The sequence below is a fragment of the Echiichthys vipera genome (genome assembly GCF_963691815.1).
Source record: "Echiichthys vipera genome assembly, chromosome: 2".
NCBI lineage: Eukaryota > Metazoa > Chordata > Actinopteri > Perciformes > Trachinidae > Echiichthys > Echiichthys vipera.
The window spans coordinates 30139446-30425428 of NC_139827.1; the positions used below are offsets into that span (position 1 = coordinate 30139446).

At 41.5% G+C, this 285983-nt stretch overlaps 20 protein-coding genes and 2 long non-coding RNA genes across 31 annotated transcripts in view; 11 read left to right on the forward strand and 11 right to left on the reverse strand.

The window, feature by feature from the left end:
• Positions 1 to 7454: 7454 nt before the first annotated feature.
• LOC310956620 (nicotinate-nucleotide pyrophosphorylase [carboxylating]-like) lies at positions 7455 to 12846 on the forward strand (the record flags this gene model as incomplete). The annotated part of the gene is made up of 4 exons (XM_083926920.1): positions 7455 to 7707; positions 8998 to 9308; positions 11165 to 11296; positions 12637 to 12846. 4 exons carry the CDS (start codon positions 7455 to 7457, stop codon positions 12844 to 12846), a joined length of 906 nt encoding a protein of 301 aa, XP_083783046.1.
• A 2613-nt stretch (positions 12847 to 15459) lies between these two features.
• LOC310959499 (integrin alpha-M) lies at positions 15460 to 35128 on the forward strand. The gene is made up of 31 exons (XM_083930870.1): positions 15460 to 15546; positions 17029 to 17146; positions 17489 to 17580; positions 17746 to 17828; positions 17955 to 18069; positions 18194 to 18324; positions 18430 to 18572; positions 18774 to 18924; positions 19240 to 19375; positions 19480 to 19553; positions 20341 to 20458; positions 20784 to 20926; positions 22907 to 23053; positions 23146 to 23343; positions 23647 to 23777; positions 24066 to 24223; positions 24319 to 24485; positions 24997 to 25113; positions 26893 to 26963; positions 27044 to 27188; positions 27650 to 27748; positions 27914 to 27993; positions 28121 to 28201; positions 28311 to 28386; positions 29350 to 29457; positions 29557 to 29598; positions 29692 to 29817; positions 29910 to 30023; positions 30141 to 30173; positions 30279 to 30389; positions 31321 to 35128. The coding sequence occupies exons 1-31, from the start codon at positions 15498 to 15500 to the stop codon at positions 31549 to 31551; spliced, it is 3588 nt and encodes a 1195-aa protein (XP_083786996.1). The 5' UTR covers positions 15460 to 15497; the 3' UTR covers positions 31552 to 35128.
• Positions 35129 to 37019: 1891 nt separating this feature from the next.
• LOC310959508 lies at positions 37020 to 39476 on the reverse strand. Its single transcript, XR_014593573.1, has 3 exons — positions 38339 to 39476; positions 37827 to 37925; positions 37020 to 37234 (listed from the first exon to the last, which is right to left on the reverse strand). It is a non-coding gene; the product is annotated as an uncharacterized lncRNA (long non-coding RNA).
• A 248-nt stretch (positions 39477 to 39724) lies between these two features.
• Positions 39725 to 40493, reverse strand: LOC310953994. The gene is made up of 3 exons (XR_014593403.1): positions 40387 to 40493; positions 40137 to 40282; positions 39725 to 40020 (listed from the first exon to the last, which is right to left on the reverse strand). It is a non-coding gene; the product is annotated as an uncharacterized lncRNA (long non-coding RNA).
• A 229-nt stretch (positions 40494 to 40722) lies between these two features.
• Positions 40723 to 44323, reverse strand: LOC310956629 (uncharacterized protein; the record flags this gene model as incomplete). Its single annotated transcript, XM_083926932.1, has 5 exons — positions 44191 to 44323; positions 43056 to 43134; positions 42104 to 42274; positions 40906 to 41023; positions 40723 to 40727 (listed from the first exon to the last, which is right to left on the reverse strand). Exons 1-5 carry the CDS (start codon positions 44271 to 44273, stop codon positions 40723 to 40725), a joined length of 456 nt encoding a protein of 151 aa, XP_083783058.1. The 5' UTR covers positions 44274 to 44323.
• A 2938-nt stretch (positions 44324 to 47261) lies between these two features.
• Positions 47262 to 50621, forward strand: LOC310954977 (group XIIB secretory phospholipase A2-like protein; the record flags this gene model as incomplete). Its single annotated transcript, XM_083924683.1, has 4 exons — positions 47262 to 47517; positions 48624 to 48712; positions 49965 to 50130; positions 50503 to 50621. The coding sequence occupies 4 exons, from the start codon at positions 47262 to 47264 to the stop codon at positions 50619 to 50621; spliced, it is 630 nt and encodes a 209-aa protein (XP_083780809.1).
• A 2944-nt stretch (positions 50622 to 53565) lies between these two features.
• Positions 53566 to 74715, reverse strand: LOC310953804 (uncharacterized protein). Of its 3 annotated transcripts, XM_083923011.1 has the most exons (7): positions 73442 to 73483; positions 73250 to 73348; positions 66856 to 67388; positions 66588 to 66734; positions 62898 to 64385; positions 54205 to 54280; positions 53566 to 53884 (listed from the first exon to the last, which is right to left on the reverse strand). In XM_083923011.1, the coding sequence occupies exons 3-6, from the start codon at positions 67348 to 67350 to the stop codon at positions 54206 to 54208; spliced, it is 2205 nt and encodes a 734-aa protein (XP_083779137.1). In that variant the 5' UTR covers positions 67351 to 67388; positions 73250 to 73348; positions 73442 to 73483; the 3' UTR covers positions 53566 to 53884; position 54205. The 3 variants fall into 3 exon arrangements, with proteins under 3 accessions (XP_083779137.1, XP_083779136.1, XP_083779138.1); XM_083923010.1 differs by lacking the exons at positions 73250 to 73348; positions 73442 to 73483 and adding an exon at positions 67764 to 67903; XM_083923012.1 differs by lacking the exons at positions 53566 to 53884; positions 54205 to 54280; positions 62898 to 64385; positions 66588 to 66734; positions 66856 to 67388 and adding exons at positions 70197 to 71975; positions 74576 to 74715 and having other exon boundaries at positions 73442 to 74090.
• A 2583-nt stretch (positions 74716 to 77298) lies between these two features.
• scrn2 (secernin 2) lies at positions 77299 to 89297 on the reverse strand. Of its 2 annotated transcripts, none has more exons than XM_083933648.1 (9): positions 88986 to 89297; positions 88149 to 88311; positions 85959 to 86140; positions 85222 to 85421; positions 83568 to 83783; positions 83243 to 83408; positions 81826 to 82006; positions 78883 to 79039; positions 77299 to 77679 (listed from the first exon to the last, which is right to left on the reverse strand). In XM_083933648.1, exons 2-8 carry the CDS (start codon positions 88308 to 88310, stop codon positions 78887 to 78889), a joined length of 1260 nt encoding a protein of 419 aa, XP_083789774.1. In that variant the 5' UTR covers position 88311; positions 88986 to 89297; the 3' UTR covers positions 77299 to 77679; positions 78883 to 78886. The 2 variants fall into 2 exon arrangements, with proteins under 2 accessions (XP_083789774.1, XP_083789773.1); XM_083933647.1 differs by lacking the exon at positions 88986 to 89297 and adding an exon at positions 88546 to 88939.
• Positions 89298 to 104344: 15047 nt separating this feature from the next.
• Positions 104345 to 113650, forward strand: sp6 (Sp6 transcription factor). The gene is made up of 2 exons (XM_083923555.1): positions 104345 to 104554; positions 109030 to 113650. Exon 2 carries the CDS (start codon positions 109152 to 109154, stop codon positions 110070 to 110072), a length of 921 nt encoding a protein of 306 aa, XP_083779681.1. The 5' UTR covers positions 104345 to 104554; positions 109030 to 109151; the 3' UTR covers positions 110073 to 113650.
• An 875-nt stretch (positions 113651 to 114525) lies between these two features.
• On the forward strand, positions 114526 to 122795 carry cwc25 (CWC25 spliceosome associated protein homolog). The gene is made up of 9 exons (XM_083933812.1): positions 114526 to 114655; positions 115618 to 115790; positions 115874 to 116110; positions 116201 to 116270; positions 118012 to 118163; positions 118865 to 118937; positions 119223 to 119428; positions 120433 to 120600; positions 122310 to 122795. Exons 1-9 carry the CDS (start codon positions 114638 to 114640, stop codon positions 122419 to 122421), a joined length of 1209 nt encoding a protein of 402 aa, XP_083789938.1. The 5' UTR covers positions 114526 to 114637; the 3' UTR covers positions 122422 to 122795.
• An 816-nt stretch (positions 122796 to 123611) lies between these two features.
• psmb3 (proteasome 20S subunit beta 3) lies at positions 123612 to 128548 on the forward strand. Its single transcript, XM_083924139.1, has 6 exons — positions 123612 to 123718; positions 124739 to 124923; positions 125434 to 125541; positions 126141 to 126318; positions 126803 to 126897; positions 128403 to 128548. The coding sequence occupies exons 1-6, from the start codon at positions 123716 to 123718 to the stop codon at positions 128449 to 128451; spliced, it is 618 nt and encodes a 205-aa protein (XP_083780265.1). The 5' UTR covers positions 123612 to 123715; the 3' UTR covers positions 128452 to 128548.
• Positions 128549 to 129578: 1030 nt separating this feature from the next.
• LOC310960687 (phosphatidylinositol 5-phosphate 4-kinase type-2 beta-like) lies at positions 129579 to 149244 on the reverse strand. The gene is made up of 10 exons (XM_083932449.1): positions 148656 to 149244; positions 145328 to 145425; positions 143370 to 143466; positions 143120 to 143272; positions 142624 to 142770; positions 139448 to 139486; positions 138886 to 138999; positions 137292 to 137553; positions 136935 to 137038; positions 129579 to 130744 (listed from the first exon to the last, which is right to left on the reverse strand). The coding sequence occupies exons 1-10, from the start codon at positions 148797 to 148799 to the stop codon at positions 130664 to 130666; spliced, it is 1239 nt and encodes a 412-aa protein (XP_083788575.1). The 5' UTR covers positions 148800 to 149244; the 3' UTR covers positions 129579 to 130663.
• A 3991-nt stretch (positions 149245 to 153235) lies between these two features.
• Positions 153236 to 162723, forward strand: LOC310959222 (polycomb complex protein BMI-1-like). Its single transcript, XM_083930499.1, has 9 exons — positions 153236 to 153357; positions 153991 to 154118; positions 154926 to 155022; positions 155109 to 155164; positions 155284 to 155413; positions 155520 to 155559; positions 155697 to 155795; positions 158349 to 158429; positions 161541 to 162723. Exons 2-9 carry the CDS (start codon positions 154001 to 154003, stop codon positions 161919 to 161921), a joined length of 1002 nt encoding a protein of 333 aa, XP_083786625.1. The 5' UTR covers positions 153236 to 153357; positions 153991 to 154000; the 3' UTR covers positions 161922 to 162723.
• Positions 162724 to 165508: 2785 nt separating this feature from the next.
• On the reverse strand, positions 165509 to 170555 carry LOC310960576 (uncharacterized protein). The gene is made up of 3 exons (XM_083932302.1): positions 170372 to 170555; positions 166713 to 166829; positions 165509 to 166624 (listed from the first exon to the last, which is right to left on the reverse strand). Exons 1-3 carry the CDS (start codon positions 170456 to 170458, stop codon positions 166439 to 166441), a joined length of 390 nt encoding a protein of 129 aa, XP_083788428.1. The 5' UTR covers positions 170459 to 170555; the 3' UTR covers positions 165509 to 166438.
• Positions 170556 to 171913: 1358 nt separating this feature from the next.
• Positions 171914 to 176385, reverse strand: LOC310961820 (uncharacterized protein). Its single transcript, XM_083934070.1, has 3 exons — positions 176237 to 176385; positions 173414 to 173530; positions 171914 to 172168 (listed from the first exon to the last, which is right to left on the reverse strand). The coding sequence occupies exons 1-3, from the start codon at positions 176318 to 176320 to the stop codon at positions 171980 to 171982; spliced, it is 390 nt and encodes a 129-aa protein (XP_083790196.1). The 5' UTR covers positions 176321 to 176385; the 3' UTR covers positions 171914 to 171979.
• A 4730-nt stretch (positions 176386 to 181115) lies between these two features.
• On the reverse strand, positions 181116 to 204030 carry LOC310961468 (protein AF-17-like). 2 transcript variants are annotated; one of them, XM_083933541.1, is made up of 20 exons: positions 203726 to 204030; positions 202718 to 202797; positions 202552 to 202606; positions 202294 to 202403; positions 197103 to 197206; positions 195601 to 195694; positions 194602 to 194709; positions 194075 to 194164; positions 193832 to 193979; positions 192970 to 193749; positions 192381 to 192580; positions 191238 to 191355; positions 190998 to 191064; positions 190471 to 190619; positions 187723 to 187923; positions 187147 to 187223; positions 185621 to 185991; positions 185361 to 185460; positions 183771 to 183983; positions 181116 to 183677 (listed from the first exon to the last, which is right to left on the reverse strand). In XM_083933541.1, exons 1-20 carry the CDS (start codon positions 203832 to 203834, stop codon positions 183642 to 183644), a joined length of 3210 nt encoding a protein of 1069 aa, XP_083789667.1. In that variant the 5' UTR covers positions 203835 to 204030; the 3' UTR covers positions 181116 to 183641. The 2 variants fall into 2 exon arrangements, with proteins under 2 accessions (XP_083789667.1, XP_083789666.1); XM_083933540.1 differs by having other exon boundaries at positions 194075 to 194188.
• A 3331-nt stretch (positions 204031 to 207361) lies between these two features.
• On the reverse strand, positions 207362 to 218630 carry LOC310960561 (zinc finger protein Aiolos-like). Of its 2 annotated transcripts, XM_083932283.1 has the most exons (9): positions 218557 to 218630; positions 217353 to 217416; positions 216497 to 216562; positions 216060 to 216170; positions 212632 to 213042; positions 211443 to 211610; positions 210432 to 210548; positions 209471 to 209581; positions 207362 to 208153 (listed from the first exon to the last, which is right to left on the reverse strand). In XM_083932283.1, exons 3-9 carry the CDS (start codon positions 216546 to 216548, stop codon positions 207513 to 207515), a joined length of 1611 nt encoding a protein of 536 aa, XP_083788409.1. In that variant the 5' UTR covers positions 216549 to 216562; positions 217353 to 217416; positions 218557 to 218630; the 3' UTR covers positions 207362 to 207512. The 2 variants fall into 2 exon arrangements, with proteins under 2 accessions (XP_083788409.1, XP_083788410.1); XM_083932284.1 differs by lacking the exons at positions 217353 to 217416; positions 218557 to 218630 and adding an exon at positions 216733 to 216824.
• Positions 218631 to 220454: 1824 nt separating this feature from the next.
• Positions 220455 to 239203, forward strand: LOC310964560 (insulin-like growth factor-binding protein 4). The gene is made up of 4 exons (XM_083937737.1): positions 220455 to 221361; positions 231597 to 231760; positions 233020 to 233145; positions 235637 to 239203. The coding sequence occupies exons 1-4, from the start codon at positions 221004 to 221006 to the stop codon at positions 235772 to 235774; spliced, it is 786 nt and encodes a 261-aa protein (XP_083793863.1). The 5' UTR covers positions 220455 to 221003; the 3' UTR covers positions 235775 to 239203.
• A 4326-nt stretch (positions 239204 to 243529) lies between these two features.
• Positions 243530 to 255443, forward strand: LOC310956842 (SWI/SNF-related matrix-associated actin-dependent regulator of chromatin subfamily E member 1-like). Of its 4 annotated transcripts, none has more exons than XM_083927214.1 (11): positions 243530 to 243694; positions 244492 to 244542; positions 244863 to 244906; positions 245208 to 245312; positions 246286 to 246366; positions 246691 to 246822; positions 247040 to 247211; positions 252763 to 252935; positions 253052 to 253153; positions 253691 to 253952; positions 254256 to 255443. In XM_083927214.1, the coding sequence occupies exons 2-11, from the start codon at positions 244536 to 244538 to the stop codon at positions 254459 to 254461; spliced, it is 1284 nt and encodes a 427-aa protein (XP_083783340.1). In that variant the 5' UTR covers positions 243530 to 243694; positions 244492 to 244535; the 3' UTR covers positions 254462 to 255443. The 4 variants fall into 4 exon arrangements, with proteins under 4 accessions (XP_083783340.1, XP_083783343.1, XP_083783341.1 ...); XM_083927217.1 differs by having other exon boundaries at positions 245208 to 245306; XM_083927216.1 differs by lacking the exon at positions 243530 to 243694 and adding an exon at positions 244374 to 244412.
• Positions 255444 to 259780: 4337 nt separating this feature from the next.
• Positions 259781 to 263661, forward strand: ccr7 (chemokine (C-C motif) receptor 7). Its single transcript, XM_083927608.1, has 3 exons — positions 259781 to 259858; positions 262010 to 262059; positions 262346 to 263661. The coding sequence occupies exons 1-3, from the start codon at positions 259843 to 259845 to the stop codon at positions 263441 to 263443; spliced, it is 1164 nt and encodes a 387-aa protein (XP_083783734.1). The 5' UTR covers positions 259781 to 259842; the 3' UTR covers positions 263444 to 263661.
• A 2030-nt stretch (positions 263662 to 265691) lies between these two features.
• Positions 265692 to 277281, forward strand: LOC310953705 (tensin-4-like). The gene is made up of 13 exons (XM_083922828.1): positions 265692 to 265743; positions 267387 to 267667; positions 268725 to 269061; positions 269378 to 269715; positions 269811 to 269906; positions 270052 to 270180; positions 272609 to 272701; positions 273290 to 273367; positions 273494 to 273556; positions 274650 to 274821; positions 274935 to 275003; positions 276234 to 276263; positions 276439 to 277281. The coding sequence occupies exons 2-13, from the start codon at positions 267415 to 267417 to the stop codon at positions 276569 to 276571; spliced, it is 1791 nt and encodes a 596-aa protein (XP_083778954.1). The 5' UTR covers positions 265692 to 265743; positions 267387 to 267414; the 3' UTR covers positions 276572 to 277281.
• Positions 277282 to 277583: 302 nt separating this feature from the next.
• krt222 (keratin 222) overlaps positions 277584 to 285983 on the reverse strand; it is a 27410-nt gene continuing 19010 nt past the window's right edge. For both annotated transcript variants that reach the window (XM_083932180.1, XM_083932181.1), the window contains exons 8-10: positions 284164 to 284384; positions 283700 to 283802; positions 277584 to 279653 (exon numbers count right to left, since the gene is read on the reverse strand). In XM_083932180.1, coding sequence (XP_083788306.1) covers positions 279440 to 279653; positions 283700 to 283802; positions 284164 to 284384 — 538 coding nt within the window. In that variant the 3' untranslated portion in view covers positions 277584 to 279439. The remainder of the gene's footprint in view (positions 279654 to 283699; positions 283803 to 284163; positions 284385 to 285983) is intronic.

Genomic DNA, 285983 nt, shown 5'->3' on the forward strand with positions numbered 1-285983 from the left:
ACGGTGCACAGCTCCTTTGGCTTATTAGCCCTTACCAAGGGGATAAACCAAACTAGGCCGCGTACCCCTCCTCCGGCCTCTCGCTTCCTGCCTCTTCGGCCCGCCCACTTCCGGGTTGCCACTGGCGACTGAGCACAGGTAGGTGTAGGCTGCAGTGCTGTGTGTGTGTGTGTGTGTGTGTGTGTGTGTGTGTGTGTGTGTGTGTGTGTGTGTGTGTGTGTGTGTGTGTGTGTGTGTGTGTGTGTGTGTGTGTGTGTGTGTGTGTGTGTGTGTGTGTGTGTGTGTGTGTGTGTTTTGTGTTGTGCTGCAGTGTTCTCTTTCTTGTTGATGTCACTTCCTCTACCAAACCCCTCCTCAAGACGTTAAGCCTCAGACTGTCTCCCCCTTTTCTTTTCTTTTGTGCCAAACCTTGTGTTATATTTTATTAATAAAGTTTGTATGTGATTAATAAACGCTGTCTCCTTCCCTCCCTGAGTAACAAACCTGAGTGTCCTTTTCGTTTGAAGGTAATAATTGGCCTTTAGTATAAGTACTTGGGCCCTAACCCAAGGTGGGGTTGTCTGTATTTGGTTTATTATTATAATAATAAGCCTTGTATCACCACATTATTTGTCTTTTTTTGTACTCTTTGATGTATTTATTATGTCACCAATGTGCCGTTTATTGTATACCTTGTATTTTTGTACATTTAAATTGTTCAATAAAAAAAAATGAAAATTAAAAAGTAACTCAAAGAATACATTTTTTTAAAAAGACCCAGACCATAGGCTGTAGCGCCGTAGCCCAGATCCCAAAGGGGAAATGAGGAAACGGCACCAGGCCTGGGCATTATGCACATACTGTAGTTGGCACTGTACTTCCTGTCATTGTGCTTCTTATAGAGCAGGGGTGGACAGTCCTGGTCCTGGAGGGCCACTGTCCCGCATGTTTTAGGTTTCTCCCTGCGCTAACACACCTGATTCTAACGATTATAAAACCTGTGACAAGCTTCAGCTGCTTGATAACGAGCAAATCATTACAATCAGGTGTGTTAGAGCAGAGAGGAACCTCAAACATGCAGGACAGTGGCTCACCAGGAACAGGATTGGGCAGCCCTGTTTTACAGTGTATGGTTTAGTCCCGCAGTGTCAGACCATATGCACAATGAAGGAAAATGGCGTATCCAATTAGGCCTACAGTTATTCTCAATTGTCAAGAGGCTTTTGATGGCGTCAGCACAGGAGACAGCAAAAGCATATTGTAGACACCAAAAAAAAACACCAATCAGTTGTAAATCAATGTAACTGCCAATGTCTACTAATATAGAATACAGCTACTACAATATACAACTCTTTTCCATTACAGTTCTCGATTGGGAAGACACGTTTAATGAAACTGGGAACAACTTGATCTTCATCACTTTCTGAGCAAAGCAGAACACATTTTTCACTCCCTTTTTTAAAAACTGTTAACACAGATCGCATGGACACAAATCTCTATAAGGCTACTTGTGTTAAACAAAAGGAAAACCTCTATTCACAACTAATATGAATCTCTAATTTAGCTGTGTTAAACTCTTCAGTCCGCAATCAGTCAAGAACAAATGGCCTAAATGTAAAGTTCTAAGTATTTCACCTCTTTAATTTGTAGACATTGCCACTAAAGTTTAAGTTTTAAAAGGATGGAAACAAGACTCTATAAGGTAGTATATGATGGTTGTGGTCCAGCTAAAAAGAATGACATGGAAATATCTAATGCTGTACAAAAAAAACTTTGGGTAGGTTTTTTTTAGTTTGGGTGAAATTCTCTATTGATTCTTTGGTGAATAAAGAATGCGGAACCAAAGCTGTACCATTATGAATGTGTCTAGTCTAGGTCTTCCTACAGCTCACAGGCAGAGAATGAACTTCACACAAGAATATAATGAATGAAGAAAACTTTCTAAGAAAATGTCTCTTTTTCCACAGTTTTACAACAGGACAAAAAGTGCACAGTGCAGCAGGGTTTATCTAGTAAAATCATGTTTGAAGAAAAGAATACAGTGCATGCAGGGATATACTTTCTTGCCTTTTTGGAACAAACTAGCCCATGTAAAGTATCAGCAAACGGGCTTGTAGCTCAAATTAAAGTTGAACTGGTTCATAATGATGGATGTATTTTTGTTGTCCATTATGTGATGATTGATTGAAAGAATATATTTATTCGACCACACGTGTTGCTGTGTCATTCTGGCCAGAAAGCTTCAGTTTGAAAATGTGACTGAGTGGTCCAATGTGTTAAAGCAAATGAGAAAAACTGTAAAGGATCTGAGGATATTGAGCAAGCATGCAAAGTTCCTCGTGTTTGCTTCCTCATATGAGGGCAGCAGGGCCCTCTTACTGAGATGATAGCCGCACTGTAGGTGTAAGCGCCATTTTCCAGTTGCATGTTTTAATGTTCAATATTTGGTGTTACCTCATTCCTGTATTATTTGACCTCTGTTAATTTTGGTTGTCTTCCTGCGTGGCTTCCATACACATTTGACAAATTAACAGGAAGTAGAGTTTTATTGTGATGTGTTTTTTTGAGTGGAGAGTGGAGCAACAAGGTTATTTTACCGGTGGTCTCAAAGCGTAAAACAGTCTCATGTCGTCCCTAGAATGTGGTTATTCATAGAAGTAAGTTATGTTAAAGATAAGACAATTGAAGAGTAAAGATAGCCACTACAGTAGGTATAAACCATTTAGTTTAAAGTTGAAATATCCAACCTTTTCCCTTAAAGTCAGTCTGATTCTAATCCAATACATTTTTTTGCCAGATTCTTACTCAAAAGCCTCCAGCTGTCTGTGCGTGAACTATAAAACCAAATCCTGTGTTCGTACCACAGACTGTATAAAATATGTACGTAGCATACCAATCGGGGTCTGTTCTCTCAACTTGATCCAATGGTACTCGCCTATGGGAGTCGCCATCTTGTCAGACTTTGACTCCCCCTCCTTTTCTCTTACCCAAAAAGGGCATGTATGTGACGTTGGGGGGAGGGAGATACGCCCATCCGGCTGACATAACTCTGAGGAGAAGTGAGGGCCAGAGGCTAACTGTCACTCAAGAGACCACGCCCCTAATTATTCATAAACTTTAACCTCCAATAAAATAAAAACTATCCTGGAACAAAAAAAAGCACCCCCCTCAGTGTTGTCATGAAGATATGACCTAAACATACAGCCTAGAATGTTTTCTTTTCCCAGACCTTAAACAGGTTTAATGATGCTGTGAAAACAGCCTGTTTAACATGGGGGTCAATGAGAAACTGCTCTATTATGCAAACTACTCCAAGTGGCCACTCAGAGAACTGCAGTTTTTGGCACTTCTGTATTTGATCAACCAGGAAGTCGCTGTGGTTGGGGCTTGGTTCATACACATTCCTGGCTCAGTAAATGGGAAACATAGTGGCTCGGACCGTTGATGTTTCTGCGCAGGACAGGGGAAAGGCCATGAATGTATAAAGCAAAGGTAGTGGCAGTGAGAGAAATGGTAAGTTTGGCACGGGGCATGCCAACGTTCTGAAGAAGCAGGGGATCACACAAGTCAAGAAGTGGAATCGGACCAAGGGTGTAAAGTTTTGTGACTGCATCTTGCACGGTTGTGATTCTGTCCCCAAGTCAGGCCTGGGGGTGGGGGTGACCTTCCCCATTTCCCGCCTCCTAGCTCAGATCACACCCATCGTCGAGCTTAGCTTTCCTTTTGATCTCAACTACACACCTGTAAGGTTTCAACACAAACAGGGCTAAAACAATACCAGCCACATAGTCACAGCTGGTAACAACTTCAAAATCGCAGACTTCACCTTTGAGGCAGCAACGTGAGTCCTCCTGCTTCACCGGGCATGTCTCCAGCTGACACTGCTCATCCTGATGGGTGGTCTACCTTGCAATGGATGCAAGCCTGAGGCTGAGATAACCAGCGTTCGTAAAGTTACAGGGTGTTTAAAAAGATCCGGTCTGTCCTAGTAAAAGCAATGCTGATGTTCATCTCATCGTCTGCAGGTTGAGCTGTTTTTATTGCTTTACACCGTGCTTGATGTTGCAATAACTTATAGTCAGCACCCCGCTGCTGACCACCACACCCTTGGACACTCATCAAGAGCAAAAACGAACTGATCACTGGTGTAAAGCCTGTTTTAGGAAACAGGTAGGTATAGCTATCTATGCAAAGTGCTACAGATGAAAACAGAAGTATGCATAATATGCCAAATTTGTCACGCATCTTTAGTTTTTCATTTGCTCGAACACATTTGTCCACTCAGAAACAACGTTCAACCTAAGTTTGAGCTACATGCCTGTTTGTTGATACTTTACGTGTAACAAGTATTCTCCAAAGATGATTTGACTAGAGATAACTAATTCTGCAACTCTACACATGCACTTTGTTTTTACAATGCCCTGTTAAAAAACTGTTGTTAAAAAACTGTTTTTAAAAAAGAGAGACAAGTTCTAAAGTTTTCTTCATTCATTTTGTTCTTGTGTGCCATGAACCTAAGCTCAGCACCTAGACGAGACCCATTCACACATTAATTATGGTACAGCTTTTGTACTGCATTCTTTAATCACCAAAGAACCAACAGAGAATTTCACCCAAACTAAAACTTTTTATCATTGTACAGCATCAGATTTTTCCATGTCATTCTTTTTAGCTGGACCACAACTGTCATATACTATGTTTTAACCTAGATTCTTGTTTTCATCCTTTTAAAACTTAGACATGTTGAATATTGTTAATAAACCTAAACATAAGAGCAACCCAAGAAAACTGGGTACAGATATTTACAAAACAAGTGACATTTAGGCCTGTTTTCTCCACTGATTGCGGTATTGCTCAAAGGAGTTTCACTCAGGTACATTAAAGAACCCTAATAATGAAAGTAATTATATTAGTTTTAAATAATTGCGTTCCTTTTGTTTACATAGTTTATCCAATAGTTTTGTGTCTCATATAAGATCTGTGTTACCTTTTTTTTTAAAAGAAAGTGAAAAATGCGTGAAACCAATCGAAACACATCTAAAAAAAAGGGACTTCTGCTGTTCTTAAAGAGTGATAATGAAGATCACGTTGATCCCAGTTTCATTGGGCTTCTCTTACCAATCGAGAAAACTGTACTGTAAAGGAGTTGCATATTGTAGTAGTCATATATGTAGTCTATCATAGGCATTGTATAGTACCTCATACAACCCTGATTAAAAATATGAAAACTATAACCTTGAATTTACCTTGATACATTTAGCCAAATATGCACTCTGGCCTGTGAATCAGCCTAGGTTAAAACAATCAATGAGTGAGACAATGCGTGCTAAGCCTTAGATCGCTCGTAAACATACCAACATGGACGCAGGGTCAAATTCCATGTCACATTTTTCCTGTGGCTCTGTGTGCTCAGCACTACAACTCTACAGTCGGTGACCAACAGAAAAAGGAGAGCCATTGATGAAAGTAAGTAAATATACATATAACTTGGGTTTATTTGTGCTGTTCAATCCTGGACTACGCAACTATGAACGTGTCGTCTTGTGACAGAATATGCTGTGGTTGTAATCATTTCTTTATACTAGTTTTTTTGTAGCCCATGATTCCATTTCTTAATGAAGCAGACACATACACCAATTTTGAATGTAGATTAGACTGAAAAACGATCGTAGTGAAGCTTATGCCGTTGATGCATACAGATGCATGACAGATTAAAGGAACAACCAACATAAAGCGTCCTAGTGATGTGTTGGTCCGCCACAAGCCTCCAGAAGAGCTTTAATGTTCCTTGTCACTGATTGTAAAAATTCCCTGAAACTCTGCTGGAGGCATGAACAGCGTTTTGAGGATGAGGGTTTTGGTCAGTCCAAAATTATTTTATTTCTTATATTTAGGTTTTCTTCTTGAATTTCTTAGTGTAGTTTGGAATGAAAGATGAATTTGATGGGTGGGGTGCTGAGAACGTATTTGCTGAATGCAGTGTCGATACATAGATATTTCTTCTGCATCTATTTTTGTTCTATGTTTTTTCTATCATTTCAATTTCTGAAAAACATAAACTGTCCCCCCAAATAAAAATAGTCTACCTTTTTCAAAATTGAACAGCTGTATTTTCCTCAGACTTCACATTCTTCACATTTTAGAGTCACATCTAAACAGAAATGATTGAAAAGGTGGAACAAATGTATTTCTGACTCCACTACAACAATAATGAACGGTGGTTTCTTACACAGACGCTGATGATCAGCAGGCTTTAAAACAAAGAGCTTCATATTTACATTTTCATCCACATCAATGAATCATGCATAAAGTAGTCCCATACACTGGGAGAGCAGGGAGATGGGGAGAAGAACTGGGGCTGAGTGGACATTACACGTCAGAGACCCTTGAACAGTTCAGTAAACAGTGACACTCTGTTGGCTGTTTAGGACAAAAACAAGAAAAGTAAGAACAGTAAATGATTCACTGTGCAGTATGGCAAGTATCTACAAACTTGTGATTTACTGTGGCATGGTATGAGTTGCATACAGGCTAAAAAAAAAAATCACTTTTGTGTCCCCCCCAATCCTGATATTGGATCTTCACCCCTGCCAATGAGGCTTTATAATAAATAACCCCTTTGGTTTTGTTGTAGGCCTAGCTGCCACCCAGACATCAAAAGTAAAATACGTAGTATTATCCTAAAACACTGTCTAAAAAGCAGGCGCTTTTAATCACCACTTGAAGTGTGTGGTGGTGTCTGAGTCCGCAGAGACAGGGACATTTCTGCGGACAACAACAACACGCAGGCTGATTTGCATTCGGATTCGGAAACTGCCACTTTGTGATGCCCCTCCCCATCAGCGTCAGATACTGACACACAGGGCATAAGGTAATGCATATGTTACCAACAAACACAAACACATGCACACACCTCCACAGAGCGTGTTAAAGTAACAGCCATGAAACAATCAGGAAATACCGTTTTATTCATCTGATTAAATGCTCTGTCCTCACTGAATGGCGCTCGCTCTCTTCGTTTGGTCTTTGCTCGGTGTGCTCTCTCTCTCTCTCTCTCTCTCTCTCTCTCTCTCTCTCTCTCTCTCTCTCTATCTCTCTCTCTCTCTCTCTCTCTCTCTCTCTCTCTCTCGCTGGGGAGGAGAGAAGGGGCAGACTCTTAATGTTGTATGTTTTCGAACAGTAAGCGATACTTACTACATATTAGACCCATAAGGTCACTTTCTCTGCTTTTCTTCTGGAAACTGAGTGAGAGGAACAATGCAAATCATCCACCCCCATTGTGAACAATAAAGTCTAAAGCCCAAACTTTCAAATGGTCATACAACACATACTCATAAGGGCTCAGGGCTTTCTGAATCACACTGGGAAGACCAGAAAGCAGCTTGAGAAATATTTGACTTCATTGTGTGATTTCAGTGTCCACTTTCATGTTAAAAAGAACAAGTTACAGGTTTCCTTTATTCCGGTGTTTCAGAATGTCTCCACCCTCACACCAAGCGGCACACTCCATCCCACCTCACACTCTGACCCGGCTGGCACGAGAGTGGCTGGCAGAGGACACACCCAACTTTGACCCTGCGGGAGTGTGTGTTGGTTCACAGGAGGTCGAGGCGAGGTTGCTGTGTAAAACCCCACAAAGCGTCCTGGCAGGGAGCCCCTTCTTCACAGCAGTGTTCACGGAGGTCGGCTGCACCGTGGACTGGATTTACCAGGAAGGAGCTGAGATTGGTAGGTATTACAGTGCGTTGTCTTCCAAAGCATCAAAGTATTAGATCACATCAGTTTATAAATGTATAGATCACTCATGCACAGTGAAAAATAACAAAAGCCAGCTCTCAACAGATGACATCCATCTACCCATCTATCCATGACATACTGCCAAGTAACACGTCTTCCAGAGAACATGAATGTAGCTGAGGAGCCCACAAAGCCATTTAATAAAATCACAAGTGACACTTCTTGAAATATGTCCAATAAAGTAGTCAATAAATACATTTAAGTCTTAAAAATTACCTATGGAAGAGCAAATATGACAAGACACGCTTAATTACAAAATAAGTCACAGACATGAGTTCACAGACAAAACGAATGTCTAAGGATGTCTGACAAAAATAACCTGGATGATGTCATAAGGGTTATCTCGAATAGGGCTAACAGAAAGTTTTTGACAACGCAGACTCAGACTCAGATTCAGACAACTTTATTACTCCCACCATAAGTTAATTAAGCAAATAAATAGAATAAAATAAAAGTAAAAATAAAATTCCAAGGAGTACAGTGTCATCAAGGATCAGCCGAACAAAGTGAATAAATACATAGGTTACACATGTCTGACCAATAAGATGCACATGGTAAAAGGAATAAAATCATTTAATAGAATTTAAGAGACGGATAGCAGAGGGGATAAAACATTTTTTTTTTAAACGGCTAATGCTCTTTACTGCAGCATAAAATGATAACACATTTAATTTCATATCAATATGGACCCTCAGATATCTGTAAGAGGACACACCGGCTGACTTTTACTAAAAATTAGAGATGCATCCATTTCCTACTTTTAAGGTTAATAACTAACTCCTTTGTCATGCAAATATTAAGATTGAGGTAATTAACATCATTTAACATCAGCTGGCAGCACAAATCTCTCAGTGGATGTCTACACAATAGCAAATCCCGATTTTGTGTGTCTGATATCCAAGGCACTCACATGCACTAACATTCATGCACGGCAGGGCCAGCTATCAAAACAAACAGACAGAGGAAGTCCCATGACAACACACACACACAGAGAATGACTTCATTCTCTACTCAGGATGCCATTACTCCACTATATCTTCATATAGAAAATACTGCAACATTATTGCTGTGATTATCGAGTATAGCCCCTTTGACCGTGACGAGACCGAGCTGTTCATGTCCTTGACTTCTCAATTACCAGTGAGAACTCTGTGGTGTCTCTGTCTGTATGAAATAAATGAGGACTGTCAATCCTCCAATGACATTATCTCACCCCCACAGGTCCAGATGCCATCACGCTCACTGCTGTGGTGAGAGGCCCAGCAAGGTGCCTCCTCCTCGGGGAAAGACCAGCTCTTAACTGCCTGGCTCGGGCCTCGGGCATAGCCACCCGCTGTTCTCAGCTCCAGGCAATGGCAAGAGCGAGAGGCTGGGGAGGAGAAGTGGCTGGCACACGCAAGACCACCCCGGGCTTCCGTCTGGTGGAAAAGTATGCCATGCTGGTTGGCAGTGTGTCCATGCACAGACAAGACCTGAGTGGAATGGTGATGCTGAAGGACAACCATGTCTGGGCATCAGGAAGTATCACACAGGTGGGCAGCTACACCACAGACTCAGTTAAAATGCAGTGTTTTCTCATGAACAGGTTCATATGATGTCATTAGCCCATAGGATTGGATGCCACTTCTGTGGTTCTTGTAGCCTTAGTTTCATTTGATGAACACAAATTGCTACCTTTATGACAGAGGATGTGTTAAAAAATAATGAAAATAAAATCGAAAGAAATAACATAGAATACAACGGTATCCGCGACGACAAACAGAAAACACAATTGGTTAGACATTTTTTAACCCCACAGGTAGTTTCAAAAAGTCACTTTAACCAAAAACACTTACATTTCAACACACTTCACTTAGCGACATGTGGACCTTCCCGACACATTTCACTAGTCTTTAACTCTAGACAGAATAACTTGTTTAAAACAACATTTCTCACAATCAAAATCACACCACATGGCGTTACACTCGCTAGCACGTTTATGAAGTTGAACAGTATTACATCGGTGACTCGCGCCATAATCTGCAGATATCAAAAGTCATCGGTTACAAATATCAACAGCTACCTTTATATAAGGGTTATATACGGAGTATGTCAGTATTTACCTTCTTCTCAATGGCATCATATCGCCGTCTTCCTGACTGAAATCTCTCCGTGGTCCACACGCAAACAAAACAAAGTCCATATGATGCACTTGGCGCAGTAACAAATCCCCAGGGTAAATGCTGCCCTCTAGTGACCATATTGTAGATCTGACTGTGGCGAAACACTTACAACGGGCTTCACATTTTTGAGCAAGCCCCCACCACAGCGACTTCCTGGTTGATCCAATACTAAAGTGCCAAAAACTGCAGTTCTCTGAGTGCCCACTGGGAGCAGTTTGCACAATAGAGCAGTTTCTCATTGACCCCCATGTAAAACAGGCCGTGTTCACATCATAATTAAACCTGTTTAAGGCCTGGGACAAAAAAACATTTTACTCTGTATGTTTCGGTCATATCTCCATGACAACACTGAGGGGGCTGAATTTTTTTGTACCAGGCTAGTTTTTATTTTATTGGAGGTTAAAGTTTATGAATAATTAGGGGCGTGGCCTCTTGAGTGACAGCAAGCCACTTAAATTCTCCTTCTTTTAAAACTTGTGCACTTTTCAACAGATTTTCAGTTATTCATTTGTACAATATAAAAAATTATTCAAATTCCTTAAATTTATACAGTTTTACACACAAAAATGAGCTAAAGTTACACAGCAAAACCATTATATGACTGCATAAGAAACACATTGTCAGCATGAATTATTTTGATAGAAATATTATTTTGATACTAAATAATGACATTCAGCTTTCAGTGAAATACTTGCCACTTTAAAAATAAAACAAGAAGTCAAAATGTCACACATACTCTTCCTTCTACAGTGCACTTATGTAAATGTGTGGTCTTGTGGGTTATGTGGTGCAATTCTGCTTTTTTAAAGAAAGTTTCAAAATAGTGGAACGAGCTCCCCATTAACATCGGGTCAGCAGAAACCCAACAAACATCAGTCCAGACTGATACACCTGTTCGGACGGCTCCTTGGTCCATGAAAAAACAAAAAAACAAAAAAAACAAACAAACAAAATGTAAAATGAAGCACTTGAAACCGTTTTGTCTGTTTGATATATTTGAATGTACTTTTTGGCTAATATCTTCATGGTTGAAAGCAATTATTGTAAGTTGCTTATATTATTTATAATTATCAGTGAGATGAATGTAATGTAATGTAAAAAAGTTTGTTTTTTGTAAATTTTGCAAACAGACCATAGATGACAGGCAAGGCTGACATTTGTCATAAGTTAATAGGCGCTTACAACATGTGCAGCAATAACAACAACAATAAAAACCTGTTTGATAGGCTGTGAAAGCTGCCCGGTCAGTGTGTGGCTTCAGCAGTAAGATTGAGGTGGAGTGCCGCTCTGCAGAGGAGGGCAGAGAGGCAGCCGGGGCTGGAGCAGACATCGTTATGCTGGACAACTTTCAACCTCAGGTAAAGAATATTAAAATAACCCAAGTCCTGCTCACTTCTCATTTGTATTGCCTTGTATTCACTCCCTCTGCCACTTAAAGGGACAGCTCACCCCCAAACCAAAAAGGTGCAATCTTCATATAATATATATTTATGAGGAGATGGTGGATTGGCTTGACTTTATTACAACATGTCGTAACTGTACACATTTTAATCTGTCTTGTTGACTTCCTGTATTATAGTATGTACGCGTGCGTACTGACGTATGCTCAATCACAGATCATAACAGATTTACCTGACACCTGCAGTGCTATTTATTAATCTAGATTGTTTTAGTGTGAGTCGCTAAGTCTTGGAGATGTCGGCCATAGAGATGTCTTCCTTCTCTCCAAGATAATGGAACAAGAAGGCACTCGGCTTGTGGTGCTCAAACTCAACAGAAATGTCCCTTTCTAGGAATCCTGACAAGGAAACTCACGATAATCCTTAGACCTAGTTGTGAGCAGTTTCAATGTAGGAACTATTTTCTTTTTATAGAATTACATCTGCCAACTGTATCACCGCACAGAGGAAAGCATCCTCAAGTATGGGAGGCTTCTGCTCACAGTGCGAGGTGCAAACATTAATGCTGTCCTCCTCAGCTAAGTAATAATGTTAGCTAGCTAGGTGAGCTAGCAGTATCAGTTAGCGATAAACCAATTCCACCAAGCTAGCACTGTTGGACCACAAGGAGGGCAACCATAAGTATGCTCCCTTCTGCACGGTGATACTATTGGCTTGTGTAGTCCTACATGAAACTGCTCACAACCAGGTCTGTGGTTTATTTCGAGTAACCAGGTCATGATTTCGCAAACGTCTGGGTTTATGCCATCTGCCAAACAGCATGCAGGGTGAGCAGGCTGATTCCAAACCGCCACTTTGTGACGCCCTTCCCCTCAGCATCAGATACTGAGACACAAGACACAAGGCACAAGGCGGTGTGTTTGTTGTGTCAGGGGCCAGGCGGGGGGGGGGGGATGAGACAGCCCCTCCACTCTACCAGGCTTCACAAACATGTGGGAAAAGTTCAGCTTTACACTTCTTTTCAAGGTTACTTTTCAATATGTTTTATAAAAGTTATTTGAATAAAGTACAAAGATGGGGGGGGGGGGGGGGGGGGGCTTTGAGCCATCTAGTTCCATTATATTGGAGAGAAGGCAAACATCTCTACGGCTGATATCTCCACCACTAGGCAACTCACACCAAAACATTTAGATTGATAAAAAGCACAAGAGTGAAATTGTGTGAATTTGGGAGCGAACTATCCCTTTAACCTCTTCATAAAATAATACACCACTCCTCCGCCCTGTCTCTCACCATAGGAGCTTCATGTTGCAGCACATACACTGAAGGAGGAGTTCCCAACACTACTGATCGAGGCCAGTGGAGGAGTGGCTCCAGAGAACTTAGCTATGTATTTCTCCCCACATGTGGACATCATTTCTCTGGGCTGCATAACACAGGGCTGCCCAGTTGTGGACTTTTCTCTTAAGGTTCAAAAGCCTGTTGTTCACTCAAGTCTCCGAGAATGATGAGCCCCACAAATATAGGATGTGGAGTGAGTCCCACACTGACTTATGAGAAAACGCTGTAAGCTTTTGTTCTGATGAACAGAGGAGACAGCTGTGATTGCAGTGTTCTACTGTTACTTAAGCTTGAGAAATAATTCACATCCTGTTTCATTAGTCATTTGATAAAAATAAAAAGGAAATAGACACAAGACTTACTTCTCTTTCGAGGCCATAAAGGCAGCATTCCAGTTTCATGATTCTTGAAAAACAAAATATGCAAACAAAACAGGTTGAAACTATAGATTTCACAGACATACTGAATAAAAGAAAATTAACATTAACATAAACATTTCTCTAATCATATAATATATATATATATAAATAGCGTGAGTTTTCTCCGGGTTCTCTGTCTTCCTCCCACAGTCCAAAGACATGCACGTGTCAGGTCAATGGATGTAGGTGTGAATGGTTGTCTGTCTCTATGTGCCCTGCGATAGACTGGCGTCCTTTCCCGCCTCACGCCCGATGCCGCGCAACCCCGTTTAGAACAAGCAGTTGAAGATGATGGATGGTTTTATGGTATTCATAAAATGTCTTATGCCAACCCACATAATGGAGATGAATGGTGCATTAAAATAACCTGGCATCAAACCTCTCCATTCATTTTGGATTTCCGAGGGGCAATATTAACAGTGTAGAGCAAAGTGCCTCAGGACACAATTAGATACACCTTCAACCAATCAGAGCAAATAAACGTGACCTACAACCAATCAGAGCAAATACACGTGACCTACAACCAATCAGAGCAATGAAGCGACACAGAGCTGAGTGACACATGCAGACACATGCAAAATTGTCGATACAGTAAGAAGATCTTGAGTCATGTTTGATTAGCGCTGCCTAGTTTGACAGTGTGATCTGAGCTTGGTGAGCCGGCTAAGGTTCTCTGGACATGGTATGCCAGTATTGTTCAGTAACAATGTTCAATACCTATTGATGCCTCAAATGGGACTTTGTGTATATGACTTGTGAACTTGGAGCTTTCAGAAAACTTTCACTTATGAGGTTGTGAATACCACATGAAGGGGCATTTGAAGGTAGTGTACGACACTCCTCTGTCAGTCATCGTCTTAAACCCGCCCCACATGATATAAACAGCAGAGGTTGGTCCGCTGAGGCCCAAAAGGATAACATGAAGTACAGAAAAGTCAACAGGAACATCCCTTCCAAAAGTGTATGATCTTCACCCACCACTGATTCAGGATTCAGGATTCAAGATGGTTTGTTTTTCATGTGCACAGAAACTACAGCAGCAGTTGTTGGCAATGCAATTCTTGAGCCTCAGACTCCTTCAACAATGCAATATAAAAAGAGAAAGTATAGGAGAAACACAAGTAAAGATTGCTGAGACCTAAATAAACCCAAAAGTAGTGCAAAGACATAGTGCAGGTTCAAATTTAGGTGTGAAACTAGAACTCCTTTACTGTCATCGTAGTAATTCGAGTATTAAGAATTGAAATAGCTATCATGACGGTGCATACAAACATATATTACCCATAACAAACAGAAAATTAGACATAATCTATCAAGTAGCAATATAAAAGAAAATAATAAATACATTTATCAGAATCAGAATCAGGAATACTTTAATAATCCCAGGGGGAAATTGTTTTCGTTTCACAACAATATTATAAAGATAACATATATTAGTAAAAACAGAAATATGAAACAGTTTATATACTGTACATAACTACATATATATACTGTATAACATATAAAAGTATGATGTTGTATATAAAAATTCCGAAATGGTTTGGTTTGGTTGAATTTGTTTAAAAAGGTTAGGAACATTTTTCCATCGTATTGTTGTGAATTTAAATCTGAATTAATTAATTAGTCAATCATAAGCAGCAGAAACTAGCTGCAACACACAACACGGACATATTATCATTCTAAAAAAAGTTGATTTAATCAGTATTTTAGCAAACTGTTGCTTCATAAATTAAATCATCCATATATTTGTTTTGTTTATATTCTGACCTGTATATTTTTTATATGTTTTTATTTATATATCAGTATTTTCAGTAGAGCACCTACAACCAAAAATCTTTTTCTTCCACAAGTTTCTAACGTTAACGTCCAGTTTATAGACACGATAGTTTCACCTCTCCGTACACCCTTTTTACTCTAGTGTAAACATGCTGTGGGGGTTAGCCAAGGTAGGTGTGCTTAAATCAGCATCAAATCATTGTGTTGACTATCTTTTTCAGTGTAATCTCCCTTTTGTGCACTCAGGAGACTGTGTAACCACAAAACTGTCTGCAGCTGGGTGTGTCTTTGCTAAAAATGTTTGACTTTTACTGAGAAGCTGCTAACAAAACCTTTGATTCAGATGTGAGAGAGAGAGGTGGGCTGTCTCTCAGTGAACCCCGCTACCTTTATTCTGCAGTGCCCCTTTTCCTTGTAGAAGCAGTTTTTTCTTTTTTTACCAAAGAAAAGGGGAAGCATGAAGGACAAGAAAACAGTTTGGGTGAGAATACTGCTGTGAGAGCAGAAGTGTCACACCCACCTGTTACGGAAACACCCTCACATTTGAAACGCACACAGGAAGCATTGCAAAGTCTCAAGGAGCAGCCGCAGCCCTGTCAGCCCAGAGAAGAGTTATGTGAAAGATGCATGGGCAGCGTCACATCTTCCTGCTCACCTTCATGGTGGCTGCTGGTAAGAGCTCAAATTTTGCTACCTTTTCAGTCATTTATGAGACAGTATTTCTCTGCAAGAGGAAAGATGTGAAGGTGAATTTGAGGCTGAAACCCTTGAGAGATGTTTGATGTTGTGTGAGCTCGTTTTCTTTAGGTAAAACAACAAAAAAAGGATAAAACCTCGTAAAACCTCATAACTAATGTGTTTTTAATTGAGTTTTCACTTCGCTGATTATATCATATTCTGTTCTTTAAATGTCAACTCTCAGTTGAATTTAAAGAAACTGTGCCGAGTGCAAAAGCTGAGGAAATCTATCATGGTGAGCCAGGTTGACCACAAACTCATGCTTAGCCCAGAATAAAGAAGGAGAAATGATACCACTGGAAACTAAAAGGTCCGTGGATTATCCAGAGAAACCAGGGCAGTTTTGCTTTTAAAGAGTTTTTCAAATGTCATTTTTTAGTTTCTGTGAGCAGCACAAACTTTTATTTGTAGTAGGTGGATATTTCAAAACCTCTAACTAGCTAATAATACAACTAGTGATATGATGTGTCCTCAGAAACACCATGAATCTGCACAATGCAATGAAGCGCTTGAATGATGTAGGTAGAGTTATGGGGAAGACTGCTAAATTGAATGTGATTCCCCCATTGATCCTCCAGATACACACAAACAATGCAGTGCCTATGGCAAGAGGTTTTAACATTTAATCAAATCCCACTATCTGTAATTTCATTTAAGATATCCATAAAAGCATTTCTCCTAATCAACATTATAGTCTGAATGATAATTAAATATACACACGATATCATTCTGGGGCTACTGTGGCTCTGTGGTATAGTGGGTCGTCCTCAATTTGAGAGATCAATGGTTCGATCCCCAGCTCCCCCGGTTTGCATGTCAAAGTGTCCTTGGTCCAAGACACTGAACCCCGAATTGCTCCCATGGGTGTGTGAATGGTTAGATTAGATGGTATGTAGATGTCCACTGCCGTCTGTGTGAATGGGTGAATGTTCTAAGTGTGAAAGCCCCTTGAGTAGTCAGAAGAATGGAAAGGTGCTATATAAGTACAAGTCCATTTACCATTCTTACTAGTAAAAATGATATTTCTAGACATCTAAAACTTTATTTCTCCTAGTTAAAATACAGTTTAAGATATCTTAAGTGACTGTTTTAACATTGCTATTTCAAAAGGGTATCATAACTTTCTGTAGGCACTGTGCCATTTATTGGGACATACTAAATCTTTTTTTGGCACACTACTAGTGTGGTAGTGTGGGTATGAGTAAATTGTTTTGTTTGATTGAACTAAATAGAAATAGCCAATTTTTAATAGTCTTCATAATTATCACAAAGAGCAACTGTCGTGATGAATTGTTGGCAGAGTTAGATTTCTTAAATTCTGATTATTTATCAGTAATCATTTGAAATAAGTTGCAACCTACTTAGATAGAAGGCTCGCACAGCTTAAATATGTGGCCTTTGTTTCACATATTGTAGCCATCCCTGTTTCTTTGGCCTTCAACATCGATGTGACAACCCCCGATGTCTATGCTGGTGAACAAAAGGACTTCTTTGGATACAAAGTGCTTCAATTCAAGTCTGGCACGGACAACGGGTAAATATGCATTTATAGCCTGGGCATTCAGTTGATATTTAGTGTTGCTGTAAAAATTCAGAAGAATAAATTGCTGTCAGCCACGCATGGTTTCCTTTTTTCATATATGAATGTCGATGGAGAATAGTTGTGGTTTGTTTGATCAGAAGCTCATGCTAAGAGCAGTAACACTTTTTGGCTTCTCACCTTGAGCGAAGTTGCATCCTGTGCATAGTCTTCCTGTTACATTACAAAGAAATCATTCTATTGCGCTGCTTACAACAGCTAAAGCATATTTCCCTTTAGTTAAAACTGTGCTGCTCATGTCCGTCTGGCCACTAAAACTGTCATCCTCATCCACAGGATAATTGTTACTGCACCGCTGAGTCATAATGGGTCTGGGGGAATATGCAAACTTGACCAAAACCAAAACACCCAGTGCTTCAACCCTAAAGGTGTTTTTTATTTCTCTTTTCAATATTACACAAAATTAAACATAGAAAAATAAAAGTTTCCAATCATGTAGAAATATGAAATGTAAAATGGAAGCTCTTCGTAATATGAAAGATGAAAAAAGAAATGTGTATTTTTAAAGAACTAATGAAATGCTACTTTTGCAGTGATTTCTCTACCAGACACAACAATACCAGTCAAGCACTTTGGCCTGTCTATAGCTGAAGACTCCAAACACTCCCAGTACACTGTAAGAACATCACGAAGATCGATCAGTTAGATCAAATCGCAAATACACTTTTCCCTGTGACAATTTCTGAGCAAAACAAATCAAAACGATGAATCAATATCTATTGCTTCATATTGTGTTATCCAGGTTTGCAGTCCCAGTGTTGTCCATGAATGTTATGAGAACTCCTATGTGAACAGTGTGTGCTACACGCTCACAGATAATCTTCAGCCCATGTCCTCTTTCATACCTGCCTTCCAAGGTAAAAGACATTTAGAGAGTAAACTTTTCCCACTCTGTGGCTGTAACATCTTGTCTCAATATTATTCTCAATGTTTGAGTCCTGACTAAATCTTCTTTACAAAGTTTACCTGTATATTTTTCAGAATGCACAAAAAAGACAGTGGATCTTGTCTTTCTATTTGATGGATCAAGGAGTATGACCACACCTGAATTCAACAAGAACAAAGAGTTCATAGTGGATATAATGAACAGCCTGAAGAACTCATCGATCAAGGTCACGGTGCTACTGCGACATTAAAGCATCCCTAGCATTTTATGTTAAATTATATACAACTTATAATGTTAATGTAAATACTGTATGATCTTGTCTTTTTTTCAGTTTGCAGCAGTTCAGTTCTCCACATTTCACAGGAAAGTGTTTGACTTCAATGACTATGAAGCTGGTAGGGATCTCAATAAACTCATGAAGGAACCCCATATGTGGGGTCTCACCAACACTCACAAGGCCCTCACATTTGTGTTGTAAGTTCAGTGACATTACACAAACAGCTCTCACACTTGAACAACTGAATCTTTAAAATAACAGCAGGGAAAGTCACTCAATAACCAGAGCTTTCACGGTGAAACTGTAAGATTATCATCATGTTATTTGTTGAAGTAATATATGTGTTCATTTAGAGATGAAGCTGCTCTTTTTTAAATGCTACTTTACGTTTGTTTCAGGGAAAAAATCCTGGAAAGCCCAGATGCAGGCGCCTCCCCGGAGGCAACTAAAGTTGTGGTACTGATCACAGATGGAGATCCCAGTGATTCTGACATAAATGGGATTATTAAAAAATATGATGATAAGAACATCATTCGCTTTGTCATTGGGGTAAGATGTGAAGTGCTATAACATGTTTCATTATTCTGTCTGTCTGATTAATCTATTTATTGTATTTATTATGTATTTATTTAGTAGGTGTGCCTCAGGGATCAATTCTTCATGTTAAGTTCACCACTATGCAGATGACTCACAGCCATACTTCTCAGACGAAGAAGGGAAAAAAAAAAATATATTTAGTCTGGAGCTATCCGTGTACTGATTCGATTTTCTATTTTTGAGTCCAAGATTGTACACAACTGTATTGTTTATCTTGATGTCATGGACTCTGAGGTACTTTAGTTTCAAGCAGCATTCTGGTTTCAGGTCAAAGATGCTAAGCTGGATAAATTCAGAGCCATTGCTTCAGAACCAAAAGACAAAAATGCCTTCAAAATTGAGAACTATGACGGCCTCACAGGAATATTGGAAAACTTTCAAAAAAAGATCTTCCAAATGGAAGGTGATGTTCAATTGTTTTCTCCCTCTTTGCAGTTCCAAAAGTAAATTTTATCTACCACCACCCCTGCGATATGCAACATGAACTGATCGTGTCTTTATATGTAGGCACCAAGGTGGCTCGGGCTGGAGAAATGACTAATGAAATGTCTCAGAGCGGATTCAGTGCTGTATTCTACAATGTGAGTAAAATCAAAAGTACAGGCATATATTAAAGATGATATGCATCAATATTTTTTTGATGACATTGGATCGTTGAGTATTTAATTGATATATCGATGCAGGTCATTGTATCATAACGCCTGCACTTAATACATTGAACATTACATACATTAAAACAAGGCTAAAAAGAAGTATTCCCCCTCTCTGATACACGTAGCATCCTTAAGGAGCCCACCTGGTGCCTCAGTTTGGTACATGGCCATTTTTATTCTCGACTGACACCAGGGGGGCTTTTTACAATCCTTTTGTACAATACTTGTTTTTTTCGTTTTGTTTTTATAACCTATTTCCTTCAATCATCCAAACCCAACTAACTGGGTAAACTATGGAGCTACTATTATTGATGTATTCATCTCCCAAAAATATAATATTTTTTGAGTGGGACCATTAAAGGGTTAATGATTGGATGTGATCAGGCTAATGCTGTCTAATATTCTATACTCTAGCAAGGGGTCATCACAGAGGGGGGCCTTTGACATGCAAAGGCATGTTATTTAACCCAGCAAGGACTTTAAGCCTCTGTATATGGGGCACATGACCTAACCACTGCCATCGGGCACCCCTGATCTCTTTGATTTTTGTATATCTATTCAATGATTTCCTCTGTCTCACTGGAACAACCAACCCCATCTTAGTCTGACCACAGCCAGTCCCACTATGCAATTTATTTGTCTACTTCCAACAACCACTGTTATTAGCTTTACTCCCCTTTGTGCTCTGACTAGCACTGCACATTTCTGTCTACAGGATCACTTGATTCTAGGTTCAGTGGGACAAAACAGCTGGCGTGGTTCTCTCCAAGACCTTCAAGAGAAAAAAGAAATGCACATTGAAGATCCACACATGCCAATGGACTCCTACATGGGTACTGATGACTTGACTTCATGTTCTATTCTATTTTAGGTAATGCTTTAGGGGAAAAACACTAAAAATTAACCAGTTTCCAATCTAAAATATGGATTAACATGACTTTGTATTGTAAATGGAGAAAATACTGTAGATAGGATGGGATCATTAACTGTGTGAATGTGTACCTGCGACCCTTTATAATAAGACACCATAACATAAGGTTGAGTAAAAATGAAAATGATTTTATGACCCCTCCTTCACTGCAGATAGCCAAATTACAAGCTCTTTGATGTGAGAGAACATTTAGGGGACTATGTCATGTATGACCGACACTCTTGCAGGGTACTCTGTTTCCGTTGGAGAGAAGAATAATGATCTTCTATATTTCACGGGTGCACCAAGATTTGAACACATTGGACAGATCGTACTTTTCAGACACAATGGAAAGGACTGGATCGTAACCCAAAGAATAAATGGGAGTCAGGTTGGTAACTGTCTTGAGGTTGATTTATTCTTTTTAATCTGATTTATCATAAATAGTCCACACTTAAAAAAGGCATTTGCAACTATGTTATATATCTAATTAGTTGTGTACTTACATTATCTCCAATGTTTCCAACAATAATCAAAGTGAAAATCAAATCTGTAATTGCTCTAACTTCTGGGGGAGAAGTGAGCCTCCAGGGCTTCTGTCAGAAATGGGAAAAAAAGGATGAAACTGCCTATATGTCAGAGAGAAGTCACAGAATTATACTCAGTGACAGCGATGAATCTTTTTTCCTGCCACACAGTATTTTTTTTCTCGCAACACAGCAACGTTTTTCCTGTAGAGACCTCATATATTGATAGACAAGGCCAGTTTATTTGTATAGCACAAACAATATTTCACAGCCCAGTTCCCTGCCCTCTGTGGTGTGTGGCAGTCATCCGAAGGTCCAGCACGCTAGTTCATATTAGAGTATAGCCTAGTTAGCCCAGTAAGAATAAGCTGCATCAATAAACTCATCAGGCACCACGCCAAACTCCACAGGGGTCCTGACCACTGTTTATATTAGACTGTTTCCGCGACGGACAAGGTGGAGGTGGAGTGTTTACTGCCGATTTGGTCAGGTGAAAAAATTAAAAAGCTGTTGGACGTATGAACAAGAAGCTTCTTGGAACATGCTGCTGGGCCATAATTATATGTTTGCCTAAAAGATATTCCGCAGATAAAATGTAGCCTATTTAGAGATGCAAAATCCTGCATGTTGCATGTTTAGGAAAATGTGCAAAGACAGTATTTCTGTGGTTGTAGAGAGGAAACCAGAGCACTTCCTAGTTCTGGCACTCAGGTTTTTTGGGTCATGCAACTTTTCAAAAAGATACTTCATATGAAAGGTTTTGCTGATGAACACATCTGATAGTTAAACCTTTAAGAAAATACATTTTCCCACCTCAGTTGTGAAATCGGATTCATTAGCCTAAGGGCTTTCTCACTAAAAGCCATTTTCAGTTCAACCCCATCACGGACAACGTTGACCCAATAGGATTTGATAAGATATTCCTGTAGAACCTTATCAATGACTGCCAAAGCAGATCATGAGAACTTAATCTAACATCGGCCACATCATATTTTTTCAAATGTTTCAATTTTTTAATGAATTTACATTGGGATTTAATTAGGTATTAGATCTTCTCTGACTATCAAGTTAATTGTAAACACAGTTCCACAAACAAAATACTATACTTAAAATGTGTCACATAACAGGGTCGAACTCGATTGAATCATCAAATAAGAAACGTGAAATATTCAACCGCGTTAAAATTATTCAGCCCTATTTTTGACCATTTTACATTAATGTGAGAGGGTTAAATGTGAGGGGGTTGAAGTTTTTTGCTAAAACATAACCCATAACTACCTTTTCAGCTAACTTAATAGAATAGCATTAAGGACATCAGCGTCCCTAATGTTTATTTTTCCCTAAACAATTGTTAACATTCGTTTATTCATACAAGAGTTGAACAGTCGATCCTGACAATCTCACTGTGACAAAAAAAACAGTGAATATAGCTAAGCAAAGATGCTGACATTTGCCTTTCTTTGCAGCATGTTCTTCAAAAGACTTTTACATCACTTCCTCAAATTCATTGTAATGTCACAGGATTGACCCGTTATAGGGCCACATGGTATGGCATGACAGGGTGGAAAACAAACTGTTGCAATTCATAGATAACTCTTTTTTTTTTTAAGGAAAAATATATTATACTTAAAGTAGACAAGCAAATGATTACATTAGCAGTTGAAGAATGTTGAAGTGAGTCTGAAGGACTTTAAAAGGGTAACCAATTCAGAGAATCAACTGTTTTTTTTTTGGTTGAAGGAAAACTATGAGGAAATAAAAATAAATGTTATGCCAACTTTACATGTATACATGAAGGTTTTTCAAATTATTTGGTTAAGGGAATATATACTTTAACTTTTCAGATTGGTTCTTACTTTGGTGCAGAGCTGTGCTCAGTAGATGTCAACTCAGACAGAAACACAGATTTCCTGCTGGCTGGAGCTCCACTGTTCTACCTGTCTCAGGAGAAAAGAGAAGGCCAGATCTACGTCTACAAACTGACTGACGAGGTGGGCTGTGATAAAGGCTCAAAGGTTAAATTACGTCACTGGGAGCTAATGAATGCGTTTCATGGATGAATGTGTGTTCTCATTTCCCACAGATGCAACTGAAAAGTGAACAGAATGTGATCGCACCATCCATGGGGAGATTTGGCACCACCATATCCAGTCTTGCAGATCTGAATGGAGATGGACTCCGGGACGTTGCTGTTGGAGCCCCCCTTGAGGATGACAGTAGTGGGGCTGTGTATATCTACCTTGGTGACGGACAGAGAGGGATACGCAGCACTTTCAGCCAGGTGAGAATGAGACAACCTGATACTACAGGACCTATTTAGAGGATCTACGGTGCATGGTCTAAAGTGCATGGAGCAAGTGCATTCAGGGCGGGTCCAACTCCACTTTTGCTGGTTAGACTATGTATATTCTAGGCGCAAGTAGGGCTATAGTGGTAAAGGGGTTGTATATAGTTGCTTCATTAAACATAGGTGTGTTCGGGATTAAAATGAGTGTATGATCCCATTCCCTTTAAAAGCCAGGTGAGCCGGAGGCAGCATTTGACACCACCTCCTCTGTAATGAATACCTTCTTTGTTATTCCAGAGAATCCTGGGGCAGGAAATAAAGCTTGGGCTGAGATTCTTTGGACAGGCCATTGATGGGGACATTGACCTCGGAGAGGACGGACTCCCAGATATTGTGGTCGGATCACAGGGTAGCGCTGTTGTGTTAAGGTATGGATACTGTGAGCAATTGCTGACTCCTCACAATTCCATTACAGTTGCCATAAAAAGACCAGTGACATCCCATCAAGCAGTGTTTTTTTAGGACTCTTACAGATGTCTGAGTGAAGGAGATAACTGTCGACCATATCCTATATAAGCTACTAAAGTACTCTGGTACTTTGATTGATGCCATGTTTACCCATCCTTCACACATTCGCATATAATACTCCTATAGAAAAGTTACTGTGCAAAGTCTAATAATGAAATGTCTTTTTCATTTTGATGAACAAATTTCAGGTCCAGGCCCGTCTTTAATGTCATGGCTCGTCTTTCTTTTCTTCCTGAGGAGATAAGCACTGACAAAATTGACTGCCATGACAACGCAGATGAAAATTTTCCAATGGTTACTTTAACAGCCTGCTTTGAAATGGTAGAGATAACAAAGAGCAAAGCAGGTACAGACCCAGCCCGATAATGTGATTCATCATCAGCTGCTTATGGGACACACCCTATCAAGGCCTTATTTTAATCCTCCTGTATGTTTGTGCAGCGGCAGTGAGCTCTGGACTGAACATCTCATGCACACTGGACGTGGATCCGATGAGACAAACGTATCGAGGTTTCTTCAGTCAAACCGACAATAAAGCAAGGAATCTTACCTCTACCTACGAGTTGAGGGACAAAAACACCTGCTTCAACTACTCCATCTACATGCCAGTATGGAGATTCATTTACAATATTCACCCTCACATACTCTTTAACTATGGACAGCTATCATGTATCCGTACATCTATAGATATCACCAATATCTCTATACTTACCTAATTCAGGGAAGTGTCAAGCATATTGGTTGGTGTTTGTTGTTAAAAATAGGTGCCCAAGATGTATTTGTTGGGTATGTGTGCTAAGGGCTCTTCGTGCTACAGATTCCTCCAAATTGTGTCTTCACAGATGAGAACATTTTCTGATGATGATTCGCATTTACACATCTATGCTGTGCTTTCTCCAGCACATTATTGGAAAATTAGCTTGCAAAACCATAACTTATTATACCATTCACTCATCACACAACAAGAACCACAATAGGCCAGTACTGATAATCCTGATACATTTATTCATTATTCAGTTTTTTAGCTTCATGTTGAAATCAAACTTTCTAAAATGAAAAGTCTCAACTTTTTTGTCTGTGCTTCAACATTATGAAGATGACTCTTCCCTTCTCTTCCAGAAATGTGTGAAAGACACATTAACGGCCATGAGCATCAAATTAAACTTTTCCCAGGTTGACAGTAAGAGCGCGAGTGCCGTCCTGAACGTGGACAGCAAAACCCAGGCTGGTGTTGAGGTATTGACAGTGACTACAGCGGAAGGCTGCAGGCCGTCACATGAATTTACATTCTTGCTGATTTACTGTTTACATGTGCCCAACTGGATCTGCACACTACTAGGCACACACTCTAGGATGTGAAACAAACTTCTGTTTTAAAGGTTGAATATGGAGAATGAGCAGACCACCGGCATCTAGTGTCTCAAGATCGTAGTCGCATCAACAAAAAGTAATTCAGGCAGTCGGGCTGCCAGGTTCGTTGTCGAGTGGGTCAAGTGTTCAGCCTGCGCCATGTCAAGTGATGAATCATACAGGGTAACAACTAATTTCGACTAAATTACCGTTAGCTGCTACCAATTATAGCTAAGTAAACATGAAAGTTAGCTTATGGATCAAGGAGAAACGTAGCCATTTCAGCATGCGTTTCAATGGCGTTTCTCTCCTTTCCCTCAGTCCATGGAGTGAATGCTTGGCCTAGATTGACTCTGGTTTTTGCCCGTCTCCGATCACTCAGCTGTTGGGACAAATAACGCCCCCTTCACTGAGGCTCCAAAGCAGCTGCAACTTTGACAAACTCCATTTAAACGAGTGCCAGCCTACAATAGCTGCACCCAACAACAGACAACCCTGGCAACCTGCAATGTCTGCCACTGTTGACTGCTACAATGTAAACAGAATGTTACAGAAAGTCATTGTCAAAAAAACTAAAAAAAAATGTATGGAAAAAGCAAGACTTTCATTCTGTACGCCTCAAAATGCCCCGTGGGTGTATTATTATTATTCTTTGAAATATAGCGTTTAATAAAGATTCTACATATTCAACCTTTAAAGATATGATGATGACTTTATTCATTAGTCTGTTGTCGTAGGGATTTACCTTTGACACGGATAGGAGGGACTGCCTTGGGGACATAGTTGTTACTAAAGATCAGAACGAGCCAAAACAATGACGTTTTTACCAGTTACTAGCTAGAGCTCTAATATTGCATCTTTTTTTTTCTCATCATGTTGTGAAGGAATTTGTTTCTTCAGAAAATGTTAATTGTTAATTACTTGAGTCTGTAGCCAGACTGATGTTTAGCAGGTATAATGATTACCATGTTGACCATAGTAGTTAAGTATGTTAACATGCTAATTAGCACTAAACAAAAAGTATAGATGATGCTGAGACCAACATCCTTAGTTCTGCAGGTATTCATAAACCAAAGTGTTGGATTAACTAAAATTCTGACCTGATGACGGTGCTGCTTGAAAAGTCCAGAGGTAATTAAAGTTCTTACTCTGGGGACAAAAATGGATGTTGCTACCAAATTGCGTAGGAATCCATCCAATGGTTTTTGAGACATTTCACTCTGAACCAAGCCTATTAGTGAGACTAGATGAATAGTTAGGAGAAAGTCATTAAAAAGTTACCTGGTCACCTTAAATATCTGTACAGAATTTCATGGCAATACATCCAAAAATGGTTGAGATATTTCAGCTGGGACCAAAGTGGTGGAGCAGTAACCTGACTAACCAGTCTTAGAGTCATGCCAATGACATTTGTTGTGGTAGATGGAGAGTGTAGATGAGCTTGTCAGGTAATTCCTGTTATGATTCGGTTTTATCATCATCCTCATCATCCTCATCATCATCTGGGACCAATACTGCTGATGGATCTGTTTGAACCTGTCTGGTCATACAACCTAGTTTGTAGGGTATATGTAGTTCCAAAGAAAGCCTGTGTTGTTTACACAGGTTTTTGGCTTGGTGTTTATTTTTAAGCACGATATGAACAGACATTTATTTTTTTAACAGGTTCCCTTTGAAAAGCATTGCAGAAAAAACGATACCTGTATCGCTGAACTTGAGGTGGATTTCAACTTCACGTATGTATGAAAAACACTGCACAGCTCTTGTAATATTAACATCATATGACTAAATGTAATACGCACTTTCTTTCTCTTAGGACCCCGACTTTATTGGTGGCAGAAAATAACTACTTCAACTTGTCTGTAAAATTGTCCAATCATGGTGATGACTCATACTACACCAGCCTAACCATGCACTATCCTCCAGGACTCTCCTTCTCTATGATGTCTCTGACTAAACAGGTGACTTAAAAGTTAAACTTCTATATCATGTCTGGAAACTTTTGACCAAAATAAATCCATTTACGTTACGTACAAATCTTACTGGAATAACTAAAACACGCCATTACATCTCTGCACCCCTTTTATATAGCTGCATGTAAACATGCAATTGTTAGTATATGTTGCACTTTTGCAGTTTATGATTTATGTCACACCATCTTTCACACTTTCTGTGCCACTTAAAGAGAAGAGGAAGAGGTGGATTTGAAACCCACGCAGGATGTGAGGGTTTCTAATCACAACAACAAACTCTGAGAACTAATGCTGTTTGAAATCTATTTTTTTAGACTTGCCTGAGAGTTTAAACCTACCTACAGTATACCACAGTACAGTCACATGCTCACACAGATACCACAGCATTGAATTCAAACTAAAAGCTTTTATTTCAGAGGGGCTCATTTCACATATGTTTCTTAAACCAGGCATCGAGACCAACGCTTCATAGCTGTGAAGATCTACAAGGAGTACTCGACAAAACTGTATGTGGTATCAGCAGTCCTGTGTTTCGCAGCAGATCGACTGTGAGTCATACTGCACCCTGACACACTCTCACCATACAGAAGTGAAGATTCATATACCAAGAACTGAACTTGCCTGAACTTTTGAACGTTGGCCACTTCTCTTATGAAGATTTTGTCTTTCTCTTTGACTCACATCTAACATCAGTGTCATTTTTTCCTGTGAAGGCAACATTCATAACTTCTTTCTACATCATGAATCAGTACGAGTGGAATGACACAATTTCAATGACCATTACTGGAAAAAGGTAGGCCTACTCATACAATCCAACACAGACAACAAAGCCATATTTTCTCAGTAATATTAAAATATTATTCACTACCATTACATATTTCATGTTTAATATTCACAAGAAATGCTTTTTACTTCCTCAGTGAAAATATAAACTCCACCGGGACTAATTCCCTGACCAAAGAGATCGCAGTTCAATATGAAATTAAAATGGCGGTAACAGTGTAAGTGGCACTTTCACATAGTATTATTGCATTTTTTTTTTTAATCTGCTCTGTAGTTATACTATCCCACAGCTATCTGCATATTGTGATCATCTTGTATTTTTTACAGGAAGGAAGACCCTATCACTTATCTGAACTTCACAACTGAGGATAATGGACCTAAAAAAATGGTTAATGCATACAAGGTGAGGCAGTAAATTACTATGCAATACACAGCCATCCAGTCCCAAAGAAAATTGAACTAATCATTGAGTACTGATCAAGATGTAATCTTAGACAGTTGCTAAGAGTTGCTAACAGCCGAATGCGGCTAACATTGATAAGCTCGGGGCAGCAGAGTGAACGCATTAAAACACCTTTTTTAACCACTGATACTGCTCAAAATAACACCCAACCTCTGCAGTAGCATGAGAAGAGTCCTTACACATAAAACAACGCACTAACAACGTAGTTAGTGAACCCAGAGTTTATTAAAAGAGTGTTTTGAAAGACTTACCTACTGGCCCCTGTACCAGCTCCTCTCATAGTAAAGTCCATTCAAGTCGATTACCAAAGTCAAACTCAAAGGAAGGAGCCCATTGGTGCTTTGTTTTATTTGTAGGGACTCTTCTCATGCTACTGCAAAGGTTTGATGCTATTCTGAGCAGTATTAGTGGTTAAAAAAGACGTTTTAATGCCTTCACTGTACTGCCCCAAGATAATCCGTGTTAGTGACTGTTAGCGACTCTCCAGGATTTCTATTGGAGCTCTCCATTAGTTTTACACGAAAAAAAATGTCTCATTGGCTTATTTGATAAGTGTATTTGCCGAAAAAGACCCTGGGATGATTTTACACCGGAATTTCATTTTAAAAGGTGCTTGTGGCTGGGTTTTGCCTCATGACAGAGCTAAGCTAGCTGTTTCCCCGAGTTTTTAAGTGTTTATGCTAAGCTAAGCTAACTGGTGGGGAGTGTATGTATGTCCCCCACATTCAAAGTATTCATCTCCATTTGTTTTTTCACAATCTGAACTGCGAAGATAGCCCTTACCAAACCTAGCTGGCTGCTGGCTGGAGCTTCATACTAACAATACTCTGATCGCTCTTGTCATCTAGCTCTGATGTCCAACTATTCTGTTAAAATTGACCAACTCTCTCTCCCTGTTCGCAGATAGATAATCTCGGTTTCAAGGACGTTCCTGTCAATGTGTCCCTGTTCTTCCCAACAAAACTGGAACATAACTTTGAAATGACAAACTATCAAGTCTTCGTCAAGCAGGTAACTTGCCGACTGCCAGAATACTACTTATACTTAATTACACTGCTGCTGTGTACAGAATAACAAATACTTCATTCTTACCAATTACTTTTTTTAAAGAACAAAACTCGATGCACAGGCATTACTGACACCAAGTCTGAAGTGAGTCAAATATATTTAGTATCAAAATATTCTAACTGAACATGTTGTGAAATTCCAAATCCCATAATACAATGAACTATTGCTGTGTTACAGTACTGCTCCCCAGAAAAATATTGCAAAGTTATAGAGTGTGACAGTTTCATCTTGGAGAACGAATCACCCACTGAGTTTACATTGACAGGAGACGTTCAATTTAAGGATCTGAAACAGCAAGCAGCGGTACGTCGCAACAACACACAGACTGAATACATCCCACAAATACCACTAAAAGTGGGGATTATATCTTTAATGGTCATGCTCTTGCTTTGCAGAATATTGCCTTCCTTAAGCGATATACTGGAGACAGCTCAGAGGTTAAGTTTAAAAGCATTATACAAGTTAACTATGACAAGCAACGATATGTGCTGGATTCTCATAAACAAGAGGTATGTTGACCAAATGTTAATAATAATAATGCCATTTAAAAGACAATGCTTTTCTTGTTTTTAGGAGGTGTCATTTAATGTATTTATTGACCACCAAATGAATATGGTTTCACACAGGTGAAGTCTGACAACGTTCCAACAGTGAAATGGGTACATTCAGTCGACACATGAACTATTTTATCTACAAGATTTTAGATTCTCATTGAAATGAGCTACGGCCCTTATCCAGTAACTTTTATTTTTCTCCGCAAACAGACTGAAGTTCGTGTTGAGTTGATAATCCTGCCGGATCAACTGCTGATCATTTCAACTGGAGTCGGAGTGGGACTCTTTCTTCTCATCATAGTCACAGTCATCATGTTTAAGGTGAGAGACGATGTCCAAACGTTTTTCAAACCACAATCCTTACACATAAAATATAGGAGGGCGGCAGCAGCTAAGTCTGTACTGACCAAGATAGGCAGTGTCAACTGGTAGCTGGAGAAGTGCCAGTTCTGCTTAGGCGCCCTTGAGCAAGGCACCGAACCCCAAACTGCTATGTGGCAGCCCACTTTCTTTGACATCTCGCCACTTATGCATTAAGAGGCCCTGTGTGTGCACGTGTTGTAATTTAGACCTATGTGTGTGTGTAGTCTCGCACTGCCAGACCATACTCCAGCGTTGGAGTACACGGCTTATCATTCTGGGATAGGGCAAAAAAAAATGTTTGTATTTCTTTAAACCAATCACCCCTTGATAGCCAGGGGTGGCCTGATTCATAAGGTCAGTTTTGTTGTCAAATGATACGTCACTCACTGTTACTACCCAGTACAGCAGCAAAATGTCAGAAAGGAAAAGTGATAACAGAGCTCGAAAAAGAAAAGCATGACTGAAATGACAACAGGACCAAGATCTACTAAAGAAAATTCCTAAATTGACCGGATTTTTCAAGGTTGTGGACTCTTTTTCTGTTCTAACAGGGTTCGTTTCTGATAAAGCATGATTAATCATGTTGGGGGCCCAAACGAACAGTAGCCTAGGGGCCCCTGACCACCTTAATCCGCCACTGCTGATAGCGGAGATGTGCTCTATATCCAGTAAGCCAGACTAATGTGTCCGTAATGATTAACAGGAGAGTAAAATTGAATTTCCTCATTGAGGGATTAATGAAGTACTTCTTCTTAAGGACAAACTTCTGTCTTCATATTCAGAGCTGTTGCTTGAATGTTAGCAAATGTAACATTTTAAATAATGCCTTTCTGCTGTAAAATAACTCTCTGGGATTTGGTCTAATGCTTTTTCTTGTCTGTTTCATAAGTTGGGTTGCTTTAAGAGGAAAACGCTGGATTATTATCAAGAACAGGAGGAGGAAGCTGCTCTTCAGGCTGGCACCCCTACTGACTCCATCCCTGGCCACTTCAGCAGGACAGTCAGCCAATCAGAAACTGATGACAAATCTGACCAACCTCCAGAGGAAAAAAAGCTTCTTGATGGTGGTGAGGCGAACAGCAGCACCCCGACAGCAGATACAGAGGAGAGAGTGGATTAGATTTATGAACCTACCTAAGAGGGCTGACTGAATTATAAAGCATGCAGCATGCACAGGAGGTCATTATCAGTGAGCCACACCGTTAAAGCTGTAGTTCAACATTTTGGCAAATATGCTTATTCACTATTTTCCCTGTGTGGAACCAGTCTCAGATTCATACCAACATAGTAAGAAATAGAAGTTTGACAAAGAAAGTGTCTTAACGCAAGGTGCCCACTATTTCATTATTAGCTTTTTTTCCAGAGCTTTCAACTGCAGTGTTTGCTCAGTTATCATGGAGATGCCCAACTATGGAACTTCGGTCATGTGATGTCAGGTCAGGTATCAGGTGGAGATCATTACCCTAAAGACAAGGCTCACCCGGAAAAAAGAAAACCCGCGTGGTGTATTTCATTACATGCAATAACTGTGGGGAACACTACGTCCGTAAAACAGCAAGGACCCTGAACAAGTGACTGAATAAACTCCAGCTGTCACTATGACAACACCAAGGTCACTGACCAGGAGTCGTTGGACAACTGGAGAAAGATCTTACAGACGCCAAAGAATATTACAGGGGTGCAATCTCCCTTCTATTCATACGACAACCTGTTATCATGTGACTGACCATGTTCCATATCTACAGTAAGTCAAGACACCATAGAAGCCATCTGCCAAGGACAACAAAATCTTGGGGAAAAGCGTTAAAGGGGAACTTTGCTATTTTCCAGCCTGGACCCTATTTTACCATTTTGTGTGTCTAACTGACTAATGGGGACAATAAAAAATTGGTCCAGTACTCAGCAAGAGCCCTGCAGCCTGGGAGTTTGTTGTGTTGGAGTCCAGAAAGCGTTGTTTAGTGTTAAAGCCCCTGAACACCCACATGGTTGTTCCCTGTTATTCTGGCTGATTACACCTCTGCTTGGGTTGAAGGTGGGCGGGGCTTTGATGAGAATTTGATGGAAATTTATGAGGTCATAAATGTCCGTTTACCAATAAGAATGATATAGGTGTACTTTGTCCCGCCTTAACAGGTGAAACAAAGCTAACAGGAGACTCTGTAAGATGTCAATCAATCACAGTCACACCCACACAGTCCTGAGAAGAGGTCTAATCAACAGATTAACTGAAAACACCTGTGTGGGTGTTCAGAGGCTTTAACAAAGGTTTTCAGTGAAAACAATGCTTAATGCATTCTGAAGTGTGCCAGCAAAATGTGGCATTTGTGCAGCTTTCATACCTCAACCTTGTTGGATATGGACAGGTGCAAGTTGTGGCTACTTGGATTGGATTCTACGCCCTGGTCCATACGCTACAGAGCATGTGAGCGGAGTGGAGAATTTCTGCTCCTTGCTCCTTGTTTCGTTTACCCTGCTCCACTTACATCACTCACCCCCCGCTCCAAAAAAATCCATCAGATGCATTGCCACGCTGCAGTATCATAGATGAGCTCATGCTTCTATCCCATGTAGTGAGCGTTATCAGAGCAAAATTAAGAGCAGAATGAAGCAGGCGATGAGGGGGACATTCCAACTTTTTAAGAAAAACGCTCTGCGCTCCATCAAAAACCCTCCCACTCGCTTGCACTCCCCTCACATAATCTGGTCTGCAGGGACCATTTAGACCAGGACACAGCTGCCAGCCAGAGGATAAGAAATCACACCAAAGTACATTTTCCTGAAGAAAAGTGCTGTTCCAAGAGTGGAGAGCTGCAGACAGAGCAGAGGTCATCCTATTAGCTGAAGTGACTTTGTTGGCCTGGCATCAGTACACACTAAAGCAGGGCAGGAAAAGCAACTTCTACATATTTCCATAATGCAGTCGGACACCTATGATAACAATCTAACCCTGTCAGTGGCAAAAACAACATTATATATTGATGGTGTGATGCTGCCTCGTGCTGCATCGCTCTTGCTCAGCCAATTTCAAAAAACTGTTGTTCCAACTGTTGGTAGACACAAATAAATGGATAATAGGTTGAAAAATACCAACATTTTCCAAACAAAAAAAATGCCCTGATGTTAAATTTACAGGCATGTTCAGACTGAATTATGATTTTTCTTTTAATGCTACAGTTCACCAAGAACCCCCAAGGGCACTCGGGTGATGCAGGTGCAGCGTTCTCCCTTGTGCTGCTTTAATTCCTGGTAGTGTTACTGCCAGCTCAGTCATTACATAACTGGTTGTGTTCATTGGTGGAAAGCCAGTAAAGGTTCATAACTTCTTCACCGCACTGGCATCTCCTACTTTTATCCAATAGTTTTTTTTAATACAAGTTTTATCTGCATTTTAATATACTGTGAGTGTACACAAGCACTGTATTTAGAGAGTGAACATGTAGTTTGACCACTTGTTAAAATGTTAATGTTTTTTTTATCATGATCATTTGAGTGATTGTATGTTTGATGCATCGTTTATTCGTTTGTGATCCTGCGAAATATCTTTATTTCTTTAAGTAAAGACAACAAGCAGCAGTCTTTGGGGCTGGTAACACTTTACATACAATACACGGAATTGGGTTCTTGTTGCCGAGAAATGAGTGAGAAGTAAATCAGTGGTAGAAATGTTGAGTGAGTCTCGAAGAGGAGCAGTTTTAGGGGTTTCTTCAAGCCTGAAACCTGAATCCTTACCTTCATTATTGGACCATTGCTCTTACAATATTTTAGTCTAGCTAAATTTTTGTGTGTTGTCCTCAATCTGAAACTACTTGTACATTTAGATCATCCTTCCTGTCACACACCTGAATTGCCTCTATCAGTCCTTGCAGGCTGTGGCTTTTTAAATTATAGATTGCAATGACGTACAAGTGGGTTTTTTTGCCTTTATTTGACAGCACAGCTCAAGATTGACAGGAAAGGGGGGAGAGAGAGGGGAAGACATGTAGTTAAGGGCCCAGGTTGGAGTCAAACCTGCTGCTGTGGAAAGGACTCAGCTTACATGAGACGCAAGATCTACCAGTTGAGCTAGTCGGCACCCTAAGCGCCGTCTTTAATGATGAGAAAGGCTGCGTTCAGTGTAAACGTATCCATGCGCGCAGTAAAGTCCCTGCAGAGAATGTCACGGGACAAAACTAAAAACTGTAGTTATTAATTTAACAGAGGAAACAGAACTAAACTTTGAGCTTCTGAAAGTAACACCGCTGTTCCTTGTGCATAATGCCCAACAGCTCTCCAGCTCTGCTCTGTCCATATTTTAGAGAATGTAATCAATATTTTCCTCATTACTGATGTATTATTTCAGCCCTTTAAATAGAAGGAAAAAACGGCACCATTGACTTTAGACCAGTTTTTTGTCTGAAATTGCTCTCTGCTGCCTCAGGATAGCGATGCACCAACAATGCACCTTACACCACCAATAAAACCAACTGCTACTTACACAATGTGGGTGCCGGGTCTGAAACTTGCAAAGACAGTTGTGCTGCACTGTGCACCACTTTGCACTGTTTGGAAGACAGAGCTCATACTTTTGATGAATAAATAGACCTGTTACAGAGGCGATCACTTCCAACTTTGGAACCTAGGAGGGTCTATCTGTTGGACTGGATTTGTACATCTTTAAAATCAGTGTTTGTGTAAATGTGCATTATTATAAACATACTTTTCACTCTCATTGTTGTGTGTGTGTGTGTGTGTGTATATATGAAGGCCATTTTTCTTTTGCTCTTAATTTATCTTGTTGGTGCACTGTTGCGTGTTTATTTTGTTACGTTTTATGCTTTCTATCGATAAAAACACTTTGATACAATATTCAAACTGTCACACAGACTGGGCAAAGTATTATCTTGTGTTTGTCATCTATTCAATGGTGTGGACTGTGTTAAACAATTAAAGACACACAAGACACCTTTATACTTAATAAGACAAAAATATCAACAACAACCTGAGAAAGTGCTTTGCCCAACAATTGTGCGCAGTTTTAGGGAGGTGTATGACGTAATACTGCACTTTAAACTTTCCACAATGTTTCTGCTGAGAAGTCAACTTTATTTTGAGCTGTTCTGAATCCCTGGCCTAAAAAAAACAAAAGTTCAAGTTAGAAGAACATGTTTCAACATCCAATTAAGATGACAAAATAATACAGGCAACACAAAAAAAGGTACATTAGAAAGTAAATTAAAATGGCAAACCACACACACGAGGTTTGCTTTAGTGTAGTAGTAGTTGGCCTTAGAGTATACTGGCAAAGAATAAAAGGTATTTGCACACTGACATCTAGTGATTTAAAAGTGTACTGGGTACTGGATCAGGATTAGAGTCTCAAGTGGCTCATTTGTGAAATATGTTGGGGTTGGATGGAGGAACAGTAGACAGATTTGGGACAATGAGGGAGTGAGGAACAGGTGTACAGGGTGGAGTAGGATCAAGGATTGAGAAAATGAGGACATTCAAGTCAAGTATGAAAAGACAAGAGCTAGGGTCAGCCTTTTCCTGGCTCGGTCGTCCAGTTTGGAGGGGCGGCCCGATCTAGGCCAGGTCTGGGTGGATCCATATGCCTCCACTTCTGGACAATACTCTGAACCTCAGAAGGAGAGTTAAAGCCTTTGAAATCTTTTTAGATCCTTCTCTTAACTTGTGCCCATCCATCCATCTTTCCATCCATGGTGCATTATTTGTGTTTCCATGCTCTACTCGAAGTGGAATCATCAAGGAACATCTGATTTTATTCTGAAGTCAAATCAAAAACACCACAGTTGACTTCAGGTGGAGGCAGATTAACTTGGTGTGCAATCTGGAAGGTGATTGGTTATTCCTGAGAATGTTTATATGGTTATTTTAAAAGGACGGATCAATTTTCCATCACTACTCTAGTTTCAGAAATTTAGAAGAAAAAAAATCACTTGACTGTTGTAAGGCAAAATGTGCAAATCAAACATATATAATGAAATATATATTTTCTATGCATTATCATTTCAGGCTGTAAAACAAAAAAAAGTGACTATTTCAAAAGTAACCTTCTATAGGCACTGTATTTATCTATTCCTTCAGTACAATTACACCACACTGACCCCTCAAATGTAAAGCTGTAATCTGGAAGATTCCTATGGTCAAAGGAGCTCACACAGTGGTCATTGAGCCTATGGCACACTGAACGTATTGCAGTATTTGTATATTTGCTGTATTATGAACTACGTAACTAAGTTTTATGAAATAATGCTGTTCTACAAAAAACAGAACTATGCACACAATTCTGAAAACTTTAAATCAACGACAAGACTTTACTGCTAAACCCTGAGCACGATTCCAATATTTCCACTCAGACAGACGTTCTAAATCCACCAGAGCTGAAATCTGGAGGATTGACACTTTAACATCAATGCTCATGTTAAAACACACTCAAGTTTATCAATGCCACACCAAAAAAATAATATTTTACTCACTCTTTTAATCAGCCATGTCAAAGAAAGAAGACTTTGTAGCGTATACATTTATTTAAAAAAATAATAATAATGTTCAACTTACAATTTAGACGGTGCATGGAAATGAAGTTGTAAAAACTGCACACAAAAAATAAAGTAATGTTAATGTCCGAAGTGGAAAACAGTGGTGGTAAATAAGGTCCCATCTACCCACTTCCCTTCCTCTGATGTGAGCTTCTGTCAGGGCTTGGTGTGATGCTGCATCAATGCAACTCGTGGAGTCTCAGAGAGGGTCTGTTGTCTGTTGAGTGTGCAACTGTTTTCCATGTGGACTGTTGGCCTGGGAGTCTGAGGAGCAGATTACAAACAAGAACAGGAAAACAGGAGAACGAGGCACAAAGTTACTATGAGTCAATGGCTATTGGAAATTCCAAAAATCAAAGCCCACAGTATCCAAAGAGTGGGTTTAGATCAGGGCTGCCCAACCCTGCTCCTGCAGAGCCACTGTCCTGCATGTTTTAGGTTTCTGCCTGCTCTAACACACCTGAGCCTAATGATTTTCAAAGCTGTGACAAGCTCCAGCTGCTTGATAACAAGCACATCATCAGACTCATGTGTGTGAGAGCAGAGAGAAACCTAAAACATGCAGGACGGTGGCTCTGCAGGAGCAGGGTTGGGCAGCCCTGTTATAGACTATAAGGCAGACACGAGTCAGTTTGGGTTTTAATTGTTACGGTCGACAAATCCCATAAAAAAAATCCAAATCCAAAGACAGATTAATCTCATTCCTCTGCCGTAGAGTCACACACACATCAGGTTGACCAAATTCAATCAAGAGAATAAGAAATGATTATTCAATTCTAAAAAGGATGACAACACTTTATTGGATATTAATGCATATTTCTTCAGCAGGAATGAATAAACTGAATAAACCGCGTACCCGAAGGCCCAATGAGGTGATGCTCTCCATCCTGTTGGTACGGGCTCAGGCACAGGAAGAGAGTCTTCAGAACTGAACTGGCAGTGGCTGATACTGATCCTACAAAATCAGGCATTACACAACATTATTCAACAGTAGAGATTACAATGCAGTCGTTTCTTTTTTATTCATATCATACACAGCAACAGTTAGTGATTTAGTCACTTCTGTTCTATGTTTGCAACACCGGTTAGGGATTTATATTACCTATTTAAGTATCTGTTTGCAGTGCACTTTACATGGAAGTGTTATTTATTTATTTTTGCTGCTAATGTACACTGTATTTGTTAATAAATAATATTCAGCACATTTATATCTGGTTAATTCATTCAACAGTAGGATCGGATTGGTATCAGGTATCAGCGGAAACACTCAGCCCAGGATCCGAAAAAAACTGAATTGGTGCATCACTAGCACACAGCAAATGAGCATTTCACTCTGGCATTTGGAAGCAGGGTGTGGAACGTCCTTACCTTTGTGGGATGACATGTTGGGCAGCTGCTGATGAGCACAAGTCGTGGATGGGGTGTTACAAAAAGGAGTTGGACTGGTGGACGTCTCACTGACAGAATCTGGCACAAGGGTACAGACAGGATTCACCTGTTTCTGTGTCGGTAGATTTCTATGCTCCGCTGAATGGTCTTCATCTGCTATTTTAGGATTTGGAGAGGAACTGGGGGATATTGGTGCATGATGGATTTCTTTGACATTAGTTCTAACTTGGTGTTGGAGAGGTCTCTCTACATTAGGAGGCTTTTGTTTGGAGTTTGAGGAAAGAGGTGTTTTCTCAACAGACTGCTTTGACTGTGGAGAGCAGGAGGAAGTCCTTGGATGATCCGGTCGAGACTGCATGCACGGGAGAGAAGCAGCAAAAAGGCTGGAGAAGGACTTGGCAGAGGCAGGTTCAACCGCACTTTCAACCCGATTACTTGTGCAATCTGCAGCCTGTGGAGCAGGACAGGACGCTGGAGGAGCGGAGGGCTGCAGAGTGTCAGTAATGGGGCTTGCAAAAAGGCTATGAAAGGGTCTTTTCAGGGTCTTTTTACAGCCAACTGCCACATCAGCACAATGTTCCATTTTACTGCTGCCCTCTGCTGTGACTTCAGCTGAATAATGCTGTGTGCCATGTTTGAGGCCTGACTGTGTCTTTTTGGAGTGCAGGTGGGTCTCGGTGGGTTGTTTTTCTGCAAAATGACGAGTGGAAGAGTTTGCAGAATCACATGCGTTAGTGGTGGTGGTGACAGGTTCAACAGGAACAGCGGCTCCACCATTAAACTCTGTGTCACCTGAAGAGGGACAAAAAGGCTTTTTTGAGGCTTGTGAGTCAGATGTCAGCACAGAGAGATTTGGCCTCAAGTGTGAAGGATGTTTGGAGGTAGATGTCTGACTAAGGGGCCTTGAAAAAATGTTTTGGCAGTTTGTGCTTCCAAAAGGAAGAACGCCTCGGCTTTTAGAGTTTAGAGAGCGTGTGATATCCATGGGCAGGTGCGTGCTTCTTGCTTTTTGAGCTGGTTTCAGGGATTCGGGCATACTGCCACCTTGTTTCTTGTTATCCCTGGAGGGCAGAGTTTGACTGGGGAAGGTCTTTGGAATCGGGCTCGTATGCACTTGGAGGGATGACAGGCTTTTGAAAAAAAAATCCTGGGATTTCTTCACTTCATTTCTGGTATTTACCGCATACAAGTCCTTCTCATTTGGGGTTTCTGAGCTTCGCAGAGGATCGGCGATGTCTTCAGAGTCAGTTTTGGGGGTATAGGTTACAGTTTGGGCAGTAGGAGGGATAGATGTGAGGCCAGATGTAGATTTTTCCCCTGATCTACTGGACCTGAGAACAGCATCCACAGAGTAGGGAGCGTCACTTTGATTTGAAAAGCCTGAAGTGCAATCAGGAGAGGAGAGAGGGCCAGAGTCTTGAGTCCCCGGGGTTGTAAAGAAATAAGGGAACGGTTTGGATAGTTGAGGTCCAAGCACTGCTGCAACTGAATAACAAACTGGCTCCTCACGATTAAGGTCACTTGATGGAGGGATGTGAGGTTGGGCAGTGTGTGATGCGTTGGGTGGGACAGCTTCCTCCATGTTATCAGCCAGTTCTTCAGTCTGGGACAAGGGGGTTTCCTCCACAGCATTTGTTTGTGTGCTGTTGTAAAAGTTTGGTCTGGAAAATAAAAACATCAGCATGCAAGTAGCTGAATGTTAATGACTCCAATCATAAATGATATAAATGATTAGTGGATCAATGATGTACACGGATATACGTTTGTATGAGCATACCTGAGTGGTAGGAGATGTGTCTCAGGGGTCCCATCTGCCTCCATCTCTTCTGACTCATCTCTGTTCTCTGGCTGTCCCCACGACTCCTGTTCAGCTTTTTTTGCAAGTTGTTGTTTTTCATAGAGGTCCAGATCCCGTTGTTTTACCTGCGGTCAGAAGAAGCAAAGGCACGAGGCAATCATCTTCCGCTCACAGCAATGCATATTAGACTTTTGAGCACATGTTCATGAGTGGACTTTTAAATACATACTTCAGACAACAGCTTGCTAGTGATGTCATTTAGTGGCTCGTGGGAAAACTTGCAATCTGCCCCTTGAGAACAGTGTCCCTTGAAGAAGAACTTACAAGGGAAGGACTGTGCGGCGCAGTAAAGGAAATGTCCGTTATTCAACCGTTTCTGACAAATAGCGGTACGATACTTATCACTGCTATGAGTTTATGATAGAGAGATGTATTGCGGCTCGACTGAAGGATATTATGCATGTATGGGCAGCTCCCCCCTTTTGTGCACAGCCCTTGGACGTAGAATTTGCAGACTTCTTTGAGGAGGTCGTTGTGACCCTGAATATGCTCCAGTTTGCAGTCATCAGCCTGTGTGCAGGAAAGGGAAGAAAGCAATGCTAGGGCATTACAGTCTGAGCTATAACCATATGCCGAAACAATGACAATTACTTTTTTGTATCCTACAAGTTCTTTTGACATGTCCATATTGGTATCCTTTCACTTTAAGAAAAATAAAAAATAAAAATATAGACACAGTAAACATAACCTGCCTTGATGCACCTTCCCCAGAGGAAATGTCGACAAACTAACCGCCCATCCACCAACAAAGCATTGCTGTCCTTGAACTCCTGTGTCATGAACTTTGGACGATCGACGTGGATGTCCTAAGAGGAAAGATGAACAGAACCTTTAGATTCAAACCTTTTAATTTGTATATGATTAAGATGATTTCAATTAAGCATTTTTTTGCTCACTGAACTCATTTTAGTGGCACTGAGCTTTTGTTAGGGACAGGTTCTTACATTTGGTGGATTCATTTGTGTAGATTAAGAGTGGTCCACATCTTATGTTGCTATGGGGGACTGCCCTGGCAGATACTGTATTGATCCCAAAGGAAAAAAATAATTAGGGGTGGGACGGTTTATTAAAAAAATCTGTACCGTTCGGTACGCTTGTCACTGTCCAGGAAACGTTTTTACCGGTCGGTATATGAGGTGCAACGTAGCGTAAGCCTTGCGCCATATTTATAGGATTGTATAACCGATACTGCACTTTATTTCCAAGTGGAAAGACTAATGTTCCTACTAAGAACTGACAATCAGAGAATGGAAATATTATGGACATTGTATTTTGTGTTCATTTTAAAGAAAGGAAAGTCTAGTGCTGTTTGAGTTTATTCTTCACTTTACCTTTGCCTGGAATGTGACCATAAAAATAGGAAAGTTAAATTATTTTCAGTCAGAGCTTTAAGAGCCATTTTCCTCTTTTTACTTTATAGGAAACAATGTTTGTCAGAGATACATGTAGAGGCTTGTAGCCTATTTCAGTCAGTTCAGTGATGTTTGTGCATATTTTAGTGAAAGAAAACCCATTTTCTTCAAGATTTGACAATGTATAAGTGCGAAACTCAATATGCACACATGTGCAACCACACATCCCTTTTATTGGAGAGGTTAAGCACCAGCAAGCTTCATATGATCTGTATGTTTGTGTGTCAGCTCTGTGTCTTTCTGACACACTCTATGTTGCTTTCTTGCTCTGTAGCTGGATGTTGTGAGCGCTAGGACCTTAGCAGGAAAAAAAGAACTTAAAACGAAACTTGCTAGTGCATCAGCAAAAGCTAATTGACATGCCACTATCGATGAGGAATGGTGGAATAAATGGGCCAGTCTACACACATAAAAGGCTGATGGAGGATAATATCTTTCCTGCTCACAGATACCGTATTTAGGTATTATGTTTACCTGCTTGTAATTTTTATTTCTCCTGTCTCCTCCATCTTTTCTCCAAGTACGTCTCGTCTGATGGCTTCCACCTCTATTGGGAGGTCTCCATCTCTCCTTCTGTTGATGCTTATTTTTCTGCTCCTTTGTAGCATTATAACTCCTGGTTGTCTGAGCTCGGTAATGTTGCTTCTGTGGAAAGACATGCATAGAAATCAAATGTCGAGGACATGTCTGTTAATAATGGAAGGTTATCAGGACCTTTTCAAATTTGGCATTTCCTCAGATACAATTTCAATGTGTAGACAAGTGGCACAAACCCCATATAACTTATTACACTATACACTGAATTGCAAGTCAGGGTTGCACAATATGAGGAAGGCAATAACGACATTACTTGCAATAAATAAACTGATAAAGTGTACTCGCTGCTGTGTTTTACGTCTTTAAGCGTACTGCTAATATACAACAAACTGCTTGTTGAATTAAAAAACAACTGAAAGAATAAGACACTGAACTGAGCACAAAAGGAATCATTCAAAAATAATGATAGTTCAATTTAAAAGTGCATTTCTCTACTGATACTCCCTTTCAACTACAGTAACTCAAAAACTCCACAAGTGTCGAAATCTCTCACAGTGCGTTTATTGTGCAATTTTTTTTTTAGATGGATTTTCACTTAATTTTATGGATGTTCCGTTTATCAATGCCAACATCAGCATTTTACAGCATGTTCATGAATGTCGTGTTTATTTGCAGGGCTGTTGTATTAGACAGCATCAATAGTAGCTATGTGTAGCACATAAACTGGAAACAGTGCATCTGCAATGATGCAGAAACCCAGATTTTTCTGTGTTATTAAAGTTAGTGGTAAAAAAAATCTTAAAGTGTTTCAACAAGGAAATAGGGGTTACATCATGTGTTATCTTTACGGCATAGAGGAGGTAGCATTTATTGTGCAAGTTCACCTCACCTTTCCATAAGGGCCAGAGGGCTCCATCTGGGGTTTCCTCTTTCTGGCATTGTCTCCTTTACCATTGTCACTGTCGTCCCTGTAAAACAAAAGGAGTTTGGAAGAATTAGCTACTGCCTGGGACTTTTAACAGCATGCATCACTCCGCTTTTAAAGTGTTCTAACCGTTTAATTCATTTAGGCTCGTTGGTCGGCCTCTCTCTCTGTGACATGTTTCAAAAATAACATTTGTGAATGGTCGTGAGAGGAGGACGAAGCCTGGACATTTCAGTGCAAGCATCCAGATTTGCTCATAAGGCTGTGGAAACCGCATCACAGAAGAGCAAACATGAAGTTAAGGCATGCTGTAAAGCAAAAATCACAGACTTTTAATTGCTTTCAGACTTGGCTAAGTTAAAAATATAAATAAACAAGCTAACCTTAACGTTGACATTCAGCCCTTTAAGAAGACCAAGCTGAATGTATTCTGGAGCGCAGGAAACTACGGAGTAACGCAAGTAACTAGGGAGGACAAAACATGACTTAAGTCTCAATAAATACATAAATGTATGTATAAAGACACACAGGAATATATCAATAAATGCATAAATAAAGGAATAAATACAATAAATAAATGTATAAATAAATAGTTTACATTTATTTCTACATTTTGTTCACCTACATTTTTTATTTCTGTATTTCTGTGTCCATAAGTTGATGATAGGAGGTCCCATTTATTCATGCAATTATTTATTTACTCCTGTATTTATTTAAATAAATAAATACATTTAAATATATATTTTTTTTTTTAATTTATCTTTTCATTTATTGAGACTTAGGTCATGTTTAATTCTAAATAAGTAACCTCACTGCCTGAACAACTCGTCAGAGTCACACATGAAACCATAGCGACATCTATTTGATTGATTATTGGTACACAAATGGAAACAAACAGATAAACTTCAGATACGTTTATGACACAAAGTAGGAACTAGTGCGCAGGACATGTTGTATGTGTTGCTTGGCAACGGTGCAGTTCCAGTCAAGTAGCGGAACTATATTTTTTGGCGTTAAATAAACAAACAAACACAGAATCACCCCCGTGATAAGGTTCAGTAACAGCCCCCTCGTGTGACACTGCTCCATTAAACGTTACCTGGGAGTAAAGGCCGGCTGTCCGTGACTTTTGACACCTCCCTCCACAGCAGACAGGCTCGTGAACAGGTTTGCGAAGGCCATTTGGTCCTTCTCCTCGGAGTTATTTTCTAGGTATCTCGGACTTATTTGTGTGTTCGAGTTGAAAGACTAGCAAGGTGAGGGCACTCGTGGGTGAGAATGTGCCCACCCAGTCACACATGTTGATACTGTCATACTTAATAAGTTACCGTCACAACACAAAAGTTTAAACAGCCCGCGGCGGTTGCTCGTGGTAACAAAGCCTGCCTCTACACGTAAAACAAAGCTGCTGTCGTCACCACCAGGTATTGCTTGTCCTAGCCTTCCTCCGGTCTTCTCTGGCCTGACGTGACAATATGTTCGCGACTTAGTTGTAAATCGTGGTTCGCATGGTATTGTTCAACAGTTCTTCCGTATTTGAGACCTACGTCACCTCCTTGGACTCTACCAAATATAGACAGAGGGGGGTGAAACCATGCAACCACGGGGGGGAAGACCAAGACCCCGACTCCTAGAGCCACCTAGCGGTAAAGTTTTCCATTGTCTGGTATATTTGGGGATGTACAAGAATTACTTCATTGAATTTGAATTTTTTCACTCTTATTATTAATCATGTTACACACACAGGCCCGAAATACACACACGCACAGACAGGACCTATACATGCAATTAAGGAGAGATGTTAGTGCGAGGGGGCTGCCAGTAACCAACGTCCTGAGCAGTTGGGGGTTCGGTGCCTTGCTCAACAGCACCTCGGCAGTGCCCAGGAGATGAACTGGCACCTCTCCAGCCACTAGTCCACACTCCATACATGGTCCACACAGGGACTTGAACCAGCGACCAGCGACCATACTTTTAAGTAGTAGGTCTACTTTAAAATAAAAATAAAAAAAAACGTTTCACTTTCTCCATAATGCACTGACCAAATAAATAAATAAAAAACAGTTTATAGGCTATCAGTTACATCTATTAGTTACACCTGTGCTTTTCCTACCATGACCAGCCACAATATCTGCCATCAGAAAGGTTTGATATTGCTTCGGAAATGTAAAGAGACTCACCCAAGCACCTTAATAATGACTTTTAAATTATATATTAAATTGCTTTTAGGTGTATTAATTAAACCAAAATACTACATAGTGTCATATCTCAGTTAGGATTTTGACGAGGATGTCTTAAATCTTATTTGATCTGTTCCTTGTGTTTTTTTTGCCTTTGTTAAGCTCTCTGTCATGTCTTTGACTCACTACTTTTAAAGTGTTTTTTCCCCATCTTTATTGTTGTATTCCCCAGTTTGAATTAGATATGCTCTGTGAAAATCAATCTATAATTTAAAAAAAAAAATCAATGCTTTTACATGTGTCGTTTTGTTACGTATTGCTGCATGTCTTCCCAAGTTTAGCCCACAAAGTAGTGCCAAGTTTTCTAAATGACCTTATCTGGACTTCTGTGTTGTCCCTGTCACATTACAGTTCCCTTCATTTGTTGTTGCCCTGGGATGAAATACCTTGAGTCTTGCCACAACAGACTAATAGACTTTGATCTGTAGCCTACCACAACATCCACATTTGCATTCAGATGCTCTAACAAATACGCTTATAGTGGAAATAGTATTTTGAAAGGGTGTTACGTCAGAGTCTAAGACCGGTGAAACTACATTGAAGATGAAGTGCAGAAATTAAAATAAACCAGGTTGAGTTTTAAATCAGATGTGAAGACATGGTTGTTAAATAATTTGTAGGTATATATGATGTTTTATTGTGAGTTTTAGTTTCCAGTTTAATGTTGTTCTTTTAATCTGCCATCAGAGGACCACAATGGAAATAATCCCTCAGGGATTTTAAACATCTGTCATGAATGTTTTAAACTTGTGAAATCTGTCTTTCATTCATGAGATTTTAAGTAACAAATCTACGAGAAAAAAGTCACAGATTGATGAGATTTCAAATAGCAAATATCAGAGTAAAAGGTTGCAGATTTATGAGATTTAAAATAGCAAATCTACGAGAAAAAAGTTGCACTATAGTATAGTTAGGGGAAAGTTTGAATCAATGGAAAGCTTCCCCAATGACTCAAGCATGCACACCAACTGGCCTGAGAGAACCCGTATTTGTTCATTCTTTTATGATAAAAAAAAGAGCTGTTAGAGATAGTCAATGCTCTCAGATGTGAGAGGTATAATGAGGTTGCTTCGGGTTTGAGAACCAGAGGGGATCGGACCTAAGTGACCTTTTGTTTGGAAATTACTCATGAGCCTATACTTTCTTCTGCCAAAAGTGTACATGTAAATTCTAAAACAATCCAGAGTTATTCATCAAAAAACAAAAGACATAACTCTGAACACACTGAACTACTGGGGTCAAAAAGGGCATGAGTGTAGTTTAGATGCCACAATCTTAATAGTATATTCTCCCCCATTTATGAAGCTTTAACATTAAAGATGAATTTAATAAACAGAGTCAGGACAAATTATATAATCATATCACAAGTTTTTTTTTCTTTCTTATTGGATAGGACAGACAGGAAATGGGGTGAGAGAGAGAGGGGGAGACATGCAGCAAAGGGCCGCAGATCAGAGTCGAACCCGCGGCCGCTGCCTCGAGGACCTTCAGCCTCTCTACATGGGGCGACTACTCTAACCACTGACACTGACCACTTGGCAGACATGTGTACATAAATTAACTGACTTGAGAAACCAGGCAGCAGGGCACAGAGGTGGTGCTCTCTGATTTTACAGCAAATCCACTCTACCCAGTTTATGTCACTGTGGCTGTCAAGAAAGATTAACTCTAAAACGAATATGATTCAAATGTAATTGAATCCCCTCGACTGAATGGTGAACAAGCCCACTCTGCCTCATTAATCAGCCAGTGATTAAAGAGACAAAAAGATGAGATAGAGCCTGGACTTTGTTCCTCCACATGCAGGGCCGTCCCTGTGTCTGGCTCAAAGTTCAGCTCACGCAGACAGTTTCAGTATTGCCTCTGTGAGTTTGTTTCTTGTTGGTCTCTGAACTCTTAACTCTTCGCACTGAGCTGTCCGAGCCACAGAATGACCCGTTTGGCCCGTATCGCTCCCCTACTGCTCCTGTCGGGCCTGTTTATCCACAGTGCCGTCACCCAAGAGGCCGAGGACCCGGCTACAACAGCCCCACCGGGCCAGGCCTCTGATGGCACTCAGGCAGAGGACGAGGAGTGGGGAATGGGTTCCCTCAGAGGCGGCTTTGAGTCAGTCAGCGGATACTTTGACTCCATGCTAGAGTTCATGGGTGGACGTGATGGAGTGTGCCAATACCGCTGTCGATATGGTAAGTCGGTTAAATGGACGAGTAAGCATTACGCAGTACGGTTCATTTTGGATCCTTTTTCCCCAGAATATTTCACTGTTTAATCTTTAATGTAGGGCGTAAATGTGTTAGTCTTCCCCTAACATTGATTACATGCAGTGGAAAGGGGTTAGGGTCCGTCTAGGGTTGGGTGTCCTACGCTCCACCGCTTCATGGTGTTTCCACCCCAATAACCATATCGCAGATAACACAAAGTGCTTCTTCCTTTTTGGAATTAAAATGGTTAAATTCATTTGAATATTAGCAACAAAAATCTGCCTCTGCCCCTCTAAAAGATACACTGAAGTTCAAATCCAGTCAAAGCCCTTTCATTTCCAGGTGTTTCACAATGAGAATGTTCATTTGAATAGACTTTAGACCGTCCTCTGTTATCTGTTATCATCTGTGTTTTGGCTTTAGTTGGAGAAAACAGGACATTTTTGCTCTAAAATTTTTTATATCCAGTCATTTAGATGTAGAAATGAAGCAAAATTGATTCAAATTTATTTGAATACTTACATTTCCAACTCTTATATATTTAAACAATCCTGTTTACATTGGCTACATAATTACCATAAAAAAAAATCACAAATAAAATATGAATCAAATCATCATCAATCCCACAACAGGCAGTTTATCATTATTATTATTAACAACAGTGTAGACAATGCATAATCTGTCTCTGCACAAATGCTCCTGCTTGCTCTATAATAAATAAGCAAGTGTGGTAACTGTCTTTATAATGTTCATATTACATCACAAACTATATAAAGTGCTTATACACGTACTGCACTTATACCCTTATATGTGTGGAACAACACCACCTCTGGTGCTTAACACTTCTTGTTCTTATCGTCTTTGTTATCATCTGGAAGAGAGCCTGCTGGACTGTGACCCCAGCATGATAGCAGGGGTTTCATACTGACTGTCTCTAATAATAACATGTGAAAAGATATGAACACAATAAGTGACATTTGTTTTATCTATGAGCAGACACGGATCTACTTTTAAACCCATGTGGTTATCAAATCAGCCACACAAGCCCAGCACTCGCCTGCTGTGAAATCTCCCTTTGCTTCCCATCTCAGGTAAAGATCCTGTTCCTCGTGTTGGATACCAGATGGCAGAACCCGATGGATGTAGCTCCTACTTCTTTGGTCTTCCTGTTCCAGAGGGGGTATGCTTCTTCATTTTTGGACAAATTTATTTGGATTTATCAAACTTGGAAATTTAATTGAGATAAAAAGCTGAATCTACATTGGATGGAACTTATGTTTGACTTTTTAAAAAGCGAGACCCCCCCACCCCACCCAGAGCTATTATTCGCTGTAGAGTCGCCAACAGTCGCTAACAGCCGGACGTGGCTAACACTGATTAGCTCGGGGCAGTACAGTGAAGGCCTTAAAACAACTTTTTTAACCACTAATACTGCTCTAAACCTCTGCAGTAGCATGATAAGAGTCCTTACACAGAAACAAAGCACCAATGGGCTCCTTCCTTTTGGATTGACTTTGGTGTTCGACTTGAATGGACTTTACTATGCGAGGAGCTGGTACAGGGGCCAGTTGGTAAGTCTTTCAAAACACTCTTTCAATAAACTCTGGGCTCACAAACTACGCTGTTGGTGCTTCGTTTTATGTGTAAGGACTCTTCTCATGCTGCTGCAGAGGTTTGATGTTATTTTCAGCAGTATTAATTTAAAAAAAATGTTTTAATGCCTTCACCGCAATGCCCCGAGCTAATCAGTGTTAGCCATGTCCAGCTGTTAGCGACTCTACCGGATTTCTCCGGAGTTACACTTTAAGCTTAACATGTTAATGGAATAATACTTTTCATACAACCCAGTTTACACAGAATTAACAATTGTCATAATAATGTAAAACATAATGTTTATTGGACATTCAAGCTACTGTCTATTTTTTAACTAAGTGCTGTTATTACCACTTACGCTGAATAAGCGAATGTTGGCCCTGAGGTTCATGGAATTGTAATATTTTAGCTTCAACCATTAGCAGAACAGGTTGGATTGTGCTAGCATTATGTATTAGCCTTATATTTTAGTTAGTTAAAGTTTAGGCGACTTGGATAGTGAAATATCGCCCTGCACCTTAGAGATCAATGATCCATGTCTGCTGACAGCATGGTTCTACCAGATACTTGAAAATGTCAAAGTATAAAATACAGTCAAATCCAAATACATGATTGTTGTCTCTGCTTGTGTCAAATTCAACCTGTTTTTGTTGTAAGATAAAGATGAAATAAAATATAAAACTGTAACATCCCCCCCCATCCCTATTAACGTTCATACAGTCCCTAAATGTGTAGAGAAGTCTACATTTGACTGGACATTGGAATCAGTTTTAGTGTCCAGCAAACCCCCCACCCCACCACATTGCATGTAAACACATGAATCACCTGTTGTCTTCCAGATGGATGTGGGCATCCCTGCCATGACCAAGTGTTGCAATCAGCTGGATATATGTTACGACACCTGCGGCTCCAACAAGTACCGCTGCGACTCCAAGTTCCGCTGGTGCCTCCACAGCATCTGTTCTGACCTCAAGAAGAGCCTCGGCTTTGTGTCAAAAGTTGAAGGTCAGTAACATTTGAACCTTTATTTCATCCAGGACTGGATTACTGAGCCCATCCAAACATACACACTCTATTTGCAACAGTGGGGCATGAGCTGCCTCGACCTACATAATCCAGTATTTGTAATAGCTGAAAATGATGTCATGATAACCAGTCGTGGTGGGCTTAATGTTATATATGAAAATCTTTTGAAGAGATCCAAATGAACCCAGAAGTCAGCTTATATTTCTATTATGAGATCTCAATGCATAATTAAGTGTTTAAAACATTTCAATTAGACCCTCCGGATGACTAGATGTATATGCTGAGTGATTTTTGTACATACGGCGCTCTGTACTGAATGCATTTCCTGTTTCTGTCACTTTCTCTCCGCAGCATGTGAAACGGTAGCAGACACCTTGTTCAACACAGTGTGGACTTTAGGCTGCAGACCCTACATGAACAGCCAGAGAGCAGCATGCTTCTGTCAGGGAGAGGAGAAAGATGAACTTTAGATTAAAGCCTGAACCACTCTCCTATTTATAACAGCATCAGACGGAGCAACACATCAGAAGATGTCATGGTGTCGCCAAGACTCCTCTCCGACTACTTGAGTAATTTATTGGAAGGTTATTGTTCTGTTTTGTTCAGTCGTTATTTTACTTTGCAGCAAAATGAAGTTGTTATTGTTAAAAGTTCACCTGTGTTGCAGGCCCAAACTGTTTGCCTGTAGTGTTGCAAAAATATCTGTGGCGTGAGCTCCTATCCTAATGCTTCATGTTTTGGGTGCATTATCATGGGCTACTTAGGGTAGTGCTGCTGCACTTTTTAAAACTCTGAAATATTTATCAACCAAGAACAACAAGTGAAAACTATTTTAGGAAGAAAAAAAGGCCTATATAAAAGAGATACAATACAGCGCTGGGCTGTATTAAATACTACACTTTAAATGTAATAATCAAATATAATATGTAATAAACAGATTTATCAACACAAATATCTGCAGTTATCCAAAGTACCCCCATTTGAGAAACACTTGTCTACTGTATAAATAAATGTTATTGACATTTAAGTGTGGTGAAGTATGATTGTTCTTTTTGATGGTATACCAGTGACAGCATGCATTAAGTCTTCAGATCAGTGAGCCACTCTGCTTAAACCTGGGGTGGGCAGTCTATTTTTTGCATTAAATCAATAATAATCTGAGAGAAGTGTTCTGAGAGAAAAATAGACCAATAGGCCAATCATTTCAGAGAGAGAGAGAGAGCGTTCCTATTAGTTACATCATTAGCTACAGGAAGAGGTCTCACTCTGCTTCAAATTCTGGCATTTTGTTTTTTGCTTTTTATAAACTGCAGCTTTAATAGTACTTGATACAGATATCAGTTTAAAAACAATCTAATAATACCTTAGGCTGCAAAATAAAATTGGAATGAATAACAAATGACAGACTACGCCATGATTCCCACCAGTGGACACGGAGGTCAATTCAATTTACGTTCTACAGTTCAAAATGTTCCAACACATTATTTGTATAGCAGCTGTTGGTTGTAAGGGGCATTGAATTGCTACCAACATGTAGATGAACAACTCTAAAAGGGAGAAAAAGGAATCCCAAAGGGTTTATAATGGACTCAACTACTGTACACTGACCAATTTACAATTAGGACATTTCAGGTTCAACTCTTCAATGTAGCAAGAGTTGAACCTGAAATTGTCAGGCTCTGCATGTTTTACCTGTCCTTTGCCTGCCTCTTACAACAAAAACAGGTTGAATTTGACACAAGCAGAGACACAACAATCATGTCTTTGTATTGGACTGTATTTTATACTTTGACATTTTCAAGTATCTGGTGGAACCATGCTGTCAGCAGACATGGATCATTGATCTCCAAGGCGCCTAAACTTTAACTAACTAAAATACAAGGCTAATACATAATGCTAGCACAATCCAACCTGTTCTGCTAATGGTGGAAGCTAAAATATTACTACTTTCAGCTCATCCTTAACATGTGTTAAAGACCTAATGTTTACAGGGTTAACCTGGTCAGAACTGAGAGTACTCCACCCATTTAGCACTGAATCCTATAATATAATCAGACTCACAATGGACTGTAAAATTGGACTTGTTTGTCGCACTAGATCAAAACAAAAGGCATTCGGTTATTCCTCTAATGGTCGACTACTGTAAAATGTACAGTAATAACTGACAACGCAAGATAGATTTTGTCAAACATTCATGACTATGCTAAAAACTGAGTGTTTGTGCATAATACCTGGATGTGACCATTTTCATGATTAAATGAGAATGACCTCCTCATGGTTGTGTGCCTCCGTCAGTCAGTTATGTTGAGGTTTACATCCTTGAAGGTCAGCGGTCTCAACAAGCCGTTAAGGAAGGCCAGCTAAGTGATCAGGTCAGGGTGGAGGTGGACAGAGTGGAGGCAGTGCCACAGAGGACGAGGGACAAACTCCAACCATCTTGTTTAACCCTTCTCCCCCTCTCTACGATGAGCTGTGGCAGACCGGAAGTGCGTCGCAAAGAGAAGGATGAAGTACAAGATCCTGGGAGTAGTTCCACCTCCGACTCAAGGGTCTGAGGATAGACGTCATTTGCTGTACAGATTGCGAAGCCCTTTGAGGCACTTTTTAGGTTTGTGGTATTGGACTGTATAAATAAAACTGACTTGACTTTGGTTAAGTTTGTTGTCTGGTTCTGCTGTTCGTTTATGAGCGAGTTAATTGAGAGAAACAAAAAAAAGTCCTTGTATGTGTTCACATGCAGGTTTCAGCCGTGACAGTAACAAATAAAGAATATGGATGTTGCTGCAAATAAGCTACAATTTCTGAACTGTGGTTGCTTCAAACACATTTTCAACTCAGCAGCACAGAAGATCTAAACAATCAGCACAGTTTCAAGAGTAGTGTCAACAGTTCAGTATCTGCCCAAATGTCTCCCCTTCTTTTCTCAGTTATGGCGTTGAATAATGGACAGAAACATTATGCCGTCACAGTGAAGTTTAACTTTTGGATATAAAGCATCATCATTTACACATTTGTGTGACATGCTGTCAGAAATAGTGCAGAATTTTTTGAGTTATGGCCAAAAAATGTGTTTTGTGAGGCCACGGTGACCTCTGACCACCAAAATCTGATCCATGAATTCATCCTAAACTCCTCCAGGGTTTCCTAAGATAGTGTCCACAAGAATGGGACAGACGACCTGAAACCATAATGCCTCTGGCAGCAGCTATCGTGGAGGCATAAAAACATACACTGGGAGGTCACATTGATCTATGACTCTCAGAGTTTAATCCCTTCATCCTTGAGTGCAAGTGGACGTTTGTGCCACATTTGAAGAAATTCCATCACGGCGTTCCTGAGATGTCACGTTCACGAGGAGGGGCACGCGGAAAACACAGTCATGTTTCAACACCAGAAATAAGATGCCGCGCAGTGTTTAATCAAACAGATACAGCACCAATAGAAACAAAGTAGTGATATTCACAGAAACGTAGAGCTACAAAAGGTAACATTTCTTAACAAACCGGCCTTTAATGGCACAAAAATATTCTTGTGAGGAAGGTGTAATTTAACTCGTTTGAGTTCGACGATTATCCAGTGCAAATCTGAAATTCCAACTAAAACACTAAATGGCCCAGTTCCACCATTAACGGCATGTGTGAATAATGACCAGGGAACATGAGGTCACATGGTCAGCTGTCAGGGCTCACAGCAGGCTCACGTGATCAGACGGTCCTGACGCTCCACAGAGCTGCTGAAGAAGGGACAGAAGAACAGTTACTCAGAATTACACACATTTCTATTTCAAATCATCATGCAGTTCACAAAGATTAATCCCATTTCACCCAATTATTTATAAACATTTAATTCTGTTTTATCATAATGTGGTTTTAGTAAAGAAGAGAATGATATTCTGTGATGATTTATTGGTTGGAATTTGCTTTAGCCCTAAAATGAAAGAATAGTATAAGTAAACATTTATGGGTGCTGGTAAATTAGCTAACATTTCATTTGAGTCCAAAGCTGGAATATTTACATCACTGTCAAACACGAGTGTTCTCTTAGTTTACTTACTTTAATCAGTCAGAGAGGCTGGGGAGAAGGAGGGCTGTGTGACCTTTTGCTTCACCATCTGGTTAAATGCTTCAAGCTTGAAATAAAAGAATAGAACACGTTGAACACAATTATCGTGACAATTTTATCTTCAGCGGGGTCAGCAAACTCCTGAAAACACGTGATGATATATAATTATGGTATGAATGCGTACAAAAAACGTTAATACATAGTTGCAGTACTCCATGAGATCATACTGGAGAAGTGTCTGTCTTTAAGTGATGAGAAGTCCTAAAGATTCCTGGGCCCTTATTTATCAAACGTCCTCGGCTTCCTTCTGTACACTGACTTTCAGTTATAAGGACTGGGATGTCCCTGTTATAATATGGGGTCATGTGTGGTAGATTTCTGACACCTGCAAATTGAAACACCCATGCTTATATTAGCACTTTGTTTTGTATGCAGTTAACCCGTCCCCATTAGAAACATGTGTCCTCTTTTCCACTGTCCCACTCTCCGCCTGCAGGTAACTCATGTACCCTAATGTGAGCTATTTCTGTATGCGACTGTAATATTGTGGAAATATCTCTTAAAACACTCATTGGAAATCTTAAACATTTGAATGAATGAGAGATTAAATGAATAAAGCCACTATTTGAGTGAAAGCAGCTGTTTTCTGTCGCCGTGTGGTGAGGAAATGAAAGAATCTGTTCATTATCTGAGACCCTCAATTTATTGTTTCAGAAGTTATTCCAATTGTTGGCTGTGAAAGATCCAAATCAGAAGGGTGTCAAAAATATTGAAGTATCGATACTTTTCAACACCACGTTTCAAAACGGTACCGAATTCACATTGGATATTAAAGTATCGTAGTCCTAACTAAAAAAAGCAGATCTACGATCACATTTTCAACCCAAGGCTGCACGGATGAAACATTAGGGAAGAAAATCAACCGTGTGTTGGTGTGTGTTCACCTTTTCTGTATCAGCACTGTGTTCAGATCATTCAGTTTTTTTGAATGGGAAAAATTATCCTATTTTGTTTGCCATGGACTTTTTTCTTTTTGCTGTGGTATCAAGTATCGTATTTTATTAGGGCTGCCCCCTTATCGTCGACCAGAATAGGGATAGATAGATATTAGAAGCAGAAGAATTCCTTTATTAGTCCCGCAACGGGGAAATTCGTTTTTCACTATATTATTGTTATTCATGTTACACACACACAGGCCCGAAATACACACACATGCACAAACAGGACCTATATACATGCAACCAATGGAGAGATGTTGGAGCGAGGGGGCTGCCAGTGACCAGCGACCCGAGCAGTTGGGGGTTCGGCGCCTTGCTCAACAGCACCTCGGCAGTGCCCATGAGATGAACTGGCACCTCTCCAGTCACCAGTCCATGCTCCATTCATGGTCCACACAGGGACTCGAACCAGCGACTCCGGTTCCCAGCCAAGTCACCTATGGACTGAGCTACTGCCGCCCCATTATCGGCCTATATTTGCGTTTTTTTAGGTGTATCGTATCGGCTGATGCGTGCTGCTGCGTTCACTGGTAGTTTTTCCCCGTCATTATTTACAGACAGGAGTCCACGGGCAGCTCCGTGTTGATGGAGACGCCTTTTTTAAGTCCAATTAATGTTCCTTTTTTAAAAAATCGAAGCTCATTTTTTATCATCATTGTGTCATTTTTGTGATGTAAATTGAGGGAGCAAAAGAAGTATCAGCTCCACATAATAAGCTCTAGAAAATCGGCAGTCCGTATCGGTCATCGGCTAAGGCTGATGAAAAAACAAAATTGGTATCAGCATCGGCCCTAAAAAATCCAAATTGGTCGATCCCTAGACCAGTATGGACCGGAAAGGTCATTGGTTGGACCAGATTTCATTGGTCAAGGAGCTCACTTCTCATAATGAGAAGAAAAACTGAGTGAGTCAGGTACGTTACTGTTAGCTGTTAATAAACGTATTTTCATTTGCTTTGGGCTTCTGACCACAGAAAAAGTTCTGAGTTTAGTTCAAGAAAATACGACAAGGCAGCTGCCGTGCATATGTTGGCCTGTTCATTTCTTTTTCTCAAGTGATTATATTTGCCGAGAGTCACGTGATCGCCTGGACAGAGATGGCAGCTTGAAGTTTCAGCTCCCGGCTCAACTTATTCATTTACTAGCTTTACCTGGGAAATATCATATTATAACTTTACTGCGAATTGTATAAACTCTTTGAAAGTGACATGTCTCAAAAATCCAAGACCAAGGGTCAAGATGTGGACGCTATTGCGGAGGCTTTGTTGGCAAAATTGGAGCCTCGCCTCGCTCAGATTCAACATGTGGGGGAACACAACGAGCGAAAGCTAACTGCTATCCACCAGCAACTAGCAACGCTAACCGCTAACCTCAATGACGTTAGATCTGAAGTCGACACTCTCAAAGTCACTGCGCAAAGTAATTCTGAGACCCTGGATGAACAAGCCCGATCTCTGCGAGACTTGGAGGAAAAAATGGCAGAAATGGAGGACAGAAATCGGAGATGCAATATCCGAATCATTGGATTAGCAGAGGGGCTGGAAGGATCGAATGCAGTCCAATACCTGACGCACTCCCTCAAGACATGGTTCCCTAAGCTGGCAGACGGTGGCATCGAGATCATGAGAGCCCACCGAATATACAGAAACGCTACAAAGAAGTCAGATACCGCCCCAAGAACCCTGATCTTCAACGTACTTCGTTTTACATCGAGGCAGGCTATCCTACGGGCAGCGCGTGGAGTGGAGCTGAAGGTTGGGGAGCGAGTTTTACGATTCACCGCCGACTACAGTAACTACACGGTGAAGCGTCGCCAAGCCTTCCGTAATGCCATGGATTCGGCTCGCAACAAAGGTCTGGAGTTTTTCCTCCTCTACCCTGCGATACTGAAGATCAAAGAGGGCGGCCGTTTCAGTTCGTTTACATCTGCAAGACAGGCTGAGGACTTTGTGCGTAAACGTCGGGCTCCCTCCCCTCTCCTTTTGGAGGAGAGGGCGCCCGCCTCTGAAGAGGATGCTTCGGATGCGGCTGGTAACGTACAGGATGATGATTGACATGTCGACCCAAGGACATGATATGCTCAGGTTTCTTATAAGGGTATTCATTTCATAACTTGAATGTTCATATTACCCTTTTGATGCTTAATGTTCAAAACCGTTGCAACAGCCCATGATTTGCCCATTTCCCCCTTGCCGTTAAATGATGCTGAGTAGGCTACACTCTGGGCTGTGTTGAGCCGTAGCAGTGCATGCTCTAGCATGTCCTTACTCTGAATACTCTTAGAGCATTGTAACCAGGTATTTAGCTGGAATATTTTACCTTCATATTGTAAGTTGGGCCGGTTCCTCTCTCGCTGCCCGTTTCCATTGCTGGTCACAGACCTACTTTCAGTGTTTGCCGTTTGGCTTTATATGTTTTCCCCTTACGTGTATTACTCCCCCGTGTATCTCCGTCTCGTCTATTTTTGTATGTTCGCGCTCTACATGTTCCGTGTAACGTCAAATCACAATGCTCTTCTGAACTGTTCTGATGATGTAAAAGGCGGCGTTGACGCGTCTATTTGTGCGCACTCTCCGCTAATACGTCTCTTTTTTGACAATGGGTGAACTGACAACGTTAGTCTGGAATTGTGGTGGTTTAAATGCCCCTCATAAAAGGACTAGCACTCTAGGATTACTGAAAAGGAAAAATGTTGACATTGCTTTCCTACAGGAGACACATTTACTTCAGGCTGACAACAGCCGCCTGGCTAATAGATTTTACCACACAATTGCATCATCTTCTGCCAATACAAAAACAAAAGGTGTGGCTATTGTTGTTAAACGAAATCTCTCACTTAAAATATTGTCGACATGGTCGGATAATTCAGGCAGAATTGTGATTTCTACTGTGGAATTTTCTAATAGGAAAATTGCTCTGATATCAGCTTATGCCCCCAATAACTATGACAAAATACTTTACAATACACTCACACATCAAATGTTAGAACAGGAAGATTGCTACTTCATGGTAGGTGCAGATTTTAATGCTGTGTGGGACCCCTTGGTAGACAGGTCGGGTGCGAGGGCAACAGGGGATCAGGCGCAGGCCACAAATGCTTTGAGGTTTTGGGCCAATAATTTAGGGCTTATAGACATCTGGCGTGTAATGAACCCCACTCACAAGGACTTTTCTTTTTATTCTGGTAGGCATAAATCTTTCTCTAGAATTGATTTCCTCTTTGTGTCTCCCCATCTTTTCAACACTATAGAAAAATCAGAGCTACTTTGTATTGCACTTTCTGATCATAAAGGCGTTCTATCTTCTACTACCCTTGGGAATCTATCCCAACGTGCTGTTAGATGGCGTTTCAACACTTCATTATTGAAAGATGAAACTTATATTTCTCAGTTTATTACTGAACTTGATATGTTTACAAGCTTCAATGTTGGGTCAGTGGAGGATCCCAGGATTTTGTGGGATGCATTAAAAGGCTTCATTAGGAGCAATGCTATTCTATACTGTTCTAGCAAACATAAAGCTAAGTCTCTTCATCTTAAAAATCTTGAGACTGAGCTCTCCAGGTTAGACTCCCTACTACAAACAAATTTCACAGATCAAACAGACCTTAAACGGTCTTTAGTCAAAAAGGAAATTAATAACATTCTAAAACAGAAGTCAGAATTTCTAATTCACAGGACAAGGCAACGCTACTATTTTCAAGGCGCTAGACCTAGTCATCTACTTGCCATGAGAATCAGGGCCAATGATCACTTTGCAGATATACCTATGATTAAATCTGAGGATGGCGTCATCAAGACTGACCCTGTCGAAGTCAATGCTACCTTTCAGAGTTTTTATACCAACTTATATGAATCTGACGTCACTCTAGACAGAGCCCAGTGTGTTTCATGGTTAGAAAACCTTAACTTGCCCCGGCTCACAGCAGAAGATTCGGCCGCCTTAGACAAACCAATCACGCTAGATGACCTGAGGGAGGCAGTACAGAGTATGCAGAAAGGGAAATCCCCGGGTTTGGACGGGATCCCCCCTGAGTTCTATGTAACGTTTTGGGAACAACTGGGGCCTTACCTACTTGACATGATTCTGTTCTCTCTTGATAAAGGAGAACTCTCAAGGGATGTTAACACTGCCTTGATCTCATTGCTCCTGAAAAAAGATAAAGATCCTTCTGATTGCTCTAGTTATAGGCCGTTAAGCCTCTTGAACTCTGACCTTAAAATTTTTGCCAAGCTTTTAGCCCAACGCCTAGAGCCTTTCATGCCCAATTTAGTCGACCATGACCAAACTGGATTCATAAAAACAAGAATGGCTGCAGACAATGTTAGACGTCTTCTGCACATCATTGATGCTGCAGAGTCATGCGATACGCCAATGTCACTCCTATCTTTGGATGCCATGAAGGCGTTCGACAGATTGGAATGGCCCTTTCTATGGTCTGTGCTGGAGGTGATGGGCTTTGGCCGATCTTTCATTGGGATGATTAAAGTTATGTACTCTAATCCATCGGCACGCGTCTTAACCGGGCGTACATTTTCTTCTCTGTTTCCTGTCTCTAGATCCTCACGACAGGGCTGTCCTCTGAGCCCCGCACTGTTTGTTCTCTCGTTAGAACCCCTTGCCCAAGCTGTTCGTCTGTCCCAGTTGGTATCTCCTATAACACTGCATGACACACGTCATCATCTCTCTTTATTTGCAGATGATATCATGGTCTATCTAGAAAATCCATCTCAATCCATCCCCCATCTTCTGTCTATTTGTGAGAATTATGGCAAAATGTCAGGATTTAAAATCAATTGGTCTAAATCTGCACTCCTCCATTTGAATGAGGCCGCCTGCAACTCCAACATTTCTTCTTGCATTCCGATCGTCAAGCAATTTAAATACCTTGGTGTTGAGATTTTCCCCTGCCTAAATAAAATTGTTAAACACAATTACTTAGTAGCCCAAAATAACGTTTTGAAGGATATGGAAAAATGGGTGCTTCTCCCTATGTCTATCCAAGCCCGTGCCTCAATTGTTAAAATGAACATCCTGCCCAGGATCAATTTTGTCAGCTCCATGCTTCCTCTATCGCCTCCTATTGACTACTGGACTAAATTACATTCAGCCGTTTCTAAATTCATCTGGAAAGGCAAACGGCCGAGACTTAAACTGGCCACTCTTCAGATGGAAAAGGAAAATGGTGGTTTAGCTGTTCCTGATTTTAAACTGTATTTTTGGTCCTTTGTTTTAAGACCTTTCCTTACTTGGCTTAATCCAGACATGCCTGCTTCTTGGCTTACTTTAGAACGCGCTATGACGAAACCATGGCCATTACAGGATGTTCTCTTTTCTAATATTTCTAATAAGCAGTGCCAACTAAGATTTGGGCCCATCATCTCTTATCTCATCAGGACCTGGCGGGTAGTAGAAAAGTTTTCTCGCATAAACTGTAACCGCACTCACATTCCCCTGTATTTCACAATAAGTCGTTACTGATAGGTGGGAGTCCTATAACAGCACGCATTGGGAACAACGAGGGGTTCATTATTTAAAAGATATATTCAGTGACTCTGGCTTGTTACCATTCTCTGACTTACAAAATACATTCAATCTGCCACGTTCTACCTTTTTTTTCTATTTACAATTAAGATCTGCGCTCAAAGCATATGGTGTCCCCTGGCAAAGTTCCTTGCCTACTCATCCTATCCGTAAACTGTTTACTAGTCAGTCATCATCAAAAGGTATGGTATCTAGGCTTTACCACTTCTTGGTCATACCCAAACATATTGGCCTTCCTATAGAAAGGGTCTGGTTGCGGGACTGTCCTGATCTAAGCGAAGAATTTGATTGGGACGATGTTTGGTCCAGCATCTCGGAGGTGTCGCGTAATCCTGATCACCAACACATTCATTATAACTTCATCCATAGAACCTATCTGACCCCTGTAAGGATGCACCACATGAAAATAGTCAATAACCCTCTATGCACGTTTTGCCCAACTCAATCCCACGGCACCTTTCTCCACATGTTCTGGGCCTGTGGCCCTGTCTCTCAGTTTTGGAGTGATGTTGCATCTTGTCTGTCTCGTTTGTTCACTGTCAATGTGCCTGTTCACATGGGTGTTTTGATTTTGAATGACTTGTCGCCTCTCGGTGTTGCTGGAGTAACTCAGAGGGGAATCTATGCTGGTCTAACTGTGCCAAGAAGATGGTAGCTACACGGTGGAAGCCACCCCATGACCTCTCAATGCGGCATTGGAGCCTCACGTTTTTGGACGTTATATTCATGGAACTATCCACAGCTAGAGTCAATGGAGCTTCAGAAAAGACTTTGGACTTTTGACGTAACCTAGCAGACTCTATCAAAGACTTGATGGGACACTAGAGCCTTTTTTGTTACATTTTTAGTTTTTGTCTTGTGTTTTATCTTTATGTTTGTCTGTTGTGTGTGTCATGTTTGTCGAGTCTTGTCTCCCCTGCCCCTCCCTTTTTTCCCCCTATTTTACGTGATTCGTAATTCTGTTATAACAAAAATCCAAATAAAAATTTGATCAAAAAAAAAAAGTGATTATATTTGCCGTGTGCCGATTTACGTTTGTTTATATTGTTTATATTTTTAAATGAAAGAAATGTATTTGTCAATGTAGTTTTACAGGCTGCTTTTTTATTTATCATATGTTTGTTATTGTGTTGGTGTTACATTAAGCAAGTTAAATTGAGCTGTGTTGTCATTTGAATAAATGTTCCCCCAGTCTCCTTGCTTTCTTCAGACAAATTCAGAATAATAAGTTAGACTATTGCTTTTATTGTTAGCTGGTGTTTGTGTTAAAAGTTAATAAGATGTAATATTGTTTTGAAAATCAACAAGATGTTATATTTTCCCCATGCTGGTTGTTTAACACATTCATTTCTCATTGGGACAAGGGTTTCTGTTAAATGTGTCACTAGTGGTCCCGTTTTTGCCATTATTGAGTGAGTGTGTATTTTTCATTAACAGCAGCCTAAACTAACAGTAGATACTCAATAGTGCCGTGTCAATGAGCGATGGCATGCTGACAGTGTAATTAACATGTGTCAGTGTGACGTACACTTGTAAATGAACATTTAGGCCTTACATGGAATCATTCGTCCACTAATGGACCTAAATGACGACTACTGTTCGACTAAGAAAATCCTTAGTCAGGGGCAGCCCTGTATTTTATACTAGTATTGTTTTGAAGTTAAGTATTCTGGTATTGTGACCAACCTTGGTTGAAAGTGCTGCAAAGGCTGCATGGAGTTTGTTCTGTATCCCACCCAGGCCATGATCCATGGTAATCAATGAACATCTTTCTCACATACGCCCACCACTGCAAAATTATTGCCACCGCTGCTTCGGATTTTATTAATTGTCATAAAGTCGCAATTACACATCACTGTGGGGGCATTCAACATGACACGACAGTGAATGGATGAAGGACTCTAGAATCTTGGAGACGCGCAACTTGATATGATTTGGGGCGGCAGTAGCCTAGTCCGGGTCGCCGGTTCAAGTCCCCACATCACTCATGAGCTTAGCTGTACTTTTCAGTAAATCGAATTGAAATCTGTCATTGTTATGTCCTGCTCACAAACGAACAAACAAACAGGAACAAAATTTCCATCACCAAATCTCCTAAAAGGAGATGGATCAGGAAACTGATTAGAAAAAACACACCACCAACCGTTTTCCTCAGGTTCGCCTTTATTTCCATCTCTGTTGGCGGCTGTTTTGCCTCTTCTGACTCCTTATCTTTTGAGACGTCTTTGGAGACATCTTCCTTGTCTTCGGACTGTGCTTCCTTCACAGACAGTGGCTCCTCCACCTTCTTCAAAATTTCCTTCCGTTTTGCTGCCCGTTGGATTTGTTTCCATTTCTCATGTTTCGCTGCCCAGTAACTCCTGCTTTTTGGCATCATTGTCTTATCGTAGCCTTTTTTTGGCTCAAGTTTGATGGCCTGCAGGCAGCGAGGGCCTGGAACAGTTCCAATTTTGCCTTCACTCTTAGACGGGTCTCTATTCGCAATTAAGTTTATGTCTTGAAGAGAGCTGGCAGAAGGGTAAGTCCAGGTATGTGGCGCTACAGGACCAGGAAAGTGAGGGTTGGTGTTTGGATACCTGGGATAAAGGGAGGGAGGAATGGCACCCTGATTAGGTGTCCAGTAAGAACCTGTAGCAGCGCCGTAAGTGTCACTGTGGTGGGCAGTGTACTCGGAGTTCTGGGACTGTAAACTGTAATCTGGAAATGCAGAAATATCTGCAGGGTTGGGATGGGGATGCATTTGGTCCTGTGGATATGGATGATGATAAGTTGATATTTTTTGGGTGTATTTTACGTCTTTATCCTCGTACCTCTGTACTTCTTTGATGTCCTGGTTATCGTCTTGCCGTGTCAGTCCATCTCTGTTTGTGTCTGTCGAGCGACTGCATTCAAAACTTTGTTCCAAGTCTTTGCTGTGGGGGTGCTGATGGCGAGAGGGGCTAGTCAACCTTGACGAGGAAGAGGAGTCGCTGGCTTGTCCTTGGGAGGCACTCTGCTGGCTGTCTTGCTCCCCTCTGCTGTCAGCCCTTGTGGCTTCTTGCTTTTTTCCATACAGCCTCTCTTGAGTCCGGTCTGCTAATTTGCTCATCTCTTCCACTTCCAGGCTCAACCCTAGAGTTTTAAGAATGTTCTGGAGCTGTAAACTCTGCTCATCCAGCTTTGGTTTTTCTTCTTCTTCTTCCCTCTCTCTCATCTTCATTGCTGACGGAGACTTGGAGCGACTATCAGAAGAAATACAGTGACCTCCTTTGCCATTCTTTTTCTCTTCGACATCAGATAGGGAAAGTCTCTCACTAAGGGATCTCTCTTCTGGATCTCTCTGACCGGGCGGGTCAGTCTTCCTCTCTCCACTGCTGGTACGTCTGCAGCCCAGCAGTGAGGCTCCACCGTTCGATTGTTGGCTCTCACTCCTTAAGGGTGGCTCTGGTTTGTTCTCCACGGCAGGGGGCTGAATTTTCAGAAGCGCCTCACCTAAAGGGAGATCCTCACTGTCATCATTGACAATCCTGCTAAGCCAGTCCATGTCCACGCCTTTGTTGAGAACGCTGAGGAAGCGCTCGAATCCCTTGTTCATGCTGCTGTCTGGTGAAGCAAGGATCCGACTGGGAGGAGGCGGTGTGACATCAGGGACCTGAGAGAGGTCAAACATGCAGAAACAATGCTTTTTGTTAAAACATGAATTCATAAAAACAAGAAGGTATAGCAACCAGACATGTTTTTCATACTCGGTATTTTCTTTGCTTGGAGTACCAAAAGACAACACTCAGAAAGGAGCATCGACTCCTGAAAGCCTGTTTTAATTCACTGCCTTTCTAAGTTTCAATCAAACCGGGATTTTATAGAAACTGAAATAACAAGCGTCTTATTGTAGCACACTTTAAATCAACAAGGCAATTTTTCATTTACAGGAGGACTTATGAACTTGCACTGTCCGTAAAGAAATTTTGACTACAGTATTAGTTTTCATTATGACACTGAATAGCCGTTATTTTTCTTAGCAAAATCTTGAAAATGATATGAGGGCTTTAACTTAAGAAAAAAAAAGATCAAAGATGCTAAAAAATACATTTTGGGAGATGTAAGGTAAGTACACAAGCACTCTGTCACACACACTGACACGTGCGCACACAGTGCCAGAGTATGAATTAATTTAAGATTACTTAACCTCCTGAAATTGGATCACGCCAGACAGGTGGTCTACACACACACGCAGTGTACAATAAAAAAAACAGTCGATTTATGAAATGAATGCATGTGTTACGCATGGATATGTAACATTTTTTTTAAATGAAATGTTGAGCTAATTTAATTGAATCTCATCATTTCCATAATGTTTAATTTATGCCACTCATCACATCTAATTATAAGAAATACTTTTATTGTAGAAAAGCCAAAAGCCACCTTATAAGTGGGACAGCCAGCATTTACTTTAAAGACAGACTTTGAGACAGAGGTGAAAAAAGTTCACGGAGCTCTGTATTTATTCTGTATGTCTTTTTTTCCATCTTCTATGGTTTTGATTTAGTTTGTTTTTCACCTTTATTTATTCAGGAGGGAGTGTAACTGAGCAAGGCTCTTTTTCAGGAACGGCCTGATCATGTTCCCAACTGTTTACTGAGCAGTGTTATGTTAAAATGTTCATTTTACAGGGGAAAAAAAGCATTTGATGACAAATATGTCCAAGACAAGTGGTTATGTATTATTGTCCTTATATTAACCATATGACCCCCTGTCAAGGGTACCACATCTCCCAGCCAGTGCATGGTTTTAGCCCAGGGCGGCAGATTATGTATAATATTAGTATTATATGAATATATTAATAATTAGGGATGCACTAATTATTTTGTTTTTCCTTTGCTTCTTTCTGGTCGTGAAGACGCTTCCCCTCCATTGTGTAAATAATGAATCAATAAATAATAATAAAAATGGTCACAAAAATAAACATGGTTTTTAATGATATTCAACTTTAAGACAATACACTGATTTCATGTGTGATTTTGAGCCTTTCCGTAAAGCGTATTTCCAGTGTAAAATCATCCCAGGGACTTTTTTTGGCAAATTCGGTCATCAAATAAGCCATCGAGACAATTTTTTTCGTGTCTGAGCGATCAATGGAAAAATCCGGTAGAGTCCCTGACAACCGAATCATTAATGGGCTCCTTCCTTTCGGATTGACTTTGGTAGTCGACTTGAATGGACTTTACTATGAGAGGAGCTGGTACCGGGGCCAGTAGGTAAATCTTTCAAACACTCTTTTAATAAACTCGGGGTTCACTAACTACGTGGTTGGTGCTTTGTTTCATGTGTAGGGACTCTTCTTATGCTACTACAGAGGTTTGGTGTTATCATGAGCAGTATTAGTGGTTAAAAAATATGTTTTATTGCCTTCACCGTACTGCCCCAGGCTAATTAGGGGCGGCTGTGGCTCAGAGGTAGAGCGGGTCATGCTCCATTCGAGAAATTTGCGGTTCCATCCTGCGGTCTGCATGTCAAAGTGTCCTTGGGCAAGACACTGAATGTTAACTGAATGTGACAAGTAGTGTGAAAGCGCCTTGAATAGTCAGAAGGCTTGAACGGCGCTATATAAGTCCATTCACCATTTAATTAGCGTTAGCTAGTGTTGTAGCAACGATTGAAGATTGTAGTGTAGTAAAAAAATTGGCTCAAAGGCTTAATTGTTGACTGAATTTGCCGAAAAAGATCCTGGGATGATTTTACACTAGAATTACGCTTTAATTTAGATTTGTATATTTTTAAGTTTTATTTAAATGCTAATAAAACATCATGTAAAAGAGATAGCTATTTTCAATCTGGGGGAAAAAACGTTACAAACCTCTCTGCCTGCTGGAGGAACACATGAAGCATTACTACGTCTCTGCTTCATTAGGGCCTTCACTCTGAGTTTCAGGGGGTGGTGGTCCTGCAGCAGACCATCTTTCCTCAGCATGGTCGATTTCATTCTCTCATTACGTGATCGGACCTGAAAAAAAACATAGGTGGCAATACAGTATGCTACCCGGAAAGCCTCCTAAAGCTGATAGCACTGTATTCTCAAGGTAAAGTAGTGATTTAAAACAACTGAATGGTGATCTATTACTCACCTTTGACAGGAAGCTGGCAGGATGTCGCTGCTGTAAAACGACATTCACTCGGTCTTTAAGACTTGCACCTTTGCATGTAGCTGATTGTTTATTACAGGAAAAGTCTGACGGTGTTGTCTTCATCACAAGCGGCTCAACTGTTTTCAGAGCAATAGCAGCTTTCTTCAGTATTATCCGCTCCTCTATCTCTCTGAGCTCTTTCCGCTTTCTTGACAGCTCCGGATCTTCTTGGTCCTTTTTAAGCGGCTTTCCATCCTCGACTTCTGAGTCCTTTCTGTGAAGGTTATGTGAGGGAGGAGTGGGTTCCTTCCATCCCACATTCACTCCCATCATGCCGTTTTGTGCTTCATCAACAGTGTGTCTTGAGTATACGCCGTAAGTGTCCCGCGCAATAGGTCTTGGGACATTTCCAGTGCTGTTATTACCATAACGCTGTAGACTTGGGTCCAGGTTTCTCTGGTGTGCCCGGATAGCATCCCACTGGAGTGGATTCATCCTTCAGCCTTCTCCCCTTCCCTCTGGTGCAGTGCTCTCTGTAAAATAGAAACAATGTGGATATAATACTGTGCGTTATTAGAAACAGACCTGTATGCAGACTGTTCCTTCACTGACACTACAGTAACATTATTTAAAAGAATATACCAACTACCTTTTGGTCGGGCCCCGAACTCGCGACTGTCAACACATTTATTTTTTTCCGTGCCAAAGACTTTAACTTGGCTTACATGTAGACTGCTTTAGAGAAGAGACTGAGCCTAGCATTGATAACCCAACCTCTATGACATAATGACATAGCGTAATATTAGAGATGTAGCAAATTCAGGACCGAACAGACAGTGAAATGGACTAAAGTTAGCGTTAACAACTGTTTTGAGATAGCTTAGCCTGGCAGCACACAGACGCTTTACCTCGTACAGCGGCTCAAACTGACGACACCTCTTCTCCTGTCCCACCGCGGGAAAAAATGTTACTTTAAAGGTTGTTATCTCGAAGCGAGTTGTTCAATGGCTCATTCATCTTCTACCGCTTATCCCGGAGTTGTTCAATGGTGAGATGCCAAAAGACAAGAACAACAAAATATGTGTGAACTACGGCAGCGAGGGGGCGAGCCTCCTCCAGAGGCCACCTCCCACAAAGTGTAACAGCGCCACCTGCTGGACGGAGGACCAACGCCGCGGTGATAATGGAGGAGTAGATAGAAATTAGACAACACTTTAAAAATACTGGATTTATTTTGAAATATTGGTATTTTTTACCGTTCAGAATTTGATAGAATATCCTCTGTGGCTATACCACTGCTGTACTAGCATGTGTTTTTTTAAATAACCAAGGCACTTCAACAAAAACCTTTATTTTGTGAAAAATCAGTAACCACTGTGTCAGAAGAGAAGAATTCAACAGTGTTTTCTGAGGGCTGTAGGCAGAGGTGGATGAATGCACAGGCTGGTCTAGGCTAAACCCTAGGGGCCCAAGGTGTGCAGGGGCACTGGATATTTGTTTATTTTTTATTTACTACACTGGGTGGGGTGGGGGTGGGGGGCACCTATTAGGGCCCTTGGAAACATTTAAAAATGTCACTGATTGGGTAGATGGATAGAAAGAACGAGGTCGCAGGTACAAACGGCCGAAATGTGTTTTCTCAGGAGGGTGGCTGGAGTCTCCCTTAGAGATAGGGTGAGAAGTTCAGCCATCCGTGAGGAACTCGGAGTAGAGCTGCTGCTCCTTTCAACACAAAGGCGCAGCGGTTCGGGCATCTGGTAAGGATGCCCCCTGGGCGCCTTCCTAGGGAGGTGTTCCAGGCATGTCCAGCTGGGAAGAGGCCTCAGGGAAGACCCAGGACCAGGTGGAGAGATTATATCTCCACACTGGCCTGGGAACGCCTCAGGATCCCCCAGTTAGAGCTGGTTAATGTGGCCCGGGAAAGGGTAGAATGGGGTCCCCTGCTAAAGCTGCTGCCCCCGCGACCCGACCCCGGCTAAGAGGTTGAAGATGAGATGAGAGATGAGATGACTGATTGGATAGATATGGGCTACATTTACCCAATCATTTGGCCGCATTCATAAGGTCAGTTTTGTTGTCAAATGATACGTTACTAGACAGTACAGCGGCAAAATGTCAGAAAGGAAAAGTGATAACGGAGCTCGAAAAAGAAAAGCATGACTGAAATGACAACAGGACCAAGATCTACTAAAGAAAATTCCTAAATTGACCGGATTTTTCAAGGTTGTGGACTCTTTTTCTGTTCTAACAGGGTTCGTTTCTGATAAAGCATGATTAATCATGTTGGGGGCCCAAACGAACAGTAGCCTAGGGGCCCCTGACCACCTTAATCCGCCACTGCTGATAGCGGAGATGTGCTCTATATCCAGTAAGCCATAACTAATGTGTCCGTAATGATTAACAAGAGAGTAAAATTGAATTTCCTCATTGAGGGATTAATGAAGTACTTCTTAAGGACAAACTTCTGTCTTCATATTCAGAACTGAAAAAAAAATCCTATATATATATAGGATATATGTGTATATATATATGTGTGTGTATATATATATATATATATATATATATATATATATATATATATATATATATATATATATATATATATATATATATATATATATATATATATATATATATATATAGTTTTTAATTAAAACAAATCTTTAAGTTCTGTGAATGTGGGTCATTGTCTCTACAGCAGCAACAGTTTATGCATCTAAAATGACACCTTCACTTGTTAGAATTGGTACATTGAATACATTTGGTCCTTAGTCAAAAAACTTCTCACTAGCATCATTCATTTTACAGTCTAAATGACTGACCAAGAAACCTGTAGATTAATCAGTTAGGTCAGACATCATTACTACTAATGTAAAGTCCACTTTTTCCTACAGAGGTAGCGTATACATGAAGACACTCTGAAGGTTGGTAGAGTATAATTTGAGGGGATTTGAGCTCCACAGGTGTTTGATAAATGGAAAAAATCCCAGGCCCACTTTCCCAAGAATGATATCGATAGAAACTACACTGCAAATGTAGATAATACTGTATATGCAATGTGTGATTAACCTGCTTGGTATAGCAATGGATGAATGAAACACGCTGAGTGCAAGCCACTTTCTAAACCACGCTGTCATATTCTGATCGAATCTTCTGTACTGTGCAGCTTCCAAGGAGGATCGTTTCATGGCATTTGGACTTTTGTGCAGGACAGTCTCATCCAAATTAAGCTTCTTCTGAAAATTGTTTTTTCTCTTACCAATACAGTCCAGAACAAAATGGTAGGTAAAATAAAGGTTCATAGCCATTTACTTAGAATCACTTTTTAATATTAGGCTCTCCAAATATTTACACAATCATTTTTTTGCATGTACACACACACACACAGAAATGTTGTCAACCTGACAATCAGAAGTTATGAGTAGAGCACATTTCATCATCATTGGTGGGCCAAAACCTCAACACTGGACTGTGGTGCTGTATCATTAGGATAAAAGCTTGTATCCTACAAAAAGACTTCTGTGAACAAATGGCATTTTGACTGAAATAACGTATCAAATAAAAAGATGCTTAAACAAAAGTAGAATATAACAAAATCAGAAAATCAGAAATCAGTACTTTCTTCACACCATGTGAAGAAATATGAACGGATATGAGATATATGAACGGACTGGAAAATGCTCAGCGCTCCAGCACCACTGATTTTAGTTTGTCAATCAACTTGTGGTCCGTTCATCATTTCATCGTCTGTGTTGTTTATTGCCTTTTATCTTGTTGCTGCTGGACAGGTTGTTTGCAACTGTTAAGTGTTCATTTTCTCTGAAGTGATGGAACTCCATGAGGGCCTAACTGTGTATTTTATTAACATATTTCACCATTCTCTAGAGGCAAAAAAATACACTACATAACTCAGTCGGTCAGACTTTACCCCTATGCAACTGTCTTCAACCAGGTTGCTTGGTTTCAATGACCTGCAAGCAGCGGGGCCGTGACAGTGTTTTGGGTTTTTGTGTTGTGTTCAGAGGCTGAATCGGGGTCATGCCTGGCAGGTTAAAAGACGGTGGGTTATTACTGTAATGTGGGAGAGGGTGCCTCGTTTGAGCGAGTACTGATGGAAACATGCCGAAAGGTGGGCCGTGGGGTTGAGGGAAGAAGGGAGGCAGCCGAGGCACGAAAAGCCCAGGTGCAAGGTGGGGAAAGTTGGGAGGCGGCGGTGGGTATGGCATCGGTGAATAGTTTACTGGAGAGTACATCGGCATAACAGGTGCAGGAGATGGCTCTGGTAATGTGTATGTTGAATTCTGAGAGTATGCTTGACACGCAGCGGTACTTTGCTGGGAGTAGGTTTCACACTTCTCACTCTCCTGTAAAGCACTATTGCTGCTACGTACCTGTACTTGGTGAATTTCTGTCTCACCCCCCTGAGCACTATACAAGTCTTTTTTCCCCTGTTCCTGATTTAACACGCTAAAACTTGACCTGCTTGACGACGATGATCTACTTTTCTGTCTTGGTGAAAACGCTCGCCTCGTGTCCCTCTCTCTGCTTGCTTTACGAGGGCGACCTTTGTCACATTCCTTCTTTCCATATAACCTCTCATGGATTCGGTGTGACATTTGGCCCAGTTCCTCGGATCCTAAATTCATGCCAATGGCCTCCAAAACATCCAGCATTTGCCTGTGCTTGTGCTCGTCTTCAGGCGACAGTACTGTCTTTTCCACCACTGAGGGAGACCTGGATCTACTGTTGGAGCTGATGTACGTCTGTTCTCCATCACCCCTTTGCAGAGACTTTTCAACAGACAGTGAGCGCCGCTTCGGGCTGACGGGCCTGTGACGAGGCTTAGAAGGAGCCAGTTTCTGGGATCCCTCGCTCTCACTCCAGTGGCTTGTATTTTGGTGGCTTCCCTGTTGCCTCCCAGTGTAACTGGGAGACCACAAATGATCAGTGTTCATGTGAGAAGTGGGAGAACACGGTCTGTTGGCCACTTCTACGGAGGTCTGATTCACGATCTTGTTGAGCGTGGAGACTTTCACACCCTTGTTGAGCACATCAAGGAAACGCTGGAAACCCGCGGCTGACTTCTTCGGCTCAAGAGAAGCAGCATCACTCTCAACAGACTGATGGGACACACACACAGAAGCAACCACAGTTTATGGAACTACTATCTGTAGTCCTTGTTTGACAAATACATTTTAGAATACGGAACTATTCGGAGTGAATTGGGGTCCTCTCTTATTTGATTAAAGAGACACGTCTTTTAGAAGAATATTATTACATAGTTTTTATTGGCCCAGATTCCCTTTCAAGCTGATGTGGGGAAGCCAGATCTTTGCCTTTGATTAATTAGTTAACTTACTGCTAGGCGGAATGACAAACATTTGTATCACAGTATTTTTTAAGTTTCACGCAATATCGCACTTTGTTTTTTTTGCATGACTAGGCCTTATTACATGTGCATAGTAGATGACACACAAGCTGGATTTTTACTTCTGTGTCATGGTGCTGCAGAGACTATGGTTGTAGCCCCATGCTAAGTTCAACGATTGAAACCACATGCACACCACAGTAACAGCCCTGCACTAAATCAGTTCCTACACGGGGTGCATCTACAGTAGTGTTTTAATGCAATTTTACACAAACCTTTTAAATGTCGCAAAAAAAACAAAATACGAATAACATTCCTTTCTATCGACAAAAAGTTGGTGTGACGGACCATGCAAGGCTGAGTAGAAGTACAGGTTGCTGCAAACAAAATAACTAGCCTCTGCCATCTAACGGACATAGGATAGAAAAATGGAGATCTTTAGGTATTTGTTTCAAGTTTGGATTGTTCTTTCATGTCAGCTAGTATGGGCCATGTATTCTGTCCAGAGATGAAGACGCGGTATGGGAATATCTGAAAAGACGCTAACAGGAAACAGCTGATCAGCCATGTGACTTTAATGCTTGCTACGTTAAGAGTGCATTCGTCAAAAGCATCCAACTTTTTCACCAAAAGCAAAACCACCTTGAGCAAACAGTAAAACTTTTTGGGCAATGTTGACAAAGTTTTAGTGAATTTTGCCATTTCCATTCAGCTTTTCTCATGCTATACTTCAAAATGTGCATCGAAATATGTGAATGGAAATACAACTAATGGTGGACAGAAGCACTGCCTGGGGACTTTTCTTGTGCACAAAAAGTGATGTTTACATTCAGTGGTACTCTGCGAAATGTAGTGTGTGCGGGTGTATTACATGCAATTCCTTCATCATAAACCATTAGCAAAATGTGCAAAACAGGCTTTAAAAAAAGTCTTTGTATCCCAAACAAATTGCCCGCAACTGTCACAGATACAGTATCACAATAATAATAATAATAATAACAACAACAATGATATTAATAAACCCACCTTTCCTCCAGATCCATTCAATAGAAACCTTCTATTTTGTCGGTAATCCTCATGATCTGTGGAAGGGGCATCATTCCTCTCTCTGAGTTTTGCATAACACTGTTTGATATGGAGGAAAGATTTATTTAAATACATTTTAAGAAAGGAAAGAAACTTTACACTGATGCTTACTCAATATTTGTTGTGACTAACCTTCGTAGATCGTTCTTGTGATCGTGTCCTCTCTTGTGAACCGTCACGGCTCCTCTCACGAGCATCTCTACCTTGATGATACCAGGACGACTGTCTGCAGTCCTCATGTTGTTGCCTAGAGGTGAACTCCTCGTGCCGATATCTTTGCCTGGAGTCTTGAGGAGTTTTCCTATATCTGAAATCATCTTCCTGCGATTGGGTATGTTTAAAATCCTTGGTTTTATCTGCGCGTGGAAAGCTGTCTGGTGATTGCCTGATTCTTTTATCCTCACACCTGTATCTGTAATCATCCTCATGATCCTCTGTTAACCTTTTCTTTTTAGGTGAAGGCGCGTGTCCCCTCACTGAGCCCTTTTTGCTCCACTCAATGAGTCTTTGCTCTACACTAAATTTGTCCTTGCTGTGCAGTCCCTTAGGTGAGTCACTGTACTCCCTACTGCTGCTTGTCCCCTCTCTGCTACCATGTCCACCCCCACCATATTTCTGATAGGGATCCTGGGGTTTATCTCTTTGAGGTTCCTCCCATTTGTCCTCATAGTCATCCCAATGCCTTGAGCTTCTGTCACAGTTCGGCCGCCTGCGACTGTACTCAGACCGGTTGGAGTGCATCATCCCACAGCAGCTCCAGCAAAGGAGAGGACGTCAACGTCTGCAGAAAAACATAAATAAACAAAAGAACATGAGCTTTAGAATAATTTATCTCACACTGGTTAAGAAATATTAGCTTCTACATCGAGAGCAGGAGTGAAACCTGGTAATGTGCTAACGTCAGCTGAAGATATTGACTCCAGACACACAGCGAACACAGCACATCCAGCTCTGATGGAGAGGTTAGTGGTGGTTAGCTTCTGATGTGGCTAATGTTAACATTTAGACCTAACTTGCGTTAGCTGGCTAGATCTGCAGGCTCTCCGCTAGCAGCGCAGAGGTCTTGTTAGTTAGCTTTTATAAGTACGAAAATAATAAACTCACAATACATCATCATCAAAGGGTCTTTTCTTTTTTCCAGATTAAAAAAAGAAAGATTTGCAGCAACCCCCTCGGCCTAAAGATGAAGTGCAGAGGCCAGTTTTTGGCTAAGCGATTAGCAATAAGCAACATAGCGTTAGGTAGCGTAGCATTGCATTACCTTACCTTTCCGTTGGACGGCTCCTCTTTCTTTAAGGGGAATTGCTCAGACTTGTCAATTTAAACTGTCAAACAGTTAAAGGGAGCTAACAGTTGTAACGGCAACCAAGACGTTGTCCAACTGGCGCGTCGCGGTGGGCTGCACCACCATGACTGGCCCCGAGACTTTAAGGGGTATTTGAATGACTGCCCCCTGCTGGACTGGGGCTGAACAACCTGGCAGGGTATCTTAAAGCGCATTAGAGTGCAGAGTGCCCCCTGCTGGACAGGAGTGTGGACAACACGACCTAAACCCACCCATACTAAAAGATGGCCCAAAGATATGCGTGTACTGAATCTAAGTGAGTTCACTCTGACTGTCAGTCTTATGTTGTTAGTCAATATAATGTTCAGTATTCTTTTTCATGTGCAATATATTTAAACTTCAATACCACCGGCTATATTATGTTCATTATTATGTGCAATTATATCTCTATTACATCATGTTCTATCATTTGCACTTCACGCCTTGGACACCTATTTTTATATTTTACCTTTTGATGCTCTTTTGTTATCTTATGTTGTTATTGTTGTCTTATTTTGTTATTGTTATCTTCTATTGTAAAATGTCTTTAAAAAACTGTTAATAAGTGCATATTAAAGCATTTATTAAACCTAACATGCACTGTTCTCAGTTTAGATCTGCTAGCTGCAAAAAGCATAGTCACTGTTACTACTAATAAATTACAAGCTAACAATTATTATTTATGATGCTATTAGAACATACGCTGTCTCATTAACATTATTAATTAATTAATTAATAAGCATCTTATAAGGACTTATAAGGCCCCTATTAGCTATTAACTAATACTTATTATACAGACCTCAATATAAAGCGTTACCTGATCACAGAGAAAATTAGAGATGTGTCTTCTTGATTTTCTCAGCGCATTATGTTATCATTTTGGGAAAGCTCAGTTTACACACGTAAACTATACCCAGCTGTTTTGGTAAACCTTCATTGTAGGAGAAGAAAAATCCTAACAGGGGGCTGAAACTGAGAAAAAACATGTTTACAAATTTAACAGGCTTAATGTGGACGGACTCTCACATTACCAATACCTGCAGCTAGTGCTGGGTACCGGTTTTAATTTCCTGTAAGATATATATTTTTTTAATAAACCACCATACCGGTGCAAGGCTGAAACACTTGCTGTAACTCTTTAATACGCAGCAAAATATAGAATCTTGTTCACTGCGAGGAGCGCTATGGTTGAGGTAAACTTGTATTGAGCGGGAAACCTTATTAGCTGCATACCTTTCTTACTAACTGTTATAACTTCTAACACAACAATTAATAACCCACAACTAACTCTTTTTAACTTCTGTTACAGGGCAAAACACCATAGAACAACACCATTTGTGACACAAACCATTTGAAATACTAACAATTATACATTTACAAAATCACACCACTGAACTCCTGACAGTAGAATAGGCCACTATAAACCTATAATAAGGAACAGTCGTGCAAAAAACAACAAAAACCTTCACATACTCAATCTCAATCTGATTTTACTGTCCGAGAAAGGGTTGTCACAGGGATCAACTCTGGGCCCGCTCCCTTTTTCTATTTTTGTTAATGATTTACCATCAAGTCTTGTTAAATGTCAGGTTGAACTTTATGCTGATGACACCGTCATATTTACATCCCAGCCTGACTTACCACAATTACACGCCTCCCTTCAGTCGGATTTTACAATGTGCAGAAATGTTTATCGTGTAATAAGCTTCTTCCTATATTATGATATTTGGGATAAGGCAAAAGTTGAAATCTAAGACCGATTCTTTTGAAATTAACTGCATTGACAAAACACCTCTGCATAAAGTTGAAAGTTTTAAATACCTAGGTGTTTGGCTTGACTCTCAACCCACATTTAAACTTCATATAGATCATGTTTTACACAAAGTCAATTTTGGTCTCACCTCATTATACCGCTCCTGTAACTATTTTAAGTTAAGAGATTAGTCAATCAACTAATTAACTACCAATTGTGGACTACAGTGATGTAGTGTATCAAAAATGCTCACAAATCGGACCTTGTTGCACTCAAAACAGCCTCCAATCGACTCTGTAGGTTTGTTCTAGGATGCCCTTTTTTTAACCATCACTGCACAATGCATGCTAGACTCAACTGGCCATCACTAAAGGGAAGAAGGCATTTACACTGGTATTTACTTATATGTACATTTGTTTATTTTAATTATCCCCCTTACCTTCAGCGTCTACCTTACAAATTAAATCACATCAGACATTCTAACCAGCTTTATTTTTTTGTTCCTCTTGTTAAAAAATCAATTGGCAGAAGAGCTTTTATGTTTAAGGCCCAGCAGACTGGAACTATTGACCTGCTAATATCAGGTCTATTTCATCCCTGCATCTTTTTAAGAGGATCTTGTCTTCTCACTTTGTGACGGCCTGCTCCTGTGTTCAATGAATCCTTGCATTGTGCATGCCCAATCTGTTTTGTTAAACGGACTCAATATCATATCTTTGCTGTTGATTTTATGTTGGCCCTCTTTTAGTTGCAATAACCCAATGTTTTTTTTATGATAATCTTTGTCTTGTGTTTGTTGATTTTTTGCTGTGTATTATGCAATGTATATATGGACCCCCTCAAAAACGAGAAAGTGCACCTCAAGGGGCTCATCCAAATAAATACATTTGAAGCATGCCATGAAACTGTTAGGACAGACTATGCACATGTTTATTAGATCTTTCCCTACAGGTAGCCATCAAATGACAACCCCTTCATTTGCAAGAACAAACAAAATGTTAAACAAATGCCATTCTCACAGTATTTGTTCAACTGCACACAGCTCTACATAGGCGCTTGTGTAGTCTACGTCATTATACCCACTAACGACATGCACTCAGTGCTCCCTGTGTGATACACAGGATACATTTGCTCCAGTCAGTGCAGCCTAGACATTTAGTCTGTGTTAATGATGGAAAGGTGTCAGGGATGTGTGCTGCGTGAGTGAGGCAGAGGCCAGTCAGAAGAGTTTTCAACAGTCCCAGAGTCTTCTCCTGCAACTCTACGAGCGTAACGTTTGTCCACCAGAGGGTGCTGTAACAGAGGACAGTCAAACACAGCACAGTTAAGCACTTAATGAGCTTTGCTGGGAACACAGTCAGTCACGCTTCCACACAGGGATATTTCTATATTAGCATGCAAAGAATGAGTTAAGGCAGAAGTGTTGGAGCAGTGTAAACGTTCTCATAAGGGCTTGGACCTTCTGATCTTAATACCTAACTGCAGAAAGGCCGGTGCTATGTGTTTTACATGCTTTACTCTTCAAGATCATTTCTGGTCATAAAACACAATAGATGACTGTTATAATCATGTTTTCATGAGACACGTTGCAGAATACAATTGCCTTTTTCAGATGTCTGCCTTAAACAAGCTCACACTGCAGGATCATGGTCAGGTTGGTCCAGATTCCAGCAGTAAAACTCAATGTGATAACTGCGACTCACTCAGTTATGAGGCAAGATAATAAAATCCTCTGTACAGCACCTGCATAGTCTGTCATAATACTGGGTTTACTCAGATGTTGTATGGGTAGTGTGTTCGTAAGTTAAGCAGAGACTCTCTCTCTACCAAGTTAACATGTGAAATACTGACTTTAGCTAACCTCTCCTTAAGAACCTGACCCTATACTGACAATATATTCTAAACCGTAGTGCTACTTGATAAGGAGAATTTCAACTTCCCTAGACAGTTAGTGTTAATGATCAATCCTTCTGTGTTATAGTGGACAGCTCTTAATTACAGGACTTTTGCTGGATTACGTCTGTGTCAGTTAATCTTTCCTAGACTCCCGGAGGAACGCCCAAGGCCACGATTCCCTTGGCGCCTCCAATCTGACTCTCTGCAGGCTGCAAGATACAGCTGCAGGGTTAAACAACAAGGCTCACTGTCACTTCCTTAATGCCATGTTTATGCATTATAGCCAATGAGATGTTAGCACATCTTGGTCCATCTTCCTAGCATAAGAATCTGATCTTTGCTGTTTGAGCCTTAGAATTGAACTGGCTTCACACACTACTTTGTGTTGAGGACTCTTCCGTTCTCCTTGTTCAGCAATAAATAAACTCCTTTCAGCATAAGACATACAGGACTCTGGCACTTTGAATTATTTTCTGGCATCACAACAAAATACTCCTTAACACTACTGGGTCATGCAAATTCATCATCATATGACAGTAATCGTTTCTTCAGAGTTTGAGTTTTCCATTCACACCACATACAGTTCCTGAAGCCTCCCACCTCCTCACTGGTAGAACTTTATCTCTGCGTCCACAGACTCAAAAAACAAGTCCCCAAGTTCTTCTCCTGGTATCTCTCCACTCAGCATGGCTGAAATCTCGCTTAGACACTGCGTCTCCAGGTCCCTCAGAATCTCATAGACCGCTAAGCCCTCGTCCTGACACAGAGAGAAAAAGACAGAGATATATCAAAACAACAGAAACATCTGGGTCAATTAGTATTTGCATATTGCATTTTTAAACCTGCTTAAGGAGTGGAGTCATTTAACTAAAACCTAGGTTACGTAGTATGACATAGATTTACATGAAAACAGATCTCAGAACACATGGGTGAATGGTAAGAATGTGAACGGCCCGGATGACTTAAGATATGTCCCCTTAGGGATCAAACTGAAGTGCAGCAGTTGCATTTAGACTATTAAATTCTAATTCCAGCGCAAAATCATCCCATGGTCTTTATCGGCACTTTCATACATCAAATAGGCCATCGAGACAGTTTTTTATAAGTCCTGGTCTTTGAATAGTTCCTACACGAAAAAACTTGTCTCGATGGCTTATTTGATGTGTGTAAGTGCCAAAAAAGACCATAGGATGATTTTGCGCCGGAATTACACTTTAACAGCTAGCTTAATAACCTGTGCCACGTTCATTCTCAAGGGGTTGGATAGAGCGTTAAACCCCAACACTGAAAAGTGTGGAGGGAACAAATGACGAATGTGTGAAAAGACGCTGGGAAGATAGAACTAGAAAAATTAAATGGTTAAAGAACAGTGGGGCAGCAGTTAGTGGGTATACAGTATATTCAGAGGGAGCATCCTAACCTTGACAAGAATCTGCACAGTACATACACACACACACACACATATATATATATATATATATATATATATATATATATATATATATATATATGTACTGTGCAGATTTTTTATATATATATATATATTATATATATATAGAAAATCCAGATCTCCCTTTCAGCCTTTTGAAAGTCCTTGATTTAACTGCACCCGGCGTCTGTGGCGGAGACTTAATGACAGCAATGGCACACCAGCTATCACACAGCTCCGTTTCCTCTACAGGCTAATCTGTGTCTACATACTCTAGTTGCTCATTAAAACAGCAGGCAACAGCTGTGTCCCAATTCCATACTACATACTAATAATATACAGTACAATATGTACTGTACACTCATTCCAAGAGTATACTGTTTTCACATTTAGTTTACAGAAAAAACTATGCACTTAAATGGGAATTAGGCCAATTTGAAACATTTAAACATATGATTCCTATGGTCTAAGACACTGGTTCTCAAACTGTGGCTCTCTCTGGTGGTACTTGAGAGAGCCTAATATTTTCTGAGGTGGTACTTCATGTACAATGTTTGAGAACCACTTCTCTAAGACAATCTAAAAATATATGTAAACAACACAAACTCTCTTCCAAATGCAAAAACTAGAGTGCTAAAACTCAGACGTGCGACGTCATCAAGTATAAAGAGTGGAGCTGCTCCACAGACAGTGAACTGTGACAGAAGTTATAGATGACAGTGAGATCACCAGGGGAATGTTGTGAGTATACGGAAACATTTTCTGTTTCATACCTGACAACACTTCAACAGAATAAAGATCATTTGGGTATAAAAACAGAAAACAAACAAACAAAATCAGTCTCCATTCACTGACTATGGAGTAGCTTCACACTTTATACTTCACATCAGGCCAACTAAGGAAAATCCTCAACTGATGAATGTGTGGTGAAGCAGAAAAAAAATGGCTCTTTCAAACGGGAATATTCAATACCAAAAGTAAGTTTTCAATGTACTTTTTATCTATGCGTTTCGAAAATCTGCCCCATGCTGGTTCATCATTACCTTCAATTATTTACAAATAAAAAGCTGAAGCAGGGGTTCGGCAACATATGGATGTTATATGGATATCGTGAAGTGACTAGATATCTTCTTAGATTTTGGATATTGTAATATGATCACATGGTCATATGGTAATATGGCATTTGGTGCTGTCTTTTCCTGGTTTTAAAAGCTACAATACAGTCATTTTCTGAACTTACCAGACTGTTCTAGCTGTTCAATTCTTGCCCGCGGTGTTTGGTGAAAAAATAAATATTGTGATATTTGATTTTCTCCAATGTCATAAGCAATAAAACTCACTACTGTGGGATTTTCCTGCAACAGTCGTATTTCAGTACCTTACAGCGTTAATGTTAGCAAATGTAAGCAAACTTCAGGTTGATTGTCCTGTGTGACATACTTGAGGGAACAACACTACACTATCATGAACTATATTTTTGCATGCATCACTCTGTCATTGTCACTTGTGAGTATATCCGTTTCCTTTCTGCACTGCACTGTGGTAGCGTAGTGTACTTCAAGACAACACCCAAGCATTTTTAGTTTCTCACTTTATGTCACTTACTCAAAACCTGCTTCAAATGAGCATGTAGCATGAAATTGGAAATTGGGTTGGTACAGCAGACTAGCGTGTCTGTAAATATCACCCTGGTCTTTCTGTGTCACTTCCCCTTATGATACCCAAATTATTATATAATAAGCTCAATGCTGGGTGAAACTTACACGCCTAACTGACACTGATACAGCAAAATAAAAAAAGTCATCTCAGACAGGATAGTTGTTTTGAAGTATGACAACCTCCCAGTAGTCTTTGGTGGCGCAGTGTAGTCCTGACTGAAACTTGCTCTTTGGAGCCTGTTTATGTTTAGTCTACACTCATGCCATGAGTCCTCACTAACTGTGAGGTCCTGTTGTGTTTTGCTCAGCACTGGGAGTGTCAGTCCTGTGCCACCTGTAATTTCTCAATAAAACTGATTATGCTTTGCATGTATATATGAAGTGAATGCGAGTTTCCAGCTCTGCCAGGATCTGTACAGGACTATCATTGACCTAGGTCGTCCCATCAGTGCCCACCGGGTTGGTCTCCATGGTGTTGAGCGCCACCTGGTGGGCCTTGTAGAGGTCATGTCTGCGGTCCACCTGGCTCTGAAAGCGAGGCTGCTTCCTGACAGGGTCGTCTGGGCCGAACTGTGGGGAGACCACCCTCAACACTGGGATGGACAAGTCCGAGAAAACAAAAGGCTTGAATATAGACCTACCAGGGAAAGGGTGGGGTGGTTGACAGGGACAAGAACAGGAAAGAAAGAAAAGCAGACTCAGAAACTCCCACCGACTCAAAGTGGAGACAGAATGCAGGAAAAGAGGGAAAGAATGTTTGCGTCCTAATACCTTCATCATGTATGCTTTAAAACTGTAATGTCATTTCAACGATATTTCGTTTAAAGGTCCCATATTGTTAAAAGGGAGATCTCCGTTTTTTCATGATAAAGCAGGTTGAGGTGCAATATTAAGAATGTGAAAGTATGCTTAATCCACAAAACACACACCAGGAATACATGTTATGTAAAGTGCATACAGAATATAATAAGAATGCAGAGTCCAACGTTTAGAACATGTTTTGGTGGAAGTGGTCTAAACAGCCATCGAGGCACTGTGAAACACATTTTGCAACATTTAAAACATTTAACAATCGTAAAGTAATCCTTTCTTGAGTTTCTTGGAAATAACTGTGTCATTTAGTACTAATTACAATGCTCTGACATAATAAAAACATAGAAACAACAGAGACAAGGTTTGAGCTAGATTTATTTAGATCAATTAATTGTGTTGAGTCTATTTGGAATTTCCCCAAAGGAAATTCCCATTTTTAATCCATTTATAATTGGGTATTGAATTGCAAGTTTTATATTTGTTTGCCAATATAGGCCAAGCATTCACTCCATGGACTGAGAGAAAGGAGAAAAACACCATTAAAACGCACGCTGAAATGGCTACGTTTCTCCTTGATCGGTAAGCTAACTATCATCTTTACTTAGCTGTAACGGCTAACGCTAACTGTCAAACTACTCTAATACTTGTTTTTATGGTGTGATTGGCCGGAGGGGATGGGTTCAAACAGGCTCAAACACCCTCAGGTCTCCTGTAGGCTACTGGGCTGGGTCTGACCAACCTGGCAACCCAACTGCTGGAATTATTTTTTGTTGTTGCGACTATAATCTTGAGACACTAGATGGCGGTGTTCTGCTCATTCTACATATTCAACCTTTAACCTTTTACCTTCAATAGGAGTTCAGTTTGCCACTATTTGTGATACAGGGGTTTTCCTATATTATGATTTAGAAGAGTAAATTTAAAAGCTTTCATGTAAAAGGATTACTACAGTATTGTTTCCAGCAGTTGGCTATAGAGTGCGGCAGAACATGTGCCGTGGTATAAATTGGTTATTATCATCTTAACTCATAATCTAGAGAAGGTTTGGTTAGTGACATACCTGGAGGGGTCTGGGGTGGCAGTGAAGAAGTGGATGCAGGGCTGGCTGGTGTCTCTGGGCAGGACAGACACCATGCTGCCTGTGGTGCAGAAACCTCCAGAGTCCATGCAGATGCCACTGGGCTTGTCCCTCAGAATAGACATCATCACAGCTGCCGTCACTGAGCCTGAGAGTGCATGAATGTTACAGCAGGTTGACATTAAAAAGGAGAAGACTTGTGCTCTCTTGCTGTAACTGTCCTATCCCAATCACTGATAATATTGCTGTTTCTAGATATGACTGGATGTCAGGCATTCTGGGAAACGTAGGTCTTGAGCACCCTCACCATCATGTTGCTGGAGTAGCTCTGTGCCTCCCTTGTAGCGCTGTTTGGCCAGCTCCATCCTGGCAGGCGGGTTCTCAGGGCTAAACACCTGAGAGAAGTTGAACTCTCCCTCACCGTCCCACCAGCCCTGAGCCTGGGCCACGCTCCGTAGCTCTGGGTGCTCCGCAAACACCTCAGCCCCGATGGTCAGCTGGTTGGAGATGTTCTTCACACCCTCTTAGGAGAGGAAGGGGCTGTTAGTATGTGAAGATGAAACTCTCCTGCCCACGAGTGCAATATGTTTGACCATTTAGATCGACCTGATGAATGAGAGTCTGTCTCTTGGATTATATGACCCTCCTCTATCAGCTGGGGTCTCATGTTGAAGAATGAAGACTGGGAAAGAGATCTGTATTTAAGTAAGTCACATGGATTTTCAACACGGCTGTGTGATTTAGCATCGTAATTGGATACATTTAGTCTGGTTCAACCATAGTCCTGTAGATGCTTTTAACCATTCTGGCGGTGTGGCAGAGGAGGATGCACTAACATGACTGACGTTAGTGATCTAACGGCTCAAAATGTCAGTTTACAGACAACTGTTGGGTTGTTAAAAAGGCTCAGTTATTCCCTAGAAGAGCCGGACACTGTAGTTTTTAGCAAAGTTACTCAAACAGGAGTAAATAGTGCACTGGGACTGGAATATTTTCAGCCTTGGATTAACACATATTGGTGCTCTAGTGAAGCAAGACCACATACATGTATAAAATATGGATGTTGAGCAATGAGGATCAAAGTGGGTGGATCCCTATGGTTCTGTGGATGGTGCCGAGGCGGGCCCTAATAAAGCCTATGGCACCCACCTGTCACTCAAAACAACCACGCCCTTACTTATGCAGAACTTTAAGCTATAAAATACAGATCAAAATTAGAAAATAAAGACTTGATTTATTCTGTTCAGAATTTGATAGAATAGCCGCTGTGGCTATACCACTTCTGTACTAGCATGTGTTTTTAAATAACCAAGGCACCTCAACAAATTTAAACAGGTGAGACATGAAAAAAATAAATCACCACCCCGTACAGTTGTCATGAAGCGGGAAACTAACTTTAGAGACCAAAACAGGTATTTTGTACCCGGCTGTAAACATGTTTGTTTCTGCTGTAAAGTCAGGCTTTGTAACAAGGGCGTATGGGCACTGACTCACTTTTGGAGCCAGCCTCACGTGGATATTCGAGGAACTGCAGTTTTTGGCACAAACTTCCCATTTTTCAGCACCGGCGGTTGCTGCTTGTTCTGGACTTGTTTAGAGTTTTCAGTTTTGCAAATGCAAAAGAGGTCTTTGATCTCATCACTGAGCTGACTCAGTCAGTGTTTCAGCTCTTGGTTGTAAAGTATACTGTTATTTGAGACTGTCCTCCCCCAAAAACTGACCCCATAGGTTGTTTGTACAAGCAGCTTATTAAGACCCAGTTAAGTTTATAGTGGCAGTAGTAATTATGATGAGAGCAAAGGAGGAAGTCAAGTGACGCAGCATGGTGAGCAACAAAGTCAGTGTAGGGAGGAGGTCGGGGTGGATGTGCGTTGTGTACAAAGTTTGAGAACCACTGTAGACTCTACACCATACATGTACCATTCACTCTGCACCCTCAATTTCAAACCCTCCATCTTTACCTGTAACCTTCTGCGCCACCCACAGCCTTCCAGCAGTTTCCAAGACCCAGGCCTCGTTGCGGTCCACCAGGAGGAAGGTGTTGTGGTAGCTGAAGGGCTCAGGGTCCTCCCTGCACGGCCCCCCCTGACCGTGCTGTTTCAGGAGGCTGGTGATCACCGTCAGCGCCGCCCAGGCACTGTCACCACGCTCCAACCCCAATCTGATGATCACAAGACATGCTGGATTACTTCAAAGAGTAAAGTTTTCCTCTTTACAGGCATCGCTTGTATGTTAATCATTTAATTATGAATGGTAACAATTGTTAATTTTTATGCATGTATCTACTTGTACCTATTTATTTAGTTATTGTTTGATCATTTCGTTTTCTACAGTAACTATGAAGATCTGCCGCGTGTTCCTGAGGAAACGCTGCAGTATTTGAGAATCACTGGCTGAGTATGTTTATACACAGAGATGAATAGATAAGTGCTCCACTTCAACAGTAGCAACTTACTACACCTGTCATAACATGCTCGTGACAATCGACACACCCTTCCTATCAAAGCCTAAGAGGATTAAGTTAATACTTCTACTGAATATACAATATCCAAACTGATTTAATTAGGATGTGGCCAACAGTTTCTCCCAGCAGCTCTGAGGAAGACTATTTCTTTATTGCTAAGATAGACTAACTTTTATCTATTATCCATATAGTTTGTTTTTAACAATACAGTGTCAAAAGGTTTTCGGTGCTCACCTGACAAGGTCCATGCCCAGCAGAGCCTCCCCGGGGGTGACGGGCTCCCGGGTCCAGACAGCCTCATTTCCAATACAGACTCCCTGGTCATTGGCTCCCATTTCAGCACCCCACATCCAGGCAGGTTTGCTGAGGATAACAGCGTGGGTCTGTTCCACCTGAGGGATCTGGATGTATGTGCACTGCAGATACAAATAAACACTGAGACTGAGAAAAAGGAATGGTGTTGTTTTTATGAAGGTCCTAATCATTTCAGTGCTATGTAGTGGACAGAAATGTCCACGGGTGAAACTCAAAGGGTTAAGTGACATCCTCTCGCTGTATATAAATGAATCTTATTAGCCCCTGCTTGACATAATTGTATCCTTGCAGATTTTCAGGTTCATACCAAGCTCCCACCACAGCGACTTCCTGGTTGATCCAATACAGAAGTGCCAATAACTGCAGTTCTCTGAGTGGCCACCAGGAGTCGTTTGCACAATGGAGGAATTTCTCATTGACTCCCATGTTAAACAGGCCGTGTTTACAGCATAATTAAACCTGTTTAAGGCCTGGGACAAAAAAGGTCATATCTCCATGACAACACTGAGGGAGGTGATTTTTTTTGTAACAGGCTAGTTTTTATTTTATTGGAGGTTAAAGCTTATGAATAATTAGGCCTCTTGAGTGACAGCTGGCTGCTGGCCCTCACTTCTCCTCAGAGTTATACGCAGCCAGATGAATGTATCTCCCTCCCCCCAACGTCACATCAATGCCCTTTTTTGGTAAGAGGAAATGAGGGGGAGTCAAAGTATGATAAGATTTCTAAGATATTAATGGGCTTAAAGTTTACTATTTACTATTAAGTTTACCCAACATAATATCCTTCATGTCACTACCATTGTATTTGTGTGGAGGCAGAAATCACAGGGGCAGATATGTATCTTATACGGTTAGTTCTAGCTCTGTCTTGCAGCTTTGCTGTTGAGGAAAAAACAAAACACTTTCATCCGGCTGTTGCTGTCGACTGACTTAAATAAAAAACAGAACCGAATTTACGCATTGGACAGAACATGTTCCCATATATCACAAATACTCTATTTTCAGTATCAGCCAATTGCTGACCATTTAAATAAAGAATGAATAAATAGCATAATAACACCATCTCTAAATCAACCTAAGCATATTTTTTTGCATTATATGCCCAATAAAAAAGTTTTTCCTATCGGTGCATAATAGAAAACATATACGCCAAACCACAGACTGTATAAAAAAATTAACGTAGCATATTCATCGAGGTCCGTTCTCTCAACTTGATCCAAACGTACTCGCCTACTGGAGTCGCCATCTTGTCACACTTTGAGTCCGCCTCATTTCCTCTTACCAAAAAAGGGCATGTATGTGACGTTGGGGGGAGGGAGATACGTCCATCTGGCTGACGTTTACCTCTCAGGAGAAGTGAGGGCCAGCGGCTAGCTGTCACTCTAACTATTCATAAACTTTAACCTCCAATAAAATAAAGACAAGCCTGGTGCAAAATAATTACCCCCCTCAGTGTTGTCATGGAGATATGACCTAAACATACAGACTAGAATGTTTTTTTGTACCAGGCCATAAATAGGTTTAATGATGCTGTGAAAACGGCCTGTTTAACATGGGGGTCAATGAGAAACTGCTCTATTATGAAACCTGTCCCTAGTGGCCACTCAGAGAACTGCAGTTGTTGGCACTTCCTTATTGGATCAACCAGGAAGTCGCTGTGGTAGGGGCTTGTTCAAAACCAATAGATGCCAATAGATACTGATGTGTGTGATATTGATTGACATGTTGGTGTGGCTCTATAAATTTCTAACACATCGCTCAACCCTAGTAAGAAGTCTGACCTGATACTATCAGTCAGCATTTCTTTCACTAACAGTGTAACACAACTTTGAGGTGAAATGAGGAAAGCATTAATCAGTAGGTTCAAACTTTCAGTTAATTTACCCCAAACATTAACAGGAAAGAATGTCTCTACATAAAGTCCCCTGTAAACATTTTACCTCTCTCAGGCAGGGTTACTGTGAGTAGTAATCGCTTTATTCTATGAGCAAATATATGAATCTTTTTATGCTTTATTAATGTCAATGTGTGTATTTTAATGATGCCTGATGTCAGTCAGCTGTTCCAGCTGCAGCAGTAGCGGTGGTGTAGGACTGTGGGCTTCTTTACCTCCAGCACGGAGCCTGGAGGGTGGGATGCTGCAGGGTAGAGGGCCACCTCCTGCACCTCATCCCGGGGACGGTCTGAGTTCTTCCCAAAGATCACATGGTCATCGCGAGAGCCAGGGGGCAAGGAGACAAAACAATCGCATGACACAGGAGCCTCTGCCATCCTGCAATAAAGAAACAGCGCAAAACATCAGCCCAGCAGGAGGAAACCACAAGTCTGGGTTGCTCTGGGGGAGGAATTAAAAGTGATGCGATGTCAAATAAGCACCAATTCAACCAAGTAACTACATGTAAACAATCTGACTTAGAACTAATAAGAGTCCGACATCCAGCGCGAGTGAGCAACACCCTTTTGACCATAATGTGCATGTGTGAAAGAGTCTACCTACACTCCTCACCCAGCTCTCTGCACAAAGTCAGCCCGAGCCGGTGCACTGCCCATCCCTGTCACACAGGGATTAGGAGGCAGCACTTTATTGACTGTAATCTTCACAAATCCCTCCGCCACGTTGCTCTATTATCGCCGTCCGCTCGCATTTTGCGACCACGAATCAGTTCAAATAGGGAAATAATGTCGCCCAAAGTGCGCTGGTCGCAAATGTAGCCGGTGTCGAGCTCGGGTTTGTGGTCAGTGTTGGCAGAGATAAGGCCTGACTGAGCCAAGTGTCCGCGGCGTCTCTCCCCCGGCTCTTTCCGGAGTAGCGACGCGCCTGTCGCTTCATGTCATTCCGCCTTTTTCAGGGTGGGTGGGTTGGTTGAGTTAAAGGGTGAACTTCGGGGCTGACAGTCTGTAAACTAGAGCGAGTCTGTGAATGCTGCTGTTTGTAAAAATGTTTACCTTTCTGTCTCAGCGGTGAGAGCGCGCGGCCCGGCTGGAGAAGGCAGGTCGTAGGCTCGATACCGAGTCACGTGACGGAGAGATCCAAAGGTATGTACTTAAAGGTCTCGTCTCGTCTGGCCACAAACAGCTCACCGTCTCTCTCACAGACAGGACCGACGTGTGGGAGGCTGCACAGACGGCCGGCAGTCTGCCTCAGCTTCGCCCGTTCGTCAGGGCTGCGCACCCACAGCCAGTGCGGCTTCTAATGCTTTAATCCACCGGGTTTCTTCTTCCTACTGCCTTATGTCCCGTCCCCGCACCCTGACATGCTCAAGGGTCAAAGGTGATGGCGCATGGACTGACCTGACTGAGGAGACTGGGGTTGCAAACGCTGTCTTGTCTTTTAAATCTCCTTTAAAACCCCACTTTAAAAAAAACAGCTTTTCTGTGATTTATAGCTTTTTTTGTGACAAAGTTTTTTTAGTCTGTGTTCTGTTTCTGCTTTTAATCCTTTTCACTCTGTTGTAAATGTGTGCTATGTTTGTAAATCACTTTGTAACTGTGTTTTGGAAGGTGCTATATAAATAAAGTTTATTATTATTATTATTTCTGCCCTTTCACTACATCTGTTGAATATAAAAATAATATAGACTATTAATACAAGTGTAGTATAAGGTGTGATTAAATGGAAAATATTTGTTGCACCATAGTTGCTGATCTTCCGCATGAGTTCATGTCTGTGTGACTCAAAATGATGAGCTGAACGAACACCTTACCTTGGATTCACATTTTCACGAGAGCAGAAGCACTATAACTGCCAGAGCTGAAGTTCAGTTAAAAGAGAACCCTCCGCCCTGTAAGAAATGTTATATAATGTTTTTTTGTTGCTCTTTAGGACTACAAAGTTTGAAAATTATGTTGTTTTTCAGCAGGATTATAAGAAAGCCTATTGTATAAAGTTGCTTTATAGGAAATCTAGGTTCCAGTGTTTCAGGAGCTTGGCCGAGACTAAAAGCTTCAAAAGCCTACGAAATCCCTGGATCAACCCTTTAACTTTTTCCCTTTTCCATTTAAATGTCCCATATTGTAAAAAGTGAGATTTCCATTTCTTTTTTGATGGCGCTGTATAAATACAGTGAAAGTATCTTAATGCTCAATCCATAGAGAAATACACACAGCCCTTATTCAGAAACTGTGGGGCCGTCCATACGAATGCGGGTATTTTTGAGAGCATGTGTTTCTCTGCACGTTCTTGCCTTTCATCCACACGTAGCAGCAGTTGTGGGCACCAGAGATTTTTGTAACTGGAGTCCAGAGTGGACTTTTTCCAAAATTCTGGTTCCAGCAGTCACGTGTGGACAGGAAAACTGAGGAAAAACCCCAATTTCTTGTTGACATTGTTCGACGTCACACTGTGCGACAGTAAACAGTCAGTTGTATCCATGGAGACTTGTGGAGCACTCTAGACGTGAGCAGCTGACCGAGTTGCTGTTATGGAAGACCTCGCCAAAATACTGGTGCTATTTAGCAACTTATCAGCACTTTGTGTGTGTCTCATACAACTACTCAACCACATCCGGCAACAGAGGCAGTCCACATGAAGGAATCTGCCCGGCCTCGGTTCACCATCATTGTTTTTCCAGTATGAATTTTTCCAGCCTTGTGATTGGCTAAAATGTGCTTTCTGTGAGGAGTGCTATCGCCACCTACTGCTTTGGCATGTGCATGATATTGTTTGAGGTAGATTTTGCGGTTTCATATGTAAGGAGATCATTTTTATCCCATCAGTGTTTTTTTTTTTAATCCGGGGGCCATTAAAGTTCGGTTTCAAAAATATTTGTGTTCGTGTGGACTAGGCCTGTGTCTTTAAACGAGCCGTCAGGACTACTTACAGTTGTGATGTTACAACTATATAGGTAGAAAGTGCCGCTACAGTGCTGTTAGACATCCCCTGACTGCAATGAAGGTGCAGAGACGCCAAGAGCTCAGATGGAGACAACCTGGAAATGCTGACCAATCAGAGCAGACTGGGCTTTTCCAGGAGATGGTCTTAAAGAGACAGGTGCTAAAACAGAGTGTTACAGACAGAGGGTGAATACAGGGATATTCGGACGACAAAAAGAATGTGTTTTTTTTCTAACATTAAATCATGCAAACTTTTTGTAGAAAACCCAAATTACAACAAACCTGAAAATGAGCATAGTTGTTGGACCTTTAAGTTTCAGGTCAGGGGTGAATGTTCAATTCAATTCAATTCAATTCAATTCAATATCATTTAAAGCGCCAAATCCTAACAAAAGTTATCTCCGGACACTTTACAGAGTAGGTATAGACCACACTCTATGACTTATTTATGATTTACATAGACCCAACAATTCCCCGATAGAGTACGGTGGCAACGAAAACCTTCCCTATAACAGACAGGAACGTCAGACAGACCCAGCTCTGTGGAGGACAGACATCTGTCTGCACCGGTTGGGGACGAAGAAAAGGAGAGAGAGAGAGAGAAAAGACAGACAGATGGACAGAGAGAGACAGAGACAGACACACTTCCAGTAACTATAATAATATCTAAAGTAATTTTCTATTCTAAAGAATTTGACTTATATGTTATGGCAGTTAATACTAATAATAACAATATGTTGCATGTGTATCGGTATCTGTCTGAGAGTAATTAAGATATGTACTTTTATTGTATTTGTTTTACTTATCTCTTTAATCTGTGTTACTCAATAATATTTTATACAGTCTTTCTAGTCACTTAATCTTTCTAAGTGGTAGTAGCTTTATTATAATCCTTTGCCCCGAGGAAATAAAGCGCTAACTAAAAAGACGAAGCAGGTGGTCCGTGTCTGGAGGAGGATAAACACCAATCAAAGGGATTCTCATAACCTCGCAACCAAAGAGTTGCTCTCATTAATGGCTACCAAGCATCTACATAGCATTACGTACATGTGATCGCTATTAATAAGTCTCTTGTTACAACTTTTGGACTTGAAGTTGTTCCTATATGATATATTTTGGATTCTTACTGATGCTATAACAAGTAAGCAGCATTTAGTGTTGTAGTTGGTAGTGGTGGGGTTAAATTTAACAACTTTTTATACTCTTGGGTAATTGAATCTATGACGATGCATCATAAAGAATTTCCCCTCTGGGAAGAATAAAGTATAATTGATTGATTGATTTATTGATATTCCGCAAGCTGATTGTGTATTAAGGATGAATAAAATATGATAGCTTTAAGAAAAATGGAGTGGAGTGGAAGTATAAAATGTCATAAAATAGAAATACTTAAGTTAAGTACCTCAAAATTGTACTTAAGTACAGTAGCTAAGTAAATGGATTTAAATGCCATCAGTCATCACCACTGATCATAGGTCTGATTTTGGTTGCCTACAATTGTTTGACACACAGACCGAAATAAAAAGCTACGTTTGAATGCACTTCATCACTGTCCAAAAGAAAACCATGTTTCTGCAAATACCACTTCCTCATTTGACTGAACCAAGCATGGTCGATTTTTACTGCTAAACCATATTCAACTTTCCCCTAACTATTCAGTAGGCCTACTCTGTAGCGGGGAAACATGTACGTGATGTTGGAGTTGTCTTTTCTGAGGAGTCACAGTTTTTTTGCACTGTAAAACCACACTACGCACTACTGCTTTTTATCACTACTCTCGCATGTCTGCTAATCAGTGTAATTAAAGTTAGGTGAATTCCTGTGTCAGTGGGTTTATCGAGTGGGTGTCTCCCATCGCCACAGTTTCATTGAATTATGTCGCTGACGCTTCCTGTCTGTGGGCTCAGTCTTTCCAGACACAAATCCAAACTCCACTTCATCCTGCAGTGATGTAAAGGGGCAAATCAACCAAAAAGACACATTTTCTAGCTTACCTCTGGCGCTATCTAGCAATGCAGATATTTTACTTTGTCCAGGTTTTGAGATAACTGTGTCTAAGATTTCTATCTCTACCTCAATACAGTGGAGCTGATAACAGCATTGACAATTTTTATTAAAAAAACATTTAACAGCATGCAAGTATTTCATAAGCAGTTTGGCTGATGAAAACAGTTTTCATAAAGAAATATTTCTTCAGGAAAAAATAAGGTCCAGTGAAAACTGTGTGTGGACACAGTTTCTGGAAAGACACATTTGATTCTTTAAAATGACAGCTTTAGTCTTTCCGTGGTTCCAGATTCACGACTCCAATATATTAATTTTCTACTGTTCGCATACATCTGGTATTCTGCTTATTGCTTGTTTCTTCACGTGTTGGACGAACAATTAAGGCGTTTCATTTTAAAATTCATAACTTTTGCCTTGCATCCACACTTCACTTGTGGAACCCTTAAAATGGAAACATTTTGCTGCTAACCCCATTTTAGTTTGGAAACTTTAGGACACCCACGTTCGCTTCCTGATTGGGTCTTGTCAGTCCTGACAGTAGTGTGGATGTAGCCCTAAGCCAGTCAGAGGTTATAAAACGTGAAAAATGTGATAAGCGTAGATTGAAACAGCCAAACCGGTTGTTTTAAGTCAACTACAGATAAATCATGACAAATGTTCAAGCTGTACTTATCAAGGGAAATGGGGGTCATCCCTATGAGCCCCAGGTCCCATGTTGCCCAGTTGCATAAGCCTCTGCCTCAGCTGATTTAATTCAGCATTTGTTAGGGTTAGGGGTTACGGTTAGGGGTAGTGTTAGGGTCTACGTAAGCCAATTTGCCGAGGAATTCGGCACTGATTGTGGAAAAAATAAGAGACCAGGGAACCCTTAAAAAGGGTCTGATGTTCCTCGGTCACATACAAAGCGGGGAACACAAGACCTGGGGAACATATGTACGCTCCCGTGAAAGGCTAGCTCTTTAACAGCTAAATATATTACCATAACTACTGCAGTTTTGGTCCACCATCATGGCTTTCAACAGCTTTGTTTCCAGCAGCGGTATGAAGCTGTTTTCCAGGAAAAAACTTTAATAGACACGGCACACCTTCCTGGCGCCAAGTCAGCCACTAGCTAGTGGAGCATTTAGCTGCTAAAGAGCTAGCATTTCACTCCCCAAAACAGAGCTAAGAAGTGAATACTGTTATTGCATTCTTTAAGTGACAGAAACACAACACAAAGAAATGTTAATGTTGCTCTTTGTCTTCTGGATGCCTTAAAATGCAACTGTTGCTAACAAGTTTGTCATATCAACTTTATAAGGCGATTGGGTGAATGGATACACCAGTACACTTTGTACTGAAAAAGCTAACATGAACACAGTGACCTTTCGAGGGGCAGGGGCGAAAAGAAAAAAAACACTCTGATTATTAGGCTTTTTTTTAATGCTGTGAGCAGTGAAAACAGAATTCGTTCCACTTCCATTGCGAAAGGGGTGGAGGTAGAAAACTACATGGCTAGATATCACTACATGTCATATGTATTTTGTACTAATTTGGGTCAACACACTGTTCACACCAGCAGCTCTCTGTCCACAATCATTCCAACGACTGAACAGTAGTCAAACTAATAACTTCACTTGTGCTAACAATAGATGAGACAAAAGAGACTGTCAAGGATGTGGTTGCTGTAAGTTCCAACTCTAATAATGTAAACCTGCCCAACTGCATTGCAGTGACTGACAACATCCTTAGTATGTCAACGTCAAAACCAGACTGTTATCGCGTCAGTAACTATTGCTCATCAATATGCATGTCAGCAGGCCCCATTCTTAAAACTGACTCACGTTGTGTATTTTAGTGATGCAATCAGTTTTATGGCAGTAGTGTAATAACAGTTAACACACACACACCTGAGCACATAGGAAACAAGGAGCGCCAACTGAGCGACTCCAAATGTCCCACTAATGGTTGTGTTTTGAGATTGAGCACCTGGACCCTATTGGGGTTCAGTTATGGCCAGATTTGTGGGAGGTGTTGAGTTATTTTTGTGTAGCAGCTCGGTGGTGAGTGGTGCTCACTCGTGGCTCACTAGGAATGCTGAATTCTTGAGAGTTTTCTGAGAAGACAACCTGTTACCTGAACGGCAGTCGGCTGCTTCCACACCCTCTCCGGCCTTTCATCTCCTGGAGCATGCTGACAAGCACTGCACATCCTGTCTGCCCTCGCACACAAACAGTAAAAACACCATGAGAAGTAAACACCCACCTGAGCCAAAAGCAGACACACCCAAGAGAGACCTCGCACACACAGTATGCACGCACGTACACGCACACGCTGGGGCACGGAAACAAGCACAGACAGCATAAAACTAAACAGACGAGTAAAAAGTAGTTTGTGAATACGTCAATACATCAAATTGACGGCAAACAGGTGTGTTGAATGATGAACTGATGGAAAATTATTTAGAGAACAGATTCAATCAAGCAAAGCCAAAAACAACATTGGATTGCATTCGGCCCTTTTCTCATCCTGTTTAAGCTTCAGATTTTTAAACCTCAGTTCCAGTGAAGTGATTGTTAGTAAAAAAAAAAAAAATCCAGAGCATTTATAAAAGTATGTCTGTCTGTGTTTGTCCTTCTTTAAGTGGCTGTTTTCAGTTGCCTGGACAAGAGATCCAGCATTTAGCTCGCTTGGTGAACTCACAAATTGACACACACACACACACACGCGTGCACACACACAGTGCTTAGCCATAGACCTCTCCTAGAGCCACGCAGGCATTGTGGCCCAGTTTGTAAGCCCTGCCATTCGAAGCGGAGGGCCGGAGGAAGATGAGGGGTGTTATGGGACGGAAACAGCTGGTGAGAAGCCCAGAGGATATTAATCTGAGGGGGGAGACAGGATGGCAGGAGAGGCCGTCTAATAAAGCATGGTATTACTGCTGCAAAGGTGTGTGTGTGTATCTGTCTGTCTGTCTTCCTGGAGGATTACTGGTGAGCTACAAAAAAATGTTGGGAGTCTGCGTCCGCTTGGCCACTACCATCTTTATGCTCTGAATAAAAAAGTTCCCACATCTTGTAAAAAAATTGAGGATATTTTGGGTTGAGTCCTCTGTTTATAGCTGTCAGGAAAACTGTGATCATCAACAGTTCATCCGATAAATCCAGCAAGGCACATCTCACGTTTTACAACCCTTCTCACACACACACAAAAAGGGTTTTTGAAAATTAGATAAAATAAAGCAATCCAAATTTTCTCTGAGCAATTAAAGTTCTGGTTAAAAGGCAGAGCTGGAAGATGGGAGGAGAAGCTGGGCGGCATCAGTCGCACAGACAGTAATGACGGCGCCACTGCTGTTTAACAATCAAAGATGGGAGGCGGGGGCTCGCGAGGAAGTCTCTCCTCGAAAAATACAGGTGTTTGGTACAATCAAAGCGCAGCTTGCAGAAATGAAGGGGTTTGAAGTTGAAAGGGGAGGCAGAAGGAGAGGGGGGCCGTTGTGGTGAGTGAGTGCCTGTATGAGAAAAAAAAAGGGACTCAGAAGACGACTGTGGGCCGGTCTCTCCTCCTGGATTTTGAATAATTAACAAGGATAAGGAAGTTGACTACTAGGTGCTTACTGTTTACTTTGTTTGGATTTCTTCTGCCTCTGGAGGGGAAGTGGAGCTTTAGCCGGCCTAGCTCTCTGGAGGCTGGCGTGTTGGCAGGAGGATTTGTCTGGGACAGCGGTGTGGTTCCCGTGGGACCATAGACAAGTCAAACCAGTCAGAGGCCAGTGAATTAGAGTCAGAACCAACTTTATATGTTGGGAATTGTGTATACAAAGCACATGCCCTATTAAGGAAAGTAACACACAGAAATACAATCACACAAACTGTGAGCTTGAGAATTCAGACTGACTCTCCCGTCAACTGTTTCAGAGCTAAAGTTTTTGGAGCTTAAAAACTTGTTCCTGTCTAATTACTGTAATTAAAAATACAATGGATACAGACAAGCAATGATGCAGTGTGGTGTGTGTGTGTGTGTGTGTGTGTGTGTGTGTGTGTGTGTGTGTGTACACAGTGTTTAGGGTGTGTAAAATATCGGCAAATAATTTATTTCAGTAGACCTGTTCAACTACTTGCTAAGGTAAATACCTGTGGCAGCCAATCACGTGGCAGTCACTCAGTGCATTTAGGCAGGTAGACGTGGTCAAGACAATCTGCTAATTAATAGACATTACCCAAAGGAGCCGTATGTGACAAAGCAAATGTCCAAATCAGTTGAACCGGGTATTATACAGACTTCACCCTCCAGTTCCCTGGTACAAAGTCTGTGTAGTTTCCAACTGAACCCATGCGGATAGATTGTTGTCCCGAAAATTTACAACAAGCAGGTGGGTGTGTTACGACTTGCTAGCGTGAAGACAATTATCTTAGGGTGAAGACGAAGGGTGATTTACACAAAGACGGCAACAAAAATGTCTAACTGGAGGGACGAAAATATTGAAGAACTTATGTCACTAAGAGCCAACGGCAAAAACATCAGACAAATTCAAGGAGCTGCAAGACACTTGGTTGTTTATGAGCAAACCAGCTACCTGACTCCTGCGCGTACTACCCAGGTCTACCAAACTGTGTATTTCTAGTGAGTGACAATGCATCTAACCCAGTCTAACCCATCCAGACCCCAGAAGCAGTTTTTACTTGTACGTCTCACGCAACGATTACACTCTCATTTTAATCTAGACAGCGGTCTGAACCAGTCTCAGTCTATTTTTTCAACAATACCCAAATAAAAGTGAGATTGATGCTCAATAAGAATGCTGAATAAATATATTATATTTGTATTTTGCAATGAGGGCAGAGCAGCAGAGCGTGCTGTGTCTTGAGCCAGAGATCAGCACACGCAGCCTGAGAACTGTAGCTGACCATGTCCATCCCTTTATGACCACAGTGTACCCATCTTTATGACCACAGTGTACCCATCTTTATGACCACAGTGTACCCATCTTTATGACCACAGTGTACCCATCTTTATGACCACAGTGTACCCATCTTTATGACCACAGTGTACCCATCTTTATGACCACAGTGTACCCATCTTTATGACCACAGTGGACCCATCTTTATGACCACAGTGGACCCATCTTTATGACCACAGTGTACCCATCTTTATGACCACAGTGGACCCATCTCTATGACCACAGTGTACCCATCTTTATGACCACAGTGGACCCATCTTTATGACCACAGTGTACCCATCTTTATGACCACAGTGGACCCATCTTTATGACCACAGTGTACCAATCTTTATGACCACAGTGGACCCATCTTAATGACCACAGTGTACCCATCTTTATGACCACAGTGTACCAATCTTTATGACCACAGTGGACCCATCTTAATGACCACAGTGTACCCATCTTTATGACCACAGTGTACCCATCTTTATGACCACAGTGTACCCATCTTTATGACCACAGTGTACCCATCTTTATGACCACAGTGTACCCATCTTTATGACCACAGTGTACCCATCTTTATGACCACAGTGTACCCATCTTTATGACCACAGTGGACCTATCTTTATGACCACAGTGTACCCATCTCTATGACCACAGTGTACCCATCTTTATGACCACAGTGGACCTATCTTTATGACCACAGTGGACCCATCTTTATGACCACAGTGTACCCATCTTTATGACCACAGTGGACCCATCTTTATGACCACAGTGGACCCATCTTTATGACCACAGTGGACCCATCTTTATGGCCACAGTGTACCCATCTTTATGACCACAGTGTACCCATCTTTATGACCACAGTGGACCCATCTTTATGACCACAGTGGACCCATCTTTATGACCACAGTGGACCCATCTTTATGGCCACAGTGTACCCATCTTTATGACCACAGTGTACCAATATTTATGACCAGAGTGGACCCATCTCTATGACCACAGTGGACCCATCTTTATGACCACAGTGGACCCATCTTTATGACCACAGTGGACCTATCTTTATGACCACAGCGTACCCATCTTTATGACCACAGTGTACCCATCTTCTAAAGGCTACTTCCAGGATTACACGCTGTGTCACAAAGCTCAAATCATCTCAGACTGGTTTCACTGGGTTCACTGTAGTCAAATGGCTCCGCAGTCACCAGATCTCAATCCAATAGAGCATCTTTGGAGGAACGGGAGATTTCTTTATGAAAGAGATGACAGATCTGCAAACGGCGTCATACTGAATGTCAATATGGAGCAAAATCTCTGAGGAATGTTTGCAGCACCTTGTTGAATCTGTACCACGAGGAATGAAGGCAGTTCTGAAGGCAAAAGGGGTCCCACCTTGTACCAGCAAGGTGTACCTTATAAAGAGGTCAGTGAGTGTAGCTCCTGCAATAAAGAGTGTTGAACTATTGCTTTGATGGCTAATACTTAACAGGTAGTAAATTATCGTCTTCACACTTCTGGAAAGAAGCTTATGTGCTTTCTTGCTGAAATATTGATACATCTCTAGTGTCTGTACGTTTACTATGTAGCTACTACTGCTAGCAGCCAGTTAGCTTAGCTTAGCTAAAAGTCAGGAAGCGGGGGAAACAGCTAGCATGACTCTGTCCAACAGACAGAACCAAATCCACCCACTGTACTAGCACCTCTAAAGCGCACTAATGAACACATTATATCGCGACACGTTGTGGTATGTGCTGAACAATTTCTTGGCTGTTCTTGTAAAACCACAAATTGTCATTTTATACACTTTTTTAGTATGCATTAAACAAACAAGATGACATGTAGGCAGATTTTGTTACCTTTGGACTGAGTCAGACTAGACTCTACTAGACTAGCTAAGCTAAGTATCACATTTAGCATAAATACATGAGACTGAGAGCAGGGTCAATCTTCTCAGTTAACTCGGTAGAAGAGGGACTAAGGGTTATTTCCAAAATGTCGAACCATCATGATGAATGAGTATAAAAGTAGAGTCAAGACCTTGGAGACGGCACATGCTTTTTCAGCCATATCTGATGTCTGACCTCTCCCTTAGTGTACAGAGTTGTGTGGAGACGGTTCAGTTGTTATTAAATTATTCAATCAGATGAGTCAAGCTTTTCACTATTCTGGTCCTATAATGCTGCCTCAATTATCCACACACATACAAACTTGGAAAAACTGCAGAATGTAAAAAAGGTTTACTGTATGTGTATATACAATTTTAATCCAGTATTGATAAACAGTATTGCCCGACAGTGTACCTCACAACAAAGTCCTAAAGGAATCCTTCACAAAGCATGTCTACTAGGGTTTATGAAATATGTTCCAAAATTGCAGCTTATCCTACAGTATAAGCACATGCCCTGTATAATTTGCTCTCAGTACAAAACTGTACCAACAATTGACATCTTTAGTGCCACAGATTGGCAAGTACATTAGCTTGTGCTTTCTAATGTGATTAGAGAGAAGTAGCCTGCGGATGACCTTGGTCTGAAAACCACGTAAAGGTCAAAGGTGCTGCACTTTTATAAATGGATGTTACTTCACCACGATGAAGTTCACAGGTATTTTGCTGGATCGATGACAAGAGTAAATGCCAGTACTTCAGGAAAAGCCTTCTGCAAGAGTGTTTAAAGAACCACAAACATTTTGATGTACACACAGAATAAACTCTTATACGAGAACTATGTGAGCAGCGACAGACATAAAAACTGACAGACAAGCGATCTAAACACATCTAAATCATTAGGAGAATTGGTGAGCCCCTACTTGAATTTGCACTGTAATTAAATGTTATTAAGCAGCCGCTTTCTGATTGTGTTGCATTGTATTCGAGAGGAAATCAGCTTGACTATTTAAAGATGTCTGTAAACACCATTTAGACGCGGTGTGTGGTCTTCAATTCAGTGGCCTGATCTCCTCTAGGTGTACAGCAAGATATGAGATACTGAGACATTATAGCAAGTTTTACATGTGCCAGCAACAAATGCATCATGTTTGAGTTTTCTCTGTCTGAATATGTGCTATAATCTGAGCAGAGGTCTGGTACTCATCATTTCCTCATTTAGTGTGATGCCTCTTTATGGCTCCAAGGTGTGTATAAATCTATCAAGGCGCGTGCTGAATTAAAACTTTGTCAATATTTGCTGATTGCCCTGTGGTTCCATTATATGCCCGTTGTGTAATCAGTTCAAACTCAGCCTTTGCAAAGTGCTGCTTCAGAGAAAGAGCAGCAGAGAGGGTAGGAAGCCACTTCCCGCCGGCCTGTCTGTGGTCTGTGTTTGTCAGTTGATTTGAAGCCGCTCCACCAACATGCTGTGACAGGAAAGGAATTAACTCAGCGAGGAGACAAAATATATTAAAAAAAAAAAGTCCTCAAAGGAAGATGATGTTAAAAACTATTAAACGTGTGATGCACATTCAAAGACACTCTGATGTTTTAGAAGACTTGCAAGCTGAGAAACTCTTTTGTTGCAGTTCAACAGTCATAATAAACACAGTTCATGCTAACGTTCAGTTCAGTTCAGTTTATTTTCAGACATTTCAGACAAAGACATTTCATGACAAACACAAAAAAAATTTCATAAGGTCTGAAAAAAGGGAATAGGCAGAAGCTAAAGCTGAAGTTGCCTACCCTTTAAAATACATAAGCTTAGGTAGCTGCTACACACAGGTCAAAAAGAAAATGTCTGATCATTTATTTATTGCTGCTATCAGTGAGATATTGTTTCTCTGAATGTTTCAGGTAGGTCCATAAGCAGAACTGGGGCTCTGTTTTCTGCAAAAGTAAGATCTCCACGTTTGTGTACCGCGTGTGTGTTTCGGCCTGAGCCACACCACCTCTCACAGGAGTGTCCGCAATCAAAGGATATGCAGGTCTCAGCTCTCTGATCCACAGGCTGCAGTCACTCCACTGACCCGGTTACTGCACTGACGCTGTGCAGTTTGTGAATCTAGATTTGGTACATTACCATCATTGTGATGTCAAAATGATTTAGCAAAGCTCTTAAGTTTGACTGTGTTTTTTGCTAGGTATTACATGGTTTGTAGTTTTGAAAGAAAGGTGATGTTGAAATAAAGCAGAATAATCATCTCCTCATATTGGGATTTATTTTTTTATTATAAAGTTGCAAAACAAAAAAATTGTAATGTCACTGGAAAAAATCTATCATGGACTTTAATTGCAAAGAAATTAAAGATGTCATAACTTTTTTTTCACATGCAAAATTGTTGTGATATTAATATATCCTGATAAATAAAAGCTGAAAGTCAAATATTCCAACTCTTGGAAACTCCTCCAGTGTTTTGATCTCAGAGTTGCTTCAGACCCCACTGTTTAACATTTTGTCCTTTGGATCTTTTTGACGTTGAATCATTGACAGTGGTGGAAGAAGAATTCAGATTATTTACTCAAAGTAAAAAAAAAGTCCTGCTTTGAGCATTTCTGCTTCAGTAAAAGTACAGAAGAATGAGCAACTTAATGTCTTTCAAGAATGTTATGGATACATTAACAATTAAGTGGTAAACTAATGTTGCAGTTTATCAAGGTGGAACTCTGTTGAATTACTTCATGTACTGTTGTTCATTTATAACAGTGTATGTCATGAGTTGGCCATATGTTGTCTGTGAAATGAGGTTGTCAAAAGTATCAAAACGCTGATACTTTTTCAATACCATGTGTTTTAAAACAATACCATACCACATTTGATCTACAATCAAATTTTCAACCCAACGCTGCAGAGATGAAACAACGGGGAAGAAAATCAGTTGTGTGCTGGCACTTGTTCAGTGACTTTTCCTGTTCCAGCGCGGTGTGCACATTATTAATAAAATACATAAATAAATCCTAGTTAGTGCCATGGACTTTTTTTCTGTTTGCCGTGGTATCGAAAGAGGAGTATTGTTTAATTTTAACCTACTAGTATTGTATGAAAGTTTAAAATTCTGTTTTTGTGGCAACCTTACTGTAAAATCCGAATCTGAAAAGTAGGGGAGACCGGGGTTGGTTGTCTCATGGGTGGGTTTTCAGACACAATTTCATGTTGTTGTTTTTTTAAAATAAAAGTTTGTAGGTTATTAGGAATTCTATAATCAAACACTTATTAAAAAGATGAAGGTAATAGCTTTGATTTAAAACTACTCTTCAGTGGCTAGCTAAAGACATGTAGTGGCTAACGTGAAACCTTGGACAACAGGTCAAAGGTCAGGTGGGGTAGGTTGTCTCGGTGCTCTCAGGGTGGTTTGTCACGTGCTACAGTATATTCCTAATAAATTGTTATGTTATTGCTTAATAAAAGCTAGATTTCGTTCAACACAGAAAACTCCTTCAGTTCAGTTTTCATTACAGAGGATAATTCAAATAAATAATTGTTATTCACATGGATTCATTCTTGGTTTAAACAAATAGACAAATACAAAAAGGCCCATGGGGAGTATACAGATGGTGATTCGATCATTTTAAAACCTAATCGGTGTCTCTAGCTTAAGACACTAAAATGTTACAAATGTTTTTTTAAATCATGTTCACTGAAACCCATAACTAGGCAGGGACAACCAAGCATATACATTGTCAGAGTGTATTTGATGGTTAAAATAAGTGATAAGACTTTAGGCTTCCCTCTAATGCAGCAATGACTATCGGCTGTTAAGACGTGACCTTTCAAATTTGCTGAAAGCTGCTCCGAGCCTCGTATTTCTATAACGCAGCAGTGCCGTGTTCCCCGTTGTTTGAACAGATCTGAGTTTTAAAAAAACAATGTTGTTGTCATTTTACCTCTTTCTTATCGATGAAAAAGTCATCTAACTGACAAAAGAGGTGATCGTAACTGTTGTCGTTTTGTTTCAACGGAGCGTTCGGACCCGGAAATCGTAGTTTGAAAGGGTGGTACGTCAGACTGAACAGCCGAATAGTGAGATGTGTTGGTGATGAGAAATTAAAACGAGAGTATAAAGTGTGACAACCGAACCCGGTCTCCCCTAACTAGTCAAATAATAGAGCACACCTAAATGTGGTGAAATGAAAAATGAAGCAGCAAATATTATCCAAACTCAGAGTAAAAGTATAAAGTAAAATACCTAGAGTACCCAAAAACTTACTAGTAATACTAGTACTTACTAGTATTTTAGTAACTGAATGTAGTTATTCCCTCTATTAGACATGATACAGAAGCATCTGCCTGCACTGTAGTCAGGGGGGACGGATGGAAGATACATAAATGATGAGGATATATAGCCTACAACAGTTGCCTATAATAAACATATAACAGAAGACTAAAATTGGACCCTGTTTTGAAAGAGACCGAGACTAAACTAAGACTAAACTCCGACAGACCGTCTGTCCCATTGATGGTTACGTTTCCCCCCAGCGGGGCCGTTTCCTCACCTCCAGCCGAGGAGGGCGCATCTTCAGAGGGTCAGGCGGCGCAGCAGCGGGGGGCGGAGCCTGGAGGGACTCAAAGACGCGCAGCCTATCATAAAGTGTGTCACTACTGAGAGTGCTGCTTACCTGTGCGCCAAAACTCCGGTGCGGCCTCACTCGGATCGTCTGCGATGGAGGAAATCAGATGAACTATGATGAGGATGTTATTTTTCTGCGCACGTTTTTCGACCAAGGGAAGAAGCAGCGGACCTGAGCTGAGACAGAGTTTCTTCAACCAAGGTGCATTTGTTCCAAAAAGAAAATAACAACAGCAGCAGTCCCCGGGACAAACAGGTAACTCCTACTGCGACCTGCATTCAGCCCTGCATTATCCGTTTACATGATCTGGCTTAAACATGACGGGTCTTCATTGACATTACCAGAAACTGCGAGATTAATAATGTATTAAAGTGTAGGCACGTCCTATATATAGGCTTCAAGTCATCTACAGGGGGTCCATATATGACAACATCAAGTCATTTTAGGTTGAAAGCGGCCAGAAGAAAAAAAAAAGCAATAAAATCAACATTTAGTAGAATCAACATAAGCACTGGAACTCATTTAGACTTAGACTTAGAATAAGACGTCTCTTTATTGATCCTAATTGAGTTTCCAGCAGCTTACAAAACAAACAAAAAACAAAAACACATGACTTAAAGACATATATTAAAAAGACATATGCAGATATATTTCCCACAAAGAGCTGCATTTACACCTTTTGTGTTTGTTTACAAGTACGGTTTGATGAATTCCTGTCCTGTTTGCTGTATTTAGGAGAATAAAGTTCAAGTATTTATTTGGTTAAGAAATATCAGATACAACACGACCACATGTAGACTATGAACTCCATCTTTACATGTATAATAACAAGTGGATAGATGTGGATTTTATTGATATATTTACCTGTTTTCTGGAGCACAAAGTCAACATGCTGACCTGTAGGTGTGGATGGCTTAGTTTGAATAGGATGTAGCCTATCATTTACCTATGATTCAAATAATCATGCATATTTTCTGCCTTAAAATCATAGTTTCAATAATGTTTCACGAGCAAGCAATTAACAAATGATGGGGAATCACATCTGTATTTAAATTTTCTTGAAGTAGAAATCAAATCTGTACATTAATGCTGTTGAGAAAAAGTGCCGCCACTCACAGACACAGTTGCTGTTTATTTGAAATTCTGGTCTAAGGTTATTACTGCTCCTTTTCCACTCGACCGTAGACTACTATCATGTGAAACTGGAGAAAAAAAGAAAGAGTTAATGGATTGTACAGTTAAAGACAAATACGCAGCTTACAGTAAATGCAACAGAGGGAGAAGATTTTGAAATAAGATTCAGAGATTGATGGAAAAACGGCACAGGATGGGTTTGATATTATTAAATTATTGTTCGCACATGAATCTGGACTGATTGAGTTTCAATTCTCTTTTTATTGAAAGGCTTTTTTTAAAAATGGCATGGCTTAACTGTAGTGACTGATTCAGCCTAATATATTTATATATATATATATATATATATATATATATATATATATGCAGTGGTGGAAGACGTATTTCAATAATTCAAGTAAAAGTAGCAATACCACAATGTCAAGTAAAAACATAGAAGTGTTGGCAATAAAACGTCCTTAAAGTATTATAATTACCAATACACAGAATGGCCCATGTCAGTGTTCTATTATCATATTAGATCATTATTAATGATGTTTTAATATATAAGTGGTCCTTTAAAGTTGTAATTGGTCCAGGTGAAGCTAATTTCAACATTATCAACGCTCTTCATTTATATCTTGACAGTTCTGATAGTAAATCAAATTTGAACTTCTATGCAAACCAACAGGTTTGACATTTTAAAATAAACTCTTTCTCTATGGCTGATATTTATTCTCTGCGTCCATTAAAACATAAACACTGAAACAACGTAAGGGACAGTGTGTGACCCCCCGTTTTTGGCCCCCGTGCTGGGATCACACCCATATTTACAGCTCGGCCTTGATTTTGATCTCAATCTCACACCTGTAACATTTTGTGACTATCTTGCACAGTTGTGACAAAATCTGTCAGCAGACGTGCAGACACGTAAACACCTGGCAAAATACTCAAATACGCCTTTGTGATAACCACATTTTTGCCATGTTGACACGCACACACACACATACACACACACACACACACACACACACACACACACACACACACACACACACACACACACGCACACACACACGCACACACACACACACACACACGCACACACACACGCACACACACACACACACACACACACACACACACAAGCACACACACACGCACACACACGCACACACACGCACACACACACAAGGTAAAACAATACCAGAGTTGCTGTCGTGGCTGGTAAATAATATAAAGTCATAGTTTTGATTTTTTTATGTGTTTTATTTTTCAGCTAGAGTACCGTTCAAGTTTTTTTAAATGATTTATATGACAGGGAGGAAATGGAGGGTGACATGTGGGACATATGCCACAGGTGGAATCAAACCCGTGACCACCTCGATGAGGACAGTTAGCCTCAATACATGGGGCGGCTTTTTGATTTTCTCAGAAATAATTTTGAGGTTTATCGTGGAACACCCTGACCCCTGCCAAATATATTGTATGTCCTCTACTCCAGCTTTGTTCCAAGCGGGTTAAAACAAACTACTTATAAAGGCCATTTGAGTGTGCACAGACATCCAGCGTTACTGTTTTAACCGTGTTATTCTACGTCTGGGATGAGATAGGATGGGAGACCTGTGGCGGGTAGAACAAAGGTTAAACTGGGCCTGTAAGTTAATCCGGAACATAAACGTCAACGCGTATCAATGCAAAAGTTTAAATCAATCCATGTTGAAAAAGCTTGATCATGAGGCTCTCAAATCAGACCAAAAAGTGTGTAAATGTTTGTCGAAACTCAGGGAAACTGCACTCAGTGTGGCGTTTTCTTTTTAAAATTCAAGAGAAAGCTTTGCTCCCTTTCAGTGCTTCTTCCTGATGGCAGACTTGTAAACCGGGGGGCTGTGCCGGGTCTTGGTCGGACAGGTTTTATGACCAGAGCTCTGTCATTGCTCCCTACCATCCTCCTCCTCTCAGGCTGTCGTCCCCCTGGGGGCCTCCTCATGCCAGCTGTTTTCCTTAGCGCTCCCAGCACTTTGGCGAATGGAGGAGGATGCTGCTGTCTGTTTGTTTACGGTTATGTTAGTAAGAGCGGTGCTGGCCATTCCGCCGTTTGTCTGAGTCACATTCCCAAAAGATTACAGAGCAGCAGCACTGGCTCCAGGCCGACGTGAAATAAATCAGGTTGACCTTTAACACCAGACCTTTCATTAGAGAATTCCAAACTAATTGCTTTATGATTTCATTGCAACTAGAAAGCATCTCTTGAGTTGGTTTGACAGAACCTTTGAAAAAGGATGTGTAATCCTCTTGGTTTGACTGTATTGACTCAACAAATTGAGATCTAGTGAGGGGATCTGTCACTGTCAGTCAGAGTGACACCGCCTGTGTGCTTAACGCGCTACCTGCCTCTAATGGATCTACATATCAGACAGAATTTGTGTCTTCCACTGGAGCTTGGCGTCCTGCTTCTTGGTGACCTTGTGCAGTTTGCTACATCAGGTATGGTTTCACAACAAGTGATCTCAAGACTAAGATACCAGCCTCTAAAGCTTCAGCCTTCTTTACTGTTTCCTGCTGTAAAGATAATTGTAGATGTTCGAGGATGGGGGTGTGGTGGATGTCAACAAGATTGTTTGGGGCTTGGACATGTTCGGAGTCGAGCACAGGTCTTGCCGGCTGGTAGCGTCTTGTCATAAATTTCCACAGACTTGTCCAACTTTAACAAGCTTTGTGTCACCGTTGGAAACCGGAGTCCCTCCTCTTGCTGACTGACGCTGTTGAGGTGTGTGTTGGGGACAGGATGCACTTTCAGAGCGTGCGCCCATAATTACATAAATAAAGTAATTGTTCTCATGTCGTTGTTGGTCTCCCATTCTCAGGCTCCTGAATGCCGTCAGCCTGCAACTGCTGATGCTTTCTGCCGCCAGTGTGTAAGAGACGGGCCTTTTAACGGGGCTCCTTTTGTAACTTGCCCTGAGGGCTGTTGTTGTAAATCATGTGTGATTCATAAAAAAAACAGGTTCTCCTGTCTGCCAGGTTCCATCTCCACAAACCTCAGAGACGTACAAATAGACTTTGGCCTGCAGCCATACCTCCCTGGATCTTCTTCCTTTACCCAACTGCTCTCCTGTCAACACTCCCCTTTGCTCGCGTCCCTCCCCCCTTCTCCCTAGCATTTATCTACCCCCTCCCCTACCTTTGCCTTTGCACAGGGCCAATGATGTTGTTTTCTTTGCGCTTGTCTTTGACTGTCCTCCATGGGAAGTACCTGGCAGCGGATACATGTGGCAGGCTTCTGTCTGGACACGTCTGTCTCCCCCTCCATTTCTGTCTCGGCCACGCAGCGTGAGAACTGCAGTATCCATGGCGATGAACGAGGTGTGCTCAGGGTTTAAATGTTGTAGACAGAGGATTTAGGCCTGAACATTTGCACTTCTGAAGTGCAGAAACGTTAGATCAGCAGAAGCTGAGTAATTTCAAAGCCTTTCAGACTGGTAATAAAATTGACCTCAAGATTTCAAAGTCATTACATGTGGTTAAGTGAAGTCATTGAGAAAATGCAACTGAGTGAGAAAGGCAGAGTTGATACCAGATTTAAGAGATAACGTTTTGTCTGTTCTTTTCTGCAGGTTCTCTCAAGGCATTGCCATCCCATCATGTGCTGATCTTCTCAGCATTACCCAAAAGATAGTAAACCACACTTTGAGCAGCCAACCTCATCCACAGTCTTGCACCTGCACCGGCTTCTCTCATGGCCCATCCTTACGAGCCTTGGTTACGGACAGCACCACCAAGTGGTAGCTCAGAAGACATGAACATGCCCTCCTGGTGGGACCTCCACAGAGACGTCCAACCTGGGAGCTGGATAGACCTGCAGACGGGGCAGAGTGTTGGCCTGCCTTCAGTAAATCCAGGGAACTCCATGGGGTTGCAGCACTCTTTAGGGCCCTACGGATCTGACCCACAGCTGTGCAACCTGCCTCCAGCTCAACTCGCTCCAGCCTCACACTCATCTCACCTCTTCCCCCAGGACAGCTTTAAGATGGAGCCCATGGCCCCTGAAATGCTGCAGCAAGAACCGTTCTCCCTGGAGGAACCACAGGAGAACGCTGTCTCGGCCCGTCCCAAGCCTCAGCGCCGCTCCTCTTCCAGAGGTGCTGGTCAGGCTGCATGTCGCTGCCCTAACTGCGTCCACGCTGAACAGCTGGGCCAGAGCACTGATGACAGCAGGAGGAAGCACATGCACAACTGCCACATACCTGGCTGTGGCAAAGCCTACGCCAAGACCTCCCACCTGAAGGCTCACCTGCGATGGCACAGCGGGGACCGGCCGTTTGTCTGCAACTGGCTCTTCTGTGGCAAGAGATTCACACGCTCTGATGAACTGCAGCGCCACCTTCAGACACACACGGGTGCCAAGAAGTTCAGCTGCGCATTATGCCCTAGAGTGTTTATGCGTAATGACCACCTTGCCAAGCACATGCGCACACATGAGTCCCCGCCAGGACATGGGGAGGAGAGGGTAAATGGAGACGGGAGGATGGATAAGGGCTATGAGACACCTACACCTCCTCAGTCATCCTCAAATGTGTCTGACACCACAGAGCCTCCGCTGAAGCTGAAATGTGAGACAGACCCCACAGTCTCCAGCGTGACAGGACAGTCTGGCTAATAGCATCACTTTCAGAATCATTTGCAGTTAAAGGTTAATATCTCTGTCATAGAGGAGTCATAGTTTTACGATAGAATAGAAAATAGAAAAAAGGGTTTGGACAAACTTTCACTGATGAAAGTTGGATGGAGCAGACAGTGTTCGTCTGTGAATTTATCAACTGGGCTAACTCGGTGATAATCTAAATGTTATAGCACACAGAAAACAAAAAGGGAAATTTACTGATTTCCTCTGTTTACTTAAAGTGAAAGGTGGTGAAGCTGAAGCTGCAGCTTGTTGATGAACTTCCATTGCTGCTAGAGCTTCTACCAGGAGCCTGGGATGAGTTTAACTGAAGGTGGCGTGTTAACTTATTTACAATGAAATGAATCAAATGTATGGTTTGACGTGTTGGAGAGACTGGTTTGTCTTCAGCATAGTTTAATACACCTATTTCAAAGGCAGAATGCTTTTGAACAGGGAAGAGACAGTGATCATTTTCTTGTCTCAGACTGTCAACATGTGTGTGTAGCCTACTGTGCGAGTTGTGATAAGACACTGGATTATCGACGAGCATTTTGTCATTTAAAAAATGTTGAAGTGCATGCCACAAAACTGTGCGTGTGTATGTTGGTATGTAAGTAAATCAAATAGTAAATAATAAATAGGGACAATAATGCTGTACTGTGACAGCATGCTATAATGTTGATATTATATAATATATAATATAAAAAAAAGGGAATTCCATGCACTACAAAGGCTTGTATGTACCAAAGAAATTGTGTGTTTCTGTTGCCACTGTAGTTGATGGCAAAACACTTATTAATGAGAATGATGACACAGTAGGAGAATGTGAACACTGGTTCAGGTTACCAGATGGAGCACAACAATGCAATGAAACATCAAGTGTAACAATGATGTGAAAAGGGTATACTCAGAAAACACAACTACGGTAACTGAACCTGAAAAATGAAAAGTGGTCAGAGGACATAATGTGATATGTGATGTGAAAACGCTGCCTGGTCTAATGCATCTTTTTGCTGCATGCTGATGACAGTGATCATATGTGACAGGAACACACAGGTCCGCAGGTTCACCCTGTCAACACTGCAGGCTGCTGGTGCTGAATGAAACTAAGTTGGCTGGTTTACTACAGAGGCCTCTGCAGCCACAAGATTTAAAGCTGCACTAATTCATATTTGCAAATTCACAGTGGATCAAATGACCCTCTCCTAGTGATGAATTTAGAGAATTATCGCTCAACTTCAACAGTCCTCCAACCTATTAACTACATAGGTTTTTCCACCAGGCCTCCAGGACATGTGCCAGGCTTTGAAGCCAATTTGACATAGTGGCCAAAAGGTGGAATTACAACTTCTGTGTCCAAAAAAACAAAAATCAAAACTAAAAACCTCTGTGTCGCTCACGTAATGTCTTTGGGACCAAAAATACTTTTTTCCCATTGACTTACATATGTGAATGGAAAAAAGAGACATCTGTTAATCCAAGTGCCACAACTCCCCTGTTATGACTTGCGCTGATATCAGCATAAGAGCCTTGTAGTCCAGTAACAGTTTGAAAGTCTAGAAGAGCCACATGAATAAATGACTTAATCCTAATTCAAGTTAAAGCGCTAAACCTGAACTATCAGGCCATTGACAGGAGACTGAGTCACCAAAAAGAGCCCATCTGAGCTTTGGGGTATGGCACATGCGCAGTGGAACTGGAGCTGCGCTGTTGGAGGGTGCTAGCAATAAAGTGATGGTTTCCGCTAAGGTGCTCTTTGGTCTCACAGAGCTTTCGAATGGATGGTGCATATTAACATATATTTATTTTTCAAATAAAATATATTTCGACCCAAGGCGGACTGCGGACACCTCAGTGAAATGAATCACCCCCATGTTCTATAATAGTGTGCCAGTTATTGATCCCCTCTGCAATTAAAGATCAGATTTTACTGCGCATGTGTCACACCCCTAAGCTCAGACTTTTTTTTTTTTTTGGGTGACTCCGCCTGCTTTCAATGGTCTTACCCAGAAGGTGAAAGTAGTGCGGATCATCTGGGTATTTTTAGACCCGGTAGTTGAACTAGCGCCCATACTAGTGACAGCTAATCAACATGCCCTCATAGGAGCGGGTTTATGTTGTAAAACAGTAATAGTCACAATTTTAAGCATGATTAATACTGTGAAACAAAAGTGGTTTAGAAAAACATCCTAGCTGTGTAAAGTCCTGTGTTTGTTCAGCCTATCCATCCACCCTGACCTCCTCCCTATACACACTTTCTCTTGTTTATACTACGTCACCTGACTCCCTCCTTTGCTCCTGTCATAAATACTACGGCCACTAAAGGCCACGTCACTATAATCATAAACATGCGTCATAATAGGCTGTTTTTCAGATCTCCTTTGGCAGGGGTGGACAGTCCTGGTCCTGGAGGCCCACTGTCCTGCATGTTTTAGGTTTCTCCCTGCTCTAACACACCTGATCTAATGATTATCAAAACCTGTGTCAATAAGGAGCACATCATTAGATCATTGTGTTGGAGCAGAGAGGAACCTAAAACATGCAGGGCAGTAGCTCTGCAGGAGCAGGGTGGGACACCCTTGACCTATGGGGTTGTTTTTGGTGGAGGACAGTCTCCCCTCTGCAGCTCTGTGTTTAAATATTTTTTAAATTTAATTAATTGATTGTTTTGGTTTTTTTACCCCCAACTCTTCTGTTTTGGTTGAGCCATTCTCATCAATGTCAACATCTTTATACAGGGATAATATGTCAGCGTTGTATTTACGGTTGTTCCACTGTCCCCAAATGGCAAAGAAATGGGATAAAAAAATAAATAGACAAGGCCTTTCATATTGCAAATTTGCAACAGGAAATCATACAGGAGGTTGTTCCACCAAATGATTATTATCCAGGTGTACCTCATTTAGTGGGTTTGTAAAGTTCTTCCAAACACTGTCAGCTCGATAACCATTCGCATACAGGATCAAGCCATAGCCCAGTCATCAACGACAATGTGTGAAGAGCTGCTGGTGTGTCTGCAGTTTCTCCACGTCCACTGACACAACTCTTTTGAAACAAGACATCCATTTAAAAAATGCATGCAGAGAAAGACTGTTAGCACTGTAGCTAATGAAATCAATTTAGTTGAACAACAGCACAGGCATTAGAATTCATTTAGGTGAATTGTTTGGAATAGTTCACTTTCATAATCAATAGTTCTGTAGCGAGCAGTGTGAGCAGCTTTACAGTTTAAAACACTACTAGGATGTATGTAACCCATCACAGACATTAGGCTGAGTTCTATATATTAGGGTGCTTGCATTACTGGAGGCTCATAATTGCTGTATTTATGTATAGAAGATGGAAGACTGTGCTTAAACATTAGTCAATTGTTGTGTATTGACTTATTATTATTATTATTGTTGATGTTGATGTTATTTTTGATAGTCTTCTTTTATGTTGGTCAGTAGAACGAGATGGAAATATTATATTTGGTTGCTGTAGTAAATGTTTTAGTGAACTGTAATAAAATAAGTTCTAAACCTTTTAATAAGTTAAGTATCGTGGTGTAATAACTTGTATTTAATCTATTGTTGTCCTTTAAATAAAAAACTATATTCTGTGCCCATGTGGAACCTTTATTTACCAAAATGTGCTTATTATGCTGTGCAGGTTATTTCATTCAAATTTAACAGCAGACAAAATTATTATTATTATTATTATTACTATGACTTATTATTATTATTATTAATAGAAGTAGTAGTAGTATTAATTGTGATGGTGGTGGTAGCAGCAGAAGATGAGCCTTTTTGAAAAAAATGTTTTAACTTTTATTTTTACAGGTAATCTCATTGGGACACGGCAGTCTCATTCTCAGGAGAGACCTAAATGTTTGTCTTCATAATTGTTTTTTAGACAGTAAGATGTGATATACTGTGTGGATTAATGAGGGTAGAACTAAAAAAGTGAGGGGATTTGAATTCTTGTAGAAAGTTAGGAGAGATGTGTTATATATTATAAACAATAAAATGCATTTAATATTTCTTCAGCCGCTTCTTAGCTTTTTCTTTTCAAATATTGGATACTTTGACCCCCTCAGTGCCTATAAATAAGTTAAATTGAACTATAAAGGACAAACCAGGGTCACAGGGTTAAAGGGGTGGGAAACAGTTGCGTTCAGGGTCAGGTTGCTAGCTACGGTAATGTTAGATTTCAACGTTGAAAAACCAAAGTTAGACACAACGTTCATTGTTATTTACTGCGACTATAAACCATAACCACTTGAAAACGTGGACATATAATAAAAACTAATTTTATAGCTACATCTAGGCTCCATGCCTTAATGTCACGTTGAGTCATATTTGAGTCATATCGCTGAGAGCTGGATCTTACCATGGGCACATAAAGGCATCATGAACTGGAACCGGAAAGGGAATTCAACAAAACAGGAAATGCACAAAATACATCCCACACAAGCTGCGGCGGCTCCTTTTTCTACAACTTTAGTTGTTCAACCTGTAATAGTTAACATATTTGTGTTTTTTCAGCTTTTGTAGGGTTGAAAGGAAATATTTTTCAAGATGGGGGGCGGCGACCTGGTAAGTTTGAGCTGTCTAATCCAGAACAGCGCTGTCTGTTGATACTGTTGATACCAAACTCTGTTTGGTGATTTAAGATGCTCGTTACAACAGGTAGCTATAGCTAGTTGGTTCCCAGCCACGGTTCAGTTCAGCAATGCTCACTTTAATTTTGGTATTATCTTGTTATTATATTTTAATAGAAAATAGAAAGTAACGTAACAGTTAACGTTAAATTGACGTTAGTTTGAATTAGTGCTAGCTTAAAGGGAGCACCGCCTAAATGAAGGATTCTAGTGTGTTCCCCATGTTCTGGGGAAGTTCGGCCAATATTCAAGTTTGGAGCTGCTCCATAGACAGTGAATGGAGACTGATTTAGTTTGTTTTCTGTTTTTAGACCCAAATGAACTTTGTTCTATTGAAGTGTTGTCAGGTATGAAAATGTCTCCTTAAACTCAGAACATTCCCCTGGTGATCTCACTGTCATCTATAACTTCTGTCACAGTTCATTGTCTGTGGAGCAGCTCCACTCTTTATACTTAATGAAGTCACACGTTTGAGTTTTAGCACTCTAGTTTTTGCATTTGGAAGAGACTTTACGTGTTTACTAATATGTTTGGACCCTCTTAGACCAGAGGAATAACTTCTACGAAAATAAATAAATAAAAGTGTTGTTCCACGTTAAGGTCAACTGACCAAGCATCAGCTAGATGTAAGAGTCAACTATTATGAGGTTTCTGTTGAAATATTCTATACCTGAAGATGTTATTTATCCCTGTCAGATCATTATTTATTGATTTTAATTAATACATTATATGTTAACTGTCTGATTTGTGTACTGATTCTGCAAATGTGAATCATTTTGCTTAACAGGGTAACATTAATACTGTCAAACAATTTTCATATCAAACTTGTACACTAAAGCTTGTACATAGTTTTCACAGTTACAGCTACTAAATGTCATCAATCTTGTCTTCTACCAGAACTTGAAAAAGAGCTGGCATCCCCAGACTATGAAAAATATCGAGCGTGTTTGGAAAGCTGAGCAGAAACATGAGGCTGAACGCAAGAAGATTGAGGAGCTCCAGAAAGAACTGAAAGAGGAACGAGCCCGAGAAGAAATAACAAAATTTGCAGAGACAGCTGGTTCCATCAAGTTAGTACTCTGATGATATGATGGCAGTTGTTTTGTGGTTTAAGACATCAAAATAGTGTCTAAAGTTATATGTGTTTTTCTAGAAAGAAAGATGATCGCCTCGACTGGATGTACCAGGGCCCGGCCGGTCAGGTGTCCAGAGATGAGTATCTGCTGGGACGTGCCATTGACAAGCAGATCACAGAGCAATATGAGGAGCCTGAGAGCGGTCCATCGGCTGAGACTGGCCTCCTGCCTGGGTCCATTTTCAACCCCACCACTCCTGCCTCCAACCTCGACTTGGCCGCCAAGATCAGAGAAGATCCCCTGTTTGAAATCAGGTTAGAAAGTTCCTGATCTTTTCTCATCTGTTTTGAAATTATGCTAGGAATGGCAAAGCGTTTAAATTATGTTTGGTTTGGTTTCTGAAGGAAACGGGAAGAAGAAAAGAAGAGAGAAGTCTTGACTAACCCGGTGAAGATGAAGAAAATTAAAGAAATGGTAAAAATACAACTCTTAGGATGTTCTTTCGACTAGCATGCCTACTTCCACTTACTTTTTAAAAGATTTTGGTTATTTTACTGTAAATAACCAAATAACTCTTTCCCATGTTTTCACATGTATTTTTCAGTCTTAGCATCATTCAGTGATGAGGAATGCAGTTGTGTTAAAACAGTAGTAGTTTGGTTCAGCAGATATACATTGCTGGGATAAAGCGCAGGATGTAGGCCTGTCACGATAATACATTTTGCTGGGTGATAAATTGTCCCAGAAATTATTGTGAGAAGCGATAATATTGACGTTTAGAGACCATTTTCAACTTGTATAATGATAACGGCATAATAATGCAAGTAAAACCCTTACAAAGATCATACATGTTTATTTATAAAGAATATTTAACATGAGAGCTGGAAAACATTTGAAATATCCAAAATAAATTAACAAAACAACCTAAAACAATAAATGAAATGGACTCTCAGTCTATTTTAACACATTTGCACATGTAGTTGCTACTGTTTTACAACAAATGCGACACATCGACTCGCTCAGGTGAAGTGGTTCACCGTGCTCATTCGGTTTGAACCCAAAGTGCTCCCATGCGGCAGCTGTGGCATTCGACTTGGAAACCAATTCCATCTTTGTTTTTATACCTCCAAATCTCAACTATCGTGTCCTAGGACTTGCTACTCACAGGGCTCTCCTGCTGCACTCTGGGTAACGCCAGGGGTCCGTGCGGTTGACAAGTGACTGACACGACGCGAGATCAGCGTTAAACGCTGTGAAAACGCTTGTCATCCAGTCTCTTTGATAGAGGGACACCAGGAAAGTTGAAAAAACTATGGGAATTATCACAGCTGGCAAAGTTATCGAGCTTATTAAAAGTTATGCGATTAATTGATTTATTGCTCATTGCGACAGGCCTAGCTGGATGTCAGGCTTCGTCCCTCCTCTTGCTCCCCCTCCACTATCTGTGTATTACTGTTCTCAAAATCCAACAACAACCTCTGAGCTTGCGACCTACATTGAGCTAGTCTGTGTGGAATCTGAGTTTTCATGTGCAGAACTAAAACATTGTGAACACGCCTGGGAAAGGGCCAGACTTGTGGCCGATGTTCATCTGTTTTGTAACGCAGCCGTTGTCAGTCTGGGTTGCTTTGCCATTTTTAACTCTGGCAGCAGCATGCAACGGTGACACTGACTTGACCAGAGTACTAATCTGTTCCACTTTACAGTTTAGTTTCAGCAACAGTGAAATAAGATAATCCTTTATTAGTCCCACAGTGGAGGAATTTAGATTGTTATCTAAGAAATGGTCTGTGGTTTTAACAGGTCCAGAGAGCTCCAGCAGAGCTAAGGTATAGGAAGGCTTCACCTCTAGGTCACCGACCATCAAATCATGTTTTCTATTATTAAAAGTCTCACCACACAGGCGACACATCTTTTAATATTTTTGTGACATTTTGCGGTGAATTAAGCGTTTTTTAATCCCAGGGCTCCCCTTTCTACATGTAAATGATCCACCAAAACATTTTACAGAGGCAATATTGCTGCATCCAGAGCAGAGCGCCGGCCAAGATGATTGTGATTGGTTAAAAGAAATAGAAACAAGCCGGAGCCTTTTGCCACCTTATTCCTGAATGTATGTGTGGTCTGGCAAAGCGCGGCTAGAGGAGTGAGTTCAGGAGGGGAAGATTGTCAAGTATTTCTATTAATGGTAAAACATCTGTTGGGTCACTCACAGCTGCGCCAGAACCTGGACAAGAAAGACAAAAAGAAGAAGAGGAAGAAGGACAAAAAAGAGAAGAAAGGAGACAAAGAAAGAAGAAAGGAGAAGAAGCATAAGAGGAGGAGTTCAAGTTCAAGCTCAGATGAGAAGGATGAGAAAAAACACAGGTATGTAAGGAGGAAGTTACTATATATGTGATTTATTCACACTGGAGATCAAAATTAGAGAAGCAATTATTAATACTTGATTTATTCTGAAATACTGTTATTTTTTTATTGTTTAGAATTTGATAGAATATACCTGTGGCTATACCACTGCTGGACTAACATGTGTTTTTAAATAACCAAGGCACTTCAACAAAAAAAAAAAACAGAGAACAGTAACCACGGTGTCAGAAGAGAACATTTGAACAATATTTTCTAAGGGTTATAGGATTCAAAATGAACAGGAAGTGTAGAGTCCACAGCTTTGAATGACTTCAGCACATCTGCGGCCACAGGACATCACTAGTTTCTCACACTGCTCTGCTTTGATCTTGGTCCATTCTGACTCAGTCTCTTCCACAGTTCAGTAACTGGATTGGGTTTCTGAGACATAACTTGATTTTCCAGAGATTCTCTATGGGGTTAAAGATTTTGTGCCTTGGTTATTAAAAAAAAAAACCATGGGACTACAGTAGTGGTATAATCACAGCAGATATTCTATCAAAGTAGGAATAATAATAGTATTTATAATTTGTTCTCTAATTTATATCTCAAGTGTATGCTTAACCAGCATAGAACAAATATAATGTAAAAACACACAAACGATACTCAATCACCTGGAACAATTTTCTTAATTGTACTAATTATTATCTGTGCTCTTTTAGATCCCATACACGAGATGAATCTTCAGCAGACACCAGGTCTCGTTCCCATAATGTTCCAGGCTATGGGCTACAGGTCAGTAAGCAGCAAAGCAGTATTTAATTACACTACTGTTACTTTGACCACACACACACACACACACACACACACACACACACACACACACACACACACACACACACACACACACACACACACACACACACACACACACACACACACACACACACACACACACACACACACACACACACACACACACACACACACACACACACACACTCTATTCTTCAGTTTCAGTTATTAATCTCATATTTGACCAGATCCCTTAAGTCCTTACAATTAAGTCTTCTCTCTCAGCTCCCCGCTGGCAGACATCACCAGTCCTCAGCTCCCTCCAATCACTCAGGGCGCCGTGAGAGGAGCCGCTCCCGATCGCCTCCCAGGAACCACAGGGAGAGTCACGTCTACTCTTCTTCCTCACACAGAGGCGACAGGAAGGTTGAGCCCAGAGCTCCCAGCCCTCAGAGAGAGCGCTACCACAGACAGAGGCTCCCTGTGTCCAAGTAAGACTCCACAGGGCTAAAGAAAATGCTCTTGTAAGGGACGGCTATAGTGAAAAAGAGATTAGCTTAAGATTCCTTTCCTGCTTTCTTATAGAAGTATGGCTTTCATCTGTAAAGTTGGTGCTGATAATTACTGAAGTCACCCATTCCTCATTAGATTACAGTGTTTGAGCTTTCCTCCTGCATTGAATCTTCCATCATTTGTCTTTTTTCTTGATTACTCGATTAGTTGTTTGGGCTATCAAACGTCATAAAACGATGAAAATGTGGATCATGGTTTCCCAAAGCCCCAGATGTTTTGTCCACAACTTAAAGATATTCTGTTCATAGAGGAGGAAAAAAAACAAGATTTAGTCACATTAAGAAGCTGGGATCAGAAACTTTAGATTTCAAAATTAAAGACTCCAACCAATTACTTGACTAAGCTCTAAACTCTATATCCGCTTCTCTATCATTTTAGATATTTTGAAGAATAAAGGCTTTGAATCATTCTTCTTAAGTAGATCTGAAATGTCATATAATTTTCCATCCAACAGTTTTGTTGCTGTATCATTTCTGTCTTAAATGATTCAATTTATTCTAGTGATTTGAGGTCTGTTTTTACTTATTCCCAGTTAACAGCAAAAAAGGGCCAGAGAATGGTCTTTTGACTTCAGTTTCAACGTAAAATACAAGTCTTTATATTGAACTAAACACTTTCTGTTTCACATTAATACCCTCTAGGGTTTCTGTGGAAATACTCTTATCCTCTTCCGTCTTAAACAAATATAAGTTGTATTTATAATGAAATGAAACATTCTATTATTTATGGCAATTATCATAGGCAGACTCGGTGTAGAAAGGCAGACAGCGACACTGTCTGTGTGACAGAGTAAGCATAATACAATTCCAGGTTATGGTAATCAGTTCTTTCAAATGATCATCAGATTTTCAGAGCTTTGTCCTGATCACCACCCACACTGAATGGATTCTGGTAATTTTCCCTTTTTTTCCGTCTCATGTAGGAAGATCTCTGCAGAAGAGCTGGAGCGCAAGAGGCGTGAGATGATGGACCAGGCCAAGCAGAGGGAGGAGGACAGGGAGAACAATGTGAAGAGATACAAGAGGCAAGACGAGCAGGAAAAGCAGCGGGAACAAAACGCCAAGCATGACCGTCATGCTGGCTTCATTCAGTAAGTTCATGAGCAACATGGAGACGGAGATAATCAGAGCATGACACTATTATTATCATTATTATTATTATGTCTTAAAGGGGAACTACACCCATTCTCAAAATTCATACATATACACAAATCCCATACTACATACTGATAATATACAATATGTACTGTAGAATGTTTTCAGTCAATGTAGTATACAAAAACATCTATACACTTAAAGGGGGACTACATCAAGTTTTCAAATTTCATACAGGTGATTCCTGTGGTCTAAGACAATCCAAAAATAACTCTGCAAATCCAAAAACTAGAGTGCTAGAACTCAAACTTGGGAATGTTCTGAGGAAATGGAGACATTTTCTGTTTCACAGCTGATAACACTTGAATATAATAAAGATAATTTAGGTATAAAAAAAAGAAAACCGACATTCTGTGGGTCGACAAAATCAGTCTCCCGTTCACTGTCTATGGTTGCCTGCGTCAAACCTTTGATTCTGCCCACTCCACTGGGTTGACTGATTTGTCCAGAATCGTGACATAAAACAGCAATTTCTCCACTGAAAAAGCAATTGATCTAATAAGCATCGTAGGGGGGTTAACTATTATCCAATCAGCGCCAGGGTCAAGACTTAGACTTCTCTTTATTGATCCTTTGGGATGAACTCCCGCAAGTAAATTAAGTTTCCAGCACCTTACAAAAACACAAGGGAGGTATAAAAAAAAATACAGTATAGAATAACCAATAAACTCTTGGCTAAATAAATACAGAAAGTATAAAAAAAACAATCAACTCTTAGTCAAATATATATGAGGTAGATTTAAGAATACAGGTCAAATGCAATTCACAGAAAATGAAATCAGATAAGTCAAATGTAGAGGAAATGTATAAGATCAAATAAGTATGACTGTATATGACAGAAATGAGCAGTAAGATATTAATGTTATATAATTATTGCACCTAAGTGGTGTTAAACTGTGATTACAAAGACGGCGTGTCTTCTCAGTATTGCCTGACATCAGAGTTTGTTTTAACTTTGTTCCGCTCCACTAAAGGAAACTTTGCAGAGCTTTAAGCAGCTCTGTATTCTTACAACATGGGCTGTATATGCAGGTGGAAAAGTCTGTGTCCTATCACCCAGCAGACGGGAGAATAAGCGGGGAGCTCTGGGCACACTGGAACACACTTTTCATCTGCACACACCCCAAAGACATGAAGTTCCTCAAAAATCACAGTGAAAACACAGTAAAACCATTATGTTGGCATGGCTACTCATCAGTGTCAACTTAAAATTAAGTTCAGGCAGATTTCGAGTGATCGGTTAGGGAAAGTTAGAAATCGGTTAGTGTGGAGGCAATGTCAGACTGGAGACCGAAACCAAGTGTAACAAGCTGAAAATTCTGTCGGATATCAGGCAAAGTCTATGGAGCAGCCCCACACGTTACACTGGATGACATCACAAGTTTGAGACTTTCTTCTCTGGTTTCTGACCTTGAGAGAGAGAGAAGCTCATGTTCATGAATATTGATTGAACTGTCTTCGGCCAGGGAGATAACAGATTGGAATTCTTCATTAAGGTGGTGTTCCTCCTTTAGTATGTTTGCTAGCGAACTAACATGTGGTGTTCCCCTTTTAAATCTACAAATAATGTCTTCCCGGCGTCTCTTCATTAACCTTTCTGGCTCAATTTTTAAGCTCCAGTAACACTCACCTTTCCCTTTTGCAGTAACATGAAGCTGGAGAGTGCTGCCAGCTCTTCCTTAGAGGACAGAGTGAAGAGGAACATCCACTCCATACAGAGGACGGCAGCCTCCCTGGACAACTTCATGAAGCGATAAAGACAACACATTTATCTTACAGATGAACTGAACTGATTAAAAAGGCTTGGCAAGAGTAGGCCCCCCATTCCTCTATCTGTCTCATGAGGCGGGTGTGTATGTATTCATGCATAGAGGGTGGGTGGTGTGGTGGGACTGCTGTACATGGCTCCATGCCTTCCTGAGGCTTTTATTTTTGAAAAGTAGTTTCTACAATCGTAACATCATTTATATTTCACACTATCATGTCTGATCTGTTCTAGTTACCTTCCTGAACACCAGTATGTCAATGTGAACCGAACTTTGTACAGTATATGTTAATTTTTAGAGTATAACAGGACAGGCTTCTTTCTAATGAGGTTATTGTAATGTTTGTTACTTATTGTACTCATGTGAGTGGCAAATGGAATAAAAACATTTCCATAATTAGTTTTAAATAAACTCATGTTGTCATTGGGGATACTCTGTTGTTAAGATACTGCTAGACAAAAAACACCTTCAAACTTGGCCAGATATTCACATTGGCATCCCTTCTACCAATAAAACAGTTCCAGGTCACACAGAATACATGGCCTGTTTTGTTGTCTGCCACAAATCGATATGACAGAGCTAGCCTTATATTGCACACAGCACCTGTTTTAACAGGATGTATGGTGAGAGTTGTATTTACTGTTGGAAGAATCCTCATAAATCGGATTACTCAAAGCCTCATTCAACAGTGTGGTGCCAATAAATCTAGGGAACGTATTCATCAGGAATACAGTGATCAGAAAACAAATGTAGAGGGTGTTCAATTCAATTCAATTTTATTTATAGTGCCAAATCATAACAAAAGTTATCTCAGGACACTTTACAGACTAGGTTTAGACCACACACTAAACCACTGTTGTTGCTCATTTGGACTAATTAAATATTATTTGCACATGGATGTTAAGGTTTTGTAGCCATTAGTCAAACAATTTGATGACACGCCAGAACTTATTTTAAACCGTTTCTCATTTGCATTTTTAGAAGCAGCTTCAAAATGAATAGAAACCTTTTAATTTCACTTTAACACGGCTCGAACAAACTATGCACGCACTGCCCGCCTTTCACCCGCATCCTCCAATGACAGCAGAGCTTTGCGCCGCATGCAATTTATCCAGCCAATGACCTCTGCGCAAGCGGTGACGTAGGATAATCATGCTAGTGTGAGCTCTGTGTTTCTAAATCGTGTAGTCACTCTGGGAAACTAACGAGTACCTACTCATAATAGCGCAGAAGAAGTGGAGATTACAAGTTCTAGCAGCTAGGAATATACCCCAACACATTCACGATGGTAAGAGCAACACACATTACATCACATGCGGCTGTTTTTTCTTTGTAAAATGGTCAAACTAACTGGTTAATTACCTAAGAGTCACAGGGGCTGGGCTAAGCTAATGTTGGTAGCTAAGTTAGCTCATTGGCATCTCTAGCACGCTCACTTAATAAACGTTAGCCGATACTCTCTGAAAACGATTCAACACTTTGTTTTATAAGCTACAATTAGATGACTTTATACTCTAAATAATGTTTCATATTACGACAAAGAAGAAGACATTATATTAGTACCCGACAGTAGCCAGGAAGCTAAATACTTAGCTTAACTTACCTAGCTGTACATGAGCTAACATTTTATTTGTAACGTTGACTGCTCGAGTGGCTTACTCTGCTTTACTTACATTGGATTCACTTGAAATGGCTTTTGAGTGTATAATTGAGGCAAACTGTAGCAGTCCCGTTTATGCAGTTGAATAATGTAAAGCCACTGTCAACACAAATAAACAGCCAAACTCGGGTTTTACACCTAAATATCGTTGCATTTTGAAATCCCATCGGTCCATTGTTTCTGTTATATAACACAGACTTTTATTCTGTCCATTCTGTATTCCTTTAGTTAGTTAGTGTGAAAATATGATGAAATAAATAAATACAGTCATAATATTCATATTTTCTTTTAAAACAAAACTATAATGCATATTATTCACACGTTACACACATAGTACAGGTTTCTTGTAAATATCCCACCTTTTGCTTTTGTTTTGAAAGTCTCATGCTTCATAGTAAAGCTTTAACTCTATAATATCTTTATTGCAGGGGGATATACCTATTATTTTCTCAATGAGGCAGTTCTGTTTTGGGTCAATAAAGAAAGAGAAAAGTGCTTAGCAAAATGTCTCATAGAGCCAGTTTTGTCTTTTTGCTGAAAATGAATAACGTTTCATTGGTTGATCATAATGCTTGCTGATACATTTTCTGTCAACTGACTGTGACTGTTTCTGCTCGGACTGACTTGCGTTTCTTTTCCTTCATCCAGTCTATTATGTCCTATAATGGAGGGGCTGTCATGGCCATGCGGGGGAAGAACTGTGTGGCGATAGCATCAGACCGGAGATTTGGCATTCAGGCTCAGATGGTCACCACAGATTTCCAGAAGATTTTCCCCATGGGAGATAAGCTGTACATCGGGCTGGCTGGACTGGCCACTGATGTTCAGACAGTGTGAGTGTGTTTAACCTCCACATCTTTCTCTGGCAAAACAGTTTTTTCGCCACCAAGGCATGATGATGGGTTCTAGTTGAAGCTAGTTCTTATGTATTGCTAACTACCACAGATTTGTTTTTTAAAGATTATTTTTTGGCCTTTTCATGCCTTTTATTTGATAGTGAAACGCGATCACAGGTGGGAATCGAATCCTGGCCGCTGCTTTGAGAACTTTAGCCTCTGTATACGGGGCGCCCGCTCTACTACTACCACCGAGCCACCTGACGCCCCCACTACCACAGATCCTAACTTCAATTCCACGTTTACAATATTTATCACTGAAAACAACAGTGTTGTAGTTGCATACTTTACTATTATTTATTACAAAATATTTCACCTTCATCTTCGTTATGCTGTTAGTCACTGCTAGGAAATGAGTTCAATTTGGATCCTCTGTGATTAATTTTTTGAAGTATCATCAGATGTAAAATGTCTCAGGAATGACGGATGTCTTTGCCTTGTGTGTAGATCCCAGAGGCTCAAATTTAGACTGAATCTGTATGAGCTGAAGGAGGGTCGCCAGATCAAGCCCAAGACCTTCATGAGCATGGTGTCCAACCTGTTGTATGAAAGGAGGTGAGTGGACTGAACCTAATGCAGACCCGTGTCCTGCAGACAGGTGGCATACTGGAGGCATAAATGCTTTCATAGAAGTTCATAGAAGTCTTGTTAATAGGTAGAGATGCACTGATCCAATACCCTGATCCAATATCGGCTCAGATATTAACTAATTAACTGGATCGGATATTGGATAAATGAGCCGATCCAGCATTCTGATCCAGTCATTTCTTTTTTATTAATCTCAAACACAGCAGGTTGATTCAGCCATTGTTTGTTGGGTTTCAGGCTGCTGCTATATTTGATATTACATTTGAAAATATCTGTTTGCAGTGCACTTTACATGGAAGTGTTATTTATTTCTGCTGTTAATGTACACTTTGTTATTTGTTAATAAATAATATTAAGTACATTTATATTTGTAATCTTTTTTTAACAAGGCTAAATGTTTATATCAAGCCTGATGCCTTCACTCACATGGCAAAGTACATGGTTCATTCATTCAACAGTAGAATGGGATCGGTATCGGCCGATACGCTCAGCCCAGGTATCGTGTCTGAGTGGATCGGGAAAAACTGGATCAGTGCATCTCTATTAATAGGTGATTCTCTTATTAGGTTTGGGCCATACTACATCGAGCCCGTCATTGCCGGACTAGATCCCAAAACCGCTGAGCCATTCATCTGCTCCTTGGATTTGATTGGCTGCCCCATGGTGACGGAAGACTTTGTTGTGAGCGGCACCTGCTCAGAGCAGATGTATGGCATGTGTGAATCTTTGTGGGAGCCAGACATGGTAAGTAGTGTGTGAAGTTAAAACACACTTTTATATCTGTTCCTACCAGTTTATCTATGTGCAAATGAGTATTCCTTTACTTTTACAATATTTTGATGTTTGTAGGATCCTAAATGATAATGAGGAAACTTGTGCGTGCATTGTGTGCATGTAAATAATTTACTACTAGATTCTATATGTGCTATTTGTACAATTCTGAGATCTAACTTGTGGGTCAGAGATTTACGAGATCATGGTGGTTTCTTTACACAGTTGACAACTGACAGTTTCAACATAGTGTTCAGCTTCAGAGTATAAATCCGCATCTTCTGTTATCTGGGATATCTGTTGTCTTTTTATGCAATTTGTACATTAGAGGCCAGTTTTTAAGAGATGGACCCCCTATTGTACAGTATGTGAGGTCTACCTAGGGTTCAGTCTTTCTGGCCACAGGTATTCTTCAGACAAACAATTGTTTATTTGAGAAATGTGTTTGATTGTGCAGGAACCAGAGGACCTGTTTGAGACCATCTCCCAGGCGATGCTGAATGCAGTTGATAGGGATGCAGTGTCTGGTATGGGAGTCGTCGTACATGTCATGTAAGTGCAGCGATCAGTTCCTACTATTCATTCGTGTTTGTGATGGAGTAAAACAAGTCTCTAGTGCATCTGCTCTGTGGGCAGATCGATCATCCATGTATATGTAGGCGAGGCAGTTGAACTTTTTGGGTTTCAATGAACGTGGCTCTGCCTCTAACGTTGTATCCAGTTTACTGATCCACGATAATGAGCACGGATGAAACAATGTTCATCACACTAGTTGAGTGCCAAACAGCCAAGTTAACGAATAAGTACAAGACTGTTGCTTAGGGCGCACTCACACTGTCCGTCCATACCGTGCCCCGTGCTTTAGGGTACTTGTCCACCCTTCCCTCTCCCCCCATGCCCCAGGCTTGTTTGTACTCGCACTACCTGGGCCTCGCGCAAATGCCTCTTGCTGCCTATACGTCATCACGCCGTAACACGTCACACGCATTGATTGACGTCATCGCGATGCGTGGCTTCGTTTACAAATCTTTCCGTAGACCTCTGAGTTTTTGTGCGTCTTGTCGGCTGTTTTTGAATCTTTTCATCCGACCAAATCTGCAGTAAACACTCCACCTCCGCACCACACCGTGAACCTTTCGCCGCCATTGTTTTAAAAGTCTGCGCATGGTCCGTCTTTTTTTTTTCTTTCTATGTCCGAACAGGCGCACATAAAATGACGTTAGAACCGCCACAGGCCTCTTGCTCCTACACGTGCGCATGCTCGTGCTCGTACATGTGAAAAAAACGTGCTTTACAAAAGCCCACCTCTCCCAAATGGGCTCGTGGCTGGCAACCGTACCGCTCCTAGGCACAGTGCGGTTGCATTCACACTGGTCAAACGAACTAGACTTTAGACGTGAAACGTGCTTGGGCACGGTACGGATGGACAGTGTGAGTGCGCCCTTAAGTACACTGATGTTAATTTTCTTGACACTGTGACACAATAACACAACAATAGTTGTAAATAACATACCTTACAAGTTATGCTTTGAACGCACCTGAAGTAATTCACTTGCCCTGACTGTGGGATCAGGGCTGGAGCTTCAGCTGCTTCAGGGGTGTTTGAGCAGAGAGAAGTGGGGGATGGTAAATAATTATTCTTTTTGGCTGCTATCGATAGTCATAATAATTGTCCCAAAAAATTATGTTAAAATTGCATAGTTTTAAGACAAAAACTAAGACCTAAAATTACTAAATTTTCTTGAGAACCCCCCAAGTTACCCTCCACAAATGTTAAAAAAAACTTAATATTGAGCCCTGTGTGTGGCGCTAGAGAGGTAGGATTGCTTCATGGGTTAAATAAACAAAGAGCAAAAGCTATAATATGAGGGTGGTAAAGGTCAGGATCAGGGCATGGAGGGAATGCGTGTCTGTTGTGGGTAGATGTGGACTCTTGGTATACTTTCCTGCTTTTTTGGACTTGCCAGTCGGGTGCCTGAGCGATGAAGCGTAGTATGCACTGTTACGGTGGAATCGCAGGTTTGCACTGATTGACAGCCTTTTCTTTTCTCCGGCAGCGAGAAAGACAAGATCACCACACGAACCCTGAAAGCCAGGATGGACTAAGCTTCTGTTCCTCCCCACACTTCACCAACACACGTTTTGTATAAAAATAATAAACAATGCTTGTACTGTCTGTTTGCTTCAATAAATGAACGTAGGTTTAAACATTGAACTTGACTGATGTTATTGGTGGAAGAGCTTGCACTACTTTTCATTGTGTGAACCTCATTCACAAGTTTTGCACCAGACCAAGACATGGCAACTGAAACGAAAGGAAAATACCAGCAGGGTTGACCAACCTGAAAATACATGAACCATTCTGTGTACGTTACATGACTGCTAGCCTGGACTGTGCACCCGTTTAACAGTAGTGAGATTACAGAAACTAGTAGCACCAGACTACCATCCCATACACTCTATGATGTGACATTCTGTTTGAGAAATCCACGTAGTGATCAATCCAAGTTTCAATTCTGCATTATGGGATGTGTGGATACAGCAAGGTCACGATATCCTGCCGCTTCAATTTTTTGTATAAAAGAAAAGCGCAATATAAAAGTCTGTTTTAAATGTGACCTGTTGCAATAACTTACTGTTAAGAAACTTACTATTTGACACTTTTCTTCAAACTGAAGCTCACAAAAAATAAGTGAGTGCCCAGTAGAAAAGTGCAAAATACACCAGTGGGTTTCTTCTCCAGATCTGGACCTAACTAACTTTCTGGGGATGGCAACTGCAGCTCAGTCTTGCATCAGCTGCCACGGAGAGCTCAATTATCATGTGATCTAAATCAAATTGGCACGGTGCAGTGGCGGTAAACAGTGGCGCCTTACAGCAAGAGGGTTCCCGGTTCGAATCCCGGCTGGGGCCCTTCTGTGTGGAGTTTGCATATTCTCCCCCTGTCTGCGTGGTTTTTCTCCGGCTTCCTCCCACAGTCCACAGACATGCACGTTGGTTAATTGATGACTAAATTGCCCGTATGTGTGAGTGTGAATGGTTGTTGTCTCTATGTGCCCTGTGATAGACTGGCGTCCTGTCCAGGGTGTACCCCGCTTCACACCTGATGTCAGCTGGGCTCGGCTCCAGCCCCCGGCGGGCCTGATAGGGACAAGCAGTTAAAGATGGATCGGTGTTTGACAAGCGTTTGAGGGACAATCACTTAAGAAATAAGCAAAGCCATACAACAAAAACAAGATAAAACTCCCTTTAATATGCAATGAATCATTTTCAAGTAACCTTTTTTCTAATGTCTGTTGGTAACAAAACAATACTGTATACAAACACAAAATTGCTACATTAATGTAAACAAGATATAAAAATGATCCTTATGGTAATAAAACAAGTATTTGCTGCAGAATTCCCCTTTTTATGTGAATTTTTTTTTTCTTAGACCAACCTCCACCAAGCTCACGGTTAAAATTTCAAAAATATTCAAAAACAATATGGCAACGTAACATTCAAACACCAAGTTGTTTTTTTCTTTTTCAGTTTTAGTCATAACACTCAGATGCTCAGTGGTTTGATGTTTCAACTTACTGGTGGAGTCTCATGTACACATCAGCCATGCATTTTTTTGATATTGCATTCATTTACTTAATACACCATTATAAAGTATATTAATGTGTATCCCCTGTCGTTCCAATTCATCAGCAGTACTATTAATATTTAGTTGTTACTGAGAGAGAAGCCTGATGGCGACTGTCAAAGAGTTTGTCATGCAATCTGACCATTCAGCATCTGTGCAAGTTGCTTGTTTGTGTGTGTGTGTGTGTGTGTGTGTGTCTACTAAAAATCATAAGAACAACAACGCCATGAACAGAAACCAAAGAGACTGTACTAAAGGACTGTTAACTGCTGAAGCTGACACTCGTTCAAGGCATTAGTGAGACAGTTTCCGTGCTGGCGAAAGGAGTAACAAGGTGGCTGAGGACGACTGGGAGGCAGAAAACTGAAAACGAACGGGGGGGTCATTAGGATGTGGTTCCAAATTCAGTGAGCGGTTTCACGAGTTGTCCTCGCAGTGATTGAGGGAGCCGGGGAGGTGGTGTATGGGACAGTGTAACAGGCTCGGTGCATCCTTCCTGTCAGACGGCTGCTTGCTGTGGGAGAATACTGCTCGCTTGTTTGTTTTTTTAAATCGGCGGAGAGAGGCGGGGCGGGGCGGGCGGGGGGCGTGGGGGGGTGGACCTACATTGAGGGGAAGGAGAAGAGAAATAAGTGCGTGGCATTTGACAGATCTATGACAGGAAGTGACTGGCTGGACTGGGAGATGAGTCTATGATAAGATGTTGGACATGAACTCGTAGAATCGTTTGGAGTACTGCTCCGGATTCACCGTCGAGATCTCGGCCCCTGCCTGAGAGACAAACAACAACGAAGGAACAATAAATTAGATGGAGTGATATACATGCCATACAAAAACACTTTTTGCGTCTTACATGGAGTCAAAAGCACTTCCAGGGGCCTGGTAATTGTTGCTTTTATTATTTATGTTACTGATGTAATTTTTTTGACTTATTATATTATTCTTATTTTAACAATGTTTTTGATATTGTTATTACGGTTTTAACTGCCTCTGGGGACAAATGAAGTTCTTCTTGACCTGACTAGGACCTGATAATAATTAGAATAAATGATTGAAACCTAATGGATCATTATGAAACTACACTAATTATTCACTGGGCACAGTCCTCACTGCTATGCTGATGACACACAGGTCTACATGTCTTCCAAACCCTACCCTCTTGACAACACCCTTTCCTTTGCACATCACATAAACCAGGACTGCTTTGTCCCACCTCGTCTCCAGACTCCGCCCATCCCTGTCTCAATCTAGCAGTGAAGTCCTGGTCCACGCATTCCTTACATCCTGTCTTGGTTACTGTACTGCTGTTGTTTCTGGCTTTTCCACCACACTGCTCAACAGGCTTCATGTTCAGAACTTGGCTTCCCCGGATCATCACCAGTGCCAAAACATCCGACAACATCGCCACCGTTCACGTCCAACTACACTGGCTCCCAGTCTCTGAGGAAGCTCAGCAACTAAACTTTAAATTCTGTTTTAGCCAGCTAAAGCATCAACAATGTTAAAATTATTGTGAATTGACAAACAAAAAGCTGCTGCTGTAAATAAATACAATGAGTCATTTTGCTGCCTCGATATTCTCCCCACAGGCCTTGTTTAAAGATGTATCAAACGGCTTGGCCTCAGATCTTCTACAGATTGTAAACGCGTCTCTTCTTTCAGGTGTCTTCCCACAGGCCCTGAAAACTGCTCTTATCAAGCCTCTCTTAAAAAAAAAAGAACAATTTTTACACTCCACTAATGAACAATTATAGACCATTATCAAACCTCCCATTTCTCAGCAAAAAGCGTTTTTTAAGCAGCTGAACAACGGCATTTTAATAAACAGCCGTTTTGATGTCTTCCAGTCAGGCACTGAGACGGCTCTTGTTAAGGTCTTCAATGACATCCATTTAAACACGGACAATGGAAAAATTTCAGTCTTAGTATTATTGGATCTCAGTGCTGCATTTGACACAGTCAATCACAACATATTACTAGACCATCTGGAAAACTGTGTGGGACTTTCTGGCACAGCATTAAAATGGTTTGAATCCTACTTGAAGGACGGGGACTACTTTGTGTCTATAGGTAAACACACATCTGAGCAGGCAAAAACTACATGTGGAGTTCCCCAAGGCTCCGATCTGGGGCCTCTTCTGTTTAATATCTACCTGCTGCCACTGGCTCAGATCATGAAAAACAACAACATGTGTTACTATAGCTATGCAGACGACACACAAATCTACATAACTATATCACCAGACGACTATAGTCAAATACAAACACTGAGCAGATGCATCGAGCAAGTCAACCATTGCATGGAGTAGAATTTTCTCCAATTAAACAAAGGAAAAACTGAAATTATTGTTTTTGGAGCCAAGGAAGAACGATCAAAAGTCTGCACCCAACTTTAAACAGTAATGCTAAAAACCACGACCTAAGCCAGAAACTTAGGTGTAGTCATGGACTCTGACCTGAACTTCAACAGCCACATTAAAACAGTCACAAAGCCAGCCGACTAATAAGAATTTATCAAGAATTAAAGGACTTGGACAAACTTGTCCATGCATTTATCTGCAGCAGGCTCAACTACTGTAACAGTGTCTTTACAGGTCTCCCTAAAGAGTCCATCAGACAGCTGCAGTTCATTCAGAACGCTGCTGCTCGAGTCCCCACTAAGACGAAAAAAAAAATCGATCATATCACTCCACTTCCTGTCCGTCAAAGAATGGATTTTAAAATACTTGGTTACCTGTTGGTTTACAAAGCAGTGAATGGTTTAGGACCAAAATACATTTCAGATCTTCTGCTCAGCTACGAACCATCCAGACCTCTCTGTTCATCTGGGACAGGTCTGCTCCATGTCGCCAGAGTCAGAACCAAACATGGGACAGGTCTGCTCCGTGTCGCCAGAGTCAGAATCAAACATGGGACAGGTCTGCTCTGTGTCCCCAGAGTCAGGACTAAACATGGGACAGGTCTGCTCTGTGTCCCCAGAGTCAGGACTAAACATGGGACAGGTCTGCTCTGTGTCCCCAGAGTCAGGACTAAACATGGGACAGGTCTGCTCCGTGTCCCCAGAGTCAGGACTAAACATGAGACAGGTCTGCTCTGTGTCCCCAGAGTCAGGACTAAACATGGGACAGGTCTGCTCCGTGTCCCCAGAGTCAGGACTACACATGGGACAGGTCTGCTTTGTGTCCCCAGAATCAGGACTAAACATGGGACAGGTCTGCTCTGTGTCCCCAGAATCAGGACTAAACATGGGACAGGTCTGCTCCGTGTCCCCAGAGTCAGAACTAAACATGGGACAGGTCTGCTCTGTGTCCCCAGAGTCAGGACTACACATGGGACAGGTCTGCTTTGTGTCCCCAGAATCAGGACTAAACATGGGACAGGTCTGCTCCGTGTCCCCAGAGTCAGGACTAAACATGGGACAGGTCTGCTCTGTGTCCCCAGAGTCAGAACGAAACATGGAGCGGCAGTGTTCAGTTTTTATGCTCCACAAATCTGGAACAAACTTCCAGAAAACTGCAGGTCTGCTGCAACTCTTGATTCTTTTTAAATCAAGACTGAATGATTTTCTATTTGCTGCTGCTGTTCAGTAACAACTGCACAGTAACTTCTGTAACTGTAACCATCTTCTATATGTTTTAACTTTTTTTTATTTGTATTAAATGTATATCTTTTTTATGTTTTTTTCTCCCAACGCCTTTAATGTTTAATGTGAAGCACTTTGAATTACCTTGTTGTTGAATTGTGCTATACAAATAAACTTGCCTTGCCTTTTGTTAAGCTTAATAATGCCACACATGCTACCTCACTGGCCAGCTGGCAAGGCTGCCTGTGCGCTTGGATTTATTACTTTGCATTAAAGAGAAGAGTCACTAGCTGTGTTCAAAATCATTCCCTCATTCACTCACTCCCTATTCCCTATATAGTGTTTATTAAATAGTGCACTATAGGATAATATATATATATATATATAATAATACTATAACAAGATTTTGTACACTACACTGGAATTTTTTAACAAATTGTTGCGTTAGTACATGCGCCGGAGGACGGTAAAAGGTTGTACTGATGTTGATGTTATAAATTGTAAATAAATAGTTGAAATTTTAATAGTGTTAAAGTGTGGTATAGTTAACAATGGTTGTGTGTCCCAGTTGTGAGCTGTAATAACCTACGGTTCATTTATTTCACGAGGGAGTAACTAGTCAGCTTGTGAGTAACGGTTGTTGGTAACTGCAGTTAGCTCTCAGATACCTTACTACCGTCAGCACCCACCATTGTGGTATACGGGAGTAATATGTAGTGTACATCGTATGTACACTCAAATTACTTGTGCATTGTGGATATTTTATAGTGGACTATATAGTGAATGAAATTAACCACAGAGAATTCGAACACCACTACAAAATGGCGAACACAATACATAGCTAGTGTAGCAGCAGGAGCTAGCCAGTAAATTCAGCATAATCTGTGCAGTGTTGTGTTTCATAAGACGCTCCTCAGAGAGCAAAAACATGAGTATGAGTTGTTGTAGCTAAATGGACCTAGCTTGCTTGTTGACAGTTAGCTCACTGAGAGGCTGAACCACAAATGATTGGCTGAAAAACGAAAACTGCCTCATTACAATAAAAACGTATGAAATATGGAATTTTGAAATAATGAACTTCAATAAGACTCGGGCTAAGAAGATACATTATGCAAATTTCCTGGTTCATACCAAGCCCCCACCACAGCGACTTCCTGGTTGATCCAATACTGAAGTGCGGAAGTTCTCTAAGTGTCCACTAGGAGTCGTTTGCACAATAGAGCAGTTTCTCATTGACCCCCATGTTAAACAGGCCGTGTTCACAGCATAATTAAACCTGTTAAAGGCCCGGTAGAAAAAAACATTTTACCCTGTATGTTTAGGTCATATCTCCATGACAACACTGAGGGGGGTTATTTTTTGTTGTTACAGACTAGTTTTTATTTTATTGTAGGTTAAAGTTTATGAATAATTAGGGGCGTGGCCTCTTAAATGACAGCTAGCCTCTGGCCCTCACTTCTCCTCGGAGGCTAGTTGTCAGGATTAGCATGCTAACTCTGTCATCTCGACCTGGACTGCGGTCATTCGTGTGGTGGTGTTACCATAAGTGACAAGATGGTTTGCACTTCAATCAACTGTACAAACAGATGGGAAAGGAACACACTGTGTTAACATTAGCTTTGTTATGCTAAATAGATAGCTGCACTTGCACCATGACTTGCAGTACAGCCTGCTATCTATGACACATACACTAGATGCTAATCTGGAGCACCAGAAGGATCCGGGCTGTGAGGGTCGGTGATTTACAGTATATGAGCATAAGACTGTGTTGAATATCAGTTTAAATCATAGATCAGAAATGCTGACGGAGTGCCGTCATAGCAACAGTCAAACATGGTGGTGGTAGTGTGATGGTCTAGGGCTGTTCTGCTGCTTCAGGACCTAGATGACTTGCCATAATTGATGGAACGATGAATTCTGCTCTACCAGAAAATCCTGAGAGAAATGTCAGGTCATCAGTTTGTGACCTTAAGCTTAAGTGCATTTGGGTTATGCAGCAGGACCACCTCTAAATGGCTCCAAAACAAAATCAAGGTTTCTGAGTGGCTTAGTCAAAGTCCAGACTTAACTCTGATTGAGATGCTCTAACGTGACCTTAAACAGGCCATTCATGCTGGAAAATCCTCCAAGTGTGGGCCAAAATTCCTCCACAGCGATTTAAAAGACTCTTTGACGGTTAAGATGGCTGTTGTTGCTGCCACGGGAGGCACAATATGGAAGTAAATCTGTGTCATTGGATTTTGAAATGATAGAGCTATTGAATTCCTAGCACTGAATAATTATGCATTGAAAATATGTGAATGTTTTGACTTATAAATACAAATTTAAGGTTAAAAAATTAAAAGTAAAAAGAATTCCACATGCCAAAAGCAGATGCATAATTCAGTGTTGACCTCCGGGGGAACCAAGGAAGAGCAATTGATTCCAGATACTACTCACGGCGAGCTGTGACAAGATTGGCTGCTAGTGGGCTTATTCCTCCACAAACTATGGATATATAAACTATGGACATATAAACGTAATAATCCATGATCCACCGTGCTTTCGTGCTACACTGGTTAGTTCCTGATTCCAAGTGAGTCAGTCAAACTGAACCTTGTTCTAGCAGCAGACTGTCAGTCTGGGGACCGGGGGAAGTGAGCCGGCAGATGAGGAAACATGGTCATCAGTGAGAGCCGTTATACCTCTATTAACAGCAGCAGCTTTATAAGTGTGCACTACATGAGATACAGCTTAAAAATTATTGGTAAGATGTTTGTGAATCTGACGAGAGCAGCAGACTGCCGGTAATGACTCTGACCCATCGGCGGGACTGGGGAAGTGAGCCGCTACTGGGGGGGTCTCTTGCAGTGGGAGCCGTAACACCTCTACTAACAGCAGCGGCTGTACTCAGCCTCTCTTGTCAGATTCACAAACACCTTACCTTGAATTTATAAACATTGAAAATAAAGAGTCAAAACATTCGGATACATATTTTCAATGCATAAATATTCACTGCTAGAAATTCAATAGCTTCTAATTTCAAAATCCGATGACACAGATTGATTGACTTCCATAGCACTACCATTTATTAGGTTGAGGGAGCATTACTTTTTCACAACAAGGGTCAGGTTGGTTTGGATAGTTTCCCCTTCATAAATTCAATCATCATTTAAAAACTGCATTTTGTATTTACTCAGGTTATCTTTTTCTGATATTAAAATCTGTTTGAGGAGCTGAAACATGTAAGTGTGAAAGAAAAGCAAACAGAGGGCCAAACACTGTACGTAATGGTTTTATAATGTCCTATTGATTTCTTCAAATGTTATGATTGACATTTAATCTGCCCTTCATATGTGTAGAGACTGATGCATCATGATTTAGTGACTTGACACTCACCCCGTGTTTCACAGTTTTGGCAGCATGTGCAGCTTTTTTCTTAGCATCATAGTGCGTGAGGATGTCGATGATAGCCATGAAGTATACTTCCTTCTTCACAGCACCTAGCACAAGAACAACACAGCACAAGGTTTTACTTTGACCTAGAAACAAACGAGAGGCTGCTGTGGCTTCATTTCTTTGGTGTGGCTCTGTGGGACACACCTTTCTACGACTATTGTATGAGGACTGCTGCTTGTACTAGTTTTAAAAATTCCTTCCTTAACAGACAAGTTGTCATCTAAACAGCTGCCAATGCATCATTTAAAGCTACAGCTAAGTTCAGTAAGTCAGATGGCTATCAGAGACGACCCTCACTGTCGTGGCTCTTGATTGCGTAAACGTCCACAGAGGGGTCAAACTCCCCGGGGCCGAAGAATCCTCCACAGTTGAGAGGGTTTCCAGGGCTGTCGGGAGGTGTGCCAAAGGAGCCGGTGAGCACGCCTCCGCCCATCCCGTCGTTCTCGTACTCCTCCTCCTCTCCCACGCCCTCCACGTCCATCTCCTCCTGCTCTGCCCGATCCACATCATGGATTCCCACCAGGAGACTGTAGTCCATGATCTTTAGGGTCGCTAAGAACTGACACACACATACAAATACACACAGAATGCACTTAACGCAATGCCTCATGGTCACATCTGCACTTTTGTTTTTTTCAGTCCGAAGAATCTGTTTTATGATTGAAATAACAAACAATAAGGTATATACTGTATATGCAAGGTATCATTTAATAATCATTAAATAAATTACTTTAAACACCATGGTGATGATGGAAGGTGGACATGTAAAACCGTCAATTCAACAGTGAATGGACAGAAGACGTGTATTTGTTTCTAACTGTTTGTGAAGCCTGTGTGTTTACTCTGTAACAAGTGTAATCAGTGTGCAGCAAAACATCTTAATTGGTATCAGATTATCAGATAAATGGAGTGAAGTAAAAGGTAGAATATTTACCACTGAATTGTAGTGGAGTAGATTAGAAGTATAAAGAACCATGTAAAGAAAATAGTCGCGTAAAAAACAAGAGCCTCTAACTTGTACTTCAGTACAGTAATTGTACGGTAATTCAGAAGCTATATAGATAAATCTATATACCGTGATATGATACCATTGCCGTTTATGCTTCAAATTATACCGTGATATCAATTTTAGACCATACCGTACAGCCCTAAATACAATCTTATCAATTCCCATCCTTACACTGAACACAGAGGAGTTGGAAGCCACTAAAGGGCCAGATATTTCCCTCAGGAGTTGGTGGAGACCAAAAACAGAGCTACAAAGAGAGAGAATACTGGACTTGCTTCGACCACGTGGCCTTAAACAAGATTATAAATAAATGTTAGTGTTGCTTTGCGTTAGCTGGGTGTTTAAATAGTATAAATAAAATGTTTGCCAACACGTTAGCCACAACAACAACTTAAAAAGGTGAGAATATAATACTATCGTGTTTATAGGTTGTTCTAACTTCAAGTGCTCAAAGAAATCAATTCATACTGCTCAAATTACCAGAATAGCCAAAATAAGCTTTTTAACCTGAGAATGTAGCAGAGGAAAACAAAAATGTATTGAATAACCTAAGAGACATAAATACCCAAATAATAAAGCCAAAAAATCTGTCTAATTAGTACAGTATAATATTCTAACGTAGATGAGAAACTGTGATCAAAGACCAAGTAAAGAAGAATTCCAATCCCAGTTTGAGGTATTTGATGATTCACACTACTTGATGTGCCGAAAAAAAAGGATTGAGGTTTGATACCCAACCCTACCCAAACTACTCAAATAACAGATTAAAAATAAAGATTTATTCAAATCTAAATTGTGTATCCAAAGATGGTGAGCATTTAAGTGCAGAATGAGGGACGGTCAGAAGAGGCTAAACAGAGCAAGGGGACACGCGTTTCTTACCTCTACGTCCCGTTTTAGCTTCTCCAAGAAGTACTTCTTGTTGTCATCTCCTATCGGCAGCTTCTGGCCTTCATTCAAGAAGTCGTTGTCTTTAAAAGTGGGGAGCTCTTTAGCCTGAAGAGAGGGGAAGTATTTGGTTATCAAACAGTAGAAGAAATGTTGGTAATGAGGATGAACAGAGGTCACAGAGCCACACCTGCACAGGTAGAACTGATAAGTGTTACCGTTCACACAGTCATGAATATATATATATAAAGATAAGCTCAAAATCAGTGGTCATTCAGCAATTTCTGGTTTCATTGGAGAGAAAGTCCCATTCCAACAACTCAGTGTGTCTACTGACATTGGTCTCGAAAGCACATATTCATAAATAAAACAAGTGTTACTAGTATTACACACTGACCACTTGAGGCCAGTGCAAAAGGCACTACTAGAATACATCGGCTTATTTAAAACATATTTAATTTAGCTGTCATTCGACAAATTTGCCTCTGGGGCGAGCTAAGGGCGTTTATTTTTGTCTCATCGAGTCAGCAGCCGTCACTGCAGAAATGAGACGTACCTTCTCTTTGTCGCTGGCTTCCCTTGAGACCGTAGAACCCTAAAAATGAGGGGAAATAAAAATAGAAATGGAATCAATTCAAAGAAGCTCAAGATACATCAAAGGCTTTGTCAGTATATAACCCACTTTAACTCAGACACTGTCTTTTTAAACCGTCAATATTGGAAAGGTAAGGCTGTTTTCTATAGGGAATACTTGGCAGGAGAACAGTCTTCTGCTATGAAGGATTCTTTTAGAGGAAAGGAAAGAAGCTGTTAGCGCACTGTGTCCACAATTACTGGTAGGGAAACTGTGCACCGTTCAGCACAAACCGAGAATTCTTTATTAATGAGCTGGATTTGCAATCTTCTGCAAGTTACGGTGCCTCTAGAAAGTCCTGATACCCTTTTGAAATAGTCACTTTTTTGTCTTACAGCCTGAAATGATAAAATGAAATGATTAAAATCGACACATTTTGCCTTACAACATACAAGTGAATTTTTTTTTCAACATTTCTTCAAATTAATGAAAAACTAAAGTAGCAGTGTTGGAAAAGTGATGAGTCCCTTTAGTTTAATAACCATTTTGTAGAGATGCTTTCAAAAGAGCTCAGGATAAAGTTGTGGATAGGCACAAGTTAGGAGAAGGATCTAAAAACATTTCAAAGGCTTTAACTCTCCCTCTGAGGACCGTTCAGAGTATTGTCCAGAAGTGGAGGCATATGGATCCACCCAGACCTGGCCTAGATCGGGTCGCCCCTCCAAACTGGACGACCGAGCCAGGAAAAGATTGATGAGGGGAGCTACCAAGAGGCCCATGGTGACCTTGGATAAGTTAAGTTATGTCTTAATGGCAGAGGTCAGTCCATCTGTGCATGTGGCAACAATTTCACATAAGTTCTACATGTTTGGCAGGTTGGAGAGAAAGAAGCCTTTTCTGAAAAAATGTCACACTGAGTCTCTTAAAAAAAAAAAACATATTGAAGATTCTGATGCCATGTGGCAAAAGGTTGAGACCAAAATCAACTTTTTGGGCTGACCTCTAGGCGCTATGTTTAGCAGAAACCAAACACAGCACACCACCCAAAACAAACCCTACCTACAGTGAAGCCTGGTGGTGGCAGCATTATGTTGTGGGCTTGTGTCTCTTCAGCAGGGACTGGGCAGCTGGTCAGGAATGAAGGGAAAATGGATGCTGCCCAAATTCTAGAGGAAAACCTGCGGCCCTCTGTAAGTCACTTAAAAATGGGCAGGTGATTCACCTTCAGCATGACAACGACCCAAAACACACCTCCATAAGAACAACACAGTGGCTAAAGGACAGGAGGGTGAATGTCCTAGAGTGGTCCAGTCAGAGCTCTGACATGAATCCTACACAACATCTGTGGATGGACCTGAAGAGTGCAGTCCATCACCGCTCACCACAGAATCTGACTGAACTCCAACAGTTCTGCAGGAAGAATGGGGAAATATTTCCCAGGCTAGGTGCACAAAGCTGGTAGAGACAGATCCAAACAGACTGATGAATGTGATTGAAGCAAAAGGTGGGGACTCATCACTTTTCCAACCCGGATATTCTAGTTCTTCTTTTTTATTAATTTTCAGAAATGTTGAAAAAAAACATTCACTGGAATGTTGTAAGGCAAAATGTTATCAATGTGTCAAAAGGGTATCGTGACTTTTTCTAGGCACTGTATACCTGTAGAGTATGAGTGAGCCTCCTGACAGGAAACAAGGCCAGGTTGAAACCTTGTGTATGGCTGGATGACTTACAGTATCTTAAGATTAAAGTACTACCTGCAAAATGTATATGATTTGAATTACATGAAAAACAATGGGGGGAGTTTTACTTTGACTCGGACTGTAACCATGGTAAAAATAAAACGTGCTCCTGGTGGAACATCCAGGGATATTCCTCAGGGTAAAAAAAAAATCACACACATAAGACAAATGTACAGCAACATCCGACCAACATCCGAATTGATGCAGAATTCGAGATATTGTCAAAAAATGGCGCCCACATTACCCATAATGCGATTTGACCACAGACCATTAGGTAGGAGATTGGGGTGTGTCATGTGCTTGTATCCGGGCTTTTGAATCCACCCACTCCACAGAGTCGACTGAGTTGTCTGGCATCGTGACATGAAACAGCTTTCTTGATTGACAAAGCAATAGATCCAGTGTGTGCCACAGGAGGATTAATGATTAGCCAATCAGGGGGCTGACGCCGTTAAGTGTCGTCAAGCTGTGTTTACATAGACGGCGTGGCTTTTCAGCATCTCCCAACATCATAAATCGTTTTTACTTTGCCCTGCTCCACTAAAAAGAATCTTTACCAATCTTTAACCAGCTCTGTATCATTACAACGTGGGCGGTACATGCAGGTGGAAACCGTTCCTCTGCCCACACTGCAGTGACACAGGGCCGGTTACCCTTTAAAACTACGGCATAATCATTACGCTGGCATGGATATCCGTTAGTGATGCGTGCATTGCAGTTATGTCCGTGGTGAATCCGTTGATAAGGTGTGTGGGGGTTCGTAAAAAAATAGCATTCTGATTAACAGCAGATGGGTTGCGGGTGGGTGACATAACACATCATTAAGAATAATATTAATAACATTCTATAAATGTAGCAGAGCTGCATGTAGTACAGTAGTGCGGGTGCACGTCTCTAAAGCGGAGAAAAAAAATATTTTGGGTGGGTTGCGGGTGGATTAGTTAAGAGTACATGCAGATTCATCAGACATTAGAGATCTGACATCAGAGGTGATCCGCACATCTCTACTATACATCAATGGCAACTTACAACAATGTTCAGTTGAGGCGAATATGTCTCTAGTGAATGGTTAGGGAAGATCAAAATCAACCCCTGGATATCAGTTAGTATCGAAGCAATGTCAGACCGAAGATGGAATCAGGGGATGAGGAGTGTTTTCACTGAATTTATCATGATTATCATGTTCATTCAGAGTGGTTACAGGTGATGTGAGAGAGATGGATGCTGCTGTACAAATGTGAGATTTTGTGAGAGTTTGTTTTTAGTTTTCAGTAGTGTGTGTACAGATATCTTAATGAGGATCAATTTTAGAATTTAGATGTGTGTTTGTGTGTGTGTGTGTGTGTGTGTGTGTGTGTGTGTGTGTGTGTGTGTGTGTGTGTGTGTGTGTGTGTGTAGTTAACCAACATGTTCTACCTTCAGGTCATATTTGCGGTGTACAGTGAGGCGATGGCTGAATACATTCCGGGTCACCACCATGTACGTCTCAACCCCATCCACTGTTAGCCTGTACATGCCCAGGAACTGAGGGAGCAGTGTGTTGCCATGACACTCCACTATAAACTGGACACAATCAAGGGAGGAGAACAGAGAGAATGGAAAGTGTGGGAGTAAGGAATCAAATATACAGTATGAAAACTGATTAAAACTGGATACAGCACTGCTTTACAGTCGTGTCATTCCAACAGCTCTGCATCCTTTACATGCATGAGTGAGTTAAGATTCAAATGAAGGAAGCAGATCTTACATTATTTTGACAGACTGACAGCAGTGAACATTTAGATTAAATGCTCTATAAAAGCACCAATACACGAACCCACATTCAAACACATCACCTTCCTAAGGCAAACACACTTGATTCTGCCTTTCAGCCTGCTCTGTGTGTCTCTGTGGTGGTACGAGAGGCTCCTACCTGGTGATATTTCTTTAGGATGTTGTGCATCTCAGCGATGTCCTCACTCGACACAGTTTTAATAACAAAGCGGTGGTCGTAGCTGGACAGGAAGCGGTTGCCGAAGCGACCCTGGGAGTCGCTGTTGAGTGGGGCGCTCCTTGTCAGAGAGTTCTAAAAAAATAAACAAAAAAGGCTTTTTCTCCTCTTTTGATCATTTTCATTTAATTCATCAAATCTTGTTTGTATCCACTAACCAGAGAGGACTTACTTGGTAGTCCTGGTCATCGATGCAGAACCTCTCCCGCAGGTTTCTGAACACCATGGGACAGTACTCTTTGAATTTAAAGCGACTAGGCAGGTTTTCTCTGACAAGGAAAAGAGAGTCACACACAGTCAGTACAACAAACCGGAGCTCCGCGGCTCATCAGTGACAGGGTTGTTTGTTTGCTAAATGTTTGCTTTCTGGTTGTTGGATTTATTTAGTGCGGATCCTACAGACAGTAATAGAAATAGTTCTACTTGAGAACATAAAATGCTGCCAGTTTGCAAGATGAGGACATTTGAAAGTGTATCACATAGCAAAGTAAACCCTAACATCAGACTTTGTAACCAGCACCTCGTTTAAATTTAATATTGGAAACAAAACAAGAGTTGTACCGTGTGAGCTAAGGCACGGATATCATTTCTATTCACTACTAAAGCCGAATGTGGATAAATCTCAACAGTAAATACATACTATGATACTTACATATGTACTCAATTTGACTCTTTCTAGGACACCCTGTATTCCAATTGGCAGACAACAATACCGCCAAGCGCCATTATCACTACAAAATACAGTTGGACAGTTACAATCTGACCGGCAAAGGCATTTTAAATGCAGAAATCCCAAATTCAGTGTGGCTTTGTAACTTGCTTTTGTGCTGAAATAACAATATTCGATGCCAATTCATTTCTTTGCATTTCACATGTCAGCCCTCGTCGCATTTTGTTGTGATAATGGATTTTTGTTGCCGTTACTGTTTGCAACTTTTATGTGCAAGTTCTCAATGCAACAGGAAACTTTCGGGAACTGTAAAAAAACAAAATTTTTAGATTTTTAAATGTGTCCAAAAATGTTTTTCCTAGGACTCACTTTTGTGGCAGAGTCTGCTATAGTGACCGGTTACTTCAGACTCAAAGTGCTATTTTCTTAGTGTTCACATTATTTTGTCCAGTCCTACATCTCTCTGATAATCACTCAGGATACGCCCACTGACCTTTTTTTCCCTATGTTCTCTAAAGGTTTTCCGTCCACACGGCCTCGGCTCAAGAAATATCTTTGTCCATAACAAACCAGTAACCGACTAAAAACGCTGTAATATACATGCCATGCCTGGATGTGGTGCTGTAACTGCCACAGAAATATACCAACAACGGAGAAAAAGAGACGCTAGGTAGGCTATGATACAAACACCGACGAGTTTCTCTCCAAATCTGTAGACTTGCCAAATCCTCCTCCATCCTAGAGAGAAAGCTGTCCACTGTTTCTGGTGTTAGTGGAGACTTTTGTGCTGTTTTAGACTCTGATGCACGAATCACTCTGTAGTTAGTGTCCTCACTGAGCAGAGGGTGCTGCTGTGAGCCCCTTCTCCATCCCAAAGCACTCACAGACGGGCCCTTTCTCACTAGATTTAGAGACTTTTCAAACCTTTTTATCAACTTTATTTATAAAAAGCTAGACCATCAAGGAAAATGTATGGTTGGCCTAATTTATTCCCATGCATGTCGCTCAGAGTACAGGTAAGTATACAGTCCGTGTCTCTCTCCACGCAGCAGCACTGTTGTTGTTAGGTGAAGCCTTGGGGTTAGAGGTCAGAAGTGAGGCAATGACGGCATCGTTAACAAAGTATGTGGCTTCTCCGTCCAGACAACGTCATGGGGGGGCGTTTTAAAATTTTCGCCTCGGGGACCCGGTTTCAAAAGATACTGTTTTCTGGCTCCGATAATGCCGCCTCCATGTGGATGGTCGGCCAAAACGATACTAAAGTTGAGCGGTTACAGGAAAAAGCGTCTTCGTTCGGATGGAACCCTGAACGAGTGCAACATATCTGTTATTTGGGCAATTGAGCAAACATGGAAAGTCAGTTCAGCACAACATAAGTTACAGTTGACCCTTTTGTTTACACACGGATTACAGATTGCGCCTTTAACAGACTGACAGTACATAAGCTGCGATGTACTTACTTGTTAAATAGGTGGTTGTCCACTTTGATCTTACTGTAGGCTTTAAAGTCGTCTGGCATCAGCATTACTGGTACAGGCACATTACTTAACTCGTTAATCTGAGGGAGAGAAGTAAGAAAGAGAGAGAGATAAGGCAGATATTCACAATCATGGTGTTAGAAATATCAGAAATAAAAGCAGCTATATTGAGCTTTTCTAATGTAAAATAGACACAAAAATGATATACAGTCGTGCCGTTACAGTCAAACAAATCATGATGTGCTTTAAACATTATATCATAAGGATAACATCCAGAGCGCATCTCATTCTGCCCATGCTGATCACAACAGAGCTGTAACATGCCTCAGTATTCAAAAACCTTATGTATTATCAGTTTCATGTTTCCTGTGACCCACACATTCTGCGAAACCTCTGCAGTGTTTACCAGCACCAATCATTAACTCGGGGACCAAAGAGCAGGCTGACAGTTTTTCTTGCTGCTCCTGCTGAGCCCCCCCAACTCTGATCTTATCTGCTCAAACCCATCCCGGGGAAAGCTCCCGCTGAGGGATTTCAGAAAAACAAAATCCTTGTAGATAATCAAGTAAACAGCCATACAAGAGAAATTGGGGGGAAAGATTGAAGAGATAACACGACCCTGGGGAGAAAGTTGAGTCACACAGACTTTAACTGTTTAAGGAACTATGAAGTAATAACAGATGGATGGACTGAAATGGGCAGCAAAGGGTAATACACAGTTGTTGGGTTAATGCAATGGAAACATGCTGCTGTTATATCAGTGCAACAGCTGACGTGCACGCACGCACACGCACACACGCATGCACGCACACACGCACATGCGCCAGGTAGCTTCCTGGTCTATAGATTACATGAACTCAGATCTGTGCAGTAAAATGAAACATATCAAAAAGTGAGGTATAACTTTAATAAGTATGAAAACGCGCATCTATTGCTTTCTATACTGTGTCCTCTTAAAGTCCGACTCTGTTATTGTAGAGGTGTCATTTAAGAATACGAAATGGGCTCACAGAAAGAGCAGTGCAGTAAAACACAAACACTCCCTTAACTTGAAGCTCCGATGAACCTGAATGTGCAATATTTACTGACGTGCCACTAAAAAATGAGAGGGATTAACAGCATCGAACAGGAGGTGTAGTACATCCTCTAGACACGAACGTACACTGTTTGGAAGGGACACCCTCCAGCCTCACAGCTAGGGTAGGGCACTATTAAAAATGCATACAACCCCTGACTGGAAGTAGAGGACTTTGATGAGAAGTCCTTTTGATGTCTTGAATCGGCTTCCCACCCACACCTTTAATCACCAGGCCCGCGTGATGCACCCACATGCCCACTGCCAGAGTTCACCCACTGAACCCTGGAGATGTTGCAGTGATTACCGCATCATTAGCCGCTTCCCTAATTCTTTGGTTGTATGCTTTCAACTGTCTTTTAGGTGGAGTTTGTGATTCTTGTGTTGAGTCTTGCAGTAATCGGCGTGGTTTGACACAGACACACAACCGCATTCCCACTGTCACAGTGTCATATCTGCTGTAGCTGTTGTCATTTACTCATATTTATTCACTCCATATTATATTATTCAAAACAACTAAAACAAGAACAACTGCACTATATCATGTGAATATGTATATATGTCTATTTCTTCCCTTTTTTAATTTAACTTTATTGCTTATTTTTGCTATTTTTTATCTTATTTTGTAATACTCTGTTGCTGCTGTGACAAAATAATTTCACCATCTGCGGGACATTAAAGGTTTCCTGATTCTGATTCTGATTATAGCTGCTGTTTTGGCAGTGAACCATCTTTGAGTTATTAGGGGTGTAACAATACATCGATCTGGATCAATATATTGATACAATGATCAACCATCCAATATCATCGATGCAAAGTAGGATTATTGATATGTAATTATATTTAAGATACACCTTTATTTTGAAAGTCGCACCCTACATTTATTATCTTTATTAAAAATACTTGATTGTTTTTCATTGAAATGTCTTAAAGTTCTCAAGCCAAATCATATTTAAGTTGCTTTTTGAGTTGCTTTAAATGTCACTGATTGTATTAAATGGGCAGATATTGTCTCATATCAACCGCACGGCCCTGAATTGAGTTGACTTTGTGATATCAGCAAACATCGCATCATTGTCCAAATGATCGATATAATACTGTATCATGATGAAGCATTTATGTTTGTAAGAAAAGTCAGATAACCACCCATCACTTTCACTTCATTAAAACAGTGCCAATCTAATAGTAATGCACTTTAAGGATTTGATATTTTCCTGCGTTTATATTGCTCATATCTTTCTATATTTCCTTGTTTATATTGCTTGTTATACTGTATTGTTTCTTATAGGTGCTTCTCTACGTTTGCTGCTGTAAAAGGGACATTTCCCCTTTGTGGGACTAATAAAGGAATATCCTATCCTAACTGACATGAGGGAACCAAAAATAAATGGCACCTGACTGTAGCAATGAACCCCCAATGCAGATAAGATTCTCAAAAAGTTTAGACCCTGACACAGTCCTCACACCTGAGTCGGTGCGTAACAAAACAGCTCCTCGGTGTCTTACACATTAGGCATGTGCAAACTGCTGGTACAAACGCACTGCATCCATCAGAGGTATCCAATCTGCTCCTCACTGTGCGGGAAGTGAGAGATTTGTCTCATAATATGATGGAATAACCTGCAGCAGTTGGATGCATGCACCGAGCATTGGAGCTGCACATGCAAACTCGGAGCAGGTTTACCGAGACAATAGGCAGGCTGCTGTCCGCCGCTGTGAAGCTGAAAATCAGTGTAACCTGCTGCTCCGGCTGCCTGTCACACCCCTCCCACTCCATGCGTGCACTACAGCAGCCGCAGCTCACGACTTGGCTCCAAAACACTTCGCCATCCATGATTTATGATGGCAGATTGTTTACGCTATGCTTTGGGTGAAAATGTACGATGATGCAGAGGACATGCTGATTTTCCGAGCATCATTTCACAGCTGCAGAGTTTAACAGACACACTTCAAAGCCCTACAAAACGCACGCTCCAGGCACAGCAAACGGTTATCGAAGCGTCAGCAGTGAACGCCAGCTACCGACTGTGCCAACGAGCAGAATAATGTCCAAGCACACTACTAAACACTCGGGGAGTGTCACTAAAACAGACAAATGGCATGGCCGACTGAAGTATCAAAGCTGGCTTGACAGATGAGGGCAGTTGGCTAACAAACTAGCATGCTAGCTAAATCAAAACAGCAGCATAAACAAACCGCTCACCAACGACGACCGCACATTTGACACGTACTTACCGTATGGTTCACACCCCACATTAAAACGCTGAGAATAGGCTCACTTGCACGGAATAATTTCACTTTCTGTCCTATAAAATGCTTCTTTTTCGTCTTGGTTTTGCTCGCGCTGACAGGCGCTGCGCTCGTGCAGTTGGATGACATGTCTCGGGCTGAGTTCAGGGGGCGCGAGACGGCACTCACAGTCGTTCACAGCCCCGACACACAACAACAAAATCGGAAAGTTAAGAGCGTTAAAAAATAATCTACAAGTGCATCGTGCTCGCCGTCCGCCTCGCAGCGAGTCTCCGGGCAGGATGATTGTCTCGTCGGGAGTCAGCGGTGGAGCATTTTGCGCCGTCACCACCCTTCCTCCTCCCGAGCAGGCCGCGGCGGAGTCCACGGAGCAGCTAGCCGGCCATCGGGCTACAGCGCAGCCTCTCTCTTATAAAAACAACCTGTGGAGGTGAGCACTCGCCGGACAGCTCCTCTGCTTATCCTTTAACGTGTGCAACACAGCCGTGATGTGCTGCTGTTTTACTTAGTGAGTAATCCCATCGTGATGCGCCTAAGATTGTTGTTAGTCATTAACCAGCGCTGCGTTCGGGGTCTCCTCAAGATGGCGTCCGTGTTGCACTTCACAGTCAACAGCGCCTCCAGCAGTCCGCCGGCGGAACTACAGGGGTTCCCACACCTTACCGTGGGCCGAACCCAAGTCCGCCCAACGCATCCATCTGTTCGGAGCCCAGTTAGTTTTCTTATTCACTTAACTGTTGAGTTGTGTTTTATCTATTCTAACTGTTACCAACAGTGTGTGAGTACTGTTTGTATGCTACACAACAGCAGGGATACATGTCTAACGGGGAATAGGCTTCTGTCTGTAAGTGTAAAGCCAGTTATCCTGAATGTATGTGCTGATTTCATATACATAATTTGGTAGCCGCACTTATTGTGGGTATATGGCCCTAGTGCTGCTGCACTGACATCTGTGACCTGGGTTGACCACAGGTGTGAGTGCTAAAGGCAAATCTATGCATCACTGGGCTCCAGTTTTCCATTTGTAGTATTTATTCATCATATATGTACAGTATGTAAGATATTCTAGATTTGACCACCACAATGTTTGATAACACATTACAGTGAATTAAGTCACCATGATTTTACCTTATATTGGTAATTGCTCTTACACTCTGACATGTTATTTTTTTTATCTTATAGCTTTTATTTGTTTTTACCTCATCTTAGTAATTGTTCTTATTGCCCTTTCTTATTGTTAAGGTCGATGATTTACGCTGGTTTTATCTATATTTCTAGCGCTTGACTACGTATGTTGTGCAGCACTTTGGGCAACTGAGGTTGTTTTTAAATGTGCTATTTAAATACATTTTGAGTTTTGATTTAAAGGTAAAAATGATATCACATATCGAATTTAAAATAAGTCACACAAGAAATGAAATGTGGACTTACAACACAGCTGATTTGTTAACAGATCCAGTAACATGATCTGCACTGGTTGCTACGCCAGGATTGTAACTTTTTTTAAGCAAGATAAATGATCAACCATGGCTCCTTCAAGGAAAGCACAGTGACATTAAATTAGTAGTAAGATCTTACTAAGATTGTCTTTCAGAGTCGTATTATATTATGGATTTTCTTTGAGCGAACGGGGAATTTAGAGCAACATGGTTGATTTGAAGTGTTGGCAGTTAGTTGAAATTCCACATCTCAAAATCTGTTGGATCACAAGAACCCCTCACAGTTTTGCATACAAATAAATGAGAAATGAATGTGTGACATTATTGTAATATCAGTGAGATACATCTTCATTCAGGTAAATATATCCTAGACACAGAAAGTTGGATATACAGGACACGCACGCACGCACACACACACACACATTGTAATAATTCCCTAAGGCAACCCACTACAGGTTCTGGTCCATCACACCATAGAGGCCTTTGTTAAGTTAACTCATGAATCGTATTGATAGCAATATTCTGCAGAATAACATCAATTCTAAATGGTTAGATATGATGACAGCGATATATTTACAGGGTAAAATGTAAAGTGGGATGTGTCTTCTATTCTTCACTAACTGAATGTTTATTTCTAAAAGTCCCACCACTGTTTTTTCTGTGTCACAGATATGATGCAGTTATAGATTAAAGCTTTAAAGGGGCCCTCCACTGATTTAATACATGAAGCTGATTTGACTTCTCATGGTTACTACAGCTGTGTGTCCTCTGGGTGAAGTTGTCTTTTTTTAATTTTTTTTTAATTCTTTATTTGCAATTCGAACAAATCTAGTAGAACCAGAACAGTATGGCATCATTCCTGACAAAGATAGATATGTGTTTAAGTTTATATGGATTAGTTTTATGGATGTGATGTTTCCCTTGAAGAACTAGTAAATTGACATAAATCCACTGTATTGTTTTGTCTTGGTTTTCATAGCAGGTAATGACGTCTTTTGCTTCCAATTTAATGAAGTGTTTGTACTGAATGCTAAAAAGGCTTTCAACTTTTTTCCAGAACTCCAAAGTACACTGACACTCCCAGAATACCGTGTGAAGTTGTGTCTAGTCTAACAAAATAACCCTGATGATGTCCATGGGGGTTGATGATGTCGTCAGGGTTATCTCAGTTTAGCATATTCTCATCAACATGTTTTGTATCATATCTTAGGAAATGTGACATTCGATTTAATGCTGTGAATTAGTGACGGTAATGGATAAGTTTAGGCCCAAAAGGGGATGGTTAAGTTGAGGCAACAAAACGCCTTAAGTTTAGAAAAAAGGTTGTGGTTCAGTTTAGTACTTCCCAGACACAAACGATGGTCCCCCTGGTGAAAGTCTTGTGTTTTGGGACACAACACTCCTCTACACAGATTTTAGCGCTTACATCCCCTGATTTCCTTCCTTCTTTTTTACATTAATAAATATGTGGATTACATATAAATTACAGTGCATTACTTTTCACTGTGAAATGTACAATACCTTTGAATAAGGACAGCATGTTGAGCTTCTGCTCGCAGATGGTACATTTCTAAAGGAAAACCTTTGTAACAAACAGGGAACATGGACAAAACAAGGGTGTTTACCAGGCACGGTGAGTCTTGTGAACACATGCTATTGTGTTGCGTTATGGGAAATGTAGGATCCATGTTTCAGGATATCTTCCCTCTGCTGCTTTACATTTGACCATTTCTGTTGGTTTTTTTTTTGCTTTGTTTTTTTAAATAACTGTTTCTTGTGAGTCCTCAAGCTTTATTGAAGTGTAATATTAAATTACTGGGGTATCCTTTTGAAAACATTAGTACATGAACAACCACACTCCAGGATGGACTGGTTGTAATAATATAATTGTAATAGTTTTTTGTCCCCCCCACAGGAGACCTGTTTCGAGGTGCACCGTTCAAAATCAAAGGTATAAAAATTCCCCTTGGCGTGACCTTATCTTCCTCTTAATGAAAATACTGTTTTTCTTACATTTCTTATCTGTAACAGGACAATGTATACGTTCCTTGTACTGCTAGCATGCAATCACCATTTACCGTTGAATCTGCACTGTGTTTGCCTCAAATATCCAGTCAGTCAGATATCCACCCCATCAGCAGTGTTGTGAGTGAGTCTTCGCAGAAAGCTTTCATCATACTGTATCTTTACATCCCTCATAAATATGGATGGAGAGGCAGACTTCATTATTTTTCAGTATTGTTACACATTGTAATTATCAGTATTTCTCTTTACTCTGACCATAGAGACACCCTCCTCCTCCACTGTGGTCAGATTGGTTTTACTGTCCTACCTCTGTAAATGTGTGCAGCTTTTATTGGTTGTAGAGTTACCTGGACATTTCCAGTCACAGAATGAACTGCTTCAACACATGATGGTGTGATACATGATAATAAACATCACTTCCACTTGTATTTCACTGGATTTTAGGAAGAATTATGTATTTGATCAGACACTTTTTTTTAAATGCAAAAAAACATTGTCACACTCAAATCCGAACAGGAACGAAGAACAGGTAGCAAGTGAATAAAGTGATATAAAGATCATCACTGTCACAGATTTGAGTGTGGGTCTTTCCCCCCATTATGAATCAAACACTTTTTCATAAGTTGTTCTGTCTGTGTACATAATGTTATTCTTTTTTTAATTCAATTTAGGCCTACTCTCCTTTGATTTACAACTGATCTATCAATTCTAATATTCATATAGGATGCGTTTTTGGAATATATATATGTTTTAAATGGAATAATAAGACTTGCAAATTTCTAATTAAATTGCACAGGTCTTTGTGGGACAACCCCCATCTCGGGCCCGGCCCGGGGACATGAGGCCTGCAGCCTGCAGGGCCTCTCAGTGATGCACACCGACTCATTTAGCAGTCTCAGGGAGGGCGTGGCTGATCCCTCTCCCGTGCAACTTATTGAAATAAATTAGTAAACAAAGCCAAAATAAAAAAAAACGCATATAATGGCGGGCCTCGCGGGACAAATGGACGCGTAGAGAGCGAGCCGGGCCCGCAGAGGATACCCTGTAGACCCTGAATACCCCGTGAACGAGGCGACAAAATAATATCACGTGATCCAAAATGGGCAGTCCTCTGACGGGGCTGAAAAAAGCCATTTTCTGGCGCTGCTGCAAATTCTGCCCAAGTCCAAATAATTTACCTGGATCCTCGTTGGGAGGAGAGGGGAACTTTTATGTCTAATCAGGTAGGAACGACGCGTCGCGGATCGCTCTTTACCGGGCACATCGCACCGCCGTCTGCTGAGGCGCACACAAAGTGCACGGTGTCACATTTTGAGGCTCTCTTGTTCGCCTCCTGATACAGCAGCCCTGTCAGTGAATTTAAGATGGCTGCTTTGTGTACCAGTGTGATTTTCTGTGGCTCTGCAGCCCCTCGGTGTTGAGGTTTTCTCCGGATGTGTTTGCTCGCGGTGCCCGGTCGGACGGCGGAGCTCCGGGGGGAATGGAACCGCTCTTTGTTGGTCCGCTGGCCGAGGAGCGGAGCTGATGCACGAGATGAGGCCACACAGGGGCGATTCAGTGCTCGACTGCTGTGGACCAGTACACAGCCTGCATTTAGCTGCACGGCTCCTGCTCTCCACACGTTATTTGTCGCCATACGGCGTTAGTAGTTGTTTTTTTGTGGGCCACCGACTCTCTTTGTTGTGCTTTCACAAGCTGCTGTCCCAAGGACGAGCTGCAGACATTGTCTGAGGAGCACTGTGGCAGCCACTCATTGACCATATGGGAAAGACCTAATAGTCTTAACAAGCACATTTCCATAGGCTCCCGAGCCCCACTGTGTAACATGAAGCTCTCCTGTTATGTTTCCTCTGCAGATCTGTCCAGATGGATAAAATGCAGCCCAACCGGATTAAAATCACAGATCTGAATCCACACCTCACATGTCCACTGTGCGCTGGTTACTTAATTGATGCTACAACCATCGTAGAGTGCCTGCACTCCTGTAAGTTCCTCACATGCATGCATAGTGTCTTCGCCAACCCCTGCATGAAATTGGCACAGATCTTACAATTGTGTGTGCATTAGGCAGGGCTCCTGCTCATGTTGTGGTTGTAGGAGGTGAGCCTAGTGCTGAGTGTTATTCTGTGTGACCCCCACCTCTGTGTTCATTTTTGAAATCAGGTCTGTAGGAAGTCTACTTCAGGGAACATCTGTGTGCAATATAATAGTATTTTCATTGTGCACCTGTGTATGAGATGCAGATTCAGATGCTCTATTGTAGAATCAGAAGTAGTTAGAGATGCACCGATCCAGTTTTTTCTGATCCAGTCAGATACCTGATACCGATCCTACTGTTGAATGACTTACGTGTATACCTGTCCATGGGAGTGAAGGCATCAGGCTTGACATAAACAATTAGCCTTGTTCAAAAAGGTAACAAATATAAATGTATTTAATATTATTTATTACTAAATGACAAAGTGTACATTATCAACAAAAGGAAAAAACACTTCCATGTAAAGTGCACTGCAAACAGATATTTTCAAATGTAATATCAAATATAGCAGCTGCCTGAAACCCAACAAACAATGGCTGAATTAACCTGCTGTGTTTAAGATTACTAAATAAGAAATGACTGGATCAGAATGCTGGATCGCCTTATTTATCCGATATTCGATATAGTTAATTAGTAAATATTTAAGCCGATATTGGATCGGTGCGTCTCTAGAAGTAGTATTATAGTATTTTCTGAGTCCACGGTTGGTGATGCAGAGCAGCGTTTGAGTCTGTGTCCTCTCTCCCTGTGCAGTTTGTAAAACTTGCATTGTTGCCTTCCTGGAGACAAATAAGTTCTGCCCTCGATGTGACGTTCAGGTTCATAAGACGTGTCCACAGCTCAGCATCAGGTAAGGTTTATATCAGGTGATTTTGAAAACACTTCTGAACACAATAAGTGTCATGCCTCTCAACATGACTGTCTTTTCTTTTCCAGAGCAGACAAAACTCTACAAGATATTGTTTATAAGCTTGTTCCGGGGTTATTCAAAGGTAAGCGCGTTTCTTTAGGAGGCAGAGCATGAAGTGCACACTTAGTCTCAGCCTTTGTCACAAGTTCCCGTTTTCTGATGCATGTCGTTGCCAATGGACGCTTCTATTTCTGAACCCAGATGAGATGAAACGGAGGCGGGATTTCTACGCAGAGAATCGTGTGCTGGAACCAGGGGAAGTGGTGGAGACGTTTAACATAGCTGAGGATGAAATCATCAGTCTGTCCATACAGTTCTACGAGAGGAACAAGTGAGTCAATCATCTCGCAGTTTTACAGAGAAACGGCAGTGGGGATTTCAGATCATGTACAAAGATTGTTAATTAACACCTTTTTATATTGAATATTTTCCTGCAGAAATAACGAGAGGCAGCATTCAGAGATGGAAGGAGACAAGGTAAAGCCTAATTTTAGATACAAAACAAAGTTTGGTGAAGTAGCAGTCGAGGCGTAAACCTTAAACACGTTTTATTCTGTTCTCTGGTTTTCGCCCTGGATTTGAAGCGTCCTCTCTGCTCTTTTCTGTGTTCTCAGTCCAACGGTAAACGCTTCCTGCAGTGCCCAGCAGCCATGTCCGTCATGCACTTAGCAAAGTTCCTCCGGAGCAAGATGGATATTCCCAACAACTATCGGGTAATTAAACACTTTGCACCCAATACACGGCAACTCTTGTGTTATCGATTGTATGGCAAACCTCAGGGTTTGGACCTGTAACACTAACGTAACAATCAAAGCTGCTACAGAGGTGGGTCATATTAGGTTGCATGCATTTGTCAGCTTTAAAATAGAGCTTTGAATATGTACTTTGACATGTGAGCTGTCAGTGCAACATGATTACTAAAAGAGCTCCCCAAAAGACCAACTCAAAACCGGAAATCCTTAAAGCTGCTGCACAGATTTTGCTCCTGACCGCACTGTTTGGGTTCACTCTTACTGCTCTCATCGGTGTTGTTTGCAGCTGTAGCAGGCAGATGTTTTTAGTGAATAAGCTCTGTCAAACTCACTACGTTTCCAGCATATTGCCTGTTGAACGTAGTGGAACATGTAGCAGCTAAAGACACAGATACTATTCGTAAGTTGCAAGTGTTACTGGTTTAAATATGTCAATGTAAAAAAGACAGCGAGTCACAGCAGGAAAACCACATGTTACTAAAAACAATGGCTCTGTTCTATTAAGTGTCCCAGTGAGACAGGACTACCTAAAAACCTGGTATTTCACCTGGATGGGCGTGGTTTTGCAGGGCGTAGACGAGTCATATGAGTGAGCTCTGTGACCGTCTCTGATAAGTGAGGAAGGGAGACATTAGATGCGTTTCCACTGTGGTCGACTACCCTGAATGAGGCGGGTCTACCTCGCCAAAAACGCCCCTAATTTGCATGTGAGTCGCTCAGGAGGCTGTTTGACAGAGTAGAAAATGTCCCTGTCAGAGACCAGGTTCTCTTTTGTAATCAAATCAGCAATTTACCCAATTGCTGATTGGATAACGCTAAGCGAGGTGTGGCGTGTGGTAGTAAAAAAGCCACAACAACACGGTGAAGTAAACACTTTTATCCAGTTGTGTAGAAGAACACAGCACAGAAAATGATCTGTGCATGCAATGGCACGGCACTTTGCTGCATGCTCCCTCTACCTCTCTCTCCCGGCGATGGTTTAAAAAACAAATTAAATGGTTTGACATTAAAGTTGAAGTGAAATTAAGAAGAACAGGCGAGAAGAAAAAGAAGAAACCAGGTGGAGGACAAGAACCACCTGATCAGCCTAACATGAGACTCACTGCAGTTATTCTAATAATATAATGTTTCACTCATGACAATAATTGGTGAGGATGAAATGGCATCCATTTCCTGGTTATTGAATACAATAGTTTTAGATATTGTCTTCTAAAATCTTAATTTACTGACTAAGGTTTTATATACAATGCATTTAGTTAAAAGCAGTGATGGAAGATGTACTCTTGTTGTTAATATTTTATTATTAATGTATTTATGTCAACATCACTTGAATGTTGTAGCTGGTAACGGTGGAGCTCATTTTAATTACTTTATATACAGCTGGGTAGTTTAAGCTATAATAATACATCATCATTTATTAGTTGATTCATATTTTTTATTGATAAAGGAAGTCTGCAAATTAGCAATGTTTTCACATAAACGTAGGGGAATAAAAAGTGCTAGACCGCCTTCCAAAATGTAGTTGAGTAAAAGTATAAAGTAGCATACAATGGAAATATTCAGTACCTCAAGATTCTACTTAATTACAGTGCTTGAGTAAATGTGCTTCGTTACTTTCCTTCACTGGTTAAAAGATATGTAGGTATGTTTTACAGTTGCATGTTATCATTTGTCTGGTCTGAGATGTTTGACATTTTTTCGCACAGTGTTCAGGTAAGAAAGTATTATTGAATCCTGGATTTTTTCATAAAACGTTTGTACGCACAGTCTAAAGCTGAAGTTTCTTTTATATTTGCTGAAACTGTCACTATATCCTGACAGCACATGTCTCTCTACCGCTCTGTCTGCTCCTAAAGTCATCTGCTAGATCCACTGCGCCCGACCGACAACCAATCAGAGCCAAGGAGTCTCTGACACAGTGTCTGAACTCTGTCACTGTATTGCATATTTCTCACATGAAGTGCTTTTAGAACTATTTTAGTGTACTATTTAGCTGTAAAATGAGCTGGTGGGAGGCTCTGCTGCTCTGTGTCTGTGTTTTCTTTGGGTGCAGTTGAATCTAGCAGATGCATCAGGAGCACACAGAGAGGGCTCTGGGAGCTGACAGGAACAGGTGGTGGAGGTGGAGATGCATGACTTGTTCACAGCTCATCTGTCTTATTGTGCCGTCAGGATATAGTGACAGCTTAAGCAAATGTGGGAAAAAGACGTATTTTCATAGAAAGTTACCGACTCCAGCTTTAAGCACGGATTTGTGTGTATGCGCTGTTTGTCAGTGAGGCCCAGTGATGCTCTGTTCTCATTGGTGGTTTTAGGCCGGTTGCGGTGGAATCAGATTCAGATTTTATTAGCTGCACCAGGTGGAGGCACAGGAGATGCTTTTCTTCACAGATTGTCTGTCTCATAATGATGTCAGGATATAGTGACAGTCTTGGCAAACATGAGAAAAACATATTTTTTTGTAGAATGTCACCTACGTCCTAACCTAGGTGGTTTTTCGACTGTGTGTTGCAGGTGGAGGTGTTGTATGGAGACGAACCATTGAAGGACTACTACACACTAATGGATATTGCCTACTTCTATGAGTGGAGACGGGTGAGTGGCAGCTTTCATTACTCTCGCTCTGCGTTTCCTGTCTTAGGCACGATTTCATTTTCATTCCCTGATTCTTCCCTTCTTTGCAGTGTTTTCAGGACTTTTACATACTAAAGATCACTTGACATTACTGCTGACAATGTTCTTGTGCATACTAAATTGTTTTTAAATTGATTGTCATGTGATCTATTGCGATGGATGGATGGATGAAAGGAAGCCTAGCAGTCATTTGTTTAGGCACAGTTTGTGTCAATGGGTTAAAATGGGAAAACACAAGTATGGTCCTACATCACGCTGACATTATGGAAAACATAATCTCTCAATTGTTTAAGCCTGTTGTTTTTTTCATGGCTGCTTTTCTTATTTAACGTGACTCCACCAGACGGATTGATTTGCATGATTTTCATTTGCTCAGCATATCCATCTGGGAACTCTCCTTTGGAGATCTTTTGGGAAGGGGCAAACATACCGGTTGCTGATTGGATAAACCATCTGTCCATCACCAACATACTGGTCAAATCAACCAATCAGATCAACAAAGCGTATGACGTTGAGGCGAAGCTCAGAAAGTAAACAACATGTGGGTAAAGGATATTTGCCATTTGTGTTTAACGTGAATTTACGGATCAAAGGCACAATTTCAGGAGCCCGGTCCATATTCAACAGAAGGATCAAGAGAAAAAAGAGTTAGTGAGCAGATTGCTCCATAGCTGCGCTCGTCTCATCCACGGAAGCCACCATGTTGTTTACACTGAAGTCACTTCTTGTTTCGTCACTAAAATGTGCCTTAAAACTAATGCTGATTGGTTCGGTCTCTGGAAAACGGCTCCAAATTGTCTCCATAGCACGTTACCAGACTGATCTGAGAGTAAAATACAAAGGAGCCCGCAAGGCTAGTTTTTATTATGGCAGCGACAGCCGGAGCCGGAGGCATCAAGTTTTCAGGTCGTCTGTCCGTCCCATTCTTGGGAACGCAAAGTATAAGCAACCCCTGGAAGGATTTTCTTCAAATTTGAAAAAATGTCCCCTGTAACTCAACGATGAACTGATTTAGAAATTAAAGGTCAAAGGTGACTGTGACCTCACAAAACAGGTTTCTGGCCACAACTCACTACATTGATTATGACAACATTTCCCACAAATATCTAAAAGAATAAAATGATGAACAGGACACATTTGGTCAGATACCGAACAGGTGACATTAATCTTAAAACTGTGCTGATTGTTTAGATCAGGGGTGGAGAGCTACTGCCCTGATTGTTTTAGGTTTCTCTCTGCTCGGTCGAAGATGTGTGTGAAACATCCACTTTCACCAAAAAATACACTCAATACCTTTTTTTATTAAATCCCTTCAAAGTCTTTACTGCATATATTATGTGAGTCTGGACAGTTTCGATGTAAGCTGCAACTTGACTGGTTGGCGGATACAACCCCATGGTGGTAATTCTAGTTTAATTTTTGTTTTTAGTTGTATGTTTATAGTTCATGTTGCTGCTGCAGTGGCAGGATCATCCAACAAACCTCATCATTCATCTTTTTGAGTATGTTGCTCTGCAGTTTCCCATATTCATGCGGTTGACCATCTCCCTCTTTATGTGGACGCACTACAGCCAATATGGAATATCCCGGGTAGGGATGAGAATGAATAAGATTTGATTGATACCCATAATTCCATTATCAATTCTGCCAATTAGTCTGAATTTCTTTTGATTGATTTTTCCTGACCACAGTAAGCCCTTAAAATGATCATTTTACATACATTACAAGCTGTCGCACTGTTGTCATTTCTCTTGGCGACGTTTCTTCCTCTCCTTCAGCAGTGTGTCTGTGTGTGTGTGTGATGTCACTGTTTTGCGATGCACAGAGTGAGCTGCTACCCCTCTGTGGGAGATGATTTCACTGAGGTTGATGTCATGACATGGGGCATGAATGAGCTGATGCCAAACATCCTCTTTATCAATGATCCTCTGGTGACAGACACGACTGTGACCTTTGGACTAAAGTATATTCAGGGATGATGCTGGTGACATTCTCTGTTTTGTTATTAACAAATCCCATGAAAATACTTTTCCATCCCGTCCTCTCTGTGGCTCTCAGCCCAGACCCGTTCTTGCTTACCAAAGATGAAAACTAGTAACAAAAAGAAAACATTGATTTTGTAAAATAAAAAAAGGCTCATTACTCAAACTGGAGTAAAAAAGGACTGTTGTCTACAGGCGCGCTCACACTGTCCATCTGTACCATGCCCCAGCACGTTTCACGGGTAAAGTCTAGTTCGTTTGAACAGTGTGAGTGCAACCGTACCGTGCGTAGGCGTTTGTAAAGCACGTCTGCACCTGAACGAGCAAGAGCGTGCGCCGTGCACGAGACCTACGGCGGCTCTAACATCATTTTATGTGCGCCTGTTCACACATAGAAAAAAAGGACGGACCATGCGCAGACAATTAAAACAATGGCGGCGAAAGGTGTGATGCGGAGGTGGAGTGTTTACTGCAGATTTGGTCGATGAAAATATTTAAAACAGTCGGACGCACAAAAACTCTGAGGTCTATGGAAAGATTTGTAAACAAAGCGACGCATCGCGATGACGTCATCAATGCATGTGACGTGTTACGGCGTGATGACGTATAGGCAGCAAGAAGCATTCTCGGAGGCCCAGGTAGTGTGAGTACAAACGGGCCTGGAGGGGGGGACAAGTACCTAAAGCCCGGGGCACGGTACGGGCGGACAGTGTGAGTGCGCCCTACATTTGGTGTATTAGTACTTAAATAGTTACATAATAAAATAATAATAATTAATACTAAGTATTTCCAGCAGCAGTACATTTGTGTGGGATTGAACACAGTACAGAAACCTGTCACAGTACAGAAACCTGTCACCCAGGGCAACAGTGTAGCTCATCGATGAGTCAGTTTTTGGCCGACAGTGGAGCACTATGGATCTGTTCATCGGTGGTTCTGGTCTTTTCATGGGGTTTTTGGACAATAAGAACATTCTTCACCAGTCCTTTCATTAACCTTCACTGACAAAGGCCTATCCTGTTCCCACATACTGATAAATAATATACCCTGAGCTCCTATCCACACTTACCGTGTGTGTACCTCTCTGCAGACTGGACCCATCCCCCTGCAGTATCTGGTCAAACCCACCCGGAAACGCCGGAGGCCGTCCCAGTCTGCCGCCCAGGGACACTCTGACGGCGTCAACACCAGCCCCACATCAGAGAGCGACTCCCAAAGCGACAAAGTCCACAGTCCTGCTGCAGCCCAGCCGGCCCGAGCCTCTTCACAGTCCAGCCCTGCGTCTCACAACCTCTCTCCTGCCATCCAAAGCTCCAACGGCACCGCCGTGCCCAACAACACTCAGCGACACACTCACGCCTCCAAACAGGGCGCCAACGCTCGGAAGGTGACTGTCAACGGCACGAGCTCTGGGGCTGGCAAAGAGGAGGCGAGGGGAGGCGACAAAAGCGGTTTGCCTCCGACGACCTAACGCGTGCACAGGGCAGCGGGGAGGACAGTGTGTGAATTGCTCCCTTCTTTCTTTCTACAGAGCGAAACAGACAAGCTGGAATAAACAGGAGGAGGATTACTGTTATCATCTTTCAGCAGGAAAGACTTTGAAGTGCAGCCAAATAGACACTTGTATGTATGTGCGTGTGTGCGCGTGTGTGTTTATGTGTGTTAGACTAGAGCAGTGCACACATACAAACTGTACAGTATGTATCAAATGTGAGCATGTGTGCATACATATGTATAAACTTATCTTTTATACAAGATATTGTAATCGTTTTGTATTGTATATGCAGTGGGTCTGTTTCATTTCCATACTGTATTTCCATCAACGTTGATTTGGCTCCAGAACACTTGAGACAAAATGCTAAAAGGCATCGCTGTGTTCATCGCTGCAGAAGTTGGATGTGTAGAAAAAAAAAGAAGCTAATCCTTGCCTTCGAACAGTCATATTAATAACTGCTGTATAAGTGTCCATCATAAGCAACTGCTCATCAGGTAACACAGGTACATTACATTCAACTGTTGATGCACTTTGTTGAGATCAGATCACACAATGCAAACCATCGAGTATTTTCCAACAGGAGAAACATCATATTCACCAAATTCCAAGCACTACCATGCTCCCAAGCAGATGTTTGTCAGCGGACCGACCGAGCTCTCGCTCTCTCTCATGGCAGAAGAACTCAAAAGGGATTTGAATATTTGGCCATGTATGTTGTAGTTCCATCAATTTCAACATTCCTTTTGTTTCTTTTCAACAAACAATGATGCTTTTTTTATCAGCCATATGTGCATGTTTTAGGTCAATAAAATGTTTACTTACTAGGTTTTTCTGACCTGACTGTCCTGTTTATGATTCCCTCAACCTAATAGGTTGTAAAGCATGCTGTTGTGCATTTAGCAGGAATGGAGAGTTAAAGTGTAATTCCGGTGTAAAATCACCCTATGGTCTTTTTTGACACTTGCATACATCAAATAAGCCACTGAGTCAGTTTCTTTCATGTATAAACTATTAACGGAGAAATCCCGGAGAGTCGCTAACAGCCGGGTGTGGCTAACACTGTTTAGCTTGGGGCAGTACAGTGAAGGCATTAAAACGTCTGTTTTAACCACTAATACTGCTCAAAATAACAGCAAACCTCTGCAGCAGCATGAAAAGAGTCCTACATATAACACGAAGCACCAACAACGGAGTTGGTTAACCCAGAGTTTATTAAAAGAGTGTTTTAAAGACTTACCTACTGGCCCCTGTACCAGCTCCTCTCATAGTACAGTCCATTCAAGTGGATTACCAAAGTCAATCCAGTAGGAAGGAGCCCATTGGTGCTTTGTTTTCTGTGTAAGGACTCTTCTAATGCTGCTGCAGAGGTTTGGTGTTATTTTGAGCAGTATTAGTGGTTCTAAAAAAAAGCTGTTTTAATGCCTTCACCGTTCTGCCCCGAGCTAATCAGTGTTAGCCACATCCGGCTGTTAGCGACTCTACGGGAAATCTCCATTAATAGTTCATACACGAAAAAAACTGTCTCGATGGCTTATTTGTTTTGTGCAAGTGTCGAAAAAGACCATGAGAGGATTTTACGCGGTAATTTCACTTTGAAGGTACCATATTGTAAAAAATTGAGATTTCCATGTAAGGTGCTTTAGAAATACTAGAAAAGTATCAAAATGTTCAATCCACAGATGAATGCACACAGCGTATTTGTATTCAGAAACTGTCTTTCAACGAGCCATCAGGACTTCTCTGCAGTTGTGATGTCACAACTATACTATATATAGGTAGAAAGTGCCACTACAGGGCTGTTAGACATTCCCTGGCTGCAATGACGGCGCAGAGACGCCAAGAGCTCAGATGGAGACAACCTGGAAACTCTGGCCAATCAGAGCAGACTGGGCTTTTCCAGGAGAGGGTCTTAAAGAGACAGGTGCTAAAACAGTGTTACAGACAGAGGGTGAATACAGGTTTATTCAGACAGGATGAGAAAAAGCTCTGTTTTTATTTTCTGACTCTATAGATGGAGTTCTGTGTTTAACAAAGGGTTAAAAGCACATTGAACCAACATTCATTGAGTCTTAGAACCAAGAGCTTCATCTAGTGGGCTCAGAAAATAAAGAAAGGGGTTCATGAAGCCTCATTTGCCCATCACTTATACCTTAAACCCAAATTACAAGTGTGAACCTGAAGATGACCGTAATATAGGACCTATGATTTCAACATGTCAACTTTTCTGTGTTTTTTTTTTTTTAGAGGGAGCAAGTGTTAAGGCCACTCTACATAGAAGCATAACTCTCTAAGAACAGATATGGTTTATTTATTCGTCCTTTCAGATGTTAAATTTACATTTATACATTCAAAATATCAAAGCTGGGAAAAAGCTGCTGAAACGGTTTAAAGCCCCTTCAGAGACCTCTGTGTGAATGAAACATCTGTTCTAATTATTAATTAACTCGTAAAAAAATGACACTTCTAAATAAGTAATAAACTGAAATGGAACAGAAAAGATGAGTAATGGACTAAACACAGCATGATACCATGATACACAGCATCACTGGTTCCCACGTCCCCACCTGTTGGGCATGATGTGACCCTTTATGGCCACACAAACTCATAAACACACTCATGAGCCCTGGTCAGAGATGGTGTTCTCTGCACTCTGGTATTTCAAAATACAAAAACTGTCTTGTCAAGTATGTAGCAGCTCCCAGGTTGGTAACAGCTGATAAATATACATAAATATATTGTGATCAGCGATAAGATTTTCTATGTTGGTGGGTCAGTCTCTCTTCTTTCAGGATGATAGAACTGACATACGGTATATGATGAAAGTCATGTGACAGACCCCCTGACCTTTCATGTGAAACAGTGACAGTGTTAACGATGAAAGGCGTAGGGTGAAAAACCAGCTGGAAAACATAAAGATCCTGGCTTCCGTTTGAAGCTCCGGGGTTAAGTTATACTCAAGCAGTGTGTTCTTTGGTCCTGTAGGTCTTCACTGTGTGTCGCTGGCAAAGGAGGAGCAAAGCCGCCCAACGGATGAAATATACAGTTGGAGTGGCTTCTCTCTAGATCCTACCAAAGTTTATCATGTCATTTCTACATACAGCATATCACCTTTTTAATATGAAGGCGCTGACTGGTAGAGGAAAGTTTGTGTACAGTATTATAAGTCTGTACTCTGTTCTTTCAGTCATCTAATCACTTTTTTATTGATGTCATTTTGAAGCTGAGTATAGGTTCAATTCCTCCACCCCATTAACCTCCAGGTCATGGATGCCAGCACATCAGGTCTGAGCTCAGCAGAGGTCCGCCCAGATCTCAGCATCCTCCTCATCCACCAGACTCCACTACTCACGGTTTCTCGAAACACTTTCAAATGTGAGGACGTCACAATTGGGTGGACTCGCAAAAAACGTTTCTCATTATCGTCTTATTGTGCATGTGCTATTAAATAACTCTCAAATGAAGTTTCTCCTGACTGAAATGTTACTGATCAACCACACTGGCAACTCAATCGATTTATACTGTTTATTTCTTCATTTAAATGCATCTCCTAAAAGGCCCTGGAGGATTGCTGCTTCATGGAGTGAGCTGTAGTTGTTGGCCACAGTCACGCATGACATTAAACATTCCTTCATGAATAAACTTCACAGTGTAACACCACAGTTTTCTTCTATATAACCATTCTTCAGATCTTAGACATAATATAGTATCATCACAGTCTATTGTCCAACCGAAAAGACCGAAAAGACAAATGAAGTTGAGGGCTGTGGTGTTAACCTTCATCACATCATCACCATTCTCCTCTCTGTTAACCACTGAAAGCCCTTTTCCGGAACGGTTTGCGCACCAGAGATTGAACCGGCCGGAGCATTTCAATCAGAAATAACTTGGATCAGAACCTGGATAGTTTATTCCAAACTGGAACCTGAAAATAGCAGTTTTTTTCAGTCTGAATTGCTTCAATGGCTTCTGGCTATCTGTGTGGCCTTTGTAGAGGTTGAAGTAAAGAAATAGTTTTCCGTTTGCACACAGCAGACCTCTGCTGTTGTCTTATAACCCTCTGAAGTCAACAACACAATCACCAACATTCAAAATCACATGGAACTAAATAATAATTATAATTCTACTCCACATTATGGCACATTAGGTCATTCATGCAGCCCACTAACACACAACACATCAGGCTCACTGCGCACAATACATTTACAGCTGTTGTGCATTGTACCCTCAGCTGCTGACGCACCCTTGATTACAGTGGTTCCCACAAAACTGATGGAAATGCGGGCTCGTTCGTTAGACAGCACCAAGGTTTAAAGAATTCTGAACGGAACCGGTTCAAGAAGCCGTTCCCTGTCAGTGGAAAGACGCTGTGTGAGACATGCTGATGGGACACCGGATCAGATCAGTTGACATGTGCTGCTTTCATAGAGTGCACTGATGTCCAAACATGTGAATGCAACGTGAACGCTCTGTTCAAAAACATCGCTGCCGTCCTTTCAAGACTCTGCTTGTTCATGCAGCGGGGCAGAAGCGACAAAGTCCTGCTTGTGCGTGCCGTCACAGTAAGGTGGGTTGTTTGTGTACTTGCAGCCACACAACCAAGCTGTGGCGTCTTTCTCAGGGACAAAGCGTAGCGGGGTCAGGCCTGGGGCTTTGGTTTTGTGGGCTCCGTCACAGAAAGGCTGAAAGAGAACGATGTGATCAGGGAACATTAAGGACGTGTACTTCAAACAGACGAGATACAAGATGAATTCAGAGGTGGTTTTTTACCTGTTTCTTGCTGTGTCCACAGGTGCACCATGAGTAACGCTTCCCACCAACCAGCTCCACTTTGAAAGGCTTCTTAGAGGGAATGACAGGTTCTGGAGGAAGTGTGGTGAGATGGACCTGTGGACAGAGGTACGGAAGACATTTTTTTAAAAGTTACACGGGCTCCACTGAAGCTACAGGTCCTGCACTGTAAAAGTTGGTTAAAGTAAAAGTAAATATAGATATATATTAACCCCAAAATATAATTAATTATCAAAAAATACTCTTTATGTAGCCGGGAACCAGACTAATGTGTCGAGCTCATGTTTCCTTTGCTCTGGCATTACGTCTGGTCTCTCTCCCATTCAGACCCATTTTCAGCACCAAACTCAATCAAACTGTCAAACTAGACAGCTCTGATCAAATATGAATCAAGATTCTGTTAGTGCATTGCATATTCCTCGCCTGAAATGTCCAGCTGGCCGGCAATTTTTCCTGCTTTAAAACGCACCAAGCACCGCCCCAACTTGCACGTTTCGCTCAGCACTACGTTGTTTACATGTAACGTGTTAAAGTGAAATCCCTTATTTCCAACATGGTCCTTAGATAAACACAGAGAATCACAAGACATTTAACATAAAAACTCAAGAAGACGAAGACGAACGAGAGTTTGGGTCTGGGGATGCCAGGCTACTCTTTATGAGTGATGGTCAGAACCCCTTAATGATATTAAGGCCCTGTTTGGATTAAGGCGATCTAGAAAGGAAACGCAAAAGTGGCGTCGCATTCTTACTTATTATTCCGTATTTAGGCAAGCGTATTTGGTGGGGGGGATCAACGTGCATACATGGATCCAGAAGTGTGTGAAATTCGATGTACAGTAGTATGCACGTCAGTTGGATAGGTGGAGCTGTGAAGCACTGCCACACAACACCACCCAGAGCTGGTGCACGCGTAGAAACTTCTCCTTCTCTCCCTAACAGCGGAGAAGCAGGACGGCGTACAGTGTGACAGAGATGTACCCAGGACACTTGACTGTCCGACTTATGGGCAATAGTCCGACGTGTTTGTTGTTGTTTACCTGTTCTCTGCACATGCATATTACCCCTTTACACGGAAACACAACGATGGAGCATCATTTAGATTTCATTTTTTTTGCGATTTTTAAGCCCCAAAAACGCTTTCGCTGTCTAAACGAAAGGCAAATCTGGTAAAATATTTTGTCGTTTTCACCAGGGAGCGCTGTGATGTAAACAGGGCCTAACAACTTTGTTTCACCTGCTAGAGCTGGACAAATGACACCTTTTTCATTCTTATTGGCAGATAAAGATTTGTGACCTCATAAATTCCCATCAAAGCTCTGCCCACCTTCAACCTGAACAGAGCTCTAATCAGCCAGTGACTCAAAACACTTGTGTGGGTGTCCAGAGGCTTTAAACTTTATCGAGTGTTATTGGTTCATGAAGGTTGTCAACCTGAGGAAACAACCGTGTCTGTGCGTGCAGGTAACACGCTCAGGTGCCTTACTTGACCTCTTATCCTCACTGCTGAATATTTGCTAAGAAGATGATTTATTTGGAAAAAAGATTGCACTTATAGGTAGTGTTGGATTTATTTTGAGCTAACGCACTTACTTAATACTAGCTCTTCTGGTTTGTACCTTGATTGTTGACTTCACTTATTGGAGGTTGTTTTGGACAAAAGCGTCAGCTAAATATAATGTAATGTCGATAGTTTTATCACATGGGTGACAATAGCAGGTCATATAACAGCGTAACAGGATGACACTGAATTTAAGGTAACTTCTGATTATCCAGTTAAGGGGAAAACTCAACTTACATTTCTTGATGGCGTCTGAGGCACTGATATACAGTATAACATCCCACAGGTGCTGAATTTAGGTTTTAGGTCGGGGGACGAGAGGGCCAGTCAATGCCATCAGTGCTTTAATCATCCAGGAACTGCCTACACACTTGGGACACATGAGGCCGGGCATCGTCCTGCACCAGGAGGAACGGAGGGCCCACTGCCAAAGAGCAAGGTCTGACAATCGCTCTGAGGATTTCCCCCCAGTCCCTAACAGCGGTCAGGGTACTGTTGGCTCTGATTGTGGGGGTCTGCATGACCCTCCCCATGCCTCCTCCCCAGACCATCACTGACCCACCACCAAACCGCTCATGCTGGATGATGTTACAGGCAGCTTAACGTTCACCACCGCATCTCCAGACTCTGTCACGTCTGACACATGTGCTCAGTGTGAACCTTCTCTCATCTGTGAAGAGAACGGAGGGCCAACGGTGGACCTGCAAATTCTGGTGTTCTCTCTGGATGCCAATCGGGCTGCACGGTGCTGGGCTGCGAGCACAGGTCCCACTAAAGGACGTTGAGCCCTCATGCCAGCCGCATGGAGTTGGTTTCTGACAGTTTGGTCAGAAACATGCACACCACTAGCCTGCTGGAGGTCATTTTGTAGGGCTCTGGCAGTGTGTTCCTCCTCACACAAAGGAGCAGACAGCGGTCCTGCTACTGGCTTGATGTCCTTCTACAGCCATGTCCAGCTCTCCTCCTGGTATCTCCTCTGTGCATCTGTGAGGAGCTGGACTACCTGATCAACCTGATTGGGCTGCAGGTCCAGACTCATGCCAACACTAGAGAGGAATCAGTCAAAACAGATGGGGAGAGAGCAACTGTCTATGGCCACCACATGGAAAACCATTCCTTCTAATGGGGAGGTGTTGATTTTTTTTCGTTTCTAAAGATTATTTATTTGGCAGTTTTTCTAGCCTTTTTTCATTTATTAGATAGGACGGACAGGAAATGGGGTGAGAGAGAGGGGGGACATGCACCACTGTGCCGCCCCGGTACTGTTGCTTTTGCCCCTCCATCACACCTTTCATTTGCACCAAAGCAGGTGAAACTGATTTACAATCACTCGTGCTTCCTACATAAACCGATTGATGTTCCTGAAGTTTAACTCACTTGGTGTTATACTTTGATGATGAAGTGTTTCCTTGAATACAGTAGGTTGCTGTTTTGTTCACATGTAGACCACATTAAAACAGGTCCAGAATCAAAACCGCCTTACCCAGAGTTGTCAGATCTGGACTAGATTGTTTTATACAGATGTTATACTTTAGACAAGCTTTTCAGAACATAGTTTTACATTTGGTTGTATTATATTTCTCAAAATGCAAAAATAAAAAATAAAGTAGTTTTCACCACTTTTTTCATACATAGACCACATTCAACCAGGTCTAGATTAAAAACAAACAAAAAACCCCAGTGTTATCAACCATCCTTTCACTTTTTAAAATATAATTTTGTAGGTTTCATACAGCTTTAATATTTTGATCTGTTAGGTGTCTCTTGTGTAACTTCCGCCCACACTAACAGGTGCTATCACAAGGGTGCAAAGACACTACCCGTCAGGAAATGTTGATGAAAGAGTGAAACCTTGTGTTAGTGTAGGCTTCTGGTTAACTACATCAACACTGTCTTCGGGTACACGACATTGTCCAAATAATACTATGTCGGTGGAAAACATAGAGATGGAAATGTAAGAAAGAAAAATAAGATATGACTTAACATCCCAAATATTTCAGAAATGCTCGTAAACATAAGTAAGAGCCAGCCCAGTATGAGTTTAGCACAGAGCGGGAGCTAATAAGGACTTTCTTTACCTTGGGGGCTGCCGTAGCTGTTATCCAAGGTGCTCTCAAGGTCACACTAATCCATTTGTGTGCCACTTTGGTCAACGACGTGTGCATGTTTCCAGTGACAGCTGGGCTTCATGCGACCTCAGCCAGGTGCTGCTCAGAAGCGCGCACTTCAAACAACCGTGAACGCGCTTCTACGTCGCTAATACGTCACAGCTACAGGAAGTAGAAACGAGCAGCCAAACAGAAAGGCGATCGGAGAGAAAGTCAATAATAGCACAAGATGTGAGGGATGAGATGAGACCGATAAGACAGCCGAGCAGCTGACCAACGGGATCGGAGATATCACTTCCGGTAGAACCACATGCTTGACGCTGAACCAATCAGGAGGCGAGTATCGATGAGCCGCCGATTGAACTGAATTGATTTCCTGAAATCAGCACGGACCTTCAACACTGCAGTTTCATTTCTTTCTGGACATTCGTGGACCTGTACTGCAATTTACACTTTACATTTAAAGCCACTCTAGTATTGTGAAGGGGCAGAAATGGGACAAGACAATACAAATAAATAAGGCAATTAAACACACGCGGGAGAAAACTCAAAGCATCATGCAGAGAAACTCTGGGAAATATTATATACTACATGACTGTTTCATTCAATAAATTAAAATCGAAATATCACACACAAACCACTTTTGTGGTTGTCACTTACCTTCTACATTGTACATGTCACTAATTCAGCTTCTTCCCCTGAATTGTTTGTGCTTTGTCGTCTCGCAGGTCTCTGCTGATGGTGGTGGTGCCTGCTGCCGTGGTCCTGCATGACGCTTCCTGCTGCTATTATCACTGTTTCTCATATATACTATCATTTGTCTTATACATTATAACATTTGGTAGCCATAAAAACACCATCAGTGGTATGTCTCATTGTATCACAGCTGTTACCGCTGCTCATCATTGATCATGTTTGCCACCATAATTATCATTTTCATATTCTATCACCCTAGCTGTGCTTGTTTCTACTATATTAACTGCCATAACATATTAGTCATACTCACATTACTATAGCTATAATTATAGTTAGTTACTTTTGTGGTTGCTTGCATCTCTGGAAGTGTGTCTTTCTTTCTGTCTTTTCTCTCTCTCTCCTTTTCTTCCTCCCTCCGGTGCAGACAGATGTCCGTCCTCCACAGAGCTGGGTCTGTCTGACGTTCCTGTCTGTTATAGGTAAAGTTTTCTTTGCCACTGTACTCTACGGGGGAATTGTTGGGTCTATGTAAATCATAAATAAGTCATAGAGTGTGGTCTTTACCTACTCTGTAAAGTGTCCTGAGATCGCTTTTGTTATGATTTGGCACTATAAATAATATGATTTCCTGTTTATTGTCACCTTCATGACATTGACACAGCACACATTTGTTTTTCAAGTATGCTTTAATGAGTTATGCATATATATATAAAATATTTGGTTCACATCATATATTTAACAAGATAATACAGCAAATATCAGTCAATATGAAGCAGACAAAATGATGCATCACATCTCCACAGCTACAGTATTTTTGTTGAGACAAGATATTTCTGTTACAGTTACTGCTCCTTGGCCTCGGGCAGACACCCTGACTGCTGTTCATTTAAATACGCCTTTCCCCCACTTCACTATATCCTGGAAGATGAGCTTAAAGTGTGAGCCATCACAGTACGGTGCACCTTTGGTTTGCTTACAGGCACACAGCATGACTGTCCTGTCTTTGTCAGGGGTGAAGCGTAGAGGAGAGATACTCGGAGCTTTTGACTTGTGAGCGCCGTCACAGAAAGGCTGACAGAGAGAGAAAAAAAAGTGTGAGGACACAAAAGACACTGTGAAATCATCTTCAGTTCATCTACACTTTTTAGTTTGTAAACCGAATGCCCCATTTGTGTTTGGTAGTTTAAAGTTAGCTCAGCATAATCTTTGATTACTTTTCATACTAGTCTGAATTAAAAAACAAACCACGTTTAAGTTTAATGCTGTGTTGATGTTGACTCATTTAGTGTGTCAGGTACAGGGCCCACTTAACGTGCATGCTGACTATTATTGTATACTGAGACAAGTAAATACAACAAGACCAGTGTTAAAGACAAATGTTACACCTGTGCTTTTCCTTCTGTGACGAGTCAAAAATCTGTAGTGAAAAAATCCAACCAATAACCCCGTTGTCTGTCACGACTGTTCTTACGCTGCATTCATGTGGTGCCACACTGGGAAAATGTTGGAAAACCTTAGAAAGTCCACAAAAATGTTGAGTTGCCAAGTTGGCGTCATATTATGAAGAAACATGGCGGCAGACTGATAGAAATGGGTTGATGGTAAACTTTTGATTAATTAACAACGTGCATGGCATTTTTTGTTCACGTTACTTGTAACATGGTGTCAGGTTTCTGTCATTGCTGTCAACGTAGAGTTAGCCAGATTAGTTAGAAAAGTTATTTATCAGCATTAACCCGATAAGTCAGGCAGAGCAATATTTTAGTGTTTTTAGGGAATTGACTGGTGCAGCAACAAGTCCGGGACAAAATCACTGATATAAAGCTTCAAACAGGAAATCTGCAGCTGCCTTTCGGCAAGAACCGCTGGAGCTCATTAACTGTGTCAGAAAATCCCAAACCACCAATCAAAGTTTAAACTTTAGACCCTGGACAGGACGCCAGTCTATCACAGGGCTCAAATTCACACACCTTTGGGTAACTTAGAGTCCCCAATTAACCTAATATACCTAACAGGAAGCCGGAGAACCCAGAGAAAACCCACGCAGACACAGGGAGAACATGCAAACTCCACACAAAGGCCTTGCTGTGAGGCTACAGCGCTAACCACTACCACCACCATGCCGCCCCTTCACTTTCAAATCACAAGAGGAAATTTATGTCTCCATGAGCAAACTCCCTGACAGAGGGCCTCCTTCAAACCGGCGGGGATGTGAACAGCAGTAAATGAGCCGTGACTCTAAATGACTGGCGTCCTGCTTTTAGTCCAGGCGCTTCTGAAAGTTGAGCCCCAACACGCCACAGCCTACATGCTCACCTGTTTCTTACTGTGTCCACAAGCACACCAAGCATAACGTTTCCCAGCAGACACCTTGACCCTGTAGGGCAGCCGGGCTGCAGGGACAGCCTGGGTGGACTGCAGGCAGCACTGAACCTGGAGACACAAAGACAGAGTGACAGAGCACTGGGTTACAGCTACAGAGAAGATTTGTGAGCATCGTATCGTATCAGAATACACACTTCTTGGGCAAAGAGACACTGACAGAAAATAATTGACACAAAAACGCACTTCATTACACCAGAAAACTAAAAAAAGAGGACGCAAGGAGCAGAAAAAAGGTGAGCGAGTCGCAAACGAACTAGAATTTGGATGCGTGTTAATAACAGACAACATAAAAGCAGAATCTGTGAGGTAAAAATATCATATGGAGAAGGTCTATGAACAATATTCACAAGCATATTAGAATAGTACATCCAAAGTACGGTTAGAAGAGCTAACACGCCTGCTACTGGACTCAGGAGTCAGTGCATCCACATCCCTTAGTAAATCATCAGTTAAGGAAAGTAGATTCACTTAAGTTAACTAATATGCAACCAATTTAGCAGGATTCATCTTAGAACACACAATTCACATGAGCTTGGGAGGTTGTGTAAATCGAAATCAAAACTGAATACAATGGTTTGCAGGTCCTTTTCAACCTATATTCCCTTGAATACACCACAGAGACAAGATATTTAATGTTCAAACTGATAAACTTTTTTCTTTGTTGCAAATACTCACTCATTTTGAATTTGATGCCTGCAACACGTTGTAAAAAAGCTGGGACAGGAGCATGTTTACGTCGTGTAACGTCCCCTTTGCTTTTAACAGCACAAGCGTTTGGGAACTGAGGAAACTAATGTTGAAGCGTTGGAGGTGGAATCCTTTCCCATTCTTGCTTGATGGACAACTTCAGTTGCTCAACATTCTGGGGTCTTCGTCGTTATATTTTACTTCTTTCACATTTCCAATGGGAGACAGGTCTGGACCACAGGCAGGCCAGACGTGAACCTGCACTCTTTTACTACGAAGCCGCGCTGTTGTAACACGTGCAGAATGTGGTTTGGCATTGTCTTGCTGAAATAAGCAGGGGCGTCCCTGAAAAAGATGTTGCTTGGATGGCAGCATATGCTGCTGCAAAAACCTGTATGAACCTTTTAGCACTCTTTTTTTAGCACTTCACATATATGCAAGTTGCCCATGATGCCATGGGCACTAACAATTCCCTAAATTCCTTGCACATTGAGAAACGTTGTTCTTAAACTGTCGACCTATTTGCTCACTCGGGTGAAAGGCCCCGACTGAGCATTTCAGGGATGCTCCGTTTTTACCCAAGAATGACACTCACCTGTTTCCAATGACCCTGGTCTGTTTTCGGAGCATTCCTCAACTTCCCCAGTCTTTTCTTGCTCCGGTCCCAGCTATTTTAGAACGTGTCGCATGGCTTCAAATTCAAAAGGAGGGAATATTTGCAAAAAACACAAACCTTGATCAGTTTGAACATTAAATATCTAGTTTTGGTAGTGTGTATGTAATTGAATATAGGTCGCAAAGGATTTGTAAATCATTGTATTCTGTTTAACGTTTAACTAAACATCCCGACTTCATCTGCCTTGCAGTTGTATATACTAGTTGATTTCAGGGTCTGAAATATAAAAGGAAGGAGCCTGTGAACGTTCTCATTTGTCCAGGTCATCGTTATCCCCAAAGCAATTTCAATCCAAAGACACTGGACTGGGTTACATCTTCCTAGACCATCTCATCTCATCTCATCTTCAACCTCTTATCCGGGGTCGGGTTGCGGGGGCAGCAGCTTTAGCAGGGGACCCCAAACTTCCCTTTCCTGGGCCACATTAACCAGCTCTAACTGGGGGATCCTGAGGCGTTCCCAGGCCAGTGTGGAGATAAAATCTCTCCACCGAGGCCTCCTCCCAGCTGGACGTGCCTGGAACACCTCCCTAGGGAGGCGCCCAGGGGGCATCCTTACTAGATGATCCTGAACCACCTCAACTGGTTCCTTTCAACGCTAAGGAGCAGCGGCTCTACTCCGAGTTCCTCACGGATGGCTGAACTTCTCACCCTATCTCTACGGGAGACTCCAGCCACCCTCCTGAGAAAACCCATTTCGGCCGCTTGTACCCGCAACCTCGTTCTTTCGGTCATGACCCAGCTTTCATGACCATAGGTGAGGGTAGGACCAGGGGTAGGCAATTCCGGTCCTGGAGGGCCACTGCCCTGCATGTTTTAGGTTTCTCTCTGCTCTCACACACCTGAGTCTAATGATGTGCTCGTTATCAAGCAGCTGATGCTCGTCACAGTTTGATCATTGTTAGACTTAGGTGTGTTAGGGTAGGGAGAAACCTAAAACATGCAGGACAGTGGCTCTCCAGGCCCGGAATTGCCTAACCCTGTCCTAGACAAATAACCAAGTCCTGTTGCCTTTGACTGAAATTGCTTTGGGGATATAAGAGGCAGAAGTGGTACTAAATAGGGAGCCGAAAGAGCCGGTTCTTATTGTTGAGCCAAATATCCCGCTCACTAAAAAGAGCTGGAAAGCCCATCACTAGTGACCAAGCCCGGCAGCTGTTCTCCATTGTACCTGTGGGCGTCCTGTAGAGACGCACGGTGCTAAAGGTGAACGAAGGGTGTGTCAGGTATGCGTTTGCATAACAAATTAGATTAAAACACGCTGTAGCTTTGTTTGTCATGACTCAGCCATGTGAAACACTCCGCTGTTTAAGATGCTAGGAAAATGCCCGGCTAACGTGATAAACAACGACAACACCGAGCCTTTTGTGTGCGGACGGGATGAAGACTCACCACCGAAGAAGGAGAGACGGCTCCTCTGAAGCTCTGCCCGCATCCTCTCCGCACTGCTGCGACCAGAAAGCTGCCCGGGTTCATTTCAAGTTCACTGACTAACTCTTAATATTTCTGTTTCTACGCCAAAAAGGGAGTCCCAGGGTTAAACACAGCTGCCCCGGTAAACTTGGACGGACTTGAGTAAAAGTTAGAAAAGGGCTCGCCTTCTCGGGTCGGCCCCGGTGATTGGTTGGTGAGTGTAAACAGCTCGCGTGCTGAGCTGAAGCCACTCAGTGATAGGCTCAGCTCCACGCTCCTCCTCTTCCGTGTTTCAGTCGTTACATTACAGTTTTGTTTGATTGCTTTGACCTGGTTGAAGAAACTGGTAACCTCTCAGTCTTCATCATCACTCTCTCAGCAGAGCAAAAGACACCTCTTGCAAATGAGTTAACCCATTGCCATTGTTTTGACACACTTCCCGCACCCTTTTGCAAATCAGTTAACGCAGATGTCATTCAAGCAGTCCAAACCCCACTGCTTTAGCTGTGGTAACCAAACAGAACATATATGTTCCAATCTCTTAGACACTTCTTGACCAGTTTGAAATCACTGAAGCACCTGTTTGACACTGCTTCACAAAACTTTTCAATTTGCAATCAGTCTGCAGGCTTAAAAGCTGCCATGTTGTGTGTTGTAACTTGCAAGCATGGATGGTCTAAGGCAGATGAGAGTGAGAGGAAGAGGTAGAGGGCTCAGGGGAAGAGTAGTCCGAGGAAGAGGAGTCCGTGTGCGAGGTGGAGGTGTAGCTGGAAGGGCTCAAGTTACTGATGAAATTCGGGCAACTTTGATTGATCATGTGGTAGATCATGGTCTTTCATTTAGAGAGGCTGGACAAAGAGTCCAACCTGTTCTCAATAGAAACACGGTTGCATCCATTGTCAGAACTTTTCGACTGGAGAACAGGTAATGTCGCTTATACAGTATATACAGATATATTTGAGTGATATACAGTATTCAATGTAATTTTTTCCACATTTCATGTTTTGTTTATAGAATCGAAAGGCTACCGGTCGGTTGTGGTAGATGAGGACTTCTGAATGCTGAGCAGGAGGCAGCCATTGTGAACATGGTTCTGGCAAATAATGCCATTAGGCTGCAGGAAATCAGGGCAGCAGTGATTGCAGATCAGGGGGTATTTAGAAATATAGATACTTTGGGTGAGACCACAATAACCCGTGTGCTTGGAAGGAACAATATGGCAATGAAACAGCTCTACACAGTTCCCTTCCAGAGGAACTCAGATGCTGTGAAGGAGGCCAGATGCCAATATGTGGAGGTAAGGACACATTACAGTACTACGTATACTCTTATGCCTTGGCATATCATGCAGTTACAGTAAACTGGAGTTACTTTTACTTTATGTAATTGTAATTTTTCTTTTTTTTCTTTAGCGTATCATGGAGCTTGAAGCTGAGGGGGCACATCATGTTTTCATCTATGTGGATGAAGCCGGCTTCAACCTCTGTAAAGTGAGGCGACGTGGGAGGAACCTCATTGGACATAGGGCCACTATTACAGTTCCAGGGCAGAGGGGCGCCAACATTACTATGTGTGCTGCTATTTCTAATGATGGTGTCCTCTGCCATGTTCCAACTATTGGCCCCTGCAATAGTGAGTGCCTCATTGCATTTTTGAACACCCTGCATGACAGGCTCATCCCTCCTCAGTAAAGAGGGCTGTTGAGGCCTGGCATGCCTCTGTTTGTAATAATCTGGGACAATGTGGCATTCCACCACTCTCGTGTGGTGAATGAGTGGTTTGCAGGGCACCTGAGGATGATGACACAATTCCTTCCTCCATACTCTCCATTTTTAAATCCTATAGAGGAATTTTTCAGTGCATGGAGATGGAAGGTCTACGATCATCACCCCTATGACCAGATGCCCTTGATCGATGCAATGATCGCTGCTGCCAAAGATATAGATGCAGAGGCATGCCAAGGCTGGATCAGGAATGCAAGAAGATTTTTCCCTAGGTGCATCGCGAGAGAAAATATTGAGTGCGATGTAGATGAGGCCATGTGGCCCATTCGTCAAGAGAGAATTGACTGAAGAGATTTTTTTCTTTATTGTACAGAATTTTTATTTTCATTTTCCTTATGTCTTACACAGTGATGGATTTTTATACTATATATGTGGTTTCTGATGGAATATTTCATTTCTTAGCCACAATCTCAAAAAAAAAAGAATGAATACTGCATTCAATAAAATTTGAAAAATCATTGTATATGATTCTGGATCTATTTTTTGCAAGAAAGCAAATTGGCACTGATATATGTAAGCTGCTGACTAGTAATGCAGCACTGATTCACATTGAGAGCTGAATGTTGTATTTTGATGCCCCTTGTCTAATGACTGACTGGAAGCGCTTATGCACTTGTGTGCAAGTTGTGTTGTTTGAGGGCAACATTTGCTTTTGGTCCATATGTTAAATGTTTTGGTGGAGGTAGAGCCTTTTGCAGGCACTGTTTAGGCCTTTGCGTTAACAGTTTTGAAAAATGTGTGTTTTGAGTTGACTACTACGTCAAAGCAATAAAAAAAAAAACTGTAAAGGTATGGCCAACAAACACCTCTCTATAGGGTTGTACAATTACGGTGTAGTGCCGTATTCAGCAACCCGGCCGTGAAATACACCCCCTGTTAACTTTTACTAGGAAGGTGCCATATGCATGAAACTGACTGTGCTTACACAAACTAGTCCCATCTATATACTGTGAAAAGTATTTAATAATGGGATCAACAGACAAAAAGTGAACAGGGTGCTTTACACTGCAGATACAAAAACAGTCCTGCCGTGAAAAGCACTCGTCAACTTTTTTTCTGTTCATCCCATTATTAAATACTATGTTCCCACGGCCTTATGTTCCCACAGTTCTATGTTCCCACAGCATCATGTTCCCACAGCCCTATTATCTCACAGCCCTATGTTCCCACAGCTCTATGTTCCCACAGCCTTATGTTCCCACAGCCTTATGTTCCCACAGCCTTATGTTCCCACAGCTCTATGTTCCCACAGCCCTATGTTCCCACAGCCCTATGTTCCGACAGCATCATGTTCCCACAGCCTTATGTCCCCACAGCCCTATGTTCCCACAGCCCTATGTTCCCACAACCCTATGTTCCCACAGCCCTATGTTCCCACAACCCTATGTTCCCACAGCCCTATGTCGCACAGCCTTATGTTCCCACAGCCCTATGTTCCCACAGCCTTATGTTTCCACAGCCCTATGTTCCCACTGCCTTGTGTTCTCACAGACTTATGTTCCCACAGCCTTATGTTCCCACAGCCATATGTTCCCACAGCCCTATGTTCCCACAGCCTTATGTTCCCACAGCCTTATGTTCCCACAGTCCTATGTTCCCACAGCCTTATGTTCCCACAGTCCTATGTTCCCACAGCCTTATGTTCCCACAGTCCTATGTTCCCACTGTCCTATGTTCTCACAGCCTTATGTTCCCACAGTCTTATGTTCCCACAGCCTTATGTTCCCACAGTCCTATGTTCTCACAGCCTTATGTTCCCACAGCCTTATGTTCCCACAGTCCTATGTTCCCACAGCCCTATGTTCCCACAGCCCAATGTCGCACAGCCTTATGTTCCCACAGCCCTATGTCGCACAGCCTTATGTTCCCACAGCCTTATGTTCCCACAGCCCTATGTCGCACAGCCTTATGTTCCCACAGCCGTATGTTCCCACAGCCCTATGTTCCCACAGCCTTATGTTCCCACAGCCTTATGTTCCCACAGTCCTATGTTCCCACAGTCCTATGTTCCCACAGCCCTATGTTCCCACAGTCCTATGTTCCCACATTTGAGTTTTATCACACAGATTGGGAATGCTTAACCCTAACCGTAATACATAGGGCCTAATTTTGAAAATGAATCTTATAACGTGGGATGATTTAATGCCAGAATTTCACATTAACTTGCCATGGAACATTTCCCACCCATTTGCAACTCTACTTTCTCATAAGTCAGACTAAATTGAGACAAATGGCTTTATTCATGGTTGATTAAGCAATATAACAGGAGAGGCTGAGCATTACTGTCATTATTGGCACCACAGTGACATGCTTTATAGAACAGTTAGAAGGCATTCATAAGAACATGTCTGGGGTTGCCAGGTCCTCTTGGTTCCTGTTTAATATGCATTTATAAGTGCTGGTAATCTACTCACCAGTTCTCACTTTCTAATGAGTCACACATTATGGTACAAGCATAAGTTAGAACTTATAAACCGTATAAAAAGGGTGCCTTATTTGAAGGTTGTACTGAAAGGTTATTATCAATTGTTGCCGGTTGGTTATGAAAAATCCCATCAGCTGTTCCATCCTTACATAAATCAGTAAATGAATTATGAAATATCACTGATAAACTCTTTGTAGAGAACGGTTGGATGAGCTTTTAACCCTTTTTACACCACAGCTGCTAGGAAAAGGATCTCAAATGTGTGTAAGCCAAGTGCTAGGATATGCTCCTGTCCAAATTTGGTAAAGTATTGTATTGTAATTCAATCCTACCTTCAGGCACCCAAACTCTAGTTCCAGTGCTGCACCTGTCGGCACATTTCAGAATGAACTCGCTGTAACAGATCGAATATTTGTTTGGTTGCTGTGTAAATTATGAGCCAGGACAAACCTCAGTTCATTCCCACGTTCCTCTCTCTTCAAGCATATACACTAATAACACATAAGTCATTCAAGACCAGAGAGAAAATGTGAAACAACTCAGTAAAATACATTTATTGACAAAAAAAGTTGTCTTAATCCTTCCTTTTAATTTTACACACAAAAATATCAAAATACTTTACAGGGCTTTTAATCTGAATATTGTCAAATTTGTTTTGATCAATTCTCTCAAACAAATACACTGTACAATGACAACATGCTTGTCCTTTTTAAAATTCAGTGCTCATTTCATTTCAGTTCTTTTTTTCAGGGAACAATGCATTTAAAATGATGCATAGTTATTACTTGGTATTTAGCAACATATTTGAGCGACGTCACTGCATTTCATGCAATTCATATCCCAATAGGTAACTTGCTCTCCATCGGACCTCATTCAGAGCCAGGTGCTTAAATGTTGAAATACATAAAAGATACACAGTACGACATTCAGAAGAACATGGATTATCTTGGTTACCCAAACTTCAAAGCTTAAAAGAATGAATGTGTTTTTACACAAACATATTAAAGTATATAACTCGTATTCCAACAAAATTCAAAAGGTACTAAAAAAACAAACGATTTACAATTGGGCACAAAGAGCCCCAGTGCAACATGAGAAAAAAACTGCTTCAGAAATCCTTCGCACCACTTCAGTCGATCTCTTGGACGTGGTCGTGGGTCTGGACTGCCTCGACTGAGACGCCACTCATAAGGACATACTTGGTAAATTGCAGACCTCTCACTTGGAGTCATGTCAGTGTGTTGGCTCATGTCTTCATCGACATAATCAACATTCTCCTTCTGTCATTGCTACAGTATTTATCACAGACTAGTGAGCTGCGTAAAGTTCCTTTCTGACGTCTACATTAGCTGCTAACAAAAGAAATCTAGCACTAAAGATATCACATGTATGGGAAATCATGTTCAAGATTGCAAACAGAAGTGAGAAAACATTTCAAAAGGCCTATGACAAGTTTGTTAAAGAACACAGGTGAACATATGATAAAAGAATCCCTTACTTTGCGAGTAGCTGTTGTTAGTAAAACTGAGCCAAACATAAAGTGGAGTGGAAGGAAACACAAGCTTATGAAGGCCAACAGTAACCTTCTGATAACAGCTACACTATCACACACGCTGCGACAGCACTTTAATAATAGTTTACATCTTGGCCGTCTCCTATGACACCACTGTGCAGCCTTTACTGTAAGCTTCTCAATAAGTCTTTGTCTCTCAGTTCTCTGAAGCACAAACAACTAAAGAACATTGCATCTGAACACAAAAATTACGATAGAAAAGGATTTGACACTGTAGTTATCACTATACGCTTATTCACACATTAAAATCTTGAAATCCTCAATCTGCTATCAAAAGTATAAATGGGTTTAGGAAGAGTGCTTTCACTTTGCTAAAGTACCCCTCCATGTACCCCGGATAAAAAAACACTATCAAAGCAAGACGACGAGAGAGTAATAAGCCTTTGGGCTCATGGTGTTCTCTGTAAATCTAGCATCATTAAGGCATTATCTATCCAGTATTGCTAAAAGAACTAGTTGGTGAACATGAAAGGAATATCTATGAGTGAAAGTAACACAAAAAACGGACACTTGAGGAGGAGGAGGAGTGCAAAATACTCACATAAATCAAAAAACCTGTCAGTCGCTAGTGGCCTATTAGGTACCGAGCACCCTGTGTTGATGGCTAATTTGCTCTGTTAGCTACTAACATGCAAAGTGCACACTTGTTTAGGTAAAACAATTTCTTACTTAAAATTTCCAAATGTTTGGCTTTGTCTGCTTAATCTCGATAGCAACTGGAAGGATATAAAAGTCTTTAGAAAGTCCCGTGGTGGGTTTAAATAAAATCCGCTCTCTCGTGGACTACAGCGCCGTTTTGGCCGCGTGGGTTCTGTGCCTTTTTTACATTTACATGAGTTAATACCTTAGAGTTAACATCAACATTTTTGGTGGGCTTTTATGTCCAGTGAAGGCTATTGTGGTAACGAGTCAGCACAAAAATTTCAACAATGGAAAATAGGCGGCGGACAGATCTGAGGTAATAACTAGCTTAATGTTGAGATGCCACTAACCACACATGGGAAATGACAGTTTATTTATCCTTTACATAATAAGTGCCTGTGAGAGGCTGCGACATATAGAAGATCTGGATGGAACTTGGGTGGGGTAAACACAAAGGGAAGACACAATATCAAGGAAGACAGTTGAGGTCGCGAGAGGTGGCAGACATCTGTGATTCTCACTGAGTGAATGGAAACTCTGATTTGAGCTGTGGAGGGAAACCATGAATGGTCAGAGAAGAGACGCTCTGACCTCGAGTTCACGCTTCAACCCTGACAGCCTACAAAGGACCTGCAGGGAGGAGCTGGGGCTCGGGCTCTGCCTTCACAAGCCGCCCCATTGGTCGAGCTAACAAATTAGTGCAATTTAAGAAGAGACCACTGTTTTCATGCTCTCTGAAAGCTGCCTACACAAAAACCTATGAGAAGAACCTCTGGTATAAAGAATTTCAAAACACAAAACATTTAAGTCCATCCTGTTATACATTCATAAAAGAGGGGCGAAAGATAAAGATGACAGAGGGAAAGACGACCGAAGGTCATGGAAGTTGACCTCAGTTCTTCAAGCGGGACTGTGATGCCCCGCGTCTTCATTTGAGCTGCTCCTGTGAAATCCACAATGTCACCCATTCTTGTCTCCACCCTTCTCTCCTGCAGCCTGAGAAAACACATTACACTATGTTTCTTCAATTTGTAAAAGTGAAACCTGTAACATATTCATTATAAAAAGGAATCCTGCTGTATTACTCACCCCGGGCTTGTGAAGTGCATTGTCCTGCAGGCCAAAGAGGCTGCCTCCCTGGCCGCCCTGCAGGGGTGAGGCTGCGGCTGAGGACAGCAGGTTGGGGGACTGAGCAATCAGGGGTGAGTTTGGGGTGGAGGTGAGCGCTCCTGTCAGCGTGAGGCGCTGCAGCTCCCGCTGTCTCTGCTGCTGCAGCATCTGGCACACCATCACCTGCTGCTCCTGGTGGAGGGGCAGAAAACATTTAGGAAACCTGGCAAATGTTTTACATTTGAGAAAGTTTCTGCTTTTGCATTTCAAACTTTAAAGCTGAAGTTGATAACGGTATATGGAAAAATGTTTTTTTCCCCCTGTTTGCTGAAACTATCACTGTTTCCTGACGGCACAGTGAGACAAATGAGCTGTGAACAAGTCATGCATCTCCACTTCCACCTCCCCCTTCTGTCCCGTCTGCTCCCACCTCCCTCTCTTTAGTTGTAAAATGATAACGTTTGTGACCAAGTCGAGCCAAAAAAACAAGCCCCCCCACCAACTGACGGGCCAGCCAAACTTTTCTCATTTCACAGCTAAACAGTACACTCAAATATGTTTTTGAAAACACTTTGTTAGAAATAGGCAATACAGTGACAGTTGAATCTGACTTCAGCTTTAACATTAACACATCTGGATGAGGTTAAACTGAAAGAAATCTTAATTACTAAAACGCAGCAAGTGCTTCTTGTCCTCAACCTGTTTGTAAGAGACCTCCAATATCTGCTCCAAAGCTCTGCTCTGAAAGAAGGTGAACAGGTGCAACTTCCCGTGGCTCATCCATGATGTACCACTTATTTCAACACTGGTAAAGTAAAAAGTGGAATGGTCTTGGATGTACCAGAACATGATGACAAATCAACCCTAATCCCAGTCACTGAAGAAAGAAAGCAGTTGCACGTTTAGCAGATGTCCACAGTGTCTGATTGGCTCCAAACTCACCAGACTTTTACCAGTTTGTAAGTCAAATAGGAATACTCATGGTGGCTGGTTTCCTGTTGTTGCGTCCGTTAGTCACAAGCTACTGCGGATTGTTAGCCCAATGTCTATCTTTAAAGCAAGTGTAACTGCTATGCCAACAATATTTCACATTGGGTATAGTTAATATTGAATCATTATGCTTCTAACCCTAAGTGTTACATCTTTGAAACTAATGAGAGGAAGGCAAAAGATAAGGCAGATCACTGGTTTAGTATTAGATTTGAAGTCTTAACACAGACAGGGTTGAATTGAACACATGTAAAATTTACTTTCATTAAAGGAATAGTTGAACATTTTGACAAAAACGGTGATTGACCTTCTTGCCGACCGTTACATGAGAAGATCAGTGGCATTCTGAGCAAGCATACAGTTAGCTTAGCATAAAGACTGTAAAGGGGGAAACAGCTAGTTGGCTCCGTCCAAAGGTAACAAAATCGGCATACTTTTTGTCCTCCTGAGTAGTATGTGATCATATATGGCCGTAATACTCCAATCAAAGTGTGACAAGCAAGAACTCTTGGAGAGCCTATGAGAAAATGTACATTGTGTAAATGAACAGTGAGAAAAGGACAAAGTGTGTGTGATTACAGGAGTGAAGTTCTGTGAGGTGAGGAACTGCTGGAGTTTCTGCTGTTGCTGCTGCTGCTCGAGAAGAAGCTGCTTCTGCTGCTCTGACAGGAGAGAAGACCTGAAACACAAGCAACGACACACGGGCACATTACACACCAGACCATGCACCAACGCTCAGGCTCTTTTACTGAACCTGGTTCAAGGTCTACCTGACATGAGGTCAACGTCTTGAAACAAAACAGCTATTCATTTTGAAATGTGGATTTCTGGGTACATACGGGCTCACACTCTTGGGAAGCTGAAAGCCTTGTGCCAGTGCCTGGGGGTTGAGCGGTGGAGGCTGGGGGCGCAGAGCGGGGAGTGTTGGTTGAGGAGCGTTCTGCACCGGTGACTGGATCACACCGTTCAGGCTGCCCAACACACCGTTCATATTCAGCTGAGGACTTCCTGCCAGGGACGACATGAGCCCGCTCACCACGGGCAGAGAGGAGCTGCAAGCCTGACTGATGGCCCCCAAGCCATCGCTCAAACCCCGACCCAGGCCGTTCAGCAAGGGCTGGCCGAAGGAGGCGGGGCTCTGCTGGGGGGGAGGAGTACTCTGGAAGGAGAGGGAGGAGCTACTGCGGGACGGACTACAAGAGTGGAGCTCCTGGAACAAAGACATGAAAAATAATTTTAGCTGGTTTGCTCTCAGAAGCTTTTGATGTCATTTCAGTGCCGTTTCACCTTCAGACGGGGTATTCCCATCTCCATTTGCCAGCAATTTAAACTACTCTGCACCTGGGTCTGGAAAAGAGCACGTCTATTCTTCCTGTTTCCTATTCCATTTTTTCTGTATCAAATCACCAAGCTGGCATTTTTTCTATAAGCTGGTTGAACACGATGACGACAGAGAAGCGTTGCAAGCAGCTTTTTGTTTACGTTTACCATTCAACCAACGTGCAATCTACGACTGAACTTGTTCTGGCAATAGCCAAGCCTGTTGCACCTCAGTTTACAGTGAAATAAAAACTGACACAAAAGGCACACAGGAGGCTTGTTAAGGCAGTTGGCATTACCGATGTTATATAGTGGTCGATTACATCACCTGACCACCGCCTCCGCCATCATCTCCATCAAGACCATGGTGGAGGATTTTGTGTCAAAGGGAAAAGCAAAAGTGCTGAATCAGATTATTTGAATCATGTATGATATATTTATGTTATTGATAATAGATTATCAGTGTGTGTTCCTGCCAAATTCACTGGCGGCTGAAATCGGCCAGAAACTAGGTTGCGAGTTCTGAATCGCCCAATTGGTTATTATCACATTTATTTACAGTCTGTGGTTAACATGGGCGGCACTTTGCGGTGTTTTCGCCGCCGCTCTCAACCTGGTGGTTCCTGAAATGGACTGCACTGCCCGCCCACCCAGAGCTCGACCCAAGAGCCAGAGGCCTGTCACAGCTGTGGAGTGTTTGTGACAGAACCAGTGACAAGAGTATCGAGTGTAACGTTTCCTCACCATGGCTTCTCTAGTGTAAGAGTGCTGTCAAACGTGCACCAAATGAACACTGGTGATTATAAAAAAATAAACATTTGTGATTGGCAGAGTCACAGCCTCAACCAATAACAAAGCAGCTGGTGTGGTTGACCCCAGTGAGTCAAGATGGAGGACATGTGGATTGTTGCTGTGTCCAACCAGCTGGTATCGCCTTGGCAGGCGATGGTCATCCTTGTAAAGAGGTTTAAGATGCAGAAATGTACTGATCCGACCCAGTTTTGTCTGGTGGGTTCAAGGTAACAAAGGATCTACAGGTTCTCACCTCAGACGAGGTAACAAAGGAGGTGTCGTTCAGGAAGCAGCTTTTGGACAGGGGACTCTTATTGGTGCTAAGGGCGTCTAAGGGAAAGAGAGGCACAAAGAAAGGGTAAAAAAATACCATGTTTTTTTTTTAGTACTGATGTTAAAATGTCCTAGATGTAACATTTTCACATTCACAAACCATTACCTCTTCGGTTTGTATTATTTCTGTGTACATGGGCGTTGGCAAAATGAGCTGTAGCCTCTACACGGCATTTTACAGCATGTATCATTTTGATGCTGCCAGGCACGATTTTATGACAAATCTGCTGCAATGATTCATAGCAATGAGGAATACTGCTTTACTAAACAAAACCAGAAGAGAGGAGCTGGTTTCCAATGCAGACAGATGAGCGGTAGCAACCACTTTACGTTAACAGTAAGTTTGGTTTTGTCAGTCAAAGAAAGATGCAACAACTGCAGTTTATGTGAGACAGTTGTTATTGGAGGGAGGAGGAAAGTGCACTACATGATACACAGCAAAAGTGCGTCCTAAGGTTTTGATATGACAGTGCATCGAGAGGATGAAGAATCTCACCTTGGGTGGATGACAGGAAGTTGATCTGGGCAGAGGTGTGCATGGAGCCGTGGGCGGAATGGATGTGTGGAGGGAAAGAAACGGCCAGCTCTGTGTTGAGCAGCTGCAGGCGCTCCTTTTTTGCTGTCAGGCTGAGGATCTGGTCCTGGAGGCGTTGGTTCTCCTGCTGCAGGGAGTGCAGCGACTGGAGCATCTCCACAACTGCAAGAGGCGGGTAGGAAAGATATGTTAGGAGACGACTGTATTCTGGGGTGGGTTGTGATGCAGAGAATAAGTTGGACTACAACATGCATTGGGAAGGCAGTGAAGGCCACTATATACAAATTGCAGCAGTGTGAGATGTTGAGCTCATAATTTTTAACTGTCATAGTAAAGAAAAAAAAAAAGAAGAAGAAAGAAATCAATGCCAGGCGCCCAGACCCTTAATACTTATTTATCTATATGTGCATCTATGAATCATACTGACACTAATGTAACTTAACTGGATGTGATGACCAGTCCTAAACTGTGTTAGACACACACACAAGTACACGCGCGCACACACACACACACCTTAGGGGTGTGATCCAGAAGAATATGTAAAAAGACCTATATGGGCTGGACCACAGCTATTTAATTACTTTGAAGCTGAAGACGGTAATTTTATATGTTTTATTTCATGTTTGCTGAAACTGTCACTATATCCTGAGATTCCCCCACAACCGACCTAAAACAACCAATAAGAGCCAAGCGGTCTCCGACGCAGTGTCAACGCTCAGCTATGATCGTTGTTTTCCTTGGTAGACTCTTGTAGAAGCCATCAGGAGCACCAGGAGGAGGCGGAGAAACATTATCTTCTCACAGATTATCTATCTCAGTTTGAGCAAAATGACCAAAATGTATTTTCATAAAAGCTACTTACTGCAGCTTTAAAAGGGTGGCAAGTTCAATATTCCACACTTACAGTTGCTGCTCCTTGAGTTCACTTTAAAATACTGTTCCTATATTTAGAGACTGATGGAATAAAGTGCTGAAATTAACTGTTGATTCCTGGACTTGCTTTTATATATAGTGTTACTTTACAGCAGTGCCATGAGGTCTGAACCAGGAATTCAACCCCATCCTCTAAATGCTTTCTAATTGATTTTCTATGGAGCTGTGGGTGCAGCGTGCCCTGAATCACACACTGGGAGAACAAACACACTTCTCTCAATTTCTGCAGAAGGGAACATCAGTTAACGCTCATTAGTCTAAAGCGAACTTTCCCTGGGGCACAGAGACATTTCTTTAAGGTGGATGGGATGCGTAAAAATAGAAATAGTTAAGTGAAGGGTTTAGGAGAGGCGACAATGGTATGACAGACAGATGATGGTAAAAAGACAAGGCAAGAAAAAATGAAAAAAGAACGGATTAAAAGCAGGTGTCAGCTAATGTTGTCCCTAGAGAAACCTGGTTCTGTAGAGCACAGCAGAAATGAAAGGTAAAGAAGGAACGTGAGAAACAAAGCTGTTGGAGCTGCTTTTTATATTGTCTCATGTTCATATTGATATCTCTTGCTGTGCCCATGTTGAAAAGTGCAGTGTGTGCAGGTAAAAATAATCATGTGCACATTACAAAGGGTATTTTTACCTTGTACTGCAGTGGTTCCCAACCCTTTAGGTTCAGGCCCAAAATCATCCCATGGTCTTTTTGTGCATTTACATAAGTCAAATAAGCCATCGAGACAGTTTTTTCATGTAACAACTACTAACAGAGAAATCTGTGAGAGTCGCTATCAGTTGGATGTGGCTAACAGTGATTAGCTCGGGGCAGTACGGTGAAGGAATTGTCTTTTTTAACCACTAATACTGCTCAAAATAACACCGAACCTCTGCAGAAGCATGATAAGAGTCCTTACACAGAAAACGAAGCACCAACAACGTGTTTAGTGAACCCGGAGTTTATTAAAAGATTGTTTTAAAGACTTACCAACTGGCACCTTTACCAGCTCCTCTCATAGTAAAGTCCATTCAAGTGGATTAACAAAGTCAATTCAATAGGAAGGAGCCCATTGGTGCTTTGTTTTCTGTGTAGGGACTCTCATCATGCTACTGCAGAGGTTTTAATGCTTCAGTATACTGCTCCGAGCTAATCAGTATTAGCCACGTCCGGCTGTTAGCGACTACCGGATTTCTCCGTTAATAGTTGTTACACGAAAAAACTGACTCGATGGCTTGTTTGATTTATGTAAGTGCCGAAAAAGACGACGGGATGATTTTGTGCCGGCATTACACTTCAACCCCTTACCAATCTAAGATAAAGACCAATCATTACTTTTCATTCATTTTCTATGTACGTATTCTGTGTGTATTTCACTACTTTTGTTTTTATGGATTTACTCTGTTCTTCTGCCTCTTTTCTTTTATCTGTGTGTTTTATCATTTGTTTCTTGTACGTTTACCTGTGTAATCTGTATGAACTGTAGTATGTAATTGCATTTGCCTTGCCTACATCATCTGAAAGCTGAGATCCTAATGTGAAATCATTAAGTGGTTAAATGAAGCCACATATGAGCCCTTGACAATGCTTACCCTGACCACTGGCTGTGAACCGTTCAATCGAAAGGTAATTTTTCCTTCTCAGACTTTTTCATTTAAATGATTTTTTAGAGACAGGAGGAAGTGGATGTATCTGGTATTTTACAAAAAAAAAAGTCATCTTGTGGCCCGCGATATTATCTTGGAACTACGTGGGAACCACTGGCGTAGGTCTTTTTCCAGGCTCACTCACTGTTGACTCCCATATCTCCATTGCCATGTTTCTCCAGCATGAGCTCAATGTGGGAGCTGGCTGGAGGGACGTTCTCAGGACGGGCTCTGACTCCTGCACCCAACCCGTCCCTCTGGTCGAACAGAAGAGGAAGACAGCTCATAGGAGACCTGGGTGTGGAGGAGGAGAAAAGCAGCGAGGAGTGAGAAAGAAACAAGTGGTCATCGCTGCAGCCATGCCGGGAAACTACAAACAAGACCCTGTGGCTGTGGTCAGGATTTCTTTCTAATCCACTCAGTCACTTTGGGAGTTAACCAGCTGCTATTTTCCTGCTGCTGGTTACAGAAATAGAAACTGATCTGACGACAGCTACAGTCCAGGGAGAATGTATCCAAATTATGTTTCATTTGATGATGAAAGCAGGTAGAGAGGCAGTCTCATAACTGTTTACTACTTGCTCACTCATTTTCAGCCCTTGAGGAGTTTAGAATGTACAAGTGTCCCATCATTAACATTAGCAATAGCAATAAAGGTGAAAGGAGACATACTGTGAAGAAAGACTCTCCCTCGGTGAGTTGCCGTGACACGGGAAGCGACAGTCATCGAGGTCGGACTCTGAGAATGAAGACAAAGAGTTATGAACTTTACTCAAACGTCGGCTTAATTAAAGGTACAATATGCAGAGATGGAATATATGTCTGAATCTGACAAGGGGAAGAATGTTTGGGTCAGAGGAGGCTTTATAGTGGAAGTAAATCTTATTGATTTCTGAACTGTGTTCCTCTCACCTGGCAGTGAGGTCGAGGCTTGGCTCAGTAGTGGCGGCAGTGTTTGGGCCGTGGAGAGACAGCTGTTGAACGGCTGAGTGGAGGTCAGGCTATAGGAGGTGCTGGAACCCGAGTGGACCTACGAGACAGTGAAAATCAACATCTGTCTGACAGAGAAATCTGGAAAGGATGTTAGTTAAAAAAAATTAAAAATTAAATTTGCTCTTCCTTCTCTTTATACAACTGAGTGTAGCTGTAAAATAAGCAAAGGTCAAACAAGGCGAACAAAGGCATTCACTTCAAAAATCTGCTCAAAATAACACTGGCTTAACACATTAATTATTATTATTTAGTCAATATTACTCACTAAAAATGATGTTGAGAATATTATCAAAGAAGTGCAGTTTGCTAACAAAAACATTTAAAAGCACTGCAACTATGATTATAGCCACCCGTTATCAGCCTAATAATTTAATCTATAAAATGACAGAAAATAGTAATAAATGCCCATCACAAGTTCCTAGAGAACAAGGTGATGCAAACCAATGATTATGAGACATTCAATTGTCACTGATATAAAAACAGAAAAGCATCGAAAAGAGCAATTTCGCTTATAACAGACTCAATTATCTCACTCAAGAATCAATTATCAGAATAGTGGTTGGTTAATTATCTGTATGTAATCACGTAGGACTGTAACCAACAATTATTTTCTATTATTGATTAATCTGCTGATTATTTGATTTATTTATTGATAAATCGTTTTGGCTATAGAAAGAAAATGTATAATCATAAAAAATAAATAAAGTCAGAAAACTCTTTTTTACCCAGAGCCTGAGATCTCTCCATTATGTTTAATTTAATGAAACACACTGTATATACAGTATAATAATGTTAAATATTCTTTTATAAAGTTATTTGCTTAAGAAAGCAGCCTTCCGAGCACCTTTGCAGAGTCATATTTGGACAATCCACATAGAAAATTCCAGATCAAAAGTCAGCATATCTGTAATCAGTTTATATTTCCCTCTAAATCAGTATTGGTCTCAAATATCCCATATCTGTTGGGCCCTAATGTAATGTTAATAATGCTAAATAAATCACACTGATGAGAGTACGGAGCTTTTCACCCTGACTGATCTAAATGTTCTCTCACTGAAATACCTGTGTGTTTGAGACAGCGTTGACTGACGAAAGTGAGAGTGAGGAGGCGTGAGGTGTAAGGAGTCCTGAGGAGAGAGGGGTGCTACACATGCCCCCTCCCAAGGACAAGGAGGTGCTACACACCCCTCCGCCCAGAGAGAGGGGGGTATTGCATACACCCCCGCCCAGTGTAAGAGGGTCCTTGAGACTGGAGTAGATACCTGAGGGATTGGAAAGATACATTAAGGTAAAGCAATGTTTCCAAAAGACAACAACACATGGCACCCAAGCATTCGTGTACACTAGAGAATCAGTCCGTAAGTAGGGCAGGAAATCTAGCACTCAGAGACATGCAGCACACACAAAAAACAATATCTATGAGAATAATCTGATTTCTGAAAAACAGTGCCATGTTACAGTATTAGTATCTGATGGCTTATTAAAATACACTCTGAGGTTCTGATATCCAGATGAGCTGCAACTGTGGTGCTGATATGACACATGTGTAATGGAAACGTTTCAACACTGCCAAATCAAGCTGCAAATCTTTCTTACACACACACAGGAAGCTAGAGGGCCACCACACACACACCCACTCGCTCAGACTCACCAGAGCTGAGCAGAGAGATGCCTCGGCTTGTGGAAAAACTGCCTGCAGTGGAGGAGGAGAAAGAAGAGGAGGAAGAGGAAGAAGAGACTGCGGTGGGAGGTAGCGTGGAGGGGAAGGCGGGGTGAGGGATGGAGGATGGATTAGAGTAGAGCGATGACATTAAGGGTGGAGCAGCAGGTGCTGTGTGGTGATGGTGGTGGTGATGCTCCTCTTCCCTCCTCTCTCGGTTCTTGCTGCCTCGTGGCCGCCCTGGACCGTGGCTGCTCTTTTTGTTGCCCCGGTGCCTCCTCTCTCTGGGCAGCGGGGCGGGCGTGGCTTTGTCCTCCAGGGTCGCCTCCTCCAGGATGGGCGGCGTGCTCAACTGAGACGGCTTACAAAGAGACTTGGAGGGCTTGTAGTCACCAGAGGACGAGATCTTCCGGATCTTGCTGCTGCTGCCCAGCCCCGACGAAGAGGTGATGCGCATGATGGACCCAAAGGTGGAAATAGTGACCTTGTTCTCGAAAGGGCTCGAGTTGCCCTCCGACCTCTCGTGACCCTGTGATACCAGTGGGCCATCAGCAGGAGTCAAAGCTGGTGGCTTGTGGTATTTACTGTCCTCCTCCTCCTCCTCCTCTTTGCCTTCCTCTTTTTCATCATCATCCTCCTGGACCACTGGCCTCCTGTGGCGCTCCTTACGCTCCTCACCACTGTGGTCGTCACCGCCTTGGTCGTTGTCGCGCTCCAGGCGGGAGGATGATGAGAACGCATGGAAATCCTGAGCGGAAGACAGGGAGCCACCTTCAAGAGAGACACAAAGCTGTAGTCAAACTCACTGCTATTAACAGTCTTCATGGCTCCTGTTCGGTTATTCACATGGTACCTGTGTTGAATGGACTGGAGGAACAGGAGGAGGAGGAGCAGCTCTTGCCGGTGCTACCTGTCTTCTTGCTACGATGACCGTGACTGTGTGAGCTCAGCTTCTTGGGCTTACCCTCGCCGTCTTTGCTGCTGTGGTGACTGGAGGATATCTGTCCCGAAACCCAGAGGGCAGAACAGGATTAGTTCAACTACTTGTCAAAGTGTCAAGCATGTCACAAGTGAACTGTGAGTTGGCTTTTCAGACCTTTTCTATACCGCTGGTCGTCACTGAAGAGCCCAGGCTGTCGGAGGACTTCTTGTGGCGCTCTTTTTGACGAATCTTGTCCTTATGACTCTGAACAGACAGGGACACACAGAGCTATAGGTATGTTAAGAGTCACCAGGTCCTGCGAGGCTTACACTAACTACTCGTACAAACATCCACTCACGTACACAATTACTAGGGCTGGAATTATGTTTATACTAGTGCCTGTGATGCCATTTTGGTAAATATCTTTTTTTTTCATTTAACAGACTTATGGTGTGTTCACATTGCTTGCATTGCGTCCGAATTGCACAGAGAACTTACATAAAAAAACACGAATGATGTGAATGGTGTGGCCCCTAATTTGCGTGTACAAAGTTATGCTAGTAACATAATGCCTTTTACTGGATAATACAGTTGAAGATAGGGGTTTGTCCCGAACAATATGTGAACATGATTACAAATATGCCCATATATTCACTTTACCTAGCTCCTACAGGTACAGCCATCAACACTGCAGTGCTTACCTTCCTCTGTCTGTGGTGGTGATGTTTGTCTTGTTGTGGAGAGCTTGAGCGCCCCCTGGGATGACTGAAGGAGCTACTTGTATTTTCACTGGATCGCAACTTCTTCTGCTGTGAAACCCAAAGGAAAAAGTTGGCAGCTTCAAGAACAATTCAAACATTAAAGCTGTATTTTCAAAAAATGCTTAAAGGTGCAATCAAAATGGAAATCAGAGCTCATTTCATGATGTGTGACTTTAGATAGGAATGAGCATTATAGCATCTTGTGTTGGTGCCAGACTCACTGTCGGGCGGCACTGAACGTGTCAGCAGATGGTGTGTGTCAGCATGTTGCTTTTTATTGCGGTGCCCATGTTAACAGGTTGGGGTAGCCACGCTGAGCCACACTGTTGAGGCGCGGCTTGGCTGCGTGTTTGCTGCGGAACCTCTAGAGATTCGAGGTCTTGCCTATTTTTTACTGCGACACGCGAGCGGCTTGCAACAAAAAGAGACTGAATGGTCTTTTGACAGTCATATTGACGTCATAACAGCACTTCCACGACAGTTTCAATGGGTAGATGTGTAGAATATGTCACAGACATGAACAAAATGTAGATATTTGTACTTGACGCAACACTTTCGGTTACTGTTTCATTTCTGTGGACAGAATCTCAACCTATTCTGTCTCAAACAAATAGAAATGACATGTATAATGCATGCAGTCTGGCTCGACTGCAAGATAGCCTTAACAACTTTAGAATCGCAGCCTAAATCTCAGTAAATAAACAGGTCTTGTGTTGTGCTCATTGACTGCTGTTTCCCCAATCAGAGCTTTGTAGGTGGGATCAAGAATGGGGCCGTATTTTTCCTGTGCCAAAGCCAGAAACATGTCATCAAGCTTGGATAAAATTACCATAGCTATACAGGCTGTTTTAAGTCAAAATAAAGAATTCACAACAAACTTAAGCTGAATGTTTTGTGCAAGGATATTGTTTGCAGCCTCTAGACTGTTGTACATCTTACCATTTTGTTGTAGTGGTGCTTGCAGTATCCACAATATTTCACGTTGTCAGCTTCTGGGCCTTCTTCCTCACACAGCAGACCTGCCATTTGAGCACTGAACACAGGGTGTCACAGGGTCAGACGGGAGAGGATAAAGGAGAGCGCCCACACACACGCGTACACGCACTGTCTCCCGAGTCACCTGAGAGCTTTTGTCATTGATCAGACAGATTGGATCACATGTCAGATCTCTGCACAAAAATCTGTGCCGTACAATCTTCCTGGCGTGATTTTACGCTTGAGTTGTAAACTTCTGCATTGGGATATCAATCAGTCGCAACTTACACGACATAAAGGCACAAAGCAAAGGAAAACAACTGTTTAAAGGCAGACTCTAGTAGCATTCTTTTCTGTTTAAAAAATAAATAAATAAAATAATATTAAGTTAAACAATGTAAAATTACTGCTGTGAGCACCAGATTAAGCTGCTGTAATGTTAGACTGGCAACTCCTGTGTTCTGAGAGAAAAAAATGTTTGTTTGTTTTTTTGTCAAAGGAGGTCTTGTGGCTGTGAAGAGAGCGACATAATGGCATCAGTTTCCTGTCATAAAGTGCTGTCTGATGGCAAAGAAAAGCAGTGAAAAGATTCTAAATATAGGGTACACTGATATTGATTTTTATGAGCACCGCAGGCTACGCGGCGGCAACATGAAAACTATTCAAAGACACCTGCAGCACCACCACAGCTCTCTGCTGAAATCTCCCACGTCTGTAAAGAAACTACTGAAAATGTACAAAATTGTTTTAAAATCTTGTCTTGTCTTGTTCTCGTGGACTCAATACCGTGTATCGTCTCGTCACCCCTAGTACTGACTAATGATGACTATGGATAAGGATATATGAAGCAAGGTCATCATACAGAAATGTACGTCAGGGCATGTAGGACATTTTTTTTAAAGAACTTGTGAAAACAGCATTTTGAGGCAAAACATGCTAAAGCAGATTTACTTTGACACAAATGTGAATGTTTGGATTTGGTCGCACAAGGAACAGTACTGGGAAGCTAAAGAATGATATAACAAACTTTAAAAAAAGGATGGCCAAGACCTTTAAGAGACAGGGAGTGGGAAAAGTAGTTCCAACAAAGCTACATTTCAGCATTCTGAGGCCAATTGTGGACGGCAGCAGGCTTTCTGATGACTGGCGCCTCTTTCACAACTTATTCGCATGAGCCAACAAGCAACATCAATCATGTGTATCTAAAATCAGATTATGTCTCTTTCCAAAAAATGTCATGTCTTAGATATGGCTCTGCTGAAGTTTTCTTTATAGTAACTTTCAATATAGCTCATTAGCCAACAAGTCAGTGTTATTTACATTCCTGCAAGATCTTTGCTGCAGCTATTTCATAACAATCAAGATCTTGATTATTTGTTGCTGGCCAGCTTGTTGGAAGTCTTCTCTCCATACTGTAGACAACACTTTGCTATACACCACACACATAAACAGATCTTAATACTTACCAGGTGACATGGAAAGCTTGCCTGCAGCCCTGTCTGTTGCAGGTCATGCAGGCCCCGCAGGCAGCCTTGCTCTCCCTCCCGTGGTCCTCACAGATATAACAGGTCTGGTGAAGCAGCAAAGATGGAGAGAATGAGCCGAGGAGGAGCGACAAGGGACATATCCGTATTGTTAACAGGTGCTACACCGCCCTGTATATGAACAAAGTTCGCTCAAATTGCTGTTGCTGTTTTAATGCCGATTTGTGCGGAAAGCTGAGTAACGTTTTGAAGCAACATTCATGTTATTTGGCTATTAAAGTGACCTGTGTGATTGTAGTGTGGGGAAGTTAATTTGAAAGCGGCCGCAGCTATACTGTAAAAGATTAGCAAGTTTTGCTTGTCAAGACCACAGATGGGGCTTTCAATACAGAACACAGTTTCCTCCATGCTTGCTGCTCTGTACAGCAAAACTGTTGACCAGATGTTTTGGGGGGTGGGGGGGGGGCTGAAGATGAGGAGCGTGTGGCTAGATGTGTATTTGTTTTCAACAGAGAGCTTTTACTTTGGAGTAGTTTGTATGATGGAGCTACTGAAATCTAAAATGTATTTCCCTTCCTTTGGCACCTACATTTCTTTCTCATTGTTTTAGAAGACTTGTAGAAGGGTTTCATGATGAACTGCGGTGCACTCGTATAGATGCAGCTCCATCATGTGCACCCAAGATTTTGGGAATAATTGACTTTGGAGTTCAAAGCTGGAATTCTTGCATCCTGCGTGACAGCGGCATCACTGACATGTTAATGTGCACACGTGTCCACAAAATACACATATAATCACACACAGGCAGACAAACGCATGCACGCACACACAGAGCCTTTGTACTTCGTCCTCGGCTTGTCCACAGTGAGCGGGGCCGACTGGTGGGGGAGCAGAAGAGGCCTAGCAACAGGTGCGGGACAAAGGAACAGCAGGCTCTTTACCTTTTTGCTTCAGCCCTCTCTGTTTTGCCCTTTCTCTCCCGTCTTTCTCTACTCCCCACATCCTACTCTGCTCTCTGTTCCTTTCACAGGATGTCAGCTATGTAATGAAAGGCTGGAGACATAACTACACCAAGCGTGTAAAAGGAAGAGTGGCTTCTCAAGTTTTCACTGTCCATTGTAACGCTGTCTAGGAATGCAGGCAGCAAAAATCTGGATGAATGGCTTTGATGGGGAAAGCTGCATGCAATTTACTGTAGCTGACACAGTAATTTGAAACCGGGCACTCAAACACTCACATGTGTACATTTACATGCAGACACACATACACATTACATACACACAGCACGTTAGCCACTGGCTGCTCAGGGTAGCGAGTCCATGCGTCAAATATTGATTTCTTCGTAATGTGCATTGCTTTAGAAAGGCCTGCGCTGGTGAATACACGGCGCATTACTTCTGCTATACAGTCTGCCAACCATCAAAGGAGACACAGACGAGAAAAAAAAAAGGTACACACGGGTAAAGTTACAAGACAGCTGATGTATGATAAAGCCATAATGGCCTGAAACTAGTTTGTGGTTAAACGGTCGGCTCTGAAGAGTGAAAAAAATAGACACCAGCAGAATATTTCAGAAGCCCTCCTGAATGTCTTAGCTGTATGATAAAATATATGATCAGTCTGTTTCCTTAGGTGGTCTTACTCTGCATGTTAAGACTGTGTGAGAGCCCACTATCTCTGTAGTTTGTCAGTCAGTATGGAGCATGAAACGGTTTCAAATGGCAACACGTCTTTAACCAGTGTTCATTTATTATACGTGGATATTACATGAAGAACAGACTCAGAGATAATTCCCAATTCAGGATGCAGTGCACTATCTAATTAATGGTTGTTTTCCTTTTCTTTTTGATTTCATTAATCAATTAAGAATTTGATCTAGAAAATGTCAAAAACCCAAGAGCCCAAAACTATACTACTACTGTTGTAGTTTTTTTGTCTGAGCGACAGACCACAACCAAAAGAGATTTCATTCTCAGAGGATAGTTCTGATTTTTTGAAGTGGGGTTGTATGAGGTATTTATCAAATAGTCAGTAGATGACCGTCAGCATGCCCCCAGTTTGGAGAAGCAGGCGTGAGGACAGGCATAGAAGCTCCGACATATACTGATGTGGATGGGGCCGCAGCTAAACATATTTGAGGCACCTAAAAACATCAATATCAGTTTAAGTGTCCGCTATATTCAGAATATTTTCACAGCTTTACCTTGCTGTCAGACAGACTTTTCTGATGGGAGAATCAGAACTAATCCTTTAAAACCCAAACCTTTTTATCGTGACCCACTTTTTTAAAACGGCAAACCGTCGCGACCCAAGTCACAATAAGCCTGATCTGTAAATCATGTGAACAGAGAATTTGTGCATAACTGAACATTACTGAACTTTTTTTTTTCTGCCATTTCCTTATATTTTCTACACTAGGTAAACCAGCCATTTGGAAGATGATATACGTTTGATAGATCACAAGGAATGTGTTATGTGTTAAACATGTTGAACACTTTGTGATGCATTTAGGCAGAGTTAACCGGTTCTCATTTGTATGTCCTCTCACCAGTAAAACAATAGAGCCTACACATAAATCAGACAAATTAAGTGCGTTCTCCTCTCATCAGTGGAATAATATACACATTAGGGATGGGACCGATTTTTACGGCAGATCTTGATACAAAACACTTATAATACGTTCATCACGGGGAATATCCTCTAAAGTGACTTGACTGGTGATTTTGCTGCAGTTTGATATAGTTTTTCCTCAAATTGCAACATCAATGTGGACACAGTTACAGTTCGAATCAAGTATTTATCAATCCCAGCAACATCTGAAGTAAAACAATCTTTAATTCTACAAATTTGTAACAGCTTTAAAACACCAAAGTCACACAGTAACACAAAATAACTAAACGATCAAGGTAGCAGTAGACCAGTGAGGTAAAATAACTGCTTTTGTCAATGGAGTCTTGTAGCTTGTAGAGCAGACGGATATACGGCTTCAGTCAGAAAAGCCTGTCTGATGGCAATGTAAAGAAGTAAAAATCTGATTTTGCACTTTTTAGGTGGCCAAAATACATTTTCAGTACATTGTTTGGCTCCATGATGGGACTTCTGTTTGCTCCTCCAAACTGGGGCGTGCTGACGGCCATCTAACTGTAGGTAATACACTGACTGTGAAGTACCTCATACAACCCCACTTCAAAAAATCGCTGCTACCAGTGACTGTTTGGATGTTTTTCATGAAAACGGACTTTAAACTAATCACATAAACACAACTCAGTACATTACAATGTGCATTTTGTGATTGTGGTAAATGTACTCTTTTGTCGTCATCTTTTTCTACCTAAACTGGAAATCTCCCACGTTTCTCTGACTTTTAACATCCTCCAGAGAGCATGACCTTGCCACATTCAGCACGTGTAGGTGGGGAGAGCGATGGTGATGTGGAGCAAAACAGTTTTTTCCTGTTAAGGGAGAAACAAGAGATGTGCTGTTTCCCAGATGTCTTGCATCATGATTTGTTGAAGCTACTGTTGTTAGCGGAGAAATTGCTATGCTCTCTTCCTTTTATGTTGGATTTCTCTCTGTGGGATTGTTGACATTGATGAAAAAAGTTTTTGATGTTCTCTAAAATAAAGGCCTGGCACTGTTTTTTTAGTTGTGGTTTATTACCAAAACAGATGTTTTCTGTTATGGTTCCAATTGAACTCTAGGCAAAGAATTTACAGCTACAAAGGTTTGTCTGTGATTTCAAGAATATTGAAACTTTACAAAGACACAGATTCATTTAAATCCCTCAAAAAGGCCGGTCCACGTAAAAACAAGTTAAAACAAGAGGACAGGATTATGAGAAGCCTCTCAATGGGGAATCGGAACACTGCAGCTGGAGTTGGTTTCCAGTTCAGTGCTGAACAGGACAAGGATCTGTCTCGGCACACAGTGTCTCATGGTTTAAGACTTTTTGGAGTGAAAGCCCACTCTGCAGTGACCAAACCTCTCTTCAGCAGAAAGAATAAACTAGACATGCCTTTGCTGAGGAGCAAGTTGTGTGGACAGAGGAGAACTGGTCCAGAGTGATTTCAGTGATGAGAGTACGTTCACTTTATTTGTATCTGATGGAAACATTATGTTGGGTTTAGGACTGGGGAGAGACTGAACCCAAAGTGTGTAAAGAAGTCATGTTTGGGGATGTTTTCTGCAGCAGGAGTTGGGCCTCTTGTACAGCTTCATGGCAGGTGAATGCAAATGTTTATGTGAAACTCCTTCAGCAACATACAACACCTTCACTGCAACTGTTTCCAAATCAGCTGCAACTTTCATACAAGACAATGTCCCCTGTCTGACTGTAAAACAGGTTAAGCAGTTCCTTGAAGCTAAGAATATTGAAACAATGAAATGTCCAGCCCAGAGTCCAGGTCTAAACCCCATAGAGAGTCTCTGGAAAATCCTCAGCAACAAAGTAATGTCTAAGAAACCCACTCCAGTTAGTGAACTGTGGAAGAGACTGAGTCAGAATGGACCAAGATCAAACCAGAGCAGTGTGAGAAACTAGTGATGTCCTGTGGGCGCAGATGTGCTGAACTGACTCTTCACTTCCTGTTCATTTTTGAATCCTATAGTTGCAAGAGAACATTGTTAAGATCTTCTCTTGAGTCACAATGGTTACTGTTTTGGTGCCTTGGTTATTAAAAAAAATATGCTAGTATAGCAGTATAACAGTATTTCAGAATAAATCAAGTATTAATAATTTGTTCTTTAATTTTGATCTCAAGTGTATGCTCTACAAAAAAATAATGTAAGAGAATAAGCCACTTTTTTTTTTAAATACAAGAACATTGCCTGGATTAAACAAAAAGGTATCTTACCGATCATTCGCTGCTTTTTTTTTAGATATGTGACACTTTTCAAAACTAGTGTGACCGACATCATTTGGTTGGAAAGCATTGATGTTTTATATCTGGCTTTAGCTGCCCTATCGCGTGACACAGAATTCTTTTATGTCTGTTTCAGCCACTCTTGGAGAAAAAACAGATGCTTTCAGATCAGCACAGTCATACCAATACAATTCTCTGTGTAAACAGAAATACTGAAACGAAACCTCACTGTATACCCTAATTTAAGTTTCATGACAGAGCACCACACCCTGAGGAAGTCCTGTGGACTAACAACGTGTGTTTGTCAGTACCTTGATGTATCTCTCATGCGGGACGTACTGCAGGATGATGGGCTCCATGGTGAGGACGTTGGCGAACTGCACCTCAGGGATGTAGAGCGCACACACAACGTGGGCCCAGCCTGATGGAGAGAACGGCAGCAGATCAATGACATGGTGAGGCTCATTATGAATGAAGTGGAAATCTGCAGCTTCTGTTCTATTTAAGGCGAGGAGGCGGTCCGGCTCTTTCGTTCCCTCACTGCATAACAGCAGGAGGGGGAGATTTACCTCCGCTGTCTGTCCTCTTGAGGGCTCCATCTTTGTGGGGACACAGCTCACACCTCTGGGGCAGGACAGGGGAGAGCAGAGTGTGTTGGGAGTGTGGCATTAATCATAACAGGTGAAGCAGGAATGGATGGATGAGTTGTGTCATGCTGTGTGTCTGCACACTCACCACGCGTGCCGCCCTCTCCTGTGATTCACACTTCCGACAGAACCATGGACCGGTGGGAACCTGGACAATGCCATAACATGCTGGGATGGACGCACACATGCACACACACAAACACACACACACACACACAGGTTACTATTTTTGATACATGTTCCTCCATTTTCCAACATATGGCTATAATACATATTACATACACTGTATTTCTTTTACCTTGTCATCACCATTTTCTACTGTCACATATTTTACACATATCTCTTTGTTGTGTTTAGTGCTGCTGTCATCTTGGTTAGATATTTGAAAAAAGAAGATTTTAATCCACTTGGAACTTAATTTGTGATTAAATGTGAATGAGGTTGCCCAGAGGCCAGCTCTCAAGTCAACCCGCTGTGTCAGCTCCTAACCAATCTTTCTTTATTACATGTTATAGCACTTTCCAAGAAACAAAAGTCATCTCCACTTCAACAAATGAACCTGCGGATGAGGGCAGAGCGAAGTCAGCCAGGCACAGATCTACAGCAGCCTCCCACCGTTGGTCCGACAGTCAGTCCCGGGGCCCGCTTCTGCTCAGAAATACGGGTCTGGAAGTTAACTGCTGCCCTTGGTGTCTCATTAAAAGCAACAAAGCAAGTGGACACAAGGTAACATAATGTCCAAACCGGCGGGCCTCGCAGGGGCTGTTTTGTCGCAAAAACACGCCTCTTGCAGTATCTAACCGGGCCAGACAACCACGCGCACACACACGCGCGCGCGCAGACGAACCTGAAGTGCCATCAAGGCGCCATCCAGGCTCGGTGTCACCCTCCCCGGCCCTGCGTTTAATCATGTGTGCCGAGAGGAAACAACAAACAGCACGCCTACCCACCCCTCCCACACACACTAGCACGCACGTAGACAGCGGCAGACCTACCTAGAAACATACCGACCTACCAGCACCTCTGGCTGCCTCCAGCCGCCGGCTCAGCCGCCACAGCTGCCCGGTAATTACACGCTAACAGCGGCTAATGTTACCTTGGTGAACGGCGACGCTGCAGCCGTGTCCATCACAGTAAACCAGGGGGTTCTCAGCCCAGCCTCGCTCGTCTGAACACACGCAGCAACCTCCAACCATTTCCCGCATGCTGCTCCCATACGAAGAAATGTATTTCCCCTCCCGGCAACGGCTCAGACCTCGCCCAGGCCTGTCAAGTGGTCGTCCCGCACTCAAACGCCGCACCGGGCATAGTCGTGGGCCGCTTTCGTCGCGCACTTTTAGCGCGGCGAAGAGACAAAATCTCGGCGTGGGGTTTGTGGTGGTGCTGCTGCTGCTGCTACGTTTTTTTCCGTGATGTCCTCCCCGTCCCCATAGAACCGATGCAGTGCGCATGCTCAGAACTGCTCCTGTGGTTCGGAATATGTCACAGTAAAGGTAGCAAGTTATTGTTATTTTTTTAACACGAAGACCTAATTCACCGCATGTTTTCACACTCTTACATTGATTTTTAATTTTTAATCAACGGGACAGTATTGTACCCGAATGCTGCTCATGTGAATAGTGTTATAAATGAGATTAGTACAACATGTGGACCAATCAGTCAAAACCGCTGGCTGCACTCTGCTTCTCTGTTAATGCTGTTTCAACAGCGCCACCTTCAGGACAGCAACGGAACAACGAGGCAACAATTACAAGCTATTTCACCATCCAGTCCAAGTCCTGACCTTCTATTAAAAACATCCAGTTTGAATGAGAAACCTGTGTGTATTTTACTGCCTTGTTTTTATTTGACTTAATTCTGATCTGATTTATTCCATTTTGGTCTGCGTGTGTCTTTTATTCTCTCTATTTGTAGACCAAATCCTCTAATAGCATGCAAATGAACACATGAAATTCAAATTCCAGTTTGTCTAAATGACCCTCACTGAGGGTTCAACGACGACATATTTATTTGATTCAGTGTGTGATGTTCTAGTTAAAATACATCAGCATGGATTCTTATTCAGATCTTTGGCTGTCAAGTTGACATAAATCAGTCAGCAGATGTCACCAGAAGCCCCTCATTTGAGCTGGACTTGCGTCATTGTCCCTTTATGACTCTTGTCTCCACTGGTTGAGTAAACTCTGTCCGGCCGGATGGCTTTATGATGGAAATGGGACTTTAGTATCACACTCACATACAGTTTGGAGAGAAACAGGCCTTTCTAGGTTCTAGCCCCATTCTCTTTTATGTTCAGACGTGACGTGTCTCAAGTATTCTCTGAGTCCTTAAGCTGTTTTTATCCTCCTACATTACCACAAACTCTCCAAACTTTAATTTTAGTCTTTGCGCTCTTACTCAACAACCTACTCAGAAGAAAAAATACCCCGAAGTGTTAAAAAGAGAAGCAGCCGGGTTGTTTTTTTGAGATGGATGACTGGGGCATTTTAATCTGCCGTATGGACGTGAAGCTGCGATGACAGTTTGCCTCACAAGTGTCACTTCTCTTCAAACCCAAAGAGAGAAAAAGGGAACTGGCACTGATGGAGAGGACAGATAGCGTGGTGGCAGCTGGATGGAGCTAACACCCTGTTCTGGTTTGAAGGCAGCAAGGCGTGACCCCTCACTGACATGTGGGCGAAGAAGCACATCCACATCCACGTGCACACACAGCCCCTTAGACCATGACTTAGTGCCAGAACCCATTTTGTGTGATCACCTAAAATTCCCCAGTACACTCAGAAAAAAAGATTGAGCTGTCCGCGGAGGTTCCTAAAGTTTATCATATCAAGAATTCTCACAAACCCTCAATTTCAAACCTAAATTTTACATAAATTCCCATATGTGGAGTTTTACTGGCAGACATTAGATATTACCATCTATTCTGTGGGTGAAGTGGAAGTTTGTGGAAAGGGTGAAACATTTTTTATACATTCTCTCATTGAGCTTCCTTCTAGTTAAAGAAATATTACATACATAAGCTAGTCTTTATAGTTTGGGACCCCCAGCGTCATTGTTAAGGTCCCCCACCGGGTCTGGGACCCATTCACAGCTCTGGAGAGACACTGTGGAACATCAGGATAGGGAGACATTTCAATTTGTTGTATCATGTTTTATATCTTGTACACCTAACTGCAAATTAATGTTTCCCATGAGCGACGGAACTGAACTCTAATTCACTGTGGTGCAGTGCCACACTTTACCCAGAGGAAGGACGCTGGTGTGAAGAGACTTATGATCCACGGACATTCATTTCCTTTAGCATCCAGGGAAGAAACGGGGATGTCCTGTTATGAACTTAGGAGTCAATCCCATAACAGAGACAAGTGTCATTTGACGTTTTACCCTCTTCTGATCATTTTCAGATTGTTTCTATGTTAGATACTGCAGGGGCTCACCATCTTTCCCGCTTTAAAGGGGAAACGCCACCTAAATGATGAAGTCCAGTCTGCTCTCACCATGGCCGAGGAAAGTTTAATCATTATTCATGAACAGGAGTCTCAAACCTGTGGAGCTGCTCCATAGAGAGTGAATGGAGACTGATTTTGTTTGTTTGTTTTCTGTTTTTATACCCAAATAATCTTTATTCTGTTGAAGTGTTGTGAGGTAAACAGAAAATGTTTCCGTATACTCACAACATTCCCCTGGTGATCTCACTGTCATCTATAACTTCTGTCACAGTTCACTGTCTGTGGAGCAGCTCCACTCTTTATACTAGTTTTTGCATTTGGAAGAGAGTTTACATGATTACTAATATTATTATAATATATTAATATATTAGCCAATATGTTAGGGCTGCCTCAGACCACAGTAATACATGCATTCATTTAGATAATGGCTGTAGTTCCTCTTTAATGTATCAGCTAAATACGCTTTAAGAGACATCTCTAGGTGTTCAACAGCATTATAGCCCCTTTGCTTTTGTCATTTTTAGATGTACTTATCTGTGCTATCTAAGTCCCATATATACACACTATTTCGTGTGACAAAACGTGTCTGCAGAGCGGTGAGCCAAAATAACTTGTAGGAGTTTATAATATTCAGGAGTGAGAAACCAACATGGTGCAGAGCAAAGTGGTGTCTTTTGAAGCTGCACTCTCAAAACCACAGCCTAAAAGGAGACATGTGACCTTCTAGATAATAGGATTTTTTTTTCTGCAGTCTTGAATTGGCAAGTGTTTTTTTTTAGAGAACATAAACTTCTCTAAACAAGGTGCAGGATTACTGTATGTGGGAGGAAGGAAAAGAGAGGTTATCTTTTTTTATTTTTTACATCTTTACACAAATATCAGGAAAGAAACAACAACAGATACACAATAAATGCACTCATTGTTGCTACTTTGTTGAACATTTGAATGTATATATGGCGTATGGCTATATGATATAAACAGCGGCTATGACATTTATCATTAAGTACAAATGTACGTGTGAAAGGAAGTAGAATTACTTCCGCATTAACATTTCACAGACCATCTTTTCAGATGAGTACAGTATGACTAAGAACACTGACACCTGTCACACTCATATAACATCTCTCCATCTCACACACACACACACACACACACACACACACACACACACACACACACACACACACACACACACACACACACACACACACACACACACACACACACACACACACACACACACACACACACACACACACACACACACACACACACTCTCGAAAGACAAACAGACAGAGAAGATAGCTGCTACTTCATGCTTTCTGATACTACCAGCTACTTAAATGAGTAAATCTGTGTGTGCTCATACAGTGTTATCTGTCTGAGCATAGACGTGTATGTGTGTGCAAGCATGAATGTCTGCATGAATGAAAGCTACTTCAGTTCTAGGCGGTGCTCGCCGCGGGCTATGTGGGAAGAGAACTCGTAACGGTCCCGGCTGCGGTGGCCACACACGTTGCACTCAAGTGGGTCACGGAAGCCGTGGCAGCCCATGTGGATGGTGAACATGACGTAGTCCAGGAAGATCACCCTGCAGTGGCCACAGGGGTACACCGCCCCCGGCTGCACTCCGCCCTCCCCGTCGGCCCGCACCACCCGTAAAGCCTCCAGTGGCGATAAGGGGATGGCTTGGGCGTGTGGGTGGGGGATGCCGTTTTGATGACACGGCCCCCCCAGCAGGTGCCCTAAGCTGTACATGACAGGCTGGGACATCTGGGAACCGTCAGTGTGGAATGAGTCCATGCTGAGGGGTGGCTGGGTGGAGGGAGGCAGGCCCAGGATGGGCATGCCCATCTTATGGCCGTTAGTTAGGCCCATGGGGCTGATGTCGTTGCGGCTTAACTGTATGGGGTAGGGCCTACGGGAGGGAGCTGGGTTGCTGTCTGGCCCTGTGAGAATGGGTTGTTGCTGATGGTGGGTGTCTGGCCCTGGGGAGCCTGGCAGAGGGTCCTTGACATCAGTTCGGTAGACCATCTCCCTGTTAAAGCTCAGGTCCAGGCAGACGCCGTTGTCGCCTATACCAGCAGCACGAGAAGAAAGAGCACTCAAGACTCGGCAGAGAGAGGTTCTCACATACTTCATCCGACAGCATGACCAGAGAAATACCACAGGCAGCAAGCAGCAGTTAAAACAGTTATTGCTTACAGATGGAAAACGATCTAATAGAGATCCTTACAGGACTCTAAGGGGTCCTCACTTTGGTGTTGAGTAGAGGCAAAGAGAAAAATGTGCGCCCCCAGGGCAACACAAGGAAAACGTACCATGCCAGGTTCACAGGACAAGAAGCTTTAAAGCGTCAGAGCATCCCGAGCCAGCAGGCGTGAGGGGACAGAAGGCTGAGAGGAAGCAGACAACGCAGACAAAGGCCTCTACTGCAGCTGCACCACAGAAAGAGAGGCACCTGCTCACGTTTCTCACCTCCCGCCTGATCTCTCTCTCTCTCTCTCTCTCTCTCTCTCTCTGTGGTTTGCAGACATTACTTGTCTTTTCCCCCTGTGGTTGTCATATTGAAAGATCTCAGTTCATTTGTCATGCTGATAGAGATGTAGGAGGTTGTTTTTTTGCCAATACACCTCGTTTTGCGAGCAGCTTGAGGCTTGATTGCGAAACTACAACCCATTGTTAGGCGTAACAAGAAAGGTGAGAGCCAGCTATTGAAAATCATCGTGTGCGTACGCCCTTAAAGTCAGCCATTAAAGTCAGGCAGCCATTTACTGAAACTGTTATCTTTTGAACATTCATCACTCAGTGAGTTTGAATCAAAGTACAGTGTGAGTAATCAAATGGAGAAGGTTTAAGTGCATGTTTCTCTCTCTTTCTTTTTTTGTTTTATTTTTATTTTCACACGTATCCATTTATTTAACCATGCATGGTTACCAATACCCACCTATGACACATTTGTGGCAGAGGATTTAGGACAGTGGAGACCACTTTGTGCAGGTATGAGGCAGGTGCTCTGCCCTCAATTCCTGTTTGGCATGAGGTGGAGGCCAGCAAAGATAAACAGACACACAGACAAGTAGCTTAGACAGACAACTTGATCATTTACAAAACATGACTTCAGTATTATGTAAAACATAAATGCACAGCAAAAAGCACAAATGCTGTAAACATTTTAAACAGACAGCAGCATTTTATGACCGCACAATAACATAGCAATTAAGTAGATAAATATATCAATGAAGCTAAACAGGCGTTCATAATCTTTAGTTTAAACCTGAAGTAGTGCAATAAGCTGCATTAAAATGACAACACAACCCTCTTTCATCTGTGGAGGTCAGAGCCTCCACTCTGCCCCTTCACGTCCGTGCTGTGAGTTCAGATGCTCTTACCCGTAAACTTCTGTGGCATTGAGCTCTTCCGTTTGGCTACGTTGCTGGCGAGCCTGTCGAGCAGCAGAGCGCGCTCAGTGCCCATCTGAGTCCTGGGTGTCTGGCCGTCCTCTGCTTCACAGCAAGAGAGTGAGAGTGTAAGTGCAACGAGGAAATGAAGACTTCTTGATCAAGCAGTATCATAAGTAAAGGGAGTGCACTGAGCTGCAACTGTCCACCTTTCAAAGCTTTTGAGGTTATAAACAAAAAAAAAATCCTGCAAAACACACCAGCTGCTCAAAGCTGAGTCACACTGAGGGGAACAAGATATTTAATAGAGATCAGAAGCTCCTTTGACCGCACTTCCTGGTGGTTTTTTTTTGCATCACCAGTGCAGGAGAGGAGACTACAGGATGAGGATGTACTTCCTCACCACTTCGGCACTATCAGGCATAAACTTACGACATTTGGTGACCACAGAAGCAGAGCATTGTCTATGTGTTGCAACCGTGCAACTGTCCTGGCAGTATGTAAAGGCCCTTTTGGGGGAAGGTTATACACATAGAGGGTGTATGTTTATGTGTGTGCGTGTGTGCGTGTGTGAGTGAGTGGCTGGGCTGTCCTACATATCTGGCTTCCCTTTTGCTGCTGCCGACATTAGAAGCGGTCTTCATAAGCTGTGCCTCCTCACCACAGCAGCCATAACCTATTTAGCTATAATGACGGGGTAACGACCATGAGCTCATTAATTTAATGAAGCCATAAAACCAGGATCTGTTAACAATAACAGCTCCATATGTGCAAATGAGTTGATGTAGGCTGTGCTGTGGACTGATTACACGAACACTTAGATGTGCATGTGTGAAGTGTGTCTTTGTATCCTGTGAATGCACGTCGGAGTTTCAAAGAGGTCAGAGCGTCAGAAAGTGGCGGAGTGTGAAGTGGCGTTGAGACTAGGGGGGAGTGTGTGCCTTCTGCTCACCTCTCTTGGCGGGGCCTTTGCTCTGCATGTACACATGGCACCTCTCTCTGTGCTCTTCGAGGGAGCTTCGCTGCTTGTAGCTGCGACTGCAGTGGTTGCATTTGAAGGGTTTCTCTACTGTGAGCAGATAGAGTCAGTTAATCACCAACATATGAAACATCACCGTCTTAAAGTTGTACTCCCTCAGAATTGTCTGTTGTTTCAGAGCCTCCATCTTGTTACGATCATGGTCACTATGTGTGTTGACTATTTATTTGTTTTTTGTAAACTTTATTGAAACACAGTCACCAGTCCAGACCGTCCCCTATATATTACCCTCTTAAATCCACACATTCCTATTACACTTCTGCCCTTACTACAAGCCTGACTGAGAAGTTAAGGGCCCAGATTTGCGATTACAACTGAACGCAGCATAACTGTTAGCGGCGATCTGGGCCGACAGACTAACCGCTGTCAGCAGCGTCACTAACATGGCGGCTTATTTACATCTAGGGAGGGAATGTTGCCACAGACACAGATATTGGAATACTCAAAAAGGTAGAAGTAGAAGTGCTTTCATTAGAGGGTCATATGATCAACCACCATTGTTTTAACTCACTCTTTGATAGATATCAACTTAAAAGACAATTTAATAGATGAAAATCTTACGGAGTACAACTTTAATGGTAAAGTGAGTATTATTTCCTTGGGTATGTGGTTTCATACAAAACTGATGCTGTGCGCATTAGAGACTCTGCAGGTTAAACACATGAACTGAAAGTGAATGAGTAAGTTTCCAGAGGTAAATGAGTAGGATGCCATATGTGATGTGTGTAACCATGTGAGAGGGCACGGCAGGTTGTTACTGGAAAAGCAACACAGGCTCAGCAGACCTCAGGTGTTAAGACTCAAAAGGAGTGAGAAATCAACATGAAGGAGTGAGAAACCAACCCACATGATACTGTACACAGGTGCATACAGTATCAGCACATATCAGCTTCACATGTGTGCGAGTGTGTGGCTTGCTGGTACCAGAATGGGTGCGCAGGTGGCCGCTCAGCGCATCACGTCGACGGCAGGCGTAGCTGCACATGGGGCATTTGAAGGGCTTCTCCCCGGAGTGCAGCTTGATATGGCGCAGCAGGTTTCCCTTCTGGGTGAAGGAGGCCCCGCACTGAGTGCAGTGGAACGGCCTCTCACCTGAGGGAGAAAAAACACACGCGTGTTAACATGACATCTGCCTTTTAACTTACTGATCACATAACATTTTTTTGATTTCACAAGAAAGTTTGATGCAGCAACATATCTCTTTCATTTTCTGCTAAGAGAAAAAATAAAAGAAGTCAACTCCAGATGCATCAAAGGTTCATAACCATCCAGATCTGCTCTCGTCCAGGTGTGCTGAATGATGGATCCCACTGATCACACCTGTTTATTAGTATATGGTGACATCCTCTAACCACTATATAAGGGCAGGTGTTGTGCTGTGTGCAAACACTGTGACACACACGCCAGAGCTGGAGAGATGCCACCATAAAAGGGCTGTAAGAAAAAGAGCTTGAGCAGGAGCATCCACACTGATTGTCAGAAAACCTAGAAACAATGTTCTCACGACTCAATCACACCAATGTAAAGGATATTGTGCGCTTGACATCTCTATCGAAAACACGACCTCATGTGTTCCATCTGAAGGCGGCATTGTTCTACTTGTCGACTCACCTCGTCAGTGAAGTGACGAGTTGATGTGTGCACATGTGGCTGACGGCAACTCTATATTTCTCCAGTGATAATTATTACGAGATATGGATAGACGATCGTCTGTGTGCTTCATTTGTACCGGGTGAACGCTATTTTCCACTGCTCTAAGCGTGCACCATATACATAAGTGAGTTATTACAGGAATTGCATCATTCAGGGCAAAATAATGACTGTAGATGTGCTGTGATGTGTTGACCTATCTGTTCACCGATCGAAAAGTTATTGCATGTGCTTCATATTTGAACAACAATAAAGGATATTTCACAATCCCTCGCCGTAGCGCTGGTTAGGACACCTGCGTCATGTGTGATGCAGACTTGTGTATTCGTAATTGGAGTTACATCTTGACCTAGTCAATGCAAGGTGCTATCTCCCAGTGCTATGAACAGTGATGCTATCAGACTGATGATTGCACAACTGTTGTGTTTGAGGTCAGGTGCTCAGGCTGTGTTCCTGTGCTTACCCGTGTGGCTGCGTTTGTGCACCAGCAGTACATTGATGCTGACGCAGGAGAGGCCGCAGATGTCACAGTTCAGCTTGCCTGATGCCTGGATGCGGGGGGCCGCATCTCCAGGCGCGTAGTTCAACTCTGCACATGCTGCTGTGTGGGCGTCCGGCAGGGCCGCGCTGTCGTAACGCGAGTAGTCCACCAGCGACAGGTCCTGTGGCTCATTCATGGTATCTCCCTCCTCATCTCCCTCCCCGTCCCTCTCCTCCTCATCGTCCTCCTCTGTCCTCTCCTCATCAAAACCTTCCTCTGTCCCGTCCTCGCTGGCACCCTCTGCTTCCTCTTTTAGAACAATCTCTCTTTCCTTTTCAGTCTCGGGGTACCGCTCGCTGTCTTCCATCTCCACTGCCTCGGTCTTTATCACACCTAATCAAGGGGGAAGCAAGGACAGAGAAGCAAAGAATATAGTTGTAGTGACATTTGATTTGCATAAACACATGAAGTGTCTGAAACACGTGATAAAAAAAAAACACCCATTTACAGTGATAAGACATATGGAATGATGTGTAGTACACATACAACGTTGATGTTTGTTCTCACTTCCAAATTAGGCTCCACTCCAACCAGAATGTGAACCGTCGACACATCTTCACTTCTACATTCGTATTTATAGTTGATAGTTTGATATTAGTGCTAGCACATCTCCAAAGTGTGGGTAGCTTAATTTGGGCCAGTGTATAGTGTCACAAAGTGATTCAGAAGATGTGTGCTAGAGATAAGGGGAAGGCATTTCCTCTGCATACACAGAAACTAGAACCAGGGCAGGAGATGCAGCAGGCGTCTCATACACACTGTTTTTTGCCTATATCACAGAAGCTGAAAAACGTCCCAAATACATTTTTAATCTGCACTAAAGGTCCTCTGTAATGTCCTCCACCAGCCAGCACAGCACTAACTCGTTTCTACCACATGCAGCTTTTTCCTATTGTTTTTTCTTGACCATTTTCTTAGCCACAAGTCCTAACCTAATGAAGGTCAAACTTCCACACCATACAGGATGTTCATTTCTCAACACCACCAACTGTTGACATGCAGTCAGTCCTGAGGCCTGGTTTGCAGGACCTCTCACCTAGCTTCTTGCTAAGTGTGAACCAACCCCCAGCGTACTCAGTTCCATCCAGAAACCACACTGTGGTCATGATAGTGACTGGTGATGAGCCGAAGAGCAGCGCCTTGTATTGTGAAAAGCGCTCAGAGGTGCTATTGAAACTTTGCGTGCACAGAGCTCCGAGAGGCCCGATATAGAGTCCAAGGTCTCAGAACAGTGAACCGCATGCAGCGCATCAGATGCAGAGCGGAGCTTTTGGAAGTGCACCCAGCAGGGCAGACGGGTGGCAGAGTAAAAAACGTTTCCACACTGCGAGCGTACGTATACTTCTGATGATGTTTTTATATCACATTACAGAATTAAGATGTAAGTTCAATTCAGTTCAATTCAATTTTATTTACAGTGCCAATTCATAACAAAAGTTATCTCAAGACACTTTACACATGGAGTAGGTAAAGACCACACTCTATGACTTAGTTATGGTTTACAGAGACCCGATAATTCCCCCATGAGTAGCAATCTTGAGCACACAGAGGTGTTGAAAACCTTCCCTTTAACAGGCAGGAGCGTGGAACAGACCCAGCTCGGCCTCAGCAGATTGTATCATACAACACATGACACTGCAATGAGGGACAAAACCGGACTGGGACACTCGTGTAACTACTCTACCTCCAATAGTGTTAAAAGCAGATAAAATCAAATCCTAAAAAAATGATTTGCTACTGAATTTGCATCGAATGAAACCTCCTGATGAGCACCAGGGTAGGACACACACAAAAAGGCACCTTCGACTAAACTCCAGGATAAATGAGCACCTAAGACCTTCATGGTGCTTTTCCTGTCGCATTAGTTGGATGACATACAAATGGCTGTTGCTTCAAGAACATGTCCATTATAGGTAATTTCCCTCTAGTTAATCCTTTTAAATTGCAATTTTAACGCAGGATAAATCTCCCCTCCAAGTTCCTGTGGGTTAAGAAAAATGATCCCACACTTTGGTAAATCAAACTATTAAAACCTTAAGATTAGGGATGAGACGATAGAAGATTCTATCATGGATTGCAATAAAAAAAAATTCCATTATCAGGATAATGGTGAATATCAATTCAATTCAATTCAATTAAATTTTATTTATAGTGTCGAATCATAAAAAAAGTTATCTCAGGACACTTTACAGAGTAATTTACATAGACCCAACAATTCCTCTGTAGAGTACGGTGGCAACGAAAACCTTCACTATAACAGACAGGAACGTCAGACAGACCCAGCTCTGTGGAGGACGGACATCTGTCTGCACCGGTTGGGGACGAAGAAAAGGAGAGAGAAAGAGAGAAAAGACGGACAGATGGACAGAGTGAGACAGACAGACACACTTCCAGAGATGCAAGCAAGCAAAGCCTAACAGTAACTATAATAATATCCATAGTAATGTGAATATGACGTATATGTTAAGACAGTTAATATAGTAGAACAGTAGAGAGAAGCACAGCTAAGGTGACAGAATATGACAATGATAATAATTATGGCGGCAAACATGATCAATGATGAGTAGGGGCAACAGCAGCTACGATACAGCGAGACAAACCACTGATGATGTTTTTATGGCTATAGATTTTATAGTTCATTAAACTAGTGATAATATCCTGACTTGTGACTTGACTGCAGTTTTTCTCTACCCGTAACATGAATTTGGATACAGCTACAGCTCAAATCAAGTAGAATTAATTTCATTTGATAGAAAATCCATCTATTTATTTGGTGTAGCCTGTGTGTGAAGTGAAAGTGTTGCATGTACAGTTGACAATACTCTGCACGTGTTTATAAACCGCAACAACAGCAGATCATCTGATCATTTAATAGGCTCTTGGCATGTGAATGACCACACAACATTTCCACTGGGCTTCTTTGTGGTTGCTGCACGCCCAGTCTGTTTTTTTTGCAATAACATACTAGATGTGTGTCATAAAGTATCAATGAAACAATACACATATTTGTTTCTTGACAAAAAGTAAGCTAAGTCATTCCAGTGCGTTTTAGTGCCATTTTAAGAGTTGTAAGCATATTTTGATAAATATTGGGATATGATGTGAATCAGAATTATTTGTTTGTTTGTTAAAATATTATTTTAGTTACTTTGTCCCCAAACAGCAGCATTTCATTGCATTAATTCTAAGGGTTTGTGGCAGCGTCCGTCACACTTCTTTCAACTGTTTGTAATGTCTGTGGACAATAAGTTATTGCAAGATTCTAGACGGTGTAAGCTTGATGTCTAAAATAAGGGAAAGATTTCACTTGTGTGTGTGTGTGTTGGGGTGGTGGTGGTGGTGGTACGTACGTGGGTCCGTCACACCTTCGGCGCACACCATTCCATTGTCACTGAATGAGTTATCCTCCCTCTCTTCTTCCTCCTCCTGTGGCTTCACATCTGCACCATCACCACCAACGTCTGAGAAGTGACACATTGTGCATGTGCAAAAACTTTGTGTTACTTTTTATTCCGTCAGGGGAACTTCAAACCAGTGGACTACAGTTCTGTAGGAATCCCTTCAAGAACAACAAACGTGCAGGAACACTTCTTCATGCAGTGACAGAGACGACTTGTGGTCTGCTATCAACTGCAGCCTTCACAAACCTGCACTTATGTATGCAGCTTCAGCTTTCAATACTCTACAAACGTGTGCGGTAGTAGGCAGGATGGTGGCAGCTGTGGAGGAATGTATGCAGCCTGAACACGTACACATTCGCACTAAAGAGAAGCAACCAGATACTCACCCATCCCGTTTCCCTCTGGGGTGGTAAATTCAGGATCTTTGTCTGCGTTCATGGTGAAAAAAGGTTCTGTGGAGAGGAATTACAATATTTGGTTAATAAGAAATAGTTTGCACTCCAAAGTCCAATCAAATCAAGTCAGATTCACAGAAGATCCAGGTTTACAGAGCACTGAGAGAGAGAGAACGTTTGCTGCATACATTCAAAACATTTTGTTTGACTCTCTGACACTAATATACCTTTCTTTATGTTCTTGACACTATTAAAAGCCTCCCTTACTATTTCTACAAAGCATGTGAAGAAATAAAAGCAACACTTGCATCTGACTGTTCCTGTTGGTTGGACAGCGTATGAAAAAAAAATTGGGGGTAAAAGCCCACGGTTGATCGCTCGAGCGTGTCACTACATTTAGCCTTATGAGAAAGAGATGATGTTCACTGCACATGTACTTCCTGCCAGGTCCGTACCATTGTAGAAGTGCTTTTAGCGCTAGCAGTCAGTGAGACTCCAACACTTGAAGCCAAAGTTTGTAAACGAATTAGGAAATAAAGGATCCATATATGCACTTCAGAAACCCTGTATCAGTTTTCATTGAACTAATAAAAATCCCCAGAGTATGAATAACAATGCAATTTATATTACTGAAATAAATCTAAAAACTGAGAAAAGTTGCCATCATGCAGAGCGCTGTAACTACTCTTACATCACATTCTGTGAGGAAAATACAGCAATAACAAACTTTCTCACACAATCAAAATGAAAGAGAGAAGCACAGATGAACACGCTACAGTTAGTTCCAAGGCTTTTACAGTTTGTTGGAAGAGAACAGTAAGTTTGAGTAAAGATGAAATGATCTGACCTGCTTTTTGCTCAGCACCCGGAGGAGACTGCTCTCACAGTAGGAGATTCCACACTTTCTTTCTCTGAATATGGAATATACGCAAAGTCACTACGGTGCATTTTGGAGAGATCCCTTAAAGGAACAGGAACTTATTTTGAACGAGGTCGAAGCAACAAAGACCAAGGCATGTTCATGCAGGAGGGTAGCAACACCGATGACTTAGATTACTCATGATCATAACATAAACGTTCCTTCACTAAGCCTAAACTTGTAGAGACTATAACACCATACGTGTATGAGTGAAACAAAGACCTGATTATGGGTTCTGTATCAGTTCAGGCGGTCCACATGGTTCCTGATTTGTTTCCTCTTAAGGGGCTATAACTCCATCTTGTGGACAAACTAGAAAGCTACTTTTCATTCTAACCTTTTTTCTCTCCCTAGTCAATAAAATAAGAACCAAACCCTAAGCACTTGTACTGTACCTCACAGTACTCTACAGTCAGGGTTTTAGTTTTTTATGTGGGTGGGTTGCATGGCTGCTGTTGAGTTTAATTTGCTTAAGTTGCTTTGGATGAAATCATGTGCAAAATGAGTGTAATATAATAATGTTATGTACAGAAAATGTTTTTGACTACAACTACGCCCACATCTTAAACTTCAGGCACTCATTTAAACTATAAATCATTTTATGAACTCGTGACAACAAACTGCCTAAAAATGGCAAAATAACATCGCACTATCGGAGCTATTGAGTGTTGGGTGATGATGATGGCTCCGGGGTTAAACCACATATTGTGACAGCCGCGTCCTCGTTCGTGTCTGCCCGGGGTACTTTTACTTAATAATGATTTGTTTAGGGACATGTTTGAAGCTTAAACCAACGCCCAGAGTGGAGGTTTTTCAAGTGTGAGGCCTTCCCAAACACTTTGAGGGGAGGCTCAATGAATGGAAGTGAGGAAATATTACATTAGTTATCAGAAGAAGATCACACAGAGTTGCTTAAAGATGGCCATATCAATATAGCCTTATAGATAGGCTATCTTTGCTCAACTGTTCTATGGGATCAAAAAAAAAAAATCATTATCCCATAGGCATCCAGGAAATGAGCAAAGAGTAAACTAAGGGGAGGTGAGCAATGCCCGTCCCCAGAGGGGCCATCAAAATACATAAGAACTCAACAACAAATTCATAAAAGACCGTACATACAGTAGGCACGAACATTTGTTTTGTTGCATGTCCTGCTCCATCTGTCTTTCCTCTCATTTTCTGTCATCGCTCTCGACTTGGCCAGCTAACACAGGCATACAAATGATTATAGAATGATGAAACATGTATTATACACATCTGTTGTAGTTCTGTTAATCTTTTAAAATAATTATTTGTGAAATGGGAAACTATAGACACTCAAATACAGCTAATTAGAACAGCAAACACCTACAAAACTGAGTAACAACCCTAAAAGCCCCCCAAAACACACACACACACACACACACACGCACACACACACGCACACACACGCACACACACACACACACACACACACACACACACGCACACACACGCACACACACACACACACACACACACACACACACACGCACACACACACGCACACACACGCACACACACACACACACACACACACACAAACACAAACTACTAAAAATGTTACTGTGCAGTCCTGTATTGTATAATGACAATAATAAATCCTTGAAACACACACACAGTAAAACACCTCATAAATGACACCTAATGAAAGTGCTGGTTCTCTTGTGAGCTTCAGGACTGGTGAACAGCTCCATTAACCAAATGCTTTGGTACACTGTTATTACAGACAGTCATGCTATTTACTTGAAACTGACCAGATGTAGTTATTTGTTCATATTTGACTTTCTATGCAGAAAATGGCAGTTTCACAGCGAGGCTGTTGTTATTTTGACCTCTTTCTGATCCTTTACTAAGCAGGGATGGCTAAGGCGGGGAATCTGGGTGCCCTGTAACTAACAACACACACTGCAGCACCCACCTGAGTGGTGCACGGCCTTGTTAGGCTTGGCTAAGGCCCATGGTCCGCCTATGGCAACCAGCTACCAGCCCGAAGAAAAAAAAGCTGAAAGAAAGCACACTCACAAAGGCATTACAATACATGCTGGGTTTCCATGGCAAAACGGAGGCAAAGGAACACAGGAAAAAAAAAAAGAGAGAGGTCGACCAATAAAAGCCATGATTCAAAACCTTACAGGCTGGGTGCAGGGCATAACTGCACACGGACAAACAGGAACGAAGTAACACACTGATTTACAGACTCTTTCATGACCAGAAACACACGTATAATAAACTTTGCTGGTTCGCAGCGTTGTTAAAACTTATCCTGTGATCCCACTGGTGGGAGGCTTTTTTAGGACCGGTGGGGGCAGGGCGGCAACAAGGAGGGGGGGGGGGGTAGACTGTCCATTTGCCTTTTATAGCTGCCCACTCCAGTTAGTAGCAAGAGAGAGAGAGAGAGAGATCTTGGGGCCGACATAATGGGTGGGGGTAGGCGGGTGGGCCACAGCACAGACTGGACCACTGGACGCACACGTATGCAAACACACACATAATCACACAGACCTTGTTGAGGGAGCAGGCATAAGGTCGCGTTGTTGTTTGAACAATGTTTCGACCCCGGGGGCACATGCATGTGTGTGTGTTGAGCATTTGGGGTTGATTAAAGTGGAAAAGCACTTGCTTGTTTTCTCTTATTTTTTTAGGGGAATACATAATAATTCATCTTTGCAAATCAACATATTGTCACGTGAAATAAGTCGGACGTGTATGACTGAGAAGAATGAGAAAAAAATGAAGTGTAATCTGTGTGTGAGCAAGTGAGAGGGCGATTCAGCTGTTTTTTCTCTGCATGCACTCAGGATTGGGAAAGGACAAGTGAGGGAGAGTGTATATAAGCTTGTGTGTTGGTCGGAGTAGAAGAGCTAGAGAGTAAGACAGAGGGAGAGAGCTTTAGCCTGGCTTTTCTCTGCTGTGCTTTTCAGCTCCTCTCTCACTGTAGGAAGAGGCGTGTCCATGGACCAGTATAAAGTCCAAGGAGAGCCACTCGTGTTGAGCCATTCTCTGGAGCGAGTCCTGTACACTGCACACCAGCAAGAGGAGGAAACTGCAGCTGTTACTTACAACCTTGCCTTTTGATGACCTGTTTTGCATTTGGACACTTGTAGACCAGATTTTTGGGGGCTTCGTTAGAGGGCGGGCGAGCTTCTGGACTCAAACTAGAAGAGAGACCAAGACTCACCTGACTCAACGCAGTAGTGGATATCCTTCCTGCAACTCTTCCTTCCAACATAAAAACTAGTTCTTATCGCCACTACGTTTGCCAGCTGAGCAAATCACGAGCAGATTGCGGGTGGGCTCGAATTTCTGCACTGTGAAATTGAATCAGAGGAACGGAGAGGCAACACAGCAGAGGCATTGTGTCCCTTCAATTGAAACACTAACCAGCTGAAAATATCAAAGACCATCCTGGACAAAGCGCTCCTCTCAAATCTCCCTTGTTGCTCTGAAATCTGCTGTTGAAGTAGAAAGTGATCAAAAGCTGCACAACACTCAGAGGAGAGGGAAGCAAAGGGGAGCATACACGAGGGCAAAGGATTGCGTGCAGGTGCCGGGACTGCCATGGTGCGCGGAGGTGGCGTGGTAGTAGCTCCGTCCTGCTGGGGCCTTTGGGCATTTGGCGCCCTGTCTCTTGTGGCACTTTGCTTGTCGGACCAGGCCATCCGTTGCCCGCTGTGCTCCGAGGAGAGGCTGGCCAGCTGCCGCCTGCCAGACGGCTGTGAGGAGACTGTGCGGGAGCCTGGCTGCGGCTGCTGCCCCACCTGCGCCCTGCCAAAAGGGGCGCACTGTGGCGTCTACTCGCCCCGATGTGGCACGGGCCTCCGCTGCTACCCGCCGCGTGGCGTGGAGAGGCCACTGCACTCGCTGATGCACGGCCAGGGGGTGTGCACTGATGAGAGAGACGTGGAGGAGAACTCAGGTGAGAGCGAAGGGGTCAGAGTCTGTTTGAACTGATCACAAATGCATTTCATTGCACTTCCTGCGTTTAGTTTTTGACAATTACAACTAGGTTCAAAACATCAAAGCATTACACCACGGTTGATATCTGCAAATGTCTATGTCAAGATGCTCTCAGAGTATGATGCATGTAACAACGGTCAGCCACAGCTGGCCAGGCCTTTGTGGACCCATGGCTGAGCAGAGCAGAATATTTCGGCTCCCTGGGCCTTACCTGAGCTGGGCAGGGTCAGAGTTGTGTGCGTGTGTGACAATGTGCTGCTTGTTTACCCTAATCTCGGCTAAGCCCTGAACCAGAGCGTGGACACACACCAGCTCCTAACGCAGCGCAGAGAGCGCACACAGTCCCTCGGCTGTCTTGCGGCCGCTTGCTGTGAAAGGGGCCCTGATGTAAGATGCAGAGCAGAGGAGAGCGCTGTGGCGATAGCTGAGGTGGGCGTGTATGCATGGTTGACAAGTTTCTATGGTATGAGTGTGGCGTTACCTGATTTAGTGAAGTTAATGCAGATAGTGACACTAACAAGTCACTTTCCCAACAACCCTTGGGTGTGCAATGACCTCATCCTGACAGTGTAAAACTGAGATTCTGCAGCTGCAGGTCGTCGTGCAGTGCGGGCAGTGAAATGAAATGCATAGTGGTGGTACTGGGGAAGTGAGAATCTGCATGTGTGTGTGTGTTTGTAATGGAAGGAGGTAATAAAAGCTGCTGTATGAAATGACTGTAATGGAGTGTGGCCAGTCTGGGGCTATTAGAGCTCTCTGCAATCAGTAATTCACTTGGTGCTCTTTCATGGACGCCCCCATTCCTCCTCCTCCTGCTGCTGCAGATGTCTAACCCTCTTCTACCATTGATGTCTCTATCACACTCTTCTGGTACGCCTTCAAATTCTCCTCTTTGTTGCAGCATTCCTTTTGCAAAGAAGAAAGTCTGTTTCCACTTTCTCACAGTGGGATGTCTAATCCTGGACGTCTTATCTGCAGATCCGGTTTCAGTTCACTGCTTTGACGTTAACTTCTTTCCACCGATGAAACAACCTCCACTGTTTGTCTTCCTCTGCTCTCCACAGAGGGAGGGTGTTGCTTTCCACTGTGCCACACAAGGCAATTGTTATAATGCATCGTACACAAGGTGGTTCTTCCATTTGTTCCAGATTATCAACTAACTGGCCTGGTGTTGCTTCCACTGAACCCAGGCTCCCGGGCAGTTACTGGTAATGGCAGTAGGCTATCTGCTAGCGCCAGAACACCAAAGATTTGGATGGACTTAGCCAAAATATAACTCCCACATCTCTCATCTTCTTTGCAGCATCTGTTTCACCCCCATACCACCCCCCACCCCCAACAAGCCTTCGAGCGCATCGCCCACCGCGTCCAGCTCCTTCATGAGGATGAGCTCATCGGCACTCTCGCTGCCAGAGCTGAAATGAGAGCCTTCTGCTCTCTGTGCAGGGCAAGCATAGGTTAGGTCGGCACATAGCATGACTAAATGGAATCAGAAAGAAGAGGAAAGCTGTTTGGAGCATGATAATAAAAAAAGGAGGGCTGTCTTAAGTTGCCCCGGCTCTGTCCATCCACACCAGCTCACCGCGCACAGTGTTCTCCCTGAACATTATTTCTGCTTTTCCATGCTGCGTCGTCTGATCAGCTGACCCCGGAACTGGGTTAATGCACTGGGGAGAGTCTCGGGTCCTTTCTCTAGGGCGGGGCGGCAGTAGATGGAAGATTTTTGGAAAGTTCGTGAGTTGTTGTTTTTTGGTGTTCTGTAATATGAGTTCTGTTTGCCTCCACACTCCTTCTCACCCCTGGACTCTGTCATAACAAAGCGGGGGAAAGCTCTGTCCCAATAAATCTCACTGTAATCAATTCTTCTGGGCAGAAGCTCACATCAGCTGTATAAGAATGTTCAATGTAAACCATGGCAGCGGAGAGACACAATCAGAAAGGAGTGTGGGGAGAGGCGAAAGAGCAACTCCAGTCACAAGCAGGAGATTTCCTTTGTGGTGCATTCACCGTACTATGCATTATTAAAGAAGGGGGTGCATCTCCTGAATACATGTCTGACACTGCCCCAATCCTAGCAACAGTGAACATGCTAGATAAAAATAGAAGAGGGTTTTTAAAAACCAAGAGAATTCCTAATGAAAAGGACCCTGGGCCAGAGGCAGATCTCGGCAGCCCTTTGAAGGGGATTTAGGATGTTCAGTCAACGACAGTTACAGTTACGCTAATAAATACTGCAACATAACACTTGTATTACAAACATTTGTGCTGCCTCATGGGTTCCACTCCATTTTTTAAAGGCTGATTTTCTGTTAATGAAGCAAATATCCCAGTAAAGGTTATTCATGAAATCAGGCTGGCAAGACCTATCTGGTTCAAAACAGTGTATTTGTCTCTAAAAGTGTATCACTATTTTGGAGCCAAAATTTCCATAGCAACAACAAGCACTGCCCTGTATCTTATGTCAAGGTCTGAGACAGCTTTAGTGCATCTTAATATCCGATTCTTAGAAACCCTCTCCATCTATAATGCTTAGAATAAATCATCATGCGTGTGTTGCCATCTGTTCCTGCATTCCTGCTGAGTCTGCCCCGGTGTCTTTTTCAAATGCTTCCCTGTGACAGTAAAAAGGATATTATTTACAAACTGATACAGATGTCAGATATGAAAAGTCTTACACCTACAGGCAGCGAAGGCGTTGCATGAATGAAGCCGTCGATGGAGCCAGACTCTGTCTAACTACGGCCAATTTACTGTGACGCACACAGGGCTTTATGAAAGCAGCATGCTAACCTAGATTCTTCTTGCTCTTGCGAGGGGGGACTCCTCAGCACGTTTTGGGAGTCGTGAGCCAAGTTAAGGATGTGGATGTATTTTCACGGCGCATTATGAGGATTTTCCCAAACCTCTTTCTGCAGATGTCCCTTAATGTTGTGTATTTGCTTACTTTGGGTTGTGCAGCACATTTTTACAGCTGGGGCGCTCGTGCAGGAGTAAATGTGATTAGCCCCCTTCTAGTGTTGGAGCTGAGAGATACATAAACAATCCAACATGGCCATGAAACAGGCCTAATCTGTCAGCGAGATTTCATACCCAAACCTATTAACAGTAATAACAACAATGAAGTAATCTCTGTGTCAACATCTTGATAAATGATGAAGTGCATTGCCTGAGCAGGGGTTATTACTGTTAATTTATCCATTTCCTAATATTGTTTTTGTAACTCAAAATCTAGGTAGTGCACCCCTTCACCGACCCGTAGAAATGCTGTCGTGTTCGTTTCCTCTCCCTGCACTCCACTCAAGACCCTGATTCTGTACTTATATTAAAATAGGAGCAATCCACTTGAAATGGAGTTAATGATGTAACTCAAAATAGTTTGACCTAATTCACTGCAGCTGCAGGTTTCTCTCTATTCATAGATCCCCCCCATCACATGTAGTAGTAGTAGTATCAGTGCAACAAGTGATGCATGGCTGAGATTTCCCCAGCTCACTGTGACAGAATAAACTCTCAGATCTGCAGGCAAATAGATCTACAGAAGTAGAGTAGTGATGGAGTTATGTCCCTGAGGTTAAAGATGCCAGTTTACAGTGGAGATCAAAATTAGAGAACAACTAATCAATACTTGATTTATTCTGAAATACTGTTATTTTCTATTGTTCATAATTTGATAGAATATCCGCTGTGGCTATACCACTGCTGTACTGGCATGCTTTTTTAAATAACCAAGGCACTTCAACAAAAACCTTTATTTTGTGAAAAAGCTAAGCTAAATTAAAGAACTCTTTCCGATCCCTCCCAGTTATTGGTGATAATCTGGCACCCGGTGACAATTTACTGATCCGTTGGACACACCCTATGTATCTGCAGTTCTCCTGGTTACTTTGTAAGATGGCAGCTGCTCTAAGGAGACTGAAACCCTGAGGCAGCAGGTTGTCCAGATGAAGGCCAAAGGGACCACCCTCTCAGCCATCAGAGAGAGGTTGGGTGTTTCAAGTCTGTGATTTCAAGAATATTGAAACTTTACAAAGACACAGATTAATTTAGGTCCCTCAAAAAGGCCGGTCGTCCACTTAAAACAAGTTAAAACAAGAGGACAGGATTATGAGAAGCCTCTCAATGGGGAATCGGTTCAACACTGCAGCTGGAGTTGGTCTCCAGTTCAGTGCTGAACAGGGCAAGGATCTGTCTCTGCACACAGTGTCTCATGGTTTAAGACAATTTGGACTGAAAGCCCACTCTGCAGTGACCAAACCTCTCATCAGCAGAAAGAATAAACTAGACTTCCCTTTGCTGAGGAGCATGTTGTGTGGACAGAGGAGAACTGATCCAGAGTGACTTCAATGATGAGAGAACGTTCAGTTTATTTGGGTCTGATGGAAACATTATGTTGGGTGTAGGACTGGGGAAAGACTGAACCCAAAGTGTGTAGTGAAGTCAGCTAAATCTGGAGGAGGAAGTGTCATGGTTTGGGGATGTTTTCTGCAGCAGGAGTTGGGCCTCTTCTGAATCAGCCTGCAAGTTTCATCCAAAACCGCCTGCCCCCTGTCTCACTGTAAAACAGGTTAAGCAGTTCCTTCAAGGTAAGAATATTGAAACAATGAAATGTCCAGCCCAGAGTCCAGATCTAAACCCCATAGAGAATCTCTGGGAAATCCTCAGCAACAAAGTAAGAAACCCACTCCAGTTAGTGAACTGTGGAAGAGACTGAGTCAGAATGGACCAAGATCAAACCAGAGCAGAGTGAGAAACTAGTGATGTCCTATGGGCACAGATGTGCTGAAGTCATTCAAAGCTGTGGACTCTACACTTCCTGTTCATTTTTGAATCCTAGAGAAGAAAACATTGTTGAAATCTTCTCTTCTGACACAGTGGCTACTGATCTCTAATTTTCCTCAGTTTTTTTTCACAAAATAAAGGTGCCTTGGTCATTTAAAAAAAAAAACATGCTAGTACAGTTTAGACACAGCAGATATTCTATCAAATTCAAAACAATAAAAAATAAATCAAGTATTTATTAGCTGTTCTCTTTTTGTGATCTCCAGCGTATATTGTTGGATAAGTGACACAAATGCAGTTGTCTTTAAACATGTTTTGATGTAGACTGAAATACAGAACTATGAACTATGAATCTCAGAGGAGGCGGCGAATGTGGGAAAAACCCTCTCACTGCTCTAAAGTTCCCAAAACATGTTCTATTTTCATCATGCAGCACGACATTTTGATCCAAAAGATTTTTGTCAGAATAAAGAATAATGTTTATTCTGATGATGATCCATCTGGAAGAGTTTCTGCTCTGTCTTTTATTCATATTGTTTTTCTCTAATCCACACCTGTGTGTCTGTTATATCTGTCTCATTTGTCAAGCCTTTCCCAGCCAAAGTATAGGCAAGCAAAATGTTTTATTCATTGAAAACTAAATAAACTGCTGGAAAGCTGCCTTGGCTAGGAGTGATGGTGGTTTTATTTTTGGAATCAGTTTTGGTGAACTCTACAGCAACAATGTTTAGCAGAATACTCCCATATACAATATATAATATAGAATACCTGTGTAATTAAAATGGGGCGTGTGTAATTTAGGATTGAAAGTAGGCATGTGAAAATTCCTTTCAGATTTGTTAAAGGGTAAATCAAGACTTAATCAAACCGGACAGTAAAGTGCTGCTGCTCGGCTCTCTTTGGATTCAGACTGACAAACATGTCGTTCTTCTGGATGTCTGTATCAGTTGAATGGAAAGTGGCCAAAGCAGCATCAGGCAGTGCAGTACAGGTTTCCTTTTCACAAAGCTTGCCTTTGTTTGTGTTTTTAGTGTTCCTTAGACAATTGACACTTTCAAAAATTCCATTGGCCCTCTTACAGCACATGCTGGTGGTCTTTAACAGTGTTCTTATAACTGCACAGACATCGACTCTGATGATTTACTGATTCAAAGAAATGTTCTGCCTGGAAACCAGGATCCAGTGTTGACTGAAGAGAACAGATTTTTGGTAGTAAGCCTAGTTGGCTTTTGAGTCCGCTGCCAGAAACGTATCAAAATGTTACAAAACATTCTGGAGGAGAGGCCTCCCCAAAGAGTACTCATTTTTCAGGAGATTAGCTGCTGTCATTACAGTATAATCTATTCAATCTTCTAGCCAAGGTGTCTCGTGAAATACACATTTTAAATCACTCTAGGGAACTTTTATGGACCAATATATTTTTTACAGGCTAACTCCAATGTTTGTTAAACATAAATGGACTAGGCAGTCAGCAAAGGCCTCATTAATGGAGTTGATGTATGTCCACTGAGCAGCGGCTCTCCAATGCACTAAATGCAGAAAACAAATAGTATATATAGGATTAATAAAGTTGAACTTAAGATCCCAGCTATACTGATTGCACCATTGCTCTACTGTTTTATTGGTTTCTTTTGTATTCTGGACATTAGATCTTTTCTTTTACATAAACAAACATTGTAGAGTAAAGCAGAGTAAAGTTATGTTTTACTGTACTCTGAGGTTAAAGTTGTACTCCGTAAGATTTCCATCTATTTAATTGCCTTTTAAGTTAATATCGATCAAATAGTGAGTTAAAACAATGGTGATTAATCATATAAGCCACTAATGAAAACACTTCTACTTGCCTTTTGCCGAATATTCCAATATCCGTGTCTGTGGCGACAGTCGAGGGCTAGTATGTACATTTATGCTGCGTTCACTTGTAATAGGAAATCCCAACTTCAGTCAGTAAGGGCAGAAGTCTAATAGGAACATGTGTGTGTGTATGGATTAAAGAGGGTTACATGGGACAGACTGGAAGTAGAGAGGTGAATGTGTTTCAATAAAGTTTACTAAAGAGCAAAAAAAAAATAAAAAATACAATTGTCAACACACATAGTGACCATGAACGTGACAAGATGGAGGTTCTGAAAGAACAGGCTCGCCTGCAGTTACATCTTACCGCCAAAGAGGCCGCTAGAAACAACGTATCTCAAATCTGATGGAGTACAATTTTAAAAGCTTTAAGTGTGTTTGGTCAGAAACAGGACACTTATAACCGCACCTGTTGCACGTGTAACCCTGAGTAATAGTGATGTCACGGTGCACTGACACGCTCTGTAGTACGTTCCCACATCACTGCAGCAAAATGGCGAAGATAAGGGTTTTCTTTTATAAGAATACTTTGTGACCAATATATGTTGTAACTTATACGACCATAAAGACCCAGATAAAGCAACCCGGCTTCAAAGAACGAGTGGTGACCAAGGCCAACTGTTCCATCTTCTCATGTCACCTGTGTCTAGCACAAAGAGTTGCACTTGAACACACTGCAAAGACTACAGCCAACAGTGCGCTAGCACATGCGGAGGAAGTAACTATCCATACTAGCAGGCGGCGGGAGTCTGTATACATCATTCAAAAAGGGAAACAGGAGGACTGACATGACAGATTCAAGACGCTAGTTAGCCATTTAGCTAGTTAGCATCAAGCTCACAGTAACACAAGCAGTAACAAACTGTTTCTGCTAACAATCTCAGTGTCTTATAAAATAATCTTACCTGATTAGGCGTTTGTTTACTTTCCTCACTTCTGTTTGTCTTCTGCCAATCAGAGTAACTTATCTCGCTGACCGCCTATTTAACATGCTGAATCAGCTGAAAAGCCGCTGACGAGTGCTGGCCGCCGCAAGATCTAGGGTGACTTTGACAGTCTATCTACCTCACTTCTTGAGCAGAGCACCCTGTTGCTATCTTCAGTGTATTAAGAGCCAACATTTATTGTTTAAAAGTGCATCTCAGGTTTTTATACAAAGCTCTCAGATAGTGGACACTCTTTTGTCTTACATCCAAGATCTAAGCTAGTGGAAGTATAAACCACAAGGAACATGCCCTGCCAATCTCGCTGAGCATAACTAAATATTTATTTTAGGAGGATATTTGTCTCTGAAGTTTACATGTTCAGCCTTGAAGACACAAACAGTGGAATTTGAAATGTGCCTTTAGTTCAAAAATGACAAAAGATGACAAAAATATAAAGCCTTCGCATGGACTTGTCATCATGTAGATTCAATTATGTAATGGCAAAGAAATTGTAAAGTGAGGCAGACAGTGTTAATCTGAAGGAGAGTGCCTGCCAGTCAGATTGCTCTCTTTATCCCATAATCAATGATGCTCACACGTCTGATGGCCAGTGTGACGAATACATTTGCAAGTGCGGCAGTTGATGTGACAACAAATACTTAACTAGGAACTAGATTGAGCAAACAGTTTACTGTGTATTATATTTGGAATCTGTCAGCTAAGTGCTATCATAATGGAGCTTTGTGTCCACCCGACTGTGTTATTGATCAGTGCTGTATCACAGTAATTATATGTAACAGTACTGGCTATGTGACCATCTGCTAATCAGATGCTGTAGTGACCTCACGCTAGGCTCTTAAAATAGCAATATTTGATGATGAATCTAACCTGCCACTTAACAGGACGTGCTCTTTGTCTCTTTGGCCATAGTTTCGGCTGATTACATTGCACCAAAAGACACAATGGACAGTATGATTCTGAGTAGGATTATATATATATATATATATATATATATATATTATATAAGGATCTTTCTTCATCTTTCCTTTGCACCTGTGACCTGTGAACGCACTGCAGTGTATCAACTCTAGGGCTGATAATGCTCTGTAGGAATTAGATTTCAAAAGCCAAGAGCTGCTGATGGAAATCAAATGAAATCACACAGAGAAGTGGCAACTTCCTCCATAGAAAACAGCGGTGGTAGCAAACAGGACATGCCACCCCTGACCCACTTCTAAATCACTTTGGCTCGCCCTACGAAAGAGCGTGGAATCAAAAAAGTGTGAACTGGCAAAAGAGGAGAAAGATCAACGTGGAACAAAGGAAACAGCTGAAACCCTGTTGGCTCTGGTGGAAAGAAAGTGCTGATGAGCGAGCCTTAACAGCAACAAGCCTAAAAATACAAACAGCCAAGAGACACTTCCCCTCCAGACAAGCCAAGCAAAGCACGGCGACTGTCTATGAAGTTTAGAGAAATACGGTCACCTTCCAAATCCTTTCCCCAAGTTGTAAAACAATGTAGCCATCACCAGAAAATGACCCAGGATCAAAATCCTAAATACAGCAGGACTAGGACGAGCTCAAGAACTAGTAGTGCAGAAAAATGCTTGCACTGGTTTGGCTTGTGTGTACGTATGCCTTCATGCAAAGAAGATGTGAGAAAAAGAAAAGCACATTGAAAAAGATTAAGAAGGCTCCTGAGCTGCCTTCGTTGTCTCTTTGCCAATAGCAAATTACTGAATATCTGGCAGCGACCTTAGATATCAAACAGAACTCAGATCTGGTTCAATGATCAGAGCAACATCAGCTTCAAAACAGTAAAACCACACTCTTTGATTCCAGTGCCAGTCTGTACAATGCCATGGGTTATGACCAGAAAGCACAAACTCTGCCAAGTCTTATAAGCCACAGTTGAAGAGTAGGTGAAGAGTAGCCCGCATGTGCACACAGAAAGGCACACACAACCTATCCCGCATTCTGCCCACCTTGTGCCCCTCCACCATGAACCAGCTCTCACAGAGGTCGTGCCCACTTGTGACAGTGCAAATACCCTCTAACAATCTCCATCTGGCACAGGCCGAGGTTGTTGTGGAGGGGTGGAGAACGAAGAGGGAAGGGGGGCATTTCCTGAGGAAGCAGCTGGCTGCCTGCAGGGCCACAGAACTGCAGGATTATAGGGATGCAAAGGTGAATGTGGCACAGACCACAATGTACCGAGGGTGGCAGAACAGGGGTGGTATCGTTTAAAAAGCCTCACGGCTCGTGGCATGGCTGTGGTGCAGTAGTTGAGTACCAGGGCGAGAGCTGAGGTACATAGTACCCCCCAGAGCGGGAACACAGCTCTGTGTCCTTGAGGTTAACCTGGCCTCGTTTTTAGCCTACATCTCACCATGTTCAGCTGTATGGCATGTTATGAAAAAGGACAAGGGGGGAAGGCAGAACAGCTCCTGCTCTATATCTGACACCCAAGCTAAGCATTAAAATAATGGGTGTTGCCCTATATCGTACTCATATCATTAAAATGTGCTATTATTGTGTGAGCCCTGCCATGTTTTTGAAGTTTTTTATAGTGCAATATCATTATTCACCTTGTTGTTGAAATGAAGGAACTAAAGCATTATTCCTTGCCCTTTAGCGATGGACAGGCAGGATGAGATCATCCCTGAACACCCGAACAACAGCAATATCCGGTGCAGTCCGCAGGACAAGCGCTGCATACAGAAGACCCTGGCCCGACATCCTCCAAAATCCACAAATCAGAGAAGCAACACCGCCAGGGAGGAGGCCAAGGCGGCGCTGGTGAGAGAAACGATCACCTGACATCAGTATCACGGAACACATCAAACACAGACAATCCCCTCTGCAGCACATGGCTCAGCCCCCGCAGGTGTTTTGCATTAAGGCTTTAAACTGTAGTTCCAAAGCAACGAGCCTAACAAACAGGTTATACATCTACAAATTACTTATTTACAGACTGGAACAGTTAATTGCGGTCTTGCGAAATAAAGCACAGGTGCACATTGACATCAACATGTAATTTGCTGTTTTGACACTGTCAAGAGCAGAATCATAACATCCCCATTAATCATTAACAGGCTGGTTTTACGACATTTCTGTACCTTCATTCAGAACATAATTGTTTAACATGAATGCATAGCGATGCCACAGTCTCCCGCATAGTTGTATAGTTAATGTTTTGAAAGACTTTGTGGGAATGCCTTTGGATTAGCTGTGCTGAAAAGAAATCTGCCAGAACGATGTATTCACATGCAGTCATTAGTTGGCTTGTAAATTCAATGCAGCTGACTCTCAGACCTATTTGCAAATACATCAACATGCACACACAATGTAAAGGTGTTGCCATTTGTTGTGTAGTGTCAAATTAAAACCTGTTTGATGTTGAGTTTATTGAGGCTGTGTATCTGCATTGCAATACTGTAAGCAAGGCGATATACTGTGATTTTAAAATATTATTTCATTATTAAAGAACACACCATCATATGCATAGATTGTTACATTTGAGGGGAAGAGTTTACCGGCTGAAGATACATTACAACACATTTAGACCGTCAAAAACTGCATGGGATTAACGTAAAGTGTCCTTACAGATCAGATATCTTGAGGTCAGAGGTCAAGGGACAACTTTGGAAATGACCATGCCAGTTTTTTCTTTGGCAAACTTTAGAACGTTATTTTGCAGACTTCCCAACAACATATTGCAATACTTAATGTATTGCTATTTTTTTACACTCCTCCACTAAATAAATAAATGACATTGGCAAAATTAAAGTTGGGATTTCCCCAGTTCACTTGGTAACCTACTTTGAAATCAAACTCTTAATTTTCTTTGGACATTGCATATTTATTATTCATGAGTTTTTATAAACAAATATGGCATTGATTTTGAGATTTTACCTAAACTTTGTCATTATTTTCTCCTGAAAAATTGGAGAGAATGACTTGGCATTCATTGCTACACAGCAGTTTTCTTACACTGGTGCAAACATCTACCAACATCTGGAATTCTGCTGATGTGTATGAATTGATTTCTCCTGCAGGCTCCTTGTCGTGCTGAGCTGCAGAGAGCACTGGACAGATTGGCATCAAATTCCCGCACACATGATGATCTCTTCACAATCCCCATACCCAACTGTGACAAGAACGGAGATTTCCACGCTAAACAGGTCTGTGGTTTCAGGCACACACAGTTGCTACGAGCTTTATTGAATTATTGAGTAGATCGCTATATGGCCATGTGTAGCCCTACTGATGAACTGTGAATTAAGCCAATACAAATACAAATGCCTATCTTTGTACTTCAAACTGTTCCGTTCAAACTCCATCATCAATCAGTTGGCCTAAACACAAAACATGCCTCCAGCCAATAACATATTGTCTTACTAGTTCAACATCAACACAAAAGTGTCTCCAAAGCAGACCGCCATGGTAACGCCAAGACCTTGTTTTTCCAAAGCTCACACGAAAAGCGATTTTCCTTTCAGGAATCAAGAGTTGAAAGGTGTGTGTGAAGTGGTTTCTCCTAAACCGTTAACAATAATCACTTTATTGCTGTGATGGAGGCAATTAGCTTTTGGATGCCATTATTTTTGTTATTCTGCCTTTACAAAATTGGGCAACTATGCAGATAAGAGTAAGATAATCAGAGAACATAAAATACAGATAAGACTGCTCTGATTTGGATATGCAATCAAAGCAACAGACGCAGAGTGAGTGATAAAAGGAAAGCTGTGCTAAGGCAGCAGTCATCAACAGTCTGAGTTGTGTTGATTGTGTAACGTGGTTGAAGTATCTCTGTCTGCTCAGATTCACAGGCATCTGTTAACTGTTTAACTGCGATAAACCCTATTGGGAAGTAAAGCACAGGTCATTAGGGACAACTGGCAATTATTTCATGGCAGGGTTACTCTGAGATTTTTAACTGGTCTTGGAGGCCTTTTGAAACTGTAAATCACTACAGAGAAAGTCAAAAAATCACCCAATAAATGCTGTATTACAGGAATTGTTAAAAGTTCACAGATGGAATTTCATGGGCTGCGAATCAAACTTGAAATTCTTCTCACAGTCGGGGTGTGAATCTTTTAATATCTCACGATTCTATTCAACTTTCGTGGGATCATGATTCAATTAAAATTTACTCTTGATTTGATTCATAGAGGTGCCAATTTCAGGATCTACTCCAGTGTGCTGTGTGCTAACAAAGGCTGTGTGCAGGCGAATAATGGCGCGAAAGCAGAGCAAAGTGTGTATGTATAGATTATGAGCTTCTATATATATTTTTTCAAAGATAATTTTGGCAGTTTTCAAGCCTTTATTAGATAAGACAGACAGGAAATGTGGTGAGGAGTGGGGGAGACATGCAGCAAAGGGCCGCAGGTCGGAGTGGAACCCGTGGCCGCTGCCTAAAGGACCTTCAGCTTCTTTACATGGGGAGACTGTTCTGACCACTGTGCCACTGGCCACCCCATGGGTTTCCATATTTGATAAATATATATCAACTGATTGCAAAAATGTGAACACACAAAGTTGAATGGACTTTATTACCAGAGCAGCTGCTACCGGGGCAAGTAGGTAGGTCTTTCAAAACACTATTTTAAGAAACTCTAGGTTCACTAACAACGTCGTTGATGCTTCGGTTAATGTGTAAGGACTCTTATCATGCCACTGCAGAGGTTTGGTGTTATTTTGAGCAGTATTAGTGGTTAAAAAAGACGTTTAAATGCCTTCACTGCACTGCCTCGAGCTAATCACTGTTAGCCACTCTCCTGGATTTCTGCGTTAATAGTTTAAAACTGTCTCGATGGCTTATTTGATGTAAGTAACATGTCATGTGCTTATGGCCAGGCAAAGCAGCTTGTATGTCTTTTTTCACAGCAGTGGTCTCCACTCTCTGCTGTCACATCTCTAGATCTCTCATCTAAACGATAGGGTGCTACGGCAGCGTGTAGCGCTTCTGTCAGAGACGACAAGCTAAAGTACCTAAAGTAAATATGCAAATAAAAGGAAAACGCACAGGCAATTTAGAGACTCAAAAGAGTAAAAATAAGTACTACAACACTGATGGAGGGCTACCAAACCGGCCCTGCTGATAGGAAGTGCTCAAAAGCGAGGTCCAAACTATAAACAAAGACAGGTGAAGAGAGGAGGGCTAGGCTAAAGCTAACTATCGGCTCACTACGCAGCGTTTTCCTCGCCAATGTGCAGTCTCTAGCAAACAAAATAAACTGCAGCTGTGGATCACCACTCATGAATGGATTATGGAATGCAACATGATGATTTTCACAGAGAAATTGCAACAGCAGCAGCGTTCCCGATTGCACCATTGAACGGGATGCTTCATCCTTCAGTCTCGTTCAGATGTAACAAGCTGACAATTCACTATTAAGGTTATTTTGTAGAAAAAAATTAAATAGAATTTGGAAGTTGTGAGTCTATTCAGAATCTTAGAGGATAAGAACCTTGATTGTTACATGGATCAAGTTTTTCTAGTAGGGGCACTGCAGAGTGGTGATGAGTGGTTTTCACATGAATTAAAAACATTATCTAATTAACAAATTATATAATTAATAAAACACATTTATTAAATATTTGAACCTGCAGTTGAAGAAGCTGTTATATGTCACTAAAATATTCTATATATATCCTTCCTGCCCACAGTGTCATCCAGCACGTGACGGCCAGCGGGGAAAGTGCTGGTGTGTGGATCAGAAGACAGGCATGAGGCTGCCGGGCCCGCTGGAGCTCCGAGGGGATCTGGACTGCCACCAGTTAATGACTGCTACCCTGAGGGATTGAGGAGTGAAGTGGCAGTGGGGCTGTAGGACCAGCTGAATTCTACTGGTGCTTATTAGTAGAACTACACGAGGAAAGGACTTCACTCTAATGCCTCACTTCACCTGAGGCCAACGGTACTTGAGCCTGCACAACTAAAAGGAAACCATTGAATTGAGTTGTTTTGCTATTTTCTTTTTCTATGTGTGAGAGTATGTGATCTCTGAGTCTTTGAGCACTTGTTGTGTATCGTTTCTATTTTGTGAACTTCAGACCGATAGTCGTTAGACACGTGCGCTTTAAAGTTACAGGTGGCAGAAAAGCCTTCTACAGATAACAGTTGTAATTGTCATCTTTGTTAGAGAGCAAAATGTGTTGTTTTTTTCTGGTCCGACTTCAGTAGAGTGTTCTTGAAAAAGTAAGAAAATGAACCCCACCAGATAATCAGCTGTCAGCATTTGATTTATTCTCTCTGGAGCGCTCGATCAGTTTGAATTACAATGGATGACAATCCAGAAAGAATCACTTAAAAAGGTTTGTGTACTTGTTTTTCACACAATGAATGCAATTGGTTGTAACGTGTGGCTCTTATCCTACTGTGCTATATGTCGCAAACCACACCCATGGTATAAGTAGGTTAAAATGAATGAACGTGTGTTTGCAAACACAAAGTCTAGCTCAGTGACGACACAAGAGTAGCAATAAAAGACAGGATGAGAACAGATAAAATGAAAAAAGAAACAGGAGAAAGAAAGGAATGCAATCCCCTGTCTTGAGTTACCAAATAATAAGCCGTAGCTTTTCACTCCATCAAGACCAACGTGAAAAGTGAGATTAGTTTGAGCAACTGAATCTCTGAAAGGCCAGAATAGATTTGCTTTATCGCCCCGTGGTTAACTCTGCTTCCTCTCTTTGCCCTCGAGCTCTCTCTAGCAGCAAGGTCCAGGGGGGCTGGCAGCGTAGCAGGGCTACAAACTCTGTACACTGCTGATAGGATAATCTTATTTCTCCAGCTGGTGCTAAGAAGCCAGTGTGACTTTCATGTTTGTATGAATATGCTTCAACATACAGGATTTCTCTCCAAACAGACTGCTTGGCAGAACTTTGGTGGTGCTATATACTGATTGTGCCAAAATGCAAAATGCAAAAAAAAAGACATAAATAAAAAAATGGCTTCTGCACTGTTTGTTTAGTATTGGAACAGAAGACTCGGGTTTTCGGGAAGTATAGCAATTAGCATCAGCAAGTGCGAGGATCACGAGCTATCGGCAAAGACTGCTTTCACTGTTATTGTTAAAGTATAAAAGTAACAGACCTCAGCACTGCCTCTGCAGCTATCTGGCTCTTTGGCCAGTGTAAACTGCCGATGTGACATGTCTTAAATAAGCAGTGTAATACATTTGAATTATTGAGCTCCTAGTTAACATAAAGCAATGAATGGAGGACGTGTAGCAGTAAAGATAGAATGATGATAATGTGGAAAGCAGAACTTCCTCTGTTAATCTGACAACGCTAGTTTTCAGTTTTCATATCACCTGTAGGGCATCACACTAATAATTAAAGGTGTATAATACCAGTGCAAGTGACTTAGCTACTCATCAAATATTTTAGATACTGTAGGCGAGACTGATTGTACCGGTGTGTGCATTACGAGTTCAGGGCAGAGCAGCAGGTTTAAGCTAATGCTGGTGTTTGTCACCACCAGATATGGACAGCCTGCTCTACCTTCCATGGCAGACTTTAGTTATCATTCACTCAAGCACAAATTCCTCTTGTGTGGATGGACGGGCATTATACGTGTTGTTGTCCCACACAGAACCGCATAAATGTCAACCTAACAAATCATCTGTGTGTAGATTACAGTGCAGATTTTGTTTTCCCTCGTCTCCACACTCTGATTTTACCCCAACATCAGGTAAGCTTTAAACAGGACTATTGGAGCACAACACACCGAAGGGAGGTACACTTAGCTCCACACGGGAATGAAAACGTGCCATGAAAACTATTACTGAAAACTATTATTATTATTATTGTGATTATTATTATGCATTTTTGCACATTTTTTCCATGTGGAATTTGGTCTAACCTTTTTTTCTAAAATACAGTAGTATGCATATATGAATAGGGAGTCTAAGAAAAGTAAAATTCTCTAATTTTGGTGCTTCTCTCAGTTGGTTATTTTGCAAGGTAGTGGGGCAGCCCCCTCTTAGTCTACTTATCGCTCGTTTGGTGTCTTTGTCAAATAAGATTTCGTTAGTTGATTAGCTTCTTTTTTTTTTTTCATCTTTCATGCTGTTTTTTTCTTCCTGGAAACGTGTGAGCACATCTCTGGTAAACACAAGATTTAAAGTGATGTTTTTTTCACGATTCTTTGCGGAGAAACTCAGCTTTACAGATCTATCGATTAAATCAACGAATCAATTAGTGAAGGTCATGGTTAGTTGACTAAGAATTTCTTTAATCGAGGACAGCCCTACAATGTAGTAGAACATTTAGCCTTCAGATGTGAAAAGTAGTTGCTCTCCCCCTGTAATGTCAACCCAGCACACTGGGGACAGCTAATAGGAATCAGACAAATGTCTCTTATCCTCACTGAGGATTTCCCTGCTGTATCTTCAGTGCACCATGAAGGTCATGGTCTTAGGAAACTGGAATCAAAAACTTACACAAATCAAATAAAAGGTAACTTCTCTGTTGGCCTAGTTCTCGTGTATAATATGAGTCAGAATTCTCTGCTTTTGGTTCCCAGTTACTAACAACAATACTGTGAGGAATTTAATCACTGCAGCTAATGGTCAGTTTGCTGGAAACAGTGCATTGGCACCTGATGACCACTTTTATTTGTCACTAATGAAATAAATGCATCCAAAGGCAGTCGCCAAAACAGACAGACGATAGATAGAAGATGGTATGGGTGGAGAATCATTGCTACAGCTTAAAATGTCAAATACCAAATATCCTTAAACTTGTTCCAAAGACTACAAGCAAACTATCTGGAGACATCAATACTCATTCAGTGAACTGCATGCACTCAAAAACGTTTTTATCTCATCATAATTGACTAATCAAGTGTTCTAAACACTTTTTTTCTGTTAAGTGTAATCATTGAGAGGGATGGCAAATAGTTGACTTTGTGAAGGCCTTCTAACTAAATAAACTGTGTATTTGAGCTATAGTACGTTGCTTGATCTCTAACTTTACTGTACTGAACTGTAATTGCATTTCTCGACACTAGACTGTTCCTGTTTGCCTTTGATATTATATATTAATGTGTAGAAGATAAGATGTAATGTTTGCATGCATACAAATGGACTGGGGTTGGAATCAAAAGATAAGCTTGTGTGTATCTTGTCCAGAACAAGGACTGTTATACTGAAGCACTGAAGTGATCAAACAACTGAAATATTGACTTTCAACCAATTAAATGTTCAGTTACACTGTAAATATTTACCTGACGAAAATGTACACATTGTAATACATCAATTAAAACACTTTAGAAACTACAATTGTGTTGCTATCATTATTAGTAGCAGTAGTAATATTAGTTGCATCATTGGACGATTTTAGTTAATCGTAGATAGATATTATCATACAAACCATAATTTACATAGAGTTGGGACGTTGATTTGCAAATCCTTTTCAACCTATACTGAATTGACCACACAACAAAGATAAGATATTTAATGTTTCAAACTGATAAACTTTATTGTTTTTTGCAAATATTTACTAAATATGACTTTGGTGCCTGCTACACGTTCCTAAACAGCTGGAACAGGAGCAACAAAAGACACGGAAAGTTGAGGAATGCTCCAAAACACCTGTTTGGAACATTCCACAGGTGAACAGGGTCATTGGAAACAGGTGAGTGTCATTATTGGGTAAAAAAGGAGAATTCCCAAAAGGCTCAGTCCTTCACAACCAAGGATGGTCCAACAGTTTAAGAGCATCATCATCTATAGTCTATAATATCATCAAAAGATTCAGAGAATCTAAAGAAATCTCTGCACGTTTACAGCAAGGCTGTAAACCAACACTGAATGCCTGAGACCTTTGATCCCTCAGACAACACTGCATTAAAAACCAACATCCTTCTGTAAAGGATATCACCACGTGGGCTCAGGAACACTTTGGAAAGCCATTGTCAGTTAACACAGTTCATGCAAGTTAAAACTCTACCATGCAAAGTGAAAGTCATATATCAACAACAACAACATTTCAAATTGTTTTTGGAAACCATGGGCGTCGTGTCCTCTGGGCCAAAGATTCTATCCAGATTGTTTTCAGCGCAAAGTTCAAAAGCCAGAATCTTTGATGGGACGCCCCTGCTTATTTTTGCAAGACAATGCCAAACCACATTCTGCACGTGTTACAACAGCGCGGCTTCGTAGTAAAAGAGTGCAGGTTCACGTCTGGCCTGCCTGTGGTCCAGACCTGTCTCCCATTGGAAATGTGAAAGAAGCGTAAAACATAACGACGGAGAACCCGGAATGTTGAGCAACTGAAGTTGTCCATCAAGCAAGAATGGGAAAGGATTCCACCTCCAACGCTTCAACATTAGTGTCCTCAGTTCCCAAACGCTTGTGCTGTTAAAAGCAAAGGGGACGTAACACGACGGTGAATATTTGCAACAAAGAAAAAAGTTTATCAGTTTGAACATTAAATATCTTGTCTCTGTGGTGTATTCAATGGAATATAGGTTGAAAAGGACCTGCAAACCATTGTATTCAGTTTTGATTTACGATTTACACAACATCCCAACTTTATACGAACTGAGGTTGTAGATATTTCACAGCAAAAACATTATGTAGGCAAGTAAGCCACAGGGTGCATATACTATTCCATTTGAATAGTTCTACTATATGGTCGTTTTGAGTCTCTTTGCAGGCATTTTGGATTATTTGTAGTTGATTTGTGTCCGTTAGTGGTCATTTAATGTCTAGAAAGTTGATTTGCAGCTCTTTATGGTTGTTTTTTGGTCATGTTGCATGTCGTCATAATAAAATGTGGTCATGGAGACATCTACTGTAGCAGGAACTACCACAGAGGAGGTTTTCAGTATTTTGCCAGGTGATTATATGTCCGTCTGTCCGTAGAGAGACTTTGTCACTGCGATAGCAAGGCAACTGTGCAAGATACAGTCACAAAATTTTACAGATGTGTTGAGATCAAAATGAAGGCTGAGTTCAAAAATGGGTGTAGTCCAAACAAGGGTGCCGTAGGTAAGGGGGTAGAAAGTAGGGAAAGGGCCATTGTGCCCTCACTTAACGCCCCTGGCCCGATTTGGCGTTATGGCTGGTGTGATCCCATCGCAAGGTCTTTAGTTTTGCATCCATATTTAGCCTTTTTAACTAACTTCGGGTCTTCATGGTCATTTTTAAAAATCTCCTTGCACATCTATTTTTTATGTTTTGCGTGTCTATGGTTGCTTTGTGTGTCCTAGTTTTGGGTAGTTTTTAGTTGGCATGTGTATGTTTTTGATCATTCGTGTCTATTTTCAGTCATTTCACATGACTTTGTAGTTGTTTTGCATCTCTGTGGTCATTAAGCATCTCTCCCTGACCCTTTTTTTCAGTGGCATTTGGTGAGTCAGGGCCATTAACCCTGTATGCCCGTCCATACTCCGTGCATGGTTGGAAAACATTTTTCAATACAGTAGTTTGCATCACAGACAAAAGATAAAAAGTAAAGATTGATTAAGAATGAACTAGCACATAAAGATGAACTACTCATTGGTGACAGGCTATTCTGTCTATCCAAATTGCATTTACTATCTGTAATATAAGGTGTCCCACATCACACATGACTTCATTTAATGTTTATTACAGTTCAGTATAGTTTTAAAGTTTTTTTAGGCATTTAAGTATGATTTATTTGATCTTGAATACAACACATTTTCAAATGATGATTATAACTGATGATAATTGAATTGCCATCAACGTTAAGTGTTTAAAACGTATATTTTTTATATTTGCTGTTTGATAAGATTTACTTTTTAACTGTTCAATTTTCTGCAAAACATTTCACAAAATAGGCATACAATATCTTGAATATCTCAATTTGATTCAAATGTTGGTTCATCTAATGTTAACACTAAATAATCGGATTGTCTTCTCAAATATTGGTATCTGCTTCAAAAATCCATCAGTTATTAGAGGAAACAATGCTATATGACTATTTTCTTTTTTGGTATATCACTTCCTCTAAATGCTTACATGTGATTTGTTGAAAGCATTGTCAACCTCTGAGTTCCAAATCAGCAAAAAGCAACCAAAACAGCTATAGATACGGTGCCCGCATCACCTAGGAAACAAACCTTTGTATACAAGGTTTCAGGTGCCTGACTACACAATGATTAACTAATGATTCTAGGATATACGTCACATCAAAATTCACTATAATCGACATGTGTGTGAATACTTCAGAGCTTCCTGTTGTTTTCAACAAATAACAAAAAGGTCAAATTGTTGCCTCCAGGCCAGATGTACTGCATGTTTCCCTGAGCATATGTTGAATGCTGCTTTGGCACACAGGTTAATGATAATACTACAGGCATTTGTCAAAGGAATACCTCTGGATTGATACATCATAATAATCTGACGGCAGAAGCTTCTAAAAATACCTCCACCGTCCACCACCAGAGTAAACTTTCAAGTCTGCTTAGTTCCACTGCCTGAGTCTATTTTTGGGGAGCTCTACAGGCTTAAGAACTGGGTCTGGAGCTGCATTACAAGAACAGCTTAACGGGTTTGCGTCTGATTGATTCAAAATGTCACAGGCCCCGTTGTGCCCCTGGGCATCCACAATCCCACAGCTGTGCCTGGGAGGCCCTGTGTGAGTATCTGTGTTAAATACACAGTAGCTTACAGGAGGCATGTGACCTCCACCCTACCTCCAGATGTACTCCATCACAGGTGTCCAACGCTAAACAAGGTCCTGCCCATGCTTTGTGTGGAATCTGCTCCCCGTTCCGTCCGTACATCTTTTCCGGCCATCGCCTGGTGAATGAAAAGAACATGAAGCACCAACACCTGCAGATGAGATCCCAACAGTGTCTGCGTGCACATTATACAACAGGGGACAGGTCAAGCAGACATAAAATAAGCGCTCAAGTGTGCAGTGTAAACAGAAAGAAACAGGGTCACAATGAACACAATCAATTAACAAATCCAAAACAAGTACTATTCAGGTTGAATGGACAGAGATGTAGGCTAAATCCTACAGGCTTTGGGTTGTTATCTTTCGGCAACACACTATTACAGCTATTGACCTGGGCGGCTCTCAAACAATGTGAAACAAGAATGCAAAGTATTTCAGTTCTAACAACAAGGGAGGCGTGAATAGGGCAACCTTGGTTTTCTCTCAAGCTTAGTGGCCTGTGAAGCCTGTGATATAATAATCATTTTTTTTAAAAAATGATGGCCTGAGATTAATACCTTGTAGAAAAGGAAATGTTTAAATTTAAGAGCACCTGCACTCACATGGCACAGTTTTGACATGAGGCGGTGTATAATATGATCAGCTTTTTGCTTGTACCTATACTGTACGACTCAGGAGAAAAGATGCTGCATCATGTTTCTGACAAGTTCTATGAGTGTACCCATCTGCACCTTAAGTATAAAGCTAAAGCTAAGTAGGTAAAACGTGAAATCCTATCAACCTGCGATGTAATGTTACCTTGGCTTTCATCTGAATGGACGGACTGTTCTTGTGCTGTCATATCATAAGTGAGAGCTGCAGCAGTGACAGCTGAGGGCGATGAGCATCAGCATGGAGGCGGCACAGCTGTGATGAGGAGGGGGGTGGGGGGCAATTCTGGAAGATTCTGCAGGAATCTTCCGAGTGGACCCCGTCTCATTCGTTTATTGTGGGGGCTCTGAGCTAACGTTAGGTGGGTTAGCCCTCCCTGTCAAAGCCACAGCTGTGGTGGGGACTAAAGGTATTAGGGTGAGTTCCGTGGCCATCACTTTAGTATAAATGCTTGCTTGTCACCATCAGAATCTATGGGAACGTGTATATCTCTAGATGTTGGTTGGACTTGACGTTGCATGCGAATAATCCTAGAGATGTCATTTTCCTTTTCATGAAGCTAGCTCGGCTACGTTACCAGCTAGCCGCCAGCCTGCTGGATACCTAACGCTTAGGGCGGTTCAGGTTAAATGAGCTGACGGGTCGAGCTAACGACATAGTATCGATTATCCAGCTATTAATAGCATTATATTTAAAGTTAGAGTCGGGCACGTTTAGAGCGCCCCAGCGACGGTTGCGGTCTGCCGCGCACCGACTGACTAACATGAGCTACGGAGGAGAAACCAGACATGACTGTAACTGCATCACTAGTTAGCTTGAATACATGCTAACGTTAGCTCGCTAGCGCGTATAGGTAACGTCAGCTTGGTTGCGCTAGCAGTTAGCTTCAGGTGAACGCTGGAAAGCAGTCAGTCCTAACGTACCAGTGTTATCACCTTCACCTGTATTAATATCCCAATACGCATTGTTCATTTTGGCAATATATGCGATTTAAAAGGACCGAACACAGTCCCTGAATAGCGTTCATTTTCCTCTCTGGAAATGGTTTTCAGGTTTATATTCAACAATGTCCCCTGCCTGACAGTGTTCACACCGACATGAAGCTACCGTCACGGGCATCGCTTTGTTTTGTGCTGTGCGTGAACCACCCTGTCAACACAATTCATCTCCTCAGTATTGATACAATGCTCCACTCTTAAATGTGTTTGTTACAGGACCAATGGTCGGAATGGACTGATACCTCCTCCCCACTGCAGAGATGTCAAGTAAGGGTCTGGGAGTGCTTTAGTTAGTTGTGATATGAATCTGTAGGTGATGGTATTTAAATGCATAATCACATATCTCACATCAGACCGGCTGTTTCCATAAATCCACGTTAAGTGATGCAATCTCTTTAATATCGAAAGAGTATCAATGATTAAAAGATAGTTGTCTAATTTGTTATTAATGGTTTTATTTCATAATAAAGGTCTTATGTTATAGTTAAAGTTAGTTTAGCTAAGAATGAAGTTGTAGAATTGTAAAAACTGTGCTGTTCCACTGGCCTGATGCTGATGGTTCATTTGGATCCTTTCTTTCACAACAGAGAGACCATCCTATGCCCCTCCCCCTCCCCCTGCCCCCACAACTGTAAGTATTCAGGTGTAACACCAAATATTATCTGGGGTATCCCAAGTTAGACCGATGTTGCTGTTTGAAGACTTACATTTAGTAACATGCTTTACAATATATATTTCAAAGAGATCAGATATTTTTTTGTGTTATATCAATCGACGGACTGTGCTTCTGAATGCAGCCCCAACTTGAATGCAAGTTTCTTTATTTTGCATTTTCCCAGCTTCTGTCATTGGTATCTTTATTTTTTTTGGCTTGCCCCCCCTTCTTTTCTGTCATTTCTCATTCATATTTCTGTCTCATTTATCTCCATCAGCAAATGCCCAACACTCCCGGGTTTGTGGGATACAACCCATACAGCCACCTGGCCTACAACAACTACAGACTGGGAGGGAGCCAAAGCAGCAACAGTCGGGTAACGGTATGAGCGTTCACGTAGAGAACACAAGGTGACCAAAAATGTCAGGCAGACCCAGGTGTAGAAAATCAAATCTGTAAGGGTTTCATTTCCAGTGAACAGTCAGCGTGGTTAGTCGAAGGAGGACAGGGCAGGAGCCTCTGTGAGCATCAGTAGCATTGGAGCTTTTTACAAGATCGACCTTTGCTTCGTTCACAGCAAAAGAGATAGATATATTTTGCATTTCCACAGTCCAAGGTACCAGTGTGAGAAGTCTAACTCATTCTGTTACTGAGAATGACTGACCATCACAGTGCAGGCTGGCTCACAGTCCATCTGTGTGTTTTCAAGTACCTCCTGCCTTTTAAAGTTTGCATATCTAAACTAACCCATGCCATCAGTGTTGCCATGGTATTACAGACTCGCCGCATGGCTCTGGCTGCTGAGCAGTAATTTAGTCGCTGCATGCAAGCTGTGGTTGGCTGACTCGGATAATGGTATTAGGTGCAAATCTTGGCTTAGGTGAGATTTTTTTTTTTTCCACAGTCAGCGCTATTCCATTGTACTCTTTGGGGTTCTTGGCTTGTGTATGGCCTCAAACTATCATTAATTAAATCAAGTTACTTGATGCAATAAGAAATTACTTTAATGCATCTTCTATTTGATTCTGAAGTCTTTTTTTCTCAATAGTTGTATGTCAAATTACATAACCATGCACTGACCTGCACGTAGTTTCACAAGCCTGAATTAGCGAGCATGTTTAAATCGATAACTAGGGCTGCAACTAATGACTAATTTAATTTTCGATAAATCTGTCGATTATTTTCTCGATTAATCAATTAGTTGTTTGGTTGAAAAAATGTCAAAAAATGGATACAAATGTGGATCAGTGTTTCCCAAAGCCCAATATGACGTCCTTGAATGTCTCGAATAATTTAATAGTTGACAACTAATCGATTAATACTGATACTGATAACTCTTTTTCTTTCTTAACCAGAATTCCTCTGGAATAAATATCCCAAAGCCACCCAAGCCACCTGATAAGCCATTGATGCCATATATGAGATACAGTCGTAAGGTAAGTACCCAGTGTTTAATTGCTGCCTTTTGCACCCTCATGTGCTCCTTTGGAAGACAGGGATGCTTTGCCTTTAAGATATTCTGTGAGCTCGAACGCACATTTTGTTTTAGACACTAATACTGTAACGCAGTAGGAGAGAAGTCAAATTGAGCCAGGTCTTAGCTAGGACTGTTCACATCACATAGTGGGATTTATCACCTTGGAGATGGAGTTTAAAGCACACGGCCTCCTCTGGTTTGTGACCTCTCTGCAAAGAGATAACCACTTATAGCCCCTCCAACCCAACCCAACCCCACATCCATGTCTGGTTCTCATCACCAGGTTTGGGATCAAGTAAAAGCCTCCAATCCTGATCTGAAGCTATGGGAAATTGGGAAGATAATCGGTGGCATGTGGAGGGACCTCACTGATGAGGAGAAACAGGATTATTTGAATGACTACGAAGCAGAGAAGGTTGGTTGTTTTACAAGGGGTGTTTATTGTGTTTTTCTGATGGGTGACCAGTAGATGTGTCTCCAACAGTTGTGGGTCCCTCTTGTCATCATTCATATCTTTCTAACAGTCCTGAGTAAACCTCTTTCCATATCTTGTAGTTGTTAGAAACAAGGGTCCACTGTGTCTGCCTGTCATCTCTGTTTCTTCGTCATTCCTGTCATCCTTTCCACCGTAGATTGAGTATAATGAGAGCATGAAGGCCTATCACAACTCGCCGGCCTACCTGGCCTACGTCAATGCAAAAAGCCGAGCAGAGGCAGCTCTGGAGGAGGAGAGCCGCCAGAGGCAGTCGAGACTGGACAAGGGCGAGCCTTACATGAGCATTCAGCCAGCGGACGATCCAGACGGTAAGGCCACTCAGCTTAATGCTTTGAATCCCAACATTGAGACCTCTGTGACAGAGCTGCAGTTACTGTAGCACAAGCACGCAGAGTGTCCACAGACCCAGAGACTGTGTTATTGTGTCTGCGCCCCCCCCCCCCCCCCCCCCAGACACACACACACACACACACACACAGCTGCAATGGAACACAATTTGTCTTTGTTTTATACAACTGTTTACATTTTTATTCTTGGCATTGGTTTTGACATAATTGCAAAATTTACATTCTTTTCTCTGTTGTTTTAAGGAGTGACACACACACACACACACAAGTTACACAAGCCAGAAGAAGACGTTTGCGTTACACCCACCTAAAGGAAATGATGCTTGTCTTTGGTCTGGCTGTGTTACAGTCAAAGATAATGATGTAGAGGAAAACTACAGATAAAAGCCATTGCTATTTAGAAACAGCCCAAACCATACAAATGTCGAAGCTGTTATGTTCTCAACAGACTGCATGGACGTCAAATATTTAGCTCTCCGGGAGGCTACACACTCAGAGTTTCTGCTTTATTTATAAATACAGTCTTTAATAGAGTCTACTCTTAAGCTGCCGATTTCTCCTGTTCTGTTCTTAACAGCTCAGAGATAACATGCTTGTGAGTAAAAGTAAATGATACATCCATCATGCACTGTTGATGAGAAGTCTGTATGGTGCTTATTTTCACTAGTAGAGCTAACCAGCAAGAAAAAATGAACTATAGTTGTTGAAAGCTTATCATGGGTGTAATGCTATTGGGACAACATCTTTACAGTTAAATTCAGCCGAGAGAAGGTGACTGTGAGCCGGGTATAGAGCACCGGGAGAACACAACCTTTTTAGCACCCGTAGCTGTTTAGTCTAGCCGACAGTAAATGATGGTGTTCCAGTTTAAAAGGTGGTAATACCGCCTGAGGCTGCTGTTGCTATAGCTATGAAGATCGTATCGTTAATGTTACATCGGGGCACTGCGCCCGTTGCAAAATGTTACATAACATTAGTCTCATATCTGTAAGCTTTTACTCTGACATAAGGTTGAGTTGATAACTGTTCGCCCCACGAGTAAAGCAAACCTTTTAATGTACAGTAATGTTAGTATCACTCAGCTCAAGTGGAGGCAGCGCTACAGTCGCCTACACATGATCCTCAGTAAAACAGCTTTGCGATTGCTGTGCCATCGTTTTCCTTCGGGGAAAACAATGGCACAGCAATCGCAAAGTGGTTAGAGAAAACTCAGACGAACTGCTACCCTTGGCATCACGCACCGCTCTGTTGAAGGCGTAGAAACACCTCGTCTTTAACCCGACGGCTGCTTCAAAAATTCCAATGCTGAAATGAAGATCTACAGTGTTTGTTTTTTAGCCCTCACTAAGTTCATGTAACATTCTAACAACAGTCCCTGATGTAGACCAGATGTTTCCTTGAATGCTGTTAAGCCGCCTACACATGATAAACACACATTATGTGTAATGCACATTAATAAACATGTGGAATTAATATTAAACTTCAATTTATATATACTGTATATATATATATATATATATATATATATATATATATATATATATATATATATATAAATATTTTATAATGACTTCATCACTATGTTTGTTGAGTTGTTAATTGTTATAAATTACGAAATATCCTTTTGGTGAACTCAGTTTGATATGAAGTTAAAACTTGCATTTTGCTAGAGCACACTGGGTTGTCACGTGTTTGCACCCCGTTCTCACACACCACCCTCAGAATGCATTACCTCCCTCGACTGTTTCCTGTTGCGGTGCCAGCCCAACTACGTGAGCACCTTTGAATCTTTCAACATGGCAGATGAGATTTCTTTGTGCTTTCTGGAAAGTTTCAAGGGTGCACACATGAGTGCACACATGGGTGCAATACAGGCGATGAGAGCTCTTGTGTGATAGCATAGAAGTTTAGCAAAGCTGAGCCACAACAAAGTAAATGATAGAGTTGAACAGTGTTGGAAAACCAATTGGTTCTTAAAACTGTATTGTTTAATGTATTGCCATATGATTACAAAATGGTAACAGTAAGCAGACTTTTAAAATCCAATTCATATAGATGTTTTACATTTACTCACTTGGTCTGTTAATCCCTTCTTTTAATGTCCACATTTATAGCAAGCACTTAATTGCTGTGCAATCAAATATCAATGAGTAATACTTTCATGAGCTTGTAGATTCCCCATAACATTTTAATTAGTTGTTACATCTAAGGTTTACTGTCTGCCTACATGCTGTTGATGAATAACGCTTTACATTAGGGCTGCAGCTATCAAATATTTTTGTAATGGAGTATTCTACCGATTAGCCCATCGATTAATGGCGTAATCGGATAAAAAAAGAAATTGCAACGAACAACATACAAAAGGCGACTGACAAACAAAACTATAAAGACTGATCAGGTAGGTTACATTATTTTTAAGATCTGCAGTCACTACGGCAACCTGCAGGCGCACTCGGCAGTTAACAGGATCACCCATTAAACTGAATAAGCTGCGCTTGGTGGCATTGACAACGGGATGCTTTCTGAATCATCGATGTCGTGCTGTTGTGGTACGCCAATTCTAGTTTGCAGTAGACACATTTCACCTTGTTGGCTTCTTTATTAAGTGTGAAATGACCCCAAACTTTGGACATTCTCTGCCTTCTATAGTGGTGTGCATCAGCAAAAACGGTCCGTGTGGAACAAGGATCCCTGCGCTGAGCAGGTCGCATAACATGCAAGATAAGAATTAAACTTATCAAGACAAAAGCTCTGCGAGTAATTGTTTCCGCCCTACTTTCATTGTTGTCATTTACAGAACATTTGATTGAATTCTATTGAAACTGACTCAAGAATGACTGTTCACAGATACAGTTCTCTCCATACATCATAATAAAGCCTGAACAAAGTAGAATGGTGAAGGGATTGTCAGATATACAGTTGCCAATATAAACACAAATTCAAGTACTGTTCCGTACTTTATTCTGAACTAGTACAGTGCGGGTTCTGGACTCCATCACTTCTGCCTGCAGCTTTCTGAAGAAACCGCTCATCCAATGCAGCACTTTTAGTATTTTTGCAGTGTAGCCTAGTGTCACTTCAGTGAAATCTCTAAGTTCTACTTCCACCACTGATCCTGTCTATGTATGCTGCACAAGTTCATCAGTACTCAGGCTGGTCTGGGGTTCTTTCAAACACTTTGTGTCACTTCACATGTTTTAAAGAGGGACCAATACAGAGAAGATTATCATGGCCCCTCACACCTTTCTTTAAACTATGATTCTTTCAAATATTTTTCTGCCCATTGGTTTTAGTAATATTTGTGTTTTGGTAAAACGGCGTCCCATCTGCACATTAGTAACCGTTAAGGTTGAGTAGTACTGCAGCATGGGAGATGAGAGAAGCTTCCATTAAAAAAAACAACCCACAAAATTATAATAAAGTCCGATAACATTTTGGGAGAAGTTAATAAAGGGTGAAGCTGCTTATATCAGAAAGACACCACAATAGCTGTGTTGTTTCCTCTCTGTTCATCCAACGTAAGAAACCCTTTGCTGTGTTGGATAGAAAATAATCCGTTCACACTTGCTCTTTGGTGGATGTGCGTTTGGAGAATTACAGGAGATGCCCGGACAGATTCAGAAAGGTGGTAAATAATATAACTTAATCTGTTATTAGAGCCGTACTGTTATTTTCTTGTTTTTCTAAAATACATTGTGCTAAGACACCAGCTGGCAGCAATGAGCCTGCAGCGCCCCACCCACGCTGCTTGTTGCATTCATGTACCCCTCAAATGGTCTGATTTGGGAGGTCATTCTTCCGACTTTGGTGTTCATGAGCTTTAAGTTTTAATGTGGAAACAACATGTAAACTACAAAGATGATGTGTTTTATTGCTTAGGGTATTTAAACAACATGTTGAGTGATTCTGGCCCAGATTTGTATTGCAAGACTCATTTTTCTGACACCACACGAATGCAGCCAGTCCGGTTTATTCATAGTTTATTAATATTAGGAGTTGTTTTTTTTGTCCAAATAGCACCACCTTCGACAAAGCACATCACTGGGACTTATAATAATATACCCAGCGAGTGTGTAGGATAGATCAAGTGGACGGTTCTCGAAATATGTGAATTACATACACACTGACAGACAGACCCACACATTCCTTGCTTTATAGTTGGGAGCATTTTGTTTTTTTTTAAAGAAAAATATATATTTACATCCATCTGGATCAACCGCTTCTATGGCCAACCCTTTTATAAGAGTGGTGAGGGTGAGGGGGTGATAGCAGGTCAACAAAATCCCACATTAAGAGACCCAGACCTTAAGGAACAAATCCATGCTGTGGGATGAAAAACTTTTGACGTCTGCAGATTTCTGTAAGAAGTGTATTTTTTGCTGGTTGGATGGTGAGCACCTGTGTTGTGTAAATTGCTCAGAATTCCCTTAATTGTCAATATACCCAAAGTAGCAATTTCAACATTGTTTATGGACCCCAGTATGCAGAAATATTTAAATAGTCCATTTTAGAATAGAATAGTGAAAATATCACTGCACGTTTTTGCCCCAAAAATCTTTTGTAAAGGGGAGACTCGTGGGTACCCGTAGAACCCATTTTCATTCAGATATTTAGAGGTCAATTCAATTCAATAGTGCCAAATCATAACAGAAGTTACCTCAGTACACTTTACAAACTAGGTAAAGACCACACTCTATGATAAACATAGACCCAACAATTCCCCTGTAGAGTACGGTGGCAACGAAAACCTTCCCTTTAACAGGCAGGAACGTCAGACAGACCCAGCTCTGTGGAGGACGGACATCTGTCTGCACCGGTCAGAGTTCAAGAGACCTAAAAATTGACATGCCAGTTTTCCGTCTCCAAAATATAGCCTAATTTTAGTCTCTTCCTGACAAGCTAGCATGTTATTCCTTAGTTCTTCTAGTTTCATGGAATACAAAGGTCTTTACTCTATCTGTAACAGTCACCCCGCTACAGCCTCTAAAAGAGAAAAAGTCGGCAGGGCCCCGCATGCAAGAGGTTAATTCTTTATCACTGCAGTGTGAAAAACTAGGAATCATTACTGTCTTAAATGTCTTTCAACATTTTCCTGTATTTAAATGGCAATGCAGTTTACATTTAAGACAAAGAAGAACATTTGCTGACGACTGAAAATTGCAGTCTACTCTCTACATCTCGAAAGTGTCCTCTTACACTGGGATATAATTAACCCCCTGTCCCATTTGCCCAACAATATCGCTTCTACTTTGCTTAAGGATGTATTTCAACATAATGGCCTATACTTTACTTTATAAATATTGAAAACATCCCCCTCATGTTTATAGTGTCTTGATACAGCAGCTTTTGCATGATTTTGTTGTGTATTATGTGGGCCGTAGTTTGCTTAAACCTCTCATACTGGTGAATGGTGACTGTGTAACACATATCTACACACACGCCTTTTGACAGATGTATGAAAAACGATTTTCTGAGTCAATCAGAACAACTCAGATGTTCTTTATGTCTCCAGATTACGACGACGGGTTTTCTATTAAGCACTCGGCTGCAGCTCGTTTCCAACGCAACCACCGTCTGATCAGCGAGATCCTCAGTGAGAGCGTAGTCCCAGATGTGCGATCAGTTGTTACCACTGCTCGCATGCAGGTCCTCAAGCGCCAGGTCCAGTCTTTGATGGTACACCAGGTACGATCGAGTTGATGCCTTCCAATCTTCACACAATGTTGGCATTCAGCAGACGGCTTTGTTTACTACGGGTTAATAATCCTAAAACTGTGGTGCCTGTGTGTCTCGTGTCACAGAGAAAGTTGGAGGCAGAGTTGCTTCAGATTGAAGACCGCCACCAAGACAAGAAAAGAAAATTCATCGAAGCCACAGAGTCGTTCACAAATGAGCTCAAAAGGGTAAGGCGTCTTTGACATCGGGCTTGGTCATCCTTTACTCGCACGCAAGCTTCATTTGGCACGTTTAACTGTACAGTGTACAGCTCTGGTTGTGTGCCAGTCTCAGTCTGCCTTACAGCCACCAGCTGCCGCTAACTCCATCCACATGTTCTGGCAAGTATAGAGCTGTCATCGTTTACAATTTGTAGCCCCAATAATAACTTTTGTTTTGTTTTGAAATGAGAAGCAGCAGTGTGCAGTTGAATGCACTGCCCACTGTTCACAACAGGTGGCACCATTTATCCTTGACAGGGCTCCTTACAGCATCCATTCACTGGCCGAGAAGTATCAATTCATGACTGAACATGTACTGAAACCTTGTTCTGAACATAACTCATTCTGTTACATTAAGTAAGTTGTTGCTTCGTGTCCAGCCTGCACATACATGTTCAACCAACACTTTGTACTGTAAAAAAATGGTATTCTAATGAGCATGCTCAAGAGTGCAGCAGTTGTTTTCACCTTTCTACATTAAATCCCCTTTACTATACTTTAAAGCTGTGCTGTATGAAGGTTGAAGTGGACATGGAGAAGATTTCTACAGAGATTTCTGCAGCAGAAGAGGCAGCCCGCAAGCGGTTGGCAGAACGTGAGAAGGATGCAGGAGACAGAGGTGCAAGAGAGGCCCCCACCTGTGTCTTAGCAGAAGAAGAAAAACACGTTTGTGCAACACATGGCAGCAAGTCCCAGCAAAATTCTCTAAGTGAAAGTAGCAACAAAGAAGGCGACGAGGCAGAATCCAACACAACAGATACACCAGGTGAGCCACACTGGCTTTTTTCTTTTTTTATGGCTTTGGCTCAAGGCTTAATCTTTTTTTTTTTTAAGATACGTTTTTGGGTAGTTTTTCAAGTCTTCTATTATATAGGACAGACAGGAAAAGGGGTGAGGGAGAGAAAGGGAGACATGCAGCAATGGGCCGCAGGTCAGAGTCGAACCCGCGGCCTCTGCCTCGAGGACCTTCAGCCTCTTTACATGGGGCGACTGCTCTAACCACTGTTCCACCGGCTGCCCTGGCTTCATGTTTTTTAACATCTTGTAATTTCCTTCTTCTTTGACTCAGGGAAGCAGAAAGCTTCAGAGGAGCTCGAGGCTCATCCAGGCAGTGAGGAAGGGGCGTCAGAGGACAAGGAGAGCGTCCCAGAGGGGGCCATGGAGGAGGGAACCAGCGACAGTAACACAGGCTCAGAGACCACCTCTGCTCAGACAGAAGACGCTCCGACTAGTGAGCCATCAGAGGGCCCCAGCAGGGCAAGGGCAGCCCACTGAGTCCATCCCCTGTCTGTCTGTACGGCTATCATCACATCTGTTAGCCTCCAATATCAACCACACATATTGCACAGTATCATCTCAGTTTGTCAATGCATATGAAGAATGTTCAGATGGACTCAAGGTTCACAGACATGGGCTGACTAGAAATAAATGAAAAATGCAAAGCACTTGGAGCTGACAGAGCAATGCTGGTGTCTAAAATCAATGGCTGCTAAGTGCGCCACAAAAGCCCATGTGAGAGCACTATATTTCCTCCATGGGCATCATTACCATTTACAAGAACCCATACACGCCCTCTTCAGCACATATTGAAACATATCTCTAGCACCATGTCTGGCTGACCCCAGATTGTTGCAAATTAAGACTGGCTATATGAAAAAAAGCTGTCACATGAAACAAACATTGTTCAGTGTTGTATCTAACTTTGTCCTTTGTATTGTAGTGTCCTTGTTGCTTTTATTGTTTTTGCATGTAGCAGTTTTATAAAATAAGTTAGCATATTTGTGACGAGTGAGTTGGGTGACCATCTCCTTGACAGGAGAATATTTGTTTACTCTCTGTATCAGTATTACAGTGACAGTATTGTCTCAGGAGTTTGTAGTCATTAGTAGTGGTTCTTTTTGTTATTTATTATCAGCATTTTGATTATACTTGTGAATTGGTCGTCACAGTCCATAAGTATATCAAATGATCATCAATGCTGTACAATGCTCCACTACCAGTGTTCTCAAGTTTGCTAGCTGTCAATCAAATCAAAAGCAGTACGCTTAGAACATGTATGTGTTATGATAAATATTGCAATTTTTAGCTGAAAACTTTTAAATGTACCGTAAATGTGTACACGGTGTAACGAGGTTGGCTTATACATGGATTTTCATGTCGTGAAACTGCTTGAAGAACAGTCCTACATGAACAGACATGCAGTCTTAAAATGAATTTCCTTTTTCATATTTATACCAATAAACTTTTTTTACTATGACCCAGTTCTCACTTTAATTGTTTTCAAAAAACATTTGATGCAAAGTGACTATCTTTTAATATAAATAAATAAATGTACATTTACGGCACAAATTTGCTTACATTAAAATGACACACCTTTAACAGCAAACTACAAAACTACCCTTTGATACCATTTGTCAACGTGTATTATTTTTGTGTTATTACTTTAATCAGCCACGGTGCCATAACAAATATGATTTATACAGGTATGCAGAGGCTTGTATCAAACATTTGTTGTTGCATAGAGTGTGCTTGTATATAGCTATTTGTCCTTTGCACAGTATAGGTAAGGGAAGTGGGTAAGATCAGAGGGAATTGTTCTGATTTCCTGTTTTCAGTGCAGCACAAACAATCCTCCCGAGGGTTCTGGTGTGCCTGTGAGGAAATGCAGCATTACACACAGCAGTGGTTTAGACCCGATAGGAGATTTAAGCCTCCTGTGTGATGTATTGTATGGTTTCAGCTCGTCATAGAAAGGTTTAATGATCAGATTTCATAGTGCTGTAGTTTTAATGTGAAAGATGCCCCGTACATTGCATCTTGCCACGTTTTGTACTGTGCGGTTAGAACTGCCTTGAGTGAAAGCTAGAAACCACAACCGCAGAGCTACAGGTGTGCAGACGCCTCTGCAGATTTTGTGAGTGCGGTAGTGGGCAAAAGGGTAATTTTCTAAGGCTTCATCTGTCCAGCACAACAAGACTCTGTCTCTATGATACTGTACTGTAAAAAATGCTGTTGGAAATGCAACTAAATAACTCCCAGTATTAACAAAATTACAAGCCATATTCACTAAAGTTATGTTGACTTAAAGGGGGCCTATTAAAGTCTTCATACATGGATTTTGTGTTTCTACTAGACCATGTTTACATGCTTTATTGTTTAAGAAACACATGGCTGCTGCTCTTTTTTAAGCCCACCTCCGAGTCTGCTCTGATTGGTCAGGCAACTTCCTGGTCTCCTCTCCGCTGTTCCTTAATGTTTCCATTAGCATGTAGCTACATGTAGTAAACAGTGGACTATTGGGCAATAAAGCAGCATTTTCTATCATCAGAAATAACAAATAACGCTTCATAAACCAAACACAACACAATATATTAGAGCTTCTCTGCTGCTAGCATGTAGTTACATGTAGTAAACTGCAGCACATTCTGCCAGAGCTGGTTGAGCTGTACTTCGTGGGCATGTCTATCATGCCATGCCTGGAGCAGATGACCTTATTTGAAAATCCGAGAAGACTCGATGAGGTGGCACGGTGATGAAGTGGTCAGCACTGTCGCCTCTCAGAAAGAGGGTTGCTGGTATGAATCCTGCCCGCAACCCCGATAGGGACAAGCGATGGATGGATAGAGAAGTCTTGACCGCTGAGTAGCAAAACTGTCTTAAAGGAGGCATTGACAGCAGATCTGCTCGAGTGGGTTAAGGCTTATTTATGCTCCCATTTAGAACGTAAATAGAGACGTATGTTATCAACGCTCTAGTCGTCACTGTCGTCAAGTTTATTACAACAATAAACAAGGCAACGATGGAGGAGATAATGAACCTACGTCTGTAGAGAAGGAGGTAAAATGCAGCGTTGTTGACGGCAGTGGTCTGTGAGACACTAAAGACATCCCAGAGTGTGGACGGAGAATTCCAGATATTGGTTTTACAGAAACGTCACTTTCAGTATTTCAGAATGTTTGTTGGGGCTTTTGATGACTTACTCGCTCCTGCTTTTCACGACACTCTGTTTCCAATGTCCCACACTGCCCCCACGATTTGTGGTGGTACTGCATCGTTTGGTCCGTATCAGTACGCATCCGCAAGCTTGCAGGATACGTGCAGTATACAGACGAAATGTACGCAGAGTATGGACAAAAGGCCCCGTCCGTATCCGTATTCGTATCTAAGGCAGAGCATAAATGAGCCTTTAGACTGGTTAGCCATAAACACATTTACCTCATTATTTGAGACTTTAGTCATGCTTATCAGACATTATAACAAGATATGTACAGTATATGACAGAAACTAAGGAAAAGCATAACAGGTCCCCTTTAATAGTTCCACTTGTGAGTAAAACAAAAGACAGTTCTAATGTTAAGAGCTGCAGAAAACACTGAAAACCAAAAATATTCTCTGATAAGCAAGGTGACACAGTCACACACAATCTGAGCCTTGTCAGTACCAAAACACCTTTGGTGGATGTACTTGACAGTGGGATTAAATTGCAGCTCCGTCACAGCGGCCAGGCTGCAGCGCTCAAACTCAATACTGGACCAATTTCCCAAAAAGTTGTTTCCATGAGTCACAAATAGGGTTGAAAAATACTGAAATTCCCCTTTAACATCTGGCTGAGAGACCAGTTCACTTAGTTTAAAGTCCTTTTGAAAAGTTATTCTAAGTGAGGTGGGCGGAGCAAATAAAAGCTTTGTAGTTTCCTAGTTCAGCCCTGTGCTTGAAACAGATAAAAAGACCATATCCTTTGTGTGACAGCTTGCAATTTGGCCACAGCCTCCGTAATGGATAATCAGCACAATACATCACTATTTAATATTAATATAGACCTAAGACAGAGTCCTGGGGTACACCATTTGAAATGTTTAGCCAGTTAAAGGTGAGCCAATCAAATTGGACACACTGAGACCATTCTGAGATTCACAAACCATCCCAGATAAAACAATAGATGGAGGTCATTGGAATCTGAAGCTTTGGACAGATCAATAAATAGAGCTACACAGCTGTGCTTCTTATCCAGTACACCAATGATATCTTTCACCACCATCATAATATTGGGAATACCATGGGTAACAGTAAGTGCACTTTCTGAAGCAGGACTGATGTTTGGATAGAATGTCATTTTCCACATAAAAACTCTTTAAGTGTTCACTTGCAAGCTTTTTAAGGATCTTAGCCAGATCAGACATCATAGAGATGGACTTATTGTTATGCAATTAATCCTTTCTGCAGTGGGAAAACATAGGCTCACTTCCATAAGATTGGAATCACCCTTGTGCTTAGGGTAAGATTACACATATAGGTAAGAGATGGTGCAATAAAATCTGCTGCTCTCTTTAGGAAGAGTGGTTCTAAGTTGTCTGGACCTGCAGTTCTTTTTTAGTATCTACCCTGTCCAAGGTTTCATGTGCTTCAGCAACAGAAAAAGGAGATAAGCAGAGTGGTTGATCTACCATTTTGGTCCGTATCACAAACTGTAGTGTTTAGAAACGCAGAGACAGAATCAAACTGTGAGACAAGGTTAGGGGTTCAAAATGCTCAACATAGAAGATCTATCAAATACAGTACCAGAGTCCTTGGCTAGGAAAGGAGGTTACTCATTACTGTTACTACAGGCAGATAGAGATTTAATGGCTTTCCAGAATTTCCTAGGATTGTTTAAATGTTCGGTGGTGACTAAAAGATGAGAGATTTTGCGGTTTGGATTTGGGAGGTACAGCAATTTCTTAGCTGCCTAAGCTGGAGCCAGTCTGCCTCACTTCTACTTAGCCCAAGCCTGGTTTCTCCCGTGTAAAAGACTAGATAGCTGCAGAAAACCAGTGATTAATGTCACCCCTTAACTCTATACTGACACAGAGGAGCATGTCTATCTATATTTTCATTAAAACCAGTATAAAATTTGTTTCAACATTGTCAATCGGATACATTTTACCCCAAATATTGGTATTTTTATTTTACTTACCAATATAATACTTATACTATTACTACTACTAATAATAATATGATTATGACAATGGAAAAAAGTTACTGCACGCCGTCAGATAAGTAACTACGGACTGCAGTGTGTGTCTTTGAGCAATCATAGCGACTGTTTTCCCCTGAAATGACTAATTTACATATGATTCATAAAATGTTTTCCTTATAACCTCCACCTCTGCTCCTTCTCAGGTAATTCCTGTCACAGACACATGGGTTGTTGTTCAATAACTGAAAAAACTGAGCACACCAATCAGACCTCACAAATAACTGAAACTGGTTGTGATATAGTAGACATTTTTGCAATGAAGTATATTTGTTACTCTTCCCCTCAAGGCCTGGATGCTGTGAAAGTGTTTAGTTCTATCATTTTAGACACAGTGGTCTGTCATCGTTTCGTTCTAATGATAGACACCATCGGTTTGTACTAATCTAATCTACCTATCTAAATTAATTGTACATTCGAGACCTGATAATTGAAACAATAACAACTTTTTTTTCTTTTTTTGCTCACACAGAAGTTGGAGTCTGGTTTTCATTGCTTTCTCACATGATACTTGAGGGCCCAAGCCATAAAGAGTTTCAGTAAGGCATTTTTTCCCCCATTTCAACAAAGGGAAACCACCATCAAACACAGACAGTCAACTCATCTCTGTTGGTGGCTTGGCGGTGTGCTGCTCTCAGTCAACATGACTTGTGTCAGCGGTGAGTACCTTATCAGAGTTTAACTAACATTGTTCAAAGGGTGTTGTATGTGCTGTGGGGAATGCAAAAATGTAAAAAAAAAGCCATCAAAATGATCATGTTGAAAAGATAACCTCAAGTAACATTTTAAAGTTTATCACAGTAATATCAAGAGCAAAATTTGAGGAATTAAAATTTGAGGCTGTATGAACATTTCTACTATCAAATGAATTATTGTGTCTACCGGGGAGTGATACGAGTATGTAACCTGTTCAACCAACGATATTTAACATGATAATGTGTTGGATGATTAAATGTGGCGTCAATGCTAGAACAGTCTCAGCCTCTGTAGGCTTAGTTGTTTTTTTAAAGAGCAGACTGAAAGCCACACACCGGTGACTGCACACACTGTGGCTGCACTTCTAGTTTGACTTCACATATGTTTATCAGATAGAACTTTATGTCTGCAGTCAATTATGAGACAACATTATTTTTATGTACTAACTACATAACTTTTGTTGATTGATGATTTGGCACTATACATTACACTGAATTAAAATTGAAAGACTCAATTTCACTGCTAAATAGTATTACTTGCTTATTATTATAATTTAAATTAACAATAACTTAAGCATCTCATTTGAGTTTGTATTTATGCTCACTATTTTGAATGGTAATGAATCTCATTGTACATAATGGTGAAATAAGGAACTAAAACCACATGGCTGCACAGGAAGCCTCTGACTTCTAACAATAATTATGACAATGTCACCAGTAATCTGAAAACACATTCAAAACAGAACATGAGCAGTAGATTTGCATTGCATTTACATGAAGTGATAAGGAGTACTTCATCAGTCAGTCCAATATTATCGTCCAATATTGACCTATCGCAGACATATTGGCGCCAGCGTATATGTGGCCCGGTATAAAAATGAATTTGTGCAGAACATAAAAATCAGAAACAATTTAGAAATGGTGTCATTACGTACTTTGTCCAGCAGAGCGAGGTCACCAATTGACACTGATGCTGAAGATACAGTACTGATCTTGATTTAGTTATCTAATTTAATTTTTCTCTGTGTTCATTTCTAGAGTTGGTTAACAATGTAATACACTGTATATATAATGTATAATAATCTTAAATATTCTTTACTGAAGTCATTTTTTTTACCTTTGCAGAGTTATATTTGTAGAACCTACACAGTAAAGGTCTATTTTCTTAATTCAGCTAAAGAATTCATTTATTGGCCATCTTATTGGTAATCAGTGAAATTTCCCTCTAAAACTGCTGTTGTATTAGTATTTGCCTCAAATCCCATATCGGTCGGGCCCTACCTCCCCTGTGAAAATAGTTGTATCCTTCTGTAGCTATGGAGGAGCTTTGGGAAGTCTAACATAATGATATTGTCACTAGATTATCTGAGTTTGGGCTCAGACTCTACCAATGTATAATAGAAAGTCTGGGTAAGATGATAAAAACATTTCATTTTTTGATGGGAGTGTACGTTGTAACATAAATCAAGAATATTATTATTAATATTAATTGAGTGTAAATGTTGTTGTTTTAGATGATTTATTGATTTATTGATTTTGATTTGTGTAATTTATCATTATAGCTCGTGATTTGTTGACTATTTGTTGGTTTCATTTATCTTTTTATTTCTTTACTTTCCCAGGACGCTTCGTTTGTTTGCCTTTTCTTTGTTGTTGATATTTTCATTGATTTTTCCATTACTGCCATATGTTTAAACTGTTGGGTTTTGTTGTAAGAATGCAAAAACCAATAAAGATATGTTAAAAAAAGAAAGAAAGTCTGGGTAATTAACTGGAGTTATGATGTACACTGCAGGTCGGGTCTAATGAAAAGATGGTGTGCATTATGGGAAGAGTAGGATCTAGTATTTTTGAAATGTAACTCCATAAAACTAGGATCCTACTAGGGATAATAATTCGGGATATTTGGGCCTTTTTGTTGCTTCAGTTGTGACCCTTTTGTAAATCTGTCTCTTATGAGTCTCTTAACGTCATGGGATTGCAGTACTAGATTAGTACTCCTTTAACTGATCATTCTATTACTCTCTATGGCCTACAAAGTGCTATGCTTATTAGGGATATTGTCAATAAATACAGTGCTTATTCTTGTAAAAATTCACTCCATTTGTTTTTCAGATCTCCCAAACCTTCTGTCAGCTGTGCTGATATGGTTCATGAATTTTAAGGTAAGAGTAAAACACATGTGCAGCACCTGTTGTTACAGTTGTAAGCATGAAAGCTAACACGATGTTAACACATGCCACACAATTTGTATCCACCTAGAGGTGAAAACAGCAGGTGACTGTAACCACAACCCTCCTCTCACAAGCACCATTTCCTCTAAGGAAGTGGTTGTTAAGGTGCGCCAAAGACTAAAACATGTCAAGGGGGCTGAAAAAGCTTATTTTTCTGATTTACACAAGTAATGTTGCTTGCTTTACTTGTTTTTATTTAATTTGTCTTTAATTACAGTGTTGCTTGTCTCAACATGAAGACAATAAAACCAGCCATATCTACCTGGAATATAACGAGCCCACCATGAACTACCCGGACTATAGCATCCCCAGCGTGGATTACGATGAGTTTCCTGAACTCTGTGTGAAAGAATCCAACCGCCAGTTCCGCCTCTGGTTCATGCCAACCTTCTACTCCATCATCTGCTTCCTGGGGCTGACAGGGAACCTACTGGTCATCCTTACCTTCTTCTATTTCAAGCGTCTCAAGACCATGACAGATGTGTACCTGCTCAACCTGTCCTTTGCAGACCTGCTCTTTGCTCTGTCACTCCCCTTTTGGGCAGCCAACTCCATGACGGAATGGGTGCTGGGCCTGGTGGTGTGCAAAGTCATGCACACGATTTACAAGGTCAGCTTCTACAGCAGCATGTTCATTCTCTCTTTCATCAGCGTGGAACGCTACTTCGTCATCGCCAAGGCCGTCTCCGCTCACCGCTACCGCTCCCGAGCAGTGTTTCTCAGCAAGGTGTCATCGGCTGCCATCTGGGGGATGGCGCTGATCTTCTCCATACCAGAAATGAAGTTCACTACGATCAACAACAACACATGTACCCCTTACTCCAGCAGTTCCGACAGGCTCCGCGTCAGCATCCAGGCGAGCCAGATCGTTTTGGCTTTTGCTCTCCCTCTCATGGTTATGAGCATCTGTTACAGCAGCATTGTCCAGACCCTTTGCCAGGCTCGTAGCTTTGAACGCAATAAGGCCATCAAGGTGATTCTCGCGGTGGTCGCTGTCTTCCTGGTCTGCCAAGTGCCGTATAACCTGGTCTTGTTTTTAAACACACTTGTCGCAGCAAAAGGAGGAACTGCAGACTGCAGGTATGAGAACAATCTGCTCTATGCCACCGATGTCACCCAGTGTGTGGCCTTCCTGAGGTGCTGCCTGAACCCCTTCGTCTATGCCTTTATCGGTGTGAAGTTTCGTCATGACCTCCTAAAGCTACTGAAGGACTTGGGTTGCATGAGCCAGGAGAGGTTCTTCAAGTATACCTGGGGCAGGAGGAGGAGCTCAGGGGCCACCGACACTGAGACCACCACCACATTCTCTCCTTAAAGCTCTCTCAGGATGGACCACCACCTATTCCACACAGTGGACTGTTGAACATTCGGACAAAAGTCTAAAATGAAAAATATATGCCACATGTACATAGAAAAAAGTATCCTTTAAATGAAAATCCTGTGGGTTTTTGTTGTTTTTGTTTCTCTTTGTTCGTTTTTATTCTCATCAGTTATGACTAAAAATTCTTTTGGATTTTTTTTGGTATTGGCTATACAGTGTACAGTATTTCAAGAAATTTACGGTGATACAAAACTTTTCCTCAACTTTTTGAAAAGCACCAAATTATGTACATTAAACTAACTGAATAAACCACAGTGTCTTTTCTGTACTGTAAATGCAATTTTGGAAGATAATTAACATAAGATGAAATTCACTAAAACAAAACTCCAATGTGGATTAAAAACACAATAATAAACACAATAAGTTTAAACACCCAGCATCATCGATAAAAAATAAAAATACTGTAAGATCTTAATATGTGTTATCAAACACAACAAATATTTCTGGTATAACGCCAGTAGACTGTCCATGAGTGCTGAGTGCATTAAAACCATGAGACATTACAGAGCTCAATGAATCACAGTTCATGTTCGGGGTGTGCCTGCAAGGAAGTGCTGATTGCAGTGTTGGAGAACCTCTCATCCGATCGACACTCCACTCCCTTGGGTCCTCAGCAATACGCGTGTGAAGTAGATCGGATGAACAGTTCTTGAGATATGTAAAGGACAGTCATACATACTTACACAGAAAGTACACATCTACACATGTCCACCAAATGTGGTTGCGACAGAACAAAGCGTTTAGGAATTATGACATTTCTTAATAATGTATTTAATATAAGCCCTGCCCACAGCATTTGAGCAGACTTTGAGGGCCAGCTGTAGTGAAACAGTATGGGAAATCTAAATTCTGAAAAAGATTGATCCAGAGATGTTCTGTACCAAATTTGGTGATAATTGCTCAAAATTTGTCGAAGGAGTAGAGAGAGAGAAAAAAAAGATTTGAATAATTCAAAATGGCAGAATATGTATCTAGATGCAAATGGGCGTGAGCTTTGTCTGGACCCACAGAATCCAGGGAAAAGGAAATATTGGCACAAAGAAAGCCACTGGTTCCTCAGCAATACAGCCTCCAAGTGCGAGGTAGATCTGGTGAACTGTTCTTGAGATATGCAACACACACACACACAGATTCCTTCCTTTTTACTAAGATACCGTGACAAACTCCCAAAATGTAGCCGGAGCATGCAGAGCTGAATTTTAGATTGAATCTTAAATGTGACTCAGAGGCAGTACTATGAAGTGTGAATCAGAGAAACCGTTTTAGTTAGTAAACTCAGTGCAGAATTTTACAGTAATTGTATTTGAGTTAGTTTCTTGATTTAAAAAATAAGTCTGTACCTTTACGCAGTATGTCACCATCTGCAGCAGTCAAATGAAGCGCTGGTGTTGTGGTAAATTATCTTGAAGCCTGCTTATTTACTGTGATTAAAAGTAATGAAAATCTACTAAAATACAAGAAAGACTGAAGATAGAATGCAGCACATTACAATAGTTAAGTGGAGACAACAGTCTGGACTTTAGACAACTGCAGGAAGGATATGATAATAATAGAAGTATAGGAGTATAATAATCTTCCTTTATAGAGGCATCCTTTAATAGTCAGGAAACCAAAGTGCTTTACGTTGACATTTAACCGAAGAAAGCTTTTAGTCATTCTGAATCTATGAATACTATGTAAACATTTATAGCGGAGTGTAGTTGGCTATAATAAAGAATACACATTTATGAGCAAGACCATTCACATGGTGAAACTATTGAGTACATTTAATTAATGCACCACCGCACGGTACATCAGCAGTAAAGTCGGAGAAATCTGATAAAAAAAACCTGCAGTATTCTTTTCAGACAGTCTCCACAGCTGCTGTATACATGCACCCGCCAGGTTTTTATCATGCTACACTTTAAACTGTCATGAGGAAATGCATACGCAAGCACAACTTTACAATGTTGGAATGGTGGAATAACATCATGTGCACTACCTCTTTTGATACAATTTCCTTTCCCTGTGTGAAAAAACCCTTCCCTCCAGCCATAGACTTTACACTGCTGAGATGACATCATCAGTTGGATCTGCAGGGGTTAGTGATCCTCCCTGCTGATAGGCTCACAGGGAAAAGGGTTGGGATTCCATTAATAAAAGCATGCAACACAGGAAATGTCAAAGTAAAACAGTGAACAGTCTGAGAGTACAACAACATTACAGCCGTGGAATCCTGACCGGAAGAAAAAAAGGTAAGATGACCTTTCTTTGTTAAGATACTTAAAGAGTTGCAGTAAAAATATGCATGATCCATCAATGTATCAGCAGCTTTACACAAATATATCAATAGTACTTCATTTTTACTGGATTATCCATTATTAAAGTGTATTTTATTCTTATTGTAGCAGCAGCAGCAGCAGCAGCAGGTCTTAGCTGGGACATAAGCTGTGTTAAAGCAAATTAGGACACTTCATATGTATGCTCTCATTTCCTAAGCTGAAAAACTGCTGAATAACTCAAAAGTTGCATTACAGCTCATATTCAAATTGTATGTCATGGCACACTATGATATTGACCAAAGTAAGGCATTGTGAAACTGTGTGGATGCTTCTCAAAACTTAAAAAAAAGGTTTGGAATGATGTGATTTTCTCCAAAAAAGAAGTCGATTTTTGACTGTAGGTTACTTAAAAGAAATGTTTTGGCTGTTGTAGGAAAATACTAATGTAGTTATGGTTACCGCCAATCACCTGGGTGACTCACTGAGCACCACTCCTCGTCTGAAACAAGGAGGGTGAGGCACGGTATGATCTGATCATCCCTCATATGACACACCCTTCCTGAACAGCTATTCATGCTGATATCAGCAAGTAAGCCATTCACTTAGCTTGTGTCATTATTTATCAAGTGAGTTTATGATGAATGGAGAAACGTGGGAAGCCTTGGGCTACATATTCTGACTTATGCAGTGTACAGAAGCAGCGGACGGGTGGGTGTCTGTCTGATGCCCTGCTTCTGCTGCATTTGGCCGCACCACAACCCACCTTTGATCCAGTTTACATTCATTTTGATCTCATAAAACACGTGTAAAGTTTTGTAACTGAATTTTACCAAGTTATCGGACCAGGGGCATGAAGACATCTTTCTAACCCCCTTCTTCCAGCGCCCTTGCTCGGATCTCACCCATTATCAAACACTGCCTTAATTTTGATCTCAACACCTCAAGCTCACGTTGCTCACTATTGCGGTGAAAATATCTGTCCACAGACAGACAGACAGACATATAAACAGCCAGCAAAATACTTCAAACCTCCTCTGTGGTAGTCCCAACTACAGTATGTGACACACACACACACACACACACACACACACACACACACACACACACACACACACACACACACACACACACACACACACACACACACACACACACACACACACACACACACACACACACACACACACACACACACACACACGAAACAATACCATGTCATGGTTATTTATAACATCTATTGGAGAACATTTCTTATTCTAATCTGGCAGCTGCGAAGCCAGTTGCTCTGCAAAAGTTGTGAAGAATTTGCTTTAATCACTGAAGGCAATTTGAGTTTATATATAGTGCATAATAGTGGCCAAGCGACACTTAATTACTTAAGCAGTGTAACCCCCTCTTTACACCCCTGGCCCGGTTTGGTGTTAGTGTTGTGTAGTGTTGTTGGTGTTGACTGGTGTTATCCCCTCACAAGATAGTCTCTAGTTTTCTATGAATATGAGTATCGGGTGAAAAAAAACTTATGATGGGTCTGTTTTGCAAAGAGGACAAAGGCAATTGTATCACTCCAGTGAAGACAGTGTAACTGATCTCTTTCCATTGTATCTCTGTCTCTGTAGTTGTCCCAGAAGACTGAGCTCTCCTAACATGATGCCTACAGCTAAAGGCATGTCCAAGATGATACCCAATCACGTTCTGAGAGTGGGTCAAACTATCCGCCTGGCCCCGGCGCAGGAGGCAGTCAATCAACATCCCAGTCTCACTGAGCCCAGCAGTAACTACAGTGACCCTGATCTTGATATTTCCCTGGATAATCTCAATCAGCTCATCCTGGAACTGGATCCGACATTTGAACCCATTGAGGCCAACAAAAGTCACTTGTGCAACAGCCCTCCTGCAGGTAAAGTATGATTATAAAGCCAGTTGTTCTTTGTTTCTACACTATTGAAACTTCCATTGCTGTTAGAACTATTTCTCACCTAAACACATCAACAAGGTAAACATAGTGCAACAAATATAGCGTCCAACCTACCCCTTTAAAAGAAATAGTACACGTATCCTGGGGCTTTGGAATTTTTGAGATAGTTAATTTTTTTTTAATCATGGGTAATTGCGCCACTTCAGCTGTTCTTGGATTACTGCCCAGTCTAGTACCACACCCTGCACATGTTACAGACACAGAGAAGCTCACTGCAGTAGTCACACATGAGGGTGGTATGGCGGTTTCTTCACTCAAACCTCCTCGTGTCTCAAAGTGTGCACAAGAGTCACCAAAGCATATAAATGGATTTCCTGTTTCTCACCTTTTCTTGAAAGATGTTTGGTCATATGTTTATGAAACTGAGTGCCATGTGCTATATATTGTGGAGATTAACAAATTGAAGGAAATAACGCAACAGCACCTCTTTCCTATTGTTGCAAAATGCAACACTGCCCCTAGAAACATTCCCCACAGCACCTGCCTAAAGGCTCACACTTTGCTATTTCTGTTAACATTAGTCATTATTATGTAACTTTGATTGCAGACGGCACTCTTCACACATTGGCCACAGGCTACAGTGTTTTCCTGAGGGCGTACAGTAAACTCACTCAGTGTCCATCAGCACAGTGAGGCAGACAGATCCTCAAGTGCACAAGAGCAAGTTGGGACTCCTCTAGCTGATTTGGTATCATTGCCAACAGCAGTAATGCACAATTCAAAGCCTTTGGTTTGGAAGGAATGGCCTGAGCTGTGCAAGCAAGTATCTGCATGATAAATATGAATGTCTTTATCGGGTGAGTTTCAGCAACTGTGCGTTTACACACAGAGGCCAAGCCCTTTCTTCTAACAGAAAACACAAGCTTTCAATCAGAGAAATCATGGAGCCTGCAGGACTTTCCCCCTGAGTGCGTCAGTTTCATGGCGTTTCATTATCTGTTTTCCATGCTTTTTCTAACACTTTCCTCTCCATTCCCAGACGACTCAGATGAAGATGTCTCCCACTGCGTGTTGGTCCCTAGAGGATGTTCTCCCTGCTCCCTGCCCACTGTGGTCCCATCTGTGTCACCCAGTATAGCCATCCCTACACAGAGCAGTGTCAGCTGCAGTCCTCAAGGCACGGTGGTGTTCTCCAGCTCCCCTTCGTCCTCCCTGCCTCCGCTGCCATGTGGAAGTGCACCCCGGCGGTATCCCTCACAGAAGAACGATGCAACCTTTTCAAAAGGATCCCAGCGCTTGTCTCTCTCCAACAGAAACAGTGCTGTCTCGCTCCTCTCCATGTCAACCTGCTCAGACACCAGCTACATCCTTGGCAGGTAAAACTCACAATCAAAACAAGGTCTGCCTGTTAACAAGTTTGGAATATGCCTATTTTAAAAATGCTGCAAAAACCATCATTGTGCAGTATTAAGAAGGCCAGTACACTGGCGACTTAGTGGATTGATTCTTGTGTGGAATTTTGCAGCTGAACAAAAGTTTTTAGAGCAACAATGTGACACCATTTTTTTTTCATCAGTCTCAATTCCCTCTAATATTACAAATGACAGGACTTTGAAGTTAAAGTTAATATTTACTAATCCAGGATATTTATCTGAACATTTGCAATATATTCTCTTTCGTCCTGCTTATTAGCAACCTGTCCCTGGCCAGTGAAGATGCTGATGCTGACTTTTCAGAGTCCATCCTCACTCGCACGTCTGGCTCCTTCAGTGACGGGTCTAGAATGAGGCCATGTGATGACCGGCACAGCCCGGACAAGCCTCCATTGTTAAGGCAAGGACATCCACAGGGGCTTCACGACAAAGGAGCACAGAGCAGCCCTGCTTCACTCTCTGGGTCTTGGAGCGATATTCCCGTACTGCTAGTCAACGGAGCACCACAGCCCGATCTGCACATCCAGTCTCCTGAACCAGAAATGGACTTGATACAGACCATCCTTGCGTCTAACTCAAAGCCACTGTCTCCTCACAGTGAGTGGCATGTCTAAGTGTAGACTTTTCTGCTGGGCAGCTGCTACATTTTAAACAGTATTTGACCCCACTGTGATATTTTTATGATTATTTAGGTTTCCAAGCCCGTTTTCATGGCAGCCAGCCCTCAATGAAGTTTGTCATGGACACCTCAAAGTTTTGGTTCCGTCCACATATCAGCAGAGCAGAAGGTGAGAATTTCAAAACATTAATGATTGAAGACACAATAGCTTTACTTTTTTTTCAGGGATATATGATTCCCCTGCAGTATAGATACAGAAAAAAACACACATTTGCGGCTGTCTAAGCATTTTTACGATGTTTCATTAATTCTAGCTGAAGCCCTGGTAAAGGAAAAGGAAGCAGGAACATTTGTGGTGAGAGACAGCACTTCCTACAAAGGCAGTTTTGGTCTTGCTATGAAGGTGGACCAAACAGACGTCAACACCACTTCTGCCTACCCAGGTAAACATTTACTAGTCAGTGCAGCAGCCCGACTCAACAAATCACACTTTATTATAAAAGTAATAGCTGGTTTTGGTCAGATACAAGAATGAGAAGGTCTAAATGTTACAACTACCACAATCACAGACACACGACGTGAACATAGCGTAGCACAGTGCTGCTGTCGTCATTTGTTTACACCAGAGACCTGAAGGCACAGGGAACTATTACCCAACTCTGCTGATGGGAATGGGCATGTCTGATGACATCCAGCTATCTGTGGCGAGGCCGGAGACAGTGCTGTTATTTTTTCCACCCACAGTATACACTGTGTAAACACAAAAGAAAACCATTGAAAGCAATCAAAGAGGAAAAAATGGACCTCACTCACGAAACCATTTTGAGGCTTACTTTATTTGCAGATTCATATTTTTCAACTTTTTTTTTTTTTATAGAAAAACAGAATATGAAAGACGTGTCGGCGCTGAGATCGTTTCACTGTACAGACTACATTGTCTGTACCAATATTCTTCTGCTGAATTATTCCTCCACCCAGGGCAATTACAGAATACAATTATTCTTGGTTGGGGGATGTTGCTCTCCTTCTCTTTCTCTTTGTGACATCAATTATATTTTTGGGAACAATTTGCAGTGCAATATACCGTAAATATAGTAACAACAACATATTATCATATTAGATTATACAAGACACAACATTTACAAGGGACATTTTAAGAAAGGAGATCTGAAATAAGTAAAACGTAAAAGCTACAATAAAGGTTGAATATGGAGAATGAGCAGAACCCCGCCATCCAGTGGGTCAAAAAATTATTCCAGCCGTCTTGTTGCCAGGTCGGTCAGACCCGGCCCACTAGCCTACAGGAGGAGACTGGAGTCTGTTTGTGCCTGTTTGAACCCATCCCGGCAAATCACACCATAAAACAAGTATTGCAGAGGAGTCTGACTGTCAGTTACTGTTAGCGTTAGCTAAGTAAAGATGAAAAGTTAGCTTATAGGTCAAGGAGAAACGTAGCCATTTCAGCGTGCATTTTAATGCCGTTTCTCTCCTTTCTCTCAGTCCATGGAGTGAATGCTCGGCCTATATTGACTCTAGTTTTTGCCCGTCTCCGGTCACTCAGCTGCTGGGACAAATAACGCCCCCTTCACTGTGGCTCCGAAGCAGCTGCAGGATTGGGAAACTCCACTTCACCCAGTGCCAGCCTATAGTAGCTGCACCCAACAACAGACAACCCTGGCAACGCGCAATACACAACACTATTGGCTGGTACAATGTCAACATAATGTGACAGAAAGTCATTGTCAAATCCGTCAACATTTAAAAAAATGTTTTATTCAGACTGAATATATTTTTTTTTTATGGAAAAGCAATACTTTCATTCTGTACCCCTCAAAATGCCCTGTTGGTGTATTATTATTATTAAATTATTATTATTTTGTAAACTGTCCTGGGAACCAGCCGAATCTGCCAAGCTCTGGCAGGTACGTCTGGCCCCTCTCCCATTCAGACACATTTCCTGCCAGCCAGATTCTGGGGAAGCAAACCGCATATCTCATGTGGGGTGGGTTTAAGACGATGAATGACAGAGGAGTGTCATGCTTTAATGTAGTTGGCAGATCTCATCAAATATGAATCAACATGGAGCGGCTGGTGGCACAGTGGTTGGAGCAGTCGCCCCATGTAAATAAATAAATAAATAGGCTGAAGGTCCTTGAGGCAGCGACCGCGAGTTCGACTTTGACCTGTGGCCCTTTGCTGTGTGCCCCCCCCCCCCACCCCATTTACTGTCTGTCCTATAAAATAAAAGGCTTGAAAAACTGCCCAAAAAATACGAATCAACATTCTGTTACGGTATTCTCTATTTTTTAGCTAAAAATGGTTTTACAAACACATTTTAGTGTACTATTTAGCTATAGTTGGACAAAGTCTGTGACCCCTATTCCCTGCTTTGAAACGGACCAAGCACTGTCCAAATTTGCATGTGTCACAATTTGCTCAGCGCTGTTGTTGTTTTGTTTATGTGATTAGTTGTAGGTCTATCTAGTTGCATCCAGAGGCATTTTGGCCTGCACCATTGATAACACGATAACAAAGAGAAAATTAACTGAGAAATTCAAGACTAATACACATAACCTTATCACTGACAGATGTAATAGACAGACCTAATGGCATTCCTGTGTTTTTATTGATCTTGTTGTTGTTGTAGATGAATTTCATTTAAATTCAATGCCCTATGTGAAGCAACCAACAGGAGTCAGCTCTTTGAAAAATAACTGTCAAATAATCCTGACTTATCTTGGTCGTCTTAAGGTAATTTTGTTTTGTTTGAGTTGGCTTTTTAATGAGTTTTGTTGTGATAGCTATGGCCGTGTTTACTTGCTATGCAGGTAAATATACTTTTGTCTGACATTCGTTCTTTTATTTAAACAGGAGAGAGCAGTTCAGATCTTGTCAGAAACTTCCTTATTGAATCATCAACTAAGGGCGTGCGTATCAAAGGTTCTTCTCAGGAACCATACTTCGGTAAGTAAAGGTCAAGAAGACCATTTTGATGCAAAAAGTGATCGTTTTTCTTCTGAACTCACTCAAAATTCACGCACTTACTCAATATGAGTACACATCCTGGTCTGGCTGATGATGTCTACCGCACCAGAGCTGAGTCAGCCATGTCTGGCCTCCTGAGATGTGAGTGGGCAGAAATGGGTGGATCTTGTTCTTTAGTCAAAGCAATGAGTTCATCGGGTGTGTTCTCATACCCACAGAGCCCTTATCAATTTGTATTGTGTGCCTCTTTCTTTCTTACTTTCTATCTTTTTTCCGATCAGCTTCCAGAATTCTATCTTTACTGTAGCCTTGGTGACTCTGTAAAACCCCCACACAGCAAAAGATTTACAATGCCCATAATTTTAATTTGACCAAAAAGTCTTTATGTCATGACAAAAATATCAAGACTTTAAAAAACAAGAACTGATAGGCCAGTGGATTCAGATAAAAAATAATAATAATATAAATTTGGCCAGAAACACTAATGTCAATGAAATATTCTCATGTCTTTTGTGGTACAGAATAAGACAATTAATTTTTTCAGGACTTGTATTGTCATCTTTGCAGGTAGTCTCTCTGCCCTGGTCTACCAGCACACTATTTCTTCTTACGCTTTACCCTGCAAATTACTGCTCCCCTCCCAAGGTAAGCCATTACTGCATTGTGTGTGTGTGTGTGTGTGTGTGTGTGTGTGTGTGTGTGTGTGTGTGTGTGTGTGTGTGTCAGAAGGTAGAAATATTAAAGCCTAACTTTATTTATTTGCCTTCACAGATCTGAAGACAGCAGAAGAGAGGGCAAATGACAAACCAGCATCAGAGGAGAAGAGCAAAACAGGTGGGACAAAATAACAGTAAAGAATAGAAACGTAATTTGTTTACATTTGCATTAGTTATTTTACTAGAACTCGTCTTAAAGTAACATTGCTAAAAAAGTGTCAGGAGGAGCAAGAAAAAAGAAAAAACATAAAATGAAAAAAAGAGAAAGTGGGCTGAGGGATAAAAAAAGGAACAAGATAATGAACACAACATTAAATTTAGCAACAAAAGTGGTTTTTAATTAAATCTATGTTCTCACCTTTTCTTTCTCTGCAGTCATAGAAACATGAGGTATTTTCAGCCATGTGATATGCTAACAGTGGCTTGTTAGCTAACAGATAGCTAATTAGTTCATTAATGTTGAAGGCTATTGTTAGCTTTAGCCCACATCTTTAGGACCCCTTGAAACTTGTCAACAAGAAATAGCTACAATTCAGCATGAAAAGTACATTTAAATAATGATAAAAGAAATCGAGGACAGATTCGACTGCACTGGTTTCATTCTAACCCCTTTGTCGGTTGACAGTCGACAACAAAATCCTCAGAGGGTTAACTGTAATTGAGCTTAGCCACACGTAGCTGACCTCAATTAACGTTAATGGAGAGTGTGTTTAGGTGGGCCAGCATTAGCTGTCTAATCATGTAGGATGTGGCTTAACTTAGGACTCTTGAATTGAATGAAGCCATAGCTAATTAGTGCTGTCTCTGACTAGCCAGGCAAATTTTAATTTTTGGGTGGCTGTGGCTGTGGAGTGGGTTGTTCTTCATTCGGGAGATCGGTGGTTTGATCCCCAGCTCCCCCGGTCCACATGTCAAAGTGTCCATGGGCAACCCTAAGTGACAGTGACAGTTTGACTAGTTCCTTACTTTTCTAGTTATTTAAGCATTATCTGTAGATATACAGCTCAGTACATCCGAAATGATACATAAAATACAGTGGGACACATTAAGTAAATTAGTAGTTACCGTGTTTCCTGTCAGCAATATTTATAAAATACAAATGTAGGCCAGATCATATTTGAAGTAATGATCCATTTATGTCTATGTTTCTCATGAGATTGAAAAATGAAAGGTGCTTATTCATACTATTACAATGTTTGCCCTTTCCATAGCTTGCAATTTTGTCTACCTGAATGCTGTCCCTACTGAGACGCTGACGGGCCCTTGTGCAGTGCAGAAGGCAGTGTCCTCCACATTTGAGAAGGCCTCAGGTTCTTTCATACCAACCATAGTCAACCTGAAGGTGTCTTTGAAGGGTGTTACACTGACGGATATCAACAGGAAGTAAGAAAAGACATCCTGTCATTGTTTACTTACATTAAAACAAAAAAAACATGTTGGTTTGTGTGTTTTGTTAAGACTGATCATTTCTAACAGCCAGGATCATTTCTTCACAGGCTCTTCTTCAGACGTCATTACCCTGCTCACCTGCTTAGCTACAGTGGTGAAGATCCAGGCGATCGACTGTGAGTATACAGCAACAAGCAATCATTTTGAGACTAATACACACTTAGTTGGTATCAGTATGGTCGCATTCTCTTTCATGTTAGTAACTTGAAAGAGCTGATAAATCTCTTTATTAGCACTCCTTTTTTAAAAAGATATATATACATATATGTACTGTATATATATATATATATATATATATATATATATATATATATATATTTATACAGTATATATATATATATTTTGTTTTCACAGCATACAAATATGAGTTAAAACCGATGATCACATTAATGATGGCTTTGTTCTATTTTTGAGGGCAGAAGTCATGTTATGTATGATCAATATTTTGATGTGACTTCTGAAAAGCAGACCGCTGCTATGAATAACAGAAGGTTACCATGGATACAGTTCTGATGAATGACATGATCAATATTTTGTGTCAAATTATTGATTTCTTTAGTATAAGTAGCCATATAATAAGCATGATAATGTAGCGTGAGCGTGTCATTATTGAAAATGAAACCTTTACTCTGTCTGGGTTGAATTTGCAATAATGACCCACTGGCTCTACATTATCCCTTACTTATTACCATAGCGCTTTTCTATCTGTGATGTCAAAATATCTAGTCTCATGAGACCATCCAGATCTCGCGAGCTCCATTGTATTTTACTCACAGATCAGTCTGGTAACGTGCGGCGGAGAACATTTGGAGAAGTTTTCCAAGAGACCGAAGCAATCAGTGTTGGTTTTGAGGCGGATTTAAGTGTGACGAAACCAGAAGCGACTTCAGTATAAACAACATAGCGATAACAACTCTTTTTTCTCTGGATCCTTCTGTTGAATATGGACCGGGCTCCTGAAATTGTGCCTTTGATCCGTAAATTCACGTTACACAAACGGCAAATATCCTTTACAGACATGCTGTTTACTTTCTGAGCTTTGCCTCAAAACTTCTAGTAAATCATACGCTTCGTTGATCTGATTGGTTGATTTGGCCCGTATGTTGGTGATAGACAGATGGTTTATCCAATCAGCAACCGGTACTTTCGCCCCTTCCCAAAGGATCTCCAAAGGAGAGTTCCCAGATAGATATGCGGAGCAAATGTGAATCAATCCATCTAGAGGAGTCAGTTTACAAAATATCAGCAGTAAAAAAAAAAAAAACAGCCATTTTTGTTCATTAAGAATATGACAGTAGAACACAGTTTAATCTTTAAAGCTTTCCCTGTCTCTTTTACTCTTACAGGTGGATGAAAGGTTCCAGCTTTGGAGCAAGGTAATTGGAATTGGTTACAAAATCACAAGGATGTTTACACTGTATTACACTGTCGATTCAAGTGTACCTATTGCTCATGCAAGGATCCATAGTAAAGCCTCACAGGTTTCAAGCTCACCTGTAATACATGTCTTGTATACTTCTATTTTAATAACCCAATTCTTCATCCCAACAGGATGTTTGGCTTCGTGGCAAAAGGTGTGGAGGCCGGCATGGAGAATGTATGCCACGTTTTTGCAGAATATGACCCCTTGCAGCCTTGCAACAAAGTCATCAAGGTTATTCAGGCTGCCATAGCCAATCCATAAACATATAAGAACTGAGACAATGTGATAAAGGAAGGGGTCTTAAGGCCCCACCTACATTGTCTGTTTTATACTGTACATTTCTCAATGAGCCTGTCCAATATGGCCTTAAGTCTCTACTGCTGTTGTAAACTGGACAAGTTACTGTATCTACTGTTGGATTACAATACCAGCAAAGTGTGATTAGTTTTGTTTCGGATGACCCAGACCCAGCCATATTGAGAAGGCAGGTGTTATTGTGGCATATATATGAAGATAAAGAAGACTGAACAGCTGTCAAGAAAGAACTTAACAGACAAGGAACCAGCATATGAATGTTAAATCTGTTCAATATCAACCAGTTTGTAAAAATGTTAAAATGAACTCAAGTATATTTTTGTAAAACTTAATATACTGTATGAAGCTCATACAAAATAAAATCAATGTTAAATGTTCTAATTGAAAACAATACATTAGAATCCAACCCTTTACATAGAAGTTAGGGTATGGTAAAGCACTCGATGAGTCCTATTTCTTAATGTGATGTGATTACAATACAAACTGGGGTGAAAATCTGCACTGGCCAATGCTATTAAATATAGTGATGAGGGATTTTGAAGGTTATGTTTATACTAGACTAGAAGAAAAACATGTCCTGTCATTTCAAAGCAGAACTTTGCATATACCCTAGTTCCATAGCTCATAATGTATTTATTATACTGCACTGTAAACAATTACTTCTCTGTATATTCATGTACTTTTTTTCAAAATGTTATGATACAAGATTAAATATGTTGAACTGTTGAACCTGTGTATGTGTATAAATGTTTATGTCTGAGGGAGAGACAGTGTGTGTGAAAGTGTGAAAAACTAAGCTTAATCTGTTCTTTTACCACACCATGTGCAAGACATAAAGGACGACTGTGGTTAATCGCTTTGAGTCTTCTAGAAAATCCGTTTATGATGGCAAACATTTGACAGAAAACAATAGTCTGCACATATTTATTTTTTATTTTATTTGAAATGATAAATTGTAAGACAAAAGCATAATGCTTCATTCTGAAGTTACAGAGCTCCAGAAATCAAGCAAAGCGAAATCAAGCATAGAACCACATTGGTAATATTTAAATACTCTAAATATATTCCATGGCACCCAAATGCCATGCACAACTGTCCTTTTCTTATTTTAAACATCTTTGGTGCCAACTCAAAAAGAAGAATTCAATCAAATCTCTCGGTCTAAGGCGTAACAGATAGCATGTGTTACACAACCCGAGTTGAGCACTGAAAATACACTGCAGTGTTAACTATTTACAAATACTGCCCTCCTCTGGTTAAGACAGGGAATCTAAATTCTCTGAGACACATACTGAGTGTTAAGAGCCTCACTGCTGTTAAGATCACAGTGAGCTGTTGATTTTTTGTTTTGATCATAAAATGTAGCTTCATTATCAGTTTGAGTTGCAAGGTTCTTTTTTCCTCCACAGAGAGAATGATTTGAAATGACAAAAGACCCTCAAAGTACACACAATCTGGCTATATATCTGATGTTCTTCTAAGTGCTGTATGTGTCTGCAGTGCAAGCATTTAGGGACTGTAGGAAAATGATTAACTGGCCCCCTGCAGCATTATTAATATTTCCACTGGACCCTCCCTTCGACTAAGAGAAAAACTGCACCACCTTCCCCACAAAATCTTAGAGTAATAAAGCTCTATTGAATTGTTACAACTCATTTTGCAATTTATAACTAAAAGTGCACAAAGAATTCAAGATTTTGTGCTTCAAACATATGGCAAACATAGACAAAACGATGTGTCCTGTTTACTGAATGTTCCGCCGACTCTTTATTTCTGAACCAAAAGCTGTCACTGGTACTTTATAGACCGTTTAACTGGAATTGCATTGTGAGGCAACAGATTGGGTCTATGATTACTTCCTGTCAGCTGATGTCATTCACTGCGTTAGATTATTCCATACTAATATTATTATTATTATTATTATTATTATTATTTATAAGGCTTTAAAGGTATATGAGATTTTTTCAATATACCTTAGCATGAAACCAATAGTATGTGAATTGCGCTTCATTTTACATTTCGACATTTTTCATTTACATATATGATATACATATAAAAAGCTTATATATATATATCTATATATATATATAGATACATATATATATGCTCTCTGTTGAGATGTAGAATAAAATCAAGGTGGGGTAGCTACAGCCGAGAGATAGCGATAAATTCAATGCTAACTGAAGGGATACCATTAAATTACTAAAAAAAAACATTCTTTTCTGCACTCCCTCCACCTAATAATTTTCATAAAGTCTCTTGAAGAAAAAATACAAAAAAATCCATTTTAGATAGTTCACAGCATCTCAGAGTTATCTGTGACTCTGCGCCTCCATTATCTCCACCTCTCTGTACACTCAGCCTCCTGTACCGAGTGTTGATTAGAATGAAATGAAATGCTGCAGGTAAGCAGAGTCACATGGTCGATATCATCTTTTCCGTCAAGTGACCTCCTACTGGAACAGTTTCAGTATTGAGAGACACTTTTTTATTCATTTAGAATAATGACAAAGACATATCTTTATATGTTAAATTTGTATCCTCTGTAAGTTAATAAATAAAGGTCGGATATATTTGATGTGGTTCTGTGACACTAAAAAAATGGCCCCATTAGATGAACACAAAAGCCTGATGGGTAATGCTTATCCTGCCAGTTGAGATTTGATGCGAGAGATCTCAGTTTCAGTCATCATTCGTGATGCAAAGTTGAATGAATGTGATTTAAAATACATCAGAACCCTGACGATGGTAATACCTCAGATGTCAGTGACACAGCTGTAACTTCAATAGTTGACTCTGGCGAACCAGTGAGAGTTACTGTGTGATAGATGGGATGCTGCGAGATCTCTTCATGATGAGACGCACCTCCACGTCGGGGAGGCTGTCCTGTTTGGTCTGGGCACACCCCTCGTCCGCTGCAGCCATGTGCAGGTCGAAACGCAGCGACACCGACTTCTTGCGCAGCTTGGGATTCCCTCTGAAGAAGGAGCCCTCCCACTGCTTTATCACTTTGTCAATCTTCTCTGTCCTGGTAGGGAAGAGGTTAGAAGTTGTGTCAATAAAAGGTGATGATGATACGTGATAAATGTCACACAACATTGGGCCTTACTGGATTAGATGCACGGGCAATAAGAATGAAAAGGTTTTAAATCGGTAGTTTTTTTTATGTTTTAGGACTCTATTCTGTTGATCAAATGTGTTCTTTTGTATCTGGACATTATTTGTCTTGAAGTTTATTTATTTATTTATTGTATAACTGCGTGTCATGTTATTCCATGTGGAATGGGCCATTTCAATGGTACTGTACTGTATGACACAACAAATGAAATCATTAAATTATTTGTGCATGATACACCTAGTTGCATAGTTACACCAGAGGGCAGCAAGAGAGAACACTTGTCTTGTCTTGTATAAGAGCTTTACTGTATAACAGAATATGCACCTCCTCTGTGATAACGTGCAATCAGTCTGGCCCTCAACAGACTCACTGAGGATCAGGAACTGGGATCTTTGCTGTTTCAAATTCAAAATGTCGGTCTGAAAAATAACCTGCCTGCAAAAGAGGCCAGAACTGTAAATGTAAGTGGGTCACTACATGTACAGGGTAACCTAATAGACTAACACATCCATTTCTAAAAAATGGAAATGTTTGAGAAACTGTACCACATACTGTATTTATTGGGCTTTTAGAAGGGGAGTCTCTTGGAGGTATACAATAAATGAACCAAAACACAACATCCGCCATGTGAGATTTGGCCTTAGGTAAATTATTGAAAGAGATGGTGGTTCCGTTGGGCTTTAAAGAACTAAAACATGCATTTTAGGCTTAGACTGTATAAAATATGAATGTGATGTCTCCGTGACATCACCCAAAGGTTTCTGAAGAGCCAAAACGACGCTCAGAGTAGGTGGTCGGTGCTCATCTTGGCAGTGACTCCGCCTGCACTGGGATAATCCGTAAATGGGGAAAGAGGTGGTGCATGGATGGAGCTAAGGCAGATTGAATGAGTCTCTAATCTCTGCTAGCTACATGTCAATCAAAGTGGGCACAGCCTTAATTATGCATAACGTTAAATAATTTAAGGTACATTTTGAAAGTTAAAGTTTCTTCTAGTCAGAGGAGTTAGTTGTATGGTTAGGATAAACAGGGACGAGGGGGCATACTTGCTCCCACACACCTGGGACACCATTCTCTGCCAGCGGCACCAGGGAGAGGAACGGACACAACCGGGTCAGGGAACTTTATTTTGAAGTTTCCCGGCCTGGTCAGCTGTTTTCATAAAACACGTCATACCCGTAAGAAAACAGCAGCTCTGAGGAAGGTTGGAGTACAGCCAAAACTGTCCGAAACGGTAAGAGGACATCCTTACCATACAACTAACTTGTCTGACTAGAAGAAACTTTAACTTTCTAAATGGATAAAGAAGACATTAGGAATACAATCGATCTAATTTAAGGTACAGTTTAAATTAAGTTATAAGTTTGAGTTACATGAAATTTCACCCTGTGTACAGTCGTCATGAACTGGGATATTAGCTGTAGAGACCAAAACCATTTTATTTCTATCAGGTTTTGAACATGCTTATTTTTGCTGTCAAAGTGGGCATTTTAACATAGGGGTCTAAGTCGATTGACTCAGTTTTTCGATCCAGCCTCAAGTTCAATTCAATTCAATTCAATTCAAAAAACTTATTTGTCCCCAGGGGGCAATTCAGGGCACACAGAGCAGCAAATAACGACAGTGCAACTATACAAAAACATTTTAACCTAACACAAGAATAAAGTGTAAGAACAGAGTTGCCATTTGAGAAACTGCATTTTTTGGCGCTTCCACACTGGCTTCCTTTTTCAGCCCAAGAGGTTGTCGCTTGGCCTCAGGGCACCTCAGGGCAGTGCAACATGCTTTAAATGCAACATTGAGATATTTTCACTATATTTAGCTGAAATTGTGAACTGGTGAGCAAACAGTAGCAAACACAGAGTAACATTAAGTGTCATGCCTCTGGCCACCTATTGAATGTCAGTCCAATATCTACTCTCCTTTATCTTGTTTTTGATTGCCTCCTGAGGAAAACATCTATCTCTGTAGCTGCTAAATGTTCCACTATGTTCAGCAGCTAGCCAACTTGCTAAATGTCTGTCTGCCGTCTGTCTGCTGCTTGGCAGGTAGCAGGCAGCACAGAATGTTTTTGCTAAGAATAGCTACCTGCTGCTGCTAAGAGGTTTGAGAGGGATGACACACAACAATACATTTTGGAGCAGTAAAATCTGAACGTGTTAAGTCTGTAATAACAGTCTGTAGTTACATTTCATTTTAATAGCTAGTCCATACTATACAGCAAACATCACAATGCTGTTATAGGTGGAAATAAAATGGACTGTATTTATAGATGTATTATCCAAACTACTTCACAATTTGCCTCTGACCATCAGAAGCAATTATTCACATCTGCTCAGGGGCTTTCTACGGTGTGTCCTGAAATCTGATTGGCCGCCCCAGGTGCCACCCCAGTCAGAGACCTGTGGGGTGGTCTTTAAGAGGTTGTAACAGGGTCTAGCTTAAAGGAAGAGATCATTAGAAGAAACTTAATATAAGGAATCTATCAGTACCAGCCACCTAAAACTAGCTTGTCTGGAAGGAGGCGAAATAACGCTAAGTTAGGCTAAATGTTGACGAGAGAAAAACTTGCCATTTAAATTAAGCATTTTCAAAGTAGAACATGTATGACATGTACTGTATATAGCGCATTTAGAATATGTGTTTGTTACCGCATTTTGCAACAATTTATGGCCTGTGTCTGTTCACGGCTTACAGTGAGCTCTGTGCGTTGCTATGGATATTGTAAACCAACCAACCAACCAACCAATCAACCAACAGGGTGCAGTGCTTGAGTAGAGATGCAAGGCAAAAAAAAAGCCCACATTTCTGGTTGTAAGTAGAAACACATCTACTTTCAAGCAGACAGGTTTTGGATGTGTGGAAATATTGCAACACCAACCTTTCCGAGAAGATGGTGGAAAAATTCCCCCAAAAATTTCCACAGATGCATGTTAATGGAAATATTAGTGGAATATTAATTTTCCTTAACCATGTAAACAGCTTAATAATAATAATGTCTCCGGGCCTGGGTCCAGTGTGTTTTTGCCAGTGCCAGTGTTTTTTGAATGATCCCCAATAATAAAGGGAGCGTATTTGGCCACTTAGAAACCTCGGCCAGCAAAAGCTTCATCTGGACACACTCTTTTTCAGAATAAGGGCAAAACCAGAATATTTTGTGCGTGTTAATGTAGTCACTGGTTCCATCAGTACGTGCAGATAGATTCGTTGATACCGGAGCATTACCCAACAACCCAATTGAATTAATTTGAAGGCATCAAGAATGGCCTGACTGATGTATTCTGAACAAGATATCAGATGTCAGTGAGAAATTTTAAAAGGAGTGACAGAGTAACGTCTCCTTTGATCCGCTGTTCACAGACAAAGTAAATATTCTGCCTGTGACTGTTCATGTGCAGCTTTCTTTGGAAAAAATTGCACATGTGCGTGTGTGGCTTTTTGGATGCGTGCCTGTGGCTGATAACACCTGAAGCATAACTAAAGAATTCCGCCCATGTCTCATCCAACAATAACAGGTGCCCCGCCCTGAAGACTCCACATCAGGCCAGTATCTCCACATCAAACACAAACTATTAAAAAGAGGAAAATTCCCATGCAGTGCTGTGATGAATCACTCATGGGAACCTGCACAGCCAACTAAACGTTTTATTCCTTCTAACTTGTTTGACATGTAATGATAATTCCTTTGAAACGTGTACATGTAATCTGCTGGACCAGACGTCACAGGGGCGGAGAGGACATGGATGATTGTGTAATCATGAACTAATGAGTCAATAAAACACTCAGTGCCTAGGACACAAGCAAGAAACTATGTTATTTTGCAGTCAAAAAGGCATTTATCTGGGTAATGTAATGAACAGTCTCTCTGAAGTGATGCTGTTAGGGCTTGCTACTATCCGACTGAACCAAAGGTGCTGACTACAGGTCAATGAGGGGCAAAAAAGATCAATACTTACTCAATGGTGCCGTGACCCTCTGCGCTCTCCCGCACCACATTACCCTGAAGAATCTCCTGAGTCTTCACAGTGGAGATCAGCAAGTCTTTATCTTGCTCTGGTTCTGTGAGAAAACATCAATGACAAATTATAACAAGATATGACTGCAAGTGTGTGTGTGTGTGTGTGTGTGTGTGTGTGTGTGTGTGTGTGTGTGTGTGTGTGTATGTGCGTGTTTGTGTGTGTATGTGCGTGTTTGTGTGTGTGTGTGTGTGTGTGTGTGTGTGTTTGTGTGTGTGTGTGTGTTTGTGTGTGTGTGTGTGTATGTGCGTGTTTGTGTGTGTGTGTGAGTGTGTGTGTGTGTGTGTTTGTGTGTGTGTGTGTGTGTGTGTGTGTGTGTGTGTGTGTGTGTGTGTGTGTGTGTGTGTGTGTGTGTGTGTGTGTGTGTGTGCGTGTGTCTGTGTGTGTATGTGTGTGTGTGTTACCTGTGAGTATCACAAGGCTCTGCTGTCTATGCAGTATGCTTTTCTTTAGCCCACTGTCTGTTGGGAGCAGTGAAGGTATTTCAGGCAGGGGCTCAGACTTGGGTTCGTCCGGAGTAACAGCAGGGTCACTGAAGCCGTTCTCCAGCCCGTTCTCCTTCAGCTCCTCCACTGAAAACCGCCAGGGCTGCAGACCCATTGGCTGCCCGTTACGGCCCATGTACCTGCAGGAAGAGTACAGGCAGGTGATATCAAAAATAGATTTTCTGATGAAAAAATGATCGTTATTATCCTTAAGGATCCGATATTGATTCATGGAAAGGAATCTGAGCTTTTCTTGGTATCATATAAAACTACACTTCAGGAATCCATTGGCACCAACCATGTCATGCTGATCTAAAATTTCAGCAAGGGAAAAACCCACCTGCTGTTTTTCAGAGGGTCCCATGACCTCTGACCTCAAAATATCTGTATGTAAATATCACTCAATACTTGCTGACTGTAGAGTCTGTAAAGTTGCACTTTATTATGTTGACTGCTGTAATGTCATGTTAAATAAAAAGTTAATTATTGCAACTGCTTTGGGGTCAATTGTTAATGTCAACATCAATATATTTAATAATGCACCAGATTAGAGGGTTCCTTGTGTAATTGTGTAATTTACAGCATTCCTTCTCTAAGAAACTTTTTTTTGTAACTGAAATATCCTTAATTGAATCAATATTAAATCAAATGGAGTTGGGTCCATGTAAATCAGAATCAAATAAATCCATGTACAGTATGTATGCATGTATCCATGCATGTCTTGATTAAAGTGACAGTTTTGTGAAAAAAAAATGATGAAAGATTGATAGCACGCCCATGTCTGTACAGTAAATATGAAGCTAAAACCAGGAGACAGTTAGCTTAGCATGCAGACAGGAAACAGAGAAACAGCTCCCTTGCAGAGTGTGTCGCAGGATGGGACTGTGCCAACGCACATAACAGAGGGTGTGTGTTGTCGCTGTTGTCCCTGACAATAGTTCTGCCCTTCATATATTTGAGCAGTGCCATCTCAAAGAACTGCAACTTTGATCTTAAAGTAGACAAGCAGCCTGCCTGGCTGTATGTATCAGCACGCTCCCTCACAGCTGTGAAGCCAGGACCACCCACATATGCCACATCAAGGCATCAGTGGAATTACCTGGCAGAAGTGGGTACCTCATATTTCAATTTCAGTATTGTGACAATAACCATACAGCATCAGTTATCCTGGCAAAGATAGCTCTGCAAGATTCTGTACAGGTAATAGACCCTTTTCAAGCCAGACGCACAGGTGAAACTGATATTAACGATTGCTCATTTCCATTAAGCATCCCAGTGAGTGAGTGAGCCAGCATGCACAAAACCAGGACCATAGAAATAGAATTATATAGAAAGGACATTGAGCTGTTTTTCATGGTCATCTGAGGACTACAAAACAAGATGGCGATTATTCTTACTTTCGTGCGTGTCGCAGATTGGAGGAGAGAACACTGACGCAGCTCGGGAGGGACCACTGGGAGGGACCACTGCCGCTTTTTGAAACATTTTCTGTAACCAATGCAGCATGAAAGCACGGCGTAACCAGCAGGCCAACCAGCCAGCCAGCGGACGGGTGGTTAGTTAGCGAGCTTGCCTTGCAAACAAAGTTGTCACTCCTCTGGCGATGAATGGGACGTCTTGATGCCGTTTATACCAAACAAACCTCCGATGGTTATGAAAAGGGTGATTATAACAAAGAGCAACAAAAATGTCAAACTGGAGATAACAACAATGGGGAACTGCAATTTCTACCCAAGCGC

Coding starts and splice junctions, on each gene's coding strand:
- psmb3 (XM_083924139.1), top strand. Junction 126,319..126,802: donor CTTTGTGGGAGCCAGACATG/GTAAGTAGTGTG, acceptor TTGATTGTGCAG/GAACCAGAGGACCTGTTTGA. Junction 126,898..128,402: donor GGAGTCGTCGTACATGTCAT/GTAAGTGCAGCG, acceptor TTTCTCCGGCAG/CGAGAAAGACAAGATCACCA.
- LOC310959222 (XM_083930499.1), top strand. CDS start 154,001: ATGGATAAAATGCAGCCCAACCGGATTAAAATCACAGATCTGAATCCA. Junction 154,119..154,925: donor CGTAGAGTGCCTGCACTCCT/GTAAGTTCCTCA, acceptor CTCCCTGTGCAG/TTTGTAAAACTTGCATTGTT. Junction 155,023..155,108: donor TGTCCACAGCTCAGCATCAG/GTAAGGTTTATA, acceptor TTTCTTTTCCAG/AGCAGACAAAACTCTACAAG.
- LOC310961468 (XM_083933540.1), bottom strand. CDS start 203,834: ATGCGGGAAATGGTTGGAGGTTGCTGCGTGTGTTCAGACGAGCGAGGC. Junction 197,207..202,293: donor CGCATGAGAGATACATCAAG/GTACTGACAAAC, acceptor CTGCTTCACCAG/ACCTGTTATATCTGTGAGGA. Junction 187,924..190,470: donor TGGAGATATGGGAGTCAACA/GTGAGTGAGCCT, acceptor CGCCTCTTGCAG/TTGTGGAGATGCTCCAGTCG.
- LOC310964560 (XM_083937737.1), top strand. CDS start 221,004: ATGGTGCGCGGAGGTGGCGTGGTAGTAGCTCCGTCCTGCTGGGGCCTT. Junction 221,362..231,596: donor AGACGTGGAGGAGAACTCAG/GTGAGAGCGAAG, acceptor CTTGCCCTTTAG/CGATGGACAGGCAGGATGAG. Junction 231,761..233,019: donor AGGAGGCCAAGGCGGCGCTG/GTGAGAGAAACG, acceptor TTTCTCCTGCAG/GCTCCTTGTCGTGCTGAGCT.
- LOC310960561 (XM_083932283.1), bottom strand. CDS start 216,548: ATGAACGCAGACAAAGATCCTGAATTTACCACCCCAGAGGGAAACGGG. Junction 211,611..212,631: donor GCACAAACGCAGCCACACGG/GTAAGCACAGGA, acceptor TTTCTCCCTCAG/GTGAGAGGCCGTTCCACTGC. Junction 208,154..209,470: donor AATGCCACAGAAGTTTACGG/GTAAGAGCATCT, acceptor CTGCTGGTATAG/GCGACAACGGCGTCTGCCTG.
- LOC310959499 (XM_083930870.1), top strand. CDS start 15,498: ATGCATGGGCAGCGTCACATCTTCCTGCTCACCTTCATGGTGGCTGCT. Junction 24,224..24,318: donor GATAACAAAGAGCAAAGCAG/GTACAGACCCAG, acceptor ATGTTTGTGCAG/CGGCAGTGAGCTCTGGACTG. Junction 30,174..30,278: donor ACGTTCCAACAGTGAAATGG/GTACATTCAGTC, acceptor CTCCGCAAACAG/ACTGAAGTTCGTGTTGAGTT.
- LOC310961820 (XM_083934070.1), bottom strand. CDS start 176,320: ATGAACCCGGGCAGCTTTCTGGTCGCAGCAGTGCGGAGAGGATGCGGG. Junction 173,531..176,236: donor CCGTCTCTCCTTCTTCGGTG/GTGAGTCTTCAT, acceptor TTGTGTCTCCAG/GTTCAGTGCTGCCTGCAGTC. Junction 172,169..173,413: donor GTGGACACAGTAAGAAACAG/GTGAGCATGTAG, acceptor TCTCTCTGTCAG/CCTTTCTGTGACGGCGCTCA.
- LOC310953804 (XM_083923011.1), bottom strand. CDS start 67,350: ATGAATCCACTCCAGTGGGATGCTATCCGGGCACACCAGAGAAACCTG. Junction 66,735..66,855: donor CTGCCAGCTTCCTGTCAAAG/GTGAGTAATAGA, acceptor GTTTTTTTTCAG/GTCCGATCACGTAATGAGAG. Junction 54,281..62,897: donor AGGCGAACCTGAGGAAAACG/GTTGGTGGTGTG, acceptor TTTTATTTCAAG/CTTGAAGCATTTAACCAGAT.
- ccr7 (XM_083927608.1), top strand. Junction 262,060..262,345: donor TATGGTTCATGAATTTTAAG/GTAAGAGTAAAA, acceptor CTTTAATTACAG/TGTTGCTTGTCTCAACATGA.
- LOC310953705 (XM_083922828.1), top strand. CDS start 267,415: ATGATGCCTACAGCTAAAGGCATGTCCAAGATGATACCCAATCACGTT. Junction 273,368..273,493: donor ATTACTGCTCCCCTCCCAAG/GTAAGCCATTAC, acceptor TTGCCTTCACAG/ATCTGAAGACAGCAGAAGAG. Junction 274,822..274,934: donor CTGACGGATATCAACAGGAA/GTAAGAAAAGAC, acceptor ATTTCTTCACAG/GCTCTTCTTCAGACGTCATT.
- LOC310956842 (XM_083927214.1), top strand. Junction 246,823..247,039: donor ATGACTACGAAGCAGAGAAG/GTTGGTTGTTTT, acceptor TTTCCACCGTAG/ATTGAGTATAATGAGAGCAT. Junction 253,154..253,690: donor TCACAAATGAGCTCAAAAGG/GTAAGGCGTCTT, acceptor TATACTTTAAAG/CTGTGCTGTATGAAGGTTGA.
- sp6 (XM_083923555.1), top strand. CDS start 109,152: ATGGCCCATCCTTACGAGCCTTGGTTACGGACAGCACCACCAAGTGGT.
- cwc25 (XM_083933812.1), top strand. Junction 118,938..119,222: donor TTCCAGGCTATGGGCTACAG/GTCAGTAAGCAG, acceptor CTTCTCTCTCAG/CTCCCCGCTGGCAGACATCA. Junction 120,601..122,309: donor CGTCATGCTGGCTTCATTCA/GTAAGTTCATGA, acceptor TCCCTTTTGCAG/TAACATGAAGCTGGAGAGTG.
- LOC310960687 (XM_083932449.1), bottom strand. CDS start 148,799: ATGTCATCCAACTGCACGAGCGCAGCGCCTGTCAGCGCGAGCAAAACC. Junction 143,467..145,327: donor GACAACCACCTATTTAACAA/GTAAGTACATCG, acceptor TTTCCTTGTCAG/AGAAAACCTGCCTAGTCGCT. Junction 139,000..139,447: donor AAGCCAGCGACAAAGAGAAG/GTACGTCTCATT, acceptor CCCTCTCTTCAG/GCTAAAGAGCTCCCCACTTT.
- scrn2 (XM_083933647.1), bottom strand. CDS start 88,589: ATGGGCAGTGCACCGGCTCGGGCTGACTTTGTGCAGAGAGCTGG. Junction 83,784..85,221: donor GGTGGCGCAGAAGGTTACAG/GTAAAGATGGAG, acceptor TCCTCTCCTAAG/AGGGTGTGAAGAACATCTCC. Junction 83,409..83,567: donor GCTACTCCAGCAACATGATG/GTGAGGGTGCTC, acceptor ATGCACTCTCAG/GCTCAGTGACGGCAGCTGTG.
- LOC310960576 (XM_083932302.1), bottom strand. CDS start 170,458: ATGCACACGTCGTTGACCAAAGTGGCACACAAATGGATTAGTGTGACC. Junction 166,830..170,371: donor CAGCTACGGCAGCCCCCAAG/GTAAAGAAAGTC, acceptor CTCTGTCCACAG/GTCCATCTCACCACACTTCC. Junction 166,625..166,712: donor GTGGACACAGCAAGAAACAG/GTAAAAAACCAC, acceptor GTTCTCTTTCAG/CCTTTCTGTGACGGAGCCCA.